The 288358-nt window shown below is 41.0% G+C and overlaps 3 protein-coding genes and 1 non-coding gene across 5 annotated transcripts; 2 read left to right on the top strand and 2 right to left on the bottom strand.

Moving 5' to 3' along the window:
* The first annotated feature begins 34168 nt into the window (after nt 1-34168).
* Nucleotides 34169-68551, top strand: smarca2 (SWI/SNF related, matrix associated, actin dependent regulator of chromatin, subfamily a, member 2). Its single transcript, XM_041041550.1, has 34 exons — nt 34169-34273; nt 35907-36170; nt 36767-36896; nt 37418-37894; nt 38533-38634; nt 39811-40063; nt 41822-41948; nt 42178-42351; nt 42531-42704; nt 42826-42996; nt 43888-43938; nt 44518-44648; nt 45344-45401; nt 45721-45818; nt 46192-46339; nt 47720-47883; nt 49511-49577; nt 49700-49810; nt 50256-50498; nt 51633-51746; nt 52461-52565; nt 53213-53299; nt 53684-53730; nt 55085-55251; nt 55670-55833; nt 56214-56441; nt 56869-56946; nt 57476-57694; nt 59362-59585; nt 62701-62806; nt 63013-63114; nt 63649-63775; nt 65064-65197; nt 68033-68551. The coding sequence occupies exons 2-34, from the start codon at nt 35937-35939 to the stop codon at nt 68066-68068; spliced, it is 4851 nt and encodes a 1616-aa protein (XP_040897484.1). The 5' UTR covers nt 34169-34273; nt 35907-35936; the 3' UTR covers nt 68069-68551.
* Nucleotides 68552-93031: 24480 nt separating this feature from the next.
* Nucleotides 93032-93103, bottom strand: trnap-agg. Its single transcript has one exon. It is a non-coding gene; the product is annotated as a tRNA-Pro (tRNA).
* A 15658-nt stretch (nt 93104-108761) lies between these two features.
* On the top strand, nt 108762-245165 carry adamts3 (ADAM metallopeptidase with thrombospondin type 1 motif, 3). Of its 2 annotated transcripts, XR_005894322.1 has the most exons (24): nt 108762-109108; nt 109507-109528; nt 114413-114840; nt 136186-136342; nt 155337-155530; nt 163489-163572; nt 165325-165481; nt 174361-174466; nt 187034-187177; nt 189326-189458; nt 196533-196646; nt 197308-197453; nt 198406-198581; nt 199472-199605; nt 200437-200560; nt 204375-204455; nt 209993-210156; nt 214554-214710; nt 215430-215562; nt 220807-221014; nt 221988-222105; nt 224238-226442; nt 241749-241752; nt 245155-245165. XR_005894322.1 is itself a non-coding variant. In XM_041042857.1 (22 exons), the coding sequence occupies exons 1-22, from the start codon at nt 109049-109051 to the stop codon at nt 224720-224722; spliced, it is 3525 nt and encodes a 1174-aa protein (XP_040898791.1). In that variant the 5' UTR covers nt 108762-109048; the 3' UTR covers nt 224723-227855. The 2 variants fall into 2 exon arrangements, 1 of the variants encoding a protein (XP_040898791.1); XM_041042857.1 differs by lacking the exons at nt 241749-241752; nt 245155-245165 and having other exon boundaries at nt 224238-227855.
* A 10066-nt stretch (nt 245166-255231) lies between these two features.
* On the bottom strand, nt 255232-269370 carry npffr2a (neuropeptide FF receptor 2a). The gene is made up of 4 exons (XM_041042859.1): nt 269291-269370; nt 263451-263785; nt 258134-258233; nt 255232-256084 (listed from the first exon to the last, which is right to left on the bottom strand). Exons 2-4 carry the CDS (start codon nt 263776-263778, stop codon nt 255232-255234), a joined length of 1281 nt encoding a protein of 426 aa, XP_040898793.1. The 5' UTR covers nt 263779-263785; nt 269291-269370.
* Between the last annotated feature and the right edge of the window lie 18988 nt (nt 269371-288358).

Raw genomic sequence — 288358 nt, 5'->3', positions numbered from 1 at the left:
GCTGAATAAAGCTAAATTTACATTGTTGTTTAAACAAAATTATTGAATTATCAAAATAGTCTTTAATAAATAGCTTCAACTCTAAATATTACTGCACATTCATTCGTTACGGTTGTGCACTTTATGGCTCTGACAGAACAACTTGAGCTGTAATACCTAGAAATTAAGACCAGATACTCATATCTGTTTTGGTTAATACCAAAATGGCAGTTAGGGGGAAAAAGTGTGTTGTTTTTTCCAGCTCTCAGTGGAGGGAAACAGTTTGGACATCACACTTAAACCTGACTTTGTCATTCCTACGGGTGGAAAATCGTCCGTTTTGCTTCTCGCAATCCCACTTTCAAATTTAGATCAAAAACATTTGTGTAATTGTTCCTGGAAATTGTGTGCAGCTTTAAAGAAAAGCTGTGTTTTGTTACACCCTGGGTCTTATTTTTGTGCTTCTGGCCGTCACACATACTGTATCTGTTATGATAACATGTCACTCATCAAGATAATTTGCTGAGCTGTGGGGATACGGTGACTTTACAAGGCGATTCCATGAGGGCAACAGACACCAGCGGTCAGACGGTGATAAGACAGGTGGCAAACAAACTCACAGTTTGACCATTTTGTCCAAATCACTTTGGAAGTGAAAAGAGAAATGTCTGTTTTGATTTTCCATGGCACTGTAAAACTGCAGCACTGCAGTTGAACCAGGAATTTACAATAGAAATCTTGGATTTGCCTTTGTTTTCTAAATAAATCTTCATATCATAACTGATAAGGAAAAATGTCCAAAACCAGAAAAAAAAAAAATAAGATCCAGGTTGTAAAACAATAAAATGAAGGGATGATGCGTAATTTTCCAGATAAAAGATGGCAGAGGAAGTCGTCTCACCTTTGCCACAGCAGACCAAAGTGAAATCGGTGTGGTAAAGAATCATCATCCTGGTCAGTAAATCATTCAGCTCAAAGGGAGCTGGAGCAGAGTTTGGCCTCAAACTCATATGCTCAGTGGAAACCGGAGGGTCAGTTTGACTCTGTGCCAGCCCTGACAGATAAATATGCTTTGTGCTTCCAACACTTCTCCTCTACATAAAGAGATCTCTCACTGCTCTATGAATCTGTACAGCTGCTCTCCAAACCTCAGCTGAGTCACACTGTGCTGGGTGAAACACAGCTTTTCTCCTGCGTGTTGCTGCGTTACTGAAACCTGAGCTAAAGAGTAACTGTACATCGAATTAAAGGGAACTAATTTACCTCTAATGAGCTTCAAGACAGCTTTAAGTGATCAAGTGGGAACCCAACAATGAAAGGGTTCAGAAAACACACGTCTGTGCAAAATCAGATTTCACAGATCTTCTAAAATTAAAAATAAAAAAAGACAGCAACAGTGATTCCCAAGCTTTTAAGCTTTTAGCCCCTTAAAACAAAGTCGTGTCATCAGAGTTGCACATGTCTGTGAGCTATTAGCAGTTCCTATGTTTGTTTATATAGCATCTTGCACACAGCTTAGACTGACAAGCTAGCTAAGAGTACAATCATCAACAGTAAAACAATCTGAGACTAATGCACACCAGGAAAAAAAGGAAATAGTAATAAGTCAAGTAAAATAAAAAAGCGATTTTCACTTCTCAGCCCTTAGATTTATCTTGCACTTTCCCCTGGATCAACACGCGGGTGCAACAGTTGAAACAATCTGTTTTCATTATCAGTTATTCAAATCATCATCTGTTCAGTTTCTGTGGAAGAGCCAGTTTTAGCCCTGACTTCAGCAAAGGGGATCAGTCAATCAACAGATTAATTCTTAGATACAGTAGCTGCTGCTACTGTTGCTGTCTGCCTGTGCAGTCGGCACAGTAGCTGCCATTAACTGGCCGGAATAGGCTTCAAACAAACGCTCAAAATTTGGGCTTTTTTAACTTAAATGTAACACAGAGCTGGAAGTTTTAGAGCTGACTGTAGTTTTTCAGACAAAGTGGATTTTTTGATCAGTCCTGAAAATTTTCATTTTTATTTAAACTGAATTTTAATAAGATAAGTTCATTCTTGACTGAAGCACCTGATATTTTAACTTTCAGAGCGGGTGTCATCTGTAAAAACAATCACACCAGTGAGAGTCGACCGATGTTGACTTGTTGCTTGTCGTCTGTAGTTTTCAGTTTTCCTCTCTGGCTTTTTAAGACGACATGAACTTTGACACACTCCTGAACTTTGATGTCAACAATAATAAAGGAAACCCTGACTGCAGAGGCTGTATTTTAACTACAAATTAGAAGAGAAGACCGAGGCCCTCAGCGTTTTGTTGACATGTGAAACGGATGCTTGGCGTGATCGGTTCATTTGAGAGATGAGTCAAAACAGCGAACAGGAACAAATGTGAGATAACAGCATCACAGGAGGTGAAGAGAGAGTAAAAGAAGAAAGAAGGGGGGGTCTCACACACACACACAGTCTCTGGCAAAACATGGGCTGCTAATGGAAGCAGGAAACGCATATTAATTTTAATACTTCACACGCAAATACTTCTGTACTCTCCCACCGGCTTGTGTTACTCAACACTCAGAAGACAAAAGCCAAGCGCTTCTCATGTTTCTGACCCCAGCAGACCCTGTTCTTGTGCGAGTCCAGCTTGTCCTCTGGTTGAGTGGAAGCTTAGCTGTGATTGGTCCATACCTCAGCGTATTACTCTCATGGGAAGACTTCAGCTCGGTCTTTGTTGAGATGAAGTGGTCTGGACGACTCCTCTCGCGAGAGCGAAGCCAGCCGCCCGTTTGTTTTGCAGCTGACACAACCCGGTGTTTCGAGGAGAAAACAGAAAGTGGCGGCGCGCACCGGCCAGCCGGAGCTGAGGCGGCCTGTGGGGACTTTCCATGAATTTGGCTACTTTCAGACTTGTTTCCATGAGACAAGCATTTCTTGTTACAGTGGAAAAATTGACAAAGCTGTGTTAGTATTTCAAACAGCATGTGTCATATTAGATGAGGCCACTATGCTGAATGTGTTGCTGGTTGCAGGGGAGCAGGTTGTTCTGCTGTGAAGTTTATTTCCAAAGCACCTTTACCTGCAGGGTGGGAAGACAGTTTAAAAACACAGTGAGACTTTTTTTTTTTTTTTTGGATAAATAAGCTATAAGAATATAAAAGTTAAACTTTAATTATTTTCAATTAAGAAATAGGAAACTAACTAGACACTCCAATTATGTTAAAAAGAAAAAAAAAACATGGTCAGTTTATGTTACAGCTTTATTAACATGTGTGTCTGAAGTTCATTTGTCACTTTCTCTTGTCGACTCTTAATATCTTTATTTTTGTCTTTGTTAAGCACCACATGCGTATTACCTTTGTACAAAGTCAGCTACAGGTCTGACAAATCACCGGCACTTATGATAATCACTCAAAATATTATCATGGAGCAATTCTGTAATGAGATGAGGCAAAAACTTTCCATTGGAGCACAGCCGTAAAAAAAATATTGTTTATATACACAAATACGGGACACAGGAGCAGAAACAGGTCAGAATTGTTTTGCCCAAACCCAGTGCTGAGATCTTCAGAGTCTACTGGGCGGTCGGACTCTTTATTGGTCAGTAAAATGCTGCTCAGTACAGAAAACAACTTTATTATTCTGAGCTTTCCCCCTCTTCAGAGTCAGTTCACACCCAGAACGAATCAGATGAGGCCAGAGAGCAGCTCGTACAATGGAAGAAGAGAAGAGAGGAAGACGGGTGGGAATAAGAAACAAGAAAAACTGTGAAATCTCTGATTTAGCTGTGATATAACTGCTTCTTCAACCATTTTTTCCTCTGTGTTTTTAGATTAGAAGCAATGCTGCTCTACTGAACTAAACTTTTTAATGTTTTTTAAAGTCAAAAATTGCAATAATTCCTTTGTATATATCATAACAATGAAATTTAGTGATATTGGACTTTAGTTTGGACTAACACTAAATTCAAAAAGACGTGTGACTTACAAGCTAACAGACACGTGTGGCTTTGGTGGACGCAGGCCGGGTTAGGTAGTCTCCCCACATCATACTTTACTGGATAAATTTAGTTCAAGAGTTCAAGATGAATCATCAGAAATACCATGATGTCTTACAGGAACTGAAAACAGAGGGATTTTGCTTTAAAAATAATCCAAAGTGTATTAATTTTTTTACATATTTAACATATAACAGGAGACATAAACAATCTTAACCTTTCCATAACTTTCTTCATGTTGTTTTCACTCAACAATTTTCACCAGAAACGAGTATGAGAAAACACAAACAGCTCAAACTGACCAAGGTTCAAGAACAAGGCTGCTGTATTTTTAAAATATTATGAAAAGACCAAAACCAACAGCGTGTTGGTCCATCGCTCATCACTTTCTGACTTCCTTCCTCTGTCTGTGGCACTCGGCCCCACTCAAACCCACCGGTTCCTAACGAAGACGTAAATCTTTAAACAATGCTCACATGCGGTTTCATTCTTAAAAAAGGCTCAGTAGTTTCCTACAACTGTTGGGCACTGTAGATTTTATCACACATTACTCTCACACAAGGGAATGATGTATTGGTCTATGACTGTTTCAAGCATTAATTCACATTTGCTTTTGGTCTTTTTGTGGAACTTTTTGACATTAAGAAAAACATAGATTAACCCCAGCCTTATCCTTTAACCCCTGTAGCCTTGCTGCATAGTTAAATTTTTGCAGACCTTGTGCAGTCTACAGCTGTAGCCAAGGAAGTTATACATCTGCACAGTAACCCCCAAACACAAAAGTACATATCCAGCTTTAGCCAGAAAAGCTTTGATTCTTCAGCGGTTTCTCTGGGTTTCTGAATCAAAGCTCAGACTCGGGGCAGCTGATTCAAATTCAAACATTACTAAGCAGCTCTACTTTGCTTGCAGTAAGTGATTGGACACTTCAACACATGCTGAAATCATTCCTGTTGACTTCTGACTGACTGTTGACTTTGAGAGCTGAATCAAAGAGATGCTGACAGTCCTCATATAACTTAATCCAGAGCAGGAGGAGGAAATAAAACAGCTCTGTGGTTTGAGAGAGCACTCAGCGGAGAGGAGTGACCCAACCTGGTCAAGTGTAACTGAGAAGGCCATGTCTGGTAACCCCAGGTGCAACAGAGGCGTTAAATGATGTGAGGAAATAAGCAATAACTGGGGAGAGTGTGTGTGTGTGCTCACTCTCTCAAAAGCTGTGTCAGGGTCGATAAGTGTCCCGCGGCGGCGGCAGCGACCAGCTGGAAACACAGAGAAGATCTGACTCTGAGAGCAGCGCCACAAAATCCACTTCACAAGCTACAGCTTAAAATTATAACCCGCAAAAGCCTTTTTTTATAAATTTAATACATTTTATTTTTCAGGACATTATGGAGCAGAGTCCTGATTGATGCTGTGGGGAGTGCGTCAGCTCTTGTGCATCAGAGAATATTTGCTGTCATTATTGGTCTTGTGACGATTGTCTGGATTTTTGGATTATCTCTAGATTACACGCTCTAATTTCCATGTGTTTTGCATATATAAGCAAAGACACAATAATGTTAATGCCTGACAAGACAGGCGAATAAGAGATATGCAAATAGAAGATTCCCCAAAGGGATCTGCAGTCAGGTGAAATACTGAACACACCGTAAAACAAAATAAAATGCATCAAACACACCACAAATACGATTAAACCCAACACACAGCTCACATACAGCAAAATACTGAACATCAAATGGCAGCAAATCATAAAACCTGGAGTTTAAACAATGGTTAAAACTACATCATTGCCATTGCCCACCAGTATAGTACAAGTTAAGTTTAAGTTTTGTTCATCCCCTGTAATTGTGTGATCACAGATTCATGCAATAAGACATTCATAACGACTCACACAGTCACAGCGATCTGGCAGAGCAGCGAGACACGTCAGCTGACACATCAGTAAACGCTGACGCCGCTGATTCATCTGAAACTTGAACTCATGAAATAGATTAAATCATTGTTGGAAATGTGCCTCTTGAATCTTTATTTCGTGTTTTCACATGGTTTTCCCAGGCGGAGACGGACCTGAAAGAACACGGTTAATGGCGCCGTTAAAACTGAAACAAGTGAACTGAATCTCTGAATAAAACGGTTTCTTTGTTTGGACGGGGATCAACAAGATCCCTTTAATAATTGTTCAGTATAAAGTTACAGCACATCAGTCAGCCATGACTGCAACTCACTGCAGAAATCCATTTCCTTTTGTCACAGTGGTGTGTGTGGGATGTGGTAGGAGCGAGGGTGGTGTCTTTTTTTAGCTTTAGCTTGTTTCTGAAAACAAAAAAGTTGTGATGCGAAAGCCTAACGCACTACCTGCAGTGGTAAGCTAACGTAATGTGGCTTCCAAGGTCAAGAAGCAAACCATTAGCTAATGATATTATATAGGGGTTATCAGTTAAAGCCTGTTATTGAAGCCATTCATTTCTTTATTTCCATGATCAGTGTTGCCAGATTTGACTGACAAAGAGTCCACAATCATCATCTGGTACAGATGCTAACGAGACAGGAGGTTTCAGTGAGGGGTCAGCTGATTCATTTTATTTGATCATTGTTATTACCATTCATAACAAACCTCATTAACATGTTCATTTTAAAAGACCTATTTTTTTTTTTTACTTAAAGTAGATTTAACATCAGTAATTTCACTTGAATACCGTTTCATTACTGGAACAGTATTTTTTTAACGCAGGGAGCAAACGGACGTATCACATTTCTAACATTGTAAACGAGAGACTCAATGAAGCAGGACATATTCCTCCATGTCAGACGTCTCTATGGTAACCTGAGGAGACACATCATACAAGCACATTTCCCATCATGATCTGGCACACAAGTCGTCACTTGGTAAAAACATACCGCCTAACATTTGATTCCCTCCTTGCCGCCCAGGTTTTAAATGATGTCTAATGCTGTCTTGGTTTTCACACGCTTGCACTTTCTGTGTTATTTAATTTTCACACCCCTGTGATCACACAGTGAATGTGTTCCTGCAGACTGAGTAATGATTTTGGAGATGGAATCGAGTCTCGGGAGGGAAGCGTGAAACTTTGCTCCCTGGATCGGCTCTAAAGATGAAAATAATAAAAACCTCAAGCTCTCTTTGATCTGAAAAAGCTGCCCCAGTAAAAGATTCAGATTGGTACAGATCGACCAAACGCCTCAAAGACGGGATGAGAAATTGGAACATGAGCCCTTATTCTGCAAAAATACAATATTAAACTTATATGAGCCAATAGCATTTAATGACTTCCTAAGTGGTGAAACCATAGTAACGGATTAACTCAATATGAAGACACCTTTTATGACCATTGATGTCATTTTGCAGAAACCGGTACCGCAAATTGGCAAAGGCTTTTACACTGACGATAAAACATGAGATTAGCACAGATCTTTATATCCAGAGTCGAAGCATGTAAAGAATCCTGAGTGGTTCCAGTGGGGTTTATTATACAACGTGGAGTCACAGTCAACAGTCGACTGGATCAATATAGTGCCTATGTACTATACTAATATCAATACTGTACACTGTGAGCAGTTATTAGGCAAGGGAGCATTCTGACCTTATCATTGTTTTTATGCACATTTTTCCAACTACAAAATGACACATACTCAATACAAAAGTATTTGTGTAATGGACAATGGTGTGTAAAGTAACTAACACCTTATATTAAGGTAAACCTCTGGGCCCCGAACACAAGAAGAAAAGAGCACCACCTGCAGAAATGGACAAAATCCAGGGAAGAAGAACATCACTGTGCCTGCCCACAGTGTGTGATTGACAGGTGGTCTCTGAGGGGGAGTGTAGAAAAAGAAACACAAACAAAAATCAGGATTTCCACTTTAAAGTTTCAAAATGAAATGCTGATCTGTGTGTGAAGTGGACTCATGGTATTTCTACACAATTAAACCTTGTGGGAAATGTATGAGAAAGAGAAAGTGTACACCCCCCGCCCCCCACCCCCTGCAGATGGAAAACACATAGGAAGCAATTAAAAGCTTTAAGGCCGTCCGTCGCAAAGAGGCTTCTCGCCCCGACACTTCAGGAGCAGGAGGATGCCTGCTAAACAGATAAAGCTTCTTTTTCTCTCCAGGTTCTGTTACACAGAGACCCCTCCACCCTGCTCCACCCTGCTCCACCCTGCGACCCTCCTTAACGGATGGCTATTTATTTGCTTACACAGCTTTCCAATGGCTCATTCAGCCTCTAAAGGTCAACAACCATGCAACACCTGTCTCGGTCAACACTAATTGGAACAAAGTCTGCTTCTTTGTTTTGGGACAACAGGGACACAATCATTTTACCCGCTACCCTGACTTCTCCTATACACACACACACCCACACACACACACACACACACAACCTGTCTGCTTTTGTGCAGTATTTATGGTGAGATGAGGTGGGTAGAGACACGGGAACCCGACACCACATTTACTGCCAATTGCTGTGGAATGATGAAGTGGCCCATTTGGTTCAGATACACTATTTGTCCACGACAGGCTTTGTTCTGTCGGCCTGCACATCCATCATGCGCTGCAGTCAGCAGGACATCCTTCCACCTCAGCTCATGGTGACACATACGATGATATTTATCAGTCAAGACCACCTCTAATGATCCAAGAAGATTCTATTTATATTTATTTAAGAGTTCCTGAATTAGTTAAATTGAGGTCAGAGACATATCAGCATAATAACTGCAGACAAATCAGTACTTGTAATATACTACTGTTTGATCAGAGCTAGTTTGTAGGACGTGGAACTGTTGGAAATCAAATGTTTATTGTGTTGTTGTTGTTGTGGGTGTAAATATCAGATTTATTTTTAACCCAGACTTTAAAAAATGGTGCTCTTCTTGTACAGCATGATCTGAACCACATTACAACAGTCTGTTTAAGATGGATTAACTCCAAATATTACTGTATTAGAGTTTTTCCAATAACAGGTGATATCGTCTGTGCAACATTTGAAAATATGCGATCAGATGAAGGACTGATTAAAGTTTATGAATCAGACAGAAAGTTGTTTTTCCTGTTACAAATTGCAGTTTGACTGAACCGTTAATCTTCATTTTAAACATCTGACTCTGAACATTTGTTAAGATTCCCTTTATTTGTAAGATCATAAAACACATGGCCGACTGCAGCCAAGTGTTGTATGTTGTTCAACAACCCTTTTCTATGATAATATGAATAATATTTAGCTATTTATGATGATAAGCAGTTAAATTCATTGCAGAGCCTTTGTATAGGTGTACCTAATAAAGTGAACTCATGACAGCATTCGTTCTTTTGAGACGTATTAGCCGTTGCACTGAGAGCAGATGCCAGTGACATGTTTTGTTTGTCAGCCCTCTTCTCCTCCTTTGTTTTTGTAAAGCAGCCCACAGCAGCAAATCATGTTGCGCATTGAGAAGTGTAATGACGTCTAAATCAACAGGACTCAGCGGCTGCATTTGTTTTAACTCCTGCCTGCTTCTGGTTTTACTGCCAGACAGATTTTGGCTCTCGTCTTCCCTCTACCGAGGCCTACAATCCGCACCAAATGTTTCACATTACCCAGTGTGAAAACCCTCCTATTCCTCAGATTCTTTTTTACAAGTCCATACATCCGTGGAAACTTGATATTTCATATTTCATTCTGGTTTGTGGATGTCATTGCAAGTGGACGCCGGTTCACATGCAACCGCCCGACCGCTGCCTTTGATCAGTCTGACCACAACTAATTGTGGATGGAGAACAAATGAAAGAAATATCGTGAGATTTCATGGGAATTGCCACTCTGGCCTGAGCTGCCCGGTGCTGCTATTAGCAGTTAAAATAGCCAGTGAGCACTTGGAGAATCGTCCTGTTTCCTCTTAAGATAATGTTGGAAAACTGCCCCAACCAACAAATTTCCTTCTGCTGCTTTATTTGCGAGTGTTTGTGGCTTAGAGGAGCTCTGGGATTTCAAGTTTTCATCATCACACTGAAGCCGTAACTCCTCGTTCACTTGTAAACAGCACATGGAAACATAACATTTACACTGCACCCCTTTAAAAGCCTTTAACAGTGTGAGCACAAGTCATCCCTATGCTGAAATGACCTATTTCATGTGTCCTCTTTGAGTCTGTAATAAACTGCATCTAGAAACATAACACCGCAAGCACAAAATTCCCATATGTACTTAAAGGGTATTCACAATAGAGAGCTGAATTATTCTGGCAACCAAAATTCATTCCACGGACTAAATATCAAGGGAAAGATGTTTTTAAAAAAAAAAGAAAGAAAGAAAGAAAAAAAAGAAAAAAAGAAAAAAGAAATTTAAAGCAGCATAAATGTTCCAAATGTTTAAGAGTGGCCAGGGAATCCCGAGGGGCTCGTTCGGTATCGCTCTTTGTTCCTTGTACAGGATGTAACTTTGCAAGCTGGTTTTCATTCAGTCTCGAGCTCCAACAAACCGACGGCTCACGCTCTGAGCAGCCTCGGCTCGGATTTGCATGCAACAAAGTGTCTTTCTTTTTCTTTTATAAGCCAAAACAATTTCCACCCGCCGTTTGGGTGCACAAACATGTCAGAACGTTGAGGTATGTATCTGTCCGAGTAGCACGCTGACCTGCGCGGCTTCGGGGAGCGTTTGTGAAAAAGGCGGCTGATTTTCCGGTTAGGAGGGCAGGTTAGCCACGGTCTCAGCAGCAGGTGACTGGAATGAGGTCATGATGTGGTCATGGGTGGGGGGACAGCAGGCGTGTGTGTGTGTTTGAGTGCATCTCAGTGCATGTGTGTGTGTGTGTTGAAACCTCTGAACAACTGCTGTGAGGGAGGTGAAACACATCAGAGCCGGAGCTACAGTGTTTTTCTCCCCCCCCTCTCAGCTCAAGGTGTCGTTTCACACCGCCGATCCCTTCTGCTGTGGAATCCTCAAAATGACAGCAGCGGATTGATTTGCTTATCCATTAAAGAGATGGACTGCTACTACGAGCCCCAGGAGATAACAGGGCTGAGGACCACAGCACACACCATGGAGAAAGACTCTGAACCACCTGTGTTGCATTTAGACCACTTCATCTTATATCCTGACTAAAGAGGAATTTGCAGAAAATCTTGGCTCCTTACTTAAGTTCCCTCTAATATCTATTGATGTAACAAAGCTTTTAACTACACCATTAAAAGTTTGACAGTTTCAGGTCTAATCTGAAAACCTGCATCTCAAAAAACTGCATTTAAAGACCAAATACCACAAAGTTTCATTAAATCCTGTCCCACTGCAGAACACAAAGCAGAAAAGTCTCTTATTCAGTCATCAACATGAATTGGGATGAAATGATTCCACCTGTTCCCTGTGATTTTCCCTGTGTCTCAGACCATCACGATTCAAGTTCTGATTTCTGCAGGAAATCGGTGAAACAGTGCAGAGATTTATCGACTTGCTTGAAGAAAATAAGGTTCAACGAGGCCTGTCCTATTTCAAAGTACGGGAAATGCTGTCTTCTCCTGCCCAGATTTTGAGGAAACAAAACAGTTTGCAGCACTCAGAGTCCCGCTGTGCGCTGGTCAGCTGTTTAATGTAGGGTCCTGGCACAGTAAGAATAAAGTATGTGGGATTTAATATAATGTGTGGCTGTTCTTTTCTTTTTACTCTTTCATTACAGAGTAAGAAAAATGGAATGGTTGTCAGCTCCATTTTTCCCAAACTTCTTTTTTGTTTCCCAGCACCGTACTCTGTAAGAACTCAGTATTTACTAAAATCCGTAGAGTTTTTTTTTTTTTTATTCCTCCTCCCCATGATCTTGTTTTCCTCCACCGCACTTAACTTTAAATACCAGCAGGAACTAGTACCTATTTTTTTGGTGCATGAGTCATACAACAAAATTACAGCATAAATCACGAGCTGTATTATAAAGTGCTACCGTAGTTATTAAATGTTTAACTAAATGCTTCTCAGCTACACCGTCTTCTCATTTCACTCTAAACAAGAAAATGGACCGGTCCGCTGGTGTGTCCGTGATTACATCCCGGCCTCATCCATCTTCTCTCAGTTGTTAAGTGTGCTCAGTGAATACACTTTTCTTTTGTCGGTTGCCTGGAGCCAGAGGCAGCAGTTTGGGCCACTCGCCGACTCTGCTTGGCATCCAGACATCTTGGCATGTTGTGGCAAGTTTTCTGCAAGATATTGTCTTCGGTGAGGTATCGCCTTTCACTCCTTTCCTTCCCATTCAGTTTGCTGTGTGGCGAGGGGCGACAAAGAGACATAAATCTTCTGAACTACCTGTTTGATAGTCAGCCAGAGGCATCCGCTCCACCGCTGCCAAGCCGAGGAGGGGAACCGGTTGGGGGGCCGAATTCAGTTTGGACCATAATGAGGCTTAAACACATCCCCAACATCTTGACGAGTTAAGGGAAGGAGTGCGATTACTGAGAAGTCCCAAATCTGTTCAAAGTCTCAGTGGCTTCATAATGCAACCTGTTATCTGATATGATTCATAGAGTGTGTTGAGAAAGATGAGTGAGTGTGAAATTTCCTCCGCTTGGCATTCTCGGCCTTCACATCCGACAAGATGAATGAGCTTGATGAGTTCTTCAGTTTCCATCTCAGCCTCCTCGCATTTGGCCTTCACGGTTTCTTTCTCTCCCTCGCCGCGGAGCCACTTTACGGGAGTCATGAGAAATGCCGCCATCAAAGAATGACTTTGTTAGGATATTATGAGCTGATGTGAAGTAAGAGAGGGGAAGAGGGAGAAAAGAAAGAAAACATTGGTAATGGATCATAAATTATACTTTTTACGGAACGATGCGATTTGATCTGGGTGTCAGCCCCTCAGAACTGATCGGGGCCAGCAGAGCCAGTGGGTTTCCTCAGGCTGTTTGTGCTCCAGATGATGTTTAAAGTGAGAAGAAGAAGGACAGTTAGGCCGAAACAATTAGCCTCTACGGACCAGTGGGGCTGCATCGTGCCAAAGATCTGCAGAAATGAGAATCTCAGATGTTCTCTCGGACCAAATGTCAAATCAGATTGAATCATTTGTGGATCCGGTTCAAACATGCACGCATCTCCGTCTGGGAAGAGCTCGGACTCTATAAAAGAAGTCCATCAACTGTCCCCAGTATCCAGTAGTATCTAACGGGAGACTAATTAGATGATTCACCACAAACCTAGAAAGGGGGAGAAAGCTGGAAGATGCTAAAGTCTGAGCTCTTTAGCATCTTTTAAGCTTTTTGTTTTGGTTTTCTGGTTTTGGTTCTAAATATAACGTAGTTATTTTACTCTACATGATTATTTCCTTTCATCTTACATTATGGAAGTCCATTTTTGACCATGAAAATTGAGCTTCCCTCTGCATTTCACGGTGTTTCCACAACAAAGTGATCAAGCTGTTCAGGTGACCTGTAGAAACTCCAAACCAATTTTAAAAATCTGAATGTAAGTGGAATCCAATATGTTTGATAACAAGCTTATTTCTCAACTCTTTCTAAAAAAAAAAGGTAGGCACTTTGTACATGTGGCAGATTTATTTACTGGGAGAAGAAGGTGCTGTAGCCAGTTTCTCACTTTTGAATCTTCAAACTGGCTGACAGTCCTGTGTCATTTCTTGCCAGCACATTTTTACGTTGTGAAATTTTGATACACTGAAGAAAATTGATGTGTTTTTGTTGTGTGAAACACCTGACTTGGATATTCCGCCGCTTCATCTTATTCAATCCGGGATCGATCTGCACCAAACTGAGCCAAAAACATTTACATTTAATTTATTTTACATTTAAGTTTATTCGCTTCACCTTAACCTCGCAACTCACTGACTAAACATTTTATGTGACCAACAGGTGAAACAGCTGTGTCCAATCCATTGTGTTGTAACGTAATACAAGCTGAGGAGGAGGAATGCAATTTACACATAATTTGTGTCCACATCAAATAATAATTTTCTGACTTAATGCTCATTAATCAAAATGTTACGACCTCAGTGTAGCGAAACCCTCCACGAGGAGGGTATCGTATCCCCCTGAAGTGAAGAACAAAACATCAGACGGCTCGAGAAGAGTCTCAGCAAGTGCAGCCTCGACATACCACATTTTAACAAGTATCTTACCACACTCACGCTGTAACCAAGTCAAACCATATGGACAAAAGAGGAGGGGCGGGTGGGTGTGTGTGGAGGATGGGGGGTGGGGTGGGGGACACGGCCCAACAGAGGCGTCCCATCCCAGGATCGAGCCATAAGTCATGTAGAAATACCTCAGAGAACAACAACATGTGGACAGTTACCATCCTGGTGGTGTACAACACAAACCAGACAGGCAGCAAACAGAAAGATGACAGCGTTTTACTTTGTTGGAATAACTGGAAACAGAAACTTGTTATCAATACCTTATCATCCAGTTTTTCCATTTTATTTACCTTTAAAGATGTTAAAATCTCCTTATTACAAACTGTTTGTCTGTGGCTGCGTCACTTCATCAAAATTGAAATATTATAGATTTTTTTTGTCCATCATTTTATACACGTTTGGTGTTTGGTGTCTGTGGGAATGTCGAGATCTCCTCTGAGATTTAAAATGATGTTCTGCAGATAAGAACAATGTTTGTCTGCACAGTATGAGTTTGTGATGACAAATCCACTGGGGTGTAAGAGGTTAGCTAATTCAGCCACCTTTTTGTCTTCAGCCAAGGAACACATTATTAGCATCACATGTTCTGCAGCATCATCAGAAAAATATTAATTTAATCACTGGATAACACGCAATAATTTTATATTCCAAATTATCTTCCAAAATCATTAGTTAAACATATTCCAAGAAAATGTGAATTTAGCTTCAACCAATGGCTGTCAGTTGTTTTGTAATCACACAATGTCTCTCTATGGAAATCTTCGCTACAGCAGTATCTGCTTCACAGTGGTCATTAAATCAAAATGTATGTCAACACTTCTGCTCTAATGTCACAGGCTGTAAAAAAAAAAAAAAAAAAATTATTGAAAACTTTCTAAACTTTTCGCATCCAGGCTTCCAAACTTTCCCAGGTGCAAAATGCCAAACTTTATTACCTTTATTTACTGCTGGAGCAAAAGATGCCAAAAGAAGCTGTTGAAGATTTTCTGTAGCAGATATTGAATTCAGTGTGTTTGTGAAATACAAGTTATATAACATCAAGAATAGCCAAGTATGGTGTTTGCATTCGATATGATTGTAAATTCACATCCTGACAAATACGTCAGATGAGAATCTCGCAGACTCAAATATAAATTATGTCAATATTTGACATAATTGTGCGTTACATGAGACTAGAAAAAAACCCACTGACTGTAAGTCAGAATAGTGAACATGCAACGAATAACAATAACTTAACAACGTCTGATCTAAAACAGCTAAAATCACTTCAGTACTACTCTGCTTCAAAATGTTATGAAAAAATAAGGTTCTCATGTTGCTTATGAAGCTAAAGAACTGGTCGTACTGTGTGACAGTGAGCAGGTCAATGAAAAACTGCGCCTCTGCTGACGGCTCCAGTTAAAAGTGTCTGTGGCAGGGAGTAAAAAAATGATCTTGCTTTTTAAAATTGCCCAAACATTCCTCCAACAGAGACATGCAAAACGTTTTAGTTCTACACAGCATGAGCACGTAATGGTCAGCCACCTGGCTCTGCTGGTTTTTTTTTTTTTTTTTTTTTATGTGGGAATTTCAGACTAATTCAGCCAGGAATGTCAGATGTGTTCTCAAGATGATGCACCTGATACTAAAAAGCACTTCACAAGAGCTCCAGTACAAGACAGATCACTCCCTGGAGATAGTTGCTCTTCTTTCCATCCTAGAAGCTACAATCCCCTCCTTTTTTTTTTCCACCAACAGAGATGCCTGCTGGTGCGCACTTGACAACCTCCCATCGTGTCATTTAAATTTCAAAGGTATCTCTGGTAAGAGGAGACCTGGTCCAGAGGAATCTCACATTATCTGCAAACATGAACAAGCTGCAAAGTGGGCAGCTTGTGCAGCGGGCAGAGGGATACATAAATATTAGAAGAAAAAAAACCTCTCCCTCTCTTTTTTGGACAGTGAAGATGATGGGCTGGGACATCAGCAGGCCTGAGCTCAGTGGGGGGGTGGGGTATATAGCGGGGTCTGGAGGGAAGGTGGAGTTTTTTGGCAGGAACTTCAGAGAAGAAGGGACACCTCGGGATCAGGTCGATTAGGGGCTGCGTGCCCGTGTCAAGGTTTATGGTGGCTTTTCACAGGAACATAACCTTTTTGTTGGACAGAGGGGTGAGGCAGGTGTGTTCTTCCCCCCTCTCTTTCCCTCCCCTCCCCTCATCACCAGGCCATGTAACTCAGTGAGGCCCTGAGACAGACGCATACACTTGAGGATGGAGGCTTCACCTCTCTGTCCTCTAAACCAGAGGAAACACGTCATGCATGCATTCAGGTGTGAGAGCCTCGCTCTCCTCACGCTCAACCTTTCACACCAATGACACACAAGAGACGCATCTTAACTCCACCAGGTGAACTCAGTGACGATGGTTAGCTAACGATAGTTTCTTTATCATCATTCTTAGTGACAGAAGAGAAAACTGAAAGCATTTATGCAAATCCTGCAGTTCAGAGACAGAGAAAACAGCTGTACTTATCTCGTCCTGCTGTAATCCTTTATGCAAAAAGTAAACAGTAGAAATGCCCCTCAGGCGTGTTTTAAGTGACCCTTTGCTTGACCTTTGCCCTCAGTCAGTTGTCCTTTTAATGACCAGTAGTGCTGTAACAATACACACACACACACCTCTGCTTGTAGTCCAAAGAAAGCACCATTCATGTGAACAGCTACTGTTTGTGTCAGGAAAGTTTGTCCCGTTATGTCAGTTTTTGTTTTATCTTTATCTTTATCTTTTACCTCCTTTAACTCCTCCCTGCAGAATGAGTTTGGTATTTGAAGACTCAAAAAAAAAAAAGACACCTTAAAGCTTTTCTTTAACTCCATTTGGGTGGCCATATGGAGAGAGAGCGAGGCGTGAGCAAATCTACACATGGCACCGTCTCCCACATGGCACAGAGGAGAGTGAAACAGGCCCAACGCATCAATAACGTGTTCGTCTTTCACATGTAGAAATACCAAACTATCCGTCACACAGCAGGCGGCGGGGGCCGAGTCCACGGACTCTTCTACACTTGATCTCACATCCTCTCTGAACATGTGTGTTCAAAGTGTGGTGCCACCTTTCTCTCATTTACACCCTGATTGGAAGTGCTGTTTGTGGAGACTATAAATCAAATTTAACCAACTCCTTTGTATTTTCTTCTTCAAACCGAGTCCTCCTTTTCTTTTTTTGAACTCAGCAGCTGTTCTGACTCAGGCCTGCCCAGTATGCTAGGCTAGGCTAGGTAGGCTGAAGTAATGTAGCCTCTAATACTGTGGTACCATCATACCTGTAAATCACTGTGATAACTCTGCAGTCTATGAAAAAGATTTGACTTTTTAACCATTTCTGTACAACAAGAGAAATGTGTTCATGAGATAAACAGTAAAAATGCTGGAAATGTTGGATTCTAGTCATGAAAAAGCTGGTTCTGTGCAATCTAATGTAATTTGATTTTAAAGTAATGTGATTTGTTTTTTTAAAGTGACAAAAATAATTTCCTAAAACAGCTGGACACTGTAGTTTTAGGTAGACATCACTCAAACAGCAGTAATTAGAGTATTTTCTGGCAGCTAAACCATTCACTGGTTTTGGTCTTTTAACTGATTTGTTGACTATAAGAAAAACTCCAGACATCACTGCTTACTGAGTGCGGATTCCTGTTTAATCTGAGTTCATAAATTCACTGTATTTCACTTGATTAACTGATGGAAAATGTTACTGAAGCCAAAGCTGAAACGTGTGATACCGTGAAGAAGGTATTGTCCTGAGTAACTCCTGTGTAAAACCTTTTACTTTTCCTGAAATTGTTTAAAGATGACATCTTTATTTTGGGTTTCATGCTAGAAAAGTTGCATCCACAGATAATCTGCTTCTTCGCGAACCTGCTGAACTAAAGCAGCGAGAACTTAAGTCATCTTTGTGCTACTGTCCTCTCCACTACGGGCATGCAGGTATTTGGATTATACATATGATAAACGATCATCATAAACCACCACCAAGGCAGATATGATTGAGGTGACAAGAATAATGCTTGACTGTGACCACGCTGATAACGGCCCCAAACAAAAAGCCCGCCTCTGATAGAACAGATAGCAGAGATGGAACCATTTTTTGGGAGATACAATGCTTTATTTTACACGCTTACGTGAGTAGAACTGTGTTAACACTTTGATGGACGACCGCGATCTTTATCTAAGTTGCAAACTATCCAAATGCCATCATCCTATCAATTTTAGCATGAACGATAAACCGGCTCGTTGATTTGCAGATGGGAAAATTCCCCCCCCGGTCGGGGTCTTCGCTTTGATCACGACCTCAGCAAGATGGCTCCTCAGATCTCAGATGTACAGCACCAACACCTGCGTCCATGTTGTTTGGCTATGCTCCATTGGCTGTCTATCAACACTTGCTGCTGATAGACTGCCAAGGTCTGCCTTCAAAATAAATGACCAACAAACGTGTGGGAAAAAAAAGCGCCCAGGAGAGACACAGTCCATGTTGAGAAAATATAACTTTAGTTGGAGAGCAGTGAGGAATCTGTGAATGAGATGTATTCAGCTGATAATACATCAAGGCCGCCATGAGTCTCCGAAACTGAAAAATGGAAAATAATTCTAGGGATGAAAAGCATCTCCAGCATCTGTATTCAAAACTGAACAGTGTCTAACGCATGAGCAAATATTAAAAGCCTTTCACGAAAGTGTTTCCCTCCACATCATCATCTCCCAAATCACCAAGTAAGATGCACAATGTCCAGTTGTGTGAGTCAGGTCAAGGTCAGAGTCAAACGTATTTATAGAACGCTTTAAACAAACCAACCAGGTTTGTGTCAAAGTGCTTTACAACAAACACGACTGTGCCAAAGAAACTGACGTCGAGTGGAAATTTTTCAGATCGAGTGATTTGTCAAAACAGTTCTGGTTTATTTTTAGAGTTCAGTTCAAATATCACAGATATTAAAATGCTGTTCTGCTCTCATTTCTCTGAGTTATAGTTATAAGGGCCAACAGTTTGGTTTGTTTTCCATCAGCTGAGGTTTGACAGGATTTTTTTATTTTATTTTTATTTTATTTTTTTTTTTACATTATCTCATTTCACCCTCTTTTTCTGCAATGGTTCAGTGGGACCTGGCTGGAGAATTAGCGCCACCAACTGTTTATCTTGATGAACTGGCTCCTCACAGCAACAGATGAAAATGTGCATTAATTCGCTTTTCTTTTTTTTTCTTTTTTCAGATTTTCGGGAAATGTGGTTAAGCTACATTTTGATGGAGACTTGACTTATTTATCCAATAAAATCTGCATGTTCCATCGTGTAAACATGATGCTTCTTGTGTTACGTACTGCAACTGCAACTTGTTAAAAAATACAACTTTAAATCACAACAGTCCAACAAAACGAAGACTTGCTGCTCAGAAAGCATCAGATAAGCATTTGTCTGGAGAGCGCTGCAGCTGCTGGAGCACTTTAATACTCGGAAGTTTATGATCTCCCCCCCATTCACCAAAGTGCTTCTTTCCCCAGGGGGTCATTACTGGGCTCCTGACTTCATATTGGTACTTAACATTACCAATAAAGGGGGATCCAGTGTCATTAAACAGCACTGCCGATTCTTAACTGTTTCTGAGCGCAGGGAGTTACTGATGGACGTAAATCAGAGGGGGTTAATCCAGGATACACGATACAAATTTGGGCAGACACACACACTCGCCATGTATAAATACTGTAATCAGACTGAAGAAACTCGTTTAATCAACAGCTTATGTTAGATTAACACTTGAAAACACGAAGACATGCAGCAGACAGGGCTGATGTTCTCTGCTCATGTCTCTTGTCCTGTCCGCTGTTCAAAGCTTTTTGACTGTTGCACAGAAACATTTCAGAGAGCTCCTTCCAAATGTTCACCCTTTCAACATGTATCACTTTGGCTTGATTTGCATCGCTTTTTAAATAACACCTGATCACATTTGCCTTCTGGGTTCATGAGCGTGACTTATTGGTGTTGTCTCTGGCTGTTGTTTTATGTCACGTCAGACAGTCAGTTGGGTTTTGCAACTGCCAAGATGTAATCTCTCTCTCTCTCTCTCTCTCTCTCTCTCTCTTCCCTGCATGAAGGACGTCTGCAAGACACGAAGCAAGAAAAATATTCAGGAGAAAAGTCAAAGTGTTCTGTTTGGCAGGGCTAAATAAACTGAGCATCAATTTACTGATGTTTTACTGGTTTAATACTAAATCATTAGCGTGCTCAGCCCCTGCATCAGACCACAGCATGTAAATATATATTAAATACAATCTGTCTGCAGTCAACTATTTTAGATTCTTGGCAGGTTTTTCCTGGCTCACTGTTGGCTCAATATTTCCTGCACTTTTTATTCTTCTTTTGTGTTTAAATGATATATACACTTGTTTATTCATAAAATAAAATCCACAGAGCGCAGGTTTCACTTTATTTATACAACAGCTTTTTATAAAGGGTACCGTTTCTTTCATCAGAAATTTCTATTTGACATCAAACAAGTGGCAGCGGTGGCTGTTGTGGTCAAACGCTGCCTGTGTGTTATGTAAATATGTATTCAAGCTTTTCAGGAATATGTGTGATGCGCTCTCTGCAGCTGCTCACTGAGTTACAGTCACTGCAGGATCAGAGCTCGGTGATCACAGCATGGAAACACGTGGCAGTAACAACAAATGGAAAAACAAAACAAAACAAAAAAACACGCAGGTTTGAGTAGTTATTCAAATTTGCTGCTGAATGTTTTGTACCGTAATTACAGAGTGAAAAAAGAGAAGGAAAACTAAAATTAGAACAATAAATTAATCCCATTTAATGTCCTTATTCCATGTTGCTATCATTCTTACTGTAATACAAGTGGCAAACAACGTTTTCACATCATGAAATGTGAATTGTGGTAAAGCCCTGTACTGGAAAGTACAAAAAACTCTCACACTGGATGAACCATAATTATACATTTAATTTATATGTGGCCTGTGTTTCTGTGTTTCTGCAGTTCATGTATCTGCTCAGTCTCCCTGTGCCAAACATTCTGGAAACACATGTGAAACCACATCATTGCTCATTAAAATGCCTTTATTTTTATGTTTATTTTGCTTTTGTGGTTCGGTGAAATCTATAAAACCTTGTCTTATCTCAAATCTAAAGGCGTTTAATGTCATTTCAGTTCAGGAATTACAAACTTAACTCTAAAGACTGTGCTTCATGGCACTATCCAGGTTTTTCACTCCACAGGTGCAAACAAGCAAATAAAGTACCCGAAGTTTCCGTGAGCGTGGCCGCTTTATCGAGCAATCTGCACCAGTTCATCAGCACAATATCTGTCACTGTCAAATAAAAGTGTTTCACGTATCCATAAAATTGTTGCTGCTGCACATATTCACATTCAGAGCATGATTGATACGTGTTTGTGCAGTAAAGTACACCAAACCCTGCTCTTGTGGCTTTATGCTCAATCCCCCTGTAGCAAAATGTCAGAGCAGGCTGGCACACGCTCAAAAATAAGACTCAATATTACAGTTTATATGGAGATATTTAAAAAAAAACAAAAAAAAACTTCTCTGAGGCACCTCACCCTATAAAACAACAAGAAATAAAACAGCTCAAGTGTTCCCATTCAACACTGTTGTTGACATGACAGCTTATTCTTTTGGCAAGCGTATGAAAAGGGGCTGTTACATGCTTCTCTGACACTTTTCATTATCACCTGCACAAAAGCAACAGTGAAAGACGAGGAGAAGGAGGAGGAGGAGGAGGAGGAGGAGGAAGGAGGGGGGAGGGGGAGGGCTGAACCTGACAGTATCCCCACGCTCATTCATCATAGCCGAAGGTATCTGCATCATGCATTAGAGTCAATAAAACCTGGTGAAACTGGAGCTGATTTCTTGCTAAATTCCGCCATTAGTCACAGGCCCATATTTCAGGATTAGCCAATCCTAAAAGGGTAATTGTTGCACAAGGACTCGAGAGGCTGTCTGAAGCCCTGTGCACTCAGCTTTTTGAGAGTGTTTGTTTAGGTATGATTTTTAAAAAGAGGTGTCATTCTTTGGGATTGGCCGGCTGTAAAGTTCCTGAGACTGTGGCCCTTTGAGGTTTTGAGTGATATTGCTGCTGAGCACAAAGCAGGGATATCAGCGAATCACCTCATGGAAAGGTTACTGTATGTTTTAAAAAGTCTAATGGTTACCTCCTAAAAGTATTCAATTGTCACATGTATGTTTGTGCTTTTTTTTTTTCCAGCAGCGCTTAGCGTGGCGCGATCACATTTCTTCGCCGAGGTGAGGCGTGCATAAGACAATATGACGCCACAGAGCCACTTAAGATCCCCGGTGATATTTGATAGAAGCCTTAATCGTCATTTGGGGGCAAAGTGGGACAATGGCGCCTGCAGGAGTGCCGTCAGATAGAGTTCCTTTTTTTTTTGGCATTAAAAGTCAAATATGTGTCATGCATGTTAAATCGTTTGCAATTGAGGGAAATTTTCAGCACCGGGCTTTACCCACAAAAGAAACCGCTGAGAAATAAGCTATTATTTGCAACTCTATCCCGTTTGATTTCTCACTGCAGTGAGAGGAAATAGTTCCCATTGAGCCCTGTGAAACAAGTAAACCATAACATTTGGTCAGTCTCTCTCGTGTGGTTTCAGGGAAAACCAAAATATCCCATTCAGAACAGGCTTCCACAGGCTCCCGGTGCACGGTGAACTCCTGCTGAACTGGTTGTTAATGATTATAACCCTGATATATGCGGGTATATATGGTAAATGAGGGCACACTTAGAAAACCACAGGGGCCTTGTTATGCTTTTGCTATTTTCTTACAGCTTAAGGAGGTCCACCTGTTCCCCGTTAAGTCACACCATGTTACTGTTAACGTGGAATATTTTAAAGTAACATGAAGAAACGCGAAATCAGTGCTGTCAGCGAGTCTGCTCCGATTGTTTTTGGTCAAAGGTTTCATTAAAATGAGACGGAAACACTGAGTTTCACCTCTTTTAGACGTTATAGGTACCATTTAAGACCACTTCCAGAAACTGAATGGAGAGGATGTGTCTTGTTATGGAACAAATTACAGGTTTCATCACATTTGTAGCGTTTTGATTCATGCGTGTGAAGATCTGAGGATAAAGGACAGAAGCTCCGTAGAAAGTCAGTGGAGAGGCTGAACATGACAACATTTTCGGTGCTTTGACTGCGTTTCTGAAACGCAGGGTTTCAGTACATGCCATGTTGCCGCAGTAAGTGAAAACCTTTCAACGAGGCTGAAAGGAGAAAATCTGAAAACTAAAAACATTGTATTCACGCTCACTTAGAGCTGTATCGAGCATCTGGTGAGCCCTTCCCTGCAGTACAGCCTGTGTTAGCCTGTTCGTCCATATTCGCATGGAGCTGTTTTGAATCAAACTTTTAATTATAATTCTTTAATCTTTAAACCAAGTAAGAGCAAAGACACATCTATAAATCTGAGCAGATGCTTTAGAGTGACAACAGAATCTGAATAAACAGATCGGGGTAAAAACAGATGGATGTTGACGTGTAAAAGCCAACAGGACTCTGACTCAAATGACGCTCATGTTTAGGTGTTTCTTTCTGTTTGTACCACACAAGGAAAAATGCAGCAAAAAGTTTGTCACGCGTAGTTTGAGAAGTGATACCATATTTTGTTTTTAGTCAATAAATTAACTTCGTCATCAAGATGCCAAAGAATTTCCACGCATTTGTGTCAGACGGAGCACATTTCCATTAAAAAATGAAAGCTGACATCTGGACACAACAAGCCAATACCAGTCAGACAGTATCGTTACAGTATGTAATGAGTCTACAGGCCGTTGACAATATCACATCAGCATAATCAGAAAAAAGAACTGTTGTTTTTTTTTATGTAAATCATGAAATGCTGCTGCAAACATTCGTTTGCATGTCAGTTAGCATCTTATTTCAAGTCGCTTCAGACTAATTATGTCTGTTCGTTTCAGCTGAGTGTGGTTCCTGTTTTACAGCGCAGTTTGTCTGCGTTTGTTGTTGCTAAATCATTTTAGCAGCTTACTTTTTGAGCAGTGCTGTAGTTTGGAGACGTAAGATTTGGAGCTCGGTTTGTGTCTCATTGCACTGAAAATTTGTAATCAACCTCAATTTAAGCAGAATTTAAGTTACAGTATGTTCCCCTATTGCATCCTTAAATGTCTCCCATAGAGTCATGAACTTCTCCTTCAACCTTTGTTACTGTAATTTCAGTTATTTTAACATAATCTCTTCCTTGTATCCCTGAACTCCATTTCCCAAAAACATCTTAAGGCTGAGGCGATCTCACAATGGGACTAAGATCATTGTAGAGTCGTCCATTTCTTCCTGATGTGTCAGCTCCCTGAGGGTAAAGAGAAACGATACAGGAACTGTTGAGGCACACTTTTGAAAGTAACGACTAAAACTGAATTTCAAGTGTTTCTCTGCGGTGTCCAAATGGCAGTAGGCCACTGGGTTTTACTGACAGTGTTTGCACCTTTCACCTTCTTTCATCAACAGGTTCCTACTGGTCACATCATTATTCCCTCCTCACTGCTTTGACTGCAAAGCAAATTCCTCTTGATGACTGCAGTGGGCCTGCTATGCTCTGGCTCAGAGCCAGCCCTGTCTACATTTCACTGATGGACTCGAGCAGCAATTTGCCTGAACAAACTTATCCCAGCTGTACGGCTAAACCTCTGGAAAATGCATCACTGTGACAATTTCAGGCATGTTTGGCTTTTCAAATGGATTTTCGGAGATGTTCCTTCCTGTAACTTGTGTTATTCGAGTCCGAATAAAAATAGAATCAAACTGATCAGCACACCTCTCAAAGACGGCATTCAGTTCATCTTTGAGAGCCTTTTCTTTTCAGAGGAGTAACACTGAGTTCAGCGGGAACCTGTCAGGAGATGAATAGCAGGGGTAATACAGGCTTTGAATGTATTACAAATGACACCATCATAAATAACTTTTCCATAAGATGGAACAGACGGTTCTGCTTTTGAAGGTTTTTGGAGAATTTGACGTTATGGTTCTCTGGATATATAGTTCAAAAAATGTCAGAACTTAAAAAAAAAAAAAAAAAAAAACATGTCCACACGTCTGATGGACAGAATTCAACATCCTGCACTGCAGGATGTAAACGGGAAAAGATCTGAACAAATGAGCTTTACCCCACAAGTTTGTATTCGTTTAATCTTAATTGTACCTTAAAAAGGGGGATTCTGACTCTGTTTGGCAGCTAAAAACAGAAACATGGAAATTTGAGCTAATGTAAACAGCAAAGTTTGAATAGTCCTGACCTGCTGGTGCCTGATCTGATTTAGTTTGTGGTTCATTACTGCAGCACGGGGACGACGTGGTGAACTAGGAACAGAAGCAGCCAAAGACAAATGGGGTACAGAGGGGAAGTTGGATCCCAAGATGTTTTTCATTGAAAATTGAGTGTTGTCGTGCTCGGCTGCCTTCTGACACACACGACCAAATCTGAGCCGACTCTCACTTTGACCCATACATTATATATCTGTCATATTTAGTTTGCTTTTGGGGATATGAACATGGGCAAACTTAGCTTAGAAGTTAACAGCTTTCACAGCATAGTTTCTTTTTGGCGTTTTTTGTGTGTTTATTGGATCAGATACAGATTCAGAGCCAACAAGAAGTCAGGGAAGAGACGCAAGTTCGGTCAAGACGAAGGTCCAGACTCAAACTAGGGGAGTTGCAGTCACTTAAATTAAACCCCCGGGCAGCAGAGTCACCCCCACTCTGTTAAATTAGAGCCTAAATGAGACCAAAGCAGTTGGGATGTTTCTTACTGAACATTGATCATGAGTTAGCCGATCTAGTCGTGGCCAGATCTAAGACCGAAAGGCACATCTCGCAAATTTAATTCTCCACTCCGTTTCTAAATTCTGTAAAATATCACAGCAGGAAAATAATTCAAATTGGTTTTGCCAATCAGATCAGTAATATTTATTCACTGTTAGTAGTCATAGTACAATACTTTCATCGTACAGTACTTTCCATCACTGCCTGTTGGAAACATTTCCTCACACTTTCTTACACAAAAATAGAAAGAGCTGAAAATAGCACAGATACTGAGAGAGACAGAGTCTTTCCACATTAATAAAATGATCCAAGCAAAGTGTATCAGTTCACACTTGGAGAGGCTGCAGAGGAGAAGCAGTTTGGAACCACTGAACATCACTGACCCCGCTGAGATTATCCTGTGAATGTCCTCTCTGCTTAATACCATAACAAAACACGAGCCTGACAAATATGACAGGCCAATATGTTTGTGAGTAACAACAAGTCATCACAAGATTCCTGTCCAGGGTGAAAAAGTTACACACACATCTGCTGCAAGAGAGAGAGAGAGAAGGGAAAATGCCTTTTGAATGTGCGGTGGAGGCCTTTAACTGCAGCCCGGAGAATAGCGTGGGGATTTGAATTGTGAAAGGCCTGAGAGGAGAGAGGTGGGGCACTTTGACAAGCTCTTTGTGAGCAGAGGGATCCCATATTAATTGCAGCGCAGGGCGGCTGCCATCGCTGTCAATGGGCTTTCGTCTGCAGTGCCGGGTGAAATACCACAGGCTTGAATTCAACAACTAAATACTTATCTCTTGTATTGTCCTCTCAAAGTGAGTGCTGAGTCTCCAGTGAAAAGATGAAGGCTGATGTATCTGAACGCAGCGCCTGATCCCGTTTGTCAAAAACACGTCTGTCGTTACCTCGGTAGTGGCTTAAGCCTCGAAACCTGTCAAATGGCACAGGGCTGACAAAACATACATCATCCTCTACTTACACACTGTTAACTCTGATAGGACTGGTGTGCGTTACAGCAAGTGATAACCTGTATAAATACCGAATGCGACTGCAGTGTAAGCATGTAAGGTTAAGAATCACCGAAGTGCCACTTTTTTGTTCTTAGCTGTTCACTTTCTAATCCACATGGAAAATTCAGTTTCCAACAACGAACAATAAACACAAGGAAACAGATTCAAATGAAAAAAAGATAAAATAATATGCCAAATATGCAAAAATCAAAATGCAGCTTTGAAATATATCTGATTTAGATGTTAAACAGAGACAAGCAAACCCAGAACCAGGACAGACAACAGAAATATGATGGACTGTTCAGTACACAGATGGACAAACGGAGCAGAGTTTACATAGAGGTCAAAATCCATGTGAAAATATTCTACATAATACCACAATATATCATTTCTGTCAAGACTGTCAAACAAGGGATGCCAGTTCTTTTCATATTTCCAGACTGATGCACTGTGGTTCTGGTAAAAGCCAGTCTCTCCGTCTGTATTACAGCGATCATTTCGCAAAGCTGCCCGTCCACTTCCGAACATTTCAACTGTCTTGGTGTCATTTCTGTTTGGTCACATTTAAGTTTGCTTTGAGTAACAAGACCAGACCAAGGTAGAGGACAAAAAAGCTGTCACAGGTGACAGCCTTTAAACCTTTTATGTTTGTAGAGAAAATTGACAAAATTAACAAAATGTGGATGAAATTTTTGAAACTTTCAGACAGAGCCAAGTTACAGATCCATCAGGCATGTTGATCTTTGGCTTTTGACTCATACTAACAAACCGCTCACAGGTCAAAGACCAGGAATACATTTTGACCACACAGGTACCCTTATTTCCTGATTTTATGAAGCAGAAACAACTGTCTGTTTGAATTGTGGAGCTATCCATTTGAACATAACTGCTCATTGTCAGGACCCCACACTAAATTTTGTGAGTGGATGCAAGCAATTAGTCCCAGCATGCCACGCATACCACAGTACACCACTCCTGAGCTTCTCCTTTCATCTTTCTGCAGCAATTCAAAGAGGAACTACACAACAAAACACACTTACACATTTTCTTCTCCAACACTGAACGATCACACAGCAACAGACACGTTTCTTTACAAATACAGACAGACATATTGTACTTTTCTTTACACCTTAACACCACTAACCTCACTCCTGTGGATGTGGTTAAGATGAAGTGGTCTTAACAGCTCACAGATGCTCACCATGCGCTGATGGTGGGCAGGTATTCAGGGCTGACTTCATCCCCCCCACCCCGAGCTGCAGCGATTCACTGTGACAAGTTCAAAACACATGCTGGCTTTGCACTTTCGGCTTCTCCTCTGCTACAAGTTGAAAGAGCTGGAAACACATTTGGGTAATAGGAGCCAAACTAACCATTCTGCCCTGCTTCATCTGTTTCATCCAATTCCAACCTGTGCTGAAAGAAGAGGACACAACTCAATTACAGATGTCATTAACAGACGTGTATCAGAAGCAGTTTCTTTTTTTTGCAGTTCAAAAAGTTACAGTAAAATGTTTAATGCATTGTATGAGCTGCTTTTTTCTTTTGTGTGTGTGTGTGTGTGTGTGTGTGTGTGTGTGTACTGCCCTTCACTTCCCAGAAATCCCCCATCGATCAAAAACTTTTGGGCAGGACTGTAATGTCTTTTTTCTTTGCTTGATGAAGTTTGAAGTCTTTTCCTTATTTCAATCGGAAACACTTTTCTAAGGAATTACCCATTTATAGCAAATGGTCCTACAGTTCATTTTGGTGGATCAGCAATACCATAAATATACCACATTATGGTGGAGGTTGTGTTGGTGGAAGGAGCCGCAGCAGCAAACGACACTGACATGAACCCATCAGAAGTTTGAGATGTTTTACTGATGTCATTAGTCATTACTGGGGCTACTGGGGTCAATACTGGACTGGGGCAAACTGGCAGCAAGACTAGATGGTGGCATTGTATCCATCCCTCTTAAAACATTTGCGTTTCAGCCATGGAGGCTGTTGCTACAGTCGCTACTGATGCATACTGTACGGTCCTTCTGTTTATTAGAAAGATGGTTGCACAACTTACTGCTGCAAAACACGTCACTACCTGTGAACAAGAGGGTTTTTAGTACATTTATAAATAGTACATTTATAAATATCATTCTGGACAAATAAAGTACTGTGTTGTTTAATTTGGAGGACTTGTTGACACTGTGACAGCATGAAGCAAAGTTGACATTTATTTAAACGTGCACGAGAATATTGAACAGTCTGTGCAACATGCTCACACACCATTTCCTGATAACGAACATCTGTGCTGTGATGTGTAATCAGTCAGAAGATGTTCTCAGGCAGGGTTATTGCTGATCATCGTACCCAGGCCACCAGATGTCAGGCAGGTTGTAATATTAAGCAGCGTGCTTTAACAATGAATGGCAGAACACCTGCAACAAAGGCAACTACAAAGAGACTTCCTCTGACAGCATTTCCTCTTTTCTCAGCCTCCTACATGACCCCGGCACCATCTTGGAAAAAGATCTCAGCACTGTTGCTCTGGACCAGACGCCAGTCCCTTGAGAGCGCTCAAAGGCGGTTCTCGCAAAATTGAGAACTGGCAGGCAGAAATTGAGGGTGGAGTAATGGAGGAGGGCACGGTGCACCTGCCCATAAATCTTGCCGAAGTTTTCCTTTCATGAGAAGTACTCGAAGAGAGAAATAACAAACACTGGTCAGAGGGCCAGGGGATAAAGTGGAGAGAGAGAGAGAGAAAGCGGCCAGCTGGCCAAGAATAATGTTTAGGAAATCATTTACTGAGACGACACAACAGCTGGAGCCAAACTGGACACCTCTGAGACTCAGAAGTCAATCATGCTGACACTAAACGCCTGTTTTTTTCCAGCAGCCTCTGTGAATGAAGATTGCTCTTGTTATGTTATAGCCAATAACTTTTGCAGATGACTGGTGCTCTCTCTCATTTCAGATGCTTGCGTTAGTACATATCCATGTAGCATGCTGTGTACACGATGTACTTACTCGTGTAGGGTGTGAATTTCGATTGGGTAGTGTTTTCTCAAAGCATTGCTGTCACTGCCTTTCCAAACTACAGTTTCTATCTGACAGCAGTGTGTTGGCAGTGAAAAACACTTTGTGCAGATATATATAACTTAAATTTATATGGTGTGCTGCCATTTTCACAAGTTTGAATGTAGTATTGAAGTATTATTAGCAAAACTATGAAGTCCTGGAGAAGCTGGTGAAAATGCAGAATATGTAGAGAAAGATAAAGATTAAATTACGAGAAAAATAAAATACAAGAAAAGAAATAAGAGAGGCAGAAGAAAAAACAAAAGGGTGATAGAAGAATAAGAAGAGGAAAGCTTCTTTCAGCTGCCAATATCAACAGTAATTTGCATGTGATGCTTACGGTAATAAAAACTATGTAAAACTGTGACTGTGGAAAAAACAGAAGTCCTCCACAAGTAGAGACAAATCGAATGTAAGCTGTAACACACCAGCCGTGGCCTCTTTATTATTCTGATGCCGCCTCTCTGCACTGTTTAAACAGCCACTCCATCATCTGACTCAGAAATAAAATAAGAGCACCACAATGTAAGCATTGGTTATTCAAATGGGGCTCTCCGATGACAGAGAAAGAGCAACCAGCTCGCTGCCAAATGTGGCTCATGTAAAACTAATTATAACACACCCTTTGTTTGCTCACACCTGTGGATAACAACACATTGCATGCCCAAGTGTGTTTGTGTGTACGTGTGTGTGTGTGTGTGTTTAAGAGTGTGTATCTGAATGCCTGGCGGTAAACTAAAAATCAGACAGACAGAATCTGTTTCTCTTCAATCTGTTCACCTCTAAATATTGTGTAGTTCAAATATACCATTTAATACACAAAGATTAATAAGAGTTTTGCTCCAGTATGTGTTACTGCTACTTTACAAATTCTTAAAAACTTTAATAAAACCATAAAACTTGAAATATCTATATTTTACCCACATGTTAATTATACATTTCTTTTAATATTTCATCAAAGATATATACAACATTTCTAACTAAATCTTTTTGTGATTTTGTTTAATGTTTTCAAGACATTCATTTTTGTGTATTTGTTTCATTTACAATAAAATACATCAGGGCATTTAAAGACGGAAAGACGGTCTATCGCATTTTTACTGAATGCTGCACTTGATGTGTCTTTTACCTCGGTACCATATTTATAGAGAATGTTTTTCTAAAACATTTCTTTCTATTTTTTAAAATAGAAATTTAAGTGACATGTTATCACTTGTTACTTGTCTTGTCTTCTTAATTATATTGTATGTCTAGCAAGCTGACATGCATCATAATGTGGAATTATTAACTGGTGGCTGTGTAATGTACTATTTTGTATATATCTATTAAGCTTTGTATATTAATTTAACTAAATACGCAATTATATTATATTTCTGGTGTGCCTTTGTAACACCTGTGCATGACCCACAGATAAAAACCTGCCTTTGAGGCTAAATCTGGTTCATGTACAGCCCTGTTTTTCAGCACTGCTCTTGTCAAATATACAAATAAAATGAAGTGCAGGACAGCAACTAATGATTAATTTGATTTGATTTGATCTTACAGAAGTGAATCTGTAAGCTATACATTTTTTTTATGTGTTTACACAGGCCGGAAACAAGATAAACCTGCCCTAAAATATCTGCCCTATAATGAGTGCATAATATGTTCATGCATTGTGATAGTGTGAACCTCACTTCGTAAGAAAATCTCAGATCTTTATCGCAGTGAGATTTGCAAGAGTGAGCTGATCATGTGCAGTTTACAAAAGACAATAAGACAAGTCAGTCACAGAGAGCAATCCACACACCCGCACACACACACACACGCACACACGCACACACACGCACACACGCATGCACGCACACACACACACACACGTATTATCACAGGGATAATCATCTCAGGGAAATGACCAGTCTCCTCAGTTCATAGTTGGTATGAGGAACATTTAAACTACTTTCTATTGCTAAAATAGTTGATAAATTGATTAATGATTTTATTTCTACTGCAATGACATACTGATATTTAAAAATCGTTTTCTTCAGTTTTATTTAAGCACACTTCAGTTTTAATTACATACATCAACGGATCTTTATTCAGATTCATGTTAACATATTTTCATCTTGCCTTTACAGAGAAAATAAAGCAATAAAGGTTTTGTCATAGCAAAAAGGGAAAGAGAGATGAATTCATGGGACCTTCTTTGCATCTGTAAATGACTGTTCTTTTGTTCAGCCCAGCTATTTAAAAACCTGTAGACTTTGAATAAAATGTCATGCCAGTGATTCCCCTGAGTCTTTTACAGAGGGTTTCAAGGTGAGTGGAAGCCACAACCACTAATCCTTTCACTGCCAAATGACTGCGGCCAAACCCTTTCCTGGCTTGGTGAATCTGAAGGGGCGATGGTTTTAACCACAAAGTTAATTAGGTTTGTTTATTTGAGTAAAATTTACATTCAGGAACCCTGAGCACATCCTTTATGGAGACATGTAAGAAAGGGTAGAACTGTTGAGGAGGGGAAGTTAAGATCAAAGTTCATATGTGGGGCTTTGTTTATTAATCTGTGAGGTATTCAAATGATGGACTGTCAGGTGCTTTGAACATCTTACAAGGTCATCGAAGTGTCATCTCTCGTAGATGATAGCATCCACCAAGTGAAGAGCTTAAAAACATTGTTTTGCAAGTTTGATTAATATCGATACTTGATATATGTTTCTTGGGCTAAATCTGAACACATGCTCATATTCATTGCAAAAACACTCTTAAAATAATTCTTACCTCCGTGCACGCCTAATTTTTCATGTAGATTGTTAAAGATTATTTCACAAACATTATTTTCTGCATCACCTGCTTATTTGTTGTCTTCCCTAAAGTCTGCCAGTACCATGCCACAGCATCTAGTGCAGAAGCATAAGACATTTAAAATGTTAATTTTCATGTGTGACGGTACGAATCCTTGGATTGTATAAAAACTAGAGGTTGCAGACAAAAAGTAAAATTAATATTGATATATTACAGTCCTAAAACTGGTTCTAGTTTTAATGTTTATTTTAATTTGTTTGGATAAGATAAACTTAATGCAAATGCAGACAAATTATGAACTGTACTATGCAGGAAAAAAATGATAGAAAAAACAATACCTCCATTGGGTTTAAACAAACAAATGTCCAGTAAAAATATATTTCATACTGAAAACAAAACAAAGCTTCTAATATCAGAGAGATGCAAATGGAGCTTGAACAAACCTGTGTGTTATTTGCATGGCTTGCCTTTGAAACTCCACAATACTATCATCAGACTTACTAAGTTAGTGCATGTAAATGTGGGCTAGCACTCAATCACCCTGAACTTGACATGTTTGTTTAGAGCTCGGATGTCTTATGGTAATTCTTTACCTGCCAGGTGTCACTGCACAGAGCTGCAGGGACAGGTTTATGGAAGCAACTGCTGGTCACTGCTGCCATCTTGTGTTCATTCTAAAGACTGCACACACGGATGCAGATGTTCTACAAAATTTCAGCCCCTAAACAGCTGTAACTTGCAATGCAGCTTTAGGTTAAAATGTTTTAACACTGCCACACATTTGTTTAGTAGTTATTTGTTTCAGCACTTCATTGTAGCCTATGTAAAGCTGACAGTGGGTGAAATAGTCTGTTTTCTGTGACTTCAGCAGTGCTTCAGATGAAAACAGGACTTTTCCTCTACCCAGTTCTCCAAACTTCAGCATGATTAACGTCTACGAAAATATCCAAATATTGGGCTCTCTATTAGATGTAATCTGCTGCTAAATACCTATAATGTTAAGTTCAAAAGTAAAAGGAATGAAAAAAAAACTGATTTGTGTATTGTAAAAGACAGGAAGAGGGATAGCGCTGAATCAAAACCTCTTTCTCAGTTGCAATGGTGCTTACCACTGTATTAAACATAAGCTTTGCTAATATTAATTCGATTTCATCGTGGTTGCGGCTCCAAATAACATCTCAATGTTTGTACTGAACTTTTTCACGAGTGTACTCGTCCTGTTTCTAGTTATGGCCACTCTAAGTGTTGCAGCTACACGCCCAAGGAACAAAATAAGATGACTGGCGTGTGTTACAGCCAATAGCTGTTGGAGTAGGCGGGATTTCCGGAGACATTGACAAATCAGTAATGGCGACACGAAAAACTTTAGCATGTCAGCAAAACAACACGGAGGGGGAGTGAACTTATAGATAGCAGTCATATTTTATAGAAACATTATAATATTTTCTCCTAATTGTGAGCAGTTTCAGTTCAGCCGAAAGGTAAATTGACTGTCGGCGCTTCATATTTGATAAATACTGGCATGTAACTACTCAACGTTTTGCTAACTGTCCAAACTTTTTGACAGGGCACAGTTCGGTAGCTGTAAAGTCTGTAACCAGAGCTAGCTGGCTAGTTACTAAGCTAGCTAGCGTTAGCTAGCTGTTAGCCAAGAACCCCGACGATCGATCGAAACAGACGGCCTAAAAACGCGCTTATCGTTGGTTCCGTGAAACTGTTAGTGTCTAACTGTAATATTAAAGTTAACATTCTCTCCGTAAATGTCGCCAAGGTCATGTCAGTAGCTTGACTTTCATCTGAAGTTTGATTTTTTTTGTGTGTGCATATCCGTGATGGCCACCAGTTTTGGGGAAGCCATGATCCAGTCAGAGTTAGTTGCACAGAACTGAACTGTACAGGGATTGACAGAAAACAACGATACAACGCTAAAGCTGTCCTGCTCAAATGATCTTAATCACGCTATTTAAAGCATATTTTGCCAGTAATTAGACATCTGTTTTAACGTTGTAAGTTAAATATTGTGGGTTTTTTTAATCAAACATGTTGCTGGAAATGGGTTGACAGCAGTGATTAGTAAATACGCTGCCGACGGAAATACTACAGCGTATCAGAAATGGATCACTGTGTTGAGATAAGATAAATATACATGTAATATATGTCTTTTAACTGTAATGTCAGATGTGACAAATAGGATCGGCCGACTGATTTGCATTTTAGGCAGCATTCCTGTGCAGGAGCAGCAATGGATCTGAGCTTTGACGGCAGAAAGTAAAAGATTGACAGTTGCTAGTCTGACAGAGAAAATGGGTCATTCAGGCTGATACTAGAGTGGATGGAAAGATACCCAGTAATGGCATAGTCTTTGCTGTTACCGGTGATAAGCACAGAGACCAGGCATTTGTTTATATTAAGGTTTGCAGTCCACATACTCAGTGCAGATCTGTATGTCTGTGCAAGAAAAAAAAAACAAAACAAAGCAAAACAAAACAAAACAAAACAAAACATGAGAATGCTTTCAAAAAATAAAACCAAGATTAAATTTTGATTATCAGTTCACTAAATGCAAAGTGTTGTAAACATAAAAAAAAATAAATATTTATTGTGACCACCCTTTGGTTTTAAAACAGCACCAATTCTCATCAGTACTTTGTGGATTGGTTGTTCCAGCACCTTGGAAAACTTGCCACAGCTGTCACGGCGTCTTCTGTCTCCTCATATGATCCCAGACTGATTCCTTGATGTTGAAGTCAGGGCGCTGTACGATCCAAACCACCTGTTGCAGGGCTGCTTGTTCTTCTTGTCGCTGAAGATAGCTCGTTATGACTCTGGCTGTGTGTTTGTGGTTGTTGTCATGCTGCTAAATGAATCTTAAAATAGTGGAATGGAAGAATGCAGTAATTTTTTGCGGTTGTCATTTAAGATCCTGTTTTTTTAAAATAAATGTTAGTATCATAGTTAACATCTGTCATGCTTGAAATGTTGCTCTGTAAAAAAGAGTTTAAACAAGAGTCAAAATATTAAAATACAATAATAATGGTTATATTACAGTTTACTGTGGGACTGGACTTGTATTTTCTGCATGGCATTAAAATCACATTCCCTTTTTTCTGGAAGCTGACTGGTATCCTTCCAGCAGTTCAGTAGATGTCCACCCCCTCAGACACGTCAGGTGGTATGTCCCATCCTGGCCCTTCTCCGGGGGCAGGTCTTTCCCCAGGGCCCATCTTGGGCCCCAGTCCTGGACCAGACCCCTCACCAGGCTCTGTTCACAGTATGATGGGACCAAGTCCTGGACCTGGAACACCCAATGCACCTCATGGCATGCAGGGACAGGGACAAAGTGATTACTCTCAGGACAGCATGTATCCTATGCACAAGGTACAGTGTGCCTACTGCTACAGGTGCCTGTTGGAATCACTGCTGCACATGTTGCTTTATACGAAACAAGAAAGTGGATTACAAAAATACCAAAATATATTTAAAGTTACATTAAACTAACCAGAAAACTAAGGAGAAATTCTTTTGTCTTTTACACTATTTTGTCAGCATATATAGTTTATATTTGTTGTGTTTTTTATGTAATGTGTTTATGACAAAAATGATTGATTACGTTGTATTTGTCACTTGTCATTTGTTGACATCACAAATCTTTAATTTGGCATGGGGCCCTTAGTAAAACAGCTGTTCAGCTCATTGATCCCCATTTTGACAGTGTAATGACCTAAGATGAATAGAAAGACATTTTGATCAATGCAAGAGGTACCATAAGATTAATCATTTGCCTTCAGTGTCAACAGTATTGGTATCTTATGTATACATGTGGGGATGTGTGACCGACAGACTCATTTCATCACAGTCTTCAGATTTGTAAATGCTGACTTCATGGTTGTGTTAGAAATTACAGTTTGAGGGGGAAAATGTTTCGTATACAGTGAATGGGTTGTAATATTAAGTAATGTTTTTTCTGTTTTCAGCCCATGGAGGGAATGAATGACAAGACAATGGCAGACGCAATGCACTTTGGTCACATGAAAGGTGTGGGGATGAGATCTCTGCATAGTGGGATGGGGCCTCCACAGAGTCCCATGGACCAGCACAGCCAAGGTATCGTGTTGCTTTGCTTTTAAAACTAAAAACTGACTGTTTTATCAAGTTTGTAATAAGGAAACTTTTCTTTTTTTTGTTTAGTAGGATCAGAAACTTATTCAGTGCTTTAAGACAGTGATTCTCAACCTTTTAGGCTTGTGACTAATGATTAAAGCAGTCTATTCTGTTCTATTCTATTCTATTCTATTCTATTCTATTCTATTCTATTCTATTCTAATGATTAAAGCAGTCCCTCTTCTCATGTTGCATAATGTCCACAGAACATAACCAGATCAGCCAAATGGTAATTTCACACTGTCATACTTTTCCAGTCATTAACAAGAAAAGAAGATATGATTAGAGTGAAATTTTAAATAGACAACACGGTTTTGTTTCAGAAAAATATGTTTTTTCTGCTTTTCTGTCTTGTGGGTAATCTTGTGACCCATTTGATTTCACAGTCCCTTAGATAGGCTTTGACCCCTATGTTGGGAACCACTGTTTTATAATTACTAAGCCCCTTCCTTCCTCTGATATAGGATATATGTCTCCTCATCCATCCCCCATGGGTGTCCACGAGCATGCTTCTAGCCCCATGTCAGGAGGTGGAGGAGGCGGGGGACCCACACCGCCTCACATGCCTCCCTCACAGTCGGGCCCTATGATGCCCATGGATCCCCAAGGAGGTATGCCCAACATGCCCAGCATGTCCAGCATGCCTAACATGTCCAACATGGGCCAGCAGGGCCGGGGACCTTCTGCTTTCAGCCCTGTCCAGCTGCAGCAGCTCAGAGCTCAGATCCTGGCCTACAAGATCCTGGGTCGCGGGCAACCCCTGCCTGAAAACCTCCAACTGGCTGTTCAGGGCAAGAGGAGCTTACCCACAATGCAACAACAGCAACAGCAGCAGCAGCAGCAGCAACAGCAGCAACAACAACAACAGCAGCAGCAGCAGCAGCAACAGCAACAGCAGCAGCCGCCAGCACCTAGTGCTAGTCCTTACAACAGGCCTCCAGGTAGGGAGATCCAATTTAACAATGATACAAACTGTTAAAACGTGGGCTGCTTTATCATGAGCAAGTGACACTTGACACTGTGACAGTGTGAGCAAGGCCACCTCAAAACACAGGTTTGGAGTTCGTATGTCAGCGGGGGCTTTGATTTGACCAAAGAGCGTGCGTAACTGCAATACTGCCTGACATTTGATGTAATTTGGCATGACCGGTGCGTCAGTGTGCATTGAAAAAACATGCGTAACTGTAGCCAGAGACTTGACAAATTCAGGCTTTTCAAATCAAATTGTGTCAGAGATGTTTTTCATGGTGGAAGTCATCATTTTGTTGGTATGAAGAAACGTGATATCGGTCTGTGCCTGAAACCACTGATAGCATGGCAATAATGTTTTGTTGCGTATTCATTATTAGTAAGTATAGTAAGTGATCAGTATTACAGTAGTTGCCTATTGCATCCGAAAAACAGAAAGAATTATAATCTCATATTTTATCAAATCTCTCCCATCTATCTCCCATCACAGGCTCACTTTATTTGTTTAGGGCAAAGAGCATGCGTAGGAGTAATCTTGCTTTAGAGACTGAAAATCACACATATTGAGAGAAAATGATAATAAATAAAAAAAAAAAAATCTTGTTGAAAGGTATGGGAATGGCACCTATGGGTGGACCTCAATCAAGTCCCTGCCCGACCCCAGCCATGCAGGGACACAATCAAAGCACAGGACCCAAACCCTGGTCTGATGGTAAGTACTGTATAAGTGTAATGGCAGACCGGTTGAGCGGTTTTATTTTTTTTTTTTGTAGATTCTAAAGGCATTTTAAGGGACGTATACAGTGATGTAATGATGTGGCTCTATGCGAATACTGAAGTGAATTCTTTGAAGCTGCACAGGATGGAGGGGAGTGATGCTTCAGTCTGAAGCTGACTTAAAACATGGTGTAACAGAACTAGTTTTGAAGACGCCACTTTGTCTTCTGCTGCAGAAACAGAAATCTAGCCCTTAATAAATGTTACAGTCGAGACATCTTAGTCTGCAAGTCTAAAAAGTCTCCTTTTCTTTGTCCTAGAAGCAGCTCTTTACAGCTCTGTTTTTCCCTTGGTGGCATTAAAAATTTATTCTTTGGTTTCCAAGCTTTTGAAGCAGGTTTTTGTTTTTTTTTAATAGATTTTTTTTAAACATTAGACTATGCCAGGTGTCCCCGATGGAACGATTACAACTGTCATTAATATTAGAATGCCAGTTTTTGAAAGGCATATGAAAGACAAGGCTGGACAATGTCGGAGAAATGATACTGTAATATTCTGTATGCTACAAAACGTACCTCTGTTTAGAAGCTTAAGGTAGAAATTTCTTCAGTCATAACCATAATGCAAACTCAGCCCTCTTTTATAATTTCCACCATACAAGTATATGCACAAGATAACATTGAACCATACCATCAACTTTCAACAAATGTTTCAAGGAAGTCAGAAGCAATAGTGAGATAGACATAAATTGAAATATATACAAAAGCCCACTTTACAAAAAGAAAAAATCTCAACTCCCAATGGGGTCAATTTAAAACTGATAAATACAAAAAAAGATTAGGTAGTCAAAACAGCAGTAGCTCCTGGAATAGCCTCTGATGGCAAATTGGTCCCAGGTGAGAGACCAGATTCGCAGTGATTCAGATACATCTAGGTTAGATTAAGGAGTGGCTTTGGAGCGTCAGGGAAACGGGAGCCCTCCTGGAGTTGGGCCTGGGAGCGGAAAGGCCAGTAATGTTATGTGCAGGTCTCTGGTGCTTTGTCAATTTGTCTGTAAAAATGGAAAAAGTGCTGGCGTTTGTTACATGGGACTCAGGAAACCCTCGTTTAAATGCGCTCGCCATGCGGTCCTACTGAGAACTGACCCAGTAACAAAGTCTTTGGTCTCCAGGTCAGGGTGGTGAAAATCAAGCCAGTGCTCAGAAGCACCTCACCCCTGCATCCAGCGGACGCCCATCCCCTGCACCACCTCAGGCCACTGCTGTGCCAGCTGGGCCCATGCCAGGTGGTTCAGTGACCCCTCAGCCTCCTGGACAGCAGGTGTCCCCCATGCTCCAGATGCAGCAGAAGCAGAACCGTGTCACGCCAATCCAGAAGCCCCAGGGCCTGGACCCAGTGGGGATCCTGCAGGAGAGAGAGTACAGGTATTTATCACCTATTTAACAATGGTCTCACCGTTCTGCATGGAAACGCTTACTTCAGTTGTATTTCTAGAGTTGTAGATTTACAACATCAGATGTTAATCACACTTAAATGAACTTTTTCTTGGCTCTTAATTTTATCATAATATTATTGGCTGTAAAGTATCACAGATGGGTGTCCTCAAATATGAATTTTTTTTTTTTTTAAGCTTTAATTTTGTTCAGAATCAGAGGATACATTTCAGATAATTTCAGGTAAGCATAATTTTGTAGACAAACAGAAAATACTCATTTTCTATCAACTGCAAACTGTGAAGCGGTTTAAATGTCAGCCTCCATCTTTTTGGAGCTCATTAGAGAGCAGCATTTTAAAGTTCACCTATTTTCACCTCCTTCCCGTGTGCTAAGAATAGACTGCAGCAACCTTTGGGTCCTTCATATACCACCAACAAACCATAAACTAACTTTTCAAAAAGTTACAGACTAACTTTGAAGGTCAACTCCTTTTCTCCAGTCAAAGGAGTCAAATTAGAAATCCAGAAATATCTGTGCTTCACATACTCCAGACATGTGCACAAATAGAATAGTGTATAGTGTTTTTTGTGCGTGGTGGAGTCTGTTATTTTCTCTAATGTGAGAATTTTTTTCATTAACTGGATGGTTCGAAGTAGGTTTGTGAGTGAAGATCCTAGCAGGGGATGTGTGGGTTCTCACACACAGACACACACACTCATGCTGGAGGTGCAGGAGCACAGAGGGGAGATAGAGATAGGTGTTCAAAAAGGTGTTCTTCAGATTGGATTTATTCGGACCTGACCTGTGAATGTAGTGTTACAGAGACGTTGCAAAGTCTTATCAATGTTGTGACTTTTATAGAAAATCGACTCTGGGTCTTGACATTAAAGATTGATGCCACATTTACGAAGGGAGTTGCAAGTTTGATACAGGCCCAGCTTACCTGTCTTACCTGTGTGGTTACTAATGTGAAGAACATTTTTGTGTCTCAGAGGCCTGTGCTAAAGGTTCTGTGCATGTACAGTCTCAGTTCAGTTATCGGCTGTGATATCAGCCCACAGACTGTATGGTTTTCTGAAAACAGAGAGGGCTGACGGAGACATCAGGACGGCTCACAGGCCTTATTCTTCCTCTGGCCTGAAGGCTTGTTTTTCTTCATACACCTTCAAGGCTCTTGTTTTGATGATCTATTCTTCTGGGTCTCTGATCACTCTTGACAAGCTGTTGCAAACTGTTGGGAAAAAAACAGCAATATTGGTAGTTGTACTTTCTAATAATTTATTAGTAAACACCTGGGCAGCTGGGCAGCTGTATAATCAAAACAATAATATTTATAAAGGGGTTATAAATTATTCTACACTGTTCCCTTGGGTTAGTATAAAGTGAGGTGAGATAAGCTGCATGAGAATACAAAACTTTCCTGAGTAAAACTCAGTAAACAGCTCACTGCACTACAACAGAAGCGGCTGTTTTATCTGTCTATCACGTACTGCCAGGGTAAATAGTACTTTGCTGGGAATACAGTAAACTCTTAAAAGTCACCGTGGCTGAGTGAACAATAAGAAAGATTACATTATCATCAAAGAGATTTATTTTTACTAATGCATCAGTTTGAGCTCTAGGAAATTGTGGTGGGCATTTTGTTGACCAAGCAATAAATCACAAAATACTGAATAAAGAAAATAATAATTAGCTGCAGCCCCAAGAAATTTCACTGAAACTTAATGTGCTCATAATGTTCTTCAGATTGCAGGCCCGGATCGCACATCGGATCCAGGAACTGGAGAGTCTGCCGGGCTCCCTGCCTCCTGACCTGAGGACTAAAGCCACAGTGGAGCTCAAGGCGCTGCGTCTACTCAACTTTCAGCGGCAGGTACCCAGCATTTATTATAAATATTTCAAAAATAAATTCAGAATAAAATGCATTTTGCTTTTGAATCACCTTCCACTCCAGACTTAATAATATTTACTATAGAGTAATATATTCTTATGACATTCACCAGTGACCTGTCAGTGGCATAATACAATGTTTTTATAAAATAACAATTTTTTTTAATGAGAAGTTGAATTTAATTTGATGTGTAACCTCTGCGTATGTCCAGCTGAGGCAGGACGTGGTGGCATGCATGAGGCGAGACACGACCCTGGAGACGGCCCTCAACTCAAAGGCTTACAGGCGCAGCAAGCGGCAGACGCTGAGGGAGGCGCGCATGACTGAGAAGCTGGAGAAGCAGCAGAAGCTCGAGCAGGAAAAGAAGCGCAGGCAGAAACATCAGGTGATCCACACCAGAGTGTTTGTACTGAGATTTGTTCGGGACTTGTCCAGTGTAGTCTTACCATTGAACCAGAACATCAGCAGCACTGGTTTTCCACAATTTTGCCAAAGACGTTCTTTCATGATAACAGAGTTTTTGAGTATTCATTCTTCAACAAGTTTTACAACTTTGTTTTTCAGGAATATCTCAACAGCATCCTTCAGCATGCTAAGGATTTCAAAGAGTATCACCGCTCAGTGTCCGGTAAAATTCAGAAGATCACCAGAGCGATCGCCAACTGGCACACCAACACAGAGCGGGAACAGAAGAAGGAGACTGAGAGAATCGAGAAGGAGAGGATGAGGAGACTTATGGTGAGAACCTGAAAATCAAAATAAATTGAATCACCTCTTTGAGAAATAAATGTGCCACAGTGTCCTAGAAGATATACACTTTACTTATACCATTAACCTCTTCTCACTATCCGCCTGTTAGGCAGAAGATGAAGAAGGCTACCGAAAACTGATCGATCAAAAGAAAGACAAGCGTCTGGCCTACTTGCTGCAGCAGACGGATGAATATGTGGCCAACCTCACCACCCTGGTGTATGAACACAAAGCTGCCCAAGCTGCCAAGGAGAAGAAGAGGAAGAGGAAGAGAAAGAAGGTAGGGGTATTTTTTGTTTTTCCCATTCAATCAAAAATGGCTTCTTTCCTACAGAAAACATATTTTAAGAAAATGGGTCACAAATACAGTTTATTTTTATGTTGGCTAAAGCTGTAAATTACAAGACTGTCAAAACACAGGTAAACACATTCTGAGATGGTCGGTCAGTGGTCGTGGTGTTTCATTACTGTTGGGTCCATATCTGGACATACAGTCAGTCCAACCCACCCAAGGAGCGCCGACCACGGTTTAACTGTGACATGAATTATTCTTTATAATCCTTCTAATATCACGGTTCCTTATTGTGTTTTTTCAAGCGTCCTCCAGAATGACAGTGTGATTATTGTCAAGGATCACAGGCCCCCTCTCGTGATTTAAAGCATTAAAAGGGTCTCCAACTCAGTGACATGGTAGGCTGAGGGTTCTCGCTACCCCACATAATTTCACACCTTCTGTCACAGAGGCAGAACTAATCAGTTATCACATCTGGTGTCGTCTTTGACTGGAACGAACACCTGCCGACTCAGCCATTCACGACATTTGGTCTGACATCCCCGACACCGACGTTAGCCATTTGAAAAGCCTTTTTTCTATAACCACACGCTGTGCAACCTCAGTTTGACCACGTGTAATTATGATTCTGGGAATAGCATCTAAGAAAACGATTTCAGTCACAACATGGAAGGTAAGCACGGAGTACCTTAGATGACCTATAATAATCCTGTAGTAGAGCTCCTTTGTAACCCTCTGCATAGAATGAAAGGCACCAAAACTGTGTCATTAAGCAGCCAGATCCATTATAGAGCCACTATCCTGTACTTCCCTGTTGTGATATAGAATAATAACATCTATACCGTGTCAGCTGAATGGGTTTATGTGTTTGATGTATAGAAGTTGGATGGAGATGGCGAAGGCACCAGCGCCATTGGACCTGATGGAGAGGTAAGCTGCTTTGCTTTACTGTTGTAGTTATTCCCAGTGTGGTCATTTAACATCATATACCTGTCATGTAGCTGCCTGAGATGCCTGTTTAAAGCAGCTCTAATCAACGTTCCTATAATAATAGTGTGTGACAAAGTGAAAACAGTATGGTCAGTTTATGGTTACCTGTGAACTTTCTGGTACCATTTAAAACAGATGAATCAATGAAACGAGGACAAAACTTTCATTCACATCCATCTGAATTGCCCAGACAGTTTATTTTCTCTTTCATGGCGTTTTTTTTTTTTCTGTGTATTCACAGAATATGTGTGGGGGCTATTCTGTGAGTATGCGTATCCCTCAGAGAACCGGGGTTGCGCAAGTAAAAGAAAGATTTCTCATGATAATGATGTAATTTACAGGTGAAGTTATTAACCGCCCCCCCCGCCCGGTACCTAAATGTGTTTATGTCAGTATGCCTTATTATCATGTGCAGACATGAAAACAGGAAAAAAATCTGTCGTCACTGGTGAAATGAGGATGTTGTGGTTCAGTTCTATTAACGCATACGTTTCTCCTTGTGGCTTGTTTGTCCTGCAGCCTATGGACGAGAGCAGCCAAATGAGCGAACTGCCGGTCAAAGTGATTCAGACGGAGACTGGGAAAGTGTTGCAGGGAACGGATGCTCCCAAATCCAGCCAGCTGGAGGCTTGGCTCGAGATGAACCCTGGGTGAGGAGGCGCATTATTGCACGGTTCTGTTGTTTTCTCTTCAGCCACTGTGGCTATCATTGCTTTTGCTACCTAGTTGTGATTTGTGAAGCCCTGATCAGGAAGCCCCTTTTTTGAACATGAGCTAAAACTGACTTACCTAAAATATAATGTTACTGAAAGTTATAACCAGAACAGTAACTTTAGTAACTGTTCTGGTTATAGTCACGACCTCAAGATCTCTTGTCTATAATTTTCTTGGAGAATTATAGGCCTTTTTACTCTATGGGAACTGGAACAGCCCACAACCTGGAACTTTCCATAACCTGAATCTGTAAGAACCCTTAAGGTCTTGGTTCTAGGCTCTGCCTTGTTTTCGCTCTGTTTTCCACACCAGACTGGAAGATTGGTAAAAAAGAAAACACACATCAGAAAACCCCTGTATACTGAAACACATCCTCGCAGTGCATATCTAAACACATGCCCCTGGAGAGCACTGCGGGCTAGAATTTAGTATCATCTCCTGAGCAGGTTTAGGAATTTACCTTCAAAGCAGAACATGTGACTTTAAGTTATGGGTGCATCATGCTTTAAATTTTATTGAAGGCGTCTGTTGTGTTTCTAAGTGAGAGGCAGAAGCAGAATAGCCTATTGTAACTGTACTTTGTATTTCCCTTGTTTTTCTCTTCTTGGCGGTTTCCGACTTTGAAAACCAGGTATGAAGTGGCCCCGCGGTCAGACAGCGAGGAGAGTGGCTCCGAGTTTGAGGAGGAGGTCAGTGGCTTTCTCATTAATGAACTCCCAACAGTGGAGGGTTTGCGCTCCCTCTGTCTCCTTCAACTCTTCAAATCATGCAGATGTGATTAAATGGGATTTTGAATACATCTCAGTCTAACAGTCAGACTAACACTGCACATACAGACACACACCAAATACACACATCAGAATCCACCAGGGGGCTGTAGCTGTATGCGCTTCAGTAATTCAGTGACTTTGTTTTATCCCCATGAGAGCTACTTCTGTGATTTATCTGTGATGTTACTGTTATGGTAAATATGCTCTCAGTCATGTATAATCAACTTTGCCTTATAAGGAGGAAGAGGAGGTGGCCAAGGCAGAGACAGAGGAGAAGACGATAATCGACGCCAATGGAGACAAAGTGACTGTGAAAGCTGCCAAGCACATCATCGAGTATGTATGATGTATTCCTTCTCACTGTTCCACCACCTCAGATTTACTTGGCAGGAACTGAATGCTAGAAAGAAAGTGTGTTAAGTTAACATATTTTTTTATCCAGAAACAATTTCAAAGAAATTCTGATTTTCCTAGCAGGAGCCTTACGTTGGGGGTAAATGAGTCAAAATCTTGGCACTCAGATTGAAGCTAAATAAACAAATAAACAAAGCTCAGGTTGTCCTCGGGCTGTGCTCCTGGAGACACCAGACCCAGCTAAGCCCTGAAACCGATCAGTAAAATCAATTCTGAAGACCACAGTAAAGTTTTGGGTGAGAGGGGTTTCAAATGCTCTCTCTCTCTCTCTCTTCTTTTTTTTTTTTTTATTCAGGTCGGCCAAACAGGATGTGGACGATGAGTACAGTGTTCCTACAGGACAAACCAGCTCCCAGTCTTACTATGGCGTGGCCCATGCTGTCATTGAGAGGGTGGAGAAGCAGTCGTCACTGCTGATCAATGGGATGCTCAAACAGTACCAGGTAAGTCCGGTTACTTCGTTATAAATTGACAATTTCTTATTACTTTGCATACAAGAGACAGCAGACTACAAACAGTTATAGCTAAAGTGATTAGTCAGTTAATTGATTAGGCAACAATTTCTAGTCTCTTATTAATATAAATTCAGACAGAAAAACATCCCTGCACTAAAACAGTGATTGTGTTGTTTGACGTCCCACTGAGACAATGAAAAACAATCTGTGATGTCCAGTTGGGGGCAACAAATTGATGTGTTTGAAGGCGTTTACTGTATGGCACTCACAGACAGGGTTTTACAACTCTGAAAAGCTGTGGCAAAAACAACCATTTTATCTGTCACGGAGAAGATTACAAGGTAAACAGAAGAAATACGGGGTCAGGTTAGAAAATGATCCGCAACCACCTCAGTCCCTGTCGGCTCTCATCATCCAGGCTTCCTGAATATTCCTGTGCAGCGGGAAAGCATCATTAGCTGCCGTGTGGGTCTGCTCACGGATGGAGGGTGTGACCAAACGTATCTGCTGCAAGGCAACTGAGCGGTCAATCATTTTAGTTAAGCTTAAAGACGGCCTGGCTGCTCATAATGATACAGCCACATTGTTGTCCAGCGTGACACTGTAATCTCATCTCTGCTATAGTAAGCAGGGGTGGCAGTGAAAGATAGTATATTACCAGAGATAGGGAACTGGCAATTGGGTGCTGCTCACATTTTCTTTTTTGCAATCAGGTTGCCGTCCTAGCACTCCTCTGATTTATGGTGTGCCAGACTTTAAATGAGATATGGTGGCAGCTCCTTGGGGAAATTGGAGAGATTTCAGCTTTACAATAATTGGATCAGCTGTCTGCAGTAACAGCGGTAATCTGTGTATCAAACCCGAATTGTCAACAAGAATTTACAGAAGCCTTGAAATCCCTTACATGGGAAAATTTTGAGTTTGTTGTTTCTTATTAATTTTACCCACCGCCAGTGTTTTCCTCTGGAATTAGCTCTGCTGTCGGGCCTTTGGTTACCTATGCAGTTAACTAATTGGTTCTGCTGCCGGTGCCCCCCCTGCCCTTTCCTGTTTCTCCACTCTGTCTTTTTTGCTGATTGTTTTTGCCACGGGCGAGCTACACAGTTGGTAACACAGTTGATATTTTCCTGCCGTGCTTGAATCGCTTGGGATATAAAAAGCCACAGTGGCAGTGAGATCAAAGTGCATTTGCAAAACTTGCTATGAAAGGCATCAAATTAACGTCTTCAGATGTGTTTAATGGTTTGTACTATTACATGTAGAAAAGGGAAAAGGAATAATGCTTAAAAGTGTTGGAAGGAAATGAATGGAGGGATGACATTTTGCCTGCAAGCACACTTTTAGGCTTTATTTCTGTGTGTTATCTAGATCCAGGGGCTGGAGTGGATGGTGTCCCTGTACAACAACAATCTAAACGGCATCCTGGCTGATGAGATGGGCCTCGGCAAAACCATCCAAACCATCGCCCTTATCACCTACCTGATGGAGCACAAGAGGCTCAACGGTCCCTATCTCATCATCGTTCCTCTCTCGTCAGTACTCTTCAGCCGGCATCCATCATGGCTCTTATTGCTCAGCGTCGTGACACCCTAAAATGTTTTTAGCAAGAGGCCGATGTGCACAGTGTTCGAAATTACTCTAGCAATTAAGTTTAGATTGCAGCACGTCAACCTTATCAGTGTAAATCACAATATAGGGCTGTAATAGAGAACAGGGGAGTCAGGAGTCCTGTCCCTGATTGAGACACTGATGCACCTGTTTGCTCAAATGAAATTCAAGTGTCAGGTGTGCACACTTGTCTGCCTACAGGGACAGATGAGTCAAAGTTAATAGCAAACAGAAACCGTCTCATAAAGTGAAGGCTCGCCAGCTGCCCCAGTAGACATGAATGTGCTGTGTATACGAGGGGTGATTGATAAGTTTGTGGCCTGAGGCAGAAGAAGGAGTCAATTTTAGAAAACCTGGCAACATTTATCTTTCAGCGTTGTCCCCTGCTGCATTTACACATCGGTCCCTTTGTAGAAGTTTGAGTCTGGGGCCACAAGAAAGTGGTCCACAGCAGCAGTGACATCGTCATCCCTGTCAAAATGGCGACCTCTGAGCTCCTTCTTCATCGTGGGGAAGAAGTTGTAGTTCACGGGTTCCAAATCAGGTCAAATAAAGCCAAGGACCTCCTCAGGTTTATCACCTGAGGAGGCTGTACGAAGGCCAACGTCCATTTTCTCAGACAGTGCTCACTTGTCATTTTCAGTTACCCAGAGCAGAACTTATTAACTTCAAATTTCCTGCACAATTGCTTAAAGAGTTAAGCTGCATGTGCATTTAGTGAGAGCTGTACAAGTCATCTCTAAGGCCACAAACTTATCAGCCATCCCTCGTACATTCAGCGTAGACACCACTCCAACTCCTAACTCCCCAAAAAACAATATAAGCAGGTTAATGCTCCTGGGTTCTTTTCATCTTCTGTAAACATGGCAGGTGAAATCACCCTTAGTACTCCCATATTTATCTTTTGTAGATTTAGAGTAAAGGGGAAACTCCCAATTTCATTTTTCGCCTAATCAGTTTTTGTTTTTAGTGCTAATTTACAACTGCAGGTGTTAAAGGATTAGAATAAAAATACTGGTCTGTTTTCTGGAAAACCCATTTATTTATTACTATTACTGAGGCGTGCAGTGCTTCTTGTTGTCAAACAGCAGAGCAGAGGCTTAAATTGACCTCAGGGCCACTGTGTTAAATGTGCTTTTAAATGGCGAGTAAAGCCTTAAACTCTGCTCTTTCATCGCAGTTGTTAGGAAATTAAAGTTAATGGGGAGAGAGATTGATCTGCCCAGGGGGCCCAGTTTTGAACAAAGCCCTCTCTAAGAAAAGTCTGTCATTGTTAGCTGCCGTCCACTTTCAGACTCTCCTGAAAGCTACTACGCTTTGCCACTCCAAGAATTTCTTCTGATGTTTATCTAGCAAATTATTTCTGAACCTTGATCCTTTCAGTCAGTGCTTGGCCTCTTAATGCGTGATTCCTCAAGTGGCTTTTGTCTCTCATTTTCATATTTAAGCTTAACTCAGCTTAGAGTGTCTCTTTTAATTGCTCTAAATTCCTCTTTCTTACGTGTGACCTCCTGCACATGTGATGATTGTCATTGATTTCTTTTTTTTCAGGACTTTATCTAACTGGGTCTATGAACTTGACAAGTGGGCACCCTCTGTGGTCAAGATTGCTTACAAGGTAAGAAAAAAAGTTACTCTCCTCTTTTTTTTTTCCATCTCAAGACGTTATGATTGCCTTCGGCTGACTTACGACAGGAAGCTGTTTTTTTTTTTTTCTTTGTGTTTCCTCTCCCGTGGAAGGGCACCCCTGCTTTGCGCCGTGGGCTTGTTCCTCAGCTCCGCAGCGGGAAATTCAATGTCTTGCTGACCACCTATGAATACATCATCAAGGACAAGCACATACTGGCCAAGGTGAACGAGATCAAAGTCTCTGCTCTCTCTGTAATGCACTTTCCAATTTGCAGTCTGTTGCCATTTTGTACACTTCCCATACACACAGTCTCACACATTTTACAAAGACATACCCTTTAATCCTCTACTACTCTACTGTGTATACAATTCAGGGTGGTAGACAGCTGGACCGCTTTTCACTATTATTAAAGCAGAGGTACAAAAATGTGTGCACAAATAGGTATTGTAAGAAACAAGAGAAGGAATAAGAATCTTCTAATTTATATGCAGCAATTTCGTGTACCCTGAGGTTAGTCAGACTAGGAAATCCACATTTTGTTCTGTGCAGCCACCCCTGAGCTCCTGTGCAATCAAAACTATTTCAAAGGCAAATTTGCTCAAGGCACCTCTGTGTTTTTCAGTATCTCAAAGACTAAAGATCCAATAAATCTTCTTCCACATACAGATACGTTGGAAGTACATGATTGTGGACGAGGGTCACCGCATGAAGAACCACCATTGTAAGTTGACCCAGGTGTTGAACACCCACTATGTGGCTCCCCGTCGCCTCCTCCTCACCGGTACACCGCTGCAGAACAAGCTGCCTGAGCTGTGGGCCTTGCTCAACTTCCTCCTGCCCACCATCTTCAAGAGCTGCAGCACCTTCGAGCAGTGGTTCAACGCGCCATTCGCCATGACGGGAGAGAGGGTACGTACTGGGAGAAACAGACAGGGCTTAAGAAGTTATTGAAGTCATGTAAAGCATAAAGTTTAGTACACAGAGATTTTAGAAATCTTAGTGAAAGGAAGAAGAAAGGCTTATTTTAAGCACCCAGTCAACATTTGGGAAATGTTCAGAATAAGGATGAATGTACTTTTAGTTTGCCATAGGGAAATGTTTTGAGCCGTCTGTGAAGTTTCAGTCGAGCTCAGTTACAAACTAACATCCTTACTAGCGATTCACGGCTGCTGCAATATGAAACCATTTTTTTTTCCACATGTACTGTCAGCATTGTCCTCTCCACTTACAGAAGGCCACAGTAGGTTGAGAAGTCCACCATTAGGTGGCATCTAGCCTGAGGCCGAGGAAACCTATAAACCAGCTTTGCTGTAAAAGTCAAGTCAAAGCCGGGGAAGAAATAAACAAGAAGTGAAAACAGCTGCTTCAGCCAGCCAGTCTCTTCACGTTATTCTCTCCAACATTCAGCCTTCAGGTTCAGCTGAGCCTGCAAATTTGTTTTCACGTCGGGCTCTGACTGATTAGTCACTTTGCAAGAAAAATACAAGCAAAAAGACGTGTTTGTTTTAAAATAGCAACTGTTTGAGCTCTAGGAGGTTGAGCTGAGCAGCTGATGTGCTTAAAATGTAGTTACATGAAGAGAATGAAAGTTGATATTAACATTAATTTGTTAATTTGTGTAGGTCTACATGTTACCGGAGGTCAGCTACTGTTTCCATTTATTATACAGCCAGTGAAATAAGAGGCTTTGGTGGCACGTGTGATCCCGATGAGTTAAAAGCTTGATCAGATACTGCGTGGCTCCTTCATTCTCCATGGATGGCCCAGTAACCTCTCAGCAAGTTTTTACATCACAACATTAAAAGCATCTCACCTGTGCCCCCCGCTCACCTGCATCGGACAGTTTCTGTATGGCAGTGGCTCTCGGGCTGCGGTTGGTGTAAGATGTACATGTCCCTGCCTCTTTGCACATCCTGGGTAATATCAGAGGCAGCTGGTTTGCTCCCGGGGGGACGGCAGTACACCAGAATCCTGTCACAGCTGTTACTGATACTAGATAAAGGGCTGGGGTGCATCATCACATATGCTTTCTTACTTGTTCAGGTTGACCTAAATGAGGAGGAGACCATCTTGATTATTCGCCGTTTGCATAAGGTGCTCCGCCCCTTCCTGCTGCGCAGACTGAAGAAAGAGGTGGAGTCTCAGCTGCCAGAGAAGGTGAGCAGATAACCCGCACTGTTGTTTGATTAAATTACTACAAACAAAGTCAGCATTGGAAACTATTAGATGGTTACCATTAAGAGCATGTTTTTTTTTTTCCAGGGGTGTGACTAATAACTTCCGCGGAGTTTATTTTCTTAACAGCTGTAGCCTTGTATCTGCTGAAGCAAGTCAGAGCTGTGCTGTTATCTGAAATGATGTGCACACATTCCCCACGCTAGGTGTAAATTAATGGAGGGCACCGTAAATGCATTGTTATTAACTTTACTTCTGATTATGACTGTGGTCTTATTTCTAGAAGATGCAATGAAAAAATTGCCAAGTGCATCACCTGAAATCATTCATAAAGTAGGGCTGCAACCAACAATTATTTTCGTTATCGATTTGATCTGCAGACTTTTCTGGTTCTTGATTAAGTGACTAATTGTTGCAGCTCTACTCATAACAAGTTTCAAGTTTATAAAAGTACGGACTGAGTCAGCCTGAAGTGCACCCTCTGAATATATTTCACTAAAAGACTTCTCCACACCTGTACCTGTATGTCATCTAACTTTCGTCCCCTCACCCTCGCTTCTCTCTTCGCTTTGAATTTTCTTTGTAATTAACAGTCGGTCTCAGGAATAAGGCTCAGATCAAGAAGGGGTTTTAACTTCACCTTTGAAAAGACACCATCGTGTCACTGAAGCTTTGCTTTTATTGTCTTCCACACAGGTGGAGTATGTCATAAAGTGTGACATGTCTGCCATACAGAAGGTTCTGTACCGCCACATGCAGAAAGGAATCCTCCTCACCGATGGCTCAGAGAAAGACAAGAAGGTAAATATACCAAGACCCCCGTGCCTTCACTGTACGTCTACACTTCTTTTTATCATTATTATGTGTCATGCTGACAAACTGAGCCGCATGGCTTAGATCTCAGTGATGTTTACCGTGTCCTGCTGTTTGACATCAGAACGTCCCTGAATTTGTTGTGTAATTGGAGTCACAGTTGCTCTGTGCTTTCGCTTTTAAAATAGCATCTTTGCTAAAGATAAGGAGAATACTGTCAGTTTTATTTAACATCTGAAGCTGCATCTTGGCTTTGAGCCTCAGTGCAGCAGAGTGTCTAATATCCAAACCACTTGGGAAAGCAGTGGCTTGGATCTCATTGTTTATTGCGGTTGAATATACTATAATAGATATTTTTATCGTGACTATGTGGAAACAGTGTGACAGTGTGAAAGGTGTCACTTGTTATGATGAACCTAAAGAGAATAATCATTTGAAACTGTCATTGTTTAGCAGCTGTTTTCCTGCTCAGCACCAAACAAGTGATGAACACAGAGCGAGTATTTAGCTGCTAAAGAGCCAGAGGTTTTCCTCAGGAGTTGATGGAGACCAAAAAAAGTTTTTTGTTTTTTTTTTTTGGTTTTTGCACATTTAAATCTGTTGAAATGTATTTAAAAAAAAATAATTTTCTCCAGGGCAAAGGAGGTGCGAAGACCCTGATGAACACCATCATGCAGCTGAAGAAGATCTGCAACCATCCATACATGTTCCAGCACATTGAGGTGAGCACTGCTTGGTCAAGACCGCTGGCACCTGCTAAGAACAAGTTAATAGAACTGGTGCATGTCTGTCTTATGTAATTACATATTTACTGTCTTCTAAAATGGACCTCATTTTTAATTTTTTTGTGCTCCCTTGGAATTTTTGCATGATATAAGATTTTTTTCTATTTTTTCTTATTTCCAGGCCTTAATTTCATTCACATCATCTTTGTTCATTTTAGTTTTTTTGTTCATCCTGTAACAGGCACTGACACTTTGGCCAGTGCCCGACATTGCTCATTGTTCATAGATTAGAAATGTTGTAGTCCTGTGTACCAAATTTAGATACTGGACTTAGTTTGATGGTCCCTCCTCATTTAAACCAGTAAATGTTCTCTGTTATAGGAATCTTTTGCCGAGCACCTGGGCTATCCAAACGGTATAATCAACGGGTAAGTCACACAATAAAGTGTTTTGTCCTTTGCAGTTATACATTTCATTTTACTAAAAAGCAGACACACGCCGGAATCTTTATATACCGCTTATAAATTCTAAAGTTAAGGCAACTTGTTGTGAAAGTGTTACAATAGTCTGATTTCATCTGAGCTCTACGTATATGATCAAAGTGCACTTCATCACAAACAAATGGATTTATTTTATTACTCAGGTTATGTTTGTTTACAACAGCATACACGGCCACGGTCATTTCAAGGTTTCCTTCTTTCTCTTTGACTCCGTGTAAAGCTCATTGAAACAGTACAGTCATTTAACACCCAGTGCAGGAACGGTGTCTCAGCAGCACTTAGCAGTACTTAGCAACAGATAGAAATTATTCATGGCAGCAGCTCACCTCAAACCAGAGTGTGAAAATTCATCTTATAGCCTTTTCACACTTTATATTTCTGCACACTTTAATATTCTTGAGATTTCTTGAGAGGCAGAGGAGTTTTTCGTTTGTAGATCACAGACAGCAGCTGTGGAACAACAGGACATGATGTCTCAGCTCTCAACACAAGAGCACAGAGTCATTCAAAAGTAAATCCATATATCGAAACAAGAGATCAACACTCTACCATATAATACAGTGTTTTGTTACAGCTGTTACAGAGTAAAGCAGCTGGAAGGTTTTTGTTTTTGAGCTCTCATCTATCTGAAGCTGCTTAGGGCAGGAGGATTTCTCTGTTTGCTGGTTACAGGACCCACGCTCATCTTTTTGCTCCTGTGCTGTGTGGGTGCTCACGTCCACTACCTCATACGCACAGTCTCTTTCCGTCAAACCTCAGAATTTATATAGCTGGTTTGGATTTTTGTTGCATGCTGATTTGTGAAGAACATTCCTCTTTTGTTCACGACATTTTGTGCAAAAGATCTGAGATGCGTTTCAAAAGAAACTATGTAGAAGTGAAGGAGGTTTTTAGTGATTAAAACTTGTAAAACTTCTGCGTCCACCTACAGGATCCAAACAGCTATCAAAGTTTTTAAGTAGATGAAACATTATTGTCAGTGTTTGCACAGAGAGTGATAATGATAAAACTGAAATTGAAAAAGGTGAATAAAATAACAAGCTGTGCAATTTTCATATGACCTATGGAAATGAAGAACCTATAAAAGTTCTTAAATAAACCAAAGGTTGTTTTATTAACAAATTACATTTCCTCTTGCGTGAACTTTGCTTTAGGTTATAATATTTCTGTGTTATGATGGTGCCAGGAGACGTGCAGGACTGCTGAGGGCACTGAGACTTTAATAATCATCCCTGATAATGAACACGTATGACACGTGTTTGGTTTCATCGTCTCCACTCAGGCACGACCTGTACCGAGCGTCTGGGAAGTTTGAGCTCCTTGATCGCATCCTACCGAAGCTCCAGGCCACCAACCACAGAGTCCTGCTGTTCTGCCAGATGACCTCTCTCATGACGATCATGGAGGACTACTTCAGCTACCGCAACTTTCAGTATTTACGTCTTGATGGTAAGATCACCCCTCTGATAATGTTTAAAAATATTATAATAATAATCAGACTCAGAATCTGAAGATACCACCCACACATCACTTTCAGAAACAAACTAAATCAAGAGACTCGTCTCTGATGTGCAGCTGTGCTCTGTGACCCTCCTTAGATATCATAATTTAATTAGACATGTAAACTGGTTGTTGAATGATTTTATCACTTTTTAAAAATTTATTTTGAACGCTGTTTAATTAGAGCCACTACGTGCCCTTTTAAGACACTTCTGGAACGGTTTAATTGGTCAGAGCTTACATGTGACATTTTTACTTGTTTGAAAACAATGCGCTTTTTTATCGGAATAACAGGAGGTAAAAGTTGACTTTCCAAAGTTAACTTGACAGACTCTGCATTTCAAAGTGATCATGTTTGATGTTTCAGGAACTACCAAGTCTGAGGACCGAGCGGCACTGCTGAAGAAATTTAATGAGGAAGGATCTCAGTACTTCATCTTCCTGCTCAGCACAAGAGCCGGTGGCCTCGGCCTCAACCTGCAGGCTGCTGACACTGTCGTCATCTTTGACAGTGACTGGAACCCCCACCAGGTCCGTCCGTCAGTAGATTTTTATCATTATAACCCGTAAGGACAGCATGGTACTGCTGGCAGTGTGAACGCATGATTGCTTGCATGATTGATATGTTCCATTGCTCTCCAGATATGACTTATATGTGGATGGTCTCGTTTATGTCTTTGTCCATACCCTGCTAAACCGAAAAGTTTCATTGCAACATTTTAGGCTCCTGACAGTAATTTGTGAAAGGCTTATTAAATGTTGGCTTTAGAGTTTGACTAAAATGAACTGCCTCATTTTTAAAATCAGTCCAGGTTGCAATAAAGTTATGAATAAAGTTAAAAAGATGAAAGTAACACCATTTTTTTTTTTTGCATTTCTCTCTCTGTTCCTCTTTCATCTGCTAAATCCAGGACCTGCAGGCTCAGGACCGGGCTCACCGCATTGGTCAGCAGAATGAGGTGCGTGTGCTTCGTCTCTGCACCGTCAACAGTGTCGAGGAGAAAATCCTGGCGGCTGCCAAGTACAAGTTGAACGTGGACCAGAAGGTCATCCAGGCAGGCATGTTTGACCAGAAGTCCTCGAGCCATGAGCGCCGTGCCTTCCTCCAGGCCATCTTAGAGCACGAGGAGCAGAATGAGGTAAAGTCTGAGTTTGGAATTTGCTGTTTTTGGACGTTTACTATATTAGAAGTATAAGCACCTCAAGACCCAGATGAGGTATTTGTGCCTGGGCCGGCACCTTTACATAATGAGAGTAGGAGGCCTTAAATAGATTTTTTTTCCCCCCTTCTAGTTAAATTATGCATGCTGGTTTTGATTGAATTACCTCAGGCCCAGAGACAGCCCTGTAGATATGATCAGTGAGTTAACCGTCCTTTCCATGGGTTTGTAATGCAATTTCAACTGTTTAATCGGTATACATGATAAAATCTGTATGCAACACTAGACCGATGTGTTTCAAACTGAGCATGCAACAGCTAAAACTGACACAGGAAAGATTGTATTATGTTCTGAATGTTTTCAGGAGACAGTCTTTTGGTGTTTTTCTCCTCCTCCGTAATTTTAGGAGGAAGATGAGGTACCAGATGACGAAACCCTTAACCAGATGATAGCCCGCAATGAAGATGAATTCGAGCTCTTCATGGTAAGAAAAAAAAATCCACATTTCTGTGAGATCTAATTGACACTGAAATTGCAGAGTAAAACTAAGAAATAACCAGTTTTAAAATATTAATTTGCTAAAAGGGGAGTAGCTGACAGCTGGTTCTCCCAAAGTAATTGTAGGTTGTCCATCATGTCAGGACCACTATCCTGGTTAAAATTCCTCCTTTGTTTGGGTACTTGGAGACTTGGCAACCACTGTCCCCTGTCAGACATTTTTTCTTGCATAGTAAATTGCCATGAATACAGGACTCACAGTCACCATGTCATTCACTCTTACACTTCATAAATTTGTTTGTTTGAAAGGTCTTGTATAGTTGTTCTGCCCCTTGGCTCAACTGGTGGTTTGTTAAAAACATGCAGCAGAAGTTTAAAATCAAATGTGCTTTTTTGCGAGGATATGAATCTCAAAGCCTACACCATAGGTGTCCACCGTGGGACTTCTGCCAACCCCTCGATTCATGTAGAAGTCTATCTTGACCTGATGTGATTTTCCTGCGTCTCTCCTTTAGCGCATGGACATGGACCGACGCCGAGAGGACGCCCGAAACCCGAAGCGTAAGCCTCGTCTAATGGAGGAGGACGAGCTGCCCTCTTGGATCATCAAGGACGATGCTGAGGTGGAACGGCTCACGTACGAAGAGGAGGAGGAGAAGATGTTTGGCCGGGGGTCACGCTGTCGTCGGGACGTGGACTACAGTGACACGCTGACTGAAAAGCAGTGGCTACGGGTAAAGTCTGAGCGTACCTTGTATCAATATCGGAACTTTTTCTCAGGCATAAAAGATAAATTATAAAATGTTAAATTATGAAGTTCATTATTTATTGATCCTAACGTTTGATGGAAGAGAAAACATGGATAGAATCTTTTCCACTTCTTCGCTCGTTGCCGCCGCAGTTAATGACAGCAATCTTGTGTAATTTACTGACTGAATTGATTTTCATGAGCTCAATCTTCGTAATTAAAGATACATCATTTCTCTGCACCTCACACCTGTTGGAACGCCACGCTTGTTCAGTCATTCAGTCAGTGTGTGTCGGCCAGTGATGTGATAGCACATTGTTTGTTTTTAAGACTGCGAGCTGCAGACAGAGCTGCAGCTTAATTTCTTTGGTCTGAAACAGAGAGACTTCTTTATTGTACTTGGTGTCCGTCCTTCAATACAGCTCAACTGCCGCATCGTGTCTTAAACGTAAACGTAAGCTTCTGCGACGGCAGCAGCTCGATGACAAGGGATTGTTTTTTTGTGCTTGTAGAAGATAAATGTGAACAACTAGATCATTTTTATGCACCGAGCAAATTATTGTCAATTGTTAGCAAAACAAATCTGAACCGTAATTGGATGACAGTCTTTTCTATGTTTTTTTTATGTGGTGCTAATGGCACCCAGCTACCCACACCAAATATACTGTGACACATTCCCCTAGAGAGACATCTTAGGCCAGGCAGATCTATTTTATTGACTGTGGCTCAGGTGTTTCAGGGAAAACAAGAACAGAACAAAGAAACTTTGAAGCAGAGGTGACAGTATGTTGAAAGCGTTAGCTGTGATTCAGAGAGGCTCTAATTAGAAGAAGAAAGAAAAAAGGTGTAGAGAGCCGTAGGCTGTCCGTTTCTGATGGAGTGGGGGGACGGTGGATCATGACTTCAAGGTTTTCTGTCTCTGTGTGGCTCCTATTGAGCCTGTTTTTCATTGGGTTTAGGAAATGACAGCTTGTTTTGTTTGTCTTAGTTTGGTTTGTTGGGCTGCAACATACCCAGAGCTATATAAAAGATCATTAATAAAATCATTAAAAAGGATCAAAATTCATTACGCAATTTAATGTGATAGTGAGCTGGAGTTTTGCTCTGTGGAAAATATCTAAAGTTTGTTTTTTAGCTCTCTGTGTTTTTCATGCTGGATTAAATTTTAATTTTTAAAAATGAAAGATTCACCGCTCTACGAGAAAATTTGATTTGAACTGTAAAACACTGACCAATAATTAATACACATTGCAAATTAGAAAGATCTGCAGAGGACCGAACTTCAAAAACTCATAACTAAAAAATTATTTGGAGTAGTTTTCACATTCTATTTTTTCTTGACATGAACTGAAAAAAAAACAACAACAAACATCATGTTATACAGCATACAATGATCATGAGTGACTTCAACAAGAGGTTAAGGAGCATATCTGTAGAAGCTTGACGCCCAGAGCTAAAAAATACTGCACACAATGAAATTGCTTTCTCCTGTCATGTCAGTCATTCTTGTGTTCCCTCTGAGACTTTAAAACTGATGGCAGCGACGGTTTGTGAGAATTGTAGATTGATTGACAGTTCCACATCACATGTGGACAAGTGGAAGCGATTTGCAGGTTTAACCGTGTCTCTGCTCTGGCTCCTTTCAAATTCCAGGCCATCGAGGACGGAAACCTGGAGGAGATGGAGGAGGAGATCCGGCTGAAAAAGCGCAAACGCAAGAGACGTCAGGACAAGGAGTCGTCAAGCAGGGACGACGGAGGCGGAAAGGCCAAGAAGCGCCGTGGACGTCCACCAGCGGAGAAACTCTCCCCCAACCCCCCGAGACTCACCAAGCAGATGAACACCATCATCGATACAGTGATCAACTACAGAGATGGGTAAGGAGTTAAATCTCACTGCAGTGTTCAGTCTGAAATGGTTATGTGACTGTAAACATTACTGTCCTGCTGGTGATGTGCTTCTCCCACTGCGTGGCCAGTTGAGATGAGGCCTGGATATCTTGCTAGCTTGGAACTACCACTTTCTGCCTATCATTTGTTTTCCCGATTTTTATTAACTGGTTAGTTTCCACTGATTGTGATGGATCATGGAGTTTGATGATTTAAGGCACAAACAAGAAAGTAATTCCTGCTTCACTGTGGAGGTCGGACGGAAGTGGCCCATTCATTTTATTGTGTCACAAAGCCTTTGTCATAACCAATTACAGATAAGGGGTGTGTTGTGCCAGTGGATGCACACCCAGTTGAAAGACTAATTTGGACATAAAATGCACCTAAAGCCCTACGTAGGATGAATACCTGTCGCACCATCTGCAGATGTCGTGTCACATCTCGGACTTCGTCTTGTCAAGGGAGAGATTAATGTTGTTTTTGGCTGTATGGATGGGATTTGTGCACATTCAGGCACCGTCTAAAAGCAAATATCTTATCGGTGGCTTGTGTTCTTTTGCCAACAATCCAAATTCATCTATAGTGGCTGTATCTGTTGCAGAAAAGGTCTGTTCTTTGTTCCATCTCTAAAAATCAAAAAAGAGTTCAGAAAAGTACCTCTGTTGGTGAGACTGAAGCAAATAGGCCATGCCATGATTGTTCAGTGGAAAGTACAGATTTCTTCCTGGTCAGCCGAAGAAAAAAAAATGAACAGACATGAAGTCATGTCTTAGGAACAGTACAGTGAGATAAACGTATTTTTCAGTCCAGCATTCCTGAAAGTTAGTATATGAGTGTATTTGTGTGTGTGTGTGTGGTCTGAGTTTTTCCTCTTTCTTGCGAGTGTGTGTGCGCCTGTCTCTGTTTCATACACCCGTGCATGGAGGAACATGTGCATTCGTGTTCCCATTACTCAAATATGCACTGGCTGAGTACTATGCCGAAGCTTTTCCAGGAAACTGCTACCTGCCCTTCCAGAAGTCAAATTCTTTCCTCTCCCAGTTGATGGTTGTTCTTCCCAGAGCATCTCAATCATTGCTCTGGCGCTCCTCTCACTTAACTAGGACCGGGAGATTTTGGAATTTCCACCCCAGGATTTCGGATTCCTAGGTTGCAAAGCTGTTTCGTCATAAAACAAACTACAGCACTAAACTGCGCTGAGCAAATGCGAGTGAATTTAATAAGCTCTTATCTCTTCAGTGGAGCCAGACAACAGTCCAGGCTCCATTTCCTCTGTAAGCCAGATTAAGGTGTAACTGTGAAGAGATTTCTCATGAACATGGCAACAAAGATCACTGCGATTTCAAATATAGTACGCCGCATACAGATTGCTTTGAAATCGGTTGGTGTTTTACCGTCTTGATATCACAGTCACCATTAGAAGAAACCCCTTTTAGTTCGAAGCCTTCGGGATCACATTTCCCGTAATTCCAGTGCCTTTCACACAAGTCAGCATTTGGGTTTGTTCCCAGAGGTCCCTGATGCCATAACGCTGGAGCGAAAGGCTTCACATTTTACACATCAAAGATTTAAAAACCAATTTCGAACATCCCATCCACCTTTGTGGTTTCAGCACAGTTTACACAGTGGATCTGAGCTCGCAGCACGTTCACAGGAGCGCCGCAGTGGGTGATTGTACGATATCCAAGTCATCTGAGATCAGCAGCCTTGAAATCAGGCTGAGCTGCTCTGCTGCTGCAGTTTTCAGCCGCAGAACAGACAGCACAACAAATCTTTGGTGCGTCCTGACAACCCACCTAAAAATCTGTCACTGCATTTGTGGATTGATCAACCAAACAACAAGCAACATTGCCCTCCCTAGAGTCAAAGTGCTAGTGTAGCTAAAGAAAGAGATTATGTGTGGGCAGCCTTATGGTGCAACCTTTATGTGGTCACCTTCTTAAAATAATGGCTTAAGTCATGTGTTAACAAATATGACTTAGGCCTTGATCTCGTCGTTGTGTGACATGTTAGGCATTTTTGTCAGGGGGACGTCTGGTGGCCCAGAGATTAACTGCATTGTCCACAGTTTGACTCCCGGCTGTGGGACCCAAGGCAAATTGCCAATAAGAATTTATAATATAATTATGTTAAAATGCAAATTAAAGGAATATAAACCTTTTCATATATTTCTCATTCACTTTTCTTGTACAGCTTTTACCAGCTAGTCCAGCATCTGACGTGCTGCTGCTGCTCAGAGGCCTGACTTACACGATCTGGCCTCTAGGTTGCTTGTTAATCGGCGTGTGAATGTCTTAGCATCAGCCAAAAAGGCGGAGTGGACCCTTACATGATCACCGTTTGGCCTGACAGATCAGTTTAAATTTGCTCAGGCGACATTAGAGTTTATGCTAATAAAGTCTCAAAACACACCAGTGAGAAGTCTTGGCAGATTTTAACCCTTAAATAAAGTAGCGAGGCACGAGGATCAGCGCCGCAGAGACCTTGGTGCTGGCGTAGAAAAGACTTTGTGGGCGGAAGCAATGAAGATGAGCAGGAAATGGTATTACTGATGTGAGCTGAGCAATCAAGATCCTGTGTGTTTACAAGGTTGATGTAAAAAAAAAAAAACATGAACGCTCATCTCTCCTCGCTAATTTGTCTCATTTCCCATTTTCCCAAACTCAGGGGAAATTAGTTGGGGAAAAAAAAAAAACCTGCAGTCAAAGACAGCCCTGTCAGTCTTTCGCTCTCTTGTTAATGTGGGATCATTTCTGCAGCTGTGTGTCTCATACTGTCTCTGAAAAACCTTGAAATGGATAGAGGATTGAGCATCTCTCCCTCTTTGATTCGAAGCAATCCTCCACTTACTGCAGGCGGTTTCCTTTAAGTATTCAGAGTATGGAGTCTGTACTTTGCTGTACGTCTCCGGCAAATCACTAGACAGAGCTACACATGTTAAATAATTACAGGACAGACCCTGTTAACATCTTTCTGCTCAGGTACTCTATTCAACATCCTACCCGTGCTTCTTTGTTCTGTCTGAATTATCATTCTAGTTTCCATATTGCAAGTCTTCCCTTGTAATGAGTTGCCTTTTGTTATTTTGTGTGTTCGTTTCCAGGTCAGGAAGACAACTCAGCGAGGTCTTTGTCCAGCTGCCATCCAGGAAGGAGCTCCCGGAGTACTATGAGCTGATCAGAAAACCTGTGGACTTCAAAAAGATCAAGGTACGATGAATATGAGAGGAACAGAAACATGCATCTAACAGTTTTGTACAGTGGTTATAATAGATTATTTATTCGGTTAAGGATCTTAAGCACAGTGTTTAGAGTTGTACCGTCATATCGCTTTAAATATCACCTTAGCTGCAGAGCCTGACAGGGACGAGTGGGAATCAAGCTGTTGCTCCATGCTGGTGTTTTTCTGTCAACAGGAACGTGTTAGAAACCATAAATACAGGAGTGTGGGAGACCTGGAGAAGGATGTGATGCTGCTCTGTCACAATGCCCAGACCTTCAACCTGGAGGGATCGCAGGTCAGAAACCCAGCTGTGGAATCTGACTTCTTCTGATTTACTTTGTCTTATTAATTCTTCTTTTTTTTCGCGTGGTGTTTTAATAGAAAACCCATGAAAAACTGTATGCCAGCGTACAGAGGAGAAATGCTGCTGTTGTAAAAGGAAAAGGGCAGTCACTCCAAAAATACGTTTTTTTTTTCTATTCATTTTTGAAAACATCTTCACTTAAAACATTTGCACGGCGCTGTGTGTGTGTGTGTGGAGATGCAGGGCCATGAATGTGATGCGGTAACCATAAATAAATAAATGACAGAGGCCTCAGAGGCAGACGTCATGACGACCAACACCTCAGGGCTGGGCTAAGGAAAATATGGTGTAAATACACGAGGGGGCGTATCCCATCATTGAAGGAAATGCTAAGAAAGAGAAACTCCAAACACATTTGTACATCAGGCTCTTTCCCATATTTCCAGTACTATGTCATTCACACTGTCCGAGCAGCTGTTTATAACGTCCAGTCTTGTTTTTGTTTTATTTTTTTTTCCCCTGCAGATATATGAGGACTCCATTGTCCTTCAGTCTGTGTTCAAGAGTGCCAGGCAGAAGATTGCCAAGGACGAGGACAGTGACGATGACAGCGATGAGGATGATGATGACGAGGACGAGTCAGAGGCCGAGGGTAAGTTGTAGTTTCTAGGGCATGCATTTGCACACTTATTTAAATTTAAATTCACTTTGCCGCCATCCCACTGGGAGCAGTGCAGACGACTTTCAAACCGTGGCACAAAGGAAAAATATGATGTAAAAGACAGTAATGAAGAATATAATTTTCCAAGTTTTAAAAATCCCTTTTATCTACATCTCATGTAGTAAAAAAATATACTGATCAAACATTACAGCGTTTTATTTTTGAGCACAAACATTTAAGATTCCCAGTTTGTTAGCTCTTTTGTTTACCAAAACTAATAATATTAAGACATAATGTTTTCAGCTATTGACGTTGGAGCTGTATCTAATTATTTTCATTATTGATTACTCTGCTGATTATTTTCAGGAGTTTACAATGACAATAATCAATCGGCTGACTAATTGTTTCAGCTCTAATGGACAGAAAAATATTCAGACCTCTTCACTTTGATTTATATTAGATAAGATTTTAACTGGATAAAACTTTTGCCCATGAACCTACTCTCAGTAACCCCTAGAATCGGCTCTATGGTCAAACTGATTAACTGGGTAAGAAGGGCCTTGGTGAGGGAGGTGACAAAGAACCCAACAGAGCTTCAGCAGTCCTCTGCAGAGACTTGAGAACCCCCTGGACGGGTGACCATCTCAGCAGCGCCCCCATCAGGCAGGCCTTTATGGTAGAGTGGCTAAACAGCATTTAAAGGACTCTTTAAAAGATTCGCTGGTCTGATGAGATGCAAATTGAGCTCTCTGGGCAAAACTCCAAACACTGTGTCGCTGGCTAATACCATCCGTACAGTGAAGCGTGGTGGCGGCAGCAATCAGGCCGTGGGGGTTCTTCTTAGCGAGAGACCGATCAGAATTGAAGGAAGGATGATTGCAGCCAAATACAAGGACACCTGCGCCAGAATGCAGGCAACGTTTCACTCTCAGCACGACAGGGACCCGAAGCACACAGACAGGAACGTCTCTGACTGTCCTTGAGTGGCCGAGCCAAAGCTCCTGAGAGAAAAACTGAAGGGGTCTGAATACTTTCTGAAGCTACTGTGTTTTATAATGTCAAAAAAGACAGATCATAGTTTTTTATGGTGGCATGTAAATTAAACATAAATCAGTGATTCCAGATATAATCAACATGTCTCCTGAACCCAGATGTGGGTGGAAACTTGAGTCTCGTATATGTTTTCTGACGAATCAAACCTACTGTAAAACCTGTTATGTAAGACCTTGTTTGGTCGAGCCAAACAATTACGCCTCCTCTCCCCTTGTGTTTCGTTCAGCCAAGTCGGTGCGGGTGAAGATCAAGCTGAGTAAGGAGGGGCGGAGCCACGACAAAGGCAAGAAGAGGCAAAGCCGAGGGAAGGCCAAGCCGGTGGTCAGCGACGATGACAGCGACGAGGACCAGGATGATATTGTAGGTCATTCCACTTCTCAGCATTTTACCATTCTCGCTACCACAGCTTAGGAAAGCTCACAGGCATTTTTTCGAATGGAAGATGGAGAAATAACACAAAGAGTGATGATGAAGCACTGTGGACCTGAATACTGGTCCTGCTGGTTTCCCTCCAGCTGTCTAATCAGTGGCTGTTTCACACCCGGGATGTCAGATGCAGGCAATTAGTTGCTGCTAAATTGTTTGTGGAAAAAAAGAAAACAGGAAACAGCAGCACTTGGAAAACTTTAACGTTTACATTAGAGCAAAAAGCATGTGAATTCAGATCCAGGTAAAATCCACTCATTTCACAGAGAACAGTAACTGCAGGAGGAAAATTAGTTCTTCAACTTGCACTTATTTCAATGTCAATTAATCTGTCAGTCATTATTTTTAAAAAAGCAGTTACTTGATGTGGAAGAAAGCAGAAGGATATTTATTAACGGATTACTGGCTCTTGGTCAAAAGACGTGAGGTCTTTGTTGTATGATTCAGGGTTTGGTGAGTCAACTTTTCAACACTGGTTTGTTCAGAGAATCTGTGTTTGAGCAGAGTAAAGCGCAGTGAGCTGATGATATATGGACCAAAAAAGTTTGTCAGACTGGGTGAAGAACAGTGGATCTGTTCAACGTGCTGTCAGACTGATTTAGAAGATTAGTTCTAATTTTGGTTTCTGTGCCGTACTTTGTTTAATAAGACAAAAAACAGATACTGACTTTGTAAATATACATGATGTTCAAAGACAGAGTTAGCCGTTCACATCTGAAGCATTTAAACTTGTCAGGTGCTTGGAGAAGAGCTGGGAGAAGAGGGAAACACCCTTTATCAAGATAAACTGTAGATGTGTAGTTTTTGTGTAGTTCATTTGGATTTTTTTTCACGTTATTTCAAAGAATACAGAATATGATCCTTTTTCTTTGCTTTTTTTAATATTTAACTTGCACTGATTTATATATACACAGAGTAATGAGGCCCCTGTAGCATTACAAACAGAAATCTTCACATGAAAGGACGTATTGATTGGGAAGTTCTTGGGCTCTTAAAGGATTCTAAGGCAGTGCTTTATTTAAGGCACGTGTGAAAAGGTCAAACAGTGAAGCCTGTATACAGAAACAAAGACAGTGTGATAAATAAAGTGTGACGTCTGCCACTGGTCCCAAGGTAAAAGATAGAACCTGTTGGGTCTAGGTCATTTCCAAGATCCTGAGAAGTGAGACGTGTCTCTCAGAGGACATATTTCATAGATATATTTTGTAATTGTATGGTGTTTACAGTACATTTATATATTTACAACTTGAATACTAAGTAGTGTGATTAAAAATAGGGTGTTTAAACCTGCACCAGAATCAGTCCCAGCACCAGATTTCACAACACAGGACTGTAACTTCTCCATATTTAATAGCACTACTCTAACATAATGTAATTTCTTGATGTTTGTGATGCTGTGAGAGTGGATCAGTCCACGGTCTGGAGGAGTTTTCGACCCCTTTATTTTTTGTGGTTAGAGTGAGTGTTGGACGGTTGCTGCAAGCTTTGTTCTCGCTGCCAGTTAAAGTTGTCGTGATTGACTCATTCGACAGGACTCGACAAGGTCAGGAGGGGTTTTTTTTTTGTTTTTATCCCCTTTTTCTTTTCTTTTGAGTTATTTATTTTGGCACCAAACTGACATTTGGTATTTTGGGGAAAGTGCAGATGAACCAGAAGTCTGAAAATTCAAGTTATTCAGGATTTTCTTTACTTCACACGCGTTTCTGGAAATTCTGGAAAAATGATACAGGGCTGCCTAAAGCAAAAAACCTGACTCAGTGCAGTGTAGTGTCAACCAACAAGGTGCTGCATTGGTCAACACTGTATTTCTATTGTTTATCTTGTGCTCATCGTGACCATCGATAAAATAGTTGCTGCCATGATAACTGGTAAAATCCTGTTTGAGTATCACAACCTGCTGTTCAGTGTTTTGGTGTTTTATTCATTCAAACAGTTAATTTGCTTGTATTTCATCTGACACCACATGCTCCCACAAACGCAGCCCTCAGCACTGTTCTAACCCAGGCCTGTTTTCAGTCCGAATCCCCCGCTAACACTTAAGTATAAATCCATTTCAGGAGCGAGACAGAAACATTTTGATCTCATTAAAAAGCAGCACTGAGCACTATTTTAATATTAAATGTGCAGGGATCAGAAATTGTTTCCTCTTCATTAGAGTTGAAGAGGTTGAAGTTAATTCTCAGTGTCTTTATTCATGCCAGGAGTGATACTGAAGTGCCGGGTGTTTGAGGTTAATGTAAACAGCTCAGCCAAAAATAAGACCTTCACCAAAGCATGGCCGACAGCCACTTTACCCCGTGAATATAAATGTAGTGAGTGATTTCCTCAGCTGTCTATCAGTCATGGTGGTAGCGTAATCGGCCTTTGTGCGGCGTGTTCAAAGGAAAGTCTCGTCTCTTTCTGTCTCTGTTTATCTCTCCTCGCTGCAGATCACAAACTGAACTTTCCCTCCTGAATTTCTCAAAGGTCTTTTCAAAGTTCCCGTCCTCCTTCGCCGCTCTCCTTGTCAGCTTCTTCCCAGAAACAGAATGTAAGCGGGGGGGAGTGGATGTAAGGAAAGGGCGCCGGCCTCACCCTCAGACCTCCTTTCCTCTCAAGAGCCTTCTTGCTTATTTCAGCTCGTTGATATATTCAGCTTGAGATGATCGACGCTGCCTCTCGTTGATGCTCTCTACAGACAATAAACCTTCATTACGCAGCATCGTCCCTCTCTCCTCTGCCTTTGAATCTCCCTCGCTCTTAATGCTCTTTATCTCTCTCTCTCTGCAGGATCAGTCAGACAAGAGCAAGAGCGATGATGAGTGAGAAGGGGATGCGAGGATGTGAGGATATTGTTTATAGCACTTATAAACAAAAGGACAATATCTTCCATTACTGTCGTTCATGTGCATATTCTGTTTTGGTTTTTTTTTTACTTCATTTGTCCTCTTTGTCCGTATTGTATACTGTCGTCACTTCTCCCACCAGCTTGGAAATGTATTACTAATAATCGATAAGCTACAGCAATACCAATCAGCTTCTATTCCTGTTTTTAAGACAGTTTTGTAGTATATTTTTTAACTTTGTGCTTTAACTAAGATTTAAATTCTGTATGAAAAAAGGAAAGGAAAAAAAAAAAGATTTGGTCATGCTACATGCGCTTTTGCTCTATTTGTACTCGCTTGCTTGCACTTTCAGGAAATGGAATCTTACTATTCAAGTTTTAAAAATGTGTAATAAAAACAAAAAAATATAAATATATATGTAGCCAAGGACGTCCAAGGCATTTTTGGAGAGCCACTGGTGATTTAAAAAAAAAAAAAAAAAAAAGAAAGGCAATCAAGTTTTAAATTTTTTGATTGATTGTTTCACTTCGTGCAGTGCCAAATGTTTAAACAGAGAGAAACTGACCGTTTGCTAAACCGCACCACTGACCAGAAGATTGTCCAATCATAGCTTAGCGACCGTAGCTAGGTACGGCAGGCCTGTCAAGCTTTAGATAAACAGCATTTAAAATAATGTGGAGGTTGGTGTGCACGTATGTTTTTGGCCTTTCCAGATTACACAGTGTTTACCTGCAACCTTCAGCTTATCCAGTTAATTAGTTTACTCTCTACAGTGAGTGTCACCTGTTGTGTCCGACCAACAGTTTAAACCCAAAGATATTTGGTTTGTCATGATAAATGACACTAAGACGAAAAATCCTCCCATTTTAGTGCCTGAAACCTGAGAAAAATAGTTTTTCCTACTATTTTTGCTTAATAAACAAGTGAATTTACAATCAGTTTTTCTGTCAGTCGACTAATCGATTAATCGACTAATCGTTTCAGCTCTAGGCCCTGTCATTTCAAATATGACTCTTTAGTGTGAAAGCTCGACAGACGCAGCATCAGTAACTCAGGGCTTAGCAAACGGTCAGTTGTGAGACAACAGGATTGTGAGAGTTCAGACAAATATATCTAAGGTTTATGCATCTTAAAACCAATATGACAAAATGTCAGTTGTTGCCCGATGATTTTCAGATTAATTTGCGACGGCCATAATCACTGAATGCTTTTTAAATTGCTTTTACTAAGAAAAATGTAACCTTGCATTATAGAGGCGGCACCATCATTTAGATAAGCCCATTTGTTTCATGTATGTTTTCTTCTTATTGCGTCACGTTGTTGTGAATCAGAGCAGAAGCTTTGAACTTTGTTGTGATCATTTTTTTTTCTCCTCACGCAGAAAGGTGCGTTTGGGTAGCTCGGATTGAGAAGCTGGCCTTAAAAGAGAAACGATCTCACTGTAGGCGGCAGATTCGCGGGGAAACACCTTGTTTTTGCTCAGTAGAAGCAGCACCTATCGTAGCAGAAGATGTAGCTTTCTAAAGCGTCTGAATTACACGTCGCACCGTTCAGCTTGTAAAGAACCAGCTGGATTTTTTGCAGATTTAAAAAATAAAAATAAAAAAAAAGGTGGACAAATATTTCAAAGAAAACAGTATTATGGGTTTAAAAATCTGATTTGAATGACGTTGAATATAACAGAATATTTTAAACAATGTATTGATTTATACATTTGGATTGATGTGTTTGTGTTGCTTGTGTATTAGTTTCGAATCCTCATTTTATCGGTTTATATGTTGTTTGTAGCATGAGCTCTTTCGGCAGTATACTGTGTACATGCAGGTATATCATTTTCGTTTATGTAAAATGTGCTTGCCAACTCTCCATAAGTGTGACTTAATCTTTGCTTTCTTTGCACAGTGTCTTTGTGGTTGTATCTCATAGCCTAGGGCAAATAAAATCTCACAGATTTTCAGCACAAAAACATGTTTTCTTGTGTTTTTCTTTTTCTTTTTTTTCGGCTGGGAACCATTTTTATATACATGATTTATAAATGAGTTAATAAATTGGTCTTAAATACACTTAAATATAGCGTGCGATGTTTCATCGTGCTGGTCGTTTGTTGAAAAATTAACGAGCACTCTGACCTTCAGTGCACCAACGGTTTCTCTCACTTTCTGTAACTGTTTTCCACTGATGCTGTTCCACAGGATGCATTAAATCACTGCGAATTACTGCGTCTTTCAAATTTCATGAATTATTTTCTCGCCCAACCAAAACTCTGTTACTGTACATTTACATCTGGTCGTCTGATTTAGTGATTTAGTTTGAGTGTGAGGTTTGTTGTGGCCAGCGCATACTACATGACCTAATGTTTTTAATGAGCTGTGGAGTCACAGGAAAACACAAACACACCAACTTCAAATTCCTGGGTTAATATTAATAAGGTGTGACTGGTATTGTTTTCACCTTGTGAGTCTGTGTGTGTGAGTGTGTGATCATGGCAAACTGTGGCCCCTGGAGACACACTCTGTACTGAGGCTGAGGAATTAAACAGGCTGTGCCACAGCTACTTATTCACACTGTCGGATGTAATATGTTTTTGGTGTTTGTTGTTAAATGTTGTGTTTTGTTATGCGTGTGAAACACTGCACAACGTGGTGATGCAAGTTTCAGAAAAATATTCTGATAATAAAGTGAAATCAAATCAAACGTTCCTTAGCAGAACAGTGGTGCTCATCTCTGAGCACTTCTCCTTCATGTTGGCTTTACAGCTGAAGTTAGATGTTCACGTGATATCATCAAAAACATCTACCCAACATGAAAGAAAGGAAATATTTTGGTCCTGTAATTTTCATCTGAAATACACGAGGATTTTTTCGGCATCGTTTCACGTCGTCTTCAAGTGCCAGAGCATCTCCGAGGGTTTAAGGCATCATCACAAATCACACGCTGCGTTCGTGGATTCGCACCATCCGAGGTCAGAGCGAAGCCTCGCTCCAGGCTCTCAGACTCTTATTGACCTTTATCTGATCCATGTTTTAATGTGAAATCTTTCTATGTCAAACCTCCCACTGTGCATTTCATAATTTTTCTAGTTGTGACATTATTTCCTCAAACACTTCAAAAACAAAGCCGTACTCCAGGTACTTTACCAGCTCTTTCAGTGTCAGCATCTTGGGATTTTGTGCTCACACCTACTGGAAATCTCCTTCTTGTCTCTACAGACGAACTTCACGGGTGAAGTAACGTGTGCAATCAGGAGTTAAGTTTCAGTCAATGTGTTTCTATCAGTCGGCCAACAGGTCATTTACCAAAGTCACTTATTCTGTATATACTGACGTCTTTTATTCTGAGTTTCACTCTGTCCCAACATTTTACACACAAAGCTCCTCTGTGGTCCGTTTGCTCCGCTGCTGGGTTCGTACTGTATTTAATGGCATCATGGCTGTATTGTGTAGCTCAGACACAGGAGGGCAGAAGAAGAAGGGCCGTCATACTGTACAGCTGGCCGGACCCCTCACACTCCGCAGCACATCAAAACAGCTTTCCTTTTTGTATTCCTGCCATTTTAAACAGAGCTTCACTAAGCCAATTCCCCCCGGAGAATGACCATCCATTGCCCCTCTTTTTATCTGCCTCTTTGAAGTGCCGACCTGTTGGGATAGACTTGAGCCCAGGAAGAGAGGGGCAAATTGGATGTTAATCCTTGTCTGAGTGCCAGAGATGTCAGCTGGAAAAAGTCAGGTGCCAGTGCGATTTCTGCTATCCCTCTGTAGCTTTTGTCCACAGCTCCACCATCATCACATTCTCCAAGCAGCAGATGCAGGTCCTTCCAACCCCGAACGGATTCAGGGAATTTTCCTTCCTCCTGACTCACTGACTGGTGATCTGAAAGGACCAGGTGCTCTCTATTATTAGAGAGTCCAGTTTGTCTGGCGTCGTAAACCGACCACATTCAAGGCGGGAAACTGGCCCTATCGATGCTAACTCTTGCACAACTTAAAAGGAAGAGCGGGAAAAGGCTTTGTCTCCCTTCGGATTCCAGGGTTCACTATCAGTTTAACGCATGATCGAGGAAAAGCCTCTGATGTCAAATATATTCAATTTGCAGCGATAAAAAACAAAAAGCAGCAAATTCTGAAAGCTGGAAACAGCTAATGTTTGTCATTTTTCCTCAATAAATAACATCATTGATTGTCAGAATTACTGATGAATGAATTTCTGTAGATTAATTCATTTATAGAACGCAAACTGCATTAGATTCTTGGAAACAATGAATTCTACTGGATGCAAAAGCTGTCAGTCAAGCAACACTGAATGCTATATGAGACATGTTAGAAAATTGCTGGTTATGAATGTATTTCATGCCCGATAAACTATTGACAGCAAGAACTTACATGTAAAATTGTGCAGCTCTAAACACATTTTGTTGAGCTCAACAGGTGGATATAATGGGAGTGATTATGTTAATAAAAATGGTAAAAGAGTTGCTGTTACTTCAGGCGCTGGGTGTTTTCTCATCAGATGAGCCTCTCTCTGGAGCCTGAATCAGCCTCAGTGGCAGCAGTTCAGCATACGAAAGCTAATTTGCATCGGGAGAAGAGTAGATTTCATAACATCTTTAAACTGTCGCTTCATAAGAGCCGATGAATAAAATACTCCAGTGAAAAGCGTTTCCATCTGGCCACAGTCTACACCTCTGCCCTGAAATAATGAGTCAGAAAACAATGTTCATTTTATTGTAATTTGAGATGAACACGCACAGTTACTCATCTTAATTTGATTGAAACATTCATTTGCTTCGTAATTAGTTATGAGCTGCAATAAAAACACATGAATCAACATTTGTTTTTTTAGCATTTCATCACAGGCAATATGCTGTTTGAATTTTGTGACATCTAATCAGCACCAGGTGTATTAGATGAGTTGTGCTGTGGTGGTGCTGCATGTTTGAGAGAGCTGCTAATCTCCGCCACACTTCCTCCGTATCAGAGTGATCGGAACATGAATATTTTAATGCAAAGCTTGACAAATATTTGTGATCTTACATCTCAGGTTTGCCCTTGCACAGCTTGTCCATTCATTTTTATTTTTTTATTTTTCTTTTCCAGCTTAGTTATTTAACCCAGGAGACGTTCACTGTAGCACTGTACATTCACAGCTGGAATTTCTCTCAGCAAACCAGTGGTTTCTTTGACACATCAAAGAAACCACTGGGGGGGGGGGCAAAAATAAGCTATAAGCCCCAATTAAGCACATTGTGTTTGTTAGCTTCAAGCAGCTATCAGCAACAGCAGACGACACAGCAGCTTCTTTATATTTTGTCGTAAATGACCAGTATTCCTGTGCCTGGTCCCGCGTTTGCTGTGTGTCATTTAGTTTATGGTAATTTGATTAAACAAATATACACAGAAATTAGTGTCATGTTCGTGCAGCACCAACTGAAATAATTAAAGGAATAAAAACAAGAGTTTGACACTAAGCTCCTTGAAAAGACATGTCCTTATTATGCAGTTGTTGCTTTAATGCCCTTATCACTTAAGTTAATATAGTTTTTTTTATGGGGCATTTCGCCAAACACATTTGCAATTAATGAAATCTATAACAAACCAACAGAAACACATTAAACCTGGAGCCTCGGAGTCCACTGGGAGTCTGAGGCTTATTCTTCAGTTTCCTGCTTTGTCTGCTTGGTAGTCCAGCCTTATTTCTTTGTCAGCAAGTGGACGTGGAGCAAAATGTTTTTCTTCCAGAGATTTCAGAGGTTAATCCAGTGGTTTTCTGATCAGCTACACTTTCTGATCAATGCCAATATGTTAGCACCAGGGGCCAAACTGAGTTCACTAAACCTCTTTTTACCAGTGTACTATAAAACTGATTTTTGGAACATGGGAAAAGAGCTTCGGTGCCAGTACCAATAAAACGGACTTAATTTTGATTCAAATCAGGAACTATAAGGAACAGTTATAAACACATTCTGTTTCTGACAACAACAAATTATAATTGTTTTCGAGCCTCGGCTGGGCCTTGTACAGACTCGTTTTGGCAAAACAAATAAATAAATAAATAAAATAAAATAAAATAAAATAAAATAAAATAAAATAAAATACCGGGTTCAGTTTTCTGCCTTAACTGGTAAAGTTAACATTACACGAATATTAAATCTTTTAAAAGAGGCTGCTAGGCTGCATATCTGCTTTTTAAGGTATATCAATATACTTTATAGATATAAAACGATGAGATACTTTTTATCAGTATAATTAGATGTTGCGTTAAAAAACCAGTTTCTTCCACTAAGCCGCGCTGGTGTTCGCGGCTTCTCCTTTCTCACGCAATCCGCGCAAATCCGACCCCGCTCTTCCACTGCGTCTGCGCACAAACCCGGAACTCGCTCTTCTCTGCGTCTGCGCATAAACCGGGACGCGCTCGTTTGAAAAAAAAAAATTTTTTTTAACGTACAGTAGCTGGAGACGCATCGCCGGACCGCACCGCCGAAGAAGACCCATCGTTTTCCTCGAACAGGCTCTACTGTGGTGACCCGCCCAGGTAAATAAAGTCACTCCGTTTTAACTTACCGCCTCATTAAACCGTTTTCAGTATAGTTAATTTCTGGGCGCACACCTGTCCGAGGAGCTAGGTGGGTACCGGAAGCTTCTCTGTGCGCAGCCGCTAAGCTAGCTGCTGCGGCTGCTGCTGTTAGCCTGCCCGTTCAGTTATTTGGAGGTGGTTGGGATTTAAAAGATCAGATGAGCAGTTCTGTTTACATTTTTTATGATTGTGTACACAGTTGTGTGTTTTGTAAACTTGTAATTGTATTCCATTTCAACCAGTCTGTTGCGGTTGTGGAAAACAGCCGAAGGAGCGTTCTCGGAGCTAGGCCTTGTTTTATTTAACATAGGCTATTTGTTTTATATATTTTTACATTTACATTCAAATAAGAAAGGAAACTGTGTCTTTGCATTTTATTTTGATCACATTGTGTTTAAATTAAAGTGCTTGTAACGTCTCACATGTGGCTTTGAGTTACAACTGAGCGGTTAGCCCACTTCTTAGAAAATCATGTATCACCATTCAGCCTAAAAACACAGAGATATGATATTTGGTCCAGTCCTACAGACTCCTCCACTCTTCTCATTCTTCTTTTCTTTGCGTTCACTGCTGGTTTTTAATACTTGACAGCTTCCAGAACGAGTCCCTTATTTTTCCACTTTTCTTTAATTATGTAGATTTCTAAACCGACTCCTTGTGATTGTCAGTCTGACCCAGACTGCAAATCCTTTTTTCCTGTCTTGAACTTAGATAACCTTCTAATCAAATGGACCGTGTGTGCGTGGTGATAAATTCATCTCATAGCGCTCATGTGTCTCAGAATAGATGGCTAGAGGCGAAGGTGGTTGGTGCTCTGCCTGCTCACAGCTCTGAGAAATGGCCAAACGGACACTTTTGAGTGAAATTAAGTGTTTTTAACTGGTTAGATTGGTTTGTTTAGAATTTTAAATGTGAGCGTTCCAGTTAAACTTGTAGTTTGAGGAATCAGCCCACGTAGTCCTTCAGTGCAGCCTTGAGAACAGACAGAGATAAGTGGTCTATTTTGGTTCTCCCCGACTGGTCTGACTTACAACTGCACCGGCTCACATTCCAATTGTGCCAAAAGCAGATAAGCTGCTTGCTGCAATGTTGAATTAGTTTCCTATTATCACTAATTGTTGTTAATGAATAGATCTGTCATGTTGTCTGAACCTGTGCATTACTCACAGACTTTATAGTTATTCTGTTATTCCATAATTAAATCAGTCAGTCAATCACTCAAAGTTTATTTTTTATTAGACATTTAATTGACTAGCCCATTTATTGATGCTAAAAAAAAAACATGCTGAAGGACATCCCACACAGTCAGAGCTGGAGGTCATCCCACACACACACACACCTGTAATGAAAAGCAGATGTTCTAAAGTTGTGCCAAACTATCCATCCAGTCGTCTATCAAAACTCCTCCTGTGGGCTTTGGATCCCATCAGTGTCAGACTGGAGTTTTATTTAGAGGCAGAGCTGCTCTTCAGACAGACCTCACTTCATGGTTTGATGTGGAAATGGCTGACACAGGCTGAGTCGGTTGAGCAGCGTTGATGTTCAGAGAAAAGGTAGAACAGGTAGAGAGAGCAGTTAGCCGCTGTTGTAAACCCCTTAACATCCATGTCACTCCTCTTAGCTCCTCTTAAGTAGATTTAAGTTTGAAAAAATCGTGTGTGTGCGTGTGTATGTATAATGAAAATTTAAGTTGGTTAAGATCATTTGTTTTGATTTTTGTAATGCAATATTTCATGGAGACGATCAATCTCATGTGCAGACCACAACTTCCCAGCTCCTGTGATTTGCACTGCATGTGATGATGGATGACATTAATGTGTCAACTGGAGGCCAATTATATCGTTCAGCTTCAACTTGCATGGAGAGCTTGACTTTTGCATGGAGTCACACTGATAATCCAACCTGTTTTATAATTATCAGAATCAGAATCAGAAAACTTTATTGCCAGGTATGTTACACATACAAGGAATTTGACGTGGTGTTGTTGGTGCAAGTTTGAACAAGAAAAGAAAGTTTTAATACTAATACTAAAATAAGAGAAAGAGGAAAGTACTAAGTGGAAGAAAGTCTGTACAAATAATAACAATATAATGTGCAATGTTGCAAAGTGGATGTAGTGCAGAGGTAATAATGCCTTATAGGAGCGTTAATATAACGCATACAGTACAGAGCTGAATTATGTTAATGTAACAGTCTGTATTGGGGAAATGAGGGTCTGTGCTGTTTGGTGGGGAAGGGGGTGGGGAGCTATGTTGATGAGGGTGGCGGCAGAGGGAAAGAAACTGTTCCTGTGACGTGAGGTTTTGGTCTTGATGGACCGCAGCCTCCTGCCGGAGGGAAGTGTTATTACAGCTTTTCTTCCAGGCATTTTGACAGACAAACACATTCTAAGTTATATTTATGTCTCATTTTTTTCCTCACTCTCATCTGTACTGTCAATATTAATTTAATGAAGTGTTTCCAGGTAAACGTTTGGAGAATGAAAAGTATCACATAAAGGTTTTTTGGCTGAGGTGGGTCCCACTCGATGGGCCCCACTCCTAATGTTCACATAACAGCAGCTGGTGGAAATCCACATTAATTAGCATTAGCAAATTCTGTTAAAACTCAACTATTGTGTAGTAGGTCCCTAAACTGTCTTTAGTTTGTTCAGGAGATGTTTCAGCCACACTTTTTTGTGCTTTAGTTTTGTTTTTTTGGTTATTTTTTGTTATTTTACGTGTTTAACTGCAGCGATTGTGCGTTGACTCTGAGGTGCTGCCAAACCACAGGTGACCTACATTCAGTGCTGAGCCTGAGCTCATCCTGTGTAGAGACAGATGAAGGACTGAAGCTGCTGCTGCTGTTGACGTGCTGCTCATGCGACACCTCCTGTGTAGAGACGGTGTTACTGTTCATTGTGGTAACAGAGTTTAGTGCCTCCCCAGCACACTGGGGGATGATTGCTTATTCTCTGTGAAAGGAGGAAGTTTTTTTAGGTCTTATATGATGACGGCATATTTGCCAAAATGCATCTGCTAGGAAAAAGAATGGTGCACTGAGGCCACGGTACTGATTTTTTTTTTCTTGGTATTCCCAGAGCGCGGCCATCCAAGTTTCTTCAGTAGAGATCTCAAATGCACCTGCCTTGCGTTGAATATAAATTCTGTATCAGCTTTTTCCAAACTCTTCATTGAGGCCATGTGATGTTTACACTGAGTGAAATATCCAAACCTAACCCAGGTGTTAAATGTTATTTTTATGGCTGCACCATTTCATCAAATTAGATTATTATTGATGCATCATTTCAGCCAAAATTCACATATATTTTTTTATATTTGGGAGCGTAAGAAAACGTTTGGGTAGGAGGGTTTAAAAAGGTTTAAATTAGCAGGCTATGAATTAAATGTAATTTAGCATACTGTACTATTAAGTTGGTCTCACTGACCTTCTGAGTTCAGGAACTCAAATAAATGATGATTAAACAGAAAACATGACATTTTAGTTGAATTATTAGTTCTCTTAATCACACAATGGTTAGCTTTGTCTCTGATTTTTTCACTCATATGATGTTCTGCACATTTGCATGTTTCAGAACACCCATCTGTCCTTCAGTGACGGCAAATAACAGCAGGTCAGAGTAAACAGGGTTCTCCAGAGCGGCATTATCTGAAGATTGAGCGGTAATGCAGCATGGTTTCCCATGAGTCTGAAGAGGTTATGTGTTTCTTATACTGGAGTCTGTACCCATATTTGTTGTCTCAGTTGTTTGGGAAGTGGATTTAAGTCTGCAGCTCTGTTTTCACATACTACTGATCCAACAAACTGTGGATTATTTGTGCTGCATCCACCACAAAACTGTACATATAGCTCACTTTAAGGCTTTACTGTGCGTCACTCATGTCAGTGAGTGCACAAGTAGTTTTTTTTTCAGTTGCTTGCTGATCTACATATAATATTTTAAAAAAATTTGACTGTTTTTTCATAATATTCAAAATCAGCTATCAGTCTCATCTGTGTGATTTTAGCATGTCCTCTGTTGTTGACCAATTATGTTGTTCAACTATTAGCGTGTGGAGAAGTTGACTTTCACATGGACTCTGTACCTGGACAGTTGTGAAGTGGGAGGGGGTCACTGGTGCCTGAAATGACTTTTCCTTATTCTGTATTCCCATTCAAATTTTTCTTTAAATGATATCTTCAATGCTAACGACAATAGAAACACAGTAGTCTCTTGGATAACGACCCTGCAGGTTTATGTCACGACCACAAGTTTCAGTTATTTTATTTTCCCCCCGACCAATCACAGTTTGTCCCTCATTTTAGCAGGGCAGATGGCTCTAAAAATACCCATGAGTCTCGACCACAGTTGCTATGGAGAAGAGGCCAGTCAGAGTGGAAGCAAGTTCAGAATGCTTCATCGTTTCGGCAGGGACCAAAAGACGGTACCACGGCTTCTGAATTGATTTAAACTCCAGATTGTTTTTTTTTTTTTCAGTTTTCTCAGCAGCATAATCTTTAGCTCCCGCTCACCGTTCACATTGGACATGACGGAATGTAAAGCTGTTGCAGAAAAGCACCTCGTGAGCTGTGGTTAATTTCTCCCTTGAAGTTGTACGCAGGCTTGTACCTTTTGAATTTTCATCAAAGAACAGGATGTTATCTAATGCAGTTGCAGCCATCGCCGTAATTTCATCCCCATCCAGGTTGTAGAAGTGCTCCATCTGTGAATCACATAACATTAATTGGACCGGGGGTGCCCAAATTAGCCACTGGAGCAGTAATATGCATCAGGCTTCACATAGTGACATGTGCCAATGTTCAGCAGGTGGCTTGAGAGTGTGAAGGCTGCCCACATCCGTTCCATCAACATGATGAGACGAGGCCACCATGCTTGGGAGTTGGTTAGATAATTATGTCTGAAGGGTGTGACATTTGGCCAGAGGAAAGGATTAATACAATAAACCTGCGACGGGGGAAATCAGCACCGTTGTTGTGGTGTGTGTTTGTGTTAGTATCTGTATATGAAATGGGAAAATTAGAGGGAAAGTCTCTGGTTGTGTTTCCGTTATCGATATTTGAATTCTTTTTTGAAACAGGTGTTTTTCTTGGTGAGTGACGGCGGTGACATTCAAGCTGAAATTTACACGTCTGCGTTGACATCCTCTGCCTCGGCGAGAGGTAACCTGAGATGATGTCCCAACTGCAACAACGATGGCAGAAGATCCAGAGTCGTGCACCCCGGATTCAGGTACACAGCATGCAAAATATATTAGGCAATGCAGAAAAAAAAAAATCAGAGGATGGTGATATCAGGTTAAAAAATGAATCTTGTGATGGTTACATTCGGTTGTAGTCTCTTCCCTGGAGCCCTGCTGTGCCCAGGCAGTGGTCGTATTGAAATGACTGAGGGCTCTGTGTGGTTTGATGTGGTGCTAAAGTCGGTAAAACTTGGCCGTGATTTTGCTTTGCCTGTACTCAACCTCCGCTGTGCTTTGAGCTAACTAAGCTAATGTTTACAGGCTAGCATTAAGCTGAAAGCTAAAACAGGGCTGAAATTGATTGGAATTCATTATGGGTAATTTTTCAAGAACTAAAGGAAACTAAACAAGTAGAGATTTTGAGCTGCTGGTGGTTTTACAGTCAAGAGATCCTGAAACACCTGAAAAAATGCCAATAATTTTATTAGTTTTCCCACAAACCAGTCTACAAAGCAAACATGGCTGAATATTAATCAGGCTGAAGCCTGAAGATCTGGCTTTACATAATGCTGCAGGCTTTTGGGTCATCACAATTAGCCTGCGTCAGTCCTCACAGGACAGGCTGCACACTTAATTGATCGATATGATTAGCTGAGAAAAAACAGAGAATGATAAACACACAGTGGCTGGTAAAATTACAGGGAATCCAAATCCAAACAACCAGGTGAGAAACGTGAATGAAATATGAATGATGAAGCTGTGTAGAGTGATCCTTCCCACCTCTTGCACCTACACAGGTATTACAGAGCCATACAAGTTGTTCTTGCCAGCTGAAGTAAGGATACTGAATGCAGCCTCCTTATGCCTTATTAACTTATTAAAGGCCCCTTTACACGGTGTAGTTTTGGATGTCAGAGACCAGTTGTGAAAAAAAAAAACATGGTAAAACCTTTGGTCCACTGGTGGAGGTGGTGAATAATTAGATTACACAATAATTATTATTAGATCAAGCTGAAAATCTCCCAGTAACCAAGTGCATTCACCAGGTTTACTGTCCTCAGATCATGCAAACAGCAGCTTTCTCTCTGTTTCTCGTTGTTAGAGTTTCTATTTAAGGTCTCAAGTCCTTTAATGAATGAAAATATTACCGTGGAAATATGTCTTAACTTCTGGTGCTTGGATTTGTCTTGAAGATAAATGCATTTTATGTAAGTCCACGTTAAGTCAAGCAGGTTTTATTGTCGTTTCAGCTATATGCATAGTGTACAGTCAGACGAAACGTTTCGCCAGAAATAATTGGTGAGATACACAAGTGTTAAAACACAGTAGAGACAAGACAGATATAATATAGTGCACACACACTATTTCGAACCATTACATGTTAAGTCACGTACGGAAACACAGATTTGCAGAAGTGATAAAAGCCATTTGTCTCTCGTCCTTGAAAGAGGAGCAGGAGATAAAGGAAGCCTGTAATTGGTTTTTAAACCTTTATAATAGGGGAATGCAAACCATGCAGCATTTTAATCAGTTCTGCATTTGTCACAAACTTAACAAGTGAAAATGTACTTTATGCTATGAGTATAATACTGATGGGTTGTGTAAGTAAATGTGTTAGATTTTCTGAATTCTGTGAGAGGTTGGCAGGTTCCTTGATGTTTTTATGTGCAGCCCCATGCTTTTTCTTCTGAAGGGATACTTATAATTTATTTGAACTTGGGCCTAATTTCCATAGCTTTGACCATTATTTATATTTGAAATAAAGTATCCTACCACTTGACTCTGAGATAAAAAAACAAAAACAAAACAAAAGTGCTGGACAACATTGCAGCTCCCTGTGAGATTGTTTTTGTCAATAGTTGCTTTCAAGAATGAACTTTCATTCTGAGATTGCTGCAAAATTACAGCTAAAGGTTTCATAAATTGCCAAGTGAAGGTAACTCTCAGACAAACCTTTTTTTCCTGCCTTCAGACAGCTTGAAAAGCTTGTCCTATGGAGTATGTAGGCGCCTCATGAGTGACAGATAGCCTTTGAAAAGGTGGAACATCTGTCCTCCTCTTCATGGAAGTAGTTTACAATAGAGGCCATGTTCTACTTTATTTATAAATATCTTTATGTGAGTGCATAGAGCGACAGCAGTAACAGCATGAGAATCGCTCAGGACGCGGCGTGGTTGGTGGCTGAGGTCTCACCTTTCAGACAGCAGTGGGCTCCAAGAAAGAGCTGGTAGGAGAGGTTGTAGGAGAAAAGGATGAGGAGAAGGTGGTGTGGTGTGTGGACAGTTTTTAATTCATCCCTTCATTCCACCATTTGACCCTGATGTGCTCCAGAGGAATTCAACGTCTGAAAGAAAAGCGGGATTAGAAAAGGCCGCCGAAGCAGGTGGCCGGATTGTAAAGAGAGACGATCGCAGCCTGTTGGCTCAGTGGTTCAACCCTCTGATAACATTTTGCCTGCAGCTGCACCGTCCGAGCTTTGATGTAATGAAGGTGTTTTTTTTCATTGCGGTTTGTTAACAGAGCTTCCACAAATATCCCAGTAGTATGAGCAAGTTCAAACAAACTTTCAGACTGCCGGGAAGGCAGCATAACCAGAGATGCCTTTTTTTTTTTATTTCACGCATTCTTCTACCTTGTCAAAGCCTGGCACCTTCATTACCCACAATGCAACTCTCGAAAGGTTCCGTTTGGTTCATCAGGGCCTGACGTAGCTTCAAGCCACCAGACTCAAGCAGAGACTTTTTTCCCCAGCTGCTCACCAGTTTCATTTCAATTCAACTTGTAGTCTTCGTCTCCAGCTGACACTCGGGCTGAGACATATGCAGCCGTATTCCCCAGCTCCTGTAGGCTTTGATGTGAAAAACTGGTTGAGTTCCCATTTTACTGTTGTGAAAATGTTTCATAAATTAGCTGTTTCAGTAAAAATTTGGGTTGTGGGATTTATCCTTTTGGTAAAAGTCTCTGTAAATAACTAATTTGAGTTCCGTTTGTTTATTTTTTTATGCATCTGTTGGCTTGTTTGTTTAAGAAACTGTACTGTAAATGTGCCAAAATCAGCCCCTGGACAGATGTTCTGCTGGAGAGGCGTCTGTGGCTCCGTGCCAGTGTAGAGGGGCTCCTCCATGTGTTTTATATCACTGAATTTTTAATCAGTCAATCAAACTTTATTTATACAGCACCTTTCATACAGATTAGGACAGTTCAAAGTGCTTCACATGTTCCATAATGATGCACCTTCAGTGTGGAGCAAAAAAGTAAAGTTGACGGCCATCTTCTAGTTTCTGTGAGGATTGTGTGTGTGTGTGTGGTAGATTGGCATTGGGGCGAGTCAGGACAGAGCTAAATACTAGTAAGCTCACTCAGGTCATGCATGAGGCTGAGAGTCATTTCTAAAGAAACCTGGCGAGGCATCACCTCCAGCAGGTCTGTAACTCAATCACGAGCTGAAATACGCACCACCTCACCAAACTCTGTCATGGGAAGAGAATGGCTCCCTCATAAAGGGGAATGGAGCAGTTTAGGACTCTTATCGACTTGTGTCGGCTACCACTGAAGTGCAGCAGCGTCAGCAGGTCTACGGCACATAATGGACAGAAGTAGAAAAGAAGTAGGGAGATGCAGTGAATTAGAGTATTGATCCAGGCTGCACTTTTTTTTGGCCCCAGGCAAACTGTGCTAAAAGTACGAAGAGTCAGAAAGTGAGTTTTGAGAAAGCAAACTCTTTCCAAGTATTTGCTGCACATATCAGACAATCAGTCAATGTTTTCCATCATCAAATCCAGTTCAGCTTCAGGAGGCGGAGGTGAAGATCAGCTATCTTTTAAGGCACAAGTTCACTTACAGCCTCTTAAATGATAAGTTTAAGAATGTTGGCAGAGTATGAATGAAATATAAATACCTTTTGTGTTAATCCACAGAGAACCAGGGAATTTATGATCCTGGAAAAGACACAAGTTTTGCAGCACCAGGCATAGTAAGTAAAGTATGCATTACAGAGCTTATTAAAAATAAGAAACAGGATTACTGACGTACAGTGCAGTTCTTGGCCAGACACAAAAGGTTGCTTTCCACCTCTCCTGGCTGTCTGACAGGCTGCCTACAGTAAATAACAGCACAGGTTAAAAATAGACCAAGTCACTTTCTCATTTCCAGGGTGAAAAGTGAAGAAAGGGTTGCGTCATGCCTCAACTGAATCATCTCACATATGCATTTTTAAAACCAAGGAGCTGGTCAGTGGGCACATTCATGACGTTCCCAAGTTCACCAGAGATGGATAAGGCAGTGGGTGATGTAAATTAGTTTTACCATCACAAATTCCCCCTGTAATCATTTTACTTTGCAAATGAACTGACAGAATGTGGTCTTTGGAAAGCAAAGTGATCGTGGTGAATGTGGCCTCTGGAAAACAAAGCGATTGTCAGTCAGGCTTTCTTTAATTGAAAAGAAAAGTGTCATCAAGTGCAGAATCCAAGGCTGAGGAACTCGCTGTAATCAGTTTTTGCTGTGGCAGTTTTGTGTGCTGAAGGAGAGTTTTTGTGAGGAAAAGTGCCAGTAAAACAAAACAAAACAAAAAAATTCTCAATTTGTGAGTGAAAATTGAAAGAAGTAACAACGTGTGAAAGCAGTGACAAGGCCTGTGCCATGGTCGCAGTTTGTTCTTTTGCAAAACAGACTTAAGCAGTGAGTCACCAAACACGCACAACTTTGCTAAAGGTAGAATGAGTGTTATTTCAGGTGAAGCTTGTCACATGATGAAAGGCTATTTAAGTAATTCCTTCATGTTTCGCCCCCAATTAAAGTTTTTTCATGGTGCTTAAACAGACACGAACTATCACAGTGACGCAGGGGGACAATTTAGGGGGAAAAAAAAATTCACAGAAGCTGCTAAATGGACTTTCTGAATGGCTCACAGGGGATGAACTGCCTCTGAGCAGGAGACAGAGGTTCATTTTGCAGCCTGCCCACACACACCCTCCTGACCAAATATTCACCAGGCATGTAGGCAAACCATCTATCTGCATTCCTGCAATCCTCTGGGGTCTGCAGAAACTAGAGCTACATGGAGATCACATGAGGACTGTGAAAGAAGACTTTCTCAAAGCAAATGCTGCTTCACCAGAAGGAAGAGAAAAAAAAAACACAACTAATCACTGAATGCTTTTATTTTGAAAGACACACTGGCTATAAGTTTCGGTTTCCAGAACGCCCGGCACGAAGTGGCGACTTACGGTTTTTAAAGGATTATTGTTGCGTTTTTAGCAGAGGACTCAACTTGAGGACGACAGCTAGGCTCGAGGTTATGCAGGGTGAAAGTATAGCACTCCACAAAATAGCTTTTCAGCCTCTTTAAATGTCATTCGGTGGCGTAACCACCACTGTAAACCCAAAAAAGTTCAGGCACAGAGGCAACGTGTCAGTTCATAACACGTCTGGGGAAATAATTCCTCCGTAGAATGAATTCTGAAAGTGTCTGGATGCTGACAGTACTTCCTTTACTTGTATTTCCTGTATTTTATTGCTTCATGATTTATTTCCTGACATATGATTTCATTATGACTGCCGTGTTAAGTATATTTGGCTTGAGCTGAAGTTGTTGTGCGTCAGCTGTATTTCTAAGTGTAAACGGGTTCTTACTGGCATGTCACTGTCACCAGTGTTTGGCTCATTTGCTCTTATTTCAAGACATCTGTTGTTTACGTAGGACATTGTCCATTCTTACATTCTTGTTTTTTTTTTCCTAGTTTTGGATGAGTAGTTGTTTGATGTGGTTTTGTTGGTACACTGACTCTTTTTATGGATGGCGATCTAACCGCATGACTTTCTGACTTAAGCTTCCCTCTAATTTTTGATGCTCATGGTGAAGTTGTCTTGAAAATGTTTGCCATGATGGGAATGCTCTAATCAGGGGATACATGTAAATTATAGTTTTGTAAGTTAATTTAATATTTTTAAATTCTATAATTTAACCATATATTTGATGTTATTAAAAAGAAGACTAAGAGTCCAGAACCGTGGCTCTGCTTAGTCATACCAGTGCTTTGACCTAAATGCTAATATTAGCATGTGATCACTAAACTCATTAAGCTTCGTTGTCTGGAAACCTTGAATGGCTGTGCCAAATATGGAGCCAGTACATCTAGCAGATGTAGAAATATTTCACGGCATAAGTCAAATCTCTGACCTGCTGGTGGAGTCACTTGAAAGGTCAGCTGGTTCCTCTGGGAACCACGAAGGTCTGTGCAAAAATCCACGGGGATCCATCTAATGGTTGAGATATTTTAGTTTGGGCCCAAATGGTGGACTGACCCTCATGTGGTTAAAAAGTCAAACTGTCTCTACATTTGTCAGTATAACTACATCATCAGCTGACTCAATGAATTAATATATCAATTTATTTGATAGTTTAATACATAAATGTGCGTTATTTCTTATTTACCATAGAAACTTATCAAGGTTAACGCAACAGTTAGTGTTGAATAAGATGATGTGAACTTTAATTAAAACACAGAAACCTTCATGAAATGTTTTATTAGTGTCACATCTTGCAATTTAGATATCAAATAATTAGATTTTTAACTTTTATCATGAAGGGATAAAAGATGCAACTTCACAGTCAGGATTGTAAGATAAATCGCACTGAATGTTAGATCCAGAAGGCCTGATCTAATTTAAATGCATTGATAATACTCTGTGTTTTATTATGCATACTGTATCCTACAGTAATGAATCTACATTGTGCACAGGAAGCACCTCCTCTTGAACCTTTCTGTTCAGCGCCTCTTCTATAAATTTAGAATGCATTTTCAAAGGGAGGTCCAACACCAAAGGAGGTGGACTGAATTCTCTGGACTCATAAATGTTAATGTGGAACACGAGGCAGGATTCTTCATTATGGTTTTTACCTCTGGCCAAGGTGAATTTAAGAGTAAAATAGTTATATAGTTAAGTTGCCATCACAGTAGTTAGAAAGAAATTTGGCTGAACAGGTCTGTTTCAGGTTACTCGGGTCTTCAGGTCCCCTGCGTTATACAAAAATATTTTTTTTCCTCACAGATGAACTCTACTGTCTCACCAAAACTGATATAAATGCAAATTATACAATGGACTGCTTAACCCGCTGCTTTCAAGAGTATAGGGATCAGGAAATTCAACACATGAATTTTAATTTTCCAGTTCGCAGTTTAAGAATAAAGTATTTTTCCTCAGGAGCTGTATGTTTTCAAAGCCTGGGCTCATCAATAATTTATGGCCTCACAAAGTAGTAATATATACAAAACAGAGTATGTAAAACTCCAGTCAAGTTTGTGGCACTTCAAGGAAAATTAAAGCAAAGAGGAATCACCTGACCACAATTTGGAGGCAAAGATTCTAAAAACACGTTTTCACTTTGTCGTCACGGATCTTTGAGTGTAGACTAAGGGGCAAAAATGGCAGTTTTATCCATCTAAAATTAGATCTACCACAATAAAATGTGCAAAAAGTGAAGGGGTGTGAACACTTTCTGGAGCCACGGAATATTCTCCATGATCTGAAAACTTCTCCCTGTTTCACTATTTTGGATTTGATCACACAGTCGCGTGTGTGCAACTCCAACCGAAGGTGTTCGTAAAGAGTAAACGAAAAGTGGAGCAACTGGCCATGCAGTCATGCACACCAGAGAAATTCTTTGAGTGTAAACAAAAATGATTAAATTGCTAGTTTGTGCATGACAAATCAAAAGTTATCAGCTATCATTGGACAGGTATCATTTGACATGATACCTGTCTTCCTGAATACATTTCCTCATTGGTGTCAATGAGCATCGCTCTCAGAGACTCTGGGAAAAAAAAAAACGTCTCTCTCATGTCAGTCACTCTCCATCTTTAATAACAGACTCTACAGTTCAGATTTAGTGTTATCATCTCCACAGGGAATTATTGTATATCTCATCTCTGCTCCTCTCTACTTGCACTCAGAAATCCCTTTTATCTCTGCATTTAGATCATCTCATATTCTGTTTCCCAGCAGCTCTCATAACAAGCATTTGATGGACAACCGTGCAGGATGAGGCAAAGTTCAACGTCAGTCCTAACAAGCAGCAAATCTCCTCAATATCACATTATAGCACAGGCTTCATAAAAATGCAGGACGCCGCTCCTGTATGGAAAGCAGTCAAATCCATTTCTCTATCCATGTACGGTTTTCACTCTTCTGTTTTGTTGGAAAAGTTTTATAAAAAAGGGTTGACGAGAGCTGTTAGACTCAACCTTGCGGTCGATGTGAACCCAAAACCCGAAAAACAAAACTTTTACAAGCTCACGTACTTGGCATGTAAAACGGTACTCTAAGCATAAAAAACATAAAATATATGTGGAATAAAACTTAAAATATTTTTCTCTGAAAATTGGAAAAATTGGGAAAATGGAAATACCTGATGTATGACATTATTTTTACAACCATATTGATTATAGATGCTTTAAATTTTAAATTGTTTTTAATAAATCTATAATCTTCTGCTACAGTCTGTAGCCTCTGGGATAGAGTGTGAACCAAACACCAGAAAATGAAATGCAAAACACGGGTGCAACAAGGATCACTGAAAGGCTGTTCTCACACGTTAGCATGTACTATGAATAGTCATTGTTCTAACCTCAGCGTCTTCATACAAACAACACAGGATACGCACACAGCAAAAGGTATTCATGTGTCTCTTTTCCCTTCAGGTGTAGGGACTTAATTGTTTCAGACCAAAAGCCAATTTTATTCACGCTGTAGGATCTGTAGAAATAAAAGGACGTGAAGCATCTGTGCGGTTCTCACAAGGGCATAGCTCAGATAAAATTTAATTCACAGTCGCATCCAGACCTCCATTAAAATGAGATCTAAAGCGGGCGCCAAAACAGTGACTTGTTTTGAAGAAACAAAATGATCAGAAGAATGACATCTTCACAGCATCTGCAGCGACAGCCAGCAGACAAAAAAAGACAGGTTTGATAAGACTTATTATTCACAAATCAAAGGTAAGATTTGAAAAGCTTGGGCATGTTGTTTGTTTGATTTGTTTTTTTTTTTTTTTTGCATAAGACGCTGGAAAAACAGGCAAAATGTAAGAAAAGAAAAAAACTCAGCCTAATGTTTTATGTCAAATGGAAACAAAAACAAGGTTTGTGAGGAGAAACATTCTACTGCAAGATTTTGAAAGGAAAACAGGACTGAAAACATGTAACACAGGTAAATGATGTGAGGTGACAGCTCGGTATCCTCATGAATTATGTCCACATTCATGTAACCAAGCATGACGTATGGGAATGGGTGGTGTATGAGACTGTAGGATGTCTGACTAGCTTGAATTTGTGTCTTGTGAAGTTCACTTGAAGTAGTCTTCAACAGTCTCAGCGCTTTTAATGTGTTCAGAGACAACCATACTGCAGGGATGGACTAAACCAAAAGCAATGTTTGGCTTTAGCAAGGGCTCTCACTAACTCTATTCCACTACCCCCCCCCCCCCCCCTAAGATGCCCCTGGAGGTAGGTCAGGGTGTTAAAGTTGTCAGCTCGTTTTTGCCTGGTGATTGCAGTCAGGTGGTCATGTCATGGTCATAGTGTTTGGTTTTCCTTTTCTGGATGAAGCTGGACAGAATTACTTTTTTTTTTTCCTTTTCTTCCCTGAGCAGTAGGAGTTTGTAGTTTCTGGTGGAGTGATGAGGACACATGAACCAGATCCCATATATATATATATATGTTTCTTAATCAAGCAAAAACAGTGTAACAGCAATCCTCTCTGAGCGTAGGGGCCAGAATAAGCCAGAATAGGCTGGAGGGCCGAAAGACTACACATGAACAGAGCCAAGTATACATCAGTTGTTTCTTTCAGAAGAAATTGAGAACTGGTGTTACAGTTGGGAGTACCGTCTTCCTTTAGTATTCAGAATGAGAGGAAACATAATCATCATGTGATCAGAATGGATTGTCAGTGGGGAGCAGCGCCAAGTAGGGAATCAGTGTGATAATACAAGACTTGCTGTTGTGTAACAGCCCCCTAAAGGAAAATGCTCTTGATGTTGGATTATAATTTAAGAGCGAAATATAAACCATGCAAATCAAAAGGCATTTTATTTTGTTATGGGCAATTTCACAGCAAATGGTTCTTTATTGCTCTTTGGCACAGCTGATTGAGGTTCGTCTCAGCGAAAGACATGCCTCCAAAGATGCTCTGAATCGGAGAAAGAAACTCAAAATCCGCACAGAATTTACTGATGAACATGTCGTTCACTGAAATATATATTTTTTTTTTATTACTCTGACGACACTGACGCTCTAGTTGTTTTTAAGGCAAATCAGGAATGAAACAGATTTCCTGCTGGCAAATTTAAAAACATTAAATTTAAAAACAATATTTTCACAGCACTGCCATCTTTTTTTTGCTTTGAAAATATGACTTTATTCTCAAAATACATCAAGTTTTTTTCTTGAAAGAATACGTCTTTACTTTTAAAATATTTAAAATGTATTCATGAAATACTATTTCTCAAAATATTAACTACAACTTTTTTCACATATAATATATAATAATAATATTGTCAGATAGGTGAGATTTTTCCCTTTTGCTCGGTGACGCCAGATGATGTTTCTGTCTCCTTTCATTTCCTGTCATCTCTCTCACTCCTGCATAACATCTAGTAAGGCAAAATAACTTGATATGAAGATTGCAGTGGTGATTACCGGTGATGGAAAGAGAACGTTTTTTTTTTTTTTTACACTGTTGTTTTGCCTCTTTTTAAACTAATGCTTCCCACAGCAGCACAGGGAGTATTAGTGTAACACTGACAGTCTAGCCTCTGTGTTTCCTCTGTCTGGTGGTCAGACCAGACCCACCATCAGCCAATCCACACTGCACTAGAGAAAGAGTGAAAAGTTCAAATATTGGACTTTCCTGTGAAGCTGGTTTGGCGACTGCTGCCCAGTGCCAACATCAGCATAAAGGGATGAGGGCAGCGAGCGGCTCTGCACAGTCTGAGGCTGAGCCGTGTGTTTTTGAGATGTGGGAGCCATATCTGTGTGAAGCTGTAATCTTCTGTGTAGGCTCACAGATGGAAATTCATAATTCCATGTCAGTGTTACTATTATAATTGTAAGTGAGAGGATGTTTTTTAAGCGTCGTGCGTGTGCAATTCTGGCTCAGCATGGGCTTTTATTCTTCTTCTTCCTCCTCAAACGCACACATTTTCCCTTCTTGCCAATGCAAACCCCCGAACAACTTGAGAAACTGGAGAAAATGTGAGAATTTAACCCCAGAGACTTGCTGATGCGCTTCCCACTAATTCTTTATATTTACACGTTAGCCCACATTGTTGAGTCCAGTTAACAAGTTATTTACTAGGGGTATAGCTGTTAGTCACAGCAGATGGTTTTTGAACCACAGATGTTTTTTTTTTTTAAACCACATGTCAGTGAAGTGGGAGAGGGGTGTTTATTGTGGGGCAAATGCACACAGAGAGTAAGTACACCCAAGATAATTCTTGTCTTCTGTAGAAAACCAGTTATTTTTCCCCCTGAATATCACGTCATGCATCATCCACTTCAGTGAGCCATGTTGTCAGGTTTTGTGTTTTTTTTTTCTTCCTTTTCTCTGTTGCTAGTGCTTCTAAAAAGGAGAGCCATCAGGGGCATAGACAAGCTCCTCCAAGGCTGGTCCATCGTGTGTTAGGTGTCAGGTCCAAACAAGGAGTCTGCACAGGATAATTATTGCTTTGGAATATAATGGTGACTGCTGCCCAGTGCCAGCATTTGAAAACACAATTAGGCATAAATCTGTCCTCCGTCTTGCTTGTGCAGCAAATCTAAGCTAAACACACCCAAAGGAAAACCACATTTTTCCTTATCATACTCAGCGCTTTGTCTTCATGTCCAATACATGGCTCATTATTGGTGAGGATGCCTGGGCTTCGCCTCAGACCCATTAGCTTAAGCCTCAGCCTTTTAGCAAGATATTATGTATTCCCCCTCAAGTTAAGACCCCTTTTATAAGGTCCTTGTTTCAGTCAGCTGGACTCATTACAAAAATCAGCCTGAAGGCACATAAGGGCGCAATTAGCAGTAAAGAGTGAGGTGAGGAATAAAATATTCACTTTGCTTTTGTTCTGAATGGCATTTTAACCATAGTGAAATTACATGTTGTGGTCTGTAATGGACATGGACATTCTGCAGGGCTGGCCAAAAGAGGTTACCTGTACCTACATGTAGCTGACATTACAACAGTGCATTTGCAGTTGATGAGCTTATGTGGTCCTTTTTTTTTTTTTTTTTTTTTCTTGGGTCATCTTATTGGTTTAGATGCAGACCTGTATGTAGGTGTTAATATGTTTCCATCTCCATCTTCCATCAGATTAGAAGAAAAAAAAAATTCACACTAAGCTGGTTTAAAAAAACAAAACAGGAGGAGGACAGGGTTTTATAGGAGGACCAGTGAGCTGGCAGGAAAACAGAAGGTAATTGCAGCTGTAGTTATTGTTGAGATGGGGGTGAAAAACTGCCCACATATGTGCTCTGGATGGGATTAAATTCAAAAGATCAATGCAGGTCATCTTAAAATCACACCATCTCTTTTAGGGAAATAAATCCAGTCCAAACGAGGCTGTAGAGGGACAGGATTTTATTCTGTCCAACTCGTGGAGCTAAATTTAATCAACAGTCTCCTGCTTGGAAGGAGAAATCTTACTCCGTCTTGAGTCGACGTTCTGTTGTTTCAAAAGTTACAATGAATTTTGATGGTCAAGCTGCCTGCTATCGCTGTGAGCTGCACATGTGCCAATCGTGAGCAGAAAGCTCGACTGAGTGACTTGAATTCGATTCGGGCAGCCATGGGTAACCGGTGGGGGTCAATGAGCAGCAGAGTGACACGTGCCCTTTAAAGCTGATTGAAAACGAGATGTGCCGCTGCATTCTGGGCCAACTGTAAGAGTTTCGCCGTGCGTGAAGGGAGGCCCTGCAAGAAGCGCATTGCTTTAGTCCAGGCGAGTGTTAACCATGGAGTTGGGTCTTGTACTGTGTCGGGTTAGGCCTGATTTTTCTTGTGTTGTCTAGTGCAAAGCAGCATAATGGGGAGACAGGTGAATAAAAACAAAATGCACTGATGGTTCTATAGGTCTCATAGTGTACAGTTGCTTTTTTCTGTAAGTTGTTAGTGACCTTTCCAGTTTAATTCCAAATAACGGGCTCGTCCGGGATTTGAACCCGGGACCTCTCGCACCCTAAGCGAGAATCATACCCCTAGACCAACGAGCCACATATGAGGGGCATCAGTGAAATTTAAATTTAAAATTTTTTTTCCCTGAAATTCCATGCACACAGTGTTGCTTGTATATTCCTGAAAAAAAAACCTGAAAGATACTCAGTTTACAATGATGTGGGGACCCTGCCTGTGGTTTCTGCCATTTGTCCTCTGTGGTCATGTGGCTCAGTCTCAGTCCATCTGTCTGTAATTCTCAATTAATCCAGTTACTGTTGTCCAAGCACCTGTACAGTGGTAACTGGATTTAATGAGACTGAATGGATTGATGTCTTTCACTGCCCGTTTTGCAGCATTTTTAAAAAGGTTTTTGTGTTACAGGTTTCGTTGTTGCCTGTTCCCAGTTTTGTGAGGATGTGACGTGTGTTGTTTCCTGGCAGATTTGCTGTTTCCAGAAGGGGCTGGATGGTGTTGAAGGATGGGGTTGAATGATGTGTTCTGTTGTGTCAGTAATGCATTCATCCATGCAGATTATTCATTTAGAGGGAAGTTAGGTGGTGCCTTTTATTTTTTCCACCACTATCCATGCTGCTCTTTCTTCAGGATATGAACCGGCGGACATCATGCTCATTTTATTTACAGTCATGGAAATGCGTGCATCTGCTGAAGAAGTTGAGGTGGAGCATGGAGGAAATACTATGGGCTACTTGGGGGCAGCAGAAGAAGGCTGTAAACACAGCACTGACATATCATCCCCTACACAGATGGAGATAGGGTGGTGCTAGATGGGGCTATAGCCCGACCAAGAAATGAACAGACTTTGTGAAACAAAGTCACGTCTGGTTTCCTTTGTTTGGCTGTTGTTTCTGCCGCTCTCCAGTTGATCCGGTCTCCAATTACCATATCAACCATCTGTTTATGTTCTGCCTATGATTATTTTAAAGCCAGTTTTCTGAGTTTTTTTTTTTTAATTTAAAAAGAAAAGAAAAGAAAAAAAAGTTATTCTTAAGTTCTGAAGCAAAGTGGACTCGCCTGGTTATTTGTGTCAGTTTGACCGCTGACTCATTTGCCTAGTCTCTATCAGCTGCACAGGCATTAGTTGAAAGCTGGCTTGGGATATATGCACTGACTGTGTGTATGGTATGGTGTGTAGTGTGTGTCTGTGTATTATCTCAGCCTTTGACTGATCTCAGAAACTCCACTTCTTTCTGTTATTTCCCTCCAGTCTCTCGCCTTTTTCCTCTCGGATCTGTATGTTTATGAAGCAGGTTCATAAAGCTCTGCAAATTTTTCACTTCCATTTTCAGCTCTCACAGATGTGCCTTTGCCTCATTTTGGCAGCGTCTTGAACAAATTTGCATTTATTCGCACCCACTTTGCATTTATTTCATATCCTATAGCACTGCCACTGAAACACAAGTGTGAATCGGCTCAAGTGGCTTTCAATGATGCTTGGTTGTGTACATATATTACTGGATTTACAAAGTCTAAAATCTCTTGGGCTGCTCAGGACTCTTTGTAAAGTTGTTGTGGCTAACATGCTAGCTGACAGTTGCCCGTCAAAGCAGTACCGTCATTCATTTATATGAATATAATACTCTTTTGCTGCTAAATGCTCCACCATGTTCATCGGCTAGTTGTTAACGTTGTCTTTTTTTCTTTTTCTTTCTTTCTTTTTTCTTTTTTAGGTGAGCACTGTCATAAATAATAGCATGAGAGTGGACCGAGTGAACCGAACCGAAACAGAAAAACAGAAGATCTGTGCGACTGAGCGGAGGCCACAGATCCAGGTGATTTTTTTTTTTTTTTTTGTGGGTTTGTCGCTGTGAGCGGCCCCTTTCCCATGCAATTAATTTGTGTTATTGATATTGATTACAGCCACCGCAGATCAACCACTCACCTGAGTCTGATCATGTTTCATCTGCTCAAGTGTTGCCATGTTCTTGACTTCATCTTTCTGCTTTTCCTCATCCTACGCCACCACCTCCGAGCAGTCCATGTGTTAGATGTCAGTTTCCAAACACGGAGTTGGGTGAAGTCCTCCTTCGTAACCACAGGTGTCAGGTGAGTCATAGGAGACATAAATGCTCCAGGAGGTGGGTCATAAAATATTTTCCCTTTTCCTTTATGATTAGCGACATTCAAGCCAAATAACATAACAGACCAAAGGTCTTTCACAGGAAAATCATATTACCCCTTGTCTGCAGCAGCCTTATAAATAATAATTATTTTAATTATCTGTATTAACATTATTATGGTTACACTAGTCAGTTTAATTTCTTTAACACTTTTATATGCAATTCTCGCCTCTTGGCTCTAAAGTTGTTGAAATCATCTTATTCCAAGCTGTCTGACAGTGTTCTATGTACTTTAGGATCAGATTGTTCTAACTCTCTGTAGTGAAATCTACAAAAATAAAGACTCTTCATAACTGCAATATAATGCAATCCACTATCAAAACACCAACAGCATAACAATTTTCAAATGTTGCATCAACACCTCGCTGAAACAGTCTGAACAAAGCTGAGCAGTGAAAGAAGGTTCTGTGGGATTGTATAGAAATAAGAAATAAGCTCAACCGAGCACTTTAAAAACCTAAAACTAAAATAAAACCAGCTTGGTTAACCTACAGTGACACTGAGCTGAAACTGAACTACTCTATACTCTGTAGTGGTAAAGCAGTTAATTAAAAGATTAAATACAAACTATAGTCGCTAAGGTTGCTGGCAGTCTCTCCTGCCCTTTTCCTCACATTAGCCTGCATTTCCTGTCGTGTGCATGTGATTACGTGGTATGTTTATGTATTAAAGCTGTGGCCTTTACTTGTTTTAGCCTTTCATGACGGGAGCCTTGTTTTGTATTTGCGCTGTCTCCCAGTTAAGGAACGAATAATGTCCTTGTTTCTTGGACATTATTAATGTATGCATGAACATTGGTCTAAATACACTGCCCTGGGCTGGTTATATGTAAAAATGTTCCTTGTTTTTGGTAAACATGCCGTTTGGGGAGAACAGTGGGCAGGTGGTTGTTTCTCAAAGGTTAACTGTGTGGGAAGTCACCGTGGTCAGGGGAAAAATAAGGACGCCCAAGGTCACACCGCGGACAGTATCACAGAGTCACTGATCAGTTTTGCACAGGTATGAACTCCCTCCTGGAAATAACTGTATTCCCACACAAGTATGACACTGACAAAAGCTTTCACCTTTTCCCGCCTACTCAGCTTCTCTGTGTTACCGAACTAACTGCCAGCCTTCTCACTGAAAGGATTACAGTGGTAAATAGTGTCACAAACTCAGGCAGGGCTGTGTGATAAAGTTTAGCTTTAAACAGTGCATGTAGTGACTGACTGACATTTCCCCTCGCGGCTTACCGTAGCTGTGTGTGCTCGCTGCTAAGACCACTCATTATTATAAACACATATACTCGACTAAGCTTCGGTCCATAGCCGACTCGCTGCCCTCTACACTTTGTGTACACGGCAAACTGCAGCCCGACAACACCGAAGAACTCCAAAGACCGACTGAGAGCTTTGGGGCTCACCGGAGTCGGACAGAAGACTCGGTGCTTATTAGCTAGTTGTTTGGTTAAGTTACATGACTTTTAGTGTCTGTTAGTGTGAATCATTGTTTTGAATTTTGATTTAATACTTCTATCGTCCCCAGGTTGTTTTTATTTTTGTTACATATGTACGAGTTTTGTTTATGTAACATGTACGTGTAGCATCAACACATTTATCACAAGTTAAGTAAAAACACTTCTTGATTTCATAATTTGTCAGCTTTGTGTAGCCTGCTGCTTCATACTTTGGGCGCATATTGTTTTGCTTCCACTTGATACTGGCAAGTTAATGTCTTCTGTGTTCAATACTGGAAAACTTTTAAAACTTTAGAAATCCATTTAGAGGTCCTCACTGGATTCATACTGACAGGAACAATACACTCAACCATCTTGGCACTAATGCAGACACAGAGATGATGAGCAAGGACATAGAACACTGAAGTGAACTGGGATCACGTCTGTCTTTCTTGAGTCATGATGTTCTGAACGTGGACTTTTTTCTTTAGTTTAAAACAGTCATTATGTATCCTGGTGTTTCCAGCCACCTCCACCACACGAACAGAACACTCTGTGCACACTCTTTCATGGTTTTCTTTTCTCTTCCTCTGCCAAGGGTGTTGGATCATTCCATAATATTGGAGTGTACATGTATGAGGAGAACTTTGGTCCCTCTTTTCACTGAAAGTGTTTTCAGAATATCTCTCTCTCTGGCAGGCAAAGGTTGAAATGTCATTTGAATTGTTACTTCTCACATTTTGATCAAAATAAAGACAGTGACAGGGTTGACATCTTGGTAACAGAATTAAAACTACTTGAGACATTTTAATGAATATGTCATTTTAAGAGGACAATTTAAAACACATCACAAAACGAAATATGGGTTAATCAGCACAATAAGGATAAGACTATGTAAATAAAGTAATAAGCACACTAATATCATTGCATTACATTAAATACAACCAGGATGCATGGGAAACAAACTGTACCATCAAAACCAAAGTGTTGCTGAAGCTCTTTTCTTTCTCTCTTCTAGCTCCTTTGCTGCTTTCACTTAATGATATGGATGTTTGTTTAATAATACACACAGAGACGACCTTTAAGAATGTTTTAATTTTATAAGGCTGAGGCAGCGAACCTGGGGTAAACACTGATCTACGTCAATCCCTGTTACTCACATGTTGACAGTAACAGGGTTGACCATTTGAAGCTAATTTGCTCATTGCTAGCTAAAAGGTCAAGCCCACAGGAGCACATGCAACTTACTCTAAAAGATATATATAAGCATTTTTTTTTAGTATATGTTAAAATATAGTCCATGCTAATTGTATCACTTCTGATTTTGACCCTGTTGGTTCCTCCTATTCAGCAACTTTGGCAAATAGATCTTCCATCCAAGTGTTAATAGGTAACAACCAGATTATTCACATAAATACACCATGACAAAGTCTGTGAGGGGATTGTTTTGTTCACTGAGCTGCCTCGTAGTACAGTCCACGTGTGCAGCAGGAACAGAGGAACGCTATTGTAGTGACTTACTCAACCCCATCAAACACACAAGCTCACAAAGACTTTCTGACACAACAAAATCTGAGTTTAATTGCCTCTGCGACATAATTTGTAGACACGTTTATGCAGTTGGAGAGAAAATGCACTACACAGCAGCTTAAGGAGATGACTAATGCTTGGGTGGTAGTCTTTTTCATCTTCTGTTTACAAGGTAATGTGCAAAGCGATCAGACAAGGCAAAATGACCTAGTTCTTACTCTGTATGGGGCCCACAAATTCACCTCCTTCACAGTTTCGGCACGGTTTATGTCTGTTTCCACTGAGCTTCTTCTGTTGAAGTGAGACTCGTGAAAGCAGAGGGAGGCAGGGGGTGAGAGTGCACCGCTCCACTCTCATTATTCCCCCATTGTTTCAGTGGTTTGTCTGACACGGTAGAGGAAGTAAGAGATGACTGTGCTTTGGGGAAAAAGACCACTGATTGACAGCAGGAGGTACGTCTCTGAAGTGCGTCTAAAAAACAAAAAAAAAAATCGTCAGGAAATTTCATCCTGGCGAGAGCTCACACGCTAATGAAACAGGACATCTTAAATGGGTTAACCGATGCAAGAAATGTTCCAGAATTATTTTTTTATATCGTCAAAAACCCTAAATAGTTTTCCCACTTGACATGTGGGGCTATCCCCACATGTCACATGTCCCCTGTTCTGTCAGCCACTGACCTTACATTGTAGAATAATGATAAATAAGAGCAGCAACTGAGGGTGTCTTATGAATTTATTCAGAATAATATTAATCTCTACGTTAGTCTCAATGTCAGTACTAATGTCACTCACAGACGTCTTTAGAAAAGACTCAAGGTGAAGTTAGTATGCCCACTGGCGCCTGAACATTTCACTTTTTGTGTGGCTGTCTTGCGTTTAAGTTTCACTCATAACATTTTTTTTTAGAAGAACCTGTTACTTTCTTATTCTAAAATAACCATAAAAGAATAGACACCTTTCATGAAATGACACATCTCTCTTATGGGGACCCTTCTCTCTTCCCTTTGGCTCGCAGCCCTGGGGTTCAACCCTCTTGCCTGGCCCCTCTGGCCCCAAACCAGATTCTTGAATTCTGTCTTTGGAGGCACTTTGACGTCACTCTGGTTTCAATATGATAAAAAATTTCCTCCAAGAATACAACTCCCCAACCCCAATACTGCCTCGCACAGCCTCACTGAACCCAACAAGCTTTTTTCAGTGTTGTGTTTATGTGCAGACGAGCTGAATGCAGTGAGTGTCAGTGCTGTTTCTGAGTTAAATCCAGCAACACATGAGGATGTTCCTGGTCAGCGAGTCTTTGTGGGTGCTTGCTGCCGCTGCCAGGGTTGCATCAAATCCTCTGCTGCTGAGGGTCGTTGAAATTCACAGACTGTCAGAGGCTCTGCTGGTTCTGTTTCCTTAGAAACAGCAGAGGGATGGTGGGAATCAAGGAATGCAGGACGCCAGTGGTTGCATTCCCATGTGCTGAGAAATCCAGTCATTACTTCATTTAATGGGGGGAAAAAAAAACAGCAAAATAATGTCAAGAAACAACCACCTGCTGTGGCTCTGACTCAGTTTTCTTTTTTTTTTTTTTAGAAAAATACTCCACATAAAAAAAGAGGAAGAAGCAGGAAAAGGTACTTTGGCAGCAAAAGAAAGAAGCCGTGAATTATTAAAAAAATGAAAAAGTAAAAATGATTTAATAAACTTACAGAAATGTAAAAAATTCTGACATAGCAGATCAAGCTTAGTTTTATTTTTACAGGTAACACATACATGTGCCCAAATGTGCTTTTCACCTGAAAACTAATAAAATCCAAGAAGAGAAATGCAAAGAAAAGAAAAATAGGACAAAATAGAAAAAAACAAATTCACAGATTTCCTCGAGGTGAGATGGAGATTGTAGGTGACAGGGGAGACTTGCTGCAGTTCAGATTCGGCCTTGCTGGATAATTGGCTAATGTCTGCTATTAGAGATACACTCTCTACACAGTCGATCTAAAGTGGGAGTGGATCAAAGAGGTCCATTAGCTCTATGGCACAACTTATGGGCTTTTATGTGTCTCTTAAACATATAGATAAAGCAGGGAGGACTGAAACAAGGACACGTATGTACCAGTTTGCATTTTAAAATCTGAGGATTCAAGAGAACATTTTCTGCACAGTCTGTAGACTCTCAAAGTCTTGGTAAGTTTACCAGATAACTGAGATGAAATGCCTTTTGCATGAACAGGGTTGGATCCGTACATTGTTTAAAATGACAACATTCATTCTTTGCATTTTGAAATTGTACATTTTCATCTTTGGTGCTCCGTCGTCACAGTTGACGTCCCAGAGGCAAACTGTCAATCAAACAGCGTGGGCTGGTAAATATTTCTGACTATGGATGATTGAACTGGATGTACCCCAGAGCGTATGTTATGCCGTCACTTTTCAGGGTATCCATGGTATTTTTTTATGTAACTTTATGTGGTAGGTCTTAGTGTATGTTTAACATTTATATTTAAATATGCTTTATGTATTTTCTTAAATTTTAGTATCCACTTTATAATCTGTGTGCGTTCTCTGTTTTGCCTGACAGCAAGACAGATTCCCCTTTTGAGAACAACAAGTTAAAGTTGAGAAAATAATCTCATCACAAGGTCCCACAAGGTCCAATTAGCAGCTGTTCTGCAGACGGAGTTTGCCCAGTTGTCATGACAGTGTAGATGTAAAAATTTATTTATTTTTTTGTTTTAAGGCTTCTCGCACATTTTGGCTTAAAAAAGGCTGACTTCCTTCTTGACCTCAGAAACAGTAGTTGAGAAATCGGCCTCATTAAAAGGTCCATTTAGTGGCTTTTCCAAAGCTCTCGATTGTGTCACATTATCCTTCTCAGCGGATGGAGGTTTGCCAGCTTTCATGGAATTGTAGATATTTAACAAAAGCCATGTTGAAAAATATGGAATAGCTGCTCACAAGAGTCACAAATTGCTCACCCATGGATTTGTTTTTAACTCAGGTAACACCTGCCAGACACAGGTTCGGACAACAGTTAATGTCCAGTCTCTAAAGGCACCATCAGAACAGCTGCCCCCAAACACAACTATTTCAGCCACTTTTCATCTGTACAACGAAGTGCGACACTGTGAAGCCATTCAGGAGAGACTGTGCGATAATAAGCACCATTATCCCCATGGTTAATTATGATTATCACATCTCCCCTCTCTCTGTAACAGCCAGATTTCATTTGATGACAGAAGATAAACAGAGAATTCAGGTACATTAACGATTGTTCTGCAATTTAATGACACACCATAAAAAACGTTTATCGCAAAACAGCCGTATACATGGCCAAAACATTTGCACGGTTAGATTCAGAGGATAACGACAATTAAAATTGTGCCTTTGAGGTCATGAGTCTGGCCATGTCCAGTGAGATTTGAAAGATACCGTGTACCACAAACCTAGAGTGATCTGCAGAACTCAAACTGGAACCCAACATGCTGATTAAAAATTCGATTTTAAATGTTGAATGAATGTAATGATATCCTCCATATTTCCTGTAACTCTACTTCAAGCTGACTCCACGGTAAAATAGAGGTCAAATACAATAAAAATTGGACAGAAAGTGCATGAACAATAAAATGTGTTTATCATAAACTGAATAGGTTAGTATGTTTGATCCGTGCAGATTTTGTCTCTAATCACTTCCCTTCTATTCATGTGCATATTGCAACAAACTACAGTCACCCTTGTGCCCTCAATTTAATTGTTTTTCTCCTGTTCCCAAACAAATCTGTTTAGCAGTGCTCGTTTACGTAAGAGCCGCAGAAAACAAAACAGAAAAAAAATGGTTTCCACCCGGGGGTGGGGGGTGGGGGGGCTCCCATTCAGAATATGACAACCATGTTTTAAATTATGTCAGATCCCAGCACTCCCCTCCCTCTGCTGGAATGTCTCCTTTAGCGCTGAGGAATTTTATTGCCCTACCTTCCTTCTGTTGTGGTGTCACTGGGGGACAAAAACCAGCGCTGACCCCATGGGGGCATCTGCTCGGCTCACCACCTAGATGCACATTGTGACTCTGGCATAACTTTGCTGTTAGACGTCACAAGTCATTGTGTCGGGGCGTTTTTGTGTCTCAGGACAAAGCGTGAAAGAGAGAAAAGAAAACAATCCAGATGCCTTCTCTGAAATGGCTCAGCTTGCCCTCTTTTATAATGCAAGTGGGGGTCAGCTTTGTTCGAACGCGGTGATAGTTGTCGTTATAGAGAAACCGACTTTCAAAGCACATACCTATGTCTTGTAATTAGGTTAGCCGTTCCCCTTTGTCTGGACTCGCTGATGGCTCTGTCGTCTCTTGGGATTATTTTCACTCTGCAAAATTATACAAATTAGAATCACGTGTAAGAGCTATGTATTCATTTTCTTTGACTGACTACCAGTTGCCCAAACCCAGAGGCATGCACATGCTGTAATTTAAGACTTTTGAAACAATGGGTTTTCACCACGAATTTAATTTTTGTTTTTCTTGTCTGCTTTTTGTAAATATCTGGCAAAATCGAGTGACAGATAAACTGCTGAAGAATACAAGAACCCAGAGGGGGACCACTGTCTTTCAAGAAGATTCCCAGATGTGTTTTGTGACCTCATTTATCACTTAATTTAACTCCGCATGACCTCATTTAACACTAGTTAATGTAAGCAGTGATGAAAGACGTATTCAGATCCCTTACCTAAGCAAAAGAACCAATGTAACCACAATGTAAAAATGCTCCATCACAACTTAAAGTCATTCTACATTCAAAATCCTACTTAGGTAAAAGAAAAGTATTAAAAACTATACTCAAAGTATCAAAAGTAAAAGTGTATTTCCAGGAAGTGGGTGAAGAAAAGCCACAGTGAGTTTCTTCCATGTAATTCTGTCCTCTTTGGTATTCTGTCCTCTTTGATATCTTTTTTAACATCTGGACACCAGAACATTAACGTCCACCAATTTAAACTATTAAACTAATTCTTCAAGCAAGGTCCACAGTGCTACACACATATAAAGATATTTTAAATTCTATATTAGAAATAATCACAGTTCATTAAAGCTTGAAAATGATAACAATAAACAGAAGTAACAGAAATCTACAAATTCATTATCATATATGACATCATTACATAGTGTAAGCAGCAGTTTACTGTTAATTGATTCAGATGGGGCTAGTGCTTATTACTGGTATGGTATTTTAGTCCGCTGGTTCCCAGTCTAGGGGTCAGGTCCTCCAAAGGGTCAATAAGATCAGTCTGAGATGATTAACAGGAGACAGAAGAAGTTTTTACTCAGCACCCGAGTAACTTAAGTAACGTAAGTTACTGTCCACCACTGAATATAAGTGCCAAAGTTAATGAGAGTAGGAAGTGTGTTTTATAGGAACAACATAAAAAACAGGAAATGGAGGGGGCCTGCTGTTTGTGTTACGCTTATAAAATGTAATGGCACAGTGATGCTTTTTTTTTTTTTTTTTTTTTTTTTTTAAACAGTGAACCGATACAGGAGTAATTTCATTTGTCCACTCAGAGGAATCATAGAAGCGGATGTTTTGCTTGAGTAACAGACAATAAGTGAAAGGGAAGGAGTTACCACACCTGTGTAAGCACAAAACATCTGTTCTCTCTAGTGATATTGTCCAAAAACGTCTTCCCAAAAACCTACATGAAAAAGAAACAATAAAACCTTTCCCTGTAACCTCTTGAGTAAAATGTTTTATCACACTATCTGCATAGAAATTCAATTTTGCCGCACAGGCCTGCTTTCAATTTGCTGCGTGGGATTCACTGCCAATTGTAACAGCAACTTATTTGTCTGGCTCTGTGGTTGCGAGAAAGACCAGATGTTGGACTCTGAGGCCAGATCAAGGAAGTCTGAGGGTCTGTGTCTCTGCAGCGGGTCAGGGATGAACAGGATGTTGATAAACTAAAAAACCAGGAAACCTTGACTCCTTACAAAAAAAAAAAAAAAAAAAAAAAAAAAAAAAATCACTCTTGCTTCTCTCCCTGCTGCTCTCATCTGTTCATTGTTCCTTTTTTCCCCTCCTTTATCCCTCCTTTCTTAGTCTACACCTCCTGGCCCCTCATTTATTTTCTCCTCATCTTGCCCCTTACCCAGCCCCATCACCTAGTTTCCCTCACCTTTCTCTGCCTGTCTGTCTGTTCCTCTCCCATGGTGAAGCCATGAGGCGTGCAGATGTGCCAGTTCATCAGGCTTCCTTATCTGCAGGCTGCTCACCTACAGTCCAGCCGGCCGCGCCAGGTCTCAGAACCGCCGAAGCAGACTCAATCACGGCCTCGAACACGAGCAGCCAGCAACATCGATGACGGCAGGCCGGTTATTTGTGCTCAGTCTTATCAGGCCATTTAATGAATCCTGCGGCAGAATGAAACAGCAGCTTCATGACATCACATTGCAGACAGATAGAGAGAGAGAGAGAGAGAGAGAGAGAGGGAGGAAAAAAGTGGAAAGAGAGAAAGAGGAAAATGAACAGAATGTCTTGACACAGACCTCTAACGGCCCTTTCGTTGTGCCCAATAAAAGCAGTGATATATGATCATGTGTCTTCCATGTGTGATGCAGACTCCATCACTCTGACAGTTCATTTTCGCAGTGCAGAGAGAGAGAGCGAGAACTTGGAAATGATTGTGTTGCTTTTTCCTGGTTTGTTTACAGTGTAGAGGAGAATGTGTTGCTTGTTAACAGAGCACGACAGAATTGTAATAATTAGTATGATTGTTATTGTTCTTACTTTATGAAATTATTAATAACTTCAAGTCCTTTAGCGCGACTCCAAGTCAAGTTGCAAGTCCTCATGAGCAAATTGAAGGTCAAAGTCTTTCGACTGCCTGAGTGCTGACCATTAAAATGACACAGCAATTGAACATTTTCCTTTTAAAGCTGCATTAATGATGTGTTCTTCTCCACGATGCCGAGGCCCAATGGTGCAATATTCAACCTGTGTGGATCATACAAGGTCTTATGGTTTTGGGATTTTACCAGGCCAAGTTAAGAGTGCAGCTTTGGACTTTGGACCGCCTGGAGATCTGAGGGTCGCCCGTTCGATTCCTCGGCCTAGCACAACGGATATCAAGAGACTTGATTAACAGAATCAAGTCTCTCAGTAGTCAAGACTAAGCCAAGTCCAAAGTCCCCAAGTCCTCATTTTTGTGACTTTAAGACCACTACACGTTGTGGTCGTCGCTCCACAGCAGGAGGTCCTTTGGACATCAGAAACACCCCGTGAAACTTCTAACATGATCGATGTGACTGCTGCTATGACCCACATCTGCAACCCAACCTTGTCTCAAGTCTTTTGGCTTTTCAACCCAACATAACCCACCTTTAACTTGGATATCCAGATTTCAGCGCAGACTGGGAGGCAGCTCGGTTTTTGGACAGCTTTGGCAATCTGTCATCTCTGGACTCCGAACAGATCAATTCCCACTTGTGTTCTTGAAATATATTGTGTTTTTCCTTGTGGATGGTAAAATGAAATTGTGTGTGGCAGCTCTATCTGCCATGTGCACATGAAGTTGTCAGCCTGTTGTGTTTTTGTTGTCATTTCTCAGTGGCGTTTTTTAAACTTTAGATTTTGTGGCTTGTACACTTTAGTGCCTTTTGTGTTTTAAATATTTCTTTAAAAATAGTACATATCTTTTCTACCCATCTGTAAAGTACGTAGTAACTTCTGCTTTTAAAAAAATACATCTACTTACCTATGGACTCTGGTGAATGACAAAAAAAAAACTGGTCTCCTTTTATGTTATTCATGCTTATGCCTCAGAGTAAGGCAGCAAATTACAACTAATTCTGCCTTTCAGTGTTAAGAAATGAAAGAGATTTCTTTAAGGCCAGTTTGTACGTCTGCGTATGAATAATACAGAGCCTACGTCAGAGCCCATGCAGGTGGTCTACGCCTTTGTGAGCATTTATATTTGTGTCTGTGTCGCTGTGAAATTGCAGCGTGCTAGTTGATGGTGAGGTTTCTATGCCACTGTGTTGAGCTTCTTTGGGTTTCAAGCGATGGCAACTGAAACTCAGTAGATCATGTCCGAGTTGGACCTAATATATATGTTGAGCAGCAATTACTTTTACTGAAATCACTGCAACAGAAAAGAGAAATGCAATCTGTTTGAGGCCCAAAGGGGTCAAATGATCCAATATTTCACAACAAACCAAAGATCAGAGGGGGAAAAAATGAATATGATGAAAAATTTATATAAATTAATCACCTCACAAGCCCTCAGATTTATCTTGTGACCCTCTGAAGGGAGCTTGACCCCTTGGTTGAGGAACTAGTGGATATGTGTATAAAGTAAAATAGCTCCACCTCAACCAGCTGTAAAAGTCCAATGTTAATTAAACACTGACACATTAGTAATAATGTAATAATTAGTTATGCTACAAGTACAAATACTTTTACTTTTGACATTTTAAGTGTAGTTTGCAGCTCATATCAGTTGGTACCTGCTGAGAACTCAAACTGGATCACGCTGCTCTTTCCTGCCGCCATTTGAATTCCAGTTTGCAGGTTGGAGGTGTTTTAATAGCACATGTCCTGTTCAAGTGAAGCCATCAATATTTATGAATGTCATTTCTATTCAGAAAGCGTGGGCCCAAGCAATTTGCCTGCATGTTAAGTCGACGTTCAATGGAGACATTTGCACTGATGTAGTCCCCCAAAGTTTGACAGGCCTACCTGTTGCTCCGGCCGGAGGCGTCCCTGTTTGCACATGCTGAGTTTATCTATATTAATATTCAGTCTCCCCACTGGTTCCTTCTCAAACCTGAAGACACGGCATTTCCACCTCAGAGAGCGCCCTGATGTGGAAGAAGCCCGAGACAGAGAAAGAAGTAGATGACATGCTGTCAGTAATGAGGCAGAGCACAGTTCATATTATTGCAAATGACTGTTACGCCCCCTAACCTGATATTACATGCAGCTCTCACCCTCTGGGGCTTTTCAGCTAGATGAGAGAGGAGCTCTCACAAATGGTTCATTCGAAATGTATTCTTGTCTGAATATTTTAAGACAGCGTTATAGTCAGAAGCATGAGAAATGAAGCTGAACAGAAAATGTTCAACAGTTTTTAAAAAAAGGCAAAAAAAACCCCCTGTTGTGACATGAAAGCTACTTTTCCCTGATTAAAACTGAAATTTCTTCCAAAGTTTAAAGGAATTTTAGTTAATGCTTGTGTATATCTGTTTGATTCTGTAGAGATGAATGTATATTATACATTGGATGTGTTGCCTTATTGTTACCGTGGTTAGCATTTGTTCCTCATCAGTTCTGGTTGAAGCCGTGGGCTGCCTCTCCTGGTTCTCCTGTCCCACCGTGTGTTCAGATGAGGAAGGGTAGGCATTAAAATTATTACCGACTGTGAGACAATCGGTATTTGGCACACACTGGTGGCGGGTCGGGGCCTCACCTGCCAGTCACAAGATGATTACAGACATAAGGAAAAATTATATTTTACAAAAAAAAAACCAAAAACAAACAAAAAACATACTTTTACATAATTTTTGCAATTTGTCTCTAAAATTTGCCAAGTGAAATAAAATCTGGAAAAATCTTTGGCTGAACTACTCAAAAGAAATCAGTAATCAATAAGACTGTTTTAGAGGTCATCATATCCATCAGAGCCCATAACTGGTGTATACAGGTAATCAATGCTTGATAGCATACTGCAGCTGTAATAATGACATGTCAAAATGTTCATATCCAGCTTTAAACTGTTTTAAACATGTGAATGGTTTGCTCTTGTGTACATCTGATATCTGATTACAGCTATAAAAAACAAAAAATAGGTTTTAATTGCCCCACAATATAAATAATATATTTATGCTGTCCTGTCCTGTCCTGTCCTGTCCTGTCCTGGGAGGAGGTTAGGGAGGTGTGATCTTCCTCCTCATCCTCCGCCTCTTCTGTCCCCCTCATATGTTCAGGTTAAGGACAGAGTAAATACCCAGCAGCCTGTCTCATCCTCTCCTGTCCTGCAATGAGGTTAGGGAGGTGTGATCTTCCTCCTCCTCCTCCGTCCCTCCATGTGTTCAGGTTCAGGAGTGTCTTCAGGACATAGGATTATTATTGTTTTTCAGTACTGATATAGAAATATGTGGTTATATATCTATTTCTCATTCAGGTTGAGCAGCTTATCTCATCCTGGGATGAGCTTAAGGAGTTTGGATCTTCCTCCTCCTCCTCCTCCTCATGCTCTGTCCCACCATGTGTTCAGGTAAAGGACAGAGTGTTTGTCAGGCTGTAGGACTGTTGTTTTCAGTAATGAAATAGGAATGTGTGGTTCTGTATAAACTGAGCAGCCTGTCTCACCCTGTCCTGTCCTGGGATGAGGTTAGGGAGGTGGGACCTTCCTCCTCCTCCTCCTCCTCCTCCTCCTCTTCCTCCTCCTCTGTCCCACCATGTGTTGAGGCTGGAGGAGAGGGCACACTGACGTCAGGCAGGGCTGGTCTTGCCGTTTATTAACCGGAGGAGCAAAGTGCCAGGTTGTGAGAGCCTCACACTGCAGCTCTGTCCGGCCAGCGGCAGAGGGGATGTCTTACTAACTTCACCAAAAACTTTCTAGAAAACTCAGTCAACAGAAAAAAAAGAAAAAAAAAACACCGACTTACTGACACAGTGTCGTAACTCGCCTCATTCCTGTTTTAATGAAACTTTAACTACTTCATGTCTTTTTTCTTTTTTCCTTTTTAAAACTGAAACAGAGGCTCAGCCTTCACATCCACTTTGATTTTGAATGAGCCGGGTCACGCTTGCGTAGAGACTTTTTCTTTTCCCGATTTTTTTCCCCTCCCCTTTTATTTTTTTAAAATAATTTTTCGTTGGGATAAAGTTTTTTTTTTTTTTTTTTTTCTTTTATCATTTAAGACTCGTGATGGCTGTCCTGTCACTAGCGGTACTGCTTGTAGGATTTGTATTGACTTCAGCTGACAAGGTAAGTGTCTGTGTCGCTTCGCCCGTTGCCTCGTTTTTACACGCAAGTGTGCGCAATATTCGCCCGTTAAACCGACCCCCGTGAATATGGAAGAAATCCAGCTGGAAATCCGGAGGAGTGGAACAGAAACTCTGTCCAAACTTTCACATTTGGCTGTGTAAATGCGCACACTGCTTCCTCTGTGAAATACACGTTGACACCGCACCACGCATGAGTTTTGCCTGTTACATAAGACATGTAAAATAGAGGCATTTTGGTTAAAAGTTTTACAAGCAGCTCAGGCTACAGTAAACTGCTGCAGGGCGGTAGTGTAGCTGCTGCTGGACATCTCAGCCTCTCAGATCATGATTTCCTTTTGGCTTGCGCCGCGTTTTAACGAGCTTTTTCTTCTCTTACAGGCTGGTGAAGTAGATAGAGAGGGTAAGTCCCGTTTCTTTCTTGTTTATGTTATTAATAATTGAGTAAAAGTTGTGAGAAAGCAGAGGAGATTTTCATCCTAGAGACTGAAGAGGACAACTTGGTGTGCTGAGATCAAAGTGGGAGGGGAGTTTGTGTGTGAGGAGCCCTGTAATACCCCCACCTACCCCCTCCCCGTCATTCCCCCTACACACACACACACACACACACACACACACACACACACACACACACACACACTTATATTACATGAGCAAACTGCTTCAAGGGCTTTGTTATACAGGAAAGAAAATTCGACTTTTAAATCCTGCACATCTGTTATCCATTTTGAGGTTAAGAAACAAGTGAGCTGCAACGGTGTCCACGTAGGATCCTTTTACACCCGCCGTTATCTTGTGAACATCTCAAGGGCCCTTACACAGAGAGATGACAGTTGGTGGTCGAGCATCGTTGCGCTGTAGTCGAGCAGTCGTGGTTGCCCGTTGGCTGTAGTTTTACCACTGTTGGCTCTGCTTTGCCATTATGGGCCTTGTAAAGCAGCAACTTCACCCATGTGGTGTGGATTGTATTAGATTTTTCACCTCCATCTTTTCTTCTTCCACAAGTTGAAGTCAGTGGGCCTCATGTGAGAGCCGTTTGTATGAACAGACGTCTTCTTTAGAGGTACGTTCAAGTGATGGCAAGGATGATTTCAAACATAAAGTTAAAAACCTCTGGTCCGAATCGATGGCGAACTCTGCATTTTCCCGCGGGTTCAGTTTCTTCAGCTCCTGCCTGCCCAAATACCGAATGGCAACAGATGTTGTTGCTCATCCATTTCAGACGTCGGTTCATTCTTTGGCTAGCTGCTAGCGACTGTTGATTTCGCTTATCCACATCGCAGCATGCAGAGTACTTGGCTCTAGGAGCCATTTAGCTTCAGCTCGCAGAGTTCATCTTCTGGTCACGTGGCATCGACACCAACGGCATTCATGTAATCCAGACCTGTTGTATAAGTCATGTACAGAGTGTTTGCCTTCCACCTCTGTGGGAAAAAGACTTGTTTCAAATTAATAATGAAAGAAACTTAATTAAACTTAATTTATGATAAAGATTTCACGATTTTCTTTCACTGGCATATTTTGGCTCGACAGCTTATACAGTCAATAGTTGTTGAGAAAATTCTCTCAGGCCCTTCATGGTTTTTATTCATGTTACTGTCCAGAGGAGCATCGGCTGTTATAGCAGCTGGCAGCGCAGCATCACACTGCACCATGTTTTTCACCAGTGTCATGTCAAATGATTCCCCCTCAGTTTCTGTCCCTGTACAGCTCTGCTCTGTTGACATGTTGATAGCAGTATTAAAATTTTAAAATCGTTCCGGGTCCCTAAGACAACATCTGACACTGTTAAATTTGCTATGGTATCATCGGCTGATTTCCAACAGCGGGTCTTAAAGCTCCACTGTGTAAAGTTCTTTTTTTAACCTCATCCACCCCTGTGGGCAGTTGACTGTTGGCTGATGTCTTTGTGGTTTGTTCAGGTTCACAGGTTTTCAGATTGAGGCGTTGAATCAGCCAATTTTCTTGTCAGTGCTAGATCTCTAAGGTCAGCATGGTGTGTCAGGTCTCAGAGGAGTACAGGTGTCCATACAGATTAGTGATAAATTTAATGAAAAACCAACATAAAGTCTTGTAATAAGTTGTTGGCCTATCAGAAGTGTCCACATTCAGCAGATCCAATGCTCTTGGCAGAGATTTTGCAAGTTTCTGAACTCTGTTGGCGGGATAAACATCTGTAGCTGTAGCAAGAGAAAGACAAAAGAGAGGGAATGAACAAAAGAGAAGAATTCAGATCCAGGTCTGAATTACAGACAACAAGACAATCACTGATGATTGTGAGAATTTCTGAAAAAAAAAAAACAAAATCAAATCCAGTCCAGGAATATTGGTCTTTAATTAGGATTAAGGAAATGGGCTGGGCCGAGGAGAAGTTTTGCATCTTACTCTCATAGTTCAGGAGTCATGGGTCAAAGCGCTTCATAACTGACCACATGGTGGCGCTGTCAGTACCAAAATCTCTCTCACAAATAAGCAAATAAATAAATGAACTCTCAGGACTAATAAACTTGGCATAGATAGTTATATTGACAGTACTATTCCTCAAGTGTGTGATTTGTAGAGCTTGACTTCCGTAGCCATGGAAGTCAGTGGACAAAAGTGAAAAACCTTCAACAGAAATGTTTCTAGCCTTGCCTTTTCACTTTGACAGACAAGGCTAGAAACATAGTTTTGAACAGACCCTGAGAAAATGAGAGACACTGCAAGTGTAATCTGAAATCACAGTCACAGTTTTTTTGGGTGACAATGAAGGATGCATGCCAGTGGGCCTTGGAGTGGATAACATTTTAGAATAATCTAACAGGTAGAGTCTAAGTGCTGTCTGGGCACGCTCTGCACTGAATGTATTTCATCTTTCACTCAAAATTGTGAGCAATTGTGGCTCTTTTGCGAACAGCTACAGCTTCACAGTCAAAATGTGACCTTGTAAACCTCCGCCACACACACCAATTATACTCCTTGGAAAGTAAGCTTAGCTTTTATTCTTTTTTCTTTATACACAAAATAAATGGATTTCAAACCATGCTTCTGTATTTGCAGTTCAGGTCAGTAAATCTTACATTTTTCCCTCAAGAGCAAATTTCCCACATGGGGCTGCAAACCAAAGCCTTTAAGGTCTGTTCAAAGTCAATGTTCCTTTAAAGCAGCAATCTCCAAGGCTTCAGTCCTGGTTGATTTGGTGAAACCTGCAGTTAGTGGTGGCAATGGCAAATACGGTTACAGTATAAAACAGGTCACAGAATTCTGTGGGCGGCAAAACAAACTATTATCGTTTTCATGAAGAAGTCGGGCAATAATTGGCCTTTTTCCACCGTTCTGTGAGCGACGGTGATCTGATTTCACGCTGCACACGGCATTAGCCTGAAAACGGCAGGGCACAGTGGAGGCACCTGGTTACCTCGCTGAGAAGTTGGAGGTGTGCAGCCTGTCACCTGCAGCTCGTCATCTAACAGCTCACTGTGGCTGCGCCCCCATGTTTCATTACTCCCTGCAATATTTCAAGCTGATCCAAAAATAATGTCCAAAAACGCCCAAAATGACAGTTGTCTTGTTTCGTAGACGTATTTTTGAGCCCACTCACAAACGCATTGCGTTTCCTGTGACTACTTCATAATAAAACTACTACTTTGTGTTTCTGGTGGCCGCTTGACAAGAAAAGCTTCCCTGTATTTTGCCAGGTAGACACTTTTAATGTGATGCAGCAGCTATACCTGTGACACAGATAACGTTTTTTTTTTTTTATCCCAAATTCAAGGTTTGATAGTTTCTTATGTTGTCATAAATACTTAAAGTTGTAGAGGTATAAGATTTAAATCCTAGTTTTCAAGGGCGATAGGAAAAGATGAAAATGCATTGTCAGTCTGAATGTACAGAAATCTGCTCTTTTCCTTTTTCTAAGTAATGAAATGACTCTTGAGATTAGAACGGGGCCCCCCTGAGGATTAAGCACTGAAACCTTGCTCTTGCAAATACACTCTAATGAACTGAGCTCATTCTTGGCTTCTCTTTGACCCATGGCTCTACAACTTTTTCATCCCTCTAAGATTTGTCACACCAGCTTTCTCACAAAGCGGACGGTGGGGAAATGTGTAGTGCTCTAGCCAAACTTAGAACAGCCCTACACATGTTGCACAACATTTTGCAGGTATCAATATCAAACGACCGACTCCGAGTCATTCGTGTTTGCGGAAGGAGTAAAGCTAACATGATGCAACCGTGAGGTATTTTCTCTGTAAAAAAAAAAAAAAAAGGCCTTTGATGTCTTTGCATGTTCAAACCCAGACACGTGCCGGCAGTTTGCTTCGGTTGTGGAGATCTGACAGTGGAGTGTTGTTTCCTATCTGTGTTAATCTGTTAAAGTCAGTGTGATCAAGCAGCTTCCATCCCTCAGACTTTGGTGTTTCATTTTCTCAGTATCATCATCATATTGGCTCTGTGATGTCTGCGTGTTTCTTCTCAAAAGCCTGTCAATTGCATGTTTTTTTTTTTAATTCTTTCGTTCAACATCACATGTCCAGAGTGTACACACTATGATTTGTAAAGCATGTCATTTCCTAAGACGTGTAATTTGAGTTTCACCATTGACACCTGTTTGAATGTCCTCTAGTCAAAACCTACAAGATAATTACAAGGTTTCGATATTCATGTTACATTTTTTTCCAACCAAAACCAACCAAAGAAATTTTGAATGTGTCTGCAATTGCACTCATTCTGAAAAGCAAACCAAGCTTGGGTGGAAATTTCTTTTAAACTGTGAGTGTTTCAAGGCCCACAAATTTGAGTTGACCACAAATTTGCCAATGAACAAGGGCCTGAGGGTTGATAATGATCACCATCCACTGTAGGAGTCATATTTTTTTTGCGCAAGGTATTTACTTTGGATATGTTAGAGGCAGTAACAGCTTATTAAGAACTTCTGGAAGGGCAGTTTTCCTTCTCTACAGTCTTTAACTGCCATGCTTCAGCCTGTAGCTGCATTGTGAGATCTAAAAGTGTAATGGCTTAAAAGACAAATCACAGCCTTCTCATTCATTTCAAAGACCAATGGATTAACATGGGTGCCCTAGGAAAGGCTCTGGCAAAGAAACACAAGCAAAACAACAGGCAGTCCGGGCTTAATGTTTGCCAAAGTGTTGTCTAGCGTCCACATTTGTGGCCACTCAAATACATGCAAACTAAAAGGAAACATAAAAATCTAACATGCAGTTATGTGTTGTTATTTTTTTTTGTACTTCCTGCTGCGTTGAAACAAAAAAAAAAATCTATTTGTCATTGTGCTGTTTTACAGAGCAGCTGAGGAACCGCCTGAAGGAATATGGCCTGGTCACTCCCTTCAGCACCGACTCTCATGGACACTACCTGTCACACCTGCTCTCGGCCACTCACAAGCAGCGTGTCAAGAGGGAGGTGTTTTCCTCCAATGAAGCTGATCAGAAACTTTTCTTCAACATCACCGCCTTCGGGAAGGAGTTCCACCTCCGCCTGCGCCCAAACAACAGGCTGGTGGCCCCTGGTGCGATGGTGGAGTGGCACGACATGGTTCAAGGATTCGGGAACGCCAGCGACAGTGTCGGTGACGATGCCAACCAGACAGATACCAGCAACGGGACGGAGAGGATACTGCGCCGTGAGCTGTTAAAGACGGACTGCACTTTTATCGGTGACATCTCAGACGTCCCTGGGGCCTCGGTTGCTATTAACAACTGTGACGGACTGGTAAGTCCTCCTTCAGCCATAAAGCTCCTTAGTCACCCCACCCCCTCAAACCCCGTCTTTTCATTACAAAAGTGCCATGACCTTATCAAGTGACACTAAGGGAATTTAGATGGCGGTACCTCCTAAGTTTAGCCTTTCTTTGCGTCAGCACTCGCCATTTTTACAGCACATTGTTTTTGGAGATATTCTTCAGGCGGGCAGACGGAATAGCTTTTTGTACAGAAGTTTGTCACGGGTGAGTGGTCATCCATTGCACCCAGAAACCCAACGGATTTCCCCCCCCCCGCCTCTTCCCAACATAAAACACGAGTCTTCATTGTGCTGCACAAAAGTCTGCAGTCCTACACTCCCCGTCACCCCTCGTAAAACACTTGAACAGTAATTGAGAAATGACCTGGGCCAAAATCCCCTTGAGTAGGCGAGTGAAACATCTCTGCATTCAAGGAAAGACTCATTTAGCCTTTAGCCTAAGCCAGAGTCCTTCAAATGACGTTCTGTGCTGAAAGGCTGCAGACTTTTGAAAAGCAACACAGAGGATGTACCGTAACTCTTAAATCATGGTCGGGAGTTCGCAGTCCACATGTTAAGAAAGATAAAGCTGGCGTTACTTTATCATTTAATGATGACAGAAGCTGTGCTGAGGAAACTGAACCGAACCAATGTATTTTATCTTGTTAACAAGTACTGTCTGTGTAGCTGTGGTCAGATAGTGCTCAACTGTACTTTGTCCCCTAAGAGGAAACAGGTGTGTCGCTCCAGCACTGAATTTCTGTTGAACTACAGTGGGCTTGTTTTCCCGAAAAGACAAGAGCTGGTGATAAAAAAAGAAAGTAAGAGTCATCCCACGTCTTGATTGTTTTGGTTTAATGTACATTGGTCAGGCTGTTTTACCGTAAGCCTTCATTACAGAGCTTCGAACAGAGTAGCTGCCTCCTCTCAGCTTGTCAAACTGTGACCTAGACCCTGAAGTATGTGACCAAACATGATATCAGCCATCAAAAATGCAGCCACAGAGTTGTTTCAGACTAAACCACTCTTCCCAAGTTTATCACAATAAAAGAATGTGTCACCCAATACTACAGTGTGGCTTTTTCACCACTAGTGGTGGAGCTGTAGGACTGACAATGTGATCTGTCTGTCGGTCCATCGCTTGGATCCAGGCTAAAATATCTCAACAGCAATTGTACAGCTATTCATGGTCCCTGGAGGGTGAATTGTAATGATCCCTTCGCTCTTCATGTTGCGTCACCAGCAGGCCAAATGTTTGTACAGATATTCACTGTTTCCAGGGTTTTTGGGTTTGAGTGAAATATCTCAACAACTATTAGATGGATTGCCTTGGAATTTGGTACATATATTCATGTCCCCTGCAGGTTGAACCATAATGAATTTGGTGTTACTCAGTATTGCAGCTTGTCCAATATTTTTGCGTAGATCCACTTTTTTGACCCGAATATCTGCAAAACTAATGGCATTCTTAATTAACACGCTAACACGCTGAACTAAGGTGATGAACATGGTAAACATTATACCTGCCAAACATCAAGATGTTAGCATTGTCATTGTGAGCATGTTAGCATGGTGACAATGTAAAGCACTGCTGTGCGTAAGTGTAGCCTCACAGAGCTGTTTACATGGCTGCAAACTCTTTGTCTTGTCAATAAATAATAATAATAACAATGGATGTGTATGAGCTGCGTCAGGCTGCGGCTGCACAGACAACACGTGTTAGGAAGATAAATTCATTGTTGGTTTTAGTTTCTTCAGGGGAATTTTTGAAAGTAATAAAAAACAGAAAGTGACACCGGCCTTATCGTTTTAATTACACTGCAGAGGTTCACTTTATTCTCGACACATTGAAATATGTGAAACACTGCAGCACATCTTGTGAGAGGTTCTCACAAGCAGGCGTGGGAGTGTGAGTGTGCGGGTTTTTTTAAGGTGGTAGGAGGAGATTTCCATGAAACATGGGCTGATGTCCCAGGAAATTATTAGGTATTGTTTTGGGTTTCGCATGAAACTTGAGTCAATCGTCATATGATGACAGAGCCACAGTAAACGCACACTGAAAGCCTATCTTTAATAAATAAGTCTAAATTTCAAAATCTAAAGTAAAAGCCATAACATGTGCTTATATATGGTATAAAGATGACCAAAATATGTGACCTACTTATCTGTTTACAGTGTATCTTCATGACCTTTCCTGCGTTATTTGTAGTTGCCACTGGAGATGCATAAAGAACCTTGATCCATGAAATAAATGGGGAGCCAAAACCGAACCTTTACAGGGCTGAGAAGAGATAATCCCACTCAACTCTGACAAAGGCCTTTTCCGTATCTAATAAAATCAGTGTGTCAGGGTGGCAACTTGAGTTAGATCAGTATATAATATCAAATAATCTGCGAGTATTATGGACCCTTAGTTTGAGTTTAAACTCTTGATTAATTTTTTATTGATCTTTTGTTATACAGCCAGAACCTATGTAAAATCTCAGTTATTAATCTCGATGCCTCAGATAGTCGTATCTGATGAGCCACATATTTTCTTATCCTGTGCCCGTGTTCATGATATTAATGTCTGGAACCGTTTCTTAATTTAGTTGGCTCTGAGCTTTCTACCATTTGAGTCTTACTCAAATGATTACTTTCTGTATTAATTGTTCAGTCTATAAAATGTCAAGAAGAGAAGAAAAAGGTTTCCATCAAAATTCCCCGGAGCCCAAAGATGTTTTCACATCATGTGTTTTTTTCCCAACCAACTGCCCAAAACTCAGAGTTATTCAGTTTAAATTGTTTAAAACACAAAGAAGCAGAAGATGAAAACAGAAAATTTCTGTCCTTTTTTTTCTCAATAAACAAATTAAAAATTTAATCAATCTTCAAAATAGTTGCTGATTAATTTTCTGTTGATTGTTTCAGCTCCTCAACCAGCAATAGTCTGCAAATATGACAACTAATGATACCGTTTCAGGGGACTTTTGAGTCCAAAGCTGAAGAAAATGTCATTTAACAGTTTTAATTTTAGTTAATTAAACTAAGAGAAAATACACATCCAAATTCTTGGCAGAGCATCCCAGTGAGTCCAGATAATTCTGAGTGATAGTTTTGTGTCACTCAGACAGTTTTGTGATGTTCGACTGCTGGTGGCAGTTCATGTATTTTTGTATTTTTTATTTCCAAAGTTTTTGACCTAAGGGAGAGTATATATATATATATATAAACTAAATAAGACACAAAACAATCTCAATGTGAATTAAACCTTGCGGCATGTCTAATCTAATGTGTAGGTTTAGTTCAATTTGTTAATCTTTATTGTTTTTGTCCCCGGAGGTCTCAGCTCTGCCTCTGAGGAATGTTAATTTGTTCAATAACTAATTTAAAGTGATCGAGCCAGAATCATCACAAGATATTTAATAATATACTGAATATCAATCAGCATTTTCACTTTGGAGACCACACCTAAAGGACTTCATGTTTCTGTCATTATACTGTCTTTGTATCATCAAAGACAGTATAATGAAGGATCAGGACATTAGGGCAACTGCCCAGGAGACTGCTGGGAGACGTGCTGTCAGCTCCTGTGAAAAGCTTTAATGAAAGCCTATGAATTTCACATGATACAGTACTTTACAACAAATCCACATAGGATTAGCTGTCAGCCATTGGCTATTTAAGCTGTGTCTGTTTTGGACAAATGTAAATAAACAGGTCCAAAGTCACAGTGAACTTTTTCTGTATTAAACCAGACCAGGATCTTTCTGTAACCTTAACCAGGAGCTGTGAGTTACACAGAAAAGTTTAATAAGGCTGTAGTCACCACAAATTTTACTGATCCATTCAATATCAATAAATGTGTGACTTTTATTGTTATTAAAATGTTTGCTCCGACAGTTCATTATTCCAGGCAGATAAGGCGATCTGGTGATCGCAAACTACAAGACTCCATATTTTACTCTGTGATTCGACTCATGAGCTTAACAGCTGCAGCTGTGTGGCTGTTAAAGTCAACATGATGTTTTGAATTGTTTTTGACACCTTTCACAAACTGAATTTCCAGCACCTCTTTGTCAGTTGTAACTAAAAACGAATGCCTACCTGGGAACATTAGTGTAGACGCTGCTGTCACTACTGACATATCAAATTAAAATTTCTCCTTTTTCATAATTACTGTTTTCAATCAAAAGTACAGAAGTCCAAACAAACACTAGCGACATGTATATTGAGTTCTTTGCAGATAGAAAGTGATAGTTTCTGTTTCACTTTAAAAAGTAGATTTTAGATTGCTGCTTGCCCTTTCCTGAGATTTTTGATCTGAATGTCAGAGGAGAAAGAACAGAGGCAGAATTTACAATGTGAAAATACCAGTCTAATCACTTACAAGATAATGCCAGTCAGACCTTTAAGTCAGCCCTGTGCACTGCAGGATTCGGCCATTTCCTTTGATTGGAGCAGGAGGAAGCAGTTCATCACTCGGACAGATTCAGTCTTTCTTCTCTGAGACATTTATAGTTGATCCTTGCAGGACATTCGGGCCTGAGTGGGGGGCCACACAGGATGTGAGAGTTTTGCTTTGTAAATACTGTTGTGGCAGGATGTCACTTTGAAGACGCCAACAGCCATCACAGGCCAGTCGCTCTGCCCAGTGGAGGGATCATTTGAGAAAGCTGCTGCTGCTGGACAGCACTGAGCGGAAGCGTACTGTCAGTGGATGTTTAACAGAAATGGTCACAGTTGGACCAAAACAAGTAAATATTACACATTCAGGATAAAAGCTGAATTTAAATAATCCTGTTTTTTTGCAGCTCAAATACACTTATTGCTTTTTACTGTCCGTTAAAGGACTCTGGCTCACACTGTGATCACAATCTCATTTGTCTTTTTTCCCTTCGCTTTCTGTGACCAGCTGTCAACATCCAGAGGACTTCATTTACTGTAACCTGCAGTGATCAGGGCCCTGCTGCAGCAGGAAACTACATATTCTGGATATAATTACACTAAAGTAAAGCCACCGGGAGGACAATGAGTGAAAACCAGAAAGATTTTGCCAAACTAATAACCAGTCAATGAGAATTAAAATTAATCTGATTTAAAAAAAAAAAAAATAATTATGTTGACACGGTTTAATTTAACCATTTCTTGTTTTTGTGACTCATTAAAATGGACGTTAGCACAGTCCGCTTTCAGTGATTTGAAGCATTTTCCCTGCTGTCAGCATCACAAGTGGACTTCATTTACTTTAAACTGCAGCAATCAGTGCTGCAAAACAACAGGAAATAACACATTAAGGATGTGCTGGGACAGAAAAAGAGATGAAATTCAGTTTAAATTCACATGCCTTCATAAGAAAATCAGTGGGAACCAAAATGTGATTATTCGTCCCCATAGTAACATACTGTTGAGATTATACTACACTCTGTAGCTTCACTGTTTGGTCTCCTGGCTGCTGTAATGCAGAATGTGATCGTCTTTTCTCTCGTTTGCTGCCTAAATGCAAAGCATGTAGGACTGCATAACTCGACATCAAACACTCTGCAAACCAGTGGTTGCTGATGAAAAAGCCTGTCGTTGAGGGCCAGTGGTCTTTGATCTCAAGTGGTAGCCCTAGCCCGTGTTAGGTGTGTGTTTTACTGTTTCTTAATTATAGCCAGGCTGCTGTCTGGAAGTCTTTACTGCAGCAGGCAGGCAAGAAGACAGGCTGCCTGACTGCTGAATGCTTATGAGGCAGATACTTTGCCTCAGCAGCAGCAGCAGCAGCAGCAGCACTGGGGGGGTGAAGTGAGGGTGATCTTTGCTGGCCTGTGTGGGAGACAGCCTTCATGTTGCATGAATGTCAGAGAAACCAGGGAGAGGGGTTTCTTGATAGAAGCCGATGAAATACATCAGTGCAGCGTTTCCCTCTTTCCGTCTTCAGAAATGAACGTGGAAGGACATTTTCAGGGACTGAAATGACAACCACTCATTCTACCTTGTCATGAAAAAAGCATGAAGAGCCTCCGGCTTCTGTGCTTGACATGTACAGTGCACCTCAGAGCAGTGAAGGCTGAGGAGGGTCGTCTCTGGTTGTTCAGGTTTAATTAGCTTATGACAGTACGTCAAGTTTGGGACTGTTAATTAGCCTGGTAAGTTTGAGTAAGCCATCACAATTTGGATGTAACATTAGGTGTGAATGTTTTTTCTAACTTTAGCTAACACAGTAGTTGTTCCATATTCCACCTGTATAACATTACTGACCTTAGGGCTCTGGGACTTCACGTTTTTGCTCCTCAGCCAAACTACCAACTTAAAACCAATGCCACAGTACTAGTTTGTAGGACACATCTGTCTATGAGACCTTCCTGAGTGCAGGAACTTCGTAGCAGATGAATTTATACATAAAACTTTCAAGGATTGATAACACTGAATAGTTTCCTTTGAATTATCTCTGATATTGGCATGGAAAGATCTGATGCTGGTGCTCAGTTCTTGGCTGACGGTCAGCTGACTGTCTTGTTTGTGAAACTTTTATCTCTTCAGCGGAGAAACATTGCAGCCTTGTGTGATTCAGAAACTCTCTTTGATGCTCCTTCCTATTTCAGGGTTAATGTGTGGACCTTTTATGAAGATCGATCACACTGATAAAGATCTGAAAACTTATAAGCTGGTACCCATCTTCTGTGTCTTATACATGCAGAGATGAAAGAGTAGACATACATGCTGGTGTAAGACCGAAATCTTTAAAACATGGACTGTCTTTTCACTGTTTTTGAAAATATGGGCTCCATGAAGGCTCTTGCTTCCGTTAACAGGATATAATGACAGTGTTTGATCCTTGGAACACACCTGGTCTGTGCCGAGGTTTTAGTAAAAGGACGGCAGTTTTACAAGTACAGTACGTCCGTCGTAAACAGTCAGAAGAAGGAGGGACGCGGTCTCAGCTGAGGACGGCTGGTTGTGTCAGCCTTGTTTCTTTTTTTTTTTTCGTTCACGTGGATGAAACATGCTGCACACGACTCTTTAAAAATAAGGATTAGAGCAAACAACGAAGGAATGCGACTGACCTCGAGATGTCAGATGTGGGTGTACGCTGTATCATTCCCATCCTCCCCCTCGTCCTCCTTCCCCGTCATGAGTTCTGGCCTCTCTTCATGTACTCTCGTGCTCACAGGGTTCCCTTGTCACAGAGCTGATGGTTCACATAATGCAGATATTTTATTGTGGAGTTGAGGGAGGGGGGGTCTTCTCATGTCTGATGTATTTTTGGACCTGAGGACTCAGGACTTGATCTCTGGGTCTGTTTCTTGTCCAGATATACAGAGCAGGGAAGATGATCAAGGAAGTTAATGATCTGCTTCTAAAGTTGATGATGAGATGAGTAACTCCCTCACGCTGCTGTGAATGACATATGATGGGTGACGGAGCTCCAGGCCTCGAAAAAAACATTCAAGATTTTAATGAGGCAAACACTGAAAACATGCTAAGCCACCAGTGAGCTTGATTCCACTTTGTGCACTGATGCAGGGCTTGTGCTGGATAATGTGTCCCTTAGGATGTGACTCACACCTGACACTAGTATTTACTAACAGCAGTGTTGAAATTAAACAGGAGGAATAAGTGTAAAGCTCGTTTGTGGTGTGACTTTGAGTTTTCACTACATTAAGACTTAAGTCCCATTCAAATGGGATTAACGTCATTGGGTGGGGAGGGAGGCGGGGGATCAAATGTTCCCTGTAGACCCTTGGTAATTTAAGTCATTGTTCTGGACGGGATTTTAAACTTTGCGAAATTACAGGATTATGGTTTGTGCTAAACACAGACGTTCAGCAGGACGACCCAAAAGAGAAAGCTAATAAATACAAGAAATGTTCATAAATCTGTTTAGAACTATGAGAAAAAAAAGACTTTTCAGAACTTGCCTGAGAATCACGCAGTTGTCTGTACATTCATGGGTACATTACAAACAGGAAGTGGTAGTAGCTAAATCAGAAGACTTTGGCAAAATGCAAACAACACATACAAGCTAAAAATGCGGCTCAGAAGAGAATAGGAGAACCTTTGTGTAGCCGACATTACAACAGCCCATTAGTGAGCTTTTACGTGGTGTAGCTCTCCTGACGGCTGTAACTTTTTTTTCCGTTGTCGTAAACATCGGCGTGATAGCATCGTGTTTAGCTGGAAGTGCTGCTGTGCCTAAGTGCAGCCTCACACAGCTGCTGTGGCTGTAAACTTTCAGTCTTTTTAATGCTACTGTTATGCTCTCTGTTTACACTGAGCCAGATGAAGGCTTTGTTTACTTGATAGGTACTGTCTGACCCAACTGCGTGAAGCTTAATCCAAACGTGATCTTGTATTTTGTGGTACTGTAACTCATTATTCAGAGTAAGCCGCCGTGCAGCTGCAAACACCGGACTGCACCGCAATAACTCAGCGGAGCGAGAGTTTGGAGATATGTGAGATGGTCGAGATTTGGAAACTGGCTGATAATTTGTTATACTTTTTGTTTTTACTTGTAGGAACGAATCTTCTATCTATGGTTGTGTTAGACGATTGCAGGCAGTGCTGCGGGGAGGGTTAGGGTTTGTCTCACAAGGTCGAGAAAGAGCGAACATGACAATTTACAGTTTATCACAATCACTGTTCATTTACGTAGTACACCTTTTAATATGGCTTTTTAGTACTGTGTTTCAGGCACTGAAGGCTTTCAGAAATAATGCCATTAATAGTCTTTATTTATCAACTAAGTTCACACAAAGTGCAGTAAGCAAAACTACAGGCCATTTGCTGTGACCACTCTTTGCTTTAAAACAGCACCAGTTCCCCTCAGTACACCTGTGCACAGTTGTTCAAGGTACTTAAAAAACTGTAGTTCGAAGCATCTTGGAGAAATTGCCCCAGTTGCTCTGTGGATTCAGTTTGTCTCAGCGTCTTCACTGTCTGCAAATCAGACACCATCCTGATGGTACTGCCTGATGAATAAGAATCTATCTAAAGTGGCCAAAACTTACTTACACAGTACTTACGTACAGCAGTGCGAGTGAGTGAATGAGCTAAAATAGCAGCCACCTGTTTTCATTTAACACTTAAACACTTTTTTAAAACCTTTTTAAAGGTAATTTTGTCTCTTTTTAAATGAAATGATGTAAGTGAACCAGCCCCCTCGAGAGCTGCTGTCACTTGAAAGCAGCATTTTAACTTGAGTAGTTTTTTTCATGCTGGGGGACGATGAGGAGCTGTGTAAAGCCCAGATTCACTGTAGCACTCCACTGTCTTCTTATAGTGTATTATACTAAATAGTATAGCATTCTGTAGAAAGACCTAGTGTAATTATGAGACTCATCTTTGTAGCGACAGATATTCTGTAGTAAAGTGTCCCTGATCTCAAATCTGTATCTGGGACAAATGATTGGGAAATGCCATTTCTCCTTATCGTCACTGCGCTGCCGACAGATTGTGATTTGAGCGTTCAAACAGAAATCTGTTTGGTTTAGCCACATAATCAGAACTGCATGCAGGTTTTTCCACTTCCCGTTGATTGCGGAACATGAGATCCGTGTCACACGTGAAGAGGGGGGCAGGGGACGCGATAAAATCTGACTTTGCACACTTTCAGCTGCTGTATGAAGTACGCCTACCTGCCATGAAGTACCAGTTTTTGTTTCGTCATGACAAACAAACTGTAAGCTGCCGGGAAATGCCTTAAAGCAACCATGAAATGCTGCTTTAGCCTCTCTCGTTTGTTTCCATGAAGCAGGACCGCTGGAACAAAAACCTCCTCTTACCCTGTGTTGCATGAAGGAGGATTATTTTTTTCGGCAGACCCTGGCAGATGGACCGCATGATCGACTGACAGATACAGACAGACAGAGGGAGGGAGAGCTGACCTGAGAGCAGCGCCGACTGGATGTCTGACTGTTGATATTAACCTTTACCACACCAGCGGCTCTGTAAAACTTGGCCACCTCTTAGAGTGTGTCATGTTGCATAATCTGCTCTGCCAGCCAAAAGGGTGAGGCACTGCTGTGTCTGTGGTGTGTGAGACTCGCAAGTGTAAACACACCACAGGCCTGATGGGTAACGCATCAGCTAAGAGTATCCTTTCAGAGCAAAAGCCTGCTCGTTGGAGGACATTTCAGCTGAAATGCTGTCCTAATCCTTCGCTGTCAGCGCAACACTTCCTCCTCAAACTCCTCCGGGCAAGACTCGCCCAAGGAAACGTTTACAGTGCTGAGATTCATGAGGAGTGACAAAATCAGTGGCCTAAACTTTTGGCCTCGGAGACATAAAAGAGCCTTCTGGACGTGCACAGCTCCTGACATATCTGGAGCTGCCATGGAGGGGGGAAAAAAAAAAAGCAAAGAAAATATCCTTTTTGATTAGAAAGTGAGCCAGTTCCTCTTTGCAGTGAACTGTAGTCGGGCACAAGAGTTTTATTCACTAATAGTTCTTAATGTTCCTTGTTGACTTAGCCAAGGCTTGTTGCAGAGGCTTGACCCCAGAGCTGTTTGGGTATATGGTTTGAGGTGCAGGAGGGGAGGCACACCAAGATATGCAAAGCCAAGCTATTTCTTCCAAGTTTTCTCCTCAGCAGCGGAGGGTTCAGTTCAGTGTGTGCTGCCGGGGTTCTTTTATTGATATTTATGTGTTTAAACATTTTTAATCATGACCTATATAAACTTAAGAGGAGCCCACATTTTCTGTTGTCGTTTCAGACGGACATTGAGAGCCATTCAACGGCATGAGGTTTTATTTTGAGTCGAGTGCGGACTCCTCGCCACCCCCTCAAAGCCGTCAGTAAATGTTTGCTCTGTTCGGTGAAGCAGCACAAAAAGGCAGACCCAAAATAAATTCTTATATTGTTTCTCAAAGTACAGCCTGTTTCACCTTTCTCTGCCCTACACTTTCAACAAAAACTCTCCTTTATCTCAATTCATTATCTGTAAACTCGCTAATATTCTTTTAAAAAACACTCTTTAGAAGGCGGTAAACACAACTTAATCACATCTGAGGCTGAAGTTAAAAACACAGAAATGAAAGAAAAATTGAACGTACTGAGGATCTGGATAAGGAGGATTTATTCTCATGTTAATTTTCCTTCTGAAAATAGTTTAGCAGATTTCTGTTTATCATTGTGAAGCATTCTCAAAAGTAGTCTCTACTTCTTCTCCAGGGGATCGAAGACTCTCAGTGCCCCCGTTGCAAATCATAAGAAATTAACTTGTGTATTTTTTTCCCTTAAAGTTCCTTAAAGGATGGGGATGAAAATGGCAGGTAATGATGACGAAGGTTTGCTCACATTTTTGAAAGCAAACACACCTTTGAACAACACAGAGGGTGAAAGGTGGCAGTGTCCTGGCTGAATCCAGACCTTTTTTCAACGTTGCAGTACCTCAACGTTTTTTTTTTCTTTTTTTTTTTTACGAAAGCACGTTCATACCGACCTCCTTAAGAAGTTTAGACTGAAAGAGACTGTTTTTGAAAAACTGGAGCCCTTCAGCTGAATCCCATATGTTTTTTTTGGCAGACGAGTGCTGTCTGCTTGGCCGGGGCTGATGTTGGGGATATTAAACTGATGGAACACAGGACTCTTGATCCCTTTTTTGAGGGTTGTGTTTAGGTACCAACTGGCTTAGGCTCTGTCAGACACCTGCCATTGTCTCCTCTGATACTGGATATCACCAAATACTCTATGATAAAAAAAGAAAAGAAAAGTGAAGTGCCACTGTAAACCCTTGAGAAAGCAGAGTTATTTTTCAGGATTTCAAATCTTGCGTAATATGAAAGTATGTTTCTTAAGTTAGTTTTCACTCTAATTATGGGATTGATGCCAGAAAATCATCCATGAGGCATTTAATCTTACCCACTTTCCCTCTCAGAGAGAGCTGGAGATGTGTTTCCCTGATGTTTTTTGCTTGTGAAAGAGATTCCAGGATGATAATTTTTTAGCAGTGTTGATGAGCGTGAAGGGATGTGTGATTACTGTACGTGCAGGTCTGTTCAGATAATCACATGCGTTACTTTGCCCCAAACATCAGCTCACCTGAAATTGACCTTGGTTATATTCACTGGAAAAACAGACTGTTTTGAGGTTGTGCTGAGTATTTTTTGTCCGTTCTTTTTGAAATCCAGCCTTAATGTGCAGTAAGTGTGTTTTTACAGGCTTGTAGCTCCATATGACCTTATCTTTGTGGGTTTAGTCGTGTTTAGGGCTACATCTCATGATTGTTTTTATCATCCAATTAATCAGTTATTCCAGTGGTTCCTTACCTTTTCAGTTTGTGAACTTTTAAAACAAAGCCATGTCTACTCAGGCCTGTAATTAGGCGCGCTTGTGGCTCAGCGGGCAGAGGGAGTCGTCCATGAATCTCAGGGTTGGTGGTTTGATTTCCAGCTCCTCGTGTCCACATGTCAGAGTGTCCTTGAGCACGACACTTAACCACAAATTGCTCCCAATCGTCAGTGCACGGTAGCTGTGCCATAATCGGTTTGTGGATGGATGAATCAGAGACAAATTGTGAGGAACTGTGTCTGTTAAAATAGAAAAGTGCTATGTAAGATCGGTCCATTTACCATTTTAGCTGCAAACTTTAGTCGCCGGTTGTATGCACTTATATCTGCAGATTTTTCCTGGTTTTTTTGTTTGAATAATTTTTAGAGCCTTGAAAAGATAAAATTATCCAGTACATGATAAGAGAGCGACATGTTAAGAGAGCGTTGCCTAACGGAGCGACAGCAGACTCTGAAGCCACGTTCTAGGTTCTGGCAGCTGCTGGCCGCGTCTGCGTGAGGGCCGTTGATGTTGTCGCAATAACAGAAGTGTTCATCATTGAGGGAAGAACATGCTGTTGCCAGGTCCCGCAGCCCCATCTCAGTGATGAAGAGGCAGCCAGACACGTTTAGTCTACAGAATATTAAAAATCCAGTTCCTCTAATCATGTAGTCATTAAAGTGCTGGGAAAGAGTGGAAAAAAAAGCTCATCGCATTTTGCTGTTGCCCAAGGAAACATTTGTGAATTTCTTGTTTTGACCAACCAACTGTAAAAAAACAGTGACTGTGAATCAAATTTGAAATCAGAGAGAAATATAGTAAATCTGCATACTTCAAAAGCTGAAATCAGCAAACAGTTGGCATGTTTGCAGGGTAAATGACTTGAACAAATCGTAAAAATTTATACTGGCATGGTGAGGTGTTACTTTTGCATCAGGTGGTTTTATTACAGCTCTGTGCCAAGAAGCTGTCTCCCAGCTCTCTGTTGTAAAAATGTCCATCACAGGCCACTGTAGGCTCTGCCAGAGGCCAGATCATAGCGGTCAATTGGCAATTAACCAGCGATCAGTCCCGGTACTGTGGTTTAGGAGTCTCATATCGTCCTTAACGTGTTTCTGTAGTGAGTCAGTGCGAGGTGATGATGAAGGCTTTTATCTTAGTGAACCAACTGAACTGCATCCATTGATTAAACAACAGAAGAGACACGACAGAGAAGACGACACAGAGCTGCAGTTTGTAGTCCTTGTTGTCAGGAGCTCACCCACTCGATCAGTCCAGAGAACTGAGTTAACAAATGAACCCTCACAGTGCATTAAAATGCCCTGACTACTGATATGAGGATAAAATTTTGGACTTTTAACCCAAGGACGGAGTCATTATTGCCGTTTTAAGCTTTTGACTTTGCTTCATCAGGAGCAGGCAAAGGGGTTTGGAAATGGTGGCTAATAAATAGCGGCCGTTCCAGCTTACTGCTCATTTTCATCGGTGAGGCTGATGATATCACAGCCCTAAACTGCCTGGAATGACACAGCAACGTGCGGATCCCAGATTTATAAACTGAAGCCTAATTGAAGCTAATCGACCAGCAGCTGGTGCTTTGACTCTCTGGTGTCATTTCCAAAGCCCTTCTTGTGCTCATGTGTCGACTCGTGAGAGCAGAAGTTATTGGCCAGCGGATCAGGATCGTCCTGCCCTGTGTTAGCCAGTCTGGGTGGGCGCCTGTTGTTGGCAGCTCACTCATTTGTGCTGCCAGGTGATCTTGGAGCGCTGTTAGCTTCCTCAGCCAGTGGACTGAGACCTGCTGTTGGACGTCTGCCTTTGTAATGTTGACTGGTTCCTGTTCTCGGAGGTTGCTGTGGTCTGCGCTGAGGTCCATCAGCCTCTTGGCATTGGTGTTGTGCGATGTCTCTTTCTCTCATATGTCCTTCCAGTGTTGCTCAGTCTCAGCTCTGGGTGGAAATGAACATAGTTTTAGTAGAAAGGGAGGAGGATTTTCTTTTTCATGTTCTGTTTCATGGTCTGTGCGTACCCGTAGTGACAGTGGGGGGTTTGCTTGATTTGTCACTTCCTGTGAGCCACGGAGGCTTTTTTGCTGCGAGGCGACCGTGCTAACCGCTGGCCTCAAACAGTCACGCTGCAGACTTCTGTTATTGACAGATAATTACATTATACTACTCCAGGTAAAATAACCACTCAATTATTCATCCAGCAGTCGTACAAATTACTTTTCCTTATAAGGAGGTTTCTGTGTGAGTAACTCCACAGTCCTCTTTAATTTCCTCTTTGAATTATTTATTATTTTGGCTGTAACAGAGATAAAGACATATAAGGACTGCTACCCTTGATGTATGATTTAAAAGCTTTTAATTGCACTGACCAATTAAATATTCTTTAGTGGCTGTAAATTAAATATCACATTTCTGACAATACATTTCTAATTGACTGTCAGTATTGTGGTAAATCCTGTCTTGAAATCCTGTTGTGGTGTGTACACACAATCATTTCAGCCTGATTACATTAAAAAAAAAAAAAAAAAATGTGGAAACATCCTTCTCGCAAATATCTAAAGTGACCTCAGAATGAACTCCCCGCCGACACGCCGTATTGTTTCACGTCTTTTTTTTTGTTCAGAGACATTCCTGTGTTTCCTCCTAAAGGCCACACTGGCCCAAGACAAGTTCTATGGTTCAAAAATAACCGTACCATGGAGGTAAGGTCACAGTGACAGCTCTGATCCATGCACTGCTGGAGACGAGATGTAGCAAAATAAGGGCTCTAATGAAATTTTCTGAAAATGTGTGCTCGGTATTATTCGTCCCCTGAGGTCTCAATTTCTGTTTAGAGTGGCAGTTCACAAAGAGCACCACAGGAATGGTATGAGGTCACCTGAGTTTCATGAGTGGTGTTTTTTTTCTGATTATTGTTTGTTGTATGTTGAGAGCAGCACGGAAGGGACCGCGTCTGTAATTTCGTTATAGGATCTTGTGTCGAATCATATTTAAATTGAATCTTGAATTCAATGCGCTTCAGTCATAGAGTTTTCACGTGAGGACTGCTGAGCTAAGAATATCCCACGTAATATTTCTACACCAAAAAAAAACACAACATAAGCATGTAGTGTGTAACAGTACATGCATGAATCTGTGTGTGTATCGTACTCATTTTAATAGGGGTGTTTGGACTCAGTGTTGTGTTTCCACCTAAAATCCTTCCAAATATATGAAGCTAGGTTTTTGCTTATTCTCCAAAATGAGTAACTCATCTGTAATATAGCGCGGGAAATTCTTTTGCATATGTTACACTGAAGACTGAACAGATTTTAGCTCCACTCCAGGGATGATCTCCTACCTGTCCACTCACATTATGCATTGCAATGATTGCTCTGACATTTAGCAGCAGAGGATGAATCCTAATACCTTGTTGGATCCCCTCACTTTTCCTTTATAGTGTTACCGTTAGGTCAGACTTCCTGCTTGTATCCATCTAAACTCCGCAGGAGGCATCATTAGTGGTGGTTTGTTGCTGTAGGCACCATTGAGACAACGAAATATGGTCTATGCGGGAAATTGTGTGGGGTATTTTTCCACTGCTTTCTGACATTTTATAGATAAAACGATTTATTGTGTAATCAGGGAAAGAATTGGCAAATCAATAAATCGCTGAAACAAATCCATGTTTTCACTGAACGCTGCCGTCTGTCGGGACACTGTCTTCATGTTCAGTGTTTTCTCTGTAAGAGCATGACACACTCAGGCGTCATGTTAGGATGTGTGTAATTGTTCCCTCCTCTCATGTGCTGTGCGAGGGAGCGTGAGAAGAGATAGCATTACTGTGGTGTAGGTTTTCTAATACCTCCAGTCTCAACACTGGTGAGGCCACAATCAACATGCTGTGATTTCAATTTACATTTCCTGCATGCGTGGCGAGTTTCCAGCTCCTCCTGGGCTGGAAGAAGATAAAAAAGTTGCAGTAAGGTGAAATTAGCTTCTGAGCCTTTCCCCTCAGTGTTAATCAGGAACAACAAGGGGGAGAGTAATGCCTTTTCATGAAATGTCTCCACTGTAAGGGCAGATGAAAAATTCATTTAAGGACAGCTGTGTCCAATAGCTTATGTCTCCATTCATTGAAATTGGTGAGAGCTCAGCTCTTCCTTTGCTCGACACACATTTCTGAAAGGCCTCGCACCAAACTTTGGTTTACATACCAAAGTAGAAATTTAATGAACTGCTCTCTGCTTTATACTCCAGGGTTTTTTTTTTGTTGTTGTAGTTGTTGTTGAAGACAAGCTCATAAAAAAAGGTTTAAAAACTATGAAAACAACCAGTATTGGCTGTATTGATCAGAACTCTGCTGTGCCGGTCGACTTTTTATCCCCAAAAGTTGTTTGAAAAACTTGACAGTTTCCAAAAAAAAAAAAAAAAAAATTCAGCGGCAGTGTAGACAGTGTTGTTTGTTGTCTCACACACAGAAAGATCTTCGATATCGTCTGAACAGTCTCCAGTTGTGCGTCATTGTGTGGAGCCGGCTTTGATTGCGATTAAAGTGTGTCAGCTCTTAGTCTCATTACGTACACTCAAGCATGACGTTGGTTTTTAAAGTTGGACCTGGACCCCTCGCGCTGTTCGCCTCTGCCACATCTTAACAAGAAGGTGGCATTTTCAGCTGCTCAGACAGCTCATAAGATGGTCAGAATTACACCGGCACTCGACGCAGCCACAACTTTTGTCCAATTATCCCTCAGTGTCTTTATTTTCACAGCCTCAGAATCCCACCTTGACCCGAACAGGCGCTTTAATAGGACCGCACCCTAATTTATGATGTGTTAGAGGGAAGAGATTCAGATTTCCTCTTTTGTTGTCCCTCATTTTATTCTGAATAACTAATCCCAAACTGAAGCACGACCTGTTGAAGTTTTACACCTTAAGGTTTTCACTGGCATCTGGGCCCATTAACTTCTGAGCCAGCTCTGCTTTCCTTCTTTCTTGACTCTGGCATTCGTGGAATTAGTGAATGGGAGCAAGGTTTGTGGAATTCATTTGAGTTTAACTCAAAATAGTGTGTGCCTGAGGCTCGGCCGCTGTCAGCATGTCAGTCTTAAGGTGAATTTGTTTAGCTGCAAGCTGTGGAGTCAGTGAAGGTGGGAGATGAGCTCAGAGCGAATAAAAAAACGTAGAGTGCCAGGGATAATTCAGGCTGGATGATCTCCTGATCTTGTCTCTTCATGCTAGCTCAAGAGAGGAATTGATAATTGGTAACATCGCAAGGAAAACTGTAACACAGCCTGACAATATATGCTGACATACAGAATATTTATAATCTGTGTCTGCGAGCGATGCCTGCAGGTGTAAGATAAATGCACAGAATAAGCCGAGGAGGAAATCCCTGCTGCAAATATTTTTAAGTTAACAAGGCAACAACAAGAACAATTTGAAAATGTTCCTTCACATGAACTTTTTAAACATTAAACCTGGTTTAAATTGTCTGTTACGCACTTGTATCACCTGACTAAGAGTATCATGGCAGCTATGCAGCATTTTTAAAAAAAATACAAATTAGTCTGATGTAATTCTCGATGCGTCTTTGACGAGGAAGATGTGTCGAAAACCACCTTATCTCTCCTGTTCTGTATTCTCCCCCTGCATCTCGCCCATTCATGATTTCATTTGAATATGAACAGAATGTCCTGCTGTAAATGATCCTTTGGATTCAGATTTTCTTTCATTATGTGTCTGTATCCTCTCTGCTGTGAGTTTCCTGGCAACATGCTACATATGTTCAAGGCTTTGTCGTGATTCTGTTGCACAAGCAACTCGTGGTTTGTCACAAAAAGCCCGTTCTGTAAGTCTGTCACTGGATCCACGGTCTATTTTCTATGTTGTCGTTGGATTTGCATTTGTATGTTACGTGGAGATGTTCAGGGATTTTCAGTAACTGTGGATGAGCGGTTTTCATTTTCAGTCAAACGTGTCTCAGCTTAAAGATCCACACACTCTAGATAGTGAAAACAGAGTACCCTTGATAATCTGCATAGATTTTTTGCAGAAAATTGTCGTCATTTGTTTTTGGCTCAAACTGTCCTACTGTCATTTCTTCTTTTTTGTTGTTTCAGTATCAAAAATTGGAGGCAGTAGTAGAATTTACATTTTGCATTCAAATGCACCTTCCCACACAAACCTCTGATTTTACTTTGCTAAATTAGGAAGAGACAAACTATAAAATGTTGACCTTAAGGACATCCTGTGGGGTTTTGCAGCAGTGTTTTGATGACTGGGACCTTGTTTTTTTATTTTTTTTATTTTTTTTTTTGTGATCTTGTAATGGACTAGAACACACATGAGAATACACATGTACATGAATGAGCATGCGGGTGACCTGAAACACATTCCTCCCCGCTGTAGAAGCAGGTAATGCAGGTGTGTAGTGGATGTGAGCCATAAAACAGGATAAATAAAAAAGACGAACCAGTGAAACACATTGTAGAGTCACCAAATGTGCTTTGAAAGAGTTTTATGAGGAAGGAAGCACATTCAACATGTTTGTTGGGCCCCAAGGCCTCACAATATGTTTTTGTGAGAGACTCTGAGTTTGTTTGCAAGGAAACTCAACAAGGTGCGATTAGACAGTTGTATCCAGAGCTCCAGGGTGTGTTAGCAATTCATTTTTATCATGTTAATATTAAAGCAGAGGTTTCAGTCAGTCATAAGTAAATTAAGTACATGTTCACATTATTTTAGTCCCCAGGCAGAAAGAGGTAGATGAATTTTCAACATATTTATCTCATTTTAGGGTTGTGGCTCCTCATGTCAACATCCATGATGAGAAATTATGCCAAATGCCAGGTTGCAGTGCCACTGGCAACTTCAATAATCCAGTTTTCATGTGACGCATGTCAGTCTCATAACCTTGTTAGAATACATTGGCAAGAAGTAAACCTGGTTGTGTTGCCAGAAGAAATCTGTCCCTCTTAAACTGCAACAAATCAGACTATCACAGGATTGTGGCGACATAAGGATCTCAGAAAGGGGCAGAAGGCAGTACACATTTTTGGGATGATCATGTATTTCCCCTCTGCCGCAGAGGTAAGAGGTCACCTGGATGCTGGGCCTTTTAATTTCAGCTCAGTGGAATATGTGCTGCACACCTCGGGACACGAATACTCTGTTAATGTGTTTAATAATGGCAGCAGAGAGACTCAGTTGCACGGTATTGAAGTTACATGATAGCTTGAATAAGAGTTTAAACTGGAGTTCGGCCAGCAGCGCGTGTAAATAGGAAGGCGGGGGCGGAGGGGGCGTTCAGTTGATCGGGGACTGTTGGAGTTGGAAATGAGTTCAGTGTGCGTGTTGGTTGCAAAGCACCATATGTGCACAGTCCAACAGAGTGTTAGTGAAGAGGCCAGAGCGAGGTAAGGACTGTGAGGTGCAGCAGTGGAGCTGGACCGTCCGACCGAAAGCTGGAGCAAATTCCTCTGCAGCTCTGTGAGAGGTGGCTCTGTCTGCGCACAGGTGCACACTGACAGCATTTTGTGTGCCAAGGCAACTTGCTCCCTAACGGATGAATGTGATTGTTAAACTTTAAATCATCAGTTTTCCTCTTGTGTCTCTGGATGCTGCTGGTGTTTGCAGCGGCAAAGGGACAAGTGTTCTGAGCGCTGTGCAGCCCAGACGAGCAGATAATACATATTCGCATTTAAGTCCTTGACGAAACGAAACATCACGCGGGGCTGAAGCTTTATTAGCATTCTGAAGGGCACAGTTGTAATATTTGCACAGTAATTACAGAAAACGCCTATAGATGGTTTAGCGGAGTGGAATTCCATCAGCCATATGGCGTGTTTAGATGCAGCGTTTCCCTGGCGTTCATGCGTGCGACACCTGCTTTAGCACAGCATTTACTGTTCTTTCAGTTTGTTTGTTCGTTATTGTGTTTGCCGGACAGTGTGAACCTTTATATCCACCTTAAACTGCAGGCATGACTGGCCTCATATTGCAGGAAATCTGAGGGCGGCAGGTAGCCATCACAAAGCAATTTTGAACCAATGTGTCACTAATGATACAGAGCTTTCTGATCACCACCTGCAGCTGTTGGATAACCGGCTGATAATTGCAAACAGAAACAAAGCTGCAAATGCATAAGGGAGAGTTCACAGCAATTAGAGAAAACGCCTGTAGGTGGTTCGGCAAAGTGAAGTCCCTTCGACCATGTGGTGCGTTTTGATGCAGCCTTATCCGGCCTTCACGCATGTGACGCCCGCTTTAGCGCATCATTTGGATTTGATGAGTTGTTCTTTCAGTTTGTTTGTACATCATTGTGTTAGCCGGACAGTGCGAACCTTTATATCCAGCCTAAACTACGGGCATGACTGGCTTCATATTGCAGGAAATCTGAGGGTGGCAGGTAGCCATCACAGAACAATTTTGTACCAATGTGTCACTAATGTCGTGGAGCTTTCCGATCACCGCCTGCAGCTGCTGGATAACCAGCTGATAACTGCAAATAAAGCCACAGGAAAAGAATAAGAACAACGTGTAGCAATGTCACATGGAAAGACCCAAATACATTTAAAGCAGGAAATCAGCACAAACACGTTTTCTCTAGAATAAATTACTAAATATTACATTCGTCCATCACATCTGTCTTTGTCTTGTCTCATATTTTATGCATCTGTTTGTTAGTGGGACGTTGTTTGGTTGGGCATTATGGTGTTTTCTGCCTGTCTGTGTGCAGATTAATGAAATGGATTTTCAACTGAAGTTCCCCCATTAAGAAGATGCCTCATTGGATTTTCAAGGACCGTTGCTGCATAAATTTACATATTGATGAAGAAAAACAGATCTTTTTGAAAACACAGCTTAATGCAACAATTAACTTGATTTGTGACGTAATCATCATAATTGTTGGTGTTTAATAGATGATGGGTGGTTATGGCAGGGCATTTCTCTGCAGTGTGAGAGCATTAATGCTTTCCGGGTATTTGAGGGACGAGTTTCCAGAATTATCCGTTCGCACTCTTTCCTCTCGGTGCAGAAACGGGTTCACTTGCTGTGTGAGGGACACGGTTCTACTCACTCACCGACCTGGTGTTGTGTTGCGTTGTGTTGCAGGCTGGGATGATCCGCACCGACTCAGATGAGTACTTCATCGAGCCGCTGGAGAGAGGCACTCAGGAGCTGGAGGACCAGGGAAGGGTCCACGTGGTTTACCGGAGATCGGCTCTGCTGCAGGCCCCTTCAGACATATCTGTGGACTACCAGCTGCAAGGTAGGTCCCGCTACCACAGGGGCAACTGCTACTGGGACAGGCAGTGAGCTATGCTGGACAGTTACCTGCCCTCAAGCTTTAAGGTCACAATTGTAAATGGGAAAAACGTAGAGTGGAGAAAGGACAAAAAAAAACTTGAACTTGACATAAAACCATCACAAACTCAGAGCTCGTTAGTTATCACATACAGTTTAACCTCCAAATGTCTTTGTCAGTAGCTGACGAAGGTTCAACTGTACATGAACAAAAGGAGTGTAACTACCCGTAAGGTCTGCACATGGTATAACAACACCAAGTATCACGCTCATAGGAAATAAAAACATCCGAGTGGATTGTCTCTCAAGCCAGACAAGTTCCTGTTGCATCTACAACTACCCACCACAAATATGTGATGCAGCCCAGCATGTGGGTGTAGCTTGGAGATTTTTATCATTATTTTCAAGAAGGCGGAGGCATTAGTATTATCTACTACATCCACAGCTCCTTTTACTACAACTGTTAGTGCTACTACAAGTACAGTGAGCATGGAAGTTCATTCGTATGTGTGACAAAAAATTCTGAGCTCTAACATCCACTTAGTGGCCTTCCTTCTGAGCTTTCAGTCACATCACTATTGCTATTACTACTACTATTATTATTATTCTGATTATTAATGCTAAAAGCTGTCAGTGCTTGCTGCCAGTACCCAGTTTGGGCTCTATTTATACCAAACAAATGTCACTGTCACTGTAATGTGTCACATCCACTGTGAAGGAAAGATTATGAATCATGTGAGTCACTGTGTGTACAGGAACAACAAATATTGCAGTGTCCACACATCGCTATTTACATTTTATCAGTCAGTGAAAGGAGAAGATGGAAACGGATGTATATTAACACACAGTGCTTTATACCTTCAGTGTCGATGTAATAGAAAACATTTCAACAATATAAAAGATGTGTTGGGTTTTTTTTCCTCGAGTAAGTAAAATAATACACAGGAAACCATCCACTGAGATCCGCCGTCTGATCGTTCGGCTGGGTTTGGCCGTGGTGTAAACAGAGCTGAAAAACTGGTTTTTAGCCAGACAGGCTGTGTCATCATGCAAATGCATAATGTGCTTGTGTATGGCGTCTTAATGAATGCACAGCAGTGTGATGCTTGTATTAATATCTGAACTATCTGACAGACTCAGTAAGGGTTGCATTTCCTTTAAAAAAAACAAAAATCATCTGCCAGTAGAGACATTGGGTCTGACTGCGGTTACGAAAACCATTTTCTCTGACTTCAGACTTACTAAACTTAAAGACAAGTCGACCCAAAGAAAGAGCAAAGTGTGCTCAGGCAATCAGCTGCTCAATTTCTAATTCCAAAACTGCATTTCAGATTCTATTTTTTCCTGATTGTAGGCTGACACACAAGCCATGAAAACTGAGATATGAATATTTATTTGCCTGGCAGTTCTGAACAATCCCAAAGAGATTCTTTGGTCAGTTCTGGCAAAATGTTATTTATTTAATACAATAAGGAGCGTCTGAATTTGTGAATAGAGATGGAAACAAAAAAAAGATTGTTTTTGGCTTCTGAATGTCTCAAAATAACTCTGAGGAGCAGCTGTCAGTGCTCGTATGTATGGAATATGTATGAAGTGTTGGATAAATAAATAAAAAAGACATTAAAAAATAAATAATCATATGATTGAACTGTTTAAAAAAACATAAATTAAATATACAATTTATGTAATGTTAATAACAGAATATTATTGGATTTCACTTTTTTTCTTCTGTCATCTTCAGGACAAGTGTTATTTCTGCTGCGGTTGCGATACAGTACATAAATTAGTCGAGTTTTAATATTTTAACTTAATTTAGACTTGAAAATAAATATGAAAACATTTTTCACAAATTACTCATATGATTATTTTTTAACGTCTTTTTTCATTTATTGAATATTGAACACCGTGGGGTTCCATGCATATGAAGTATTCATTTGTTGACACACTTCTCAGCTATAAGTTTATCACCCTTATTTAAATCCGAATTGGCCTCTCCATTGGCTGTTAATCATCATCTCACTGGGGATGCGAGAAGTGCTCCGCTTTTAATCAACAGGAGATCACAGGAGCTCAGCGGGGAGGAAAAAGCAAAATCGTGGTTCACACATGCAGCAAGCGACAATCTTCTGCTCTGACAATTCTTTTGTGTTGTAAATTATTAACGGAGAAAAAAACAAGATTTCTTTAATGCTGCATTGATTGCAGCGATCACCATCAGCCAGGTACAATGTAAAGGAGCTTTCCGTCCCCTTAAGTAACCGGCAGGAGATCAGCCATTTAGTCTGAAATGAAATTGGAACGTATGGTGACTTCTACCCAGGAGGAGGGAAACAAAACATACAGCGTGTGTTTTGTCCTCACGTTTCATTTTATCCCGTCAGTCCCTTTAGAGAAAGCCGGACTCCCCGCTGTGACATCTTTTCTTCTATCATGTCTTTTAAATGAACCATCCCAGAACAGCTTGGTGTGGTAAACATGGTCTGTACAGTTATAAACAACATACTCATGTACTGATGTGGCAGATAAAGAGAAACTACAGTCCCCGTTTCAACAGCTGAAACACAAAACGCTGTCAGGGGAGCATCTACCTTCCGCTTCCAGCTGATCTGTGTTCTGCTGCTGTAAATAATTTCTACTGAACGCCTCACGTGTGTTACATGGTTAGCACTGGTCAGGGTTTTCATGGCAGTGGCACCTCTAAAGAGTTTTGACTTTGGATTAAAATTCAGAAGAACATTGACTGTAAACCTAAAAACATTAGGAGAACAATTTAAGTCTTTGGTGAATTCAACAATTGATTTGCACCTCTGGGTGGCTTCTTCTACAGCACATAGCAATGACTGATGACAGTTGCAGTTCTAAGCTTATAATGTTGTTAGATAAGATGTGAAATTACTAATAGTGACTGCAAATCTCTGTAGTGAAGTGTAGTGGAGCCAGAGCTGTCAGGAGAACAAATGAACAATATGTTTAATTTGAATAAGATTCTTTGCTGAACACACATTCATTCATTCATTCATTCATTTATTCATTTATTTATTTATTTATTTATTTATCTACCTGTTGTACAGATCAGGTTTTCAGTATTTAACATAAATACAGATCAGCATCACGTGACTAGGAAAAAAAAAAAAAAAAAAAAAAGCATTTAAAATTTCAAAAACAAGATTGTATGAGATATTACATTAAACAATATAACAAGTAAAAAAACAACATAGGGAGAAAAATGAAGGGTTAACATCGATCCTGGCAGGTGCTGGGGAAGATTATTTGCACTGTACAGCAGAACCATCATCGCTGTTTGATTCTTGGCCGTGCTCCCTCCTTGTGATATTTCGGCGTTGATTGGATTTCATACCTTGAACCAACCGGGCCTCTGTCATGTCCTGAGTCTGGAGGATTGTAAGATTGATTTTCCAGCCTCAGTCTGGGTGATGGCAGCTGATGAGTAATTCCTCCCTTCTCCTAACAACCACTGCTGCGATGCCTCTGAGCAAGGCACATTCTGAGTCTGAGGAGCTGCTCAGTGGGAAAAATTACCCACGCAAGTGTCCTCAGCTGCTCCCAGGTGTGTTATTTTGTGAGCTTTCAGGGGTATGATCCCAAAGCTTCATTTCATGGAACAGTTTTCCATGACTTCTGTTAATCTCTAAAGGCCGACGACTCTCTGTGGATCCACATGTAATGATTTTCATGCCATTTCGTGTTTTTCACTTTAAAGAACTGAACATTTCAGTGACTTTTACATCTGAAATGGTCAGATAAACGTATTTGTATAGACGTGACCTTTAATATTGATCACACGGTAGACAAGACTGCACCGTGTATGTTCATCATACTGGGAGCTGATGGATGCAGCCTTTGATGTTTTTACATGTGTTTAATGTCAGTGATATTTTATAGTTTTTGTGAACTTGCATCATGAGCCACAGCGCTGGCTTTCCTGCAGACAGCGATAGATAAGTCAACATCCCCTGTGAAAGGGCTCCGCAGGAACAGAGAGGATGAGGAGAGGCTTAGGAAGTGAAGCTGCTGTTTACAATCCTCCTGATCTCAGTAGTGTGTGCACTTAAGGCGCCGTGTTTGTTTCGGCACCTCTTGTTTCCTGTTACGGCCCGAGAGTCGGGTTGTGAGCAGCTGGGGTGCGTGAAAACAAACGGCAGTCGGCTTCCCCGGTGACGAGGAGCAACAAAGATTTTCAGAACTTTACACAAACAGAAACTGCTTTTCAGAAACTTTTTTTTAAACGTTGACTACTTGTGCCGTGAAAGAAAGTAGATGGCCAAAAGAATGTGGACATCTGAACAAAATGTCATTGATGAGAAAACATTCCAAGGTCAAGAGTCTCTTATTGGCTTCCTCTGGGGTTTTTCACTATAACCGACGGCTTCTTCAGGGAATGACGTCTTGCTCAGGTGTAAATATGCAGGTATGTTATAGATGTGGTGAGACTGCAGTCCCTGTCGTTCAAGGACCGTCTTAAGCAGATGCGCATGACTTCTTTAATTTTTTCTTCTTTGAAATGTTGAGCTTGGTTCACGTTTTTAGCCGGATGGCCTTGTGTTGGCGGCTCCTCTCAAATGAAAGAGCTGCATTTTTTTTTTATGCTGGGCTGAAGTTGGTCTGAATGCACCCTTAGTCTCTTACCCAGGGTCCTTGCCATTTCACAGATGTAGTGTTCGCCACAGCTGTTGAAAGTGATGTGAAGTCTTCCTTTCTTGACGGGTCCAGTGAAAAAGCTAGTATCTAGAATGAATGTCCATGCTTAGGACGCACGTGATGTTTGACCAGATTTTGGAAACTTTCTGCGAGGTATTCAGCCACAGGAGCGTTAGTGAGGTCCAATCCTGATGTTTGGCGATAAGGCCATGTTTAGACATACAGCAGCACTGTGTGAAAAACACAAACCCACCATTATCATGTTGAAACAGGAAAGGGCCTTCCCCAGACTGTTGCCGCTGCACTGGTGCAGCAGGCGTGCCAGCGCGGAGGGGCCAGCTAAAATACACGAAGGGTCATCCAGCAAAAAGTTGAACCTGCCTCAGTTTTGGCTGCAACACGGATGGTTTCTTTTTACGGTTTACCTGGCGCTCATAAAGGTGATGGAATAAGTGTAACTTAAAGGTACTTGTTTTTCCAATTTGTCCATACCTCACAACAATCGACAGGGAAATATTAACACTTTACATACAAAAGAAATGATGAGGTGATAATGGTTTTCCCAAAAGTGTGGAAACCATTTCTTGATGGACCTGGCTTTGTGCACGGGGCATTGTCAGGATGAAACAGGAAAGGGACAATAAGGCTACAGAACTGGTAAAGGACGTCCACATACTTTCGGTCATATATGATTAGAGTTGACTTTCCCTTTTGGCTGACGGTGAGTGAGCATTCTCTCCTTTTGTTAAGGTCACTTGGACTGTGGGAATTGTGCCTGTTGCGGCCTCACCTATAACAAAAGATTATCCTGCTGTTTATGGAACAAGAATCTGAATAAATAATTCTCAGCCTCTTTGCTTAATTTCTCAGTTTTGACAATTCGCTTGGTAGAAACGGGATTCTGCTGACACTCCTGCAAGTTAAACAGCCACGAGCATTTTCTGTTTTCCTATAAAACAAATTTCTGTGATACGAGATGCCAAAGAAAGCAAACAAAAGCCGGGGGATTACACATGGAAAGGTGCTAATAATCATCCAGAACATTGTTTCTTTATAGAGCTCCACTGGATCAACAGTGCGATTCATGGAAGAGATTTTTATCTGAAAAGGACTCTTACAGAATAAAACGGGAATGTTTCATAGTTAAACCTGCTCACTAAGGACTCAGTCATGTTTCTTTGTGATTTTTAAGTAGTTGAAAAGCATCAGAGTTCCATCAAAAGGGACTCGCTAGATGATTCTCAGGCAAGATCTGAAGTTTTATGGCATGATATAAGTTTATCCTCAAAGTCTCACTGAATCTTAAAAATATGTGAAGCATGTGTGTGTGATAGGAAGAAATGGAAAAATCTACAACTCCATGACAACAAGAAAAACTTAATCTGTTCATGAAGATCATGTTCCATGATCAAAAGCTCCAGAACGTCTACTGAGTGGACCTTGTGGTGAGATTGAACCTTGAAGCTAAGAGTTTTGCACGTCAGTTGCGAAATGAACTCACATCAGAGCCTTTTTGTGAATAATGACTCAGTAATCACACCGATCGGGCCTCAGTCCGAATCTATCCTGACAAAAGTAAGCTTCGCTGTGAGCAAAGTCGTTTTCTGGAGCAAAAATGACTCAGGTACAAACGAATGGAAAATGTAAATGGGACTGATTGTGTTGACGATAAACCAATACGCCTGCCTGGTCAGTGTTGTCACTGCTCCCTCTTTTCTCCTCCCTGGTGGATGAGAAGAGGTGCAAGATGTTCAAACTTAAAAAGTTTTCTCTCTTCACAAATGCCTTCAGTATTTAATTGATTATTAAAATAATTGCATATTGATTATCTGTTGACAGACTATTTGATTTATTGACAGTTTCAGTGTCAGCCATAATGATATATTGAGGTTCAAAATGCTACCTGTCGCACCATTATTACCAATATTATCACACACACGTAAACAATCACACAGTGGCATGTAGTCCCCCCCCCCCTCCCCTTCCCCTCACACACACACAGACACACACAGCCAATCATGTTGACACTCGAGTGTGTGTGATCCTGGAGAAATGAGAATTACAGTGAGAGCAAATGTCTGGACTCCTCAGTGCTCCCCTGAGATCTGATCTCCTGTTATCTGGCCCGATGCCCAGGTGAGGGATTCACCCTCTGCGGCACTTGGATATTAGGTTTTATTTTCACATGGTAGTGAAAATAGAGTGAGAAGCTAGTGAAAGGCCTCATGTCTGAGGGCGTATCGATAACTTTCACAAGCCGGTGAAGCTTTGGGAAAATAAGCTGTGCTATGAGAGAGGCAGTGAAAGAAAAAAAGATAGAGAAAGAGATCCTTACGGTAAAGGAAAACTCTGATTTATATTTGTCACACAGATGTGTTAAGCAGAGTGGGGTCTGGCTGAGTGTGGAGGAATTTGGTGAGCTGGCAGGAATGAAAAACATTCAAGGGAAGAAGAGACAAAAAAGCAAAAGAGAATAGTCTGTAGTGTATAATCCTCCCAGAATTTGCCTGAAAATGTGATCTAGCGGTGGAGAGGAGTGAGGAAACTCAAGACTCGGGCGATAGAAGACAAGTTGGAGTAAGTCGTGTTAACTGCTGCCAAGCTGCTTACTTCTGTAATTATTAAGCTAATCACTATTACAGCAGACAACTCACAAGTGCAGCTGAAGCGCAGACAAATCTCAGCACCGTTTAGAGCAGATTAAATGCAAAACCTTCCCATTTTCCCGTTGGACCTGACACATCCTGGCACAGTCCGGAGGCAGGTTAGAAAATGTATACTCAAAACATTTCACTGGCCTGTTGCAGCTGTTAGGAAACTGATTTTCAGGTCGGGTCAGGTAATTATATATTGTACTTAGGTTCCTCTTGAATTGTGGTTAATCTGGGCAGAGGGAAATGAATAACTAAAGCTGCTCGGTGAACGTGTGCCATGCAAAGTAGGGCGCCGCTAAACACGAGCATGTGTGCTCAGCAAACCTCGCCTGGATGAAAAGGTTTGTGCAAGGTGCCTGTGTGCTCGGCTCCCTCTCTTCATGCTTTTGTGCGGAGGCTGAACATAACACTGCCTGCCCCCCCCCCCCATTACTGCGAATGCAGATACTGTAGTCTGTTGTGAGAGGATCAGCAGAGTCATTTCTCCTCACGATTCCTTTGATTTCCAGACGAAAAGGAGGCCTGCGTCAGACTGGTGATGTCAGTGAAAGATGAATGCTGTTTGACCATCTGTTTCCAGGTGAAGCAGACAGAGGCTGTTCTTCGTTCTTTCTGAGAAGGGTTTTATGTCTGCCAAGAGCTGGTGCCAGAGAGAGAGCTGGAACAGTTTGCCACTGGGCAGCTGTTCCAAGAGATGGTACCCTGTGATAGTGAATACTGTGAGAAGTCACAAGGCAGAGAATGACTGCGTGGTTTTTACCAGCCAAGTGGGTAAATGAACTTGTGAGGGTCAGCAGTTTTATTCCTGAGACCAAGGGGCACAGTGTGCAGAGAGAATAACAGTCACTTCTCTCTTTAAAGCGTTGGAGCAAGGCGTGTCACCTCCAGCTGCTTTAGTGGGGCTGCTGAGTGCTCATTAGGTGAGGTGGTTTCAGGTGGCTCGTTGTGTTAATTAGAGCCTAACGCCACTTTCGTAACATCAGCATCAAACTCTCATTCCCAGAAAAGTAAACAAACATGGCCGCCTCATGTGAACCAGAGTCTTAAGTCCAAGGTGATAGATTGTTAATTTAATGATATAGTGTGATATTGGCTAATGGGCAGTATTGCCAGTGTGGTCGTACACAACCGGCTCTATCATCACACAGCGACCATTCAGCATTAGATGACCACCATTGTTCGTTAAGTGTTAAAAGCACACTTACTTATTGTTAGTGGTCAGTAGAGGCAGCAGTTGTGGCAGCAAACGTTTGTTAGCAAAGTAATATCACTGTAGATATAGGCTTAATATTTGTAGCTAATGTTTGTGATGATTTTCTTATTTTGTCAGTGTTTATCAACAGCTACAACTAAGACTCAGTATCAGTGGCGGTTACCATTCTGATGTTTGTAGAACATTTATCATCTTTTGCTTTGTTTTTCAGTACATGTACTGTATACACCATCCTGAGTGAAGAGCAGATGCACAACAAGACTAGAAGCAGCCATCTCATTCTTCATCACAGCTACCTTGCTTTCAGCTCATGTTTCCCCATGTTTGATATCATCGGTGTAAAAACCGAAGATGAACCACCGCAGGCTGAACACATAAAAGCTGTGTATGAGGTGATGCTGAGATCGAACAAAGGCTATTTTGTCTTCATTTCACGACTGGTGGTTTGGTTTCTGCTCAAAGCTCAATTCTGCAAGAAAAAAAAAAAGAGCTTGTGAAGTAATTCACTGCTGTGTCTGCTTCCCTGAGCTTTTTTTTTTTTTTTTTAATGAAAAGCTTGTGTTCTGACGTCCTGTGATAACAGCAAATGAATCCTCTGAAGAAGCTAATGGCTTTCCTTATTTCACACTCAGCCGTGTTGTAATTCCTCGCACAGGTACCTGCTCTGAGAAACATTAAAAAACATCACTCTGCACCCCCCCCCCCCCCCCCCCCAAACACTCATAAATAGGTATATCACCATCTGATGTCTATTGTCAGGACGTGAGGCGTGTGTTTTAAATTACAGTTTGTGGATGTGAGAAGTGTGTGAAGTGTTAGGGAAAGCAATTTACTTTTAGTCATTCAAAAGCATTAGAGGTTATCGGGTGTTTGGCTGGTGTTGTTAGTGAGGATGGTTCCTCTAATGTGTTGTAAACAGAGGTAATTTTAACGATTTAGTGCTCGGTAACCCTACCCCGCCCAGAAGTAAGTATATGTGTGTGTGTGTGTGTGTGTGTGTGTGTGTGTGTGTGTGTGTGTGTGTGTGTTTGAGATGCCTAAAAACAACTGACCACAACTGACTGCAAATTTTCAAGGCTCAAAATCAATGCAGCGTAAATTCAGAGATAAAAAAAATGAGCTGAATACAACAGCAGGCACCCCTCCCTCCCTCCCTCTTCATTGCCTTTAGCAGAGTAAACAAGTCTTTAAAGAAGCTGATCATGCGTCGACTGATATTATCATATTTCTACCCGTCCCTGTTTGCATGATGAACCAGCAGATTGGGAGGATATTTTCCACATTGCCTCACGTCTTCAGAAGTATGAACCCTCAATATGTCTGATGAGTTCTTTCCATTTGAAACCTGGTGATAATTAGCTGCTCAAGCCCAAGCCAAGGATCTGGAAGCAGGATGGAAAAGACCTTGGGAGCATTGAGCAATATTTTGAATCGAAAAACGTTCGGTTGTGTTCTTTCTCCCGGCTCGCTGTGAATCATCCAGTTACTTTCAAAAAGTCACATGGCAGCTGGAAGGGGCTCATGAGCATCTCTTTCTTTTTTCCATCCAGCCTGCCTGCTAGGGAGAGCCAAATACTTAAAATTCTTGTTGCTTGTTGTGTGCTTGTCATCCACTGTGTCCTTTTACAGCGGGATACTGATCCAGAAAAAGAAAGGAGACAGAACTGCATCTGGGACAAAAATAAATAAATAAATAAAATTTGTGTGTTTAGTATTCCTGAGTCTTGCAACACTTCAGCTTTCGTTTGCCTGACTCAGATGTCTGAGCATTGTGTAAGAATCAGAGAGCTGCAGTAACTCTGCCTGTGTGCCTGTGTGGAAATCACACCATGCATATCAAAGAATTAGCCCAGCACTCATCTTGTAATTAAGAGTTGTTGCAAACGCTGCTCTCTTGGCTGTGTGGGATGAGTGGCGGGGTTTGTACTTCCCTCGTATATTTTCAGCTCAGCTTTAACACCTTGCTTTAATGATTTTCCCTGCCCAGGTTTGAATGTTTGCTTTTCTCAAAATATTTTTTATAATTCATACACATACACAGTAACCCTTGAGATATATTAGTGTCAGACTGGGTTAATCTATCCTGTGTATGATAATGGGGTTGTTTAGAAAAATGAGTAATTTACTAGAGATATAATTTATTGTTGTTGTTTACGTTGTGATCACCAGGTTGAGATTCAAGTAACTGGAACAGTACATTAATATGTAATCTTGATCTCTGTTGGGTCTGTAATTGTTTTTAGTTTGACAAAATAATCTAGAAAAGAAAAAGCACTAGAAAAGCTACAAACCTCTGCCAGTGCTCCATATTTCCATATATTTCATTCAAATATTCAAGTAAAGTGGTTCATGAGAGAAAGAATGGCAAAATGGTTCAGATCTTTTGGTGTGTTTACGGGTCCTTAGCAACCGTACTGGATCTGCACATGGATCTGTATCCACACCAAAAATCAAGTCATAGTTCTTTGGTCCGTGACCTAACGCTCCTCAAAATTTTATTACATTTTGTTTGGTAGCTTTTCAGATTTCCTGGAGGTAAAAACAGGCTCCATTCACATCTCAGCGTTTCAGTATTTTATCAGTTGTGTTGGGCAGGGAGAGAGTGGAAACAGTTTGTCACTTGACCTTTCAACGATGACATTGGGTTGTTTGTTCTTTGAGAGAAAAAGGAAAAAAAAAAAAAAAAAACGGATGCAGGTCACCAAAATATATTGAACTCCATGAAAGGAAATACAGTGAGCATTTCTTCCAGAAAGGCAGTTCGCACCCCACCATGAATGAAGCCTAGGTTTTGCTGCATGTTGTAACTGACCGACCCCAACAAGGCCTACCGTTGTCTGCTTCAGGGCTCTCTCTCTCTCTCCCAAAACTCACACACAAACACACTCCACACAAGTCTGATATTCTGTTACTCAACATCTACAACACAACAACAGATAAGCAACAGAGAAACACTTAGAATTTGTGTGAATGTAAACAGGTTTTAAACTTAAAGAAATAGTGCGACATTTTAAATTTCTTACTAAAAGGAGGGGTTGAGAAGATTGATACCTCTCACAAACTTGAATCAGGATGTGGTGTGAATGGCTTAGCTTTAAGATGGCCTAAAATCGTGCCATAATGTCACTTTATTTTGGCCTTTATCTTAGATTGATTACAAGGTCACTAAATTGAAGAGCAGAGAGTGACCAGCACTGCCGGGTGATGAGCAAATATCAGCTGCGATCAGGATCCAGATGAGATTTTAATCAGATCAATCATTCAGGGACTGTTTTTCAATATTGTCACATTAATCACCTGTCATTGCCTGGTAATGGGTTTGAATATGCAGCAGTTAATCCATAATCACATTAATGCGATACATTGATCTGACATACTAACATCACTCAAGTGTTACTCATTGCCTTGAGATGGAGACACACTGTACACCTACGCCGGAGTAACTGTCGACCTGAGAGACCACTGACCCGTAATCGTTGCCCTGTTCAGAGTGAAGGTGAACATAAAATACCAAGTCAGTGGCACTGAAAGGGTTTCGGCATGCTTGATTTTAAGACGTATTTCATCTGTGTTGTGTTTAAATACTAATGCCAGCCTTTATATATGGTATACAAATTGGTTAACAGATTGTATATAATGTTTTTTAATTTACATTTATGTTTCTATCAGTATGTTGTGACAAGGTGCAGCGCTCTCACACACACAACCTCTGTGACAGCCTTTTCTACAAACATTTCTATCTTACATGGCAATGTTTATTTATTTATTTATATATATTTTTTTTTTAGGTGAAGCAGCCAAGACTTAGAAATCATTAGTAATGCTTTAATATAAGGCCCAGTGGGAGCAGGAGAGTTGGCTTCAATTTTATGCCTAAAACTCCCCATGAGCCTGTTAACAGTGATTCAGAAGCTTCGGGTGGGCCACAGAGAATGCACATAGACACGCACGTACCTTTTAAAATCTCAGCCGCCCTTCAGCTCAGAACCGCAAACCTGCATGGCGTCTCCTCCATGTGAAATGCCTTGGCCAGCATCTTTTATCCTGTTGTGGTGCACTGCTGGTAATTAGGCCGCTGTTGTTGCTGCTGTCACCGCTCATTTTCAACTCTATTGAGGCAGAGGGAAGGAAAAGGCTAAAACAATATTGCCTCGGTCATAAAATCCAGTGTAATTATGCTAGGTTTTATGTGCCCTAGGGAGTCAAAAATTCCCTTACATGACAAGTAAACTGCCAGCGCTAAATCAGCTGCAGCTTCAGAGCTCCTTGGCACTGAGACCACCGCACTCCCAGCATGATAAAGCGAGAAAGGACAGCAGTGTTGTTTTCAGCTCAGTGCTGAGGTGGACATTTCCTGGTCTTGAAGTAGAGCACCACCGATTTCAGACCATTGCTCGCTGACCCATACTTCTGTACAGGAGCGTGCTGTCAGATGTGGAAGTGAGATCTCGCCTCACATTTCCCATAAATTATCTGATATTGCCTGTTTGCATTCATCTTTTAATTTACCACCCACTTGTGGCCACAGTAGGCAGTTGTCTCTGGAAGCTAGGTGGACTACCAGCCGCTGCATTTATTGCTTCTGTCATTTTTTGGATGATTTATTTGGATGATCCTGGGATCCCTTTGACACATGACTAGCTATAGCTAGCTACAGACAAGTTTGCCTGTAAAGTTTGCCTTGACTCAGCTTCCACTGCTCTGAGGTCAGTGATGATAGCACACAGTATTATACAGGTGCACAGATGTGTGTGGAAACGGTGCTTTAGAAAATTAATTCAACAGTTTTTTTCTTCCTAACCGTCAAAAGGTAGAAGCAGCAAATTACACTGATTTATCATCTCAAATGTCTTACTGCCCTGGTCCACCTTACAGTTATAAGAGAACCCTGTATGTCTAGGCTTTTTTCTTTTTTAATTAAACCACCTTGATGTTTCATAATTAGTCCATTTATATATTTCCAGTTAATTGGTTCTGCCCCTCTGCTTGCCTGTCTGTCAAAGTAACTGCACGCCGCAGCATCTGCAAAAACAATATTCAGCTCCCAACAGAAACAAATGGTGCAGCAACAGAATAACAGTCATTATTCAAGGCTACTGTACAACGAGATGTCAGCCACGAAAGATTTGTGGCATTAACGGCTTTGGTCACACATTGCTTTCTTGTTCTAGGCTAATAGAAGACATGCATCAGACTATTTGTTGTTTCATAAAAAGAAATATGGCTTGTGTGCTCAGCGACCGAAAGAATGGAAACCCCCTGATCAGCACCACGTTCACCCCTGCAAGCAGCTTCCACACACTGCTGTGATGATTAAAACAAGAGAAGCTTCCCAGTGTTAAAGCTGACCAAGCAGACATTAATGTCAGCTGCCGTGGTTGATGGGTGCGAGCTTCTTTCCAGGGAAGCTGTGATAAGAGTTGGAGTGGCCACGTTGTTAACAGTGTTTTATCTTAATATTTCTGGAAAAAAAAATGTGGAAATTATTTTAAAAGGACAGGGAACTTCATCCTGTTACAGCCATTAATGAAGGAACGTGGTCTACTGAGCTTATAGTGCAGAGTGTGGCACTGTGGGCCCGACTAAGGGTTTAATTAATTACCTTAATTATTGCCTTCATGGACTTTGCATCACAGCCGTTTCTTCAGATCTAACTGCTGGCTGTATTGATAATCAAGCCAAAGGATGAGGGATGAGAAAGGACGCAGCACAGGCAGACTGCACAAAGTTCAAAGTATTTAAGGCACTAATAGACCATAAATGTGTATAATTATTGTTCAGCTTTTTTTTTTGTTGTTGTTGTATCATATAATTTCCTCCTGCCCCGGCAGCAAATGTTCCCTGGTTCAGTACTGGTCTGTGGCCCGGTGGCTGGGAACCACTAATTTACAACCGGTATTCACCAGACCAAACAACCACAGTGTCGTCTGTTCTTTTACCCAAGACCCAGAAGCCTGCGTTGCACTGTGTACTTTGAAATTAATTCTTGTGGCTGAGTCTCGTGACAGGTCCGGCTCTCCTGTCAGGGGTCCCCCCCCCCCCCCCCCCCCCCCCCTCACCCCTGCATGGTAAATGTTTTGATGAGGTGTCTTGTGTCTTGTTTCATTCACTGAACTCCTTTGAGATTTGCCTCCTTTGAACAGCCACAGTCAGAGCGATGCTCTGGTGCTCTGTCCTAGCATCCATTATCCTGCCTTCTTCACAGTCTTTAAGCCCACTCTCAGTTATCTGTTCACATGGGAGGCCAGTGTCCAATTGGACCAGTGTGGCTTGCACCCTCTTATGTTGCTGCGTATGTAAATATAAATGGATGGAAAAACGCAGGAGCCGTTGGAGTGCATAGTGTGTGTCAGATAGATGTCTTTCTAGGGTTCTTGACAGAGAGATTACGGAGTGTTTCTGAGTCAGGAGAACGACATCAGTGGCATTAAGCTAACCTTTCTGTCATAAAGGCAAAGAGTCTCGCTATTGATTATTTCGCTATGTCTGATCTTCTAACACCCTCCTGGAAAAGCCACATCAGCTCATCATGGAAACCCAGTTTAAACTGCCTCAGCACTACCATTAAGTCTCATTCAGAGCCATATTCGTTAACAATAACGTCTGGTATTATAGTTTGAACTTTGAAGCTTCTCATCAAGTACGACTTTTCAGTGACATAATTTCCGACTACTCTAACAAAACAGATGTTAAATAAATAAATAAATAAATAAATAAATCTAGCTCCTTTCATCTATTTGTCCCACTTTGTTTTACCTCTCACTGGTTTTTCCCACACGAGACAAATCACTTTCAGCTCACATAGTGAATTTTATGCAAATGCCTGCCCTCAATCTTAATGTGCATTTCTGTATTATTTCATACACAAGGTAGAGTATAGGGGCCAATCCTGCAGTCCCACCACAGAGCCGAACAGATAAAAGGATTACGGCCCATATTTTAATGCAGAAATGCTGCTTATTGTCACTGTAATACCCTGGAGACTCGTTGGGCATTTTTTTCCGTAAAGGAAGACGCTCCATCCTTTTTTCTCTCAGATGCACTAACATTTAGTGCGTGATTAGAAATATATATTTCCATCCTCAGCGGAGAAGCTTTGCCCTAAATGTTTATGCATTTGAATATAAACAAACAAATGCAAATATCGCCCAGGGTTTACAATATACAGTATGTCACTCTGGCATTATATCTGTGTCATTCTTATTAAGGCTGTTGCTGGAATGTGTGAGCGTCTGTGAACGGTGCAGTGTGGCTATTAATGCCGTCACAGGAGACACAGTAGATTTCCACTCCAGGCTGATGGCGAGTTGCCTGTCGCCTACCTCTGTGCCATTTTTAGCCTGCGGCGGCTCTGGCTGGCCTCGTTGCCACCTTACTGCACAGTGCCACGTGTGGGCAGGGGCTGGCTGGGGGCCTCTCCTGTCGCCTGGGCTGCTGGTGCTGGTGCTACTCCATGGTGGGGCTCCCATGGGACTGGGCTGTGTGGGATTGGGGGGTGGGGGGGCTCGACTGAAGCACACTAGCGGTCTTAAGGAGCGCTGCTGAGGGGAAGTCCTGTGCGTTTGAAGTAGGGACCTCAGAAAGCCTGTTTACTCAGGAGGGGGAGGGGGGGAGCTGGCCCGCTGCACAAGAATGCCTGTGTCATGACGGGAGCGGCAGAGAGAAGGAATGCACTCCACAATCCCAACACTGTAGGAGCTGAGCCACGGCTGAGGTGGCAGCCATTTCTTACTATTTATTTTAGCTCCCTCTCCACTCAATCACAGGCCCTGTCTGCGGCCCTAAGCATCCCTGAAAAAAAAATGAAAAATGGCCTGTGCTTTTATTTATGGCTCGAGATTTCCAAGTATTTGCCAGCTCAGTATCTACACTCTATGTTGGTGAAATCTAAAAACTTTTTTTTTTTTTAATCTAATTTAATCAGGGAAAGAAAACTTTTTTTTCAGAGATGTTCTGCCTCACCTTTCTTCAGGTACAGACATTCATATTAAGGAGGTTCTCAGTGGAATGACAGTTTGGTCCTTCACACTAAATTTGTTCTTGTTGGTGTGAAAGAAAGTTTACTCTTTATCTTCAGTTAGTTTGAGCAGGTGAGGACACCAAAAAGCAGCACTGAGACTCCGGACAATGTCTTTATCTTCCTCTAAAAGTTTTGCAGCGTGGGTTAATATCTGTGCGTGAGGTTGAGTGGTTATAAATAGATGCTTATATTCACCTGATTCTTCATGTGATATTTGATTTTGGTTTAAGGACCCATAGGGTCCAAAGAAGGTTAATTCGAGCACAGAGCGCAGACACGTCCATCACGTTTAGCTAAATGCGCTGGAATGAGATTTGTTTTGACTCACCCCGCTGCCAAATTTTCTAACACGGCAGGATGACGGCTTACCGAAACGTCTTTAATACACAAGCTGCTTTTGAGTCCATGTGACCTTTGTTTACCAACCCTGGTTTGTTTGTAAATGGGCAATGTGAACCTACATGAACCCAATTTTTAGTTCAAGGCCAGCGCTGTCTTGCTGGCAGACTACAGGCAGAGGTTTATGGACATTACCAAATGGAAGATGACCTCCCTTAACTCGAGTTTATATTCAATTTCAGGGTCAGAATGAAGATGTGCCGCTCTTAAACAAATTCAAAAGGAACCCAGGGGAGCCCATCTCACACACACACACACACAGCCAGGGGTCTGCAATATAATATACTCTGGAAAAGAAAAAAAAAACAAAACAAAACAAAACAGTTCTGCAAGTGGGGACCGATTGCACCAAGCTGCGCTATACAAAGCAGATCCCACTGTGTGCATTAGCAAACTAATATTTTATCTCACAGCCCACAGATAAATGATGCATTGTGTCAGCCTGATAACTTAATAACTATGGTTTTCATAGATAAGAGTACAGATGATATGAATAAAAAGTAAAAAAAAAAAAAAGCCTAAAAGCCTGTGATCAAAGCAAAAGAGTGACATTTTATTTAGCTGTTTTTTCTGTGCTGGGGCTGTTGCTCTGTTATTGGCATGTAATGAGATTTTATCAAGTCCATGTCATTAATTGACTGTTGTGAAGGAAATGTTGATCATTTTCTTTGGTGATGGAAACATTAACAAGATTTAAATGGAAGTGTTTCTGTTAATGAAGAGAGTCTGAGTTTAACAACGTAGAACGCAGTGAACAGTACATTTCTGCGTGAATGATGTTGGAATGACCGAGGGAACCTCAGTAAACCATCTCCCCTGCCTGAAAACATTTGAGAAACTCTGTTTTAAACTACATGGAGTGCACTGAGGGTTCACACGCTTCATTTCATTTTGAGATTATGTCAAAGAGATTAGAATGAACCACACACCAAACTAACAAAACAGTACAGTTTTCCATTGTGGCTGAGACCAAACAAAACAAACTGTGGGCATAATCACAGCCTTAGTGTTGGCCAGCAGCTCCAGCGAAGCAAAACAGCCTCACTCAAAGACACCCTGATGATTCATTCACATCCCTGCCAAGATTTTCCCCCCGCTGGGGTTTGAACCTGCAACTCTCCTACTGGCTACTTTTATGAACAACCGAGTGCTGATACCCCAAGGATTTTTTTTTCGGTCATTATAGTGGAAAATTTAATCTCCAGTGCTTACTGTAAAGCAGCAAAGTGTAAAGTAAGGGATATCTGTGGCCGCTCGATCAGGTCTCAGAGTAAGAGTCGTTTGCTCTCGTCAGGATTATCGAGGGGACCAGATGAAGGATTTCATATCGGCAGCGCTCCCTGAGAGGCTTGACAGAGACGGCCCCAGCCTTCAGAGTGTAAAGCTTAGCAGTGTTAGGAGGACATTAAGCACTGGCGGGCCGTTCCATCAAAAAGGGAAGTATTAGCAATTTCATGGTCTGATTCAGTACCAGGGAGTACGGAGGGGAGCAAACACTGTCAAGTCAGATAATTCACTTCATTTTCATATCAAATGGAGACAGAAGCTTGCTTTGAAGTCAAATCTGATTTCCCTGTTATATAACAGCAGCGGATAATCTACGAGTTGTGAAGATGCCTTAAGATCACTATAGATTGTTTGTCTTATTGTGCTGTTAATGGCAGTGAATCTCATCGGCTTTTGTTGGGAAGAAATGAAATTGTGGTTTGAATGGCCTGATAGCAGTTCAGCAGTGTATGAGCCGCTTGTTCTACAGAGTCTCAGACCTGTTGTCTTTGCACACTCAAGAGATTTCAAACCTTTATGTGGGCTTAGTTCATAAGTTCAGGAGTCTTCAGGGTCTTTCAGAACATTTATCTGACGAAGCTGGCAGTCCCAGGTGTGAATCATTAGCTGTGAAAGTATTTATTGTTATTTTGAGACCAAAAATAAAAATAAGCTGGAATGAATTCTTGTTTTTACACCTCCAGTTTAACGGTGACTGTATATCTCCTCTGTCTTGACCCCTGTACAGAACCAGAGCTGGATGTACCGGGGGCTCTGGACTCTGTAGCCCGGCAGGTCAACGAAACTGTCCGCCGCCGTCGCCGCCGAGATGCTGGGGAGGACGACTACAACATTGAAATCCTGCTGGGAGTGGATGACTCGGTGGTTCGATTCCATGGCAAGGAGCACGTGCAGAACTACCTACTCACTCTCATGAATATTGTAAGTCACTCACACTTTTTCTTTCGTTACTAGTTTTAATGCTCTTTTCTGCAGCACAGTGTGCTGACCGCAGAGATTGTAATGTACAATCCTCACGTCATTTGTATGGTCACGTGCTGTATGAAGTTTGGAGTCGGCCAAATCATATGGTAATGGAGGATATGACCTTTTAGTTGCATGTTGGGCTGTTGCCAGGGTGGACACATCCACTTGATTTGGCTAACGGCTAAAGCTGCGGTAAAGCTGGCTGAACTGTAACATGCACTGTTTCTTACAAAGGGATCAGTTCACTGCCTGTATGGAGAGGAGGAATAACTACAGTGTACATGTCAAGCAAATATTGTGTTAAGATAGCTTTATCAGCACATTTTCTATTGACAATGTCAAAAAATCCTGATGCATATTGTGAAAGGTGTCACTCACACTGACAACCACAACGAAAAAAAAATGAAAACATTGCAGCTTTTGGGGACTTTTAGCCTCTTTCAGATTATAGTTGTGGTTTTGGGGAACATTTGCTGTCTCAGCATTCGCGTCAAACCTTGTCTCCAGCAGCAGCAGGCGGCTGTCTTCGGCAAATAAGCTCAGATAAACACGCTAAATGCTTCCTGCCCTGCATCCCACAGCAAGCAGACAAGGTTAGTGAAGGGTAGTGACTAACTGGAGAAGGAAGGGGAACATCCAGCAGCTAAAGAGTCGGATATTTTCTCTGGAACTGATAGAGATCAGAACTGAGCATCCATCTTAATGTGAAGGTGTAAAAGCAGAAACTATTTAAGTTTTCAACAACAACAAAAAAAAAACAAAAACAGAAACTAAACTTCAGTTTTTCAGGTCACAGTTTATTCTGTGTCTTTTGAGAACTGAGTCAGTATTAGTGAGTACTTTGTTCTGTTTCCCGGGGCCAGAAACAATACAGAGGAGGCTACAGTACCCTCTAACGTGCCATAACAATCACATACAGTTTGTAACTCTGCATGGTCTGAATGTATGATATGAGCTTCTCTTCCATGCTTCCTCTGCTTTGGTTCACTGTTGGCTGATCCAGAGTGTTCGTAGTCAACGCACAGCTGTTGGGAAGTCTAATGCATCAGTGTAGATTATGCCCCATTGTCAATGCCTGGAGTGGTGCCCTCTGTTCAAACACAAGGGGTGTGCCATTAAATCTCCAGCATCATCCCGTCTTCTCTTTACATCTGTTTCGGGTGTAGTTGCGCCTCAGCGGGATCATTTAACCAATCGTTGATATTTGACAGTCGATTCAAACAGCCGCTTGCCTGTCTGCGGAGTCAGATCAGAATGTTTACTCGTCGAGCTGTTACAGGATGCCACAGAAAAGCCCCACTAGTGGTAAAATAAATTGGCCATATGCGCCACCATTTGCTGGTTGCGTGGCGAGGTGTTCCTTTAATGAGACATTTTGATGCAGATGGAGGAACAGGCAGAATCCTTTTGCCCTTCTGTTTTCATGCTTCCTCTGGAGAGTGGCTTCACTGCCGAAGCTGCTTCTACTGTTCCTCAGCAACAAGTCTGCTGACGATCAAAGCCTCCCTGTGGGACTGGGCATGGGTTGAAGATAATTGTGTAGCACATATACATATATATATATATACACACAGTAATTCTGATAGGCGTTGTTCTCTTATACTGCTGATGACAAGTTGCTGGGGAGAAGAATTAGACTTGAAACATAAGAGCAGTTTGGCAGCGAGCCGACGAAATCAGAGAAACAAGGCTAATCGTTGACAAGCAGGTGATGTCTTCAGATCGGATGGAGCTTCTGTGTATCAGCAGGGGATGTGTGAGGCTGCCATGAGCAGGACTGCGCTGCCGCTGATTTTATCAGGATGATGTTGAGTGTGTCACAGTTTTAGCCCATTATCTGCTGGAACGGCTGGTCGTGTTCCTGACGACTTGTCGTGCATTTCCTGTGAAGACATTGTCCCAGAAATATTTTATAAATGCTTTCCAGCCAGTGCTGCAAAAGATTATCCTTTCAGAGTTGTACGTTCAGAAGCACTGATTGCATAATTCTGTTTACACTCTTTCCTCTCAGTCCTTTACCTGTTGTTTGCGTTGTGTTCTTATTTTGTCTGAGAATGTGGGAAAACGCAGGATTGTCTCTGCTGCCCTCACAAACTCTGGTTTTATTGAACATAATTGTTCCATAATTCGTGTTTTGGAAATGAAAGGAGTTTATTTTAAAGCTGAGATGAATCAGCTGAGATGAATCAGCTGAATTGAATGCCCTCGATTGAAAAACCGTCACAATACTGTACCCGGCCTGACTGTCGCCACTATTCAGATGAGGTACATCTGCTGAGTGGATGGAGGCTTTCTGGTTCAAACGCTGCAAGCTGGACTGACTGGAGGGATTTCAGCAATTTGTTTGTCGATGGCAGCCAATCAGGGCCTGTCAATCATGCGTTTCCTGGAGTCTGGGTTTGGGTTAGAGAGTCTGCCTACGAAAATGAACGACTGCACCGAGCTGACCTCCAGAACAAAACAAATCCTTAATATTTCATTATCATTCAACACATGACGTCTGTTCATTTTTTATTATAGAAGCTCATTTCTGGAAGGAAAAGTGGGGGGAAATGATGAAAAGATGGGAATGATAAAAATAAAAATACTTATGGTAAGAGTTTTGATTGTTTTATCAAGCTACTCTTGGTAAATCAGTTCTCATTCACTCCCTGTCTCTCTCCCCTAATTTCCACGAAAGAATAAAAGTCTTAAATTCCTCCTAAATGACCTTTTGATAAATTCACTCTCCGCTCATTTACTTCTTTTATTTCCGGACATATATCCATAAGAAATGTTGCTGGCAATAGTGTCCAGCTACTAAGAGAAAAATGTGAGTCATGTAATTAAATCTACAATGGCGCCTACCCCTCTCCCTCTCCCTCTCCCCCCTCCTCTCTCTCACTGGTTGTGAGGGCTGATGAGATGATGAGGTTATTGGTGGTGTTTTCCAGTAGAGGTCCCTGCTGGCTTCAGCTGGAGGCAGCTCAGGCTCTGCCCCCTGAACACTGATCGTCTCCGTCCTCCCACTTCTCCTCTCCCTGTATCTCTGTGCATCTTTCCAGACTCCCTCCTCTTTCTCCTCTTCCCTTCTCTCTTTGACCCGTCCTCTCGTCCTCCTGACTCTTGTTTTCCCCTTTTCCTTGTTTCCTTTCCTCCCCTCCCCTCCTCCCCCCTTTGCCCTCATCTTTTCATCTCCTCTTGTCCACGTTCCTTTTCTTCTCTTGTTTTCTCTCCCATTCGTTCTTTTCTGCTGCTCATCAAGACACATTCTGTAGTCTCTCACCATCCTCCAGAGAATAGCGGCTGATTGAAGTTTAATGAGCCTGTATGTACTGTATGTATGTGTGTGCGTTTGTGTTTGTGTGTGTGTGTGTGTAGGTTTATGTGTTGGACTGACTGTGTGTTGTGGGTGTGTTGTGTGTGTGTGTGACACTGCTCTCAGCAATGTGATCAACAACAATTTAATTTTCAGGGAAACTCCCGCAGACACACACTCACTACAGTCATTGATTTAGTTCTGCTCCAGCTTCGCACTCAGTCCCCAGTCTGCTTCAGTAAATGAGATAAGAATTAAGTCCCTTATTTTACTGTCACATCCTTTGTCGTTAATGAAGCTCCATTAGTGAGTGGCGCATAGCCTATTTTATTTATTTATTTATTTATTTGGACAATTTAGTCTAAGCACCTATTGCTGTTTGATTTGTTGCTGGTTGTTTTCCATCTGTCTGTATGTCTGCCTGTGTTTCTGTCTCTCTCACATAACATGCATGGATGCCCAGTACATTCAGCTGTGCTCGCATGCTTCGTTCATTATAGTGATGTCCACAAATTATGCAGATTTGGTGGTATGAGATCAAACGCTCATTATCAAACCAAATTTCAGAATATGTTGTATAATTTGGATTTTGTAAGCTTCTTTTTTTGTCACATTTTTATGGCTTATCAGCTTTTTCATATTATTTTGACCTGTCTGGGTATTAGAGTAAAGAAGATTTGTGCCTTTCACACCATCATTCATTTTTTGGACCTTTATTTCCAAGTAGAATAAATACTGTGGCTGCTGCTGGAGAATCTGTTTCACTCTGTGGTGTGCACATAAAAAGACGCGTGGGAATGAAATTGCTTCCCCTGGTAGCATCGGTTTTCCCTCTCAGATCATCAGAGATCAATAACGGCCTCATATTTGCTTCACATCTGTCATGAAAGTGTCAGACAGAAGCTATTACACATCGCCTCAGTCGCCGTAAAGGGCTCCCATGAAAAGTTTGGTCCTGTTCAATCCGCTATCTCCTGAAGCGACGCCTCTAAGCCGACGCCTCTGAACAGACAAGACATTAGAGGCAGTGAAGAGTTTGAAACCCTTTGTCAAGATGATAATCTGCATTTCTGCAATCAGACACAAATTCTCCATATGTTTGAGTTTAACTGAAATGATCCAAACCGAGCTCCACTGGACCACAGCCACTAAAAATAAATTGAAAAAAAAAAAAAAAAAAATTGAAACAAAACAGTTGAAACCACCTATGACATCAAGAGCAGCTGGAGGCAGAGCTTCCACAGTGCATCATTAATGAGTCTTTCTCATGGGACGTGAAGTAATGACTTTTATGGACCTCTGTTGGTGACATTTAGGTATTGCAACAACATTTACAAGGAACTATCTTGATTACCAGTTACCAGTTTATTAGGTACACTTGTGCAGTTACAGCACTGTTTGAGGCTGTATTTTTATGTCTGGACTGAATTACTTTAAAGGTGTTTCCAATGTTATGTTTTGTTTTGTTTTGTTTTGTTTTGCAGGTAAACAAAGAACTCAGGTGGTGCTCACCACTAGAACAGGCTATGCTATATGTCCTTTCAAATACTTAGCCAAAAGTATGTGGACACTTCAACATTGCACTCATGTGGTTTTTGTAAATCTTATTCAACCTGCGCTCCTCTGTTCTCAGACTCACCACAGGATTTACTCCCATTCAGTCACAAGAGCACTGCTGACATTGGGTGATCAGACCTGGCTCGCAGCCGGCGGTCCAGTTCACTCCATAGGTGTTGGGTGGGGTTTGGGTCAGCTCAATCATGCTCTCCCTCCCCAAACTGGGAAAGCCATTTCTTTTATTGACCCCATTTTGTACATGGTAGTACTGTGTTGTTGAAACAGGATAGTGTATTCCCTAAACTATTACCACAAAATTGGAGGAACACATTTGTCCAAAATATCATTAAATGTTGTACAAACAAGATTTCCCTCAAGTGGAAGAAAGGGAAACCAGCCAAGAGTACACAAAAGCATGTGGATGGGGGTGTCCATGTACTTTTGGCACATCAATCAGAACATACTGTGCAGTAGGTTAATACTGCATTACTATGATAGAACTTAATTTAGTAAGAAAAAAAGTGAAAGATGTTTGAATATCTTTGGCTAAATGTCTTTGCACAAAGACACACGTCTTTCATCCTTAGCTGTAATGAAATGCTGAATCCTGTAATTGAATTGAATTTATATTTATTATTAAATTTGCCATATGATACACCACAGATGGCAATATGTAAGGGAAGTCAGCTAATGCATTAATCTCTTATTAACACGTTCATCAGCACAGATTATCATCGAATGTACACAGATTATTAACTATCAAGTTTTAATTCAAAAGTGAATCCAACACTTGAGAGGGCAACAATTTACAGACAACGTTCGTGAACTGATTACAAACCAGAAAGTTTTGAGGCAGACATTCTGGCTGGGGAAGCAATCCAGTTAGTGGTATTGATCGGTCACTCCATCAGTTCCCCGTTTCCCTCCCCAGTGATGAATGGTGGCCATTTTTAGCTGAGGGCCAGTGAACGTGAGCTGGATCAATAAAATGTGAAGCTGAACGCATTCAGCTACTGTAAATGTATGGAGGAACCTGTTAATGACCAGCCTTTGAGGCAGAGCAGATCAGTGTGTGGGACAAAGATTATACGTGGTGGTAATTTTAGCTCACCCTGAAGGAGCGGCTCACGGTGCAGCCTCTGACGGTGCAGCCTCTGAGGGTGCAGCCTCTGAGGGTGCAGCCTCTGACGGTGCAGCCTCTACCAGCGGAGCAGAGCTGCTCTGCCAGTTGATGCGAGTTCAGGATCAGCTGCGTTTATCTTTTTTTTTTCTCTCTCTCTTCTCAAAATGAAACACCCCTCTGTGGCTTGGGTCACATTCAGCCGGATTGTTGCTTCATATAGTCTGAAGTAATGAGTAATAGAATCCATTGAACCTTTGAGAAAAGCAGCAGTTTGGAGTTTGTTCCACTGCTCACTCCAGTTCCTCGGCACCCCTAAAAAGTTGATAAGGAATAACAGTGCTCTGAGGACAGTTTCGCATGTGATCATATGCTGCTGGAATATTTTTTTTTTTTTCTCCACCTCCTCTCCTCTCTGTGGAGAACACTGGCACATTGTGCAATGAGACGCATAAACTCAGTGAGGAATCACTGGCCCAAAGAAAATGAGACCCACTGTGACGCTGCCTGTCGCTCCAAATGCTCCTGGTTGCTAAAGAGGTCTTGTCATATGTAGAGCTGGAGAGCTGGACAAGACGTTGATCTGTTCACTGATTCGATTGGTACCTACTGTACGGTCAATCAGTTAGTGGCAAAGCAGCAGCGCTGAAGACAGAATGATGGGTGACCACACACATCGCACTGAGCCTTTTAAAGGTTAGCTGTCAATAAAAAGGAAGGTCCTGATTCTTAGTTCTCATGTGACGACATGACAGCTCTTCAAAGTGTATAATACAGTGTAATGTGATATAATGCCTATTATTGCTGTTGCCTATTAGTGCGTTATTTTAAATTTGAATATTGTCGTGCGTGAATTTCATATTATGGTTAGATGTGTCCAAAATTTTCTGAAAAGAAAGTCAAGAGACAGGTTCATAAACTCATCATCTTCATGTAGATGAATGGACCTGCACACGGGGTAATGTAAACCAAATGCAAATCCAGCAGCATATTTAAAATGTGATAGATACCCACACACAGTGAGTGACACTGATCCCTGAAGGGGAAATTTGATCCCTCTGGTTGATTACAAATACACAACAGGGCTGTGGCAGATAATATAGGGGTGTAAAACAGGGCGATGACTGCTAAAAACAGGGCCACAACTGGTGCTTGTGTGCTTGAGAATAAAAAAAAAAAAAATGCTCACTTTACCTTTTCCCTCAGATTTAACCCGAGGGAAAATGTTAGTCAGGCTACCTGTGGAGAGTCCTTCACTGGCTGGTCTCACTGACTCACCCAGTTCTCTTTACATTACTTCCGAGGCTGCAGGGAGCTAAGACAGCCTGAATACCTAAAAGCCTCCATCATAGGCTTCTCTGTAGCTCTATGCATGTTTTTTTTTTCTTCTATAGTCTCTTAGCTTTAAACTCTACAGATTTTCCACTCATTACATATGAAAATTGGAACCAGCCCTACGAAGCAGATCAAACCTTGTTCTACCTATAATATGTCTGCATTCATCACAAACACCCCAGTTTTCATATATCAAGGCATGGCTATGCATATCAAATCAGAAGCTTCTTTTTCCTGAAAACTTGTGAGCGCAGGGACGCTGATTAAGACCACTTCTTTTAATTTTTCTGGTATGGCAACCATGTCTTGCAAAGGAACAAGAACGTGATTATAGGGCGGCCCTCCTTTCTGTGTTCACTGGCTCTCAGAATGCCACAAAATAGTGGTTGCACAGGTCTGTGATTACGGTTATTCATAGAGTGAGTCGTAGAGAATGGTTTGTTTCTCTCGCTCTCCTCCAATGATGAGTGGAAAGCAGAAACCCTGAATTAACAAGACAGGGGGTGTGTAATGTGTCAGTGACGCAAATGCCTTGAAAGAAATGCTGTATGTGCGAGCCATCGAAGGTCCTCTGATTGATAATGTCTTCCCTCTGCTTCTCAGGTGAACGAGATCTACCACGACGAGTCGCTGGGAGTCCACATCAATGTGGTCCTGGTGAGGATGATCATGCTGGGGTATGCCAAGGTGAGGTTTCACAGTCCATTTGTGTTGATCTGCCAAAAATCTGCAAAGAAATTACAGAAAATGACAGAAACTCAGACAGGAGAGCGTATGCACCCCAGAGTGCAATTTACGGATGTGTGGGAGAAGACTGTAATGCAGCCGAGAGACAGAAAAATGCTTCTCCACAATGTTCAGAGAGTTTGATCCCGTCAGACTGAAGTCAACCGTCTCGGTGCCAAAACAGTCCTCGTCAGTAAGAGCCTCTATTTTCGTTATCGATTAATCTGTGAATTATTTCAACCAGCAAGAAGATAGCAATCACAATTTCACAGAACCACATGTCCACCCTGGCTATGCATGCAGGTCCACGGCTACAGTGTGGAGCCACTAAACGCACTTCAAAACAAGGTTAAAGACAGAAATTATCCTTTAAAAGCTTTAGTTGAAGCAATTGTAAAAGTGCAGTGTTGGATAAAACACAACAAATTCAGTTATAGGGGTGACTAATCAGAGAAAAAAGGCAATACAATAAACAACAAAAAAAAAAACTTAAAAGGAAAAATAAAAATATCACAAAGAAATAAAACATCTGCTGTGGAAGTACAATATTGCCCCGTAGCCCGTACAACACAATAACTAATCTAGTAAACGCAACTGAAATTAAAATTTACCTCGAATGTATGGGATACAGTACAGCAGCTAGATACCACAGGGAAAGAATAACAATCTGCATAAGAACCACAACACATCAATTAGAATAATAAACATATAGTCCACATGATTATAGAGGCCACCAGTGGTATGTTGAGAACATTTACTGGCTCGGACTCTATCAGCACAGATCTCCCTATGCACTGGCTAAAACGTTCCAGAAGCTCTGGCAAAGCAACCGCCCCCCACCCCCCACCACCGCCACCACCGCCACGCCGAACGTCTGTACCCAACAATTTGTTGTGTTTGCTGTGGAGAAACAAAGAGGTGAAGCATCAGCCCATCATCAGTGGCTGTAACAGCAAACAGAGAGAAAAACATTTCAGCCTCAGTGTAAAATTTCATCCCAGGAGTACACAAACAGAGCATTGTACAGGACCGACACTTCCACAGAGCAACGGGTCGTCTATTTTCAACTCTCACTCATTATTATTCTATTTTAAATGCCCTCATGCTCTAATTGTCTCATGTCTGCTATTTAAATCTGCTGTCATTCATGTGCAAAATCGGAATAATACCGATTCCAAACACACAACATTCGGTCCAAACATGTCAGAGTGCTGTTAGCAGTGGTGCTTCTTGTTCTCATGCTGTTACTTGTGAACAGAAATGTGCATGTAATGGCTCCAGAGAAGTGGTTATTTCAACCTCACAGAGCATGCTAGTGACACGTCCACAGCCATTAATAATGGAGCAAAGATGCTAAATAGGGAAGAAAATGTATGCAGATTGCAGGGGTCAGTCACTCTCGCTCTCTTTCACACGTACTGTAAAAATGAATGCTGGCTACGCTCACACTTAAAATGAACGTAATATGCAAAGTGTATACGACATATTGTGATGTATGTGATGTTTTGCTTTTTATATTATAGAGAGGAAATTCAGTTTTGCTCTCTGCTTATTATCACCCCAGATGCCCCATGTTCAACCTGCGTCTACAGCGAATACTACTCACGCTAAGATTAGCAATCTATATAGTCTTGGACTTCAGACAGAATACTGATGTGCTCATATACCAGTCAGGGTTGGTTGGTAAGCATTTCTGTCTCTCTTCCCTGTCAGTCCATCAGCCTCATTGAAAGAGGCAACCCATCACGGAGCCTGGAGAATGTGTGCCGCTGGGCGTTTGTGCAGCAGAAAGGCGACCCTGATCACGCCGAACACCACGACCACGCAATTTTCCTCACTCGCCAAGGCTTCGGCCCCACAGGGATGCAGGGTAAGGCCCCAGAGGACACACTGGCGTGGTTCAAATGAGAATGTACGGGTGCCTGCAGCATTTTGACCTGTCCTAATGTGCTGCTAATGTGAAAACATTTACAGGAGGTTATCCATCGAAATACGCAGCAGCCAAAGCATCCTGTCTTGCAAAAAGATTGATTGTTTGGTTTATTCTTGACATTAATGGTCGTGGGAGGTTCAGACTGCCCTCGATTCATTTTAAGGGATAACACATCTTGTGCTGGTGTTAAATGTTGAGCTATTATGCAGATTTTCAAGAAAGCGTATACAACTATCGTTTGTGAATTCTGTCTGGAATACAGCTTTAACAGTTCTTTGTGCCCCCAGTGAAAACACAGGGCCTCTGTCTGATTCCAAAAAACAAAACACAAGCACTGAAAAAGAGCACTGAGCAATCAAAATGCCCTTTATCACCACTAACAAGTGCAAATAGCACGACTGATCCTCCAAGGATAACAGCCCAAAGGCCTTTTGTGCTTCATATTTGGCACCTTTTCTCAATTTCTGTTCTTGTGCACGCAGACCTGGAAATACAGGAGTCTCAAGGCAATTTGCACTGTCTGCCAGATATTGACTGCTTGCCCAGCTCTTATTTTCTCCACAGCAGCCAAACCGAAGCAATGAGAGCAACTAACTGACCGACGTCAACGCTATTAAAGACCGAACTTGCTTTATACCTTTTTTATTTGCTCCTTTGAACAACAGCTGCATTTACTTTTCACTTTTCCGTCGAGCATTGCGTGCTTTGGTTTTGGATAATCGGCTAATTCCTTCCTTTTTGTGGGGGCAAAAGGGAAGGAATTAATAAGGTGCAGCATACAGGCATGCACCAGACATTAACCGATGAGACCAAGGCATTTGCAGACCTCACAGATACAGTGACATTTCCTCATATTTATTGAACGCATTCACAACAGACATTTTGGTGCCTTTAATTTGAGAATTCAGAATGCTCTTTGTTCAGAATGAGAACATAATATAGGAACAAAAGCAGCTGGTTTCACAGTGCTGAAGTTGTGCAATCAGCCCCAGTGCTGCTTTCATTCCAACAATAATGGAATTTCCCATTTGTTGGTTATCAGTGTGAAGGGTGTGGTGGTCCTGATGTGGCTGTGATGTGAATATTACACATTTTCTTTATGCCTCCTCGCCGGCGATAGCCAAGGCCCCGGAGGCATTATGTTTTCAGGTTGTCGTCCTTCTGTCCGTCCTGGATTCTTCTACATGCAACAGCGCTTTGAGGTCTGTCTGTCAAACTTTGCACAAATGTTGACTGTGACTCAAGGATGAACAGTGATCTGTGACCTTAATGCGAATGTTGTGCTTCAGAATGTTATCTCTACAATGCTTTGCCATAACCTCTACCTCTGCTACAAACAGGCACCCAACGGCGCGGAGGCATACCACCGCCATGCGGCACTTCTAGTTTTTTTTTGAGAAACTTTAAACAGTTGGAAGTTTTTATTGAGGAACAGGGAAATATCATGACCGTCATGTGCCTAAAATTACCATGGAAATTAGATAGAAGAATATAACATAAAGTCACTTTAATGTCAGTCACTCTTTTTTGTCTGCTTGATCAGAGACTGATGGATCTCCATTGTGAAATAACACCTCATCTGAAATCACTTTATGTTAAACTACATTCCCGACATCAGTATCTTATGCGGCAGGTTCGCAGGGAACCCATCCAGCCAGCTCGTTATTTTTAATCAGTCACACCTTCTAAGTGACTTTGCTTTGCCGACACTTCAGGAGTTGTTTGCGAATGCTGTTACAGTTTGACGTCACTGATGTCCACATAGCGGTTGCCTCTAAACTTGTGAGATGACAGGCTATTAAAAATTGATCCGGTAAACAGGCTGCCTGTGAGTTTGTGACACTTCATTTCCAAAGCAGGGGTCAATTTTAATTGGGTAGCATGAACAATGAATATATAGAAATCACTTTTTTTCACTTTTTTTTTCACCACAGAAAATAAGGTGTAAAATATGTGTGGTTACATCCGTTCAGCTTGTTCAGGTGTAATATGCAGACAACAGACTGTACAAGGTCAGTGTGAGCAGCTGTGGCTGAAATGACCCAGTGACCTGGCTCACAGCATCCTGTTCTGAAATGGGAGAAAATGCAGCATCTCCAGCCCAGATTGGCTGGAACTGGTCACTGAATTGTACATTTTGATTTTTGAAGCTGAATCGTCCTTAGGTACAACTTAAGCACAGTGTGAATGTCATGAGAATGAGACAGAACATCTGAGTCGCTCTGTGGCACGTTTCAGCTGTCCGGCTGGAACTTTACTGTTTTGGTTCACTTTCACCTTTCTCATAATGTCATCTACAGCTGCAGCAGGCAGCTGCTTTCAGAGAAAACCTGCTACCTGCTCAGCACCAAAGAGCAGCCAGACGTAGTTAGTGAAGCGCTGATGAACATAGGTCTCTATCAACTCCAAAAGCAGCGCTAAAAGAGAGTGATAATTAGACTTACATTCACCAGGTGGCCAGAGACACAACACTACATAAATAGAAAACTTGCTCCATAACTGCTGAAAGTGTAAAAAAAAAAAAAAAAAAAAGTTCACTAACGAGTTCACCGTATGAACTTAAAGGTGATGACATGTCAGTGTTATGTTCTCAGCTCATTGCTTGGCTGGAGTGGTAAGCAGTCAGTAAAGCCAGTGACCGCCATGTGACCTGTGATCCACAGGTTAGCTTTCATGTAGTCGTACTGATGATTGTTGCTGCAGGTTACACATATGGACAGATTATTCCATCCAGGGGCCTGGAGGCAAGCCATTCTCATGGGTACGACCCCTCCTATTTGACCTTGTAGATATGAGTTGCTCTCTGTTTGGCAATGGACCAAGTTCATAACATGGAGATCATTTATGCATTTATACATTAATATGATTGGCTGTGGGCAACGCTGGGAATCAGTAAGCAGAAGACCTTTAATAATGGATTGACAGGATTTTTTTGTACTTAACTTCTTATTTCACTGCATCAACAAAGAAAATGGACACTGATAAGTAGTTGTGTGATGTAACAGTTTGTGTTTTAGTTCAATTCAGTCGGCTTCGTGCCAGACATGGCACAGTGGGTCCATAGTTAGTGAGGTTACCCCCATGCTGAGGGCTTTGGTCTGATGCTACGAGCAACACAGTGAGATGTTTCAAGGACACTTCACTTGCTGTCTCTGCATGTTAAATTAGCAATCAGCGCATGCCTGCGTACTGTAAGTGAAAATAACACGCTGCCATACTTTCCATGCAGACAAATTCTTTTATCTCCTTCATCTTCACTTCACTTTTGCAGCACAGGACTTCGTCTAGTTAAATACTAAAAGGATCCGTGAGTCATTCTCTTTCCCCAGTAGGCCTGGCACAGATGGAAAAAGGTCAGCGTGTGTTTGTATTTTGATGTGCAGCAAGCAATACATCTTTTTCTCACTGTACACAAGAGAATTGAAGCACCAGTGACAGACAGAAGATCCGCTGGTGACTTCTGTGCTTCATAAAAGGCAGAGGACGCTGTGTTGTCTGTTCCCTGCGCGGATGCTCTGTAACTGAACTGAGTCTGAAGCTGCATCACAACGTTTTACCTGCAGGATTAAAACCAGTCACCGTACAGCAGGCTCGTTCTTCGATGCCAGCACCTGCCTGGTGCTTTGCAAGTTCTTAATAGAAGCTGAAATAAATGAGCGTAACAAACAAGCAGTTTTTAAATGTAAAGATTTCCATTGTAATGACAGAATTCTTATGTTATATTTTCATGGAAACATCAAAAGCATTTCCCTTGCTCATATGTATGTACAACATTGCAGCAATGTCATGTCAGCATTGGTGGTGAATTCTTTTGGGACTTAATTTCTCTGGTACAGAAGGAATGTGCAGTATACAGTATATTGTAAAATTAGCATATATACATTTAGAATTAGCCTTTGCCTGTCTGTCAGTTGGTCAAGACTGAAATATCTCAGGGATGAATTCCCATGAAAGTTTGACCAGACAGTACAATCCCATGGACTTTGATGATCTACTGGCCTTGTTTAGTGTTAATTAGCAAATATTAGCATGTTGCCATCTAAGCTATGATGGTGCACAAGCTAAACATTGTGTTAGTGTTTAACTCAAAGCACTGCTGTGTGTAATTATAGCCTCAGAAAGCCGCTGGCATGGCTGTAGACTCTTAGTCTTGTTAAAAGTCAGCCCTGTGTTATGAAATGTTCCTGTTAAAGCAAACAGGGCAGGAGCAGTTAGGATATTGGCTGTTGCTTTGGTCTACATGAGTGGACAGCCAATTACTAGAACCCGACTGTCAGATGAAGGCTTAGTGAAGAAAAGTGGTAATGTGGTAAAAGGACATTTAAACACAGAAAATTGCTGGAATGGAATAAAGGTGACCTGCAATTAAACCGCTGGGATACAACAACATTTTACAATACAAGAGTTTTGAAAATGTGTTGGATTATTTCATCATTTCAGTCGCCTTCATTTTCTTAATAATTCATATTTGTGTGAATCATTATGTCACTGAAAAACGGTAGATGTGAGCAGCAGCCTGTAACAGTCTTTGCTGAAATGTGTTTAAAGTTTTGTGTTTGATCGTACACCATAATGTTCATGGTTGCATAGCAACTTCCTGAAGAATGAGAAAGAGTCAGAAAGCTGTTTCTGTCCTTTTTCGGTTCTGCTATTTCTGTAGATCCATTTCATTCTTATCCAAGTACAGTAGAAGACCCACTAGAACAGATGAGTGGTCCAACACCCCCAACAGTTATTTCCCCAAAGTGAGGAGAAAATGAACTGATGAATTGAATTGCTTTATTTATTGACACGCTTACTGTCAGGCCATTTGTATTGCAGACTTATGAATGAATACAAGATTTTTTTTTATGTTATAAATTGTAGCTACTATGCTTCATCAATTTCATGCTATAACCTATTGGGGGAAATAAACCAATAGCTGCTGCCTTTTGGTGGAAAATCAATCAAATTTGACAATTCCCACGCTGAGCAGCATCACTTTTCTGTGATGCCGTCAAGGACAGTAAGACATGATGTCCTCATGGTTTCCTGTAGGACTCCACTAGTGAAAGGCCGAATTGTTTCAGTGTGGTCTGGGGAAAACATATTACAATCCCTTCTTTGCACTTCCCTTGAGCCGTTGTTAGATTTTGATAAAGCGCAGAGCCAGGCTCTAAGCAAGATGTCATTAAGCTTCTCTGTTAGAGAGTGACATGTTTTGAAATTGAATCATTTTCACAGGCTGAAAAAAAAACAAAGCAACTGACCAGATTTCACCCCATGGGCTGTGAACAGACAATAAGAGGTTGATAGAGACAGTTGATGGTGAAGATGGAATGGAAATGCTGGTTCTGCCTTCCCTAAATAGCAAATCTAATCCGTCAAACAACATAGGAACAAACAAAACCTATTCCCACTGCATGATGCTGGATCATTTTCAAGGTTGTGATCCTGCATTTCCTAAGCCTTCGGTGTATCTTCTCATACACATAGGCAGTTAATTAACATCAGGTACTGTTCATGCCTCACCTCACACAGTGGAGATAACACCCCCCCTTTAAAAAAAAACACACCACCTTTTGTCTTTCGTCAAGCTTAAAACACAGATCAGAGGACGCTCGTCCTTGTTTTGTCATTGACGTATGAGGACTTGTTGGCTGCCGAGACTCGGGCTCTGCTGAAGAGGCAGAGCTGATGTGATGTTTTGACAAATTTCAGCTGCTGTCTTAGTGCAAGCTACTGTGCAGTATTAAGTGCTTTAAAGTGAGGCGGGTGGGAAATAACTATTTAAAGTGACTACTGCAGAAATAAGGCAGATCATTCTGTCAAGTGGAGGGAAGCTTTCAAAAACTTGACAAAATGAGCTTCCGCATGAATTACGTATGGAGTTTTAAAGTGCGTTGAGTTATTTCGGGCTCTGGAAGTCAAGTCACATTCGTTTTTTGCTTAGACAGTCTCAGGTGTTTGGAGCGCTTCCAGGGCTTGGATGGACATGAAACTCCTCTGGTTGGATCATTAGTACAAAAGAGGAGCAAGTGTGTTAGAAAATATCTGCCTCTGCTTAAACAGTCAAAGGTTGATCAAAAGACCGATCAGAAACACACAGAAAGAAGCCACCTGTGACTGGCAAGGAAAAACCATAATATTCTGTTATGTTCACCACTGACAACAAGCAGAGGTTTCAGTTTTTAGAAATCTACTAATGATCAATTCTCTTTTATATTCTGAGTTTCCAGTTACACACCAAAGATTTCTGAGTTTGCTTGATTCCAGATTTGTGCCTCTGACTGGCTTTTCTGAAATTTACTGAAATGAAAAACTAAAATGTGTTAATGACCAGCCTCAGGGTTGTCTGCGACGTCGGCAGTAAGCTTGACATCTTGTCAGTTATTAAATTGGCTGAGGAGAAGTGCGCGTTAATTTGTGGCATGTGTGGGCGCCGCTTGCTTGTTTGCCGTGTCATTTGAAACCTTTGCATTTCTCTGGTGTAGAAAGTTCAGGTGGCAAAAGTTGCCCAGAGCCTTTTTTTAATTCTCCATCTTGCTCTCTGTCAAACATTTTTGAAAAATAACACATAAACTTTGATGTACAAACTGTTTTGTGCTGTACAGAGTGCTGCCAGCCAAGGTCATCTGATCTGTCAGGAAACATTTGTTGTTTCTATTCTTGCTTTTATTAAGAGAAAGATGTATTTAAACCAGCGTTCGGTCTGTGTGTCCCAGCTCTTATTTCTCTCTTTCTGGTCTCTTTTCTCTGAGTGCCTCTGCCTCAGCCTTAATTTTTCTTTAAAATTACCCTGTCCTCTCTGTCCTCTCTCACGCAATTTTATCTCGTTTCTTCTCTTCTTCTTCCGCTTTTTGCTGTTCCCCCAAATTTGCATTTCAAACATGTCATATCCTGCATTACACAGCCAGTTTTTAAGCCCCCATATTTTGCAAACCACGACGCCTGTTGATTAAAGGACAGATGGTTTTAGAAAGTTTTCACGGAGACAGCGGCCTCCCTGGAGAGTTGTGTGTTCTTTACAAAATAAAGTCGAAGAGAATAATCAATGATACACAGATTACACTGAGACACTTCAAAACACTCTCAACATGCCCTGACAAACCCCCACCCTCGACTCGAAGGCGCAGCACGTGAAGAGTCAGTTATGTTTGACTGAGGTCGCACCGACAGTGTAGGAGTGAGTGTCTTCCCTCCTGGATGCTGCAGAGCAGAGTCACCTCAGGATTCATCTTTGCTTTTACATTTTTTTTTCCTTTCTTTTGTTTCTTTGTGGTTTCAGTTTTTCATTCAGTTTAGTTCGTTTGTTTTCTAAATATTTACTTTAGCTTTTTATTGAATTTCAGTTCCAGTTTTAAAGATTGGAGTGTGTGGAGTGTTTAAAGTTTAATTGCTTCAGAAACAAAGCATTTTATTCATGTGTATTCAGTAGGTATATGTTTAGTTGTAATAACAATGAAAATAGCATTGATTTTGATGTTTTTTTTTTGAGAGAGTTCATAAAAATAACTCTCTTAGCACTCTTATAAACGGGAAAAAAATAGTTACAAGGTAAACTCAGACTTTGCTTTAGCAACACACATCTTCTTTGTTTTAGCTTAATTCATTAGAACAGCTTTTGAGTAGAGGGTAGATCCCTGTAGACAGGAAACATCTATTCATCTGCAAAGTTTATTAACAGTTTATTAATCATATCTAAAACTAGATATGATTAAAATAATGATTTGCCGTTTGATGTCCAGATGATTGATGAATTTGTGCCGTGACAAAGCCTGCACTCCCTCGTGTCTGTCTTTGCCTGCTAGTGTGTAGTTCCACCAACACGTGTGGTTTGAAGTTAGATGTTGCCAAACAAGTTAATCTATATTCATTATGTTGCAGCTGCAGTAGGTGTGTTGTTGTCAATAAAGTGGCAAAACAACAGCACAGAGGAAGGACTAAATGAGGAAACACGTGTTTATTCTAATTTTGGCACAGCTGAGGTTTCTTCATTGCTGCCATCTGTAGCTTCCATAGTGTCAGTTACTAATATCAACAATGTGGCTCCAGCGACTGATGCAATATCATGCAAAGAAAGTACAGCAAGAAGTAGCAGGACGGTGAAAACCTGAATTTTAATAAAGATGAATGATCACGAAGCCGACAAAAGAAACAACGCTTCCTTCCTTCTCTGCTGAACCCCCTGCTGTGCCTCCCCCTTTTGCAATGTTTGTATTATCTGTTTCCTGTTGTGCTGCAGAGCTCATCATCACATGTATCATCATGCATATGTGACACATGTAAACACACAGACATACACGTAGATTTGTCCTAGTTAAAGGCTCAGTTCTCTCCCCCATCTGAGTTCTGTGTAGCCCTGTGGGATTTTGAGATACCTGCGTCTGGATAACCTACATACATCAGGAACTTTTTCTTTGGTAGGAAGTAGTTTCACTGAAATTTGCTGATAACAAGGTCTGTTGATAATCCAAAGTAACTAGGACATTGCTTTTGGAAATTCATTCAGGTTTTTATTATGATTTTTCAGTGCTTTGATCACCGCAATACGTGCAAAGACAGTACAAAGCTTTAAAATGTAAAATTAAATATTGAAAAAGTCATGCAGAACCAAAGCCACCATCTTTTTCCTAACCTTAACTACATAAGTGTTTCGGTAGCCTAAACCTGACAACACCTGGGATGTTAACCCCAGTCTCTTTGCCAAAATAAAACTAAAAACTAAAATTGTGAAAATCATTTAATGCCAGCGTTTGGACAGTCAAGTTTACTTGACATTTTTCATTTAACAGTCTGCTACAATAACCTTCCTCCTTTTCCCTGATGTCCACCAGGTTACGCTCCAGTTACGGGAATGTGCCACCCTGTCCGGAGCTGCACCCTCAACCACGAAGACGGCTTCTCCTCAGCCTTCGTTGTGGCTCACGAGACGGGACATGTGTAGGTTGCTCTCGCTTTGTCCTTCCTTCTTTGTCCATGAGGGTTCTGGAGGCTCACAAACATACACGTTCATATTCGCAAGGTGACATTGTGTTGTAGTGCGAGGGACGTTATGGTCCTTCCTCTTAATACCACAGCTGTTCATGTGAAGTGAACATGTTCCTGGGGCTTTTTTCCCCTGTGATCTCTATGTTAGGTGACACGGGGGACCTTTAAGCAGATTGGCCTTGAGCGCCCTGACAGCAAACATGTTAGCCTTTATTGAATTTCATGGTTTGTTTATCGAGCACATGTCCAGAAACACAAGGACTCAGCCTCCGTTTGTTATCTTGTCCCTTTCCCTGCCCCCACACATAGTCCACATTTCCTGCAGCACGTCTCACTTCTGAAGTAAAGTTCACAAAGACACCAAACGCGCTCGCGTAGCCGGAAACACAGCAAAATTATTGAACTCCGCAGACACTGCACACCAGAAATATCAGAAATAAGCATTTATATTTATGCACTGAGTGAGTAAATGCAAAACAACACTCTGAATAGAGATTCAGATTGAATTAGAGTCATGTCGCTAGGCAACCTCTGAATCCCGTGGAAAGCCTTGTGGAACATCTTGCACATGACCACCAAAACATTCAGGTTGAACTTGTCTTGCTCATTAATGCGACACAGAACAGGCAAGGAAACAGGAAAAAGGACTAATTTAGAGGGAATAATGGATGAAGCCTGGATGTATTAACAGAGATTATCACAGGCTGTGTCCAGAATCACTCACTGTTTGCTACTGTAGTGCACCGCGTTCAGCTTCGCCATTTTATCTTTGAATCGGTTCGAAATTTTATGCACTCTATAGGTTCTGCAAAAAAACATTTTTTAAGGGTTTTTCATGTTGACTGCAGTAAAAAAATAACACAAACCTTCGTAGTCTGAGCTAACACAATGAGCAAAGTAAAAGTTTAGTGACAATGTTCGAATATTCCGTGTGAATATTGAGGAACAGAAAAAGTGGAGCCCATGGCCTGTACTCTACTTCTGCTGCTATTTTGTCACATTTCATAGATGCGGAAATTACAGTTATGCAACACAATGGGTGTGAGTGATGGCATAAAATGAGTGAGCTGCTCTGTGTGGGGCGGCTGTTAGGGAAGAATGAACAGGCAAAGGCAGGACTGATTCTGGACACAAAGGTAAAAGCAGGCAGACAAAAAACGTTGTTGGTCTATGCACTGGGTAATCAGCTCTCATGGCATGAATCCACACCATTTTTGAAGCCAAGAGGTAGTCCAGTATCTCATACTACTTTACATCGATGAGTCTGGACCTGTTACAGACAGCAGCAACAGGTCCAGAGTCCAACTGACTGTCCGATTGGATATAAAATGGATCTAAGCCAGAATATAAGAGATCGGGGATAATAGGTTGGGGAGCGGCTGGCCAGCTCTGTGGGTGGACATCATGTGAAGCAGTATCACTCAGGACTTAGGCAGAAGTGGCTTTAAAGTGTCGAAATTCAGCAGATCTGAACACCATCAGCAGCATGAAACCTCCCAAGCTGCTGTTTTTGTTTGAGTCTGTTGAAAATAAAATGACTTGGAAAGGGAGGCAGGATGGTGTTGTTGCCACGGTTCTCAGAAAGGGTACCAAAGAGCAGGTCTCAGGGGGCAGATGAAAAAGAGCCACTCTGGCAGGTGACAGGACAAATAAGAAAAAGAGACAGTCGGGATCCATTCTGCTGAACTGTCCCCTGAGCTGCTAAGCTTCTAAACTGAAGAACAGCTAATTGGGGGAAAGAGGATGTTTAAAAAATTTAAGCGTTTCCTAAGATGAGCAGATAAATGGCTGCAAAAAGCAGAGACAATGGAGACTTAAAATGCTGCTAGTGAAGCACTACAGATTAGATCATACATGGATATGTGTCTGATTTTGGTCACAGATGTTTGCATTTCTTAGTAATTTTTAAAGCTTTGCTACTTACCAGCTATGTGAATTTTCTTGAACCCACCCTTTGCTCCTGGCTGAATGTAGACACTGAATGTAGACACTGTTTTCAAAGGAAAACAAATGAGTTGGGATCATAAAAGCCTCAGCGACACAGTGCAAATGATCAGCTTTTCAAATCGGGAATAATTATATTTCTCTGATGAGATAAGTCGTGATGGAGCTTCGAGATCTCCTGTCTCCTCATTTGACTCCCACACTGATGCCTTCAGTGTCTAATAACTGACGATAAAAAATCCAACAGCAGGCACGTACCCTCTTTGTTTTAATTAACCAGACGCCAGACCTTTTTATTTGACGTGATTTTCTGAAGATTTCATGAAGTAGTGTCAGATCATTATTTTCTCAGGCATGCGGGGTTAATCCAGGGCACACGGAGTCTTTACTCAACATGAGCCGCCCCTTGTTCTTCAATAACTGTACATCCAATTATTCATGTGACCACAGATTGAGGAAGAGTAAATATTTAAGATGTGAATATAGTGTTATCACAGTGTTTCTGAAAATGTTGTCCGTTTGAAAACATTTACCGTACGTCCTGATGATGTCTGAGACAAATTATTATGCTGCTTGTGAACAAAATTTAAGCCAACAGATGCTCGCCGGTCTTCTGAGAGGATCTTAGTTGTGGCCCAAATGTCTGTGGGGAGGTTGAATTAATCAGCAGGAAAGAGAGCAGGTGACAGACACGGTGACATTGAAGAAACGCACTGAGAAAAGCCAACAAAGAGGAAGTCATGAACAAGATGTGTCAGACACACTCACCCACACAGCACAGGGTGCTGACAGCCGGGTGGAGTCTGGGTGCATAGCTGGTGCTTTTGTTGGAGAACGAGTCTCGAGTAGGTGCGCGTTTGTCAGATTTGATCATTGGCATCATCAGAGCCCTTGAAATTGCCATTTAAAGTTGCCTGTTCCATTTTGTTTGTGGAACGTTTCATTCACAAAAAATGTCATAGAAGAGTAAAAAGATGAATTTCTTACTGCAGAGCTTCGAGTCAGAAATCATCAAACAAAAACATAGCAAATTTAGCAGTCAGTAGTTGTATGAGCGGACCCAAAGCTATAAGAATATATTAACCGTACATCTGTCAGTGTTGTTGTCAGAGCAGCACTCTAACAGAAACAAAGAGGGAATGGTTTTAGGTATTTTACAATATCTGGTATAATTTCTTACAGATGTTTGCATAACAGGACAAATTGTCAAGAGCAGGGACAGTTTCAAAAGCTGATTCTGGAGCTGAAGAACCGCTTCAGCATTTCATGCACTTCTAAAAATAACTGCGCAGGAGTTTGTGTTGATGACATTGGAACACACTGTATCGACACCTCATCTGCTGACACAAGTATTTATTGATGCTAACTGAATGTGAGCAAAACATGAGCGGTCATTCAGAGCAAGGACATGACAGCATGTAGAGACAGAGACAGCGTGTGTGCACCGTGAGCACATCAGCTTCTATGCAAAGCGTTTTCTCTGTCAGCTTTCTCTCACTGTGCATTCAGACGGCGTGATGTTCTGTAAGTCAGAGTACGTCGGCTGAAATTCCAAAATTTCCTCACAACCTTCATCATTCAGTGTTGAAGTAAGGAAGTGTTTACAGCTTTTTAAAATGACATTAGAGCCATCTGTGTGACAGGAGAGTGTGGGATGGAAAGGACTGAAATGACAGCAAATGATGCACAGTGATTACTAAGGAGCCACATGAAACCAAAACACAATAAACAAAGAGAAGCACCCACCATCTGTCCTTTGTATAAACCCATTCTTTGAAGCTAGTTGATGCTGTATATTGTAAGTCTCTGATATTAATAACGATCCAGTTACTTTTCAGAAGAGAAAATGTTTATGCTCTCAGATCCACCGGGGGCAGGTATCAGTACGTTATGTACATAAACAGCATAACGGTAATCGTCTGTCCTCAGTTACAAAATTGACCAAACAGTGTCATAAAGTATATATTATTCAGTCTTTACAATATTATTTTGAAGAATGACCTTGGAAATAATTGTTAAAGAATCAATCCAAACACAAGGTCCACTGAACTTTTTTTTACCACACACCACATCACACATCCATGTTAAGCATAAAATGTAATATCCACGCACCGGTGAATACTGTGTAATACGGTTGATGACCATTAACCGCTGTGTCCCCAGTTGAGACAGACATTTTGAATGTATTCGTTTTTTTCCCTGTTCCTTAAGTCATGTACATTGGGTCAGCTTAATAACATCCTAATAACAGTGTAATAGGATTTCAGGATGCAGCTGCAGTGTGACAGTTGTTACGGCCCTGTGTTGGCCTTTCAGGGAGCTGTGTTGCTGCTGTTCTCTTTTGCTGTGTGTGTGTGCAGGTGATTGCTGGGCGGAGCTGAACTTGCACTCATGCAGCACACCTGAGTTGGCAAGATTGGAGAAGGCTTATAAGGGCCCAGCAGGCTTGCCTCGCTCTCTCTCCTCCTGGCCTTTTAGACAGCAGTTGTGCTCTGTTGTTTGCTGCAGCCATGACTGGGCATTTGTCCTGGACATGGCTGGCCTGCTAACTGTTGGTATCAACTACCTATTCTTCCTAAATAAAAATGGTGAATTGTTGAGATTGTGTGTGGCCTCCCCACTTTGTCACTTTTGTGAGCCAGTTGTGACAAAATGGGGGCTCGTCCGTCCATTTGTTTGGTAAGTTTGGCAGTATGGATTTAAGCTTGGTATGCTTTGTTTCTCAGCTTGTGTTACTGGTGTCTTCTCTAACTTCACTAGTAAGCTTTTGGGGTGGCCTAGAGTGAGTTAGAGGTTGGTATTGTCTCACATTAGAACTTTGAGTGGTTGATTGTAGCTGAGTGCTAGTTTGGGGAGGCCTCATGTTTGTTGTAGGTTAGTTATTGGTTAAATTTGAGCTCAGTTGCCTGTATTTGAAGGGTTTTGTTAATTTGATTTGTTTGTTTTTGGGTCAATAGTTGGTCAGGGGGGTTTTTGGTGCTGTTTTCTGTCGTTGGAAGACAGTTGTGGAAATTAGTGGGCCATGTTGACAGTCATTGGCTGGGGGGAGTGCATTTGTTAGAATTGGAACTTTCCCTTGTAGGTTGAAGGAACGTTTCTCCTTTGGGATTCGTTCATGAAAAATTCTGTAGTGTTGCGGTGAAAGCAGTCAGAGCAGTTGTCTCGGGAGCACGTCACTAGAAGTCGGGGGGGTCGCTGTTGTACAGTTGCCTTTCTCGCTCTAGTGGTTTTTAGTGCATAAATACCCACTGTCATTAGCCGCATGAAGACTAGGGGAGAGTTTAGCAAGCTTTTGGAGTAGGTAGTTAGCGGGATTGTTCTAATTCATTGTGCATCTCAGTCATTAATGTGCTGTCATGGCCACTGTTGCTAGTTTTATCCAGTTTCCTTCAGAAGAACTTCTGAATGGTTGTACTAAAGAGCAACTTTTGAAGCTTGTTGAGCACTATGAGGTTGATATTGGAGAGAGACGGTTAAAGGAAGAAATTAAAGGATTGTTGAAAACCACTTTGGTTGAAAATGGTGTTTTGCCAGCTACAGTTCAGGCAGTCGGTGCTTTAACTTTTGAGCAACAGAAAGAGCTGCTGCTGTTGCAAATGGAAAGGGAAAAATTAAGCATAGAGAGGGAACGAATCAGGCACTCATTAGAAAAGGAAAAACTGGGTTTAGAGCAGTATCGTTTAGATCTAATCAGGCAGGGAAAACTAAGTAATGCTGAGGAAAGTTTAGATGAGTCTGAATCAGGTCCACATGGTTCAAGAATGTTTGATGTAGTAAATAATTTGCGTCTACTGCCTAAATTTGATGAGAGAGACCCTGACACTTTTTTCTCCCTTTTTGAGCGGGTCGCAAATGGAAGAGGTTGGCCTGAAGCTGACCGTGTGGTCATGCTACAGTCTGTGTTGACAGGCAAGGCCCAGGAGGCTTACTCTGCACTCAGTCCTGGGGACAGTCAAACATATTCAGCAGTTAAAGAGGCAGTATTAAAGGCATATGAGTTGGTGCCAGAAGCGTATCGTCAACGCTTCAGATCCTGGAGAAAGTCAGAAAAGCAGTCACATGTTGAATTTGCTAGGGACCTGACAAAATTTTTCAACAGGTGGTGTTCTGCATTAGAAGTCACAACCTTCAAGGAGCTGTGTGATTTGATGGTGCTGGAACAGTTTAAAGATTGTATTCCACCTGTTGTTTCCACTCATATTGCTGAGCGTGGAGTAAGAACTGTTTCTGAAGCTGCTATATTGGCAGATGAATATGTGTTAGCTCATATGGGGAAATTTGAGAGAAAGGGCAGTTCAGAAAGTGTTACTGCCAGACCTACTGGCCTAACTGTTAAAAATTCTTGGTCTGAGCCTTTTCGAACATCTCGTGGTCCTCGTTTAGTTGGGTTAAGTCATGACTGTAATTATTGTCATGAAAAAGGACATTGGAAAGCTGAGTGTCCAATACTGAAAAGTAGGAGTGGCCGCTCAGGAGGCAAACATGTTAAACCTGTTGTTTGCACTGCTTCAGTGGTGAAAATTCCAATGGTTGCTAATGAGGGACCAGTGCCGGTTGTACCTGAGACTGATAAATATTCTGGTTGCGGGGCTTTTGTGTCTGAGGGCTTCGTTTCGCTCTCTGGCAGTGATAAGAAAGTGCCTGTAAAAATTCTTCGAGATACTGCAGCGAAGGATTCATTCATTTTAGAGTCTCTGCTGCCTTTTTCTCAGGCTACTGATACTGGTGGTTGTGTGTTGGTGCAAGGGATAGGTTTATCCACTTTGTGTGTTCCCTTGCATAGGGCCAGTATTTATTGTGGTCTTGTGGAAGGTGATGTCCATCTTGGTGTCATTTCAGCTTTGCCAATTGAGGGGATTGATGTGATTTTGGGCAATGATTTGGCTGGAGATCGTGTTTGGGCTGATGGTTCTCCACCAGTTAAGCCTCCTTCTTTGGAGAAAGAAGTGGTGACTGCCAAACAGGTGTTGCCTGATGTGTTTCCAGCATGTGCAGTTACACGTTCCATGTCTAAAGCACCATGTGGCTCTCCATTCCAAGAAGAAGTGGATGATATGAAACTTGGTTTGAATATGCCTGATTCCTCCTCTTTCTCTCAGCAGGAGCTTGTCAGTGAGCAGCAGGCGGATGCCAGCTTGAAAGGGCTCTTTGACCAGGTGCGGCCCACACAGGAAGCTAACAGTGCAGCCTTTGGATACTTTGTGCAGGATGGGGTATTGGTTCGTAAGTGGGTGCCCCAGGGTTTTGATTGTGTGGGAGTTCCAGTGGTTCAAATTGTGGTTCCTATGAAATTTCGCAATGAGGTGTTGAAGTGTTCTCATGATCAGACAGGTCATTTGGGAGTGAGGAAAACTTATAACCACATCTTGCGTTATTTCTTTTGGCCTCGTCTTAAGCGGGATGTTGCAGCTTATATAAAGACATGTCATACCTGTCAGGTTACAGGTAAACCAAATCAGTCTATTAAGCCTGCACCTTTGTGTCCCATCCCTGTTGTGGAGAACCCATTTGAGCATTTGATTGTTGACTGTGTGGGGCCTTTGCCCAAGTCAAAGTCAGGTTCAGAGTACCTATTGACTGTGATGTGCCAGGTGACGCGTTATCCAGCTGCGTATCCCTTGCGAACAATTACAGCTAAATCAGTTGTTAAGGCCTTAACTCAGTTTATTGCCATATTTGGCATTCCTAAGATCATTCAGAGTGACCAAGGGTCAAACTTTTCATCACATCTGTTCGCTCAGGTTCTTAAACAGCTGCATGTAAAGCATAACCAGGCTTCGGCCTACCACGCTCAGAGTCAGGGGGCCCTGGAGCGGTTTCATCAAACCCTTAAGTCACTGATGCGCTCATATTGCACTGCAATGAACAGAGATTGGGAGGAAGGGCTCCCATGGTTACTGCTAGCTGCAAGAGAAGTGTGTCAGGAGAGTACAGGATTCAGCCCCAATGACCTAGTTTTTGGCCATAAGGTTCGTGGGCCATTGGCTGTACTTCGTGATGGTTGCTTGCCAAATGACCCCCCAGCAAACCTATTAGACTATGTCAATGGTTTTCGGCACAGGCTCTATATGGCAGGTCTGTTGGCTAGACAGAAACTGGAGACATCTCAGGTCAGGATGAAACATTTATATGATCGTCATGCTGAGAAGCGCCAGTTCAGTGAGGGGGATCAAGTACTTGCTTTGTTACCAGTGGTTGGGTTACCATTTCAAGCAAAGTTTGTTGGACCTTACACTGTGAAACATCAGCTATCTGAACAAAACTATCTGATTAACACTCCTGATCGCAGGAAGAGACATCAACTATGCCATGTAAATTTGCTGAAGCCATATTATGCTCGTGTGTCATCTCAAGCCAGTTCCCTCTTCACCAGATACAAGTCCAGCTTTGACAGCTGGTAATGTGGGGCAGCCAACTTTTGATGGGGGGGAGGAGGATGTGGTTGCACCTGATGATTCGTTACTGCGTGGTCGTTTGAAGAACTCGGAGTCCCTTAAAAACCTGGAGGGTTTATTGGGACATTTGCCTGTTGAGAAGAGGGTGGAATTGGCGAATTTGATTCAAAGTTATCCATCTTTGTTTGGTGACACCCCCTCGAGAACAAATTTAATCGAGCATGACATTGATGTTGGAGATGCATGCCCAATTCGTCAAAGGTTTTATCGTGTCTCTGAAGAGAAACGCAAAATAATGGGTCAGGAAATACAATATATGCTTGACAATAATATTGCAGTGCCTTCTTCCTCCAGCTGGGCTTCTCCTTGTTTGCTTGTGGAAAAATCTGATCGGTCTCCACGTTGTTGTACAGATTTTCGAAAGGTGAATGCTGTAACAAAGCCAGATTCCTTCCCTTTACCACGTGTTGAAGACTGTATTGATCAAGTGGGAGCAGCAAGGTTTGTGAGTAAATTTGATCTACTCAAAGGCTACTGGCAGGTCCCCTTAACACCTAGAGCACAGGAAATCTCTGCCTTCATTACTCCATCAGGGTTGTATTCCTACACAGTCATGGGTTTTGGTTTGCGTAATGCTCCTGCAACCTTTCAAAGATTAATGAATTTAGTTGTTAGTGGGCTTACTGGTTGTGCTGTGTACTTGGACGATGTTGTGGTATACAGTGACACTTGGGAAGAGCATGTTACTCGTATTCATGCCTTGTTTGAACGTTTGGCTCAGGGAAATTTGACCATTAACCTAGCAAAATGTGAGTTTGCCAAAGCTACAGTAACATATCTGGGCAAGGTGGTGGGTCAAGGACTTGTGCGGCCAGTGACTGCTAAAGTGGTAGCTATTAAGGCATTCCCTGTACCTACAACAAAAAAGGAGCTCATGAGGTTCTTGGGCCTTGTTGGTTACTACCGTGGCTTTTGCCGTAACTTTTCCTCTGTTGTGGCCCCTCTCACTGACCTGTTGAAGGCCAAAGCTAAATTTGTTTGGTCTCAGCAGTGTCAGCAAGCCTTTTGCCATGTGAAAAGTCTGCTGTGTTCTGCTCCAGTTCTTTTAGCTCCCAAGATGGATCACGCTTTCAAACTGCATGTAGATGCCAGCCATATTGGGGCTGGGGCCGTTCTTTTGCAAACTGATGACCAAGGTATCGACCATCCAGTTAGCTTCTTTTCTAAGAAGTTTAACTCCTACCAGGTAAACTACTCAGTGGTAGAGAAAGAGGCTCTGGCATTAATTCTGGCTCTTCAGCATTTTCATGTATATTTAGATTCTGGAATGCCCCTTACTGTATTTACAGATCACAACCCACTGACATTTTTAAACTCCTTACAGAATCCAAACCAAAGGCTCATGCGATGGGCCCTGTTTTTGCAGCCTTATAATTTAGATATTCGTCACATTAAGGGAAAAGATAATGTGATGGCTGATGCTTTGTCCAGGGCACCAGTGTAACTTCAAGTAATATTGTTCAATTGACTTTTGTGTTGTCCATTGTGGTCTCTGTCTCCTTCTTCCCCTTAAATTGCTCCTAGGCGCCAAGGTTGCTGAGGTGGGAGGATGCAGTGGCTGTGAAGGTGCCACAAGGTCAAGCTGTGAACTGGTGAGCCGTTCAGGGCCAAGGCTGTATTTTGGTTGTGTGTTTGCACACTTATTGGGAATCTGATGTATTTTCTGTGATGTGTTTTAATAGTGGTACCTTCCTGAGAGAGCTAATGGTCCAGGGTCGAGAGTCCTCGCTAAGAGGGGGAGTGTTACGGCCCTGTGTTGGCCTTTCAGGGAGCTGTGTTGCTGCTGTTCTCTTTTGCTGTGTGTGTGTGCAGGTGATTGCTGGGCGGAGCTGAACTTGCACTCATGCAGCACACCTGAGTTGGCAAGATTGGAGAAGGCTTATAAGGGCCCAGCAGGCTTGCCTCGCTCTCTCTCCTCCTGGCCTTTTAGACAGCAGTTGTGCTCTGTTGTTTGCTGCAGCCATGACTGGGCATTTGTCCTGGACATGGCTGGCCTGCTAACTGTTGGTATCAACTACCTATTCTTCCTAAATAAAAATGGTGAATTGTTGAGATTGTGTGTGGCCTCCCCACTTTGTCACTTTTGTGAGCCAGTTGTGACACAGTTAACGATGGATGGCTTGTGCTGCTCCGGTGGTTTAAGGCATCAACCATTAATTCTAATGTCCCCAGTTCAACTCCAGCTGGAAACCTTTATCGCGGGTCATTCTGCGTGTCTCTCTCTCCTCTCATATCCAGTCACCTGTGCTGTCCCTCTCAAACAAAGTGTCCAAAAGAATTCTTATAAAGAGATGGAAGGCATTTGAATCAAACTCCCGTTGAACCGTGAGGATGGTTTTCAATTGTCTGTTTCAGCCTTTTACAGTTGTTTCTGCCAGTGGGTGTTTGTAGTGGGTTGGAAGTGAAGGAGAGCACTTTCTAGTCTGGACCTTTTTGAGCCTGAAGCTCATGCTGAAGTCTTGCATTACATTATTTGCCTTCATTTAAATGAAGGTTTGCAGAAAAAAATTAGGTTTTTTTCCCCAATAAATATCTGAATGTAAAATTTTGTTATTCATGAGTATTTAATTTTGCATGATATCTTCTGGCTGAACAGAAATCTAATCATTTCTGTTTTGCAAGCCTGTATCAGGGCACATTATTCATGATTTGCATACTCCTTCAAGGAAGTCACTGTTACTAGCTGGATGATTTATCCTCTCTTTTTATCGTCGTTTACACATTCCTGTGACCACAGGTTCACAGGTCCAAGAAAACGTTTAAACTCAGCCATAAATATAATATGAAGGATCATAAATATAACATTTCTCAGTGAAAACAGAGACGCACTGCCTTTTCTTTCAGGTCTGTAACTTCACATGGAAGTTACACACAGATCGAGTCTTAAATGACTCTGTAATTAACTGTAAAGTAAGTTGATTCCAAAAAGTGTGAGCAGAAGCAATGACACGTTTCTCTAATGTCCTGGAAGTGAAGAAATAAATTTAGGTATGTGTTAATTATAAATTTAAATGTCATCCCAACGGAAAAGTTGTGTTGGAAAGACTGATTCCTACCTTCAGACCTGTGCCCATGTGTGGTGCCTCTGAGCGGGGGTGGAATCTTTCAGTCCGAGTGATTCCTTTGTGAGATTTGTGACAACAGAGAAGTTAAATTAATCATCAGCTTCAGTAAAGTGCAGCACGAGTTGTTGTCAGTCACCAGACTTTGTGGATCCATGTAGCTCTGATGATGCAGAATGACAGAAAACAAAATGACGGCAAAGAAAATCCTGCAACAAAAACACTCCTCACTCAAGACACCAACACTGAAAGTAAGCATCTCTTTCAACTCAATGAATATAGCTTCTTACGTCTCATCTGGACTGATGTCTGCTGTATTTCACACTCACAACAAATAGAGCACTTGGCATTCCTATTACTAGAGCAGTATAAAGTCGCCGCTGGCAGGTAGAGAACGATAAAACAGAACAGTCTTTGCAATGGTTTTGCCGGATGAAAATGTTTGTCCTTCGCTCTTTTTTCTGCTCCCTTCGTGGATCACAAAAGGAGAATAAGATAAGATTCTCTTATCTTATCTTATCTTATCTTATCTTATCTTATTCTCCTTTTGTGATCCACGAAGGGAGCAGATTTCTACTTTCTACTTATTGTGCAAAACAAAAAAAGGGTTTACAAAAAAATACAGGACAACAGAGTCATGTGTCCCCAGAGGAACACTAAAGGAATCACATATTTTCATTGTCATGAAATATTTTTGAAATATCAAGGCCATGAAATATCAAGAAAGATTGAAAAGACAAGAAAGAAAAGAAGGAAGGAAAGAAAAGGGAAGATGATAATGATATTGACGCATGTAGCTCACATAGCTCATATAAACATAGTTGTAAGATTCTATAATTGTAGTTAAACAATGTGATAAAACATAAATTTTTACTTAAGCACAATAATTGACTAAACACGTTATTATTTTTCACAGAACAGGATTTTGTCTTATGAATTGGTGCTGTAAAAACATCTTATTCGCTCAAAACTCCTTGGGGATTGGTGAATCTCCCACAGTCTTTGTATTTGAAATTTTGTATTTATAAATATTTGCTTGTCTGTCCCCGTGGGAGCAGGTTGGGCATGGAGCACGACGGCCAAGGCAACCGCTGCGGGGATGAAACAACGATGGGAAGCGTGATGGCCCCTCTGGTGCAGGCGGCCTTCCATCGATACCACTGGTCCATGTGCAGCGGGCAGGAGCTGAAGAGATACATCCAGTGAGTTCATGTTCGCAGTGAAAGTGCACGGCAAAGTGAGTGGGTGTTAAGAAACACTCACTATTTTTATAGAAGTGGTTCGGCTGTGATATATTTTTTAGTTAGTTCTTACCACTGTAGCACATTAACGTGTTGTGTCAGTCGACAGTAGGAAACAGATTGTGGAGTGGGAGCCCAAATGAATGAAGTCAGGAGGTTTAAGGACATAATGTGGTTGGAGAGTCACAGGCACTTATAATAAAATTACAGCTTTGATGAGAAAGCACTCAGAGCTCATACCTCCATCGAGGCAAACCAGTCCAATAAATGGGTTAATTTAACACCTGAAAATATTCAGCAGTGTTTAACCTTGATCTAGACCTGCGCTCAAACACTTCAGTGATAGACAGTCTCAGTTAACATCATTTTTGTAGAATGCCTAACTCCTTCAAGCAAATATCAGAGCTTTGTGAGAGGTTAAATCATACAAAACCTGTGAGTTATGCGTTATGGATAGTTACATTTATCATGTGGATGTAGAACGAGACAGTTTGTCTCCAAAAAGTCACTGGATTTGTGCGAGGTGTTCTTATAATAAATAAATAAATAAATAAGTCACTAAAGGGTCTGAAAAGTTGGCAAACCTAGTGACTAAGTTGGAAACACTGCGTGTAAACGCCCCATGATGACATAATAGAAACTGTTCACTTCAGTTCCTTTTGAAAGTGCAACGGCCAATAGGGAACCTCCCAGCACTTGGCCGGCCGATCAATGGTGTGACTCCATCACTCACATCAGTCAGTCGATGACAAACATGAATGTTTACGGGGCTGGCCAGAGCCAACACTTGCATAATGCACCTGTTGAAAAGCAGAAGTAGCTGAAGCTCGTGCTGTTTCTCGTGGATTCATCTGAATACGCTTCATGTGAAATGTGTTCTTACGTGTAAAACAGCTTCATGACATCTACAGACAGGACGCTGTTAGCAGCCCATATGTGGCTCAGCACATGCATCCACGGCTTGTGTTGGGTTCAGAGGCATCAGATATTTCACTCAGCTGTGAAAGAATCAATTTCTGACAGGGAACGTTCAGTAGAGCATGAACACCAAGCTACTGAGAGGAGATGACAATGGCAATGTGCAGTCAATCGCCATACAGTACTCTGTTTTTAGAGCTGCTCCTGGCTATTATGAGTAGATCCATGGCAGAGAAAAAATCAATGTACGAAGAGTGTTGCTGCAGAATGATAATGGGATCATAAATGTGAAAGCTTTGGTTCTCAAAGGGAAGGAGACCGCTTGATGAGGCAACTGCTGCGGTGAAATTTATGAGATGTTTGAAGTCATTTACACTTAGAAGAGGGACGCATGCTTTGCCTTGTCTGACTCTGAGCAGGGTTTAGCTTTGCCCCTCTCCTCGAAAAAAAAAACAGCTAAGCCGGGATTTAGTGCAGCTGAGCCACTTTTCACCACCTTGCCCCATGTAACCAAATCTGTCGCCAAACTGACAGATAAACACCCGTTGTTACTGAATTTCTCTGAGAGCCTTGTGCAGCATTCAGTTAGAAAGTAGTGAGGTAGCAGTGAGGGAGCAGGAGCCACGTGTGAGCGGCATGTTGGAAAGTGTTCTGCTGCTCACTTAGAGCTGAAATCAAATGTTGAATCCAAGTACATTTAATCTGCTTTAAGTTTTCAAAACATGGCTTGCTTTGGAGGGGATGCCGCCTCAGGGCTCAGGCAGGCTGAACACCGAGCATGGAAATAAAGTTTGAGTTGGATGCAAAATCTTGAAGAGTTCCATAGTCATAGTTTTCCAGAGTTGTGAGGTCAGAAAATACCATGAACTGTAAACACCTTCAAGGAAAACGGTGTTTCTGTTAACAGCAGAAACCCAGAGCAGCTGAATGAGACTATGTTGTTGTGGAAATGTGCATTATTCTAATAACAGGAGCAGATCAGAAAACTTCCTAATAAAATGCAATAAAAAAAAATATACTGACGACCTTTGAAAATTAGGAATAAATGCTAATAAAAGCCTAATTTAAATAAAGGCTTGTTTCTCTCTGCGTTTCAGGTAATTAAATTCCCAGGGTTACTGTTTTGGGTGATGCATTGTATCTGCCTTGTAAATGGCAGCTGTGTCACTCTCTTTTTCCATTTCCTCTCAGCACATACGACTGTCTCCTGGACGACCCCTTCAAACACGACTGGCCACAACTTCCTGAACTTCCCGGCATCAACTACTCGATGGACGAGCAGTGTCGATTTGACTTTGGAGTGGGCTATAAGATCTGCACTTCAGTGAGTACAGCCCATCGGGCTTCCATTCAGCGTGGAGCTGCACAGTGTGTACCCTGTCCCAAAAAATATGCCTGTGAGTGAAGCTCAGTAGTGTAAAAGGAGAAAAGACTCTCAGAGAGCCGACTTTGAATCAGATGTCATCAGACTTTCTCAGGCTTTGGAGTGGAGATGGTACTCGAGATGAGCCAAGCAGCAAAGTTCTGTTGAGCTTTTTGCAGTGAGATGATGATGATGATGGCAGCTTTCCATGAAACACTCTCTTAAATGTCAGCAGACTCATGCGAGCAGGTTCAGACGCCAGTTTAGTGAACACTACAAACAGACATTTGCTTACCTTGCCGCAGGCACACCTGCTATCTGGCTACGTCTCTGCAGATGGCGAGGTGATAAACAGTCTGTCACCATATTCTGTGCATCACCGTGATCCGCACTGGCCCACAATTTATGGCACGATTTCTTTTATCACGGCAGTTAGAATTGTGATCTATCAGGAATAAAACGTTCTTTCACCCTGCAAAATACTGGAGAAGTAATATTTTATCATTTGCTTTTTTTTTTTTAATAGAGAGCAAGTTTTTTTAAGCCTTTTCTTTTCAAAACATTTTCTGATGAGATTTGGTTGAATGTTGACCTGTCGAAAACACAAATAGCTGGTAGTAGTAGGGTTTTTTTTTTTTTTTATTAATCTTTGACTTCTAATGAAAAGAGAAGTTTTTGTTCCAAAACACAGTACAAGCACCAAAAGTGAGTTGAAAACCTCTGAAATTCACAGCACCCTTTGAGGTGATGGTGATGATGTTGATCGTATCAGGCCTCGCAGCGAGCATCATGCCCTTTCAACAAGGCCTGTTTCTGTCATATGAACTTCAAAAACGCTCAAAACGTGCAGGGGATGAGGCGTGTTAGATTGACAGTTTTGGAGAGTGTGTGTACAAGGACTGGGCAGAGACCTTGGTTGGGACGGGGGGGCTCTTTCTAAGATCTTTACTTGATGACTAAGTCAAGGTTGAAATTTCTTTGAAAGCATTTTGAATTTCATCGGACATCTGGTTATCCGGCCTCACTAGGGATGAAGGCTGCACCAGAGTTTTTGTTTGCACTCTGCAAATTACTCTCAAGGTTACTTTCTGGTTTACCCTTTTTGTGTTTTTCATAACACGCTGAACTTGCCAAGACCAGCTGCTGCATAGAAACTTTATGCACTTCTTTCTTCCCTCAGCGGCTCAGGGTTTTATAAAACTCCAGCAGGTGCAGCGGTTTGTTTTGTTGACCCATCCAGCCACCTCGACCGCCTCTCTACGCGGAATAACTATAACTACCTGACTTCCTCCTCTGCTCCCACCATAATTGCTATGGCCACTAGAACTTGCTGTCACTTGAAAGTCGATGCTGTGTATCACTGCTGCTGGATGTGACTTGAAAATAAAAACAATATATGGCTCATAATGAGCTGCTTGCACCCACAACGTTTTGGCCAGTAAAGTACATTTGCTCAACTACTGTACTTCAGTTCAGTGTTGCAGTAAATGTACTTTATTACCTTCCAGCAGTGGTTACCATCCCTCTCACCCACTCTCATCAGTGTGGCCTGAAACAAACACTTCTCTCTGACTTTTGATCTGACTCGCGTAAAGACGCCTGCTGCATCTATACTCAGACGTCCTGCCTCACAAAAGAACCTGATGTTAACTTATAGTGTGTTTACCCTGTAGACTCACCTACTGCAGCCGGCGGGAGCATCTAATGATGAGAAGGGCCAGATGTTTGTTTCCTTTTCCTTTTTAAAACCTCACCCCGTGGGCAGATAATGCACCGGGTGGCTCAGCAGCTAGTACGTGTTTGTTGTCATGTTAATTCAATAATCTTGTACAAAACAGTTTTACATGATAAAGTTCGCTAACTTAAAAAAAAAACAAACAAACATGATCAGTTCACTTCTAGCACCCTGTTATTCCCACGGTCAGGAGATAACAACTGTCTTCACTCCAAACCCTCACCTTGTGTTTAAAACTCCATCCTCAGATAATGACCAAGACTGAAGTAACTTCTATTGGCAAATTGATTTGTCTTGTCCAAGCTAAGGTGTTGTTCAAATTAACAATTGATGTGCGAATCAATTAGGTACTATGGTGAAACAGCGGATTCGTTTTTAGATCTCAAGGCACAGAAAACATCCAGATTTCAGGCCCTTAATGGGCAGATTGTGCGTAATTAACTGGATTTATCCCACAACTCAGCTGGACTGGAGACTCAGAACCTGCCCCGCAGGTGTAAATGTCTGTTTGTGTTGATACTGCAACAGACCAGCAACATTTCTCGCTTCCTTTCCAAGCATATTTGCTGTTGCACGTTAGTTGTATATTAACGTAATTTCCATGAACATCAATGGGCGCTTTGATGTACGCTAATTATTGCTGCATATATTATAGCAATATATGTGTTTTCTTTCGTATGCTAGCACACTTCTGATATTCATCATTTATTTCTATAATAAGGCACATTCCAGTTTGGCTCTGCTCATGTGATGTTCTGAAACTAATTAATCAATCAAAGTAAATTTACAACTGTTAGATGTTCATAATGTCTGTAATTAATAAATTACATTTATTGCTCAACCAAGACATTTTTCGTCTCAGCCCCAGAAACAGCCTATAAGCAGTGGGAAATCACCGTATCACTGCAGACATCTCTTACCTCTGACATTACCATAGTGGAAATTCTGGCAATCACACACCTCATTTTGAATTTCTGAGAGCCGGCAAATTAAACCAACGGCAGCAGGTACTGAACTGATTAAAAAAATCAAAGCGTTCACTCTCCTGTTGTAGTGCTCTTACGTTTCAAACAGGAACCCGACAACAGTGCCTTCTGGGATTTTATGGACCATAAATTGATTCCATCTTGAATTCTGTGCACTGCAGATTTTCTTAACAAAACAGGAGCAACTGAAGCCTCTAAGACAGCAGCACTGCTTTCCTGCTTCCCCCAGCACCTGTGCTGTGATAGTCCCCATCTGCCGGCACTGAATCCTAAAAACATGAGAGGGTTTTGAGTACTCTTTACTTTAAAACACACACACACACACACAGTCACACACACACACACACACTGCAGCACCAGGCTCCAGCAGGTACTTCTAAAGTGCCGTATGTCTATAGAACAGACATCTCCCTATTATTTATTTCCACACTTGTTTCAACATTTTTGCATAAGAATGACCAATAAAATCTGTTTTGTTTCTAACTCGATGAAATCTATTAGTAAACCAAGCTCTTATTGACATTAGTAATCAACAACATAAGTCTCAGGAGTCTGTTTGCCTCATTTTTAGCCCAGCAGCGAAAACGGAGGCTCTTTGAGAGAGCAAACAAAAAGGAAAGGCTGAGGATTTACATTATGCTGATGAAACGTGGCCGTGTCTGTGTAGGATAAAAGTAAATCTAGGATTAGGATATCAGCGTGCAGGTAATTTTTTTGTCCCTTTGTGTACATTAATATCTTCAGAGAATATATGGAGGCGTGTGTGCCTCCTGAGGATTTCCTTGTGAAAGCTGACCTGTATTCAGGTGGTAACTGATATGTTTTCATTAAGTTTCAGGAAAAAGCAAAATTACAGCTTTAGATTTGCACGCCCAGTGTTTTTTATGTCAGATTGGACATTCAGTTTTTTGAAAAAGGAATTCCTACACATCTAATCAGTGCATCACTTTTAAGATTCACTCCCTGCAGACTTTCATCAGAATATGCTCTGATGATACTGATACTGGATGAAAGCGCCGTGTGCAGGGATCTCCCCACCTCAGCAAGTCATTTAGCCTGCTGACTCAAGCACTGTAGTAATTTTGTTTACGTTCACCTCTGTAATAAATTGTCACTAAGTGAGACTATGCTGGAAACAAGCAAACTGATGGCAGCTTCCTGACTGATTATCCTGCTGTTTTAAGGGAAAAAAGACTTTCACATCAGAAAACAAGACTAAATGAAGCATTGTGTCAGGTATTTTTTGGAGTGTGGAGGCTGTGACTCTGCACCGGTTGTATATTTTAAAGCTGTGTTTATTTTCTTTGATTCCACATTTAACCAACCGTGGACTTGCTGAGATTAAAGCATTGACGCGGAAACGCTGATTACTGGTCTGCTGTGGTCAAACACAGAATCACAAAACCACTCACACACACAAACACGCCAAACTATCAGCTTTTGTTTATTTTTCACATCTTGCTTTTACCTCGGGGGGCGTTCCTGTTGTTGAACAACTGAGGTCGGACCCCCCGGTTAGCTCGAAGTGACCGACGTGTATGAGCTGTTTGAGCCCTGGCAGTTTCCAGGGCTCCTCTGTGGCTGCACCATGTAAGCAAAGCAAAAACAGAGCTGCCTTTGGGGTAATGGGAGCCGCTGTACAGCAATTTTGTATCAGAGCCCAGTGGATTGTATTTGTGTCACAGGTTAAAAAGGTTTTTGTTTATTTTGTTTAGGAAAAAAAAATAATAATTCACTCCAGGTAATTGTCTCATGTGTCTCTGCAAACAAAGAGTCACTCGCCTGAGCAACTGAACTGAAGATTGGAAAAGGAGACGCGGCTGCAGCCGACAGTTTTATTCATCTCAGCTGGATTCAAATGCACAAGTGTTTTAGCTATTTGAAGTCCTAATGAATGAGATGGACAAAGGAGGCAATTCTAAATCAGTGACCCCAGTCGAGGTGAACTGAACAACAGAACACTTCTGTTCTGTTGTTACTGGTGTCATGAAATTATTTTACTGCTCAGATAGAAAGAAATTTAGTGGAAGTGAAAACCTGGTTTCTTACACGAGTAACAGCATGTATTCAGGAATTCAACAGACTAATACTGATAATACATTCTGATAATTCCAGGTCTGTCCTCATCTAATGGCAGATTTGACTAGAAAGCACTTAGAGAATCCAAATACATTCAGTAAAATACACCTAATAATAGACTCTGATGCCGATCGTCTGAGGGTCAGGGTTTTTAGTAAGCTTTTAAATCCAGTCCAGGAACATTAGAGATGTGGGCCAAACTTCCTTAAATTTAGCAGAGCTGATGGGTGCAAGTCTTTGTGTTCTGCTCATCTTTGTGCACTGAACAGTGCCCAGTGTCTGTCCAGCTCCAGTGTTCAGCGCTGAAGTAGAAGTTCTTCTCTTTGTACTGAAGCAAAGCAGAAAGCAGTGAGAAGGTTGCTGTGCATGAGTGGTGTGTATTGTGTTTAATTCGAGTTTCATATAATTAAATTAAAATACCCACAAACTGTTGCTCCATCACGGACCCGGTTGTTACAGCCGCTTTGCCGTGACCTGTTTGCCATAACCACAGTCTTTCCCTAACCTTAATTTTAGTGTAGTTGCCATCTGCAGATATTATAGAAACGTTTTTAAAATGTTTTCAGTGGACAGTGGACCAACAGTGCAGTGTGTACAATATTTACAAGAGTTTTGCAGCCAATAGAAAAGCGCACAAGGACAAGGCCAAGCTGCAGGACTGTGGCATGTCCCAGTGAGGGTCGTTAAGATGCTGCTTCCAGAGAAAACAATGGGGGGCAGGTGTTTCGTTTCACATCATGTGGTGTTGTCAGATTCACTGAATGAACACCAACAAAAAGAAAACACTGTATTTGGCTGAGATAGTTACATAATCTTTTAGCACCCTTCAAAACTTAGCAAAGCAGAGATTTTCGGTGTTAGTGCCAGGTTGTGGTGGAAAGATCAGCGACAGTAAAATCAGCTTAGGAAATTAAGTCTTTGCTGCTGCAGCAGCGGCGCTGGGTTCAGTGGGAAAACAAAAAGGGAGAGTAGACTATAATCACACAGAGTGGAAAATAAGCACTGCAGGAAAGCAAGGAAAATTTGTGACCATATACATTTTCAGCAATTTCAACACCGAGCTCATATTTAAAAGATGAAACTATAGAAAAATACGGTTTGTTTAATTGTACTGAATAAAAAGTCATTACGTAATACTGCAGGTTGTGGCACCTATTTCGGGAGTTATTTGATCTGTCCTCATGGTTCTTCCAAGAAGAATAACATCTGCATTGTGAATTAGCTGCAGATGTGAAAGTGTTTCATGACAGAGAGAACAATGTGTCAGACATGAAGATGCTGAAGACTGCGAGCGCCCGTTTATTTTAGGCTTTTTAAATTCTTTTCAAAACAGTGAAGCTCGGTATTTTTTTCATGATGACTTATTCATCACAGAGCAAAGTACGAGTCTAACCTCTCTCTTTTTTCAGTTTCATGATATGTCCTTGGATCCACAGAGCACCTGTTTTCTGATACCTGGATTTGTGAAGCGGCACTCCTCAGCCAATCTGTTGTCAGTTGCACTCTCTATACATCTGGAGCAGCTGAAAGAAACAGCTCTTAGAAGTCATTACAGGGGCTCACGATGTTCACAAAAACCTCTTGGCAACGGGATGCCCCCTGACAGCTGAAAGGCCAATTTTTGTGTTCTCTCTCATCAGCCTGATGTTCTGTTCTAATCCCCCAAACAAATGTCTGCCCACCTGCCTGCCAGGCGAGGTTAACAATAAGCTGTTCCCAGAGAAAACCTTTTCAATCCACTCGGCTGATAGTGGAGCCCATCTAGTCTGTGGGGTGATACCGAGGAGTGTGCCTGTGGAATACTTACAAACCTTTTCTATCAGACTTTAAACATTGTCTTGTTTGTTGTTGTTGTTTTTTTTTTTTTTTTTTATTTATATGAAACTGACTTAAAGCATCATAATCCGCAGCCCTGAGCCTTTATTTGCATATGTGCACAGTGAGTAATAAGGTTCTTGTGCAAACCTTTTCTGAATGTCATAGCTGGAGTTCGTCTTTGATATCAGTGATGTAACACAATGCCTCAGACCAGATGAAAAGAAAGTCTGACAGATGCTGTTATTTAGAGGCCATTTTCCACACTCCACACTCCAAGTTCATTTCTGCCTTTCAGCCTTGGGTTATACATCTCAGTGTGAGCAGCAAAGCTATTTTTCACATGCTTGAATTTCCATATACAGTCTGCCAGCTCTCTTACCTTAACACTGGATGATTTTCCTCTTTTGTGCGTTTTAGTTTCGTACGTTTGACCCATGTAAACAACTGTGGTGCAGTCACCCGGACAACCCTTACTTCTGCAAAACCAAGAAGGGACCACCTCTCGATGGGACGGAGTGTGCTCCTGGAAAGGTGAGTTTGTCTCTTACATATGACACTACAATGCCCAAAATATGTAGATTGAGTATTTTTATTGACTCGTATGTTGTTCCAAAACTAAAAATGGGCAAATGGGCCTTAGTCTGCTGCTATAAAACTCTTCTGGGAAGACTTTTTACTAGATTTTTGAACCTGGTTGCATGAATTTGGTCCCATTCAGCCACAAGAGCATTAGTGAGGTCCAACACTGATGTTGGACGATAAGGTCTGGCTCGCAGTCACTGTTCAGATTCACCCCAGAGGTGTTGGATGGGGTTGAGGTCAGGGTTCTGTGCAGCCCAGGCAAATTTTCCACACCACACTGGGAAAAACATTTCTTTATGGACCTGGAAGGGCCCTTCCCTTAACCGTTTGACACAAAGTTGGAAGCACACTATTGTCTAAAATAACACTGTATTATGTAAAATTAAAATTTCCCTCAAGTGGAACTAAGGCACCTTGCCCAAACTTTAAAATAAAAAAAATAAAAAAGTCTCAGTCCAGAAGTACATAGACACTCTGATCCACATACTTTTGGCCATGTAGTGTTTTTGCATTTTTTCCCAGTATTATCATTTGTTGAGTCCAGAAAGGAGGCTTTTTTTTTTCGTTTGGCTTACATTTCTTCCTCCTCCAACCCTCTCATCTTCTGTAGTGGTGCTATAAAGGTCACTGCATGTGGAAAAACCCTAATCAGGTCAAACAAGACGGTGCCTGGGGCTCCTGGAGCAAATATGGCTCCTGCTCGCGCTCCTGTGGAACCGGAGTTCGCTTCCGGACACGTCAGTGCAACAACCCAGCGTAAGTGACCAAAGCAGCAATGAGATTATTTAATTCTAGGAGGCATCGTGAATAATAGAACTAGGTAGGAATAACAGTATAGTGGCAGTTATAATAATAATAATAATAATTGGATAATTTGTTTTGTTGAGGTCCTTGTTTAAAACCTTGAAGGATTCCTGTCTAATACTGAGACAGAGATTTAGTATGGTCTGAAGCACAGTGATGGCAAATCCACAAAAACACTCTCCCGAGCCTTGTTTTGAACTGTCCTGTGGGCACTGTGTGGTTACAGTTTGAGAAATGACTGGTTTTAATTTACTGTCAAACCAAAATTTTACTTAAAAGAGTACCCCACAGATTTCAAAATAAATAAATAAAGATCAAAATTGTTGCAGCAGAACCAGAGGCAGGTGGGCATCTTTTTTATTCCACATTCTTCTTCCTTGTTCTTCCTCTTAAGCTGTTTAAACATATGTAGTAGTTCTCCAAAAACCTGTAAATACGTTCTTCTTCTCCTTGTAGCAAATATTCTGTGTTTACTGCAAGGTAACTTTAAATAAGAGAATTTTCTCAGCTGTAAAATGGTCAGATTTAAATATTGAAAGGCGTTCCAGACCTGTGTGGTCAAGCATTATTTATTACACATTAAAATATAAGCAGGGTTAATATAAATAATGTAAGCACCTTGTGGAAAAAGGAACTATGATGAATTAATCACGACATAGGTGGGCAATATTAATATATGGTGGTAGTAATGTTCAGTTAACTGCATTTGTAAGACTTGACAATCAATATCTTCATCTGCTGAAGTGTTTAAAGCAGCTTGAGACAACTTACAGGGCTCCAAAGCTTCATATGAGCCTCTCAGCTTTCTAGCGTCACTGTTTGAGCAGGATTTGTTTTCCTGTTCTTGGTTTCAAAGAAATGTCTGATCAGCTCCTCTGATGTTCATCCGTTTCGCCCCCCCCAGGCCGTCCAACGGTGGCCAGGACTGCCCGGGGGTAAACTACGAGTATCAGCTGTGCAACACTGACGACTGCCCCAAGCACTTCGAAGATTTCCGAGCCCAGCAGTGCCAGCTCCGCAACTCCCACTTTGAGTTCCAAAATGCCAAACATCATTGGCTGCCCTACGAGCATCCCGACTGTAAGCCAGAAAAATGTCAGCAGATTGTTTGTTCCAGCATGTGGCTGGTTGTGTTTTTTTCTATGCCAAAAAAGAATAGTGAAAGCTGACGAGGGCAAGGGATCTGGATTCTCACAGCCAGAACAAAAGAGATGTGTTGTGTATTCAGTGCTGAGATGCTCCCAGCTGTTTGAGACCGTTTCTGTGTACTGATCAAGAATTTTTGTGCAGAGGGGACATTTCAAGTATGTTTTGTGCCTGGTTTTATTTTCTGTTTTTAGGTTTTGTATTCTTTTCCTTTGGCCTTCTCCTTTCTTTTTCTTCGGTCTCCCATCACTGTGCCAGTATGCAAAGTCATCCAACCTCAAAATGTGCCCTTTCAGCAAAGGTGACAGGCCACTTCTGTGCAGATATACAGAACCTATATCCTGTTTCCATCTCTATTCTGTATCAGACATTGCTTTTATCTGGCTTCGCTCCATGGAGCTATTTGCCCCTTGTTGCAGCTAAATTGGTCTGAGTTTTGAAAGTCATTCATGTAGAAAAAAGTAAGAAAACCCACAGAGAGAATGCAGGGAGGCAAGACGGTAAAGAGGGAACCCATTGTTCTGTGAAAAGTAAAGAGCTTTTCTAAAGACTGCGGCACTATTTAACAATAAGCCGCAACAGAAAGTCCATGTGGTTTTATACAAGGTCTTTTTTTTTTTGTGAATTCAGACTGTTAATGCAAGCGCTTTAGATTGGTGTGTGTGCACAAAGGAATAATAGTAAAATAGTGGGATTCATCCACATTCTCTTTATTCCAAATGCAGGAAATACTAAATGTGCTTTGTCGTTTCTTATTATAATGTTCCTCCCATTCCATATTCTGGCCTAAATATTTTTTAAGGATCTAATAATCTGTCTTGTAGCCAGCAAGAGGTGCCACTTGTACTGCCAGTCAAAGGAGACGGGGGACGTGGCATACATGAAGCAGCTGGTGCATGATGGGACCCGATGCTCCTACAAGGATGCCTACAGTATCTGCGTGCGTGGAGAATGTGTGGTAAGGATTCGCTTAAGCTACTCGATTCTAGACATATTAAAAACCGAATGAGGTAATCATGCACATTAACGGGCACAGGCTGTTTGAGTTTCAAAAGCTTTGAAGGACTTCATTGAATCGCACGGTGCGATGTTGGTAAACAGCACGATCAGCATCAGGTTCAGCTTTGAACTTGCCTCAATTGGATCCAGCGTGCTCGCTCACAGCTGTTTTAGGAACAGGAATCTTAGAAAAGAGAAGCTTTATAAAGCTGCTTTGATCCATCACGTCCATCGTGTCCTCAGATTTCCCCCCTGAGCAGCACAAATTAATTAGAGTGTCAGCGTACCGCAACGTAAGTAGGTACATGTCATCCTTGCTGCAGCCCTGTTTTCATCTCAGCTTAGCTGCAATTTCATGAAGCATTCAAGTGTTACAGCAGTTTATGTCAAATAACACATCTACAAGAATCTGGCTGCTATTAAGAGAAACAGTTTGGCATCTAAAGGGAAATTATTTTGGTGGGATTAGCCAAATATTTTACCAATACCAAAAAACATGTTTAAAAAAACAAATCTTTAACCTGACAGCAAAATTGGGAAATTTATTTTCCTTTCTTAGGACATGTGAAAAACAGTTTTGGAGTATTAGAAAATCAGCAAATACAGTAGAAAGATTTGTTTTGAGCGGAAGAATCCCAGAAATGTGGCCTCACCCCAACGGAGCTATGAGACAAAATATGAGACACACAAACAAAACAGACTGAACCAGAGTCGTAAGTCACAAAAAGATTCACTTACTGTGTCTGAGAGAGGATGTTACTGTGTGTTTGTTTGTTTTTTTGATCTCCAGAAAGTTGGCTGTGACAGAGAAATTGGCTCCGATAAAGTTGAGGACAAATGTGGGGTTTGTGGTGGGGACAACTCCCATTGCCGCACCGTCAAAGGAACCTTCACCAGAACACCAAAGAAAGCTGGTAAGAATCCACCGAGGCCAGCATGAACACAGTGTCTGCAGATGAATCGACGTTTAAACCTTTTTGGCTATGGTTATTCTCTTTTGTGTGACTTCTTACTCATCCATTACTTTAACTTCAAGGAAACCGGCACTGCTTCCTCTGCATGTGACTTTCCACATAGAATCTGAGTAATAAATGTAGTAAATATCTTGAATTTGCATAAAATATAGGCCTGTAATTTGAAAGGACCTAGTTTGAGGAAATTAAGGGTGGAGTGCAGTTTTTCTCCACCTCTATAGCTTTAATAATAGCATGCAATCCTTTAAGCTCTGATTAAAAAAGGCAAAGTGGCAAGTGCTTAAAAACAGATCTTGATTAGCAGAACAGATTCAAGCAATGATCATGGCACCACACTTCAGTATTCATTTTGGCCTTTCACACATTCTGGTAATATTTTCCGAGCATGTTACTGGCTCTCGTTTGATTTCCTTTTAACATCTGAAAACCAGCCCAGTTAACAAAGTCTGATTTCTGAAAATGAAGATTAGCTTTGACTCACAGTCATTAAAACTGAAGTGGACTTAAAAAAACAACAAAAAAACACTTCCCCTCTTGTAGAGTACTAATTTTGATTCAGTGATAAACTGCACTGAATGTGGCCTGTCACAGCAACACACACAGATTCCACACCTCACATCGTACGCTTGCAGCTGGACTCAAATAAGGAAGCTCAGCACCTTTATTTTCCTGAAATGAGAAAGAGTGAGGGAGCCGGCAGTTGACTCTGCAGTTCATTCACACAGCTGAGAGCAAATACAACCGTAACCCCATGAGCTCATTCACCCTGACTGCAGCAAATCAGCTTTCTCAGCCAACAATTCAGAAAATGACATTAACACCGTTCCTCTGCCTTTGCAGGATGCAGGAGGTGGATGCAACAAACACTTGTGTGTGATTTTGTGAAATAACAAACTGTATGAACTGTGAATATTACAACAGCTTGACAGAGACTCAGTAATGATATTACATTTATGAGCTCTGCTGTTGCAGAAGTAAAGCCAGGACAAACAAATGTAAATGAAAGAGGAAGCCTGCGCGTGATTTCCTGCCTCAGTACTGTGTTCTCCTGGTCGGGGCTCTCAAACTACAGCTGTGTTCTCATTCCACAGTGCAGACTCATTTTAAACAGGTTTTGAGGTGAGCTGGAAGGTTCCTCCTTGACCTTGGAAATGCGTAAGTTATGATAGCATTGAGTATTTTTGAAATGGAAAAGAAAGAAGCCCTGTTGGGTCGTACTGAGATCACAAAAGTGTTTCTGAAATTGCAGCCGCCTCCTGCAGATCTCTGCGTCACTCCTATTCCCTCACGTGCCGAATTTGCATTCGCTGCTAATAAATGAGTCTACGGCGAGGGTGCAGAGCGGCATGGAGGTGTGCTGAGTATCTGACAGCTGTCACAGCCGTCACTCCAAACAGTTGGGTTCATTTGGATTATTACCCTTACTAATTAGCAGAGAACTAATTAAGCCCGACTTTAATTTCTTTATTAATGTAGTTCTTTTTTTTTTTTAAAATCAAATTTGTACGTTTATTAACAATTTATGCTAACCCTTCATTCCAACTTTAATTCAATCCACTTCTCTCGGGTTATCTCCTCTCTGCAGCCAAGCAGGGCGCACACACACACACACACACACACACACACACACACGCACTATGTTATAGCAAACAGAGCTTGGTCCACTTTTGCTTGCCAATACAAAACTCACAGAGTGAGGCAGTATGAAGCTGGAGTGTGAGTAAGTGGTTCATTTTCTATTTTATTATTTTTTTTTTTTAAATGTGTCTTCACGTTAACCATCAGCATGAAAATCATATCTTAATGAATGACAATACATTTACTCGCAACGGTTTCATGATGCCTTCTTAAATCCATTCCTGATTCCAGCCTCAACTGTCATGAATAATTTATCGTTAAATTTTTATTTAAGGGAAGTGATTTTATTAAGTCGAGAGAGAGCTTCCGAGAAAAATGGAAACGGGCGTTTCTAGAGCCTGGACATGATGATGGCTTCATCAAACCGTGGCAGAGTGCACTTTGTTGAAAACTGTGATCAGTCCTCCTTTATTTTTTTTTCTAACATCTCACTCTCATCTAACCACTCACCTTTTTTAACAGGGAAACAGTTAAGCAAGAGAGCCCAAAAAGAAAGCCCTTTGTTGGAAAACACAATATGCAAGTATCCAGCGCCACTGAATCCCTCACAGACTCTTTCCTACCGTTTTCTGTTCAGCTTCTAGTGCAGATGGATGCCTAACGTTGTAGACACCTAGAGACATGAATGAAATAAGCTGCTGCTTCTTCTGTTCCTTTGTTACTAATTAAGTGTCTGTTTAGGTCTGACTCTACTGTAGTAGCTGTCATAGGCTCATTATACAGTCAAGTCTCAGAAACTCTGGAAGAAATTGTTTTTTTGAAATTGTGGTCATTTCATGTAAATGCCTCTCGAGCAGCTGCTTCGATTGCCTAACAAACTAACTTTGAAGTGTCACATGAAACAAATCTGCAGACATTTTTTGGAGGCAGTCTAGGATGTTGTTGGCCACCTAGCAGCTGACTGATTGAACCGAAACTGGCACACTGATGCTCGGCTCAGCCCACGCATCAACACTCAGAGGGTCTTTTTATACATGTAGTTTGTGAGCTGCATTTTCTATCAGCCTACAAAAACCTCAGATTGCAATTTCTGCTGGTTCTGAAATTGCCTGCCTCAGAAGTGAGAGGGCATCTTTCGCCATTTTCCAACTGTTAGATTGCAGTTTATGTCTTTAGCAGTAGCGGTGGCAACAGCATCTGTCGCTCTGCCACCTGTTGCTACCTCATGCGACCCAGCAACAGTGTGCCAGTAGAATTTATAATCACCTTAGCGCCGGCGCTACATCTGCATCAGGAGGCCCCAGACTGCTGGACCTGCCTGTCAAATCTCGGGGCGAGTAATTACACCGCTGCCGTTCAGCCACGGTGATTGGCAAGTCTCAGCCTACCAGCGAAAACAGTTGCCTACTCATCCAGTGTTAGTTCCTTCTGGTCCCTGCTATGCTAATTAAATATGCCTCCGCTGTAGGTGATGTTTTTGCAGAGGGACAGTGAGGCGGTGAAATGGAGAGGAGGGGACGAACTGTGAGACTAACTAACTGATTCATCTCATTTTGAAGGGAAGACCAGAGGAGCCTTTTCTTTGCCCAAAGGAGCTCGAAATGTGTTTTTAAATGAAACAGAAGACTCTAGAAATGTACTGGGTGAGTCACAAAAGGTTTGTAAGTGGTGGACATCCCTGACAGAAGGAGACTTTGCTGCCCTATAGTCCAAAAAAACTATTACCTGTGCCTTATTGAAACATGGCCGAAGGCCCTTATTCATTCACATCCTGACTGCACATAATCAATATGAACACAAAGGAAGGTAGCTGCAGTTCACTTTGAAGACTTCCTTTCATGATCATAAGTTGTGTAATAGCCATACAAGGATATATTTTTACAGGAATCCTTTGATGACACAGCAGATGGATATGAATAAACCTTTATGGCCTGTTTCAATAAAACGTCTACCTGCAGGCTTCTACAGCGAGGGGAAGGCCGACATAGCGTTTTCTGTTTTCCTCGAACTTCTTCAAACTTCTGTGTAGAGCAAAGTGAACAAAGACTTCTGAAACATGAGCGATGTCCACCTCTGCAAACAAACGGATTATTTCTGTACCTGCTCAACTTACCTGTCTCTGTCTTATCTTTCCTAACCCCTCCCTTCTGCTTCCGCTGCTACAAACTTGGCAAAGGTTACCTTAAGATGTTTCTCATTCCTCCTGGAGCTAGACATGTGATCATCCAAGAACATGAGGCCTCCCCTCAAATTCTTGGTAAGTGTGACTTCATAACACGAACACACGTATGCACGTATGAACACACGGGATCCCTAAAAATAGCTCGTCACCAGCTTCCCCATGTCTTCCTGGAAGACTAATGGGAACATACGCAGTAAAATCATAGATTACAGACTTTACATAATTTATTCCCTGTCACTTCCCAGGCTGAGAAAATGAGTCTTCATTTTGCTCATTCATTATTCATTAATCTATTAAAGAGAGATTTCTAGAGTAGTGGGTTCTCCCTCCACTGAAAGAATTGCTGTGTATTTTTATTTTTTTATTTACACTGAGGTGGATTCAGTCATAGTCTAGCACCATTTTTCATAAGCAGAGTAAGAGAAACATGGAATAAAACAGCATGAAATACAGTATCTTCATATTTCAGAACAACCTCTGCAGGATTCACGTCTGGAACATTTTGAACAGTGGCACAGAGTCAGAGGAGTCGGGCTGGTTTTTGCAAATGCACAATACTGATAAATGTTTATGTTCAAAAAGCTCTAACAGCCATAGGAACTGTGTCTGTTTTTTGTTGAGAGCAGGAGAGGAAGTAGCGTGACTGAGGCCTCGGAGCGAGGAGGTCATTAGTGCTTGGATTGGTCGGTAAAATGTCAGCTCTTACATGGGAAGCCGTCTTATTTAATCGATAAATATGAAATCTATATAATCGGGACAGCAGTCCAAAGCCCCAAGAGATTCAGGGTTACTACACGAGTAGTCAGTTGATCCCATGCTAATATAGAAATATTTCTTAATTCAGCTTTTAATGAACAAATACAACTTATCAAACCTTCAGTTTGGAAAAAGTACCTCAGCATCCATCTAAATGTAAAGTACGAATGTGAAAGTTTTGAAAAACAAAACGTCAGAAAAGTAGACAGAAGTTATTTATTCCCTGCAAACAAACCGTAGAATATCTGGATCTCTATAAAGAACTTGTCAGACGAATGATTGAAAGCATGAAAGAGGTGGCTAATCTTTTTGTTTCTTGTTTTGCGAGTGGCCCGGGGAAAGCATGATTTATTCAGCGTTCACGAGGTCCACAGGTCAGCATCGATCTCCTCAGCCGGAGGCGGTGTGTTTTTCAAAGAGCTCTGTGAGATTAACATTTCCGCTTAAGTCACTTTTCTGACACTCCTGTCCTGAGCAAAAAGTAGGAGGAGAGGAGAAGTAGGGAAAAGTCCTACATATCTAACAGAACAAGAAAAATCCTTGAAATAACGGGGTTGTAAAAAAAAGAGTAAAAAGTAAAAACATACAATACACACACAATCACACATACAGCTTTTATGAAAGTAGCCAAAAAACTCTTTTCTTTGCTTTGCTTCATCTAAACCCCAGTGTTTCAGTGAATGAGCCTTTAAACATTTTTTGCGACAAATTCCCAAGTGGCTGTTTTCAGATAAAACAAAAGCTAACGCAGTTTGTTTAGTCAGTTTTTGACAGAAAAAGGAGACTGACTGACTGACTGACAGACAGACAGACAGACCGACCGACCGACCGACCGACTGTTCGCTAAGCCTTGACTGTTGCCTGTTTCTGTTCTGGCACAGCACATAACTGATTATGCAGATTGACAGTTTGAAAGTATGGGAATGTTTTTTAAACAATGGCGTCTGAGATTTCACACAAAAATATCTAACAGCCGGTTTCATGTTTCTACTCAATGATCACAGATTTTGCCAACTGAGCCGTTTTTATCTGCTGTAGTTAGGCTACTTAATATTCTATGAGCTGGTTGAAAACATCCCCAGCTGATGATTTAAAACAAAAGTCCCTGTAAAAGAGTCTCAAACATGCACGTGATGACATCTATGTACAGACATGAGATAATGGGAAAGAATCTAAAGCTTGAGCTCGTCACCGACTGTTTGTCTTTCACTGTCACACATTAGAAGAAGATATTTTTCTCCTCTCTGAGTGTAACTGTTATGTGATTAAAATCAGGCGTTTATAGAAATCGCTGATTTGCCTCAGCGGGCTTTGAAACTGAACACGTCAGTAAGAACAGAAACAGTCACTTTCTACTTTGCATGCATAGGAGCGATAATAAGGCGGTATGTCTGCCCCGGGCCGAGCCATCGAGATTGTCTTTTTATTTCCTGCTCTGGCATTATTATCTGATAAAAAAGCTGAGGGAGCAGCTGCTGTGCTCTCCCACTCTGTCACTACATTTGTTAATCTACTGCCAAAGTATAGAGACTAGTCACTTTCCATTTTTCATATATGCATAAATCCAAATTAGGTTCAGTGAGATGTATTTCAAAGCCTTGTCACAAGGTGTTGACCCCCGCTGATTAGGATGAAAACGATGCCTTCAGAGGCTCTGAATAATTGGTCATTGCCCCTAATTTGCCTCCTGCTGACTGTGGATTTTTTTGATAAGCTCTGACAGGCAGGAGGCAGTTTTCCAGCTCAAGCTTCAATCAGTCAGGGAGACTTAATCACATACGTTTAAGCAAGTAATTCTAGGATGGATTGGCGTGTACTGCAGAGTCTCTGATTTTTATTTCATATGTGAAAGGAGAGGAGGATTTAAAAAGAAAGAAAATGGAAAGATGTTTATTTATAATATGTTGATTCAAGTTTCAGGTTTTGCTGACGCATTTACTGTCGGGTCTCAGTAACTTTTGTTTTCTGTTCAAACTACTTTTGTTAGGCTTTCAATTTCATGCAAACCAATTATGATAAGAGTAAACCTTACCCTTAAATTGACTTTCTAGTGTTTGACAAAAGCCTGACCTTTCAGAAGCAGCCTCATCAACTTCTTTGAACCGCAAAAGGTCGATGCACATTAACTTTAGTTGTTTTATAAAGCTCAGCTCCTGCTCCCCGGTAATGTAGCAATAGTCTCTTCATCAAGGGAGATTCCTGCACCTCAGCTACAGCAGGTCTGGGAGGTCGGCTTTGTAGAAGCATAAAATATTCAGTGTCAAAAACTATTATGAAAAGCCCAAAACCGGCAGAGTGTTAGTCCCTCTTCTGTCTGTGTCACTAAAATCAAACCCATTGGTTCCCAACGAAGACATAAATGTTTAAAAAACACTCACAAATACACAGTGTAGTTTCTTTTTTTTTATAAAGAGGCTCAGTGACTTCCTGACACAACCAGGCACTGTAGTTTTTATCAGATGTTACTCAAACTGAGGTAAATCATGCATTTGTCACGGACTATATATTGCATTTAAAGGGTCACCGTATAAGAATTGGCTAACTGCTGAAAATAAATGGTGCATATTCAGAAAGAATATGTTGACATTCTATAGCAGAAATGTGATTCCTGATTCTATTAAATGACAAGATATGTAATTAGTCCATTTCCTGCAGAAGAAACCACAGAATCATTTTTCTGATCTGACGCCTCTGTCAGCAGGACAGTGTCTCTCCTGGACTGCTTCTGATGTCTTTTACAACACCTCTGAAAACATTATTAGCTGATACCAATTCTGCATTAAATTCCATGAACAGCTAATCGTTGTTGATATCATTAATTAAGACTTAACCAAATCTGAAAGCAGCTCACAGCCCATGTTGGTAGCTCCATTGGCCATTGACGTTATTAGAACACCTTTAAAGCAGCGTGTTGTGCTCTGTCTCGGCCGTTGTGAAATGCCTCCAATCAAATTAGATTGCCAGAGCCAGCTGTTGTATAATAGCGATTATCTATAGCACTCCTGAAGAGTATAACCATGCCCTCTCGACTGGAGAATTCTCCAGCTTTAGTGCAAAGCTGAAGGGCCCAGTGAGAGGTCAGTGTGAGTGTGAGTGAATACGATACGGTGGAGGGAACAGTGGCTCTGTGCTTCAGGAGAGAACTGATGCCAGACGGAGCTGCCGTCATCGTCATCACGAAGCATCAATCACGGGGAAATGTCTGGAAGATGTGATTGACTTTATTTTGACTACGCCCTGAAGTTCTATAAGAAAAAAAAAAACAAACAAGAAGAGGTGAAACAGAGGTGAACATCTTATGCTGTCAATTTTAGCATCAGAATTTTCCACTGCTGTAGTTTTGTAAACAGCATCCATCCCTGCTGTCACTGTCATTATCTGTGAAATGACATGTGCTGATGGATCACTGCGGAAAAGACTTTCTCACTTGCTCTAATTTCAAGGACTAATAATTACTTAGTTTCCCGCTGTTCGTTCTGCATTCCTGTCAGTGCCTCAGTATTTCATATTTACAGTAGCAGCATTGGCCAAATAAGTTATCAGAATTTACTCTTCGTGTCCTCAGAGCCAGACACAGGTTTGAATCTAAAAGCTGAAGTTAGAGCACAGGTGCTATGGGAACATGACGGGGCTATTTTGAGACATTGCTTCATTAGATCACCTGACCTTTTCAGATCGTTCTCTCTTGTGCTCCAAGTCTTTTAATGGTTTGATACAGCCGGTGATAAAAAGCGATATAAGTCATTGTTAGTGATGACACACTGTCTCTCGTATCAGAGACCATGATGCAGCTGTCAGACTAAATAGTTAGTGGACATATTTCCAAAGCTATTTCTCCAACTTATATTTAAAAAATAAAAATAAAAATCTGTAACAGTTAGAACTTACTAGCAGCAGTAGGGGTGATTACAATATTTTCTATAAGCTGGTCTTTAGTTGAGTTGTATTTAATAGTTTAATGCTGAACCATTAAATGATAATGATGCTTTTATTTAAACTTATGAAGATTAATGTTTTGGAAAACAGCTTTCTCCGAGAGAAGATAAAACTCTAAACTTTCTGACATTTATCCCGACCAGGACAGGTGTTCCAAAATCAAGTCGATCATTTGAGGACGATCCAAGAAAGACCTGACACCAAAAACATGTCCACATTATGAAGAAAGCAGACAAAACAAATCAAACAGAAACTCGCTTTCAGTTTAGAGAAAGATGATTATGTAGAGGTAATGTCAGCGAACCCCCTGACAAACTAAAAATGAGCAACATCGGTGACAATAAACAAATCTCAAAATATAATTCAGCAATTTAGTTTTTTTATTGCACCATCAGACTTTTATTTTAGCAGTCATGGTGTTTCTGTAATGGAAAGAACAGAACTGAGCACAAACAGAACAAAAAGACTAGAACAGTTATATAAATGTGAAAAGTTGTAAATAAATTGTCTGAATGTGGGCTGGGATTTCAGCTGCTGTTTCCTTGCTGTCACTCAGCATAATGCAGGAGCAAGTGTAAGACTGGAGCACCAGAGTTAATGATCTGTAGCCTTTGGATGCATGTACAGTAAAAAGAATCAGGTGTATTTAAAGGAGCTGATGAGCGGCCCCGTTTTCATCTCAGCCTCTTACAGGTTTATTTTATCAGAATTTTGGCAGCTTGTTTTTTGTAAATCAGAGAATGAATCAGTTGAGATCGTAGTGTTCAGGCGTTCTAAGCGAGTGCCAGGAGTTAGAGATTTCTATGAATCACCCACCCAATTTGAGCTTTTTCCTCAGTGAGTAATTCAGATTTTTGGTAATTGATGGAGTAAAGATGTTTTAACTTTGTCAGTGGCTCATAACAAACGACTGATTGCAGCAATCAAGAACCAGGCCACGGGGCATTACATTCTCAACGGAAAAGGAGAGGAGGTCAAGTCCAGGAGCTTCATTGACTTGGGCGTGGAGTGGCACTACATCATCGAGGACGACGTGGAGACGCTGCACACCGACGGACCTCTGCATGACCCCGTCGTGGTTCTGGTGATTATACCTCCTTCTCTATTAAAGCTTATATTTGAATTCATCTAAAAGGCGATTTGCATGACAATGAGAACTGTATAAAAGCAGCAGGCTATCCAGCTCAATCCTAGCAGCTTCCATTCTTTTCATTAATTTTCTGTTCCTATCTGTTAGATTTTAATTAATGAACTCATTAATTAACCAATGAAATAGTAATTATTTACTTTTTACAACTTACGTTGTTTTTCTTGAAAAAGCAGTAGAAGATGGTTAAAACCTAAAATAATTAATGATGTAAGTAACTTATAACTTATAAAACGAGTGCATGTCAAAAGATTAAAATCGAAATTTTACGGAGGGATTTAAAAGAGGATGGACGAAGGTGAAAAACTGACGGGCCAGGACAGCAGAGTTAGATTTGGGAAATGTTTGAAGATTTGGGGTAATACGGTCACTTCTCTCGGAGCGTGTTAGCTCTGTCTGCCAGCAACTTTCTGAACCTGGACCAGGTATTTCTCCTGCTGAGGCCTGAGTGAGTTACTGCAAGTTGCATCAATCAAACCTGGCAGAGATCAAAGCACGACCTTCTCCAGGTCGACCAGTGAAATAAAAGACTTGACCTCAGTTACGTATCTTAGTTGAATAAAACATGATTACACCGCTTCAGTTACCTGAGCTTCTAATGACACGTCTGAAACTAAAACTACACCAAGATTGCAGCCTCATATTTTTCTAAAGGAGACAGACATAAGATAATGAAAGGTGCCAGTGATGGGAGGGCAAGAGAAATTGTGTAAGGATCTCACCTGTAACACTGGGCTTTCTATGGACATACATGTTTCCTCAGTGTAGATCCTGGGGAAGCACCACAGGAGTGTGGGGTGCCCGAGTAGGAGGCTTTGATAAGTATGAACAAACTAAGTGGCACAACTAATAATTATTTTCATTTTTGTTGATTAATCAGCCATTTATTTCTGTGACAAATTTGTTGAACCAAACAAAAAAAAAAACGACTGAACGATGGCTTGTATAAAACTAGAGGAGGAAATGGAGGTAAGCGGAGAGCAGCTGTCAGAGGCCAAAACGTTAGAATCAACCCCCTGAAACTCAAACAAGTCTGAATAGGTCTTTGGATGTTTTACAAGCAGTGGATTCATTCTCTTCTTTTCCACTGTGATGAAGTGTGCTCATGCTGAAGGAGTTGTTCACGCTTCGTGGCCAACATGACATGCTCAGTGGAGACTCTCTGGCACTCCGCCCGCCCGACCGCCTGCACACTTCAATGACACAATGAACAAACAATTTGTTCAATAGACTCACTTTCTCCTTTTTTTTAAAGGAACAGTTTGGCATTTTGGCAAATATGCTGATTTGCTTTTTTTTTTTTTTTTTTTTTAATGTGAAAGACTGATACCACCCTCTGCGTTAAGCACGGAGCTTGAGCCAGGAGGCATAAAGATGGGAAGCAGCTCTGTGCTTAGGGGGTGTCAATCTTCTCATCTCACACTCGATAAGAACACCAATAAGCCTATTTCCCAAATAGTCAAACTATTTTATATAAGTATAGTTATTTATTTTGTATTTATTTTTGTGTAATTTGTATTACACAGAAAACAAAATCAGGTTCTCTACACAGTGTGGAAACATGTTGGCTGATAGCCGCAGTTCTGGCATTGATTTAAAAAAAGGAACACTTCATGTCCTGCTGGGGAGCCTGCCGTGCGGGGGACAAGTCTTTAATAGAGGACTCTTGGATTAAGACTTAATACATTGCTTAATACATCTTAATACATCTCTTTGACCAGAATCTAATCAGCAGACATCAGTCTTCTGACAAAGGTCAGGGCTTCAGTGTGTGTGTGTGTGTGTGTGTTCATCTGTCCTTTTCTTGGTCGTAAGAAAGGAGAAATAACCACATCTGACTGGCGAGCCCCTAAACTTTATCTGCATAACCACAAGACGTGGCCATCTCCACCTGGAGTGGTGGAAAAGGAAGATTAAGGGCATCATGACTCTGTGAGGGGAGTGCAGTCACCAGGAGCAATCCAAGGCTCGGATATAATGAAAAATCTGCATTGTTAGACATGATAGAGGAGTAAGAAAACCAAAACCAATCATATTAGTGGTTGAAGTAGTTCTAACAATAGTGAGATTGCTTCTGTGTGTTTCACATGAGGTCATTTTGGTCCTGCATAAGCTCCTTCCACACATGCACCTCACTGGTAATTTGACGTGTTGGTGCCAGAGTTGCTTTTAAGTATAAATTCATGCTTCAGTCTTACTAGGTCACACCAGGTGATGTTTCTTTGTTTGGCACAGCAACAAGTATGAAATGAATGGCTTCACATTAACATAAAGGCTATAGTAGTGCAAGGTTAAATGCACAGAGAGATTAATTGCACCCTTTGCTCGCCTTTTTCAGACCATTCTTACATTACATGCATTTATCACAGAGCTATCATGTGTACAAAGAAACAAAGGAAAGCAAAACAAGGAGCCTGAATAGAAACAAAAAGGAGCCTGAATAGAAACAAAAAGGAGCCTGAATAGAAACAAAAAGGAGCCTGAATAGAAACAAAAAGGAGCCTGAATAGGATCATTATTTTTTTTTGTCTTGTTTCTGTTTAGTGGCCTCATTTCTGCCTTTCATGCCTTACATACAGGGCATGAGACATTATGTCATCATTTATTAATGTCTTAAATACTCATTCACTTTTATTAAAGGTTTGTTAAACCAGCACGCTTTCACTCAGGCCCACACAAACACACAGTTTCACCTTTTTATCCTGCTCATTACCCGTTATTGCTTTTCCTGCAGGGGCGGCAGCTCTGGTTTCTCACACGTCACATCAGTAAATTGCCATTCATGTGCGAGCTGAAGTGCATATTCTGACAGGGAAATAATTACATGGACAGACATTTTGTTTCAGACGCTCTGAAGAGAACAGCACATCTGACAAAAGTTAATTTACAGTTTTCCAACGGACATGGCTTTTTTGAAAAGCAATCTTATGAGAGAAGAAGGAGGGAAGAAGTTCGCTAATCTTTCCCGGTAGTTTCAAAAACACAGAGGAGTAATCTTGTTTCAGAAAACACTTCAGATAAAAAGCTTGTAAATGGGTTTTGGGCGACATTGGTGAATCGTTCAGATAATTATTCATACTCAATTTGGCAGCAAGTGGAGGGTAAAAGCAAATTGTTACAAAGCAGATTCGTTATCCAAAAATTCCATCGAATGTTATATTCATGAGATGAGACATGCATTCACTGTGCTGTACTCACGGCTTTTTGTTCATAAATGACCTAACTCAACATTGGTATTTAATGAGTCTTGTCGACTGTTGAATTTGATGTTTGATTACATTCAATCAGTTAATTAAATGATGCTATAAAAACATATTTTCAAAAAAAATGTCATAGTAAACAGAGTTTTAAACAGAGTTCACAGGAAATCGATCCACAAACTTCAGATAATAGATTAAATTAAATCAATGTATCAATAACACCCGATATATTTAAGTCAACAAAAAAAAAATGCAAATGAACGTGTGTTTTCATCCACTAATGCTAATGCAAATATTAGGAATGGGTTTGTGGAGATAAACAGCTGGTGGTCCTAATTTTCCATTCGAGTGCCATTAAACGTTAATTGATATGAGAAGATGACCGAGATGTCATAATTAAAAGAGCATCTCTCAAACTCAAACAATGAAAAACCATGTAGAAAAAATAATGGAAATATGGCATTTATGTTTGTTTACAGTCACATTTAAGTGACATGCTTCATGTACATGATGATTTATATGATTTTTTTACGGCTCAACCAAGCATGAGAACTTTCTTTGCAATGTTTCAAGATGTTTTCAGTGTTTCCGCTGAAGTTTTTTCATTATAAAATTAAAAATGTGCATAAAATTCATTCAACTAATGACCTTGACAAACTTGTATACTACATGCCTATATTGGCAGTTATGTAATCTGTATCTGTCTAATCTGTACCTGTGTTAATCCCTCAAACCTAATAGCCACACCGACTTCTGTTATTTTAATTCTGCCAGTGTCTGTCATTTAGAATTGAATTCCCTAATCCACTTACACATCTGAGACATATTCCAGATTTGCTCCAGAGACAATGTCAGAAACTGCAGACAAGATCAGGAAGAATATGTTTCCATAGTCGCTGTCGTGGTGCGTTCAGTCTCATCTTGTGCATGAATTCTACTTTTGTCTTCAACCAGTTTCCCCTCAGTACTCTCATAGTTGCCACTGAACCTTGAGCTGTAATGTCCCTTGACATTAAACACAATGCATCTATTCACATAAATTTACACTTTGAGTACTTCATTGTAAACATGTTACACAGAGGCTGATGATATAATGGTACTGTTTTGTGTTTTTTTTTCTCCCATGGTTTTCAGATTATACCCAAGGACAATGAAACGCGGTCTACTTTAATGTACAAGTACATCATCCATGAAGATTCAGTGCCCGTTAACAACAACAACGTTATCCAGGAGGACACGTATGAGTGGGCTCTGAAGAGCTGGTCTCCGTGTTCCAAACCTTGTGCCGGAGGTAATGGATAAATTACCATCACATTAAAGAAGAATAGAGATGAATGATAATTACTTTTTACATCTTTAAATGTAATTATTTGAATTTTACACGCCGTACTCCCACTGAAAGTATAGAGGCTTCAGTTTCACACTCAAAGATCCCTGCATTCGTGCAGGATGGATTTATTTTGATTACGTTTTTATCCCCCTTTGTTTCCTGCCTCCTCAAGCTGAGGCTGATTCTTTTGAAATTTACATCTTTACAAATGTAGTTTATTAAAGAGATGTGGCAGGATTTCTTTAGATTAAAAAAGCACAGTGTGTGTCTTATTATGTTAATATCCTAACATAATTCTGACATATGCTAGGATTCTAACCAGCTCCAGTAGAATAGTGGTGCTTTGATAGATAGATTTGCTTTGACTTGCTGCAGCATTAGCAAGCTATTTGTGTTTTGCCTATAATCATTTGATATCCCTCTATGAGCAATGTCATGGGCAGCGACCTGAGTTCCTCAAGCACATCCTTACCATCATGTGTTTTCGTAGACATTTTGACAGAGATGAGACCTGTGTAAAAATAAATCAGAATAAAAATTACAGTGAGCTGTGTTAGTGGGAGCATTTTGTTTCAGGTGCCTGTGAGATGAAGATATATGATGGGAATATTTTTTAAATATAAATTTTGTGTGGTCATTATAAAATGTTAAATGATGAAAACCCTTCACCACTTTCTCAGGGTTTCAGTACACCAAGTACGGGTGTCGAAAGAAAGGCGACACCAAGATGGTCCATCGCGGCTACTGCGACGCCAGCAAGAAGCCAAAGCCCATCCGCAGAATGTGCAACCTTCAGGACTGCACACAGCCTCAGTGAGTACAGACCTCCCAAATCCCCAAGTGTTGATTAGATTCAGACTGGGACTGAGCTGCAGTCTGTAAAGGCAAAATGTCAAAGTGTCAGCCTGTGTCAGCATGAGTTTAATTTAAATTAGCTGCTTGGGAACGGAGTGAAAATAAGGATTTAACACCCCAAAATCTCTTCTGTTATATTAAGGTGTGGTATGGAGGACGTCTCTTCACTTCTATTTTCTATTGTCCAAGCTTTTTATGTTTTGGCTCCTAACTCTTTAAGCACAGAAACTTATTATTGGCTCTTTACAGATCTATCGCCTAAAGAGAGTGAGGCATTATGGATAAAATCCTCAGTCACTGCATGTGTCATTATATTGCAATATTGTCATGGATCATGACACAGTAAATTTTCTGGAAAATCAGTTGAGAAGCTATGAAATATGAACAGACTGATAACTTTAAAGGGTCATAATTCAGCGGCTGCAGGTCTGACTCATTTTTCCAACGCAGTCTTGCACAATTCATCCTTACACAAAGCCTTAAAATTCCCAGAATGGCTGCCATCAGCCAATCAGCAGGACTGATTTTGAGTATTTTGATTCAGAGGTGCGGGTTTAAAATTTCTCTTAAAGCGGTTGAATTAAAGCAGCAGAGGCCAGAATATCTTGACTCATACACACTGTCCACACGTACATACTAAACAAACAGGCCCTCCAGTGTTAAGCAGGCAATTTACATACACAGCCCTGAGACGGGCAGTTATTTTCTCCCTTTGCCACTATACTGACGTACAATGAAGTAAAGTAGCTCATATTATTGCTCCAGTCATCATTTCCAAGTCCAAGAAGCTCATAAAAATGGTATCATGTTGAACAGGGAAGTGGTTTTTCTTATTTGTTGGAAGTTGGGGCTAACAACTTAGCTGCTAACAGCTGTGCTTTTCCAGAGGAAATCAGAACAAGAGTGACTGATTATTGCTCAGACGTCAGGCTTTAATCATCATTTTCACTGACAAGTAAATTAATCATCACGTAGAAAAGTTGCTTGAGCCTTTCGGCACTTTTATCATTAAAATAACAAACTCAGAAGATTATGCACATATATTGCCTGGTGCTGAATATGAATGTTGATCTTGTTGCCCTGAAGAGCTGCTGACCCTCAAAGCGTTTCGTTAGTTGGGATTTTAGTGGAGACTTTTGGTCTCCCGTGATAATGTAAGTGCTGCTTCAGCAGTTTTCCCACCCTGATTACATTCAATTCCTGGTAGACTCTGAATATTTCTGTTGTTTGTTGCTCAAATTTGGAATAAATTGAACATAATAAATCAGGTGGAGCATTTTTGGTGGAGCATCGTGCAGATTTCTGAACACCAGGATTGGTCTCAGAGAAACCGTTATTACTATAACTGTATCCAGTGTTAAGTTTCACCTTTATTTTGAACGCATCTGGCAAAAACTATAAAAAGCTTCACATCTTTACCACAGATTACAGCAGCTATTCCCTTGTTCTTCACTTCATTTGAGCAGCAGCTTTAATCTGAAGTTATACTTGACTCTTAGTGTTTGTTTTAACTCTTAATTTCAGTCCAAGATGGCGTCAAACCCTCAGAGACAGAGACAAAGTCAGTAAATCTCTGCAGGGGCTTACACAGGGATGATTGTACTCTGTGAAGTCTAGAGTCTCCTGTGCCAAGCTCCGGGACAGGTCTCCATTTTTATCAATACATCCTCTCAGTGTGACTTGTTAGAAGAGCATCGAGTTGTGTCACAGGAGATCCATCATAACATTCATTTTTAAATTCAGCCAAATCATTTTTTAAAACGATGACAGCTCTTAACAGTAGCAGGGATGTGAAAGTGAAGGGAAATTCTGAGGAGATGAACGTGACGGCTGAGGTGATGGAGTATGAATGCAGGGTCGTGGCAGAAAAGACCCGCAGGTGAAAGAAATGGTTTGAAAGAGGAGAAGGATGTGTATAAGCTGATTAGTGTTGGAGGCTGTAAAACAGCAAGATGAGGGGGAAGTTTAACAGCAGCTGGCCTCAGAAATACGCAGCCGAAACCATCCGTCCAAATCTCAGAGCCGCACCAGGCGGCTTTTTAAGGTTTACCAGCCAGCTTCAACACTCAGAGATGATGCAACACAGCACGCTGAGGACCTCACACAGTTAGATAATGTTTGCCTGCCAGCCGTTCTGTTCAGCTTTATACCAAAGAAACAAGACAGCAGAGATCTAAAGCTGCTGAGATCTGGTGCTCGATGAAACATTCACTCTCTGCTCTTAAGGAATCTGTATTTCTGTCTTAAGTTCTGATTGAGTGCTCCGTGGGGTGGAGATGTGAGTGTAGCTCACAGCAGAACTCCATTTGTACAAATAAAGTAAACATCTCAGGGGTGGGACTGTCTGTGTTTTAGCCTTTTTAGTTTTTTTTTTTTTTTTTTTTTTTTTTTAACACAGTGTAGGAAAAACAGTGTTCATGAGACTCTCTTGCCTTTTAGCATGACTCCAGGTTATATTTACAGGAACTATTGGATGACATTCATGGTCCCCAGTGGCTGAATCCTACAGCCCCCCCCCCCCCCAAAAAAGTGTGTTTGTGTAGTTGAGATTATTTTGTCCCACTAAGTCAGGCGCAGTTGTGTTGAAGTGTAATCACCAGAGCTGAACTGAGTTGCTGGTGTCAGTACGAACGCTGCTGTTCCGAATGCAGATCGTCCTCCTGTCCTGGGGAGTCTGGACTCCGCCGCTGAACTTAGTCCAAATTTAGAAATGCCTATGGTTTCCACACAATGACTGGCTTTTCCTGTGGTGCCACCTTTTTTGGATTTTGAATGAAATGTCTCGACAACTACGAGGTGGATTTCCAGGAAATTTGTTAGAGACTTTCATGTCCATTTCGGGATCATATGTAAGAATTTTGATGATCCTTAAACATTTTCTGTTATTGAAATAAAATGAAAGATATAGAGAGTTATGCTGCCTTGGTGGATGAATGTGCTCTCTCAGTGCTTTCTAGTGGGTTTTTTTGGTCATTATTCTTGAACTCTTTGATATCAGAGTTGGTCAATGTGAGGGCAGACCTTTGAAAAGAAAAGCGAATTCCCTCAATAGCTGGCCATATTTTATTTTTTATCATTCCTAGACTCCCTACCTTGTTTCATAACTTGACTTCTCTGCTTGCATTAGTTCAGGAAGAGGACAGAGATTTCAGTCAAACTTAGGAACACTGGGACAGAGGAGATAAGAAATACCGAGGAGGAAATTTGGGACAGTGTGCCGGAAAAAGAGCAATAAAATGGGAATATTTTCACATTTAGTTTGAGCGAAGTTACTGTGAAAGTCAGAAATTGTACAAGAAACTTATACATATGCTGTGTAACTGAGTTACAGGCATACGAGTGTAATAAATGTATATTTGTCTTGTGTAGCAACTTAATTAACCTGACAACATGTTCACAGAAAATCTATAATGAAGAATTATAGCTGGGTAGTGGCCTTATAGTGGGTCAGTGGGTTCAGTGCCTGAGACTTCAAAACATCAACTATCTGTATGACTAGATATCACTAATGCCAAGGTTTAAAACAAGAACACGTTTTTGTAATTTGGGTAAATTAAGTCATTAAAAACACATCTCATGGCCATATACTGTATTATGTCCTGTATTCAAAGACTTTTCCATTATCTAACCATCATTTCACTATCCTTTGTTAAATATTAATACAGTCTCACACACACGCACACGCATGTGGAGTCCCTTTGGGCCAATTAACTGTACTGAGAGGGTCTGTAGTGAAAGTAAGTGAAAACTCATTTTCCCTCCAAAATCAGTGAATGATGTGTTCAGAGCGATTCATGCCCGCTGTTGAACTGGATTCTGTGCTGCTACAGAGCCAGACACGCATCTCTTTCAGTTGTGTCTGCTTTAAAATAAACATCCCAGAGTTTTACACAATATGAAAGTACTAGAAATGAGAACCTTATCCTTCAATAATGTGATAAGAGCTTCAGCTTGCTGTTTTTTCTCTCTTTTATTCACCGGACACTGTTATTTTTTACAGCACCTTACCACCAACAACTATTACCACTTGCACCACTCTTTACACTGTAAAGAAATGTTTATTGGGCCTACATGTGTGGCCTTGGCCACATGCTGCTAAAATAATCCTACAAACAGTACCCTGCCACCAGAGGTCAAAAACTCCACAAGCTTGAAAAAGCATTTTGCTGCCACACATTAAAAAGTTAGAGATAAAAACTGTATTAGTTGTTGTGGTTGCTGTTGTTGTATGAGTATAATAATGTCTGTTTTCTGGCAGTAGCCAGTACACCTGCTCAGAGACTGCTCCAATCACCAACATTATTAAGCTATTTATCTTGTCACTTTGATTGCAAAGCTCTTAATGTTCGAATCAGGGTAAACAATTCCTTCAAGCACCAAGTTGATGGTGGCTGTAATATTCATGAAATTATTAAAAATGTATAAATCTCTAAGTCAAGCCAAAACTTCGCAGTCCCTTCTCCCCTTTTTTCACCACAGATTCATCATCAGCAGTGGAAAGAAACCAAGTGCATTTACAACATTAAGTCCCGTATTTGAGACAAAACCTGAACCCTTTCGGCAAAGCTCTAAACACTATGTCTAACAAACACCAGGCACAACTCATCACCTGGTTAATACCCTCACAACAGGCGGGGGGGGGGGCTCTCAGCAGCAGGGACAGGGAGACTGGTTAGAATTGAGGGAAGAATGAATGCAGTCAAATACAGAGATCCATAAAGAAAACCTGTCAGAAAGACAATGACCTGAATCATACAGCCAAGAAAACGCTGGAGTGGCTTTAGGACGAGTCGCTGACTGTCCTCGAGTGGCCAAAACAAAGCTCAGATTTAAACTCCATAGAACAGATGTGGAGAGACCCGAAGATGGCAGTTCAGACGCTCCCCATCTAATCTGACGGAGCCTGAGAGGATCTGTCAGGAAGAATGGGATCAACTTGTAGAGACTTAGCCAAGAAGACTCAAAGCTGTAATTGCTGTTAAAAATGTGTCTACAAAGCAGTTCTAAAATGGCAGTTTTATCCTTTTAAAATGAAAGTGTGCAAAAAGTGAAGGTGTCTGAATACGATAAATATAAATTATATAAATAAATAAAGATCTGAATATTTCTTCCACCATTCTTTTTTTCTTGCACGTGTACCTCTTTGTTATCCACTACACTTCCTGTGTATCCTCAGTAATCTCCCCGTGTTTATGTGTTTAGATGGGTCTCAGAGGAATGGGAGTATTGCACCAAAACCTGCAGCAGCCTGGGCTTTCAGATCCGGACCGTTCGCTGCGTGCAGTTGCTCCACGACGGCACCAACCGCTCTGTCCACAGCAAATACTGTAGCGGCGAGAAGCCAGAGACCCGGAGGCCGTGCAACAGAGTCCCGTGTCCTGCTCAGTGGAGGACCGGAGCCTGGTCAGAGGTTCAGTAACCACATGATCTATTTGAATTTCTGTCTTTACAGTTTGTGCAGCTGATCACATTTGCGTGTGGAACATTTGCTCACATATCTGATTTTATTTCTAATATCATCTTGTTTCCAATAAGCTAAAGTCAGCTTTCTTGCCACCAGCATTTTAGATTTGGGTTGATGCAGCAGCAGGTTTAATGTGTAAGATACAATCAGTCATGTACAAAAGTAAAGCATGAGGCATCTGCGATGTATAATTTAAATCAGTGCCACGTCTCATCGGTTCCTTCATTTTACCAAATGAGACCTTTAAAGCCATGAAAAAATCCAATAAACCAGGTGTCCAGCTGAGCGGTGGAGCACAGATAACAGCTAATAAGATGCAAGTCTTCATGTCAGCAGTTAATTTATGCGAGATGGGCTCAGATTTTTGATAACACAGTCTATCTCCTTATTGGATTATAGCTATTTATATGTATGTATGTATGCATATTTGAGCACTCAGTGATAGTAGTAGTGTAATAACAGTATTTTTATTTATTCCTAACAATGTACGGATCATAAAATGATCGTTCTCTTTACTTCTAGAGTTTCAGCTCAGCTTGAATCGCTGTTTATTTGAAGTTTTCACTGAGAACATGTGGGCTACAGCTCTCAGTGTGGAATCACTCAGGAGTAAACTTCAGATTTCAGACTAATTGTCTCCCTGGCACTGACATTCACATCAGCAGGAGGTCTAAAACAAGTCTAAAAACAGCCGGCCAGGGTCATTTCAAGATAGATCCACCAAAGATTAATGGTTTGTTTGCTGCTTCGGTTACATTCATCCACTGATTTACACAACACAAACGCCTACTTTATTCAAGGTTTGGGCTAATCTTTTTCTATTTCTAACCACCACCAAATGGCTCATCATTATGCTGAAGCGTTGTACCTCTTTATATTCGCTGTATGTGAGTGAGTTGCTGTTTGCTCTGCTCCTCAGTGCTCTGTGACCTGTGGAGAGGGTATGGAGAGGCGTATGGTCACTTGCCGGATTGGAGATCAGTGCAATGGAGAAAAACCAGAGAGCGTGAGGCCGTGCAGACCTGGACCCTGCCATGGTAAGCACGTCATTTATTAAGAACTGAAGGAAAATGAACGCCTATTCGAAGCAAACGCTCATACGGCTGCAGTTTCTTTTTACAGTAACATTTGTACGGTTAACACATTTGGCCTCCTTCAGATTAAAAGCCAGTAATAATCAGGCATGCCATTCATTCTACAGGTCTTCTAGACATAATACAAACTACTTAACTTGTCGCTGTGTTTCACAAATATCCAATTGAAGCAATTTTTGCAGGTTTCACCTACATTGATTTGTTCTAATGTTCCATGGGTGGGTGGTAGATGCAGTTCATGCACTGGCCTCACAACAATGTTGCAGCAAAACTCCCACAAAAATAATACAGATGGTCCATCTCAAGCAAGTTTCAAGTGTCTGCCAGTTGTTGTCACAGAAGAAAAATACATTACACTTCACCAGCTACAGGTCGTAGGATATTCAGCAGTGTTGTCTGCTTGATTTGTAGTGAACGGACTGAAATATTCAAAGTCTGGAGTCACTAAGCTTTAAGCAGTAACCTCTGATAGAAGAAATATTAAAAGCTTCCTTTTACAAATGAAAATTCAGTGTCATAAGCTTTAGTTCAATATACCAGTAGCTCATAGAGGCTAATCTTAGCTAACGTTAGCAAATTTGAGAGGGATATCCGTGTGTAACCGACACTTTATCTGTGCTACTTCAGCATATCAGAGATGAATGTTTCAAGGGTTTTACCACCAGAGTAAACACATCCTTCCTCACTTGGAGACAAGTTTGTTGTTTATTGCTTGTCTTCCTGTTCCACTCTCTGTCTCACCCAGATTACCTGCTGATGATGTCTGACATTATTGAATAATGAAAGGAAATAAAATGTGCTATTGTCCTGTAATCACTGCTTCTGGCCACAGTTAATCTGAGTCACTCAGTATTGTTCTAACAGCTCACATCATTCTTCTCAGCATCTTTCCTAGCATTCATTTTCTCCGTCAGCATGTGCCATCAACTCTTTCAGTGCCAAGCTGATATTTGCAGCCAAGATACGGGGATAAACTAGGATGAAGATACTAATAACACACATTTTCTCTTAAGCAGGGGAGTACATAAAAGCGCATACTGTACATCTAATATTGATGTACAGTGCATGCAGCTGCAGTACAATATCTCTAAAGAGCTTCTCGATCAATAAGTCATAATGAATGTGCAGAGAATTATGATTAATGTGAATTCAAAGAGAAGCACGACTTTGAAACAATTGAAATGAGGATCAAATGGGCAAACAGCTGAATCTCAGGAGGATGTTACAATATGTTTTACTCTCAGGGCAGGCTCAGGCTCGTGTGGAGTATAAAGAAGGCAGACACACTGTTAGTGAAAGCTTAGAAACCACTGAATTACTGTGTATTACTTACTAATTGTTTTATTAAGTATACAGTATATACATCATAAACTTTCTTTGCAGTTATTGCACAAGAAATAAAGGTACCTATTCAAATGTTCACCAGTGTTTTATTGGATCATGTCGTGCTGTTGCTAATTAAACTTTTCAAAGAGAAAGCAAAATATATGGAAGTAATCGGACTTATTACTGCTTTTTTTTCTGTTTTCCATGATCTTCTTCAAACTGTCCGAGCACTGTTTTCAGTTTATTAAAGTTTTTGGCACTGTAAAAAGCTCCTGTGGTTACATACTCAAAGCTAGTCCTCATCTGTTAACGTTACATTTGAGTCAAACAGATTTTAAAAAGATTTTTAACCTTTTTTAAAAACAGGTTAAAAATCTATTTGTTTGTGCATCAGATATTTTTTATGCAGATGGTTAGAAGAGTCTGTGAGGATTCTGGAAACGGCTATAAAGAGACCCTCTCAGGCTAACATTAAACAAACTGAGGCCAACTCAAAACCAACTGGGTCACAGCTCTCGTTCAAGCAAGCTTCTGCAAAATGAACATCATTCTGCTGAGCAGGCTGTGGCTGAAATGTGTTACACACACATAGCCGTCAGTCAGTAATTAAAAGCAATGCCTCGGTGCTGTAGTACGTCCACTTCCATCCATCCTTTTTTTATCTCTGTCTAATTCCACCTCTCACCACTTCTCACATTCCAGCGCTGTGACGAGCGCTGAACTCACACTGTATGCTCTTCAACTTTCAGATGAGCCATGTAATGGGGACAAATCAATCTTCTGCCAAATGGAGGTCCTAGCACGATACTGCTCTATTCCAGGCTACAACAAACTGTGCTGCGACTCCTGCAGTAAGCGCAGCGGAGCTCTGTCCTTGTTCTCCGAGGCGGCTGAAACTGAGGAGCATGTCCGCTTTGGATCAGCCTCACAGCTGCTGGAGACCCTCACGGCTTATGTAGCAGCCAACGGCACTCGCAGTGGTAAACAAGGCTCAGGCAAGGGATCTGCCACGTCGGGCAATGCTGCAAAGCACATCACCACCCCTGCTCCGCTTAAGAAGACCCAGTCAAAGATCACTACAGCACCGAGACGGGTCCCACGACACATGGGTCTCAGCGGCAGGAAGCTGCCCGCCATGGCGCCATCCTCCCCGGCAGATCCCGCTGAGGGTCAAAGGTCGAGCACCTCAACAGATAGTCGGTGGTCGACAGCATATTCTGAAGTGGAGAGATGAAAGTGAAACCCTTCCCTTCAGGACTCTTTGTGTACAGTAGATAATCCAGCTTCATCCTGAGTCTTCTCATGCCAAAAACACCAGAATAAGAGAGAGAGAGAGAGAGAGAGAGAGAAAGAAAAGTGCTGGTTCACTTTGTTAAGAATTTCCCTTCCCTTTCTGCCCCTGACACTCACTTTAAATGTCACTTTGACGTCATACAGTGAGCTCCCACAGTATTTGAACTGAAACGGCCGTGTTACTCTGCTTTCATACTTTATGTCAATGACACAACAATTTCAAGGTAAAGGGGCACGTGGTCTGAAGGGAATTTTCATCCATGTCAAATGAAAAGCTTAAAGAAACACAGCTTTGGTAGTTTGTAGTGAATAATTTCAGGGATACAAAATAACCAAAGGACAGTTTAATATTCAAAAGATGCCTGTATTTGCTTTGCGAACTTCAGTTTTATTAACGTCTCAGATCTCAATATTACAAAGAGATGGCTGCTTAATTCCAGTCAGACTCAAATTTTTGACCTAGTGAGTCTTTGGTGTAACCTGCAATGTCACAACTGAGGTGACAGGTGCAGGAAGGTGTTGGCATTTCCTCTCTGATTGGTCTTTTTTCTGGTCTTGTCATTTAATGAATCAGGCCCCTGGTGTCGGTAGAGCCGTGCAGCGGGTCTTCCAGCAAAAGCTCAGCAGATGGTGAGAGAAAATGTCAACAGCATGTCTACAGCTGATTCAGTTTGGGAAAACGTATGCAGACTTGCATAAGACGAACTCACCTGGTACAGAAATAGATACAGGAATTAGTGCTGAAATACATGTTGCGCTTGTCACCGTACATTCGCCGTGTTAAGGTAAATCCCAGGTGTAATGCATTTTAATAACATTGCATAGATTTGTTTACGTGGCATTTAACAGCTAATAATATGCTTCCATGTAATATCTCTACATCATAACCTTGAGCTGGATGGGAGGTTTAGCTTGTTGTCATTTTAAAGTTAAGGATATTGTACAAAAAGTTTCAAAGATCTAACACGGATCGACTGATACAGCTGAAAATCCCCTTTTACTTGAATGTTGTAAACTGCCAATTTCTTGCCAAATAACATACATAAAGTACTGTCCCAGTACTTGCGGGGTCACTTCATGTACAAAATCGCAAACACCGGTCTTTGAGTGCATATGGAAAGTGGCTGGCGATGTGCCAGGAAAGACGAGTAGGAAAATGGTTTTGTTGTATAGTTTTTCTTTTTATATCCAGCAATGTTTGTTGAGGGGCACTCTTCAGTTTCTATGGAAATGGGTATTTATAAACGTTCCTGTAAATACTGTACATGAAAATATCAGTATTATTTTAAAAAGATAAGCTTACTGTCAAACACCGTTTTTAATTAATTGGAGTAACAGAGATTCTTCCAAATGTTTACCTTTTCAGTAGCAGTGTTATTAACATCACTGCGAATGGAGAGATCATTATTCCACCCTGAATTCTGCAAAATACTCTCAGGCAGTTTACCTGACTGCAGATGTAATATTTAAAAGGAACAGCATTTTAGGAAATACCCTCATTAGCTTTCTTGTCAAGAGCTAGATGAGAACACTGAAACCACTCTCATTTCTGTATGCTAAATATGAAGACAGTTAGTTTAGCTTAGCATAAAGCCTGGAAACAGAGGAAAACAACTAGTCTACTAAAGCACACCAATATGTTACATCTTTTTTGTTTATTTGTTTATTCCAAGATGTAAAATTGCTTCATATTTAGCATACAAATATGAGGATACAACTTTAAGCAAGAAAGTGAAACACGCCATGTTCCTTTAAGAAGCGTCCTATGCATGTAACTCCACCCCAGCCTTTACCTTTTTCTAAATGAGAAGCTTGTATGGTGCTAGTCATCGACCTTTTTGACTCTTTGCGTCGCCCTCCTTGTGTAAGTTCTTGCTCAGAACGGTTGAAACTGTCAGGTCAAAGAAGGGAACTATTAGGGAACACATCTGTCAAGTGTTCTCGATGCTATATGTTTCTTACAGTAGGCTCTTGTTCAGCTGAGAAGCTCACAATGCATCTAAAATGTGATGTTGAGTTTTTGCATTGTGTGGCCATGAAAAACGCAGACACTCATCCTGAAATGCTATTCAGTGTTCTGCTTTCCTTTAGTGAATTTCAAACACCTAAAGCTGCATTAAGCAATTTTTGACCACTAGGGAACAGACTCGAAAAACAAACTTACAGAAACACACCTCTGATATCCCCATTAACTCATGAAGTGCTAATAGCTAACCTGTTACCAAGCCTTATTTACATATCCACAGACGAAGAGCATCCCACTAAATCGCGTTCGTGTCCACCCACTGAATGTAAGTCAAATGCTCGCTCTCCTTTTAGCTCGGGAGTTGGCCTCCACGGACTTTCCACCGAGCTCCTCAGAAAAATATCTGGCTCTTTAGCTGCTAGCTTATCCTCTTTATTCTTCAGCTACTTGTTTCAAAAAATTTTTAAAAGCCATGCAGAGCTGCGGAGTTGGATTTCAACTCTCAGGGGCTCGGGCACAGTGAGTGACCTCTTCACATTACACAAAACCATTGGATTCAATTTAAATATCAAAAATGTGTTTAATGGAGCTTTAAGCTTATCACACCTGTCAGTCTGAACAAGGTTCTGTTGTACGTTCTGTGTTTGCAAGAACAAAGCCTCATTGTAAGCACAAGAAGCTGGACTTTCAAAAGAGTTTCACGGTATGTGGAACATTTTTTTTGTTGATTTTTTTTTTTAAAGCATTTTCTAAATGGCTTTTTTTTTAATGGTGGACAAAGGTTCAGGAGAGAGAAAGCTATTTATTAAAAAACAAAAAAAAAAAAGGATTTCCTCACAACCACAATGCATCTGACTGCAATAGCAAAAACACAGTTTTGTGTTTTCAGCAAAGAAATAGCTCGCAACTATTCACACTCACTCCTGTGTGCCAATGTATAGTACATGTATATAGCATTGAGTACATGAATATTTATTGAAAGTTAAAGGGTTCTGCTTTGTTTTTGCCAGCTGATCACTAAGCTGCAGCGGATAAACCATCGAAAACTGATCACCTTTTTTTCCTCCACATTTTCAAATTTTAACTGGATTTCTACTTTTTTTTTTTTTTTTTTTTTAAAACAAAAACACAATAGACTAGAAATTACATTGTTTTTTTGCAAACAATTAGATGTAAATATACATGCTCAATTTTGAGATGTTTTACCTTTCGTCAGAAAGCTGTCTTTTCACAGCTGTTTTGTAGAAGTCGTTAACAGAGCTGTTAAGTCACAGCAACATGTACTGACCAGACAAATGCTTTATTTTAACCAATAAAACATAAATAGTGTAGTACCAGTAAAGCAGTAAAGTTGTTTTTTATGCTGTTTGTAGTTGTCAGTAATGTCTAACCATTTTACATTTTCCTCCCCAGTTCTTTTCATATCCTTTACTTGCTGCCTATTAAACATTGCTGCTAATGTTATAGAGAGCTTGTAATGATAAATAGGATAGTTGTAGATGTTACGTTGACAATCCCTGAGCCTCAGACAGATATTACTGCATAGGATTCTCTATGTACTGTATCAATACACCTGTGCTATCCGTGCATTGAAGAATTACGATTGTCAGTCACTCTCTGCTCTATTCGCTTTTCTATGTATTTGTGTAGATTGAAGTGTACACTACTGATACTGTTTGTTGTAATGGGGAGCACATAGCAATAAAAGATATGATTAACTACTCTGAGTTCTTGCTTTCGGGCATTCATCAGCATCATTTCAGTACTGTAGCGTTAAAGGAAAATTCTGGTACATCATGATCGTATGCGCAGTAAAACTTTGATTTGTATAGTCCAGAATCACAAATTGCTCTCAGGGCTGTGCAATTTGTACAATACAAAGCACTGTCTGTCTTTAGATTCTCCCTTCAGAGAAGGAAAACAGCACTAACGCCTCTGGGTGTGAAAGTTCATTCTTCCCCAAAGTTTTTTTTTTTTTCATGCAGTGGCGTGGAAACAGCAAAACCTAGACTCACAAAAAACCCCAAAACAAAACCAAAATTATTATTTTCTAACATTCAGGCAGCCTCCTTTGAGACATACCACTCCACCGTCCCAACAGCAGAAAAAAAAAGGTGCTATTACCTAAAGAATATTGGCTTAAACTTCTGTTGTGTGTCATCTTACTATGGTTTGGACACACCACTACTTCAAAAAGAGCTCCCAAGTGTCTCTGTGGAGGTCTGTTATTTGACTGTGACCTTTATTACATGGCAGGACAGCAAACAGCAGCAAGCTAGCACAACACAAATTGCAGGTTGCTGGCAACCTCCGCTCCGTAAGAGGCTGACACTTGTAGATATCACGTCTCAAAAGTCAACCACAAACATCAAGCGGGTATCACCAATACCTTCCCTCTTCCCCAAACACATTTTTATCTTTCAAAATAAGAGTGCATGAGGCTACTAACTTTGATTTCACCGCAACTTTTGCCTTCCTCCTCTTCATCTGTTTAATCCCAGCAAACTGTTTCTACTGGAAATAAAATACACATCACTTCCTTTACAAGCTGTAATTGGAGAAAACATCCAGGAGACAAATGCATGCGATTTCATCCAGTCACCGCTACTTTGCTGCTTTAATTGCTGTTTCGTCATGGACGTCATCACTAGTTTATGGTTTAACAGGCATCGTTATGAAAATGTCAAACATAATTACTCCAGCACTAGTGTATATTGAATTGGAAAACAAATGGAGAGTAACCTGTGAAGCTGTACACCATGAACTAGCACGTCCTTCTGTCTGAATTGATTCTTGACTCTTATTTAACCTTGTGGTTCGATGAAGACCGGCACCAGGTCACCGGTTTGAGGAAGCTTCTGTTAAACCTCAGTTACTGTTTGATGAATAAGCGCCTGAAAACTAATGAAGGCAAGACCCTGTCACGTGTCCTGACAACACTACAGGGCAATTTATTTCTGTGGCTGTGCAGCAAGGTATTTTTTTTCTTCCAAGCACTTGTGCAGTCGAGGACAACATGCAGTGAAAATGTGACACTAGGCTTCTAAACTGAGCTGCAATACAGTTAGCAGCGATACAGCGGGGCAGCAAGTCAAATGTCAGCATGAATTAATAATGTTATTTTCTGAAACAAAAAAAAAAAAAAGGGGGGCTGTATCATGATTGGTCCCTTACATCAAATGGTGGACAAATAGAGTCTTGTATGTGAATAGTGGTTTTTTGATTAAAATCATCAATCATGAGATATTATACATAATTGCAACCATTTCGTCTCTTTCTTAACTCACTCACCTTTATTTCCAAATGGGGTTTACATTCGCTGAATAAACCACAACTCTGACTGAGCTGAAGTTCATTGATTTAAAATCGCCAATTATGGTCAGTAGGGCTGTTTAACATTTAGAATCCGATACATGTGTTTACACCCTGTGCGGCTGGCGTACTCACATTTCTGTTATGTTATTGGCCAGCTTTATTGGCTGAAGTGAAAGGTTTTAATTTTCTGTAAATAGTGTTGGCCTTTTCGTTCCAATTAAGGGAAATTGCAGGGCACGAAAATACAGTTTCGAAAGTACAGGACACAGATTGGAACAATGTCACATGATACAGCCTTTATGGCATACTAGTAATACATACAACCCTAGGTGTATAATAAATAATATATTAAATATACTATTCAAACTTAATGAAAAATAGAGACCTAAAAATGATGTTTACATGCCATTAATTTGTTTTACCATTTGGTGTGGTTATTGGAAATGTTATCACTGCCCAGATTATGTTTACTGCCAATGATGTAGGGAGGAAGTTGTAGGAAGGGAGCAGGGCGGTCAGTGAAAAATTGTGGCGTCATGTCTTGTGCTTCAGTTGACATGTTTCAGTTGCTAGAAACAAGTATTATAGGAAACAACGGTGACCGTGCACACTTTACAGATTCATATATTAATGTTTCTTCATTATGTAGATAAAAATGTAATCTGGGCAGCACTATGTTTCAAATAAAACATATTTATTATTGCAAATTAAAACTATATACATGTAAGAGACAGGCTTGGATTATTCAGGGCAACAAAGCTTTAAACTTTAAAGGTTAAAAAGTTGTTTCAAGTTGACTTTAAAATAATCCAGTCATGATATATCTTGAGTTCTGTCAGTAAGAAGCTCCACATATTGATTCCCCCGAACAGACGAAGATGTCTGTTCAAAGGAGGTTCTCTGAAAGGGCACCTTACAATTCCCCATAGTGGCATCCTGAGTTACTGAGTCAGAAACCCTAAGAGGTTTCATCACATTACTGAGCACACGAGGAGCCTGCTTATTGAGGCACTTTATGCTTTTTGCGGATGGGACTAAATCCCTGCAGCCAGCTTTCTAAAGCTTGTGGCGAGCCTTCAAAGGAAAGTGGAGGCCATCGCAAGCCCTTTTAACGGTTAATTAAATCTCTTCTTACATTTTAGGCATCTACAAAAGATAAATGAATTTTGATTAATCATAGTTTTTCATAATTTTTCAAGTCAGAGTCATAATTCAAGATGTCAACCACTACATTCTGGCTATAACTATGACAATTCAAGACAGCTCTCCAGTCTGATTTCAACTGCTCAGAAATCCTTTTAAGAGATCTACAGCAATGTCACATTAATCATCAGGCTGTTTTATCATTTATTACATGTCCAGATGTGGATGGATGGGCCCACCGAGCACAGACCAAGGGACCCAGGATGTCAGGAGGCCATTGTACTGGAGTATTTGTTTGAAGTGACTGTTAACATGCCATGTTGGAAAGTCAATCAAACGACTACAAAAAGAGGAAAAATCACTGCAAAGAGACATAAAATGAATACAAAGATACACAAAACATAACAACCATAAAATGTCACAAAATACTCTAAACAACTACAGAGGCTCAACATGACGACAGAGGCGTGCAAAACGACCAAAATTAGATTCAAATCCACCACTAAATAATTAGAGCACCTACAAAAAGACTCCACTGTCTCATAATTTTCCAAAGTAAGATCTGCCAACTCAGAAACACTTTGAATATATACACAGCTTCTTTGTAGATATCTTGAAATGAATTGTGAGTCTCAATAACTCATATTCAAGATATTTCTATGTACAATTGAATTTTGACAATTGTACATTTCAGTTTATGTCCAAAAATATAATCAAAATATCTTTAATTAAAGACAGAGTATATTCAATTGAAATGACAATGTCAGAACTCCATAGAAGATATCATCTAGAATTTGAGTTTTGTAATTCAGATGTAATTTAGTTGCAATTTAAATGGAGATATCTGGAATTAATGTTCGGTATAGGCCTGATTAAACTGTAGCAATAACTCTTTCTTAATCACTGATTCTCCATACAAATCAGTGGTTCATTCTTATTAGGCCAAGTGTAATTAGAGATATCTTAAATTAAAGGTCTGGTCAGCCATATATGTACTGCAGACATATTCAATATAAAGCTTATGAATCTTTTAAATGTTAAAAGGGTTTGCTATATGGAGGCTGTCACAGTGTCATATTAAAACCCATGAGATATTCAACAATCACATGGGTGTGTGTCTCCCTCATGCACAAAAACTGTTTATATAACTGATTTTAAATATAAGTGGCATTACACAACCTTGTTTACCAAATGAATTACCAAAACACAAAGGCATTCGTTCTCAATGCCTTTCTGTAGAATTTAATAAGTGATCTGCACAGCACGATTCTGATTCTGGTTATTAAGATTCTGACTGCAGCAACAAAAGCTCACTGTGCCTGTGTGTTCAGAGCAGCGAGTATCTCACTCACTTGCTATTAATATCCTTCTACACATCATGAAATTGCTTACACTGGATGCCTATAAAAAGGATACAGCTAATATGGACAACAATGATTCACTGGATTAATCTGGTTGCCTATTTCAACCCTTTTAACAGGGACCTAGATTATTTCCCACTAACATGTAATTTTTCCAATCCAAACTTCTGCGGTTTGTTTTATAGCTGCATGTTCTCTTTTGGCTCTTTTGAAAAATTGATCTCTATAAGTGACAATTATGAGAAAAAGGCCCAAAATATCTGGGTAAGTATGACTTGTCCAGACACTAAAAAGCTTGAATTCCAGCTGTCGTTGTCATCCTGCTCAGCGCAGCGGTGCATCTTTTTCAAGATGCTGAGGAGACGCGAGCAACAGAAAATGATAACACACAAGCAAAGAGCAAAGCATCGCGGCTGGAGGCGTCAGTTCATGTAAGCCTCTGAACTCTCCTGAGAAATGGGATGAGAAACACAGGAGCAGAAAGAATGGAGGACGAACCACTGCCGGGGACTGTTCCTGCCAGAGTCGCCGTGCTGCGTGACAAAATGGGGAAACGACAATGGCAAAGATGGGGGCGGGGGCAGGTTATCTGTGAAAGACCAGAGAATACAATGTCCACTTTGATTAAACCCACGTGATAGTTAACAGGGAGGGGGCATGACTGAGCACTCATCTGCTGTGGTGCAGGTGAGTGGCGCAGGTGAGAAGTGGTTCTTGTTATGTATTTGAACATTTGAGAGGGAAATATTTTACTTTTGCTTCACTTTATTTGACTTTAACCATAGCCACTAGTTACTTTACAGATTATGATTTTACATTGCAAAAACATGTGATACAGTTATAAAAACCTTTTGGCTTTAGAAAAAAGCTGGGTTTATTTTGGTCCTTTGTTACATTTCAGATGTTTATGAGTTGTTTGTATTTCCAGCAAAGAGTCATTACAGTTCTGAACTCCTCAGATGGTTCCTTTAAATAACTGTTCAAGGCTCAAAGAGGGAAAATCATCTGTTATTTCCCAGAAAGCAAAGGTCAGGTATTAGGCCGCATACAGTGATATTATGGGGCAGTGAGTCTCAACTGTTTTGGCTTGTGACGCCTTAAAACAAACCAGTGCCTACAATGCCAACCTCTTATCATCTTTTTTTTTTTTTATATATGTCTTGTAGTACTGACACTATTTTTATTTTTTCCTTTGTTTTTCAGAGAATCATTTTCAGTCTGAAAGAAGTTAATAGTGTGCTCCTAACTGGTGAATGAACAGTATTTATATAGCAGTTTAATACAAAGTTCTTTACAGGGCTTTGCAGCCTCCATTCACCCATTCACAACATTCATGGTCACCTTTCCACTGGAAGCAATTGGGGTTCATTGTGTTGCTCAAGGATCCTTCAGCCTGTGGAGAGGAGCAGTCAGAGGTTAGTGGACAATCTACTCTGCCTGCTGAGCCACAACAACAGAGGCAACAGTTTGCCATCTCCCATTTCACCATGACAGTATCTCTATGCACAAGGCCAGACCTTTAAAAATCCTTTTTTTAAATAAAATAAATATGATTGATGCACATTGTTGGAGCTGCATCAGCCTGCCAGGAAAACACCACTCAGGCTGTGAAATTTGCTGCCATCAGTCCAAGATGATGCAGTAAAGGACATCTCCTTTTGGTAAAACATTAACTATCAATGAATTTAGCAACATTTTAGGGTGGGACACTTCATTAATAACAGTTGAAGAAAGCCACTGAAAAGTCTAGTGCTGTATTTTCTGTATTCTACTCTAACATTTGATGTGAAATAACTAAAACTGCTCTCTGCTCGTGTAGGATCCCATCGCTTGAAAAGTTTTCCAGGTGTTGAAACTGTTGTATTTTAAATGTATAGATGTAGATGAAGATTATTTTCTTTAAGTTCTCGCATTCAGCAAATTATAAGTGTGGGCAACACATTACAGATCTGAGATCAGCACAAGAGCTGCGTCATTACACAGAAAAAAATAAATTTATGAGTGATTTCATTGTTGCTGTGGTAACACTATGCATCCAGTCAGGGAGCGGATGAATGTTTTTGTATTGCCAATTTTTGTGGTGTGCACAGTCAAGGCAGCAGTCCGTCCCAGTGGCAGGCGGCCAAATGGGCTCAGCCAGAGCGAACCTTTGTATGACAATGTCTCCACTTGTGTGAGCTCATCTGAATGAGAGGTGAGGTTGCCAAAATTTTGTGATGGGATGGCTCGGCTTGGAAGACATGCAAGGGTTTTTGACAAAACTCTTTGCAGAACAATGGCTGTTGCGTGTGGTGAAACAGCTGTGATTTGACGGATGAGTGTTTGTCCTTTGTTTGCTGAATGAACAGACTGACAGGTCCTTTCTCTGCAAGTGACGTTCTCAGTTGATGTGGGAGAGGTGCCTGTTTCCCTAAGGCAATAATTCACTCAAAACTGAAATGTTTATTATCTGTTATGTAAGTTGAAACACCATTGACATGGGTGTGTAATACCATTTATTCAAAACCTGCTTGTGTCCATGCAGCATGTGTTTTGAATCCAAATACATGGAAAGAAGTGCAAACAATTTACATTTACACCAGTTTTGTTGGCTAAATCTTCACTGAAACCATCATGTGTTTGCTTAATGAATTTACTCACCTGACATCATTCCCTTTAAACAAAAATTACAAAATTTAAAAAAGAAGTGCACTGACAATTTCCAGAATTGACTTCCACACTTGGTATCAATCTGTGATCCACCACAGAACATGCCTGGGACTCTGCAGGCACTGGATGTTAATAAAAAAACATATTTCATCCAAGCTCAAGTGCATTTCTGAGTGGTTATGATAAAAATCTGTAAACCATTTTGCAGCCACTTTGTGTTTCCTGACATTCAGCAGACACATAGGGAGAAATCTATCTTGCATGGAACAGAGATATTACTTTCTCCACAGACAGCAGTCCCAGTGGGCCACTATGCAATGCAAAAGGTGTGGCTGAAACCACAGATATCTCAGTGGTCAATAACTATTCATATCCCAATGCATCAACTTGTACTGTAGCAAACAAATTAACTTTCACTAAATGGAAACTGACAAATTTCATTCAGAGAGATCAGTGAGGAGAAATCAATACCTAATGTAGAAGTCGCTGAAGCAAGATGAGATAAAAAAATAAAAATAAATTACAGCTCTTCATTACGAGCTAAATCTTGGGCGTGCTCTGAGTATCACAGACTGATGATGTCCAAGCGGCTGGATGTGGATGTTCATCATCAAAGCAAAGTTACAAACTGCTTTGCTTATAAAATATAAATAAATGAGGAGGAAACTGTCTCCAGTTGATTCTCGGTGCTCAGGAGGCTTGTCCACAGACTGGAATCTCTTGGTTTTCATGCTCAGTGGGGGTAAACTGTTATCTCCCATTGCTCACCTCATGTGGTTTTGTGGTGGGAGCATGAAGGGCTGCAGCCCCGTGCATGTGGACATGTTCACCGCACTTAATGTTTCTGCTCAGCAATGTTGTTCCAGAGCTGATTTTTACCAAACAGCCTAAAGGATAGGGTCACAATTTTTCAAACCTTAAAACAATAGACAGGTGTCCATTTGAACATATGAATAGGTTTTACTTGCTATAATTGCTCCTCCTGTTCACACTGACCATTAAAAGATCCCCTCCTAATGCACTTTAAAGTGCGAGTGATTAGGGACAAAATCCACAGCCCTGATTCTGTGCAAAAATACATTCTGAAGTTCATCTTCAGTTTCAGCAATCTGAGTTGATTAAATCCGGTGGATATCTGCCAAAGTTACAGTGGTTTTAGTATAAAATTACCTCCTTGTGTTACTATCCCTCCTCCATATGTGTGTGAGTGGGTGAATGGAAAGTAGTGTAGAAGTTCTTTACAAGTGCAGACCATTTACCGTTTCTTCTCCAGGAAACTTCAAAAAGATTTTTTTAATCTCAGCAGATCAGACCCCGTTTTAAAACGGGGTCTGATCTGGTTGGAAAGAAGCAATTTAAGTCCTCTAATGGCAAAGAACCATTGATGGAACAGCATGTGAGTAACTATGAAGCAGGTCCTAACTACACAAAATTCAAATGCAACTGAAACAATGGTTATACTTCTGAAAACATAACCTGTCCAAGTTAATTCAGCTGAACAGTAACCGCAACACTCTGCATCTTTCAACCTCAATCAACATGACAACGCGCACTCGGTAACAACCAGTGCTGTCATTTTTCACTCTGCATTTCTTGGCCAAGGAATCATTTTCTTTGGGAACCATCACTCGTCAAAGTGACTGAGCAGTGACTGTATGGACGTAAACTCCACTGGGCTTGAATGACACCGTCTATACTGGAGTATCAGCTGTGTTGTGGATTCTGTGTGCATGGCTGCTCCGACTCCACACCACTGGAGCTGGTGCTTATTCACCCACTTTATTAATTCAGCCTCACTGCACCCTTCACTGTCCCCCGCAGCATATAGCTTCTCTTTAATCTGCGTTATTAAACGAACTGTGGTGAGCCATGCCACTGTATCTAAGTGTGTTATGAAGCTCTGCTTACTCTTAATGCTTTAATGGGTTTTGCAATAATGTAGGAGTTCTGTAGAAGTATTGATAATCCTGTGATGCATTCTATGTCTGAACTACGCTGTGCAACACAAGTCAAAACCTACTCCTCTTAGAAAAAGCACTTTTTCTGTATTTATTGATTTAAGGAGACTGAACATAATAAAAGTAATTTAGTGGTTGTGGTTGCTATAATGGAAAATAAATGTTTACTGTATGACTTATGATCAAAGTATAAATAAAAGGGATGGACAAAATACAGACAGCCTAGTACAATCCAATAAAATGTTCTCGAAATGGCCGATATCACTTTGATGGCCACGAATCAGTTGCGCTAGCTCAGTTCAAATAAAAGACATTTTTTAATCAGGCTTATTTATACCAAACAGCATGAATGCAAATTTCCCAAGTTGGACATGAAATGAAAGTAAAATTAGCAGGATTAAAGGGGCATTCGTTATGCTCACCAGGGTGCCAGGATTTGATTTGGGTTGGTAGCCTACATACATGGGGCTGAGTGATAAAGAAGCAGAGCCTGGTGTCATGGCTGGTGGCAGGACAACAGGACCCAAGTGCAGACACACAGGCAGCCTGGTGCAATGAAGATACTTTGATAGGACACAGGGTGAGAGCAGGTTTACAGGCGGACGGGTGGACAGGCAGGAAGGTGAGACACCAGGGAACTAAATACAGGTGGCAAGAGTCCACTGTATAAACTAACACAAAGGGAAACACGCTGAGACATGAGTTGTATAGAAAACAGAAAACGTCAGTGTCCCTGTTCATTTTAAAATGAATAGTCCAAAGATGTCCTCGTGTCTGTGTCTTTCATTGTCAGGTGCTTTTGTTATTTTTAAATTGTTGCATAATTGTACGAGGCCTTATTGTATTAGGAGAGCTTATAATGTATATGTGCTTCTAATAAATCACCCTTTTAGTACATTCACTGTTTGAACGGCAAACTGTGGCTACGGCGTTTGAAACGCGAGTGCCGACTCCGCCTGCCTAAGAGAGTTTCGGCGTACGCCGGGTGAAATTCAAAGTGCTCCCTTACGTGAAAGGTGTTTCCGTCAGCCCCTCGACTTACTGCGCATGTCAGAGGACCAAACAAATTTTTGGCGCGGTGCGTAGATTCACCTGTGTTGGATTATCGAGTTATTTTGGTGAGTATTTCCAAATGTAATAACTAATTAACTGACTTCAGCGCGGTTAAAAATAGCCGAGATGTCCGTCTTTCTTGCTGTGGTTACTTTGGGAAGTCCAGCTCATTTTTGTTAATTAGAAAGGAAAGGTGTGTATTTCGCTCAGGTGCGGAACATCAATGCTGACTATTGAACTGTAGCTTGTTGTTATCATGCCAGTGTTTTCTCAGTAGTAATGAACCCTAACGTTAGTCCTGCCCTGGAGCTGGAAGCTAAGTTAGTAACAGTGCGCCTGATGTTATTCTCTCTCCCTCCACATAGAGATCACAGACTGGTTAACATGTAGTGAGATGCATTGACTGACCCAGTAAGATGACAGGTGAGTTCAGCCTTTGATACCTGATCAGTGCATCAAACATACATTTGCACAGATTTCCTGTTAGCTGTACCTTTAGATGATTACAGTCTATCCCTGAAAAGATTTAGTGTGTGATTAGTACTGGTGATTAGTAATACTAGTAATGTATTAGCATACATTAGAGGTCAGAGGTCACCGTCAGCTTCTCCAAAAGATAACTGCTGTTCTGACGATATTTTCAGAATCACCCAAAGACTTCTAAATATCTGGGTGAAAAAAATATTTTCTGTGCTGCACGATAACAAAGACTTTTAGCCTGTTCCTGTCTGGGTAGCTGGTGGGCTGCCATCTTTGTTTTGATTTGGAAACAGAAGCACAACATGAGAAATGAGTGAAAAATCAATTTTATCGTTCAGTGCACAGAATATTTTTCCATCCAGATGGTTAGAAGGGGATTCTAGAGATACCTTCAGAACATGTAAGTGGTTTTGAACCACGTTCTGGGTTTTTCAAACATCAGCTCTGAAATGGTCTTTTAGGGAAACCAGTGGTTACCTCTGCGACTCATTTGTATGCATGTACCATACATTTTTATGCATGTACCACATAAATAAAAATGCCGTGGAATAAATGAACTTCTTGAGAAACAAGTTTTTACTGTAAAACAAAAAGTGCCACTGTTCTCAGGTTTCAGCTCTGTTCAGGGTGCAGATGAAATCATAAAGGATCATATTCAGTGTTCGTTTGTCAAAGGCAAACGCATTTCAGTCTCATCCTGTTATTTCACGAGGTGACTTTAACTTGTGAAACACCAAGCCTTTCTCTTGACATTGATTTACACCTACTGCTTCTCTTTGTCGCACGAAGAAAAAAAATATTCTGTTGGTCATGTACCTTTAGATGCCCTGGGAAATGATTTCTGTGAATGAGTGAGAAATCTGATAGAACACAGTGACAAAAGAAGGAAAAAAAAATCCTGTCTGCCTCGTTTCAGGAATATGCTCTTCCTCAAATCAGCCCCAGTGCAGGTTGTTAGCTCGACTGCCTGTCAGTCCATTCAGAGCACTGCAGTCTTCCCTCATCAGTCAGATGATGAGTGCCAGACAGTTGTCAGTGCACAGGATGTGATGTCATTTTTCTAATAGTCACTCGTTATGTCTTTGCAGGCAAATGCTCCCTGGGGGAACTGCACCAGTGTTCCTGTGACCTGATCAAAACCTTCTGCAGCACCAGAAGTTGTCTGAAGAAAGAACATCATCATCATCGTCATCATCCAGGCCGTGTTAGATGAGGTATGAAATGGTTATTTATTTTGCTTGCTTGAATTGTTTTGTGTTACTATTTAGCTGCGGGTTCATTTGACTGCACGGTTGTTTCTCTAAACTTGAAAGCCTGTCACTCTGCACCGAAGGTTATTCAAATGAGAAATATGTTCAGTCTTCATTAGAAACCAGCACACACAAGGTCAGCCTGTGTTTTTTTTCACTGTGTTGTTACCGACATCAGGAGAGAGTTAAGTTGTCAAAGTATTACTGTACTTGTGTGATATGGTTTTCTTGATTGCATTGGTTAGTTCTTTTGTGTGATTTTTCTTCTCTCCATCTTTGGGTGTCTTTGTCTCTTTGTCTTTGTCTCTGTGCTCGTTAGAATTGTTGGTTGCAGTAGTATTGATTAAAATAAACTCCCTTAAGGTCATTCAGATTGTTCTGCTAGTGTAGAAGAAACATGTTCTAATTTCATTATAAAAAAATTCCAGTCCGTTATTTAGCTGTTACAGAGCTGCTGTATTGATTCCCATTGTGTTGCGCAGGTGTTTCTACCAGTTCATGTTCAGCAGGTTTCCTCAAACTTTGACTTTGTTGGCCAGTTGGAGAAGAGCTGTTATATCTGATGGCTTGAGACTTCATGTGCTTGGTTAACACTTTACTAACAAGTAAATACAAGTGGTGTGAGCGGGATTTGCCAGTCCATGTTCTTAGGAAAAATGTGGGAAAAATGTAGTGGACATTGTGCGAAACTGTCCTCGAGAAAGTTTTTGAAAAGCACAAAAGTTGTAAACCAAGTATTGCTGTGGATAGTTTTCCACAACTCAGTCTCTTACGATTTTATCATTTGGTATAAAACTCGGCATCATGGAGCTGTAAATGGGCCCTTGAGTGGAGCCCTTGAACTTTGTTTTACTCCCCCCTCCCCAGGGGTCACTGCTAATTAGCTACAAATCAGTGTATTCAGTATGGCATCTATTAAGAGAGTAATCCATTCTTTATTCATTACATTCACAAGGCCACGGTCAAAATCCAGTGAAAAGGACTGTTGTTGAATGCAAATGTTAAAGGCAAGAAAGAAAAAAGAGCTGACAAATAAGAAATGGAGAAGATGAGTGCACTGCCAAACAGGAAAAAAAGACCTCACCACACTCTCTGGTGGTAAAAATACATGCATCTGCTCTACTGTACATTTATAGTGTGATGAACATCTGGGCACGTTAGAGCCAATTATAGTCCACAGCCATTTTTTGCATGGTTATCTCATTTAATGATTATCTCGTTGCTGAGCTCCTGTGACTTGAGCGAGCATGAGCAGTGATTATTACCTTATCTCAGTGTTGTTGACGCGTCTGTAGCTTTAAAATTCATCTTATGAAGCAGTGAGATTCAAAAGTTGTCTTAATGCCGTTGTCAGTGTCTGTGGTTCATTTCTCTGCTGTCAGAGGAGAATGGCCAGACTGACAAATCTGCAGAAATTATATGATGCAATCACATCAACATGGACCAGAATCTCAAAGTAATGTTTCCAACCTCTTGTGGAATCCATACCACGGAAAAATGAGAGAAAAGGGAGGGACTACTCAGTATTATTGTGGTGTTCCTAACAAAGTGCTCGGTGAGTGTTTGTCCTTCACAGGTCACAGAATATGTGAAAATTGTTTTTTGCCTTTTTTGTTTAGAGAGAAAGCCCCATAATGCATCACGCCAGGCAAAGCAATAAGCAGGTAACACAGATTTCAGAAGGACATTTGTGAAGGTCGGCAAACCGGCTCCAGAGGGTTTGGCGCATTTGAAGAACACAACCTGTTCTGTGATGTGCTGCAATTCTCTGTGTCAAAACATGAACAAAAAGACGAGTGTGAATCTCAGTTTCTGGGACATCTTATGTACGTACATATTACTTATTGTACTTACCTAGAATAAAGGTTTTCTATGATGGCCTTTAGGAGTTGAGCTTACCACCTCCAAAACTGCCTAGTGTGATTCCATCTAATAAAATGGAGGTTTTAGTTTTCTATGGGCAGAAGCAGAGTATTCAGATAAAGCCTTTGATTTTCCAATGCTTCTCCTTTTTATAAATGTAGATGGCGTGAGTAGCTTGTCAGACATGCCTGCTAAGGAATTAATTGAGCATTAGGGCCCAGTGAACAGTGGCATAAATAGTGTTTTACCTGGCGTTTGTTTCTGGGCAACATTTCTATTTAAACTAAATAAATTTTATTTGACCACAACAAGTCAGCTGATGAAAGGAAAAACTAAAACGGAGGATTTACTAAGCACCAGAAACTCAGCTCTGTTCCAACTTGAAACTTTGAGATCTGACACATTACCTGCATTTGGAAAAGCAGGCGATACGAGCCTGATGGAGCATATGCGAAACATGCTGCTCGCTCTTCCATCGGTGGAAAATATTAAAATGAATGCCAAGAAGCTCGATGTTCTTCCAGAGCTGAGATTTTTTTGATGGCAGCAGGTCTTCTCTTTATTGCGATTCTTTTGCATTGCCTGTGCCTGATCAGTGCCTGACTGAATCATACTGTTGTGCAGGCACATTAATTAATGAGCTCTGACAGGAAACATTTCAAACAATAGAACAAGGGTTGATCTGGAGTTTTGTAGTGACGCATTTCAGCTAAAACATTAATAAATGTACACCACTGAAGTGTGGTCTTTGTTGCACATGCTGCTATTAATAAAATGTCCTAATTTCTTATATGGTTCTGACATGGCACAACCCTGTGTGAAAAGCACTTAGACAAAACCTTTTTATTGCTGAGGGTGAACACGTTTCCTGTGATATATATCCTGTGGTACAGCTGCTGTACATCTAAATGGAAATCTCATTCTTCTTTCATCGCTCATTTGAGGAGGCACACTGGGGTCTGTAAGTGAGGATAATGGTGAATATATGGACGTGGTGCGTACCTGCCGGGAGGGTGACATCACCCCTGACTGTAAATTCACTGCGGCTCGATGTCGACAGTATATAATCCCACAGCAAGTAATTTATGCTCCCTGAATGGCTGAAAGGAAGCCGCTAATCGTAGCCTAAAGAAAATGGATTCACATTTCATTGTCGAGGTACATGTTGAAAGAGGTAATTACACAACAGCTAAATATGTCGCTGAATTGATCCCATAATAGACTCGAAGTCGTATGGAAGCTTGTGGGATGTAGCGCAGGCTAAATGGCTCATATTCAGTGATGACATATTTTATATCAACTTTGATAATGACTATAATGTTTGACTCTTAGCTAAATATAGACATGTCTTCATTTCTCCCGGAGTTTAATCTACGTTTCCACTGTCCATCAGTATGCTGCTCCAAACAAGCAAGGTTTTCACAGGAGCTGTTTTACAATTGAGCTTTTTTTTTTTTTTTTTGCTGGTTTACACTCTGTGTAGAGGGATTGTTTTGCACAAAATGTACCCAATTGCACAGATGTTGAGGGTTCAAAGGTCAGAAAACTTCTTGCAGGCAATCCCTAGAGTAAGTTGTGACTTTTTATTACAGATTTTTAGTCATTTGCCCTGTTATCTGAGTTCATTTTGTTTAGCAAGTTTTTATCACTGGTTCTGCTGAAAAGTGTTGCAAAATGCTGATGGTTGAATAGAACAATAATTTCTGTTATATAGTGAATCACACAGCTGTGCAGGATCCCATTTGTTGTGGCATCTCAGTGCAGTATCTGTGGGCTTGGTTCTAATATCTGCTCATCCAGCACAGTTAGCTGCTGCCTCTCCAGATCCTCCATCTGTCCTGGCACTCGTCCCCCAGGGAAGCTGGTTGGTTCGTGGCAGCAGCTTTCCCTCCTCCTCAGCATTGTGGTTTGATTCATGCAGCAATAACGAATGGCTGACGCGTAATGAAACGTTGTTGAAAATGCTGTTGTTAGTTGTATTTTGTGGCTCCATGCAGATATATCCGCTTCAGCTGTTTTGTGACTGCGGTAGCCTTCTGTGGCACAGTTCTTATCACAATCTAATAACAAAGAAATAGGGATGTGGTGATGTTGGGCCAACAAATCCTTCCTGAGTTTCCAGTTTCCGTTTGAAAGCACAGCCTCTCCAGGGTCAGCCTGAGGAACCAGCAGTCAGACGTGTGTTGCTTTGCTGCACTGCCTTTGTACAACGCACTCATGTTTCTTTAAACCGTAGGGCAATAGTCATCGACTCTATTAATTAACCAGTGTTGTTATTTAGACTATCTAGGCCAACAGTCACACAAAAAATAAAACTATATTAATGAGAATACAACCCAGAAAATCTGCTGCTAGCGTGGTTCCAGGGTGAGCCGCATTGATCAGGAGATCCACCGCTTTGGACCAGACTACATTATCTAGTCTACCAGAGTGCCATGAAATCTTATGAATAAAGGACCTTTTCTTCTTGATCCCCCATAAAGTTAGCATTCGTGGTTTTAATGTCTCAACAGCTGTTGGATGGATTGTCAACATTCATGTTCCCCTTAGGATGAATCGTGTTTATTTGTCTTAATTTATTTTTCATCTAGCACTACATTAGGGTCAAGATTTTAATTTGTTTTTGGTGTTTATTAGTACTTAGCAAATGTTAGCGTGGTATAGTATCTGCTTTTCTTAGTCAGGCTTACAGGAGGCTAGAACCTGTCCCAGCATACGTTTAGCTTGAAGCAGAGTACACTTTGGACAGTTTACCACTGTGTCATCGTTCCTGAGTCTGTCACATTTACCCATGCACAGATGGACGGTGTAGAGATTTCAGTATAATCTGAATGTCTTTGGACTGGAAGGAAACGGGAGCCCTGAGAGAAAGCCTGTGCAGACAGAGAACATGCTAACGTCACACAGAAAAACAAATTTGGGTTGATTCCATTCTGCTGCTCCTGACAAATGGCAGCTGTCTTTGTTACTGAGGCACCAGGTGGACAAAGGCCACACTACTGGATTGTCTGTGTCAGGGGATTTTAAATCCACCAAGGCAGAAAAATGTTATTTCAGTCAGACTATTATGGTAATTAGGGTGTAATGGCTCTATTCAACGCAGCTTGTATTCTCAGACAGCCATTTCATATTGTGAAGGGCAGACAGAACTCTGTGTTAAGGGGAAAAATAGAGCTTACTACCATGGCTCAAAACTTTTTGTCACGTTTTATGTGCACACACAGCAACAAGGACTGCAGCTAACGATTATTTTCATCAACAATTTCTGAATTAAATTTAATGAATATTTTTAGTTTAGTATCTAAAGTGATGAAAATATCCATCATCTGTCTCAGACACCAAGGTGACATTCTCATATTGCTTGTTTTGAATGAAAAAGTCTAAAAATAGGAAATTTAAGGCAGGATGATTTTTTTGTGTTTGTGTACCTGCAAAGGTGTGTTTTTGTTTTGTTTGTTTTTTTTTTGTCCATTAACCTCCACATGGATGTCTACAAGGACACCAGCTTGCCAACCAAAATGTATAATCCCACACACTGTATGCACATACTGTTTGTTGGTTTTTTTTTTTGTTTTGTTTCGGGGTTTGCAGTGCATCCTATGAGGGTAAAGTGGAAATTTGTTCCATCTGACCAAGTCGTCTTCAGTGTTTTTCAGAAATGGTGTGAAATTAATGAGCCCTAGTGAGCTGTCTGCATATTTATAATTCCTCTTTAAAATAATACACAGACACACTTTAAAGTTATGAAGAGAATGGAGTATGGAGACATCCTGTGCAGTGCAGACAGAACCAGATGCGGGCCCACTGTTGTCTGTGTCCAGCGAAACAGGACTGTTACTGTGATTTAAAACTCAGAAAAGCAGCAAATTCTCACATTTGAGAAGCTGGTTGTTTCAATATTCATCATTTCAGCACCGATGGTGCGTTAGATGGCTGAAAAATCAGGAAATCAGGGATCTAGATCATGGATGTTTGAAAGCTGGATTGGTGGTTGGTGTGTTTTCAGTTTGCACTACAGCAGCTACTGCTGAATAGCAGACAGCTGAGCGTGCTGCGTTACATGATTGCACGGTGAGACCTGCTGATTATCAGCTCATGTGGGAAATGCAAATGGCACCAAGTCTCTTCTTAATCATTTGATATGGGCTGTTTTTTTTAAAGTCAGTGATACATGAACACGATACATGTTTATCCCATGAGAAAAATATTTGCCATGCCTGTAAACACTACATTTATCTCTTTAGATCGTGATCAGTGAAACTGAGCAACCTGAAGATTTCAGTTGCTCTCTCAAGGCTTATAAATGAGACAAAATGGATGGTTGATTCATTGCATTGCATTGTATGTTTCCTTTTTTTTTGGTGAAATATGAAGGAAATGACTAGTAATTATTTTAATTTCTCTGCATTGGATGTTATCCGGATGCTGTCTCTTTCCTGTCAAATTGAAAGTCTTCATGTCGTTTTGTGCCGCTGCTCTCAGCCTGACTGTATCCTGTTGACACCATAATGAATTTACTCAGCACTCTGGGTTAGGGAATATGTTACAGATGTAGAACAACTCCTTCACAACATAGTGATGTGAATTAGTTTTTATTCCCATTTGTTTGATATTAACATTGACATTATCTTATCTCCATTATCTTATCTCCAGCCAGGAAACCTGGTTTGAAGTCAGATTCTCTCACACTTTAGGTCTATTCCTTCTGTGCCTGATTTTTTTCTTTTTTAATTTAGTTTTGAAGATTGTCATAGAGGCAAAGCAGGAAGTTGTTACCCCTAAAAACAGCCAGTGCTCTGTAGACAGAAGTTGGAAAAGTCATATTGACGTGTTTAACAGAAAATAAACTGGGAAGAATGAAATGAATTAGAACATGCCTCATGAGATCATTCAGTTTTTTTTTTGGTCTACCACTTTCTTTTTGCACCGGCTGTGATTTTGTGTCCGCTACACCAGCTGCCTTACTGTAGCTGGATCTTCCCAGTGAAGCCTCCTCTCTCAGGAAGATCCAACAATCCAACTTCCTCTTCTTTTTCTTTATATGATCCAGCTGGACTTGCTCTTTTCACAGTTAGCATACAGTACGTCAAATTTGCAGCCAGCTTTTTAGAAAACAGTCACAATGTCTTAGCAATCCGCCATAATCTGTGTCAGCGTCTCACATGTCCTGTTGATGTGGAGTTGAGCAAATTCATATCCGTGGTGTCTGACTACAAGAAGTGTATAACATACAGCAGCCAAGCTACACTCTTTTGGCCAATTAAGCATTTTTGATTTGAAGCTACCTTTAAGAAATATCTTTTTGCAAAATACATGCAAAGATGAAAAGCTAATTAGCTGCTTCTAAGCACTATGGGCTGCAAAGCTCTGTGTCCACAGTGCTCTAACAAGGCCCCAGGAGTTAAGAACAGTGATCAAAGATTCATCTGTAGATCTCAGCAGACATTGAACATTTTTATTGACAAAGAATTGGACGAATTACTGTGAAATGCAGTGTGGTGCATTGTTTCTTTGAGATGTTCTCTTTTGTCCTCACTGAATCAATTACTGTGCCAGAGAGAGATTTTAGTACTTTATTGTTAATGAGTTAAGTCCAGTATCTTCATTTATGACCATTTGGACATTTTGCTGTTTACAAGAACATAAATGCACCCTCTCACAGTTTGGGCACATTGAAATATCTCTTGATACAAAGGCAAGACAGAAATGAGATTGACAATTTTAAAAAGCATACACACAACCACATTTTTCCCCCCGTTGATTCAACACTCTACAGATCAAAGCCAAAAAAAAAGGACGTTTTAAGGAACTATACATTCAGTGACCAGAAAAATTGAGCCTCTGCTGCAGCAAAAGATCATCCGTTCTCTTTCTTTAACTTCATTTGTCAAGGGATTTCTTTTGAGTTAAAAAAAAATGTGAGCATGGCAGACATCAGAGTAGGAGGCAGCCCTTCCTACTCAAATGTGGGAGACATTGGAACATTTAATACCTGGTGGTCAAAACCTTGATGCCAGAGCTCAGCATTAGAACAGCGCAGGTTCTTGCACACATACACACAAAGCATATTTGACATCCAGCAGCTGAGTACTACGTTCAGTAAAACAGATGATACCTCTTTTCTAAAAAACATTGCATCCTGTTACAGTACGCAGACATCCAAGGAATAGTTCAGAGAACCGACATGTAAAATAATGTCAAGGAGTTTGCCACCATAATACTCTGCCTTGGCCATGAATTACTAAATCCGACATTTTTAACACCAGGATGTTGCAGGAACCTTGTTTTCTCTGCCACAATACTTTAGAGGTCTCCTTAGGGGCCAAAAGTGGTCCAAGGTGGTGCTAAGCCATAAACCATAAAGAATCTCTCTTTTCCTGGTCACTGAACATATATAAAGAGAGAGGGAGCAGAAAGACAGAAGGCAAGCATCAAGCTTTACAGCTTTATGGACCTAGAAAAAAGGAGGACATGTCAAAAAATAGAGACACTGTGTCAGAAGTTACTATTTCCTGCTCACAACACAGACTGTATAGTTTGTTAGTTGGTGAACTCGTAAAACAGAATGGACATTTTTCTGGTCATGGCTTTGCTGAAGGATATTTCTGTTTTGGCAGGTGGTGCTTTGACAGTAACCATCCCTGGGATAGTTTCAGTACCCTTTAACAAGATCTGCTAAGTCTCACTGCACAACTGGACAACAACTGTAGTATAAAAGGGCAAACGCAAATTAGTAGACTGTATAGTCAATAGTGATTCTGTAATTTCAGATGCAACCTCAGTGTCACCTCTGCTGCTGTGGAGAAAATGACAAATTTGGATCTTTTCTCATTGTCAAAGTGATCATAAAATGCTTAAGAATAACTCTGTATTTGTTAAAAACAAACAATACAGCTACAATATATCTCATGTATGATGGAGCAGAGTTCACTGGTTCACAGAACTTGAAAGGAATGACTTTCAAGAAAAGAAAGCACCACGTTAGGATGAATTCAGTGCAGAGATACTGCTCTCATCAGCTCTCACCATCGTTATCATCACAGCAGAGGAACAAAATGTTTGTTCCAGGCAACATCTCTTAGCAAAAACTACAGTAATTTACAATAAACATTAGCGTAAATCTAGTGGTTGCTGTGTAGCCACAAGAAATTTTCATGAAGAATAAGCAACATAAATATTTATGTTGCTTATTCTGTGTTGGTCATCCTCAAAATAGCTTCTACTTATTCATAAATGCTTGATTTCCAGAGTCATCTCCCTACTGGGTTGACAAAGAGGATTTGGCTGGAATGAGTCACTATGTGCATCATGGTCGTGTGTTTTATTCCATTTTTGTTAACCCGGGTGAATCATTCGCTGACATTTACATGAACTGTGATTATCAGAGTATTGACCTTCTTCTGAATAAAACTTTTTTTATTTTGATTAAGCCGTTTATTTGTTCTGCTTGTTAAATAATAACATTAACATTCTGATTTACATGATATAAGGTGTTTCCCAGTTAATAAGTGTTATTACTGTGACTGTGGAAAATCCTCGGTATTGATTAGTTGTGCTTATTCAAGATATATTAAACCGCAGATGCCCAAACTCCAAATCTTGCTCACACTGTATGACTAACTAACTCTCAATGGTGAGACCAACATTAAACCAACCGCAAACACACATTTAACAAAGGAAGTCAATTAAAAAACTGCCTACCTTTTTCTTTGGTCACTGGCCATGGTATGAGAGCAACAATTAACAAATTCTGTGCATTGCTGACATAATGGTCCGTCTACATTTCATCGCAAAGTCATGGTTACCTCCTGTATTTTGCCTCATGCTTTTATGCTAGCTGTAAGTTAATTTAAGTTAGTTTTCACAACGTTTGTTTTAAGCGAGCAACCACAGTGAGCTGCGACCTGTGTGGAGGGAAAGAACGCAGCTCTTGAACCAGTTAGTCGGTGCAGTTGGGGTCCCAGGGCAGACGGCTTCAGCAAAACAACGCTGGCTCGGTCTGCAAAAAACATAGACCCGGGCTGTAACACAGTGTCAATCAGCAAAGTGTTGCATTGGCTAATCAAATACATGCAACTGCACTTTCCTGGTGCATGACTTTGTAATTTCAGTGTTGTATTTCTGTTGTTTACCTCGTGATCATGGTGACAAACAAGAACAACAACAGTTGCAACATGACAGTAAACTGTTGTGCAGTGTTTTGGCATCTGATCAGCCTTTAGACACATTTGTGTGTTACTCCAACTGGACAGCCTGGATTATATGTCCACTGTTTTAACGCCTCCAGTCTAAATCTGTGATAAGGCAGATCGTATGTTGTCACGCAGTTAGATTTCCATGTGTATAACATCAACAAGGTCAGAAACATAATCAGAAAATGCTTTTTCTTACTTGGTTTCTTGTGCATTGTGTTGCCCGCATCAGGCTAGTGTAAGTCCTTTTGTGTAAATATTGTCACAAGGCCAACTTTGTATTCCACAGTGTATCAGAGATTTGGGGCAAAATCTGTATCTTGAATTTTTATTTAATAATGGGAGTTTGATTTTTCCCACAGGCACAGCAGTTTTCATCATTTTAAGTAATTAAACTCTCAATCTCCTCTGTATATATCAAATTACATCACATTATGTGCAAAGGACATAGTCATTATACCACTAAAGCCACAAAGCAGTGGCCTTGACAAGCCTTTGTTGATACCCAGAACCTTCACTATAAACATTGCAGTTATATTTTGTGCAGACAATCACAGAGGTAATAGATAATGTGATGAATAGCCCTTCACAATTAAATAGGACACAATTTGCTTCATTACTTTCTATAAAAACCATCAGAATTTGTGTCCCAACAAATAAAATCTTTAAAATAGTTTTTTTTAACATCATTTAAGAACATTTAGGTGAAGACACGGAAACCAGACATGCTAGTACACAAGATATTCACATGCAAACTATACAAAGGTTCCAAGAGTCTCAAGATCTTAAAAAAGAAGTTCACAGTAATTCGTTCATACTTCTCAAAAGGAATTGAAGCAGAAAGGAGTTTTTTGTCCACCACAGGCACCAAAAAATACAAATTCATTACATTCAATACTAGTGTCACACTAACATCTCATTTGTGTCTCTATTGTAATGGTGCATGTTACAAGCGGTTCTTCAAATGCCATCAAGAGTCTTGTAGTCTGTTAAAGGATTGTAGATAACCCTGACTTCTTTGGCTGGAATAAATCATTTAAATCGAGTGGCTGCTTAAAACCTGAACCTAAAACCTTAAAAATGTGAAAGCTGTTTTTTCTTTGCATTTTAATTTGTGTCTTGTTTTTGGTTTTACTGTTTCCTTTAGTAGGAGAAGCTGAAGTTGTGAGTAGAGCTCAGTACTGAACCTAATCAATACTGATAAACAACTTACGTGTCCTCAGCATTAAGTATAATACTGTGTTGGTATTGATATAAAGCGTTTTTGCCCAGCCATAGCTGTAAGGGTTAAAACAAACTGACATGACCGTTGATGGTTTTATGATGTGTCTCATTTCTGAATTAGGCTTGAAAATGAGGTTGGATTTCTGGATAAGGTTGGATTTTTCAAAAAGCTTAACCAAAAAATAGTGAGTTCAAAAGAATTCTGATTCAGCACTGATTCAGATTCAGTTAAATGCTATCAAACCTCAACCGTGGCCCATAGCCCACAATGCTTTGTAGCCTGCGTAACAACACTCACAGATGCACTCATTATGTTCCATAGCCTATAGGAATTACATCCAATTATAACTGGATATATGAACAAGGTCTCCAGATGATCAGTCAAGCAGAAAATCGCAGGATGATAAATTCTGACAGAATGTATAGTAGACAACAGCACTCAGTACCAAGTGAGTAGCGGTATTCACTGAGGACACATGAACTGGCTCTGCAAGAAGGGGACAAATCAGAGCTGCAAAGGGGCCTCGCTGTAGAACATGTTAGCACATCACAGCCGCATCCGAAAGAGGCACATGATCCCTTTTCACCGGAGAGGTCATGGTCTCAGCCGCGGATGCAGTAACATTGCATGGCAGAATGAGTAATGAGCACGAAGAACAAGGGTGTGAGTACAGTATAGAGGGTGTTAGAAAACTCTTAGCAGCTATGTCTGGTGCCATCTTGGAGGTCCCCATAGGGACAGAAATTTATTTTGTCATCCCTGTGGTGTTTTAAATTCACAAATTTTTTTATAAGCATTGAGGCTACCCTGCTACTGGCCTAACAACTCATAATCTAATTTGTGTGACTCTCATATGACAGTACTTGACCTTAGCAAGGTTAAAATGCCCGGGGCTTCCCACCACCCAGCAGAAGTGTGTCAAAATGCTTTCAGCACCAAACACGAAGTCCAGCTGCTTTTGGCGTTCTACGTGTAGTAGGTACAGTTCCGAAAAGTGGTCTCAGACTTTTGGACCACACTGTGTCCACTGACCTGGATGATTGAGAAGCTTTCCGGACATCTTGTCAAAGCTGAAGGCTCCTGTTTGTGACAAGTGTCAAAATCTTTTAGTGCTGAGCCATTTTTTTTTTCTTTCTCTACGGCGACAGTGATCTCAGTGCAGAACTATACTTGGCAACTCAAACAGCTAAATCCTACTGTTGAAACACACTTCAGTTGACTTTTTTTTCCCCTTGTTTATGCATCTTAGTTGGAATTCCACAACACAACTGAATGGCACGCTGTCAGTATTAAGATAAACCTGCCAGCATTGCAGACTCAACTAGAAGAGCAAATTACTATTGATGACTGTATTTGTGAATGGCAGTCTTGAGGGATAGCATACATCTTGCAACCTAGCTTGCAGTCTTTCAGTCCAACTAACAACTTAGGGATTCTCTGACTCATTGGGCACTGATTCATGATTTGTAACAGCCAGGCTGTCTTTGTATTGGTTTGTTGTCCCTGCACTCTGGATGGAGTTAAAACAGTGGTCAATTTCTGCCACTTGTTGCCACCTTGCTTTTTTGCACCCTTAAGGCTTTTTCTCCCTTTTGTAGCAGGTTTCCATGAAAACATCACCCCTTTTTCTTCTTGGCTCTTTGTAGTTGTTTGTCTAAATACAGCCTTAATCTGAACAATTGATGTTCCTTGATGTTTCCTTGAATGTACATTTAAGTGTCTGTTAAGTGCAAGCGTGCATTCTTATGCAACATGCTTATGTTCACAACAAGTCAGAGCAACGATAAAATGCTGCGGTTGCTCTGACAAACATAAAACCTATAAAAATGTTCTTATGAACAGGACAGGATCACATGTTCACTGCCACTGTACAGATACACGTAGAAGAGTTAAGGACCTCCAATATGGCTGCCAGAAAGTGCCTCATTAAGGTTGTTATTTTATTAATGTGCGAAGTTAGCAAATTATGTTGATGATTCTTTCTTTTGTTTTCTTTTGTTTTTACATTTCATACATCTTTGCTATACAAATTTTAAAAATTGGCCATTTAAAAAATTTAACGGACGCCACCAACAACAGTAGAGACATAAAGTATGTAAAACAACTTTAAACCAAAGGTTGTTTAATACTCTACTCTGCAAGAATTTTCCTAGTAGTTACTATAGTTCACACAGACAAACAGATTCACATTATCACTTATAATCTAAGCTTTAGACTCAATAACACATTTACAGCAGACGATACATGTTTTGGGGCCAATGCAGACCCTGTGTTTTTCCCACATTTACTGTACAGCTTAACTGCACAAGACTGTTCATAGGAAGAAAAAAAACAAAATAACAGCAAAACACTTTATCTGAGATTTACATGGCACATTCATAACGGGCTCATGAGATATTCATGAATAAATGATGTTTAATCCAGCATCATTACACTTTTATGTGCATGTTTACAGCGCAGATTTCAGAATAAAAGCCTAGATAAAAAATGTATTTGTAAGTAGATGGTTCACATACAATCACAGTCATAGCTGTCTCTAGCTAGCTAGCTCTCGTCTGCCAGAGGAAAGGAAAAATAAAACCTTCCTGCACCATATTTAGAAAAACAGGGATAGAAAAATGGCCACAAAGATGGTCACTTGTGTGGATGAGACCAACACAGCTTTACAGGTTAAGTCAACTCCCAGAAATAACTTTTAATGTCTTCAATCAGCATTAAAGCTGTTAACTAATCTTCCACAGCTTCTGTCTTGACTGAAGATGATGTTGGTGGGACTGATATATATCTTTCTTCTACAGATTAACTCAGGCAAAACAAAATAATTCCCCCTCTCCAACAGAAAACCTCCTAACATAAACTCAGACTAAAAAATGAAGCCGAAACATGTTCAGTCTTAACGCTAAGGCTCAGATTGCGTTCAGAGGTAGGTGGGCGATTTCTCTGAAATCAGTGAGACACGCTGCTGTGACGATGATCTAACAACAGTTGAAGAGATTTGCTCGGTTGCTTAAGTTCAGCGTTGCTCTGTAAATTTTGTTCCCTGAAATATAATTGTGGCTCAAAAAGCCATTGTGCTGTGTGGCCATTATTACAGATACCTTCAATTTCTCTGCTGTGCTGAAGTCTTTCATTTGATCTTTGAGCTCATTTGACTTTTTCAACACTTTTTTAAAAAAAATCCGCTTCATAAATTGGGTACCATGTCTTAATTGAGCAGGCCACAGAGGTTATGTTCATGGTTCGAAGGTACTTCAACATCCGATTCTCGGTGGCAGTGAATAAAACTGAGGACAGGTGCAGGGTAGAAGTTTGTTTCATCTGCTGTGCTAATTTACAAGGGAATTAAATTCTAAATTAATGATTGAGCCGTTTACTTTTTTGAAATCTGCTCTGCAAACATCACAGTACATATGTTTGATGCATCTTTACACATTTATACATAGAGATTTTATAAGGTATGTCATGGAGCACGACAGCAGCCTATCATCAATGCAATATCAGCCAATGCGAACTTCATGTTTTCATTTCCCTTTGTAGATAACTACAATCTAACAGCACGAACTGCTTTCGTGTGCTTGCGCAATATGTGCAACATAGATTGTGTGCCTTAAAGGTGATAAATAAAGATTAACTGAGTATTCTCTTTTCAAATTGGTCATTTAAACTTTAGTTTTAGATGTGTGTATCTTAGGAGGAAACACTGTGAAGTTCCTTGCTGCATTGATTGTTTTAAAGTAGTCCAGGACAGTCCAAAAGATAATTTACTGCTTTATATATCTTTTTTTTTGCAGTTTTTTTTCTTGCCTGTTTTTCTTGACAGTATTAAAATTTCCTTGGACAAATTACATGTGAACGAAAGCTTCTAAAACCTGTTCAGGTGAGTTGTGCGGTTTACTTACGCTCAGTGGAGGACTTGAGACTGAATGGTAAGGGCAGTTTTCTTGAAACATTAACACCTTTGCTTATCACCTTGAAGAATGTCTCTATGTGTCTCCTCAAATCGACACTGCAGTCACACCCCCACTACTGCAAGATGCCTTCTCCAGATCCTCCATGACCAGGTCCTGTTCAGTTACATGGTTGAGTCGCCTGGAAGTGTTTTTATCCAGGCTGTTGAGAGAAATAGGCTCCAGAGAGGTTTGTGCATTATTGGCTGGGAGCACAGAGTTTCCCTGCAGCCTGTGCGAGTAGGTTTTCCTCCGCTGTCCATCCGCCGTGCACAGGCTGATCTTGAACACAGCTTGAAATCCACTTCGGAAATTCTCATTGAAGAAACCGTAGATGATGGGGTTGACGCTGCTGTTGAAGAAGGCTAGCCAGTGGGCAAAGGGGTAAATGTAAATGTTGATGATTCTGTACTGTTGCTCAGTCAGGCTGGCATAGTCGCTCAACATCATGAGGGTCCACAGAGGCAGCCAGGAAAGGATGAAAAGCAAAGCAACTATTAGAAGCATTTTAATCACCCTTTGCTTTTTCTTGGACACAGTGTGGCGGTTGTCGTGGCCCGGCTTTCCTCCTGTTGGAACTGCTGTTTTGAAAAGCGTGATGCCAATCCGAGCGTACATGATCACGATGAGGGAGAGAGGGGCCAGGTAGATATTTGCAAACAGGACAGTGGTGTAAATCTTCCTCATCTCCTGGTTCGGCCAGTTCTCTCTGCACCAATAAAATGGGCTGGTTTTGTTGTCATAGCCCAATAACACACGAATGCTTTGCTCCTTGGTCACTTGTAGCATCACCCCAGAGGGACACATAATGGATATGGCCAGAACCCAGATAATGACTATTATCAAGGTGGCAGTGGATATGGTCAGCTTTTGCTTGAATGGGTAGACAATGCACCTGAATCTGTAAAAAGATACAAATAACAACAATAATAATAATAAAACTGATTCAGGGAGATGCTGAATGACAGTAAAGAATATTTACTTTAAATGGCACTGCATTATATAAATTAGTTAATGTAATTCATAATCAAGGCTATTCTATTCTTCTATTCTTCTGTCTATAATGTCCACACCAAGCTGCTCACAGAGGTTGTCTTTGTGCTTTTAGCCACAAAGACCACGAAAACACATCATGTTGTTTTTGACAAATGGTCATGAATAGCTCATGGAACTGAGATTTTTGAGGCTCTGACTGATTTTTCTTTGAACAGCACAGCTTTCTCACTTTGGGGAAAAAAAATTACATATATATGTATATATATATTTTTTTTTCCTTCAAATTAATATACATTTACAGGTGTGTTGTGTATGTTGATGTTTATGAGTCAGCTTTTATAGCCACGCTCTCTCTCCTTTGCCTAAATGTCACACTGTATATTTCCATCTACATGGATAGCAACATCCCCATGTCATCTGTGACAGCCCAACCAGCAGCAGTGTCTGAGGATGGCAGCCACAATCAAGTCAGAGTGTGGGGTGACCTCTCCACCTCTCGTAGCTGTGACTTTGCTCTCGGGGAGGCTGACGTGTCACCATCCTTTGGCCTTTCTGTTGAAGTCAGACCCACCTTTCTTAATTTGCGTCTCTGTGCAGTGTTGAAAACGTGGGATTACCACATTGGCCAGTCGGCATGTAGCAGTGGTGGAGGAAATATTCAGGTCCTTTTCAAGTGTAAAAACACTCAGCTAACTAAGTGTTTTATTGTTTGCATTTATGAGATTATGTATTGGTTTTGTATTGAAAATCTGCAAAAGTAACTAGTAAGTTTAATTGGCAAATGTGTGTAGTAGAGTAGAAAAGCTGCAAAAATATTTTTTGTTGTTGATCTACAGTTGTCACCGGCAAAGCAAGGCAGAGAACTATTAGCAAGTTAACGTGGATGTAAATAATTTCAGAATTTGAAATATTTACAAAATCTGCTTTGCAAATATTTTAAGAGGCGGGAAATGGATTCAGTGTCCTTGTTAGGCTTGAAGGATGCACACAAGACGTTTGAGAGTAACACTGAATGTAAACATAAGCTTTGTTTATAACATACTGCTCAACATACAGTGCACGTAGTATGTTAAGTAGTAGTGTATTATAAATTAGCAGAAACTTTGCAGGGGATAAGTGGAGGTCATTACAGCTCAGACGACAGAAGAAACTCTTGCGTTAGGCAGGAGACGTATTTTTAGTTTGACAGCACAGGCATTAACACGCTTCCAGATCCACATGATCGCTTCCTGAATGACTAGTGGGTGTCAATGGTCTGTGCAGGAGTACACTGCCTGAAGGGAGGGGGTTACACAAGAGAACTGTTTATCTCCTTACACATTTAAAGCTGATTCTAATCATGTCGTTGGTAGATGTGTAAGGTGACTTTGACTTTTGGATGTCAAAGCATTTCAAACTCCATCTGTCCTTTCCACAGGCTCAGACACCCTCCAGTCATTTTCAAATAGTGACAGAGTGACGTCACTGCACGTCTAGTGTCTGGGGACAGGGCGATGTTAAAATACCAGCTCTGTCAGTTTTACAGCTTGGAGAGCTGTTGCCACCCTCTTGCCCTTCATAATGTCCTCTAACTCCGCGGCATGTGTCCGTTTGCCGGGCTCTTAATGTTGGCAACATACTATTTCCCCGCTGTGAGATGCTGTAGCCTCCTCCGGTGATTTATGTAGGAGCAAAGCAAGATGACTGTTGTCATCTCAGTGAATAACACCGAGGCGAATCAGCATGTTTCTACAGAAGTGAACAGTTAAACCAGATAAAGATGAGAAAGCTGTGCCATCCTGCTCAGATCAAGAGCGGACTGATTTGTTGAATTAAATTCTGTGGAAAATTAGAGCAAAGGCCAAGGAACAGGTTACTTACTTTTGCAGTAAATGTTTATTATACTCTTCATCCTATTAATATAACCTAACCTTTATTTTATAAAGTAGTAATGGTAAAAATAGAGCTGCTGTACCTGTCAACAGCAATAGCGACCAGGGTGAAGACAGACGCTGACACGGAGATCCCTTGAACCATGCCACTCATTTTGCAGACCAGGCTTCCAAAAGGCCATCCTGTTGACAGGAAAGATGCATTCAGCTGATTTACCCTGGAGGCATCAAGTTCAAAGAGACAGCATTATCACTGTACTTACATGTTTAATATCTGAAGTGTACATGTATGAATTCAGACTGCTGCAGAGAGTCACGTCCACATATAAATCAGTGTACTGGGGCAGCTGAGGGGTTTTGTCATGAGCTCGTATCATATAAGTGGGAGGAATCCCTTCTTTAGCAGAACTTAATCTGGGCTGCTGGTGCCTCACAGCAGAGGTGCTGACAGTGTAGGTGTCTTATTGTGGCTGACTGAAAATTATCACAGACTGCAGGCTGCCATGTATATAACCCCTGGCTTCTGTAACCTGGACTTAAGCTTGATTGTCATTCACTTTTATACTAAAGGCTGACTGGGGATGAAAAGCTTTCTGATGTTCTCTATTAATATTACAGAGTTGCATTATGGGATATTGTAGCGTCTTGCATTTTTGAAGCCTGACCCATAACAGGGGCTGAAAATTGTAATATCTTCTTTTATTTTCTTACTCTTAGAGTCCCACAGCTTTATAAAAGCACAGTACAAGTTTCATGAACATTAAAATGATCCACATTTTATACCATGGCAGTAATACAAAAAAAAATTATGCAAGTGGTTTGGTTTCACTGCTGTTACACCAGACTGAACATACAATAAGGAAGTAGCTGCATGTTTTGAGTTGAAGTTGACGATCAGTCTGTCTAAGTTCGTCTGCACTGTGATCACTGCTGAACGCTGCTGTGTGCCGGCTTAAGCTCCTGTTTCCAATAAGACAAAGTGCTGAGGCTTGTGGTGGAATGGCATTTAGGTTCAGATTATTCAAACTATGCTGACCTTTCAAATCATGTCCGCTCACATTATATATGACCGAGAAGAATGCAGAGAAATAATCCCTGATTTTCCCTCAGATGGATTTGTCTAATTTTGAAGTGCTTATTGGCATTTCATGATTTTACCCAGTACCCGTTTATGGATTACTATACATGTGTTTGTAGTAGCTTTCATCTCCTCTTTGTGATGGTTCTTTCATCTGAGTCACAAATTGCAGGGGGGCAGTCGCCATTGAAAATCATTATGCACAGCAAACATCCCCGTGGTGCGTTAGATGAAAGGTTTCTGTGGGATACAGTTGCAGAATGATGGTTGTCCAGTTTTAACAGAGAACGCAGAGGTCAAACAAGAGGCTCGTATCAGTGAGGACAGTGACAGAAAGCCACACGTGATGCTGTGTGTAGCTGATCTCTCGTCTTTGGTTTCCGTGAGCATAAACCACAAACACACACACAGAGTCAGAGGGACACACACACACACACACATCACATCCCTGATAAACATGTCAGGTGGATATTTAAAACTATTAAATCACTTTTTTCATGGCACCGAAGTCTAGAAAGCTTATTGTGAAAAAGCATTTCTTACTGGTGTCCAGCATTCAGCTTGAACACTCAGCATCACTGTCTTGATGGTGTGGTTCATCGCCCGCTCAAATGTCATTGGCTCTCTGAGTGTCCCGCACGCCGCCACTGAAAGGCATTGCACAGCGTGAGGCTGTCATCCCCGATGAGCTCAGTCCAGTTTATGATTGACACAGCGCTTTGCGTTACAGCTGAGTGAGTTCAGTTTCTTTTGTCTCCTGCTCTCAGAGTCTTTCATGTGCCTTTTTGCAAACTGCAGCCTGACTCGACTTGACCTCCTGTTTCTCCCGCTCTGCACAGATTTGACAAGTGCTACTCTGACTGTTGTGCTTCTAGCAGGATATCCCTTTGCAGTCAAAGGCCGCTGTAGTATGTCTGTGCTTCTTCGTCTCCTCCCTGAGGAACATGCTTTTTTCTCTCGTTTCTCAGCTTGGTCAGATGGTTAGCTGTAAGAAAAACGGGAGTACTTCCAGATGAATGTCAGTCAACTGGAATGACAATGGTGTTCTCCCTCCCCCCTCCTGTAGCTTCTGCCTCTCTACCAGGCCACACAACAGACGTGGGTGGACAAAATGACAAACAAATTACACTACAACACACTGCTGTAAACAGCAATTTGTGTCTTTTCAAGACACAATTTTAACATAAAATTACTCTTCTTTGAATAACATTTTTTCTCACCAAAAAAGAAAACTAGAAGAAGATGGCTAGTTCAAAATTCTTAAAGGCTCATCTGTTTGAAGAATATATTTTTTTTGTTTTAAAAGTTTAACTGCTGGACACAAAATGTTTTCATTCTCAGTGCGTGTGCACCTGAGATGTAATTTTCACATCACACTTGTGGTTTCAGCATAATGGACAATGACAAGCCTTCAAACCAGCTGCGATGTCCTGAAAAACATCTCTCACATACCCATCTTTAAAGGTTTAAGGTGAGCACAGAGAAACTTTTCCCCTTCAGTGGATGAATCTGAAAACAACCTTCTAGCCCTCGACACATCCATCACTCTGCAGAGTTAAGGCCAAACGTGTACGTGAAGAAACAATAACTTGGAAATACACATTTGAGTGGGGAGGGTTGTTACAATAGAAGTGCTTAGATTTTTCTTTCTATCTGATGCCTGTTTGATTTCCTCTTTTATTGCACTTTCACTGCATTTTCTTTATTTTGCAAGAGGAAAAGTGCAGCGTAGCAAAGCAGGCCGAACTGCAGGAAATATTTGGCGACATGGAAATAAACATTTCAGTTTAAAGGATGTCCGCTGGTCTTGGACTGAATTTGGCCCCTTATTGTCTGGCAGCCACGGTAATGTTGACTTCAAAATTTATGATTTTTTTTTTTTTTTTTTAATCAGTTTTACTGAACTTTGGAATAAATAAATAAATAAAACAGCATAGATGAGCCCAGTTCTGACTGATCAGCATGTAGCGTCCACTCAAATATAATCAGATCAGCATTTAAACTCTCGAATCAGATCAGCCCTAAACAAACAGTATTTTCAGTTTCCTCCTGCTGAAGCCTTCAGTGCTGTAATGCACTGCACAGAACTCCTCTCCAGGTCTCTGCCTTTCTGATTTCTGTTGATAGTTTCTGCCCTGACAGGCTGTGGGACCTGTGGGACCTTAAATAGACGCATGCTGTGTTTTGATTTGAGTCTTGACCATCATTTGAATTGGCCACATCTCAACACCATTCAGAGTTATTTGAATGCATTTTCATTCAGTAGACGATCAAGGCTATGAGCTGAATAGTTCCTAGTACAAACTACTCAACATAAGTTAATTACTTCATCACTTGAGAACCTTTGGACTTTATTATTGATATCACACAGTGTCAGAAGTTGTAATTTGCTCCATTTCACATTCAGACTGCAGCACTGAAAAATGTGGGAAAAGTCAAGTCTAAGTGTAAAACGCCAAATGCATGAAACATGTTGTGAAAAGCATGGGGAGCATCTGTCTTCCTGTAAAAGTCAAGTCTATTTTCTATCCCAGTCTGCTCCTAACCCTGTGTTTCACTGAACTGTGTGTGTGTGTGTGCGTGCGTGCGTGCGTGCGTGCGTGCGTGCGTGCGTGCGTGCGTGCGTGCGCGCGCGTGCCTGCGTGCGTGTGTGCATCAGGTATTCTGATGCCTGTGTAGTAAAGTGTTCTTGTTGTTGGCATTTTGATTTACTCTTTTTTTGTTTTGTAGTGCCACAGCTTTTAAGCGTAGCGAGTTGAGGGGGTGGTGGGTGGGGCTTTCATTCTTATTTACTTCTGGTAGCTGCAAGCTGTCCGTCATATTTGAGGATTTAATTCCGAGTCATGTCATTGCAGCAGGGATTTAATCATACAAAGCACTCTACCAGCTGGATTTCCCCAAACTCCATGTCAGGGTCTGACATGTGCCTGATTTAAACAATAATGTCTGATTATGTTTTGGATGCTTAATATCTGCTCTTGTGAAGAGGCAATAGGTGGATAATTGGTGGTTAATTACCTATTTAATGACAGTCCCCAAACTAAAATAATCTCTGGATGTGAATAAGGCAATTTACTTGATCGACATTCACTGCAATCACAGCAAAGTCTTTTGTCATTCTTACGATTAACAAGAGACGTGCATGCAGGCTTTATTTTGTTATTATTTTCAAAATGACACAGGGTTAGATCCAAATCAAAGTAATTTCAAAAAGCCTGAGAATAGGTGGGATACATTTTCATTCAGGTTTATCATCCTTTGAAAAAATTTGATGGCCTTTGTTACTCTCTCAGCTGAGAGAGGAAGCCTTGGATCATCCTGAAATGTTAAGTAGTTTTCATTGGTTTTTGTTTTAAAGCAGAAAAGATTAAGTCATCCCTTCAGAAAGCACATCAGCTACTGTAGACAAACTACATGAAGAGTCTGAACTCTCAGTCACTATCACTCGCCTTAAGAATCACTCATGTGAGATTTGTGTCATCGAGAGCCAACTGTCAAGTCAAATCAGCGCAACATGTAAAAAGCCCTGGTCTCATTCATGCATGCCGGGAAGACTTTGGCCTCCATGATAAATCACAGTTTCAGCCTCTGAGCCGCCTTTGTTTTTGACCACCACAGGCTGTTCACTAAACAATAGATTATGTCAGGATGCTTTGCCTGGGACGGCCTCCGCTTACACCTTTGGTGGTCCATAGTCCTGCCAGTCTAAACTGAAAAACAAAGGCAGCCCAGCAGTGTCATGAAATAATATCAGTGATTAGGGATTAGGGATCAGGGTTAATCAAAGGATTATCAAAGCTAGCAGCCCTGTGAGGCTGTGATGCTTCATTACGCACCAAACAACAAAATTACTGCTTAGACGAAAAATAGATTTTTCACCAGTGGGACAGAAATGTAAAGACAGGCCTGAGGGTGGCACCATATTCACTGCTGATGTTTGCAACCGAAAATCTGGTAATTAGAGATATTTGAAAATAGCACATTATGTCTCATTAGCAGACTTTTAGCATCGAGCACAATGTGTAACTGAGGCTTGACAGGTGTTAGGTCAGGAGTCAGGAGATCACCAAAGTCATTGGTGTTTATCCTCTGGAGACCATTAAAGTCTGTAACAAATTTCATGTCAGTCCCCCCCCGTCATATATTTATCAGGGATATCTTCATCAAATCTCATGGCAGTTCATCCAGTTGTTGTTGAGATAAGTGTTGAACTGACCATCATGATCCTTATGACAACACAACCAGCTTGGCCACTTAAAAATCTGTAGCAGTGACACACGTCACAGTTGCAATCAAACAACACAATAAAAGCTCGTAATTACCTGTAATTATGTTGTCTAGAAGTGTTGTGGGCATGCAGAAAATCCCAACCAGGAGGTCGCTGACAGCAAGGTTTAGAATGAACAGGTTGGTGACAGTCCGCATGTTTTTGCTCCTCAGCACAATGAAGCACACCACTCCATTCCCCACCATGCACACGAGGAAGATCAGCAGGTAGGACACGATGAAGATGGCTGCTGTGGACGGCTGGTGCTGGTAAAATCCCACATAGGTGATGTTGTTCCTGGGTATGACGTACTCCACGGAGGAGTTGTAAAAAGTCCAGTTGTCGTAGAGCTGAGTCAAGTTGGTCGCGAGTTCTTCGTTCATTTTAAACCTGGAAAACGAAACACGAGCAGATGAATCAGTTACTGTCCAGCGCAGTTTGAATGAAAGGGAAAGTAACTTCACTGGATGCTTTGGGTGCGTGTTTGATGGACTCTGTGTAGGTTAACAAGGTGCACAGGCTGTTTTCTTTTCATTGGTTTTAACTTTTTCATGTTGTTTGACCAAACACAACAAAGAAGCTCTTCTTCTTCCTGCTGTCAGGAGGTCGCTGTCATATTTTCTAGAGTGCATGTGTGGAACATGTCTGCATACACGTACCCCTGATTGTAGTATGTTCGGACATGTCTGTCTCTGTCATTTGGATCCATAGTGTGTATAATTCATCATGATAGGTTGAGTTCATCAGGTCTTATATGTAGATAAGACACAACCTCAGCTCTGAACATGTTTTATAGTCAAAAACTTAATGCCAGAAATTAAGTGATCCAGCCAAAGCGCCCAGTAAGATCCCTGACAATATGACGTGAGCTTAATTAATGTGGAGGAAGAGGAGAAAGACATTTCAAGCAAATCAGCCTGTCAGACTACAGCAGCTGCCTTTACGCGAGAGGGAGGAGTGACAGAACTGAGGGCGGAAAGTTAACTGTCTATAAAAAGTGGCAGGGTGAACTCACATCAGTGAAGAGAAACATGAAAAAGGTTTCAACCTTCATACTATAATGATGAAGCTCAGAAGAAACCACTGATTGAGACAAAAAAAAAAGCTCTCTCCATTCAGCCATCAGTCTGATGTTCTGCGCATATCACGACTTTTGTAGTGTCTCATGATGAAGTATTATTGGCGCACCCACTAACCCTCAGCCTCCCTCATCTACTTCTGTGTAAGTTAGTGATTTTCTGAATTTCCTCAAATGACTTTCAACAACCCTCAGAGCAGAAGCTTTCCTCGCTGTGTACGTGCAGGTGAAGAGAGAGCAATAACAACGGCAGAGTGAGGTTGGGTTTTTTTTTTTTTTTCCCCCCCCTTGAGAGAAAGAACTATGCAGAAGTCAGGACCCGATCCTCAAACAAGAAGAGGGCTGTGATGCCTTTTGGTCCATGGAGGAACCATTGATTTTCTGCTGTTTCATTATTGAACATTGATGCAAAATGATGAGTTTAGATGGAAATCATTGCTGCTGATGGTTTTCTGCCAAAACCTGGCGTTTAATGGTGCAAAATGATTTAAATGATCGTTAAAACAGTTGCCTAAGAAGCAATTAATTGTTTCAGCTACCAGCAAGAAGTGTAGAAAAAAAATCCAGCAAAACCTCCATTACAAACTCTACTTGTCTAAAATTCATTTCAGAGATTTAAATAGTCAACATATACATATAGTCTGAATCAGGAATCTGAGAATGCTGTGCACTGTGCTTATTCACAGTATTGTCTGGAGTCCAAGTGTTTTAAAGGGGATTTTCCCTTCATGTCAACAGCAAATAAACAGCTGTGACAGTATCTGCCCATGACAGATTTGCATAAGTGTAGCTGCTGTGATTACGAATCCTGCTCATTATGTATGATTATACATGTAACTCATGTAATCATGACTGAATATTATGTGGCATTGCTTGAGGACGATGCCAAAATTTAGGTGAAAAAAACCCCAAACATATTTGCATGAAGAAGCTCTGCATTCTGGGATTTGCTGATGTTTGTACTTGAAGGTGTTTCCTTTGTTACCTCTGTCACCTTTCCCGACCATTTAACAGTCCTGCCTTTGTGACTGATGCCATTGGAAATGCCTGGAGTTTGGCGCCACATCACTTACAGTGATAATCCTCACAGCTGGTAAAATCGCTCTGTGGGCTCACTGCTGCTTTCTCTGTGTGAATGAGCTGAAAATGAATCTAAAAAAACAAATGAGAATGAAACATGAATGGGCAAATAGAGGGCATGGGTGGCTAATTGAAGGAACTGAGGAAGTATAGACTTTGAAAGCTCTTTAATGTTTGCTCAACTCGGCAGTTTTAATGACTTATTTATGGAAACGTGGATGTGTTCTGATGGTCTGTGCGGGATATTGTGTATCTGAGGCTGTGTGTAATAACTGAAGCTGTTTTTAGAAGGATTCAGGTGAAGTCAGACCTAATTATGGATGAAACGGTACGCTTTCTGAGATTTCAATCGCTGTCTTTTTCTCTGAAACTCCAAACATGCTTGTTGCATCAAGTGGACACGAGTCCACTTGCGTTTTCCTGTTATTCAGCTTCTCCTTGCTTTCTCGCAGCCTGACAACTCAGCATGAAAGGGCAGCAGGCAGCAAGATAAAATCCACAAAAAGGACATGATATAAAATCTGGAATGCCTTAGACTGAAATCTGCACAAGCAAGGACCCTGACAGAGAGATGTTTTTAGTATCCACGGTGAACAGTGTCACCACCGATTTGCGAAATGCTTTTTGACTTTCTTCTGCATAAAAGGCCTAAAGTAGACTAATGCTCTGAAAGCAATTTCATGCAGAAACTTGGCCAGTTTCCTACAGAGACAGGCAACTTTTGCCAGAAAGAACAAGCTTATGCATCAGTCATCTCAGACTGAAAATGGAAGAGCCAACCTAAAATGTGATTTGTGGGACTCATGCATCCCATAAGGATATGGTAGGGCCACAATATTCCTCTAGATCATATATTTATATCAATTTTTTTGTTTTTAGAGTGTGATGAGTAAGAAGTTGTGGGATTCAGCCCCAGATGATTTTGTACCCTCACTCTTTAGGGTCACTGTCTACATCTGTTATGTCAGATTCGGCGTTGAACCTTGGTGACATATGGTTTCACATGACATCTTTCTGATGTAGTATCAAAATGTTATGAGTTAATACTCCATCTGTCCATACATCGGTTTAAAGAAAGATTTGCTTCATTTGTGTGTTTGTTTTTAAAGGTCAAAGCTGCTGTAGTTTAGTTAGTAGTTGCCGTGTGTTTATGAATGCATGAGCTCTGTTTTTTATGATTTTTAGCAGCTGTGATGTTTGACACATACTCACCAGTTTACATGTTCTCACAGAGAGGTGCAGTGCACTGCACCAGACTGCTGATTTTGGTGTTTAGGAGCTCGGCAAAGCACGGTCTTGTTGAGGCCATGCATTGATATTCTATTCATTTTAGTCTAAGACAGCTGTACTTCTGTTTGACTGCAGAGACATAATGGACCACAGCCTGCCCAATTACGATGTCAAAATCTGTGCATTGACTGTATAAATCATAACCGTTAAAGACGAGAAATGGCTTCTTCCTCTTTATCCATTTGTCATCCAAAAGACTCAGTGACTTCCTTCCACAGTCCTCTGCCGATACGATGGAAGTTCCTCTTTCACCCACAGCCTGTGCCTGGTGAATTTTTATTACAGTTGTTGGACAAGGGAGGAATCATTGTAGTGTGGTATTCTTGCGTTCCCAGAATGTCGGTCTCTGTGCCAGCCCCTGAAAGTGCAATTAGCTTCAGTCTTTCTGGGTTTTTTAATGGAAATCATTTGTGTCCAATATTCATGCATGTGTGGTTGAGGAGCCTTTTTTTTCCACCCTGAGAGGATCAACACTCCTGGGAGAGGGGGCGGCCTTGTTCATGCTCAAAATGAAAGCTTTAGACCTTGAGTGAAATCAAATACCAAATACTTTGAACCCTGCTGCCTCATTATGGTACGATCCGTACCATATCTTAAAATGCAAACAGTCCATTGGTCCACAGACGACATGTTCAGCTAAATATTACAAATGCCACCATGAAACGCGAACATTCACCTGTGCAGAACAAAGTCTGCAGGGGCTTAAACTCATCACAACCTCATTTAAACCTTACCCACCATGTCAGTTTAACCTCATTAACCAATCATCACACCCTGTGACCAGTAAATAAGTTCACCCTGAGCAGGACTGCAGGCCTGACAGGCTTCCCCTCTGACTCACGTTGACTAATTCTTACTATCAAAACAAGAGAACAGAGCAGAGCAGCAGAGGATCTCCCTCTGTCATCTATACGTTTCTCATCTCATGTCTCCCTGATCTTATCACACAATAATAGTCGCACTGTTATTAATAGGCTGTAGGACCTACAACAGGGCTGTCCACATGACAAAGCATGTTTGAGGTGAGCTTGTGTTGTCACAGTCCCTTTATCCCATAAATCATTTTTACTGTCCCCCAAAGACACTTAATAACCTGAATGATCCTTCACACCAGCAAATATTCACATTTGAACATTTTTGCTTCAAAAAGTACTTAAATATTTAATCATCATCGAAATTCTTCTTGTTTACACCGATCAGAAAATCACATCAGCTCGCACAGAGTGAGGCTTTACAATTCATCCTGACACTTCATGGCAGCTATCCACTCAGTAGTATACAATGGCATTCTTTGAGTACTGGAAAATGAAGTACAAAGCAGCGTCACGTCAAAGTGAAACTTGCGTGAGCCCACAAGAAATTAATAATAAAATAAAAATAGACATAGAAATGAAGGAAAAAAGGAAAACACCAGTGAAATCAGAATTTGTCGACCATCCCGCTTTGATTCCTCTGCATAGATGATTTGAACATAAGAACATAACCACTGTAATTACAGAACAAACAGCTGCTATGCTGAGCAGGCTTGTCCTCAGTCTGAAACATTTCCCATGTTCCAGCTTAACAGCCTGCATGGCTTAATGGAAATGGTCATGGGAAGCCAGTGGGTGTTTGGAGGCTGTCTGCATGGCATGTATAGCAAAGTCTCATTCCAGGCTGACATATGTTTTGTTAAAAGCCACAAGAAGATGATAATTTCAGTATTTTTGCGTTGTGTTTTTTAACCTGCGCTCCTGTTCATCAGGAGACTCCCGTCAGCCGGGTTCAGCCCCCCAGCCCCTCTAAGAGTAACGGAAACTGTAGCTACGCGCCTGATTTCCCCTCAGCTGCACGATGGGGAACACACGCAAACACATTTATTTCATTCACTCAACAGCACCCTATCCCGGTGGATCAGAACATGCGCGTTCGTTTTGCGCCAACATTGCGCGCTGGGCCGCTGCTGGATGCGCCCGATGGAAAACGAACTGCGCCCGGCGCAGTTTTTTTTTTTTTTTTTTTTTTTTTTTTTTTTTTTTTTGATTGATCTCCCCTGCCGCCAACTTTGTGCGTCAAAGTACGCAAGTTTGAACTAGATGGAGACTTGAGGAGCTGACTGTGCTCAAAAACACGCATGGCTGACCACTCCTGGACAAAGAGGTTCCTGTGTCCAAATGGTGATCGGTGCACCAAAGCGGAGAGAGCTGGCTGGACAGACAGCAGTTTGGAGAGGAGGACGGACACGCACCGAAGCTTCTGGTCACTGACCTAAAAGCTCTGCGCCCTGACAGCCCGTTATGAGCACTTAATGACTTTTAACTGCAGCAATCCCAACTGTAAGAACTCAATCAAAAGAGAAAATGAGTTTTTAAATATTAATTTCACAGATGATTTATCCACCTGCAGCCGTACCCGCGGTGCCTGGCAGCGCAGATTTTCGGCAGTCAGTAACGCTGAACTTGTCTTACCTTGGTTTATTTCAAATCAAGCAGGCGACGGACTGGGTGCTGTGGGGAAAAGAAAAGTTAAAAAAAAAATGTCCACTGTCCTCTGAATAAGGCATACGTAGATCAGAGGGGGCAAAAGAGAAACCGGCATGGAAAAAAAAAAAGTGTGAAGAAGCTCGGTCTCCCGCTGAGTCCAGGATCAGTCCGGTTTCATGTGCGTCGTTGGGAGGCGCTTCATGTGGCACAGGACGCGCTCAGCGAGCCGCTCAGAGCGCAAGTGGGAGATTTACAGCCGCATCCGTCCGTATTTGATGCGTGACGTCGGGAGTGGAGGGGGTGGGATGAGAGCTGGATGAGCAGGCTAATGGTTGAGTGATATCCCCCCCGATCTCTTCCAGCTGCTGTCTCTGAAATGTCAAGAGCTGGCTGTTAAAATGTACGATGTGATAGTGAGAGTTCAGGTCACAGACGAATCTGAGGCGGCGCCGCGCGCGCTGCTGCTACTACACGTTTATTTACCAAGTGTAAACCATCACAAATAAACGTCTACTGCAAGAACACACGCTGCTGAGGACTGTTCCCTCAGTTCTGTCTGAAAAAATCCTAATTGAACCGTGTGAGAGTCTGTGTTTACCTCAAACCTCTGGAAGCCCCAAGCTGCCAATTCAACACATTAATTAAATGAGCAATTAAAGTAGTTTCAAAATTAGCAATTAAATTAAACCAAAATGAAATCATTGGTCCTAGTACTGGGCTGCTGACAATCAACCACCAAACAGATTATACAAGGCGCATTAACTTTCTATAGATGACTTTCTTTTCACTAGCTATTTTGATGGCTTTAATCAGTTAAGTTTAAAGTGAAAAACTGGTATTGGTCTAATGTCACAGAGGCATTAATTAATGAGCGGAAATGCCACTGAGTCTGGTTCTGCACAAAGCTTTCATAGCTGCCGCAGCTGTCGTCATGTTTGCTGCACATTAAACGCCACCGCACGCTGCTTTGGAGTTGGGAAGTTTGAAGGGTGTAAATATACAGAATGCTGATGATGAATAGCCACAGGCTGCAGCTGGTTGCATTCACAGTACTTTGCTGAGAGACACCTCACTGTGAAGTCAGCTTTTGCTGCTTTAGCAAACTCACTCTCTGCTGTCTCACTAAGACGTCCGCTTGTTAAATCTAACTTTGTCCACACAGCCGTTATTGCTTATTATTCCCTCGGTTTTGGTCCTTTCCTGTCATCACACTGTCGGTGTTTTGTTTTCTTGCATGGAAATCCATCCAGTAGTAGCTGAGATATTTCAGCCTGGGCTGACTGTGGTCGACCAGCCGACAGACAGGGTCAGGTTTTAGCAAGTAAAACTTTGGTTAAGTTAGCTTAGGCTAATATTAGTAAAAGAAATAAGTAACTTTGTGTAAATTAAACCTGCAACAGAGGAGAATGGCTGATGGCTGATTCATATTAGAATCAACTGACTTCTCTTTTTAGTCAACCCACTTGGGTCCAGGCTCTTTAAGGACAGTTTGAGCTGCCACGTTTCCCTTTCTGTGGGGTATCTCTATCTTTTAATTTCATTTAGCATGAGAAGCCACGCCTGAGCACACAGGTCCAAGCCCTTGAAAGTTGGACGGCAGCTTTGAACTGGCGGATTGTGCAACAGATGAGAGGCTGGTTAGTACCTCAGCTGCACCAGTTCTCAGTTTGCCAGCGGCGAGCTAGGAGCAAATCTGCTCATTGCAGGTAGCATTAGGAAGAAACTGAAAAGGATCAAGAACAGAAGCTCTACACCGTCTTCCTGTGATAGATGCAAGGAAAAGACTTCAAAAAGAGACAGAAACACAGTCGTTCTCGATGGAGGAGAAAAACCAACCTCCTCAGGTTTGTTGGTATTTGACCAATTTAGTGGAGAAAACCCAAAGAAAATGTAGGCTGACAGCGCTGTGTTTGATTTTCACATGTGGCCTGAAGGAGTCGCTGGCAGTGAAAGTAGATGTGAGAGGACGTCAGTGAGTGGACGTCAGCATGTACAATATGTGAAAGTTTATATAGAGGACTGTGGGATTATAAAACCAGTTACTGGCTTGTTTCCAAGTGTAAATTTATTCATTTGGTCAAACGGTCAGTTCAAATGTAATCCCTTATCAAAACCCTCTCTGTGTGATCTAACTCCACCGCATATATTTACTGTGTTTTTGCTCCTTTGTGTTCTCTCAGCTATGTCTTATTCTGAGAGCATCGGGCTTTAATATTCTTGTCCATCCCTGCCAGCACTTATCTTTGTTCTGACCAAGGAGCTTTGGCTGCGAGGGTCAGTGTCACGTCAGAATAAAAGAGCTCCTGTATATGTTCTCACTGGCCTTTTGGGCCCTGAAACGGGGCTCAGACGGGAGCAGCTCTAACTCCGAGTGTAGTGGGTGTGAGGTGTCTGCAGTGTATTTGACAGTTCTGCACACACAAAGGCTGAACATGTAATTGAAAAGTTGCTTTGGTGAATTGCCACTCACCTTCCCTGCTACCTTCACAACTCTGGAGTGCTTGTTTTTCCTCTTTACACTCAAACTGACGCACCAAGCTGTTACATTGAATGATGAGATGCTGAATCTAATAATTTTTTAATTTCCGATATTCATTTAGAAAAAATAATAAATAAAACACCTATCTGTCTACCTTATCCTACCTTATCCTTATCCTTATCCTTATCGTATCCAGATTAAAAACTTTTGACAGCCCACTAGTCACTAGTAGCATCTGCAAATCAGGAAAGAGCGGTTAAAATAAACGTTATAAATGAAAAACAAGCATACAAGAAGTAAACAATAACCTAGAAACACTCACATCTGTGTATACAAATGTACAGTAATTGTAAATTATGCAAACGCTTTAAAATCTTACATGAATCCAAATACTAGGTGAGTTTTATTACCTGCAAATGTTTAGTAACGAATTTGTAGTTTATTCAAAATAGCAGTTAACTAAATGAGTTCCTGCAGTGATCAGTTAAACCAAACAAAACATTTAACATTGTAGGAAACATTTTCAGTTGCCATGATCTTCTGTAAGTGATTTGTTGAACCATGTAATTAGAAACCATTTTAGATGGCATGACGTCCACGTACAAAGTCACGCTGACAAATGTTTCGTGTGTTTTTTAGAACAGCGTTTGCCCACAGCTGTTTCAGCTGTGCCAAATAATAGATGTTCTGGATTATTTGTTTCCAACTTTTCAAAAGTGAGACAGCACCTGAGGGAACAGCATCAGAAGCTACTGCCTGAGTAACAGGGATCTGAAAATGGTGAATAGACCCAACTCAGTTACATTAATGGCTCTCTCTGCCCAAAAAAAATTATTAGAAAAAAAGGACAGTATTATTCTCAAACTGCCATTGAAAGAAAATGTATGATTTTTATAGAAAATATACAGCCACACTAAAAGTTTGTCAGCATCGCAGTTATATAAGCGCACACACTTGAGACTTTTTTTTTTTTTGGTTTGTTTTTTTGTTAAGAAAAGTTCAACATCTTCTCCCACAAATGTTGCAGGGGGCGTTGTTCACTCGGTTCACCTCTGAATTACTTGGCCGGTGTTGACATCTTGAAGAAAACTATATGGGACAACTGAGGCCCAAGTGCAGATGGAGGTCCCTGTCCTGCCTCTATTTAAGCTGTGTTATTTCACACCTGAAGAGAGTTTGAAAACTAATTCCACTGACCCTCAGGGAGCAGGACAAAACAAGTTATTAGACCTGTTCTCTGAACTATAAAGGGCAAATCTCTTGAAACCCCTTCACCCTAAGGACTGGAGTTAAGTATGTAGTTATGAAACGGTTGTGCAAAAAGTCCGATAAGTTGAAAATTACGATTTCTTCTCTTGAAGCTTGGTAAGAACACAGCTGTGGTATTTGATTGTTATGATGGTACATTCACATTCAGGTGATGTTTTGTGCTGTTTGAAGTAATGAAGTGATGCTGGAGGCGAAACTGAGAAAGGCTGAGTTTTCCAACTTTCTCCATGGATTTGAATACAGTTTCGAGTGCAGCGAAGTGGATGCGCGTACGTTTATTTGCTCTCCTGCTTCTTTTGTGTTGTCTAATGAAGACGGTAAATGGTAAAGCCAAACTCTGCTCCTCAGAGTGCAAGAGAGAAAAAAAGACATGTGGCCTCCGACTTCACGCTTGGCTTCTTCTTCATTTACAGAATTCACTGATTTATTTTCTCGACCTCTTTAATGTCGTCTACAAACCTGCATATTTATTCATTGTCCTTTCGCTCCCTGTGCCATGTTCGTTTATGCTCTATTGCCTTTACTTGTACCGTCCTCTATTTGCTTTGAACATTAATTTTGCTGATTATTTTTCATGCTCTGCCTCATTTTTTCTATTATATATATATATGTATATGTACCCATTTTCTTTTGAAAGATTTTAGCCCAGACAAGTCAAACCTTGCACTGATAATCTCATATCTAATCCTCAGCATCCTAACAGGGGACTGATGTAGGGCTGCAACTAATCTTTTTTTCACATTGATTTTGTTTTCTTTGCACAGGGAAAAAATACAAACACACAAACATTCACTTATGCAGAGAAATATGGAGTCTCCACTGACGCTTATTTTCATGTTGTTTGATGCAGACAGGTCCACAGTTTGATGTTGTTTCTAGCTATTTGTTTTTGTCGTTGTATTACTAATGAGTAACAACAGCACTTGGCAGGAATCTTTATTAATATGACTTATTAAACAATCTGAATAATTACATAATATTTATAATAATATGTTGGACAAATAGCAGTTAAGCAAACTTTTGAAAAAGCTCTTTCCATTTCATTTGCGTGAACATGATATTTGCACATGTGGTTCGGTCCAGCTGGACAGCTACAGAGAAAGGAGCCTTACGTCTTTTGCTCTCTTCTCCAAAATCCTCTGTTGGTGAACAGTCTGCCATCAGAGTCCAGAACTGATGTGGAGACAGCAGACAGGGCCAGCCAAAGGGCTTGTACTCCAGCCAAGTGTCTCTGTGCAGTTTTCATGGACAAGGTCCCTCTGAACTGGGACATAAACCCGTCTGAACTCACTTCACTGGTCGGCTCTCTGTTTGTTTCTGTGTACTTTCATCTTTGGAATTTCTTTTGAGCCCGTTTTTATCATCTGAATGTTTGTTTCTTAAATGTCTTCAGCTGTATTTCTTAATGTCTTTTATGCCTTAAGTGAAGCCCTTTGAGTTACTTCTGTGCATAAAAAGTGCTAAATAAATAAATGCCTTTCTTTTTAAAGCTTCCACAAAGACACACAAACTTTTGAGGGCTGATTTTTAAGTCTTAAAATCTGACCAAATTTCAGTCTGAAGGAGACATGATTCTTCTACACAAGATTTTCCCAACAAGAGATTTATTCTAGGCAGAATGGAAAAGACTTTGGAATAAGAATCTGACTTTGTGCTGCCTGTAAATGGCAAAATGTGGGGAAAGGGTTTTTTTTTTCCCCCACATGTTGTATAGACACTGGAACATTTTTTTTATTCCAATTCATGCACCGATGAAAGTCACCATGGTAACAAGAAGGCAGTATGAAGTTGGAGATGACAGACAGCCTGCAATGCCGACAGGTATGGCTTTGGCTTTTTTTTTTTTTTTTTCCCTACAGTGAACACAGCATGAGAATAGCAGTGTTTTATATGCACAGAACCTGCAGAGAGTGGAGGTGGTCCAGTACAGCTGGGACTGTTTGATAAGTGTCAAAAACTTTACGACTACTGGGCTCTCTGTGCTCACTTTTGGTTTACAGATAAATTCACAATGCAGTGCACGAGCTGCACGAGCTGTGGGTTTGCAAAGTAGATTGTGGGCTGAGTTTTGAGCACAAATTACAGGAGAGTTAATCAGAACTGAGGTGAACATCAGAGACAGACGCAGACAGATGATTCAGTTTTGGCCAAACTCAAAAAAAGGAAAAAAAAAAAAAAATGTAATGGTCACAAATGTTGTGCTCACTCTTCCTGGCATTATCGCTGAATGCACATTAACTCCTCATTACAGCACTACTACGCCTCCATTTCATCACTGTCAGAAAACAAGGTTTTTGGGGGCATTTTTATGCCTTTATTTGACAGCGATAGATGAGGTAGGAAATGAGGGGAAAGAGAGGAGGAGAATGATATGCAGCAAGCGGTCGAGGCCGCCAAGAATCAAACAGGGACTTGCTGCTCAGGAGATTTGTGCCAATGTGGTAGGAAGCCTAACCACTTGGCTGTTGGATCTTTCCATTAATAAACTTGTTCTTTTCAATTTGTCTGACTGGGGTTCACTGAAATCCAGACGTGAGCAGGAAGTCCTTCAGTTATTATCAGTTTAGTTCGCTGATAATTTTAGCCGTGCCATGAATTCTGTGTGCACAGATAATCGGCCAGTCTCAAATTATAACCACGGTCATGGTCTGTTGGCACAATTAAAAGGCTAATTCTGAACATAGGCCAGGTTAATAAATACGCCTATAAAATGGGAAAGTTTAAGCACTTCCTTTACAGTCAGGTACAGAGTCCAAGTGCCAGTATGCTCATCACATAATCATAATCCCTTTAGTTTTCAAACACCTTCAAATTAAAACTGTGAGTCCCTTTTTTTTGTATTATCCAAGTCATTAACTAAATAAATGACTGGAGAGTAAAGACGCTTTGCATTTAACAGCTAGGAAAGGTGATCATTTACATTGGAGACGTTTAAGTACCATAAAGGATTTGAAAAAAAAGAAGGTCCACACCCATGTCATGTTCCCAGGGCATGTGAAGTGACTCAGTGGCAGTGAAAGAGGTTAATCTGACTTGGCTACAAAGCCCAGACACACACAGAAAAAAAAACAAAACGTAACTGTCCAAGTACTTTGGCTGTACTTTAGATGGTAATGATTTCTTTATTCAGTCATGACCAGTCATCGTGATCCAGGGAGGTCAGCGGGAAAGCAAATTAATTCACATATATAGCTACAAGGCCAGTGTGACTAATATATAATATGTCTGCGGAGGATCAGCGGGATAGCTATATAACAAGCCTACCTATGGAGAAGTAAGATGGCCTCTCGATTGCCTGTGGGCAGAGACTCAGAGGAAAAGACAGATTCATGTTGTTTGTATTACAGATGATTATAGAAGAGATCAGCATTTTTTTTCTCCAAGTCAGACGCCATATCTCAACTTTCTAAACAGGTTGTTTAGAGATACAGATTTTCAGTTATGTATATGTATATATACCATCCTGATAAACTGTACGTGACTGTGATATCTCTGAAGATGCCTCTGGCAGGAAGTGACTCGTCTCACTCCGCTCTCCCGTACATCATGTACACATCACAGCTCGCACCAGATACCTCGAGGTACTGTCCAGACTGAACAGGAATCTGATTTTTATCTCACTTTATTGGCACCAAATTTGTTCGCTGGATCGTTTTTTGCATTTTATGTTATTCGCCGCAGTCATTATAAGACAGTGGAGATGTTTTGTGTTCTGATTTATTTGTTTGTTTGTTTGTTTGTTTGTTTGTTTGTTTGTTTGTTTGTTTGTTTTTTACCCCGTTCAGCTGCACAGCTAAGACTGCATTCAAACATAACATATTAGCCAGAATACATGAGTGTTTTCTCTGGAAATCCCAGCGTAATTACGCTGGTGAGTGTTTTTAAGTCCAGTTATGGTGAGTCTTTTAGGCTTAATTCACCCAAAGTGTTTGCGTATTTAATTTTTTGTCCTCTGTGATTCATATGCTGCCTTTTGACCAAGCGGAGGGTGTTGTTGATTGGTCTGGGAAAATCATTTGATGTTTTTCTTTTTTTAAAAATCACAATCATTTGCTATTTGTGAAAAGACATTCAGTCCTGTCTCACAGGAACGACGAGGAAGTCTGAAAAGTCTGGGGTGATTGAAGGGTTTAAGCGTCTTTCAGACATTTTCCCTCTGAAGTGTTGCACACACAGCAGGGTGTTTGTCTCCTGTGACAGTGCACACAGGATGCTAATCGCAGTGACTGCTCTGCCCCCGGGGTCCCTTCATGAGTCCAGAGTTGTTGGTTTTTTTTGGGTTTTTTTTTTTTTTTGACTGGCTGGGGATTGACTCAAAAATCCTTCGGTCTCTGGCTGGATAGTGTCAGTATAAGTCCTCTGAGCTGGTTGATTCCCAAACGTTTTAAGTGTCAGGCAGGGAAAGCACACACACACACACACACAGGAAAGAGGAAACTACACCATCAACAGGGGCTTTCCGGTGAATCAGGCTCATTTTGTATTTGCTAATCACATTTTTTTTTACATACACATACATACATTTGTACGGAAGATTTCAAAAGGCTACGTTAAAATCAAATCCAACAGACAAATACAGCCACGTTAAAATCAAATCCCGGCAAAGAAAACAGAGTGCAAAGGCGTGCATTTCACTTATTCCGTTGTTAAAGACAAAAGGCTGCATAACTGTCCATTTAACAAACGTTTTTTCTTTCTTTTCAGTTAAGAAATGCGTAGATGAAAAGGAAACATGTATGACAGCTTGTTTTGTAAATCACTGTTTGATTTGTTTTACTTAAGACATTTTTGTCTTGCATGGTCCAAACCTTCTGATGACAAACTATTCTAAAAAGCTCCTTTCAACCTATAGTCTGTGGAGGATGGATTCTCTCGTGGTTGTGGGATAAGTGCACAGTGGGGTTACCAAAGCTGCACAGCAGGAGCAAAGACATCAGGGTCAGACTCTGCCAGTAGCAACTGACACGTCTGCCTCTCAACACCTGAAAGGCTGCTCGCTCAGGGCCACAGGTCCATCAGCATCGCAAACTGTGCATAGGGTGTTGTATATAGTGTATAGTGTGTATTGTGTAGAGTATATCTGTGCATGCTTTTGTACGTATACACACAGCCCCTTATTTCACAAAGCCTGTAATGTACATGATGTACATGTTGAACGTACATCAGTGGTCGTCTTTTATTAAATCAGCCACAAAGTCACTTTTCTTTCTATTCAGTAAAAAAAAAAGTTGCAGTATTTGTGTGAGGAATGTTGCTTGTATTTAGAAACTAAATCAAAGTTTTCAAATATGTAGTAGCTTGGTTTATAAAATGCCAGCATATAGTAAAAAAATTTCTTTCTAAGGTGACATCTTTAAATATCTGGATTTCAGACAAAACAAATACCACTTTTCTATCATGTATGATAAAGAAAAGCCACAAATTCTTTTTGCTGTTTTTATGTAAAAACAGAAAAAACAGTTATTTGATTATCAAAATAGTTCCATATTAATCTAATGTCAATCAACTAATCCATTCATGGACTCGTCTTTGCAGCTATCCTTGCATTTTTTCTTTTCATTGTGTTATCTGTAGACTTTTCCTGCATTCATATTTTTTGAAAGCTGGTTTTGCTATATATTTTTCTTACTGTCGTCAAATCCCATGAAAAGAGACTAACAATGTGTTTTCTCAGAACTTTACCATTTCTCTGTGGATCTCAGCCTTGAGGCCTCTTTTGGGATTCCTCCTTAAGGAGCTTGAGCGTGCTCTCAAGCTTAACAAGGCAAAATATACAATCACCTGAGAGATGATTCTCCCAAACAATGTCACGTTGCTTTAAAAATATTTCCTGCAGGGTAAACTCGCTTTGGCTTAGTATCAAACCCATGAACCGAAAGGAAATTATACTGAGCTCAAATCATATTCATTACATCATCACATAAATTTCAATTTGTCAAAAGGAATTGAGGCTAAATGAATAGTACATCAAGAAGAAGGCTTTTATTTGCCCGTATTATAAGGAAATGCAGGTAACGTGGAGCAATACAATAAGGTCTATGATTGCGTTTCTCTCACATCTTGAGACATCTGCAACAATAAAAAGGAGAAACTCAAAATAACTAAACGCAGTTGTCAGTGGTGAAATGTGCTACTACAGGTTGTTTGTTATGCTGCTGTCTTTGCATCTAATAATAATAATAGCGATAACAGTGGCTCATTTTTCATCCAGTGCCAAACTGGAACAGTGGAGGTATCAAGTAGGAGCGGTTCTTGGATTTAATGGATGCCCACATGCAGTCCAGGTGAACTTACAGCGTACATAGCAGGAATCAGGAGCTGCTGGGAACCTTTGAAATGTAAATATCAATAAAAAATCCTGGAAGCCAATTAATAAGTAAGAGCTGTTTCACATGAGGCACCTACAGGAAGCACCCCCCTTCTCTGCTCTCACCTCTGATCCCCACAGGAGTTATTCATCAATGTCTTCTTTAGGCTGTAGCTTGAATTAGACAAGCACATGTGCTCAAAATAATAAGAAGAAACAAGCTTTTTTTTGTCAGTTTTCAAAGCCGTTTCACAAATTGGTGCTGTGCTCAAACACTAAAGTTATTTTAGAAATAATGAAGCTGTCAGTCTTGAATAAAGCCAGTTGCATAAGAACAGGCAGAAAAAACAAAATTATGCAACAGTCTGTCAGTTTAAAAAAGGAATTCAGAAATGAAGCCGTTTATAAGATGCCAAGCACATTGCTCCATTTTGGAAAAGTCTGGGAGGCAAAGTCATGTTCATGTTTTGATTTTCAGTCTTGACTTGTGGGACAAACGACGTGTCCTCAGGTGAGGATTTAAGAGCTAAGAGACAGCTGATTTTCCCTGGAATACGTTTGTGTGGATACATGCTCTCAGGCGGTGACCGTGATCTCAGATTGTGTAAATTTAGCTGAGACAAAGTTTGGGATTAAAACTGCACCTGCTTCTTTTAGTTTCACTTTTGAAAAAAAATATAGGATTTCAGCCTTTTACAATTTGCATTTAAATTCCAACAGACCAGGCTTATGCACTTTCCCTTGCATCCAATCTGAGTTTATGTGAGACTTAATCATCTCACACGTTAAAGGGAAACACCTGCTAAGCAAAATAATTTTCTCTACAGCAGGTTTTCCAAGACTTAATACTTTTAGATAAAGTAAATCTTATTGCAGAAAAAAAAACATACTTACAGTCTTGCACCATCCTTGACTCTGGAAGCACAGTAGTGTAGTTCTCCCTTTAAAGGCAGAAGTAGTCAGAAGTGAGAATTAATATGCTATCTATGTTCCACCCTGTTTGCCTTTGTAGTTCTTCCAAGCCATACTGTGCTTGACAGCGTCATGTCTTCAAAAAAAATCTGTCACCCTTAACGGCTGATATGCATTACGGCTGTGACAGCAACTTTTTAATGTATATCTGTGGATGATGAAGCTTCGCTGTGCTTCGTCCAAACTGACACGTCTGATGGAACGTGAAAAATGTTTTTAAGTCCTTCATAGTTTTGACAACCAGAACACGCAGGGGTTTTATTCTCATTCTGAGCTTTTACACACATGTAGCATACATTTGTACGGAAGATTTCAAAAGGCTACGTTGAAATCAAATCCAACAGACAAATACAGCCATGTTAAAATCAAATCCCACACAGAAAACAGTGCAGAGGCGTGTTGCATTTCACTTACTCAGTTTTTAAAGACAAAAGGCTGCATAACTGTCCATTTAACATAAGGTTTTTCTTTCTTTTCATTTAAAAAATGCGTAGATGAAAAGGAAACATGTATGACAGCTTGTTTTGTAAATCACTGTTTGATTTGTTTTACTGAAGACATTTTTGTCTTGCATGGTCCAAACCTTCTGATGAATGTTAATTCCAGTTGTGCTTCTATTCCTGGGTTTAACTGGTGCATCTATTTTACGCCTTTAAGAACATGCACACACAGCGAGGTGCAGACCAGTATGAGTTTCAGTAAGTAAGTCATTCAGCGTTAAAGTCCCGTAACTCATCTCCAGTCCAGTGGCTCGTTGTGTGTGCTGTGGAAAGGGCCTGTCGGTAAACGGCTCGTTGGACCAGAACTCTGAGACCGAACAGACGTGATCAATGAAACGGATGAAACTGAATTAACTGCAGAAACCGAACGAATGCCGCGTGACAGAAACCTGTTGTCTCTCCTGTTCTACTTGAGAGTAAACAAGCTGTAGTCTGTCACGTTGCTTGGGACTACTGCTGGTCTCCTCCGTCGCACAGCATTAATTCAGTTTACGTGGGCAATTATGTTTCACTGATTATATGTGTTAATGTCTCTGGTTCACCTGTGTTGTGTGATTACACAGAAATTATTGTTTTTAAATTTACGGAGAAAGAAAACCTAAAAAGGAAAACTAAGAATAGAGAGCAAGAAGATTCCTCTCAGGTCCTTCTGTTGTTCAGGTGCATCTTAAATTATGTAAATGAGCCATCACACACACTCAGAGTAAATGTAAAGGTGGTTTCAGTGTGTGTGAATAGCTTTCATCATCCAATCATTATTACTCATTACCTCAGGCAGCAGTGGAGTGTTGTATCGCAGACTGTACAGTCGGATGAACAAGGCAGATTTTATTCAAAACAAACTTTTGTGAGAAAAAAGAAATCTGAAAACAACTTATATAAGCTTTTGTTTGATATTTATGACTGGAATAAAAAAATCATTTGCTAGAAAAATATAGCAAAAAGAAGCAAATAGCAAAGTGTTTGTTGTGAGTGAGAGCAGCTGTTATCTCATAATCCAGGGCATCAGGCTGTAGTTCAGTGCCATGTTTCACCTGAACTTCACCTCACCTTTATCAAGTTCATTTCTCTCCAGCTCCCTCTGCAGGTTCGCTTATCAAGCCATCCACCGTCTTATCTAAATTTAGAATTTCTCCTCCATTTTTTTTCCTGCTTTTCCATAAATAAGGTAAACTCTTACTGTTTATTCTTCTTTTCTGCTGATGTACAGAAACGCATGAGAACTCACAGGATTTCGGTGGTTTTCCAGCACAGTTTAAGACATTTTAGAGTGCTGCCATGTTGAAGCGATAACCCACAAGTTTGTAGAAATAAACTGTTTTTATCACTGTTTATTTTTTTTTCAGTGTTTTCACAGTTACCAGTCACGGCTGTGGAGTGTTACGCCTCTGAGTTGGTGTTAAAGGGAGGTGGCACCGTGTGGAAAAAGGGGTGTCAGTTCTGTCAGATCTGTAGAGCTGTTGATAGACATACATGTGTCTTTTTCTCTCAGACAAAGAAGAATAATTCTTTATCGTGAAGTAGCAGTGAACATAAATGCTAGGGCCAGTGAGCACACACATACGCCCTTGAGCAAGGCAGCTAACCTTGCTCAAGGCTTTCCATCCTTTTTTCCTCATGCTGGTCCAGGGATTCAAACTGGTGATCTCTGAGTCCCAAACCTGCTTTTCTGAGCCACAGTTGCCACCTTTGGTTGTTAATTCACAAGTTAATTCACTCCCTCTTTTTCGCTTCATTCCTTTGAGTGTATCTTTTGTCTTCTCAGTGCTCAGCGGCCCTGTCCATGTACAGTAAGTGCTCAGCTTCATTATAGAGGTACCTCCACACTGATGAAAGCCCTCTGATACTGACAGATAATGAATATGGCGACGCTTCTGCCTCCCGCCTTTTGATTCTCTTTCACCGCAGTTTATAACGTGTCTCATGCCAGCTGCAAAGCATAATCAGAGATGCTGACTGTCGTTAAGTTATTTCAGTTTAATTAAAACACAGCTGTTTTTGTCACTGGACGTTTAAAGATAACGCTGGCCCTCGATAAGAGCTTTAGCCTTCAGTGTCACAGTTGTTGCTCACTAAAGAAGTAAAAATGTCTGCTGAGCTTTTAGTTGTTTGCAGCCTTTTCAGAGTAAGTCCAGGTTTAATTGATTGAACCCCAAAGATAGAATAAATTTTATATTACAAATGTAAGCAGCAGAAATTACCACACATTTATTATGTAGTTTCAACAACAGTTTTTCATTTTGAAACCTTACAAAGGGAATATTTTGTTGGACTGTTCTGCTGTCGGATTGTATTCAGACCGGCAGGTTTTTCTTTGTTGTGTACTCGTTCCTACCTTAATCGTCACTGTTGTTGTTGTTGTTGTTGTTGTTGTTGTTGTTGTTGTTGTTGTTGTTGTTGTTGTGAGACAGATTCATTCTGCTTTGTGTAAAACATAAAGGTAAAATATTATGATGGTCAGTTGTTTGTCAAGTGAACTATTGATGATCTTTCATATTTTTATCAGTGTGATGTGTTGAGCAGTCAGGACAGATTTTGTTCTCTGTTATATTTTTTACCCATTCTAGCTCTGATTTGTCACATGATGTATAAATGAAATTTCAGTAGTGGTTAAAATATTGTTTAAAATATTGTTTCATGACTGTTACAGATCATATATCACTCTATTTAGACCTTTATTTTTTTTAGAGACCAACTTTCATGATCAACTTCTTGCACACCATAAAGTCTTATATTGCTTTTAGACAGCGAGCAGTTGCAGCAGCGAGCGCTGCAGGGCAACGTTAATTTTAAATGGACGACAGCAGGCCACAACTCCCCCGCTCCAGCTACCGCTAAAGTTTGTCACCATCCACCTACTCCAGTCTCATCATACTGAAATACAGTGGGTTGTAGCTGAGAATAGAGATGGTTGATGTTTAATATAGTACGTTGGGGGGAGGGGGGTTGGTATGAAAGGTACATCAATCACGATGCTGCAGAATTGGGAGTCTAGCAATAAGCTGTGTGATGTTTAGGCCCCATCCCTTCTTTTTCAAAGAGCTTTGAATGTTTCAATCATCTGTTTGGCAGCAGGATTTGATTTCCTCAGTAACTTTGACTGGTTCTGGACGAGGCAGGATCTCTACGAACTTGACAGCCTCCTTCCAAATAAGCACAGAACCAAGAAACTGGTTTCAAACTTTGTTCATTTTGTAGCTTTTAATTCTCCGTGACACGCACCTGAGCGTGACCCTCTCCACACCTTCTCAGAAAAGCCTGTTTTATAATGGATGAGGGTCATTCTGAGATTTAAAAAAAAAAAAAAAAAAAAACATTTCTGTTGTGACCAATGACAGAATGATCCTCTCTGTCCCTGTAAGGTCACACCATCTAATTATTTACATTCCCAGATGACCTGTGTCTCCCCTGCTGCCTCATGCCAAATATATTGTGTGAGATGATTTTAATATTCATGTCTGCTGCACCTCTAACAGTTTAAGTGCTGAGTTTTTATCCTTGACTGATTCTTTTAATGGATCTCTCAGCGACCTGGTCCTCTCATTGTCAGGGGCGTACTCTTGATCTTGTCTTTTGCTTTAACATTATTTGGCTTGGCGTGTTCTGATGCTTGTGTTTCTGATCACAGCACTGTATGTTTTAATTTGGTTTTACCTCCGTCTTTTAGCAGCTCGCGTACACGGTTACGGTCTACGGTTTTTAATTTTACCTCTGCCAGAAGCTTTTATCACCGTCCCTTATCCCTGCCACATTATCAGTGCACCGATTTCTCCACCTCTGCCAAGCACAAAAACCTCGGTGTTATTTAGACTTCCTTTTGGAATGCGCAAATTGACAATGCACACAACAACAGAAACCCACACACTGTTGATCTCTTTACTCGCTGATTAAGTATGCAAGTAATCAACAGTGTGTGGGATTCTTTAGCTCCTTCATGCATGAGAAAGAAAACGCTGGAGCAAAACAATAAAGGAACCAATGAATATCCCACACGTAGTGTTAGAAACCTAATGTGTGAATTTCCCCAGCTTCATGAAATCATATTAAAAGGCAAATGAAGAAATGATTTCTCAACCAACACACTCACCTGCAGCAAAATCGCTCACTTCATGCATCTCATTCCCAGATTCCGTTCAGTATTTGAATAAATCAGATGTGATGACGTGCTGTTGGATTCAGGAGAACAGTGAAGTGACAGATTGGCTTTGTCACAGCCGACCTGATGAACAGGCTGGCGAAGGCGAATCTAATTGCTCTGAATTTTCCACAACATATTCACAGGGATTCGCTGTCTCCCATTACAGTATAGCTGAATGAATGAGAAAGCACTATCTGCTGCGTGAGGGTGTAATTATGTTTTAATTTATTTTTGCTTTTTTTTTTTTATAGATCAATAACAAAACTACTTGCTAGTCAAAATCTGTGAGTGCTTGCTGTCCTAATAGTTGTCTTGACAGATCGGACAAGTCTGTGATTGGTCTCATGTTGCACAACAACATTAATTCTGATATTAAATCCTTCTATAAAGAAAACTGATGCCAAAATTATCACAGCAGTACAGACTCTGACTTGCAGCAGAACAAAATTTTTAGATGCTTTCATTAAAGCGACAAGACGTGTCCGAGCAGCAAGAATTTCAATAACTCCCTCTGAAAAAGACGAACAACACATCGCATGGATTGATTTCTGCCTTAACCAAAAGACTTTACGCTAAATTTGATAAAATTGTCAATGATGGCAGGAATACACGTTAGAATGTATCAGAGAGAAAAGCATTTCAAGGTGAAATTGCGTTGAAATGGATTTTTTTGCCAGTATGTGGCACTCCGAAATGAAAGCTTAATCCGAGCGGAATTGAAAGAGCCAGTGGTTCATGGTGCGTTTCATTTCATAAACGAGAGGATGCTGATTTTTCCAAAGGCCAGAGGCCCAGTCAGAGGCTTTTAGAGAGAAACCATTGTAACATAAGGGATTTTGACTCCTTGCTTCCTTATGAGACTGTGCTGTGTGCTTTAAAGCTGCTAACTTCTCATCTATAAACAAGGTTTTTCCCGGGAGAGCGGTGAGGTTCAGATCTCCGTGCTGCATGTGAAGGGTCACAACGCTACACTGACGCACATCTGCAGCACTTTAAATATTTCACACACTCAGCTTCTGTTGGATGCCTCCGTCAAGGCAAAGCGAGTCAGTCAGTCATGATATATATACTCTTTATTCCTCCAACACAGTGCCACTTGAGTTCAACCACTTCCTCTCGTTGGTTTGGTTTCTCTGAGTGGGTGTGAAGCCAAAGCAGATTTCAATTAAATTAAAAAAAAAAAAACAGCTCATTATAAACCACTGAGACTGTGTTTGCTGTGATGCTAATGGTGTCTGAGTCGGTGCATTGAGTCAGTCAGCAGATGGATCAGACGACTTTTGTCTGTTCCTTTTTTGTTTTTATCAATACATCAGACAAGTGTAGTTTTTTTTTTGTGATATTTTGAGACTTTTTTTTTTTTTTTTTGGTGTTCCCTCTCAGGTTTAAATAAAAACAGAAAAACAGGTTACGATCACTACGAGACTTTATCTTGTCAGCTTCAGTTAAAAGCTTGTTTTTGTTTTTGTTTGTCATAAGAGCAGTAAGCAGAGTTGAGTGGACTGGATGGCATGAAACACAGAAATAGATAAAAGATGTATTTTATACCATTAAGTACTTTAAAGACACATAGTAGTATTTTAATATGAGTGTCAAACGTGGAGAAATGTGTTTTATTTCTGTTTTTAGTATGAACTTGAGCTACAGTGTTCTCAGAGAGGTGCAGCTGTTTGTAGAAATGTGTGATGAAACCATTACAGCTAAAATAAGAGTGTTATTCTAATAATTCCAGGTCTTTGACATCATGCTCCCAGTAGATGTTACTCGAAAATCTTTTCCTTGGGCAGTTACACGCGCGTCACAGCTGAGGATATTTTTAAATCACTTCAAAATTTCTCCCACTCATTCGCTCTCATGCTGATCCAAACTGAGAGGAACCAAATATGTGTGTGAGTCAGGCAGCAAATTCAGTTCATCAGCATGAAGCACGAGGAAGAAAGCGCATCAGCCAAGGCCGCACAATTCACTAAAGTTGTAATGTGCATCGAGATCCAGATCTGCATCAAAAGACTCAGATTAGTGCATAATAATGCTTGTTTCTGGAGAGTAATCTTGCAACTCAAACGGCGTTTTAACCAATTTCATTCAAGCTTTAGGGGCAAATAGTAGAAATAAGTTAAGTCAATAACTTTGCATACTTTTATAGCCTTATAAATAAAAGTATGCCAGTGATAAAGTCTGTAGGTGGGAAAGGCAGACCATCCAAACCATGCATACAATGAGCAGTGGTGAGTCAGGGCTGGAAAGTTTGTAATAAACCTCAGTGCAGCAGTGCATAATGCAGCAGAGACATGCAGGTTGCAGTAACAAGTCTCCTTTTGGGTTCAAAGGAAAGGCAAGACCTGATTCTAAACTAAAAACCCAATTTCAAGTTTTTTTCACCAGTTGCTGAACGTGAAGCGTGAAAGAGAGGGAATCATCAGCTATAGTTCCCAGATATTTGTACCGAGATACAGACTCAATCTCGGAGCTCTGAAAAGTGGCGACAGATGGAAGGTTCAGTCGCTATGATTTTGCATTTAGCCTGTATCCTGGACCAGTAAACAGATTTCATATTGACCCTTTGACCTCTGAAGGTTTATTCTGTTGCCGAGCAGTGAGCATCTTATCTGTCTCTTTGGCTTTTTATCTTTTTTGAATGTGGATCTGAAAACACCTTATTTACTATCCCCTTGCCTTCTCTGCTTATCGGCTGCAACGGTGAACTGCAGCCAGAGAAGCAGTAAACAGAGGAGGAGGATGATGATGATGCTGCATCACATACAGTAAGGAAGGCGCCCTCTGAACCGAGCAGTTCTTTGGTTTGTTTAGCTTTTTTGACAATGACCTAGAATGACGCTAAACGGTTTCTGAGCACATCAGAGCTCCGGGATCGGTGAGGAAGCATCGTGCTGATCCTGTGTCCCTCGTCCTCAGAGCCCCATCTGGGTTCAGTGGACGAGCTGAATATCTGTGCATCCAGCCGGGCTCGAATTTTGCGACAACGTGCTCGGACACCGTCACGGCTATGAAGGGTGCAAACTGAGTAAAGGCTCATGCCGTGCTCAAGAGCTGTGATACCAACAAAGTGGTTGTTTCACAAAGGCAGCGCTTTAAGGATCAGGAGCAGAGAGAGGTTTTTTTATTATTTATTTGGTTTTATATAGATATATAGGTTTATACAGCTGACAAAATGTACAGCATCCCTTCTCCATCTGTCCCAGATCACACAACACACACACACACTTTAGCAGCTGAACTGTGTCGGTTGTGTTTACCTGAGCACAATAGATGTGACTTTATGTAACATTTCTCAGGGGCAGAGCTCTAATCTGATTAGTTGAGCTGAATATTAGTGTGAGCTTTAGATTTTTCAGTGAAACAGCTTGTTGACCTTGTTGATAATTAC

Source organism: Toxotes jaculatrix, chromosome 7, assembly GCF_017976425.1.
Source record: "Toxotes jaculatrix isolate fToxJac2 chromosome 7, fToxJac2.pri, whole genome shotgun sequence".
Classification (NCBI taxonomy): Eukaryota; Metazoa; Chordata; class Actinopteri; family Toxotidae; genus Toxotes; species Toxotes jaculatrix.
This window is presented reverse-complemented; position numbering and strand designations above follow the sequence as displayed.

What these genes read in the sequence shown, in the direction of transcription:
- smarca2 (XM_041041550.1), top strand. Translation starts at nt 35,937, where the DNA reads ATGTCCACCCCCTCAGACACGTCAGGTGGTATGTCCCATCCTGGCCCT. An exon ending in CTCATCATCGTTCCTCTCTC is followed by an intron (nt 47,884 to 49,510) that starts GTCAGTACTCTT and finishes CTTTTTTTTCAG; the next exon opens with GACTTTATCTAACTGGGTCT. An exon ending in AGTCTCAGCTGCCAGAGAAG is followed by an intron (nt 51,747 to 52,460) that starts GTGAGCAGATAA and finishes TCTTCCACACAG; the next exon opens with GTGGAGTATGTCATAAAGTG.
- npffr2a (XM_041042859.1), bottom strand. Translation starts at nt 263,778, where the DNA reads ATGAACGAAGAACTCGCGACCAACTTGACTCAGCTCTACGACAACTGG. An exon ending in TCTAGACAACATAATTACAG is followed by an intron (nt 258,234 to 263,450) that starts GTAATTACGAGC and finishes TCCTGTCAACAG; the next exon opens with GATGGCCTTTTGGAAGCCTG. An exon ending in GTCGCTATTGCTGTTGACAG is followed by an intron (nt 256,085 to 258,133) that starts GTACAGCAGCTC and finishes ATCTTTTTACAG; the next exon opens with ATTCAGGTGCATTGTCTACC.
- adamts3 (XM_041042857.1), top strand. Translation starts at nt 109,049, where the DNA reads ATGGCTGTCCTGTCACTAGCGGTACTGCTTGTAGGATTTGTATTGACT. An exon ending in TATTGACTTCAGCTGACAAG is followed by an intron (nt 109,109 to 109,506) that starts GTAAGTGTCTGT and finishes CTTCTCTTACAG; the next exon opens with GCTGGTGAAGTAGATAGAGA. An exon ending in TACTCACTCTCATGAATATT is followed by an intron (nt 155,531 to 163,488) that starts GTAAGTCACTCA and finishes TCTGCTTCTCAG; the next exon opens with GTGAACGAGATCTACCACGA.